Consider the following 224,442-nt stretch of genomic DNA (forward strand, 5'->3'; position numbering starts at 1 on the left):
GCAGAGGAGAAGTCCATGTCTGGCTTCAAAGCTTCATAGGACAGGCTGGCTCTCATTAGGGACTAGAGCAGCTGGTGACCTTAAGTCAAAGCCAGTGCTCACTGACCATTCTTAAGATCCCAGGGCCCGTCAGAATTATGCTGTACCTACTCTGCCTGTGTTCTGTAAATGGAACAACAAAGCCCATATGTGATGAGAAAGGTGCTTCATTGCTAAGGAATTTTATCCCAAAACTCTTAATCCCAGTCCAATCATGAGAAATACATCAAACAAACTCAAAACCGAGAGACATTCAACAGACTACCCAACCGAATACTTGTCAAAACTGTCAAGGTCATGAAAACAAGGAAAGTGTAAGAAACTATCATAGAGAAGAGAATGCAAAGGAGATATGATGACTAAATGCAGCATATACCTGGATCAGATCCTGGGACAAAAAGAGGACACAATGGAAAAACTGGTAAAATCCAAATAGAGTCTGGAGTTTAGTTAACAGTAACTACCTGGGCGGCGCCTGTGGATCAAGGAGTAGGGTGCCGGTCCCATATGCCAGAGGTGGCGGGTTCAAACCCAGCCACGGCCACCAAAAAAACAGTAACTACCGATGCTGGCTTCTCCCTCATGATAAATGTTCCATAGTAATGCAAGACATTAACAATGGGGCATCTGGGTAGGGGGCACATGGAAGCTCTTTGTACTATCACTGCCAGTTTTACGTAAATCTAAAATTAGTCCAAAATAAATCTTTACTGAAAAAGAAAAAAAAGACATAATAGATGGTTTCTCTTTTTTATTCCACTACACATAACTACTTTGTAGGTTCAGAGAATCAGAACACGTCTGTTGCAAAGATATGTGACCCAATCTCTTAAGGCAGGTCTCTGTTCCTAAATGTAGAGATGTAGTCTGGGTTTATGGTAGGAAGTGGGACATTCCTAAGCCATGGCAAGGAGGTGTGGGAATACTGACCTACACTGGACAAACAGGACCAGGACCACTGTCTGGAGTCACGTGCTATGGTCTGACATGGATGTCTCTAACATCATGTCACTTTCATTCATTTCTATTTCAAAGGTTTCTTCCAAGGAAGGCCTGGAATCTGGAGTTTTCCTTGAGGTTTCCAATGGTGTAAGCCCTGTTTCTTCTGCAGTCTGTTTTTCTACTTCAAATTCCCTGAAATCCCACGGAGGTGAAATAATGTTTTTTAGTGTCTTCATTGTATGCACATCAAAGTCATAACATTTTAATTTGTCTTTAATGTCTGCTCCTAAAAAGAAATACCATAATTAGAATAAAATAAGAAACTCCATTATTTATCTGCCATTTCCACCATTATGTAACACTGTCTATCACTTAAGTCAAACTGTACTTTTAAGAGCACAACTAAAAATCAGAAGGAAAACAATGTTCTAATCTTCTTCTTTTCCACCACTTTCAAAGGAGGTGCTGGAAGACTTTCAAAATCACGTGTAGTTGCAGCTCTGGGGCAGTTCCACAGGCACCCTGCTTCCTAAGCCCTCTTAGTTAACTAGTGAGGCCTGGGGGCAACATTTTCCTCAGCTGTTGCACACAAAAAGTGTCTGTGGTATGCCTGTCAGGAATAGCCACTAATCTTTATGCATAAAGAAACCACATATATTTTCTACAAATTAAAACCTTAAAAAAGCATAGCTGAACAGATCTGCACAGATATATTAGGTTCAATCATTTCCAACACAAGCAATATGACAATTTTACACAGGTCGAATTGATGGCTTTCAGGAATAGGTATTTTGGCAGATAATGACATACAAACATCCTAAAAATAAAAAATAAAGAATGATAATCTGGAAGTCTCTCTAAGACCATTACCTTTGTAAGTAGAGGGAAAATGTCTGTCTTGCTCACTACTGCACCTCCATCCCATATTTCGCTGTACATGCAACTTCTCCTTGAACAAGTGAAGGAACTAAGGCCCAGACTTGCCCTAAGTTATAGAGGTTGTTGAGGAGCAGAGCTGAGGGGTCAACCCAGGGTCTTCAGAGCACCAAGGCTGGAGATTTTTTTTTTGTTTTATTTTATCAATGGAGCCACAACAAAGCGTAACTGTACTTCCTCCATAATGTACTGCAAGGTGAGTTCCTACACACACATACACGTTTACCCACTGTAGGCAGAAAGAGTCACGCACAGCCCCTAACAACTGCCTTGTGCTCCTTCCTGGTCAACTTCCCAAGGCTGAAGTAATCACCACTCTGTCTCTTCTATCACTACCAATTAGTTTTGCTTATTACTCGTCTTCTACAAATGGAAGTAATCAGCACAAACTCTGTCAAAATCTGTGAAATTCAGCCATGTTGTTCTACAATTCAGCAGTGTTTTTCATCATGTAGTAGTCTATTGTACTGTATTAGGATACCACATTTTCATCGTGTAGTAGTCTACTGTATTGTATTAGGATATAATACACAATGTGAAAAATTGAAAACAATGCGAATACAAATAATTGTAATTCTTACCGATATAAGCTTCAGAATCACCAATGTACATTTCAATGCAATGACCAAGCATTGTAACAGAAAATGTATCATCTCGTCTAAGACCAAGGGCCTGCCAAGAAAAATTCAGCATGATTATCAAAAGAAAGTGTATTACCTTCTCTTTCAATTAAAAATATTCCTACATTGATTCACTTCAAAATATTCCAGGGTGCCCAGGGTCAGTGGGGATGCAGCTAAAGATGGGCCACAAGCTGGTAACTAAAGTTCAGCCATGGAGGTTCATCACACTCTTTTCTTATGCTTAAATTCTACCCCCCACAAAAGATTTAAAAACTGTATCTCACTCAGAGGTGAGCCTTCTATATTAATTAAATCACAGAAAAGATTACATAGTATAAATATGTAAATTACATAGTATCCATATGTACATATTTAAAAAACTAGAAAATCTGCCTAGTCCAAACATCTGACAAGCTCAGTGTTGTGGTTATCACAGTGACACCTTCAGGAATTCATCTAGTCTAAAAAATCTCTAATTAACCTTTGAAAATCAGCTATAAACCTATTATTCATGAATTTATCTTTGAAAGATACGTTTCCTCATATTTTATCTCCTCCAAAGACCCACACTTTCTCAAATGCAGGAACTGTTATTTCTTGCCACCACTATGTCTCAGCTACCACGTATGTGACTGAGATGTGCTGCCCATGCATGTGCAGACCCAGGGCCATGCAGGCAACAGACTAGACAACAAACCACATGAGGGTGAAGACACGTGAACTGTGCTGTCTGAAAACTTGCTGACACTTTAGCAGCCTAAGAGGGACTTGAGAGAGATTTTCAAAGCAGGTTTCTGGGACTTGGAGAAAGCATAGAGCCAAGAACTAGGTGTGTGCCCTGCACCAGATGCTTCATGGGAAAGGACGTTGACACACTATTTTATGATGTTTAATGGCTAAGTATCATAACCACTTCACTTATTAATTCACTAGAGTAATAAAGAAATCTGTCTACTTATGTTCCAGAGTACCTTCTCTAGCTACAAAAATAATTAAGTGACAGGAAAATATTAAAGTCTGTCAGCATTTTTTTTCTCTGCAGCCATCTTGCTTACTAATGGTGCCATAGGTTTGGTGACATATGATGTATGTATTAAGGAAAGATTCTCCCCTTTACTAAAGTGATCTCAAGTAATTAAGACTGGGAGCTGCTAAAGAGCTGTGAGCAGAACCTTCTGTGCCACCTTGACAGTGCCCAGACTGCCCACATGAGCCCACTGGGCACCTATAGGCCTCACTCTGACTCTGAAGAGATGATTCATATCTCTTTCTTTCTTTTTTTTTTTTTTTTTTTTTAGCCAGAGCCAGGTCTGAACCTACCACCTCTGGCATATGGGGCTGAGGCCCTACTCCTTTGAGCTACAGAAACCACCCTCATATCTGTTTCTAATCTGATGAACACCGTACAACATACACGTTTCTCTGCAAAGAAAATAAAACATGCTGCCTAAAGAATTTTAAAATAGTAAAGAAATAAACATTGCCTAGAAAAGCTATTTCCAAAAAGAAAAGTAAATCTTTATAGATTAAAAGTTAGGTACATAAAGGGCAAAATGTAAGGGTATGTGGCACATCTCCTAGGTGTGGGACACAACTACAACAGGGACTTTACCTAATAAATGGAAACATTGTAACCTAATCATTTGTACCCTCATATTAATCTAAAATAAATAAATAAATATTTTGTGTGTGTCCACACACACACAAAAAAAAACAATAATAAAGTTAGGTTCAAAACAAAGGACATACTGTGTGGAAATAGTCCACAGCATTTTCAAAGTTGCCCATCAGACTGTGGATATACCCTATGGCAGAGTAGGTGGATGCATTCTGAGGAATTAGCACCAATGCCTGGCGGTGGTAATCCAAGGCCTCAGCATACTTTCTGTGAGGGAAGGTAAGGAAGGTTTGGAGGAGAGGAAGAGAAGGAAGAAAAAGAAAACAATTACCAGGTATAGCAGGAGTACTAAATTCCTAAGTCCAAGATGAGTATTCATCAATGTAAGCACATAAGAAGCCCTTTCCTAAGTCAGAGTAAGTCTAGACCAGTAACCGTCCTCCACCCCCATGTCCATGCACCCTAACACCTCCTGAGAGTCCATCTTCCCAGCAAGCTCCCTCAGCGGCAGGGGCTCTCCTGTGTGGATACGCTGTGTTCCTTTGGATGTTTAGCGGGACACTACAACCACAACCTAATCCCCAACTCCTGGCCTGTGACAATACACCACCTTTTTATGAGATGGTAAACTTCTCATACCAGGAGTCATTAAAAGCAGCCAGTAGTTTGGCGTTAAGGTCCAAAAAAGTTACTTAGAAGTGTTCCCCAAAGTTCTCTGGAATACTTATCCTATAAAGTCTTTTGTTTATTTTTTTAAAAAAAGTTTGTATGTGCAAAGTTTGGGAAATGCTGCAGCTCCCAATGCATAGTAAAGACTCAAAGAAATCCTACAACAGAAAAACTTGTTAAATCTCAAGTAACTGAAAGTTTTTTATTTAACAAAGAACCCATTTTCAGCTATCATCTGTTTATCATACTACAAAACCTCTAGGAGAAAACAGGGATATGGTTTTAATTAGAGCCTACTGTCCCAATTCTTCCAAATTAATTCTGAACACTAAAAATTTTAATCTAAAAAAAGCTACTATAATTTTTCAGTGTGTTTTCTAAAATAAAATTATACCAACAGAAATAAATAACAGAAACAATTTTGATGCTTATTATATGTACAACCACGTAGAAAAAAAGGAGAATCTCTTGAAATGAAAACATAGCAAAGGCTAATTAAAATTAAGTAAATTTAGTCATGAAGTACATTTCTGAAATTCTTCTTCACTTACTTAAGTTTTCTGCAGACATGCCCCAAGTTGTTCAATAAAGGTTCCCATTTGTCAACTGTCACCTAAAACACAGCAACATCAAGGCCAGGAGTTACACAGATCACTGTTCAGCCTGACTTATTTATTTCCACCTCTGTGAAGGGGCTCTCTTCTGGTGTCCATAACAGATGGCAGGAGCACTGCTGGCTTACCTGCTCTCCTTTCCTACTACAGGAGCCTTCCTAAGGACTCCGCTGTAATTAACCAATGTCATCAAATAGGTCATCCACACTGAAGCAGTTCAAACCGTGTACCTACAGCTCAGAGCTTCTCTGCCACACTAGACTTTTATATCCATCTGTTTTGACTTAGAAATTTTGTTAAGTACTTTAACTTCAATGTGTCACACCCCAAACACATCTCTCTCTTGCCACACCAGCCTTCGGAGCGCCTTCCCAGTCAGCACACAACACTCCCTTGAACCTGACCCTTCCAAGAACCACCAGGCCTTGCTCCTCCATCTCTGGGCATGACGCCCACACACTTACTTTTCACCTCCCTTATCAGCAGTCTATGGGGCCCTATCGCATAGTCTGACCACGCTGTCCCTTTTGCCTTCTCACTTCAAGGTCCTTAGTGCCTGACATTTAACCTTCCTGTCTCACTTCCTGATGTGCTCTGTGAGCTCAAATTCCAAGCCACATTGAATCAGCTCCAACCTCTGCATATGCCATTCTGTACACCTAAAATGCCCTTCTCCTTCACTTCTGCTTGGCTAAGGTCTGATCACCTTCAGGACTGACGTGTATGATACTGAAACCAAAAGCCTTCCTGACTACCTTCGCGTCTGAGCACACTGCCTTTCTCCATGGGTACCTTTATTTCCTCAAGTGCACTGTATTTTCACTTCCAGTTTATTTATTTACCCTCTCTAATAGATCTGAGAGCAGGAAATAACAAACTAGTTCCCTGTTGCATCCCAACCTCTACCTCAGAGCCAAGGAAATAATCAACATTCATTAAACATATGTCAACCACACCAATGAACAGACCTGAGGCTCACTCCACCTCTGCTCAGAATGGCTCCAGGAGGTATGGTCCAAGTGAATGGAAAACAAGTCATCTAATGACTCTTAGGCATGCCCGCTGCAGATACTTTGACACTTTGCTGTAGTTTATAATTGAAGTCAAACAATACCTTCCCTCCTTCATATAACTTTTTATTGGGCATTTTGACACTTAGATGATATTATACTTTCATACTTAATTTAATCAGGACTCCAAAGTGCCTATGAATCATCGAGGAGTATAGTTGCAACCTTACATGTGGTTTAAGAAAATGCTTCTCAAACTTCTCTGTGCAAGAGAATCACCTGCTGATTAAGCTAAGACTGTAGATTTTTACTTAGTAGATCTGAGATTCTGCACTTCTATCAAGCTTCCAGTGATGTGAATGCTCTGGGTCTGTCTGAACAGCAAGGTACAGAACACTGAAACCAACAGGGCAGCAAGAAGCAGTCTGAAAGTAACAAAGCACTTGCACTCTCCAGAACCACCAGGAAGAACCACCACTCAGCTGAGGAGGAGCCTGCTTTATATACACACTTCAAAACAGACAGAAATACAGTGTTCATAAGCTCAGAAGACAATAAGAGATCAAAACAAACAAATGTGACTTTGGGGACCCACAGATAGCTAACTGTCGGGGAGGCTGGAGGAACTGTGTCTGAGGGAACAGGAAGGAGCCAGCAGCAACGAAAGGAGAGAGCTGAGGGCCAGCAGGTATGGAAAAAAGAGAATCAGGAGTTAGAACGGCAGTTGCCACAAGGCCCTTACCTACAGAAGTTCATGACACCTAAAAGTGTTATTTTTTTCTTTTTACTTTTCTTTTCTTTCTTTTTTTTTTTTTCAGATAGATTCTCACTCTGTTGCCCTACCTACCCAGTGAGCTTTGATAACATGCAGTGGTGTTATCAAAGCTCACTGGGCTCAAGTGATTCTCCTGCCTCAGTCTCCTGAATAGCTGGGACTACAGGCGACCACTACACCCAGCTAAAATTACAGGTGTGACCCGCCAGGCCTGGATGATTTTAACTATTTTTAAATAATACCAGCATACACATATCCTTGCTAGGTGGAAAGTTAACTCATAAGCACCAATTCATGAGTATGTTTTTTATCTTACAGAACCTAGTCAAACACCCCAAACACTGAGAGATCCAGACAACACGGTCCACACATGGTTAGGAGCAGCAACAAAAGGTCTGAGTCTGAAAGATGCCTGTCCCCATTCCTGCCCCTGCATAAATGGGATCTGCTACAGAGAGTCAAAGTTGAGGCTCTCTGAAGTTGAAAGAGTTATTAAGTCAGATACTATAGTGCCCACCAGTTAAGATCACCAGTTCAAATATATTATACAATAAACTCTGATTATTTCTACATTTCAAACCTAGAGCCCTCTTATGAAAACAGCCAACATCTGCCCTCTTATTTAGAAACAAACATTTTTTTTAACTGCCTGACAGTTCAAACATTAACAAACCATTTGTTATTGTAAATATTAGGTTATTATCTTCTAGGCAAGAGAGACTGTCTATATTATTTTCCTCACTCAACAGTAAACACTCAGGGGTGTGTACATGTGTATTTATAGATACTACATGGAATACCTCATTTCCAATTGCTTTAATCTTTTCCAAAGCATCAAGAAACCATTTTTCTGCTGTTTTCCATCTAAAATAGAGGAAAAAAAGGTTACAGATTATTCAAAATTAGCAAATATAAACATTTAAGAAAAATATGAATATCTCTTTCAACATTAAAATGAAATGACATCTCTTTCAGCATTAAAATGAAATGGAGATAATTATTAAAATTCAAAGTTAAATCGAATAAATAATTTTATGGCTTAACATCACATGAGTTCAAGATTTCAGCAGATGTGCATTATGCGCATTATTTATGTTCTATGAAGGACACTATGAAAGTTTCTTGATACACATAAATCAAGAAATGTAAAATCATTTCTTCTTCTTTTTTAAAGGCTAGTCAGGTGAAGCAGAAATCATTTTGATAACTGTATTTTTTCAAAATAATCGCCACAGCATTCTTCACACTTTTGTGTTCCCATAAACTACTTTTGAAAACATCCTCTCCCTTCATTTTCTTCAAATGCTACAAGCTCACTTTTATAGGCAAGAACAGCTTCTTTGGGGCTGGAGAAGCTTCTTCTGAGTACATAATTTTTTACTATAGAGAAGAGGAAATAATCACATGCAGCAAGGTCAGGACTACAGGGTAGATGAGTACTAAGTTTCACCTCTGTGAACTCTAGGAACTGAATAATGAAGTTGGCTGGGTGGGCAGATAGTCTATCTTGATGCAAAGTGGTCCCCACAGTCCTGTCCTTGGCCCCATTCTTGAAGCTTCCTGAAAACTTCTGGTGGGCACGCTACGTATGCCACTGAGCAACAACAGTCCTATGTTCCTCCAGAGGACCAGAGGTGATGTGACTGGGTATAGAGGGGAAAGCAGTACCATTTTCTGACACTTCAGAGCCATTTCATTTTTTTTTTTTTACAATGTCTCACTTTGCTGCCCTCAGTTGAGTCCCATGGTGTCACAGCTCTCAGCAACCTCAAAATTTTGGGCTTAAGTGATTCTCTTGCCTCAGCATCCCGAGCAGCTAGGACTACAGGCGCCTGCCACAACACCTGGCTACTTTTAGAGACAAGGTCTCGCTCTGGCACAAGCTGGTCTCAAAACTGTGAGCTCAGGCAATCTACCTGCCTTGGCCTCCCAGAGTGCTAGGATTACAGGCATGAGCCGCTGCACCTAGCCCCACTTCACTTTTGTTGGTGGATTTTCATCGGAAACAATCTTCAGTGTTGAGTACCACTTATTCTCTGATTCAAACTGGTAAACCCAGATTTTATCACCATAATGACATCAGAAATGAGTCTAGACTTGCATCCATTGAATCTGACCAGCACTTCTTTACACCGTTCATTCAACTCAGATGCGCTTTTGCTTATCTGTCAAAGTATGAGGCACCCATGCAGATGAAACTTTACTGGCTCAAAGATAATCATGGTAGGATTTTGACCCTGCTAGCAATCCAAACTGTAGTACTACTTCAATGCCCTTAAATGTCACTCGATTGTTTCTGCAAACCACGTTTCACACACACAGCAGTGATGTTTTCCTCATTCACTGCAATCGCCGGATGCCCACTCCTCTCCTTGTCTCTCAATGAAGTTCGGCCTCTTTTAAGTTTTTAAAACCACCAAAAAATTGCCTTGCAGAAAGGAATAAAGACTCCAGAAGCCCACTGCAAACACTCAAGGCTGTGAGACTCATTTAACCCACTTTTAAAATCACAGAAAACCATCACACAAAAGTGCTCTCCTCCCAGCTCCACAGCAGATGCCCACTGAGTGGACTGAGGAAGGATACAAATGAGCCTCTCACATTGGAATTTGTGTGAGTGAATCAGATAGGAGAATGCTGTTGACTGTCTTTCTTGGAAGTGAAATAACGCGCCACAAGACAGTATGTCTCAAAACTTTTGTAGTGACTTTTATATACAGTCACTATCAATACTGATTTTGTAAATACTGTACCATTGCTCCCAGGGGAAAAATAGGCCCCTGCAAACCTCTGCTCATATCATTTTCATCAACTGATCAGTGCATGACCTTGTTTCGTGTGTGTTTCTGTTCAGTGACACCTGAGTTGATGCATATTGTCCAATGTTGACTAATACTGAACTTGCCACAGCAGCATTATAACCCACAACCCACACCTGAGCCAACTTCTCTAACACACACATTTCCGCCATAAGGCACATCATAGCCTCCTGTGCTTGGGAACACTAAAGAACTCTTCAGTGCAGAGCTCAGAGATCACTGTGAACAGTGATCCAAGAAAAAGCACAAAATTATGAAAAATGTGGTAGCCATAAGGCACATCATAGCCTCCTGTGCTTGGGAACACTAAAGAACCCTTCAGTGTGGAGCTCAGAGATCACTGTGAACAGTGATCCAAGAAAAAGCACAAAATTATGAAAAATGTGATAGTAACCAGACTACAAAAAGATTCCTTGTTTACAGTATGAGCTGAAACAAAATACACAAAGAACTTTGTGTTACATGACTTCAGTCAGGCATGTGTGCACCACAAGGTCGAATTCCTCCTGCCCTGTATCTGCAAACAACCAGCACCTCAAGTCCTGATATGGGGAGAAGGTAATTCGCAAATACAGAATATGCAAATACTGATGACTGACTCTATTATATTATATTACTATATATTTTTTACAGCTTCAAATTGTTTTAAAAATACCTAGATAACCCATTTTGGAACACACATGTGCCACAAACACTGAAGTAGTTCTAGTTTACTATGTTAAAATTTATGTGTAATTGAATGCAAAGGATTATAGATGTTTTTCTTTTTGAGTATGACACCAAACCACTTACTCTACAGATAATCAAGACTACATTAAAGCTTCAGTGAACCAGGAAACTCAGACATTGGGTCATTCTAATTAGCTTAATTTTCTGATTTACTATTAACAAAAGAGAAAACACTTCATCTTAACAGCTATAGAAAATTTACCTCCAACCTGTGAGTCTAACTCCTAACCAACACAGAGAACTAAGGGCGCACAGGGCCTTCAGGCCATACTGCAGGATCTCAGGGGCTGAACTAGCCACCTGTCAAAAGACAACCACAACCTGGGTTTAGAATTTTTTTTTTTTTTTTTTTTGTTGCTGTTTTTGTCCAGGGCTGGGTTTGAACCTGCCACCTCCAGCATATGAGGCCCGTGCCCCACTCCTTTGAGCCACAGGTGCCGCCCTGGGTTTAGAATTTTTAAGGAAATCCAAGATAACAGTTTTTCTTTTCTTTTTTTAACCATCTCCTCCTAAAATAGTACATTTAAAAATAAAAATCCACTGAAGAGTCACTCTGAGCATTTAACTCTTTTCAGAAAGTAAAGGGAAGGACTTACGGCCTTTCAGTACTTACTCTCCATTCTGAAATGCAACCACTCCAACCTCGTGCATAACAAAAGGGTCTTCTGGTGCAATACTCAGAGCTTGGCTGAAGAATCTTTCAGCAAGTTTTGAGTTATTGGTCAAACCATATTCTAATCCGATATATAGCATAGGCAAATGACATCTAAAAATATTAGAAAATGTCATATATTTAATACCCAAAGCTTTGTAATTCAGCAGAAACTCATCTATCAACTTCATAACTTACCGGCAAAATAATTTAAAAGTAGCACAACATAGCATTTACTATTTTCCTAACTCTTAATTTACTAATATTTAATGAATACTTAATATACTTTTAGACTAATCAGCTGCCACTCTTAAAATCTTTAAGCAAGCTATTTATCTTTAATTTTCATTATTCCACAGTAAAACATAACCAAAGCCCTCTAAAACAGAACAGCGCCTGTTTTCCTCTATGATGAAATGTCAGGCCCCAGTCAAGCCTGACCTCCCCTTTTCCTATTTATTCAGCACCATTTACCCTTCAAAGCTGTGTCCACATCCCACTTCCCTTTATGAAGCTGCCTCTCACTTTTCCAACCCACATGGTTCTCCTTCCTGTTAATTCCCATTAAAATCCATTACTGCCATTCTGCACAGAAGGGATCCAAGCAACATTTCATGTATCAACTGTTCTCCACCCTGGGACAGTTCTAGGTACAGAGTCAGCACTAACTACTTTTTAATTAAATTCCCATCTATCTGTTCACACTAATGCACCACTAACTGCATTAAAGCAAATATAATAAGATGACCCCTTGAAGATGATCTAAGACATCGATAAGCAGTGATTGATTACTTGCTACATATATACCTTGGCTCTAGTCTAGAATCATGACTCAAATAAAGATTCTTTCAACATGGATTTTGGGAGGACAATTAAAAAAAAAAGATTCTATCATCTAAAAGTATTTGTCTGGAAGAAGTAATTTCAAGATGGCAAAGTGAGGAACTCCAAAATGTTATCTATTCATAGATGCAACAAGAACACTGGCAAAAATTGTCGAAACCAACTTTTTCAGAATTTGCAAGTTAGGAAAGGGCCACAACAATCTGAGGAATATATTTGAGAGCAGCAGCCACCTCTCAGCAATAACAGCACTCTGTGGTTCAGCAAGCCCACTCCCAGTGCACTCTCCCCAGCTCTGCACTAGCCTTGAAAACCTGCAGACTCAAAACCACCAGCAGGCCAGTCACTAGAGGAAGCACAGTGAATTTGGAGTTCTGCTTGGTTTGACCTTAGAGCTCACTCGAGGAGAAAAGCTCCATCCCAGTGTATTTGTAGAAAATAATCTGCAGCAATCTGCAAACACAATAATCTGTGTTTACCATCTGCAGCTACACCAGGTGGGGTAAACAAGAGGTTGGCCAAAACAGTAAAAGGAAATCTGGGCATAGAGGGCTTTGGAAGAGCCAACACATTCCTCCAGGGTGCCACACACTTGTGCACACAAACACACACACACTTGGACACACACATATGTATGCATGCACAGGGCTACATAAATGCACAGGGCAGACCTGAGACGGCCCTAACCTCTCATCCCCTACTAACCTGAGGCTCTGTGCAAGAAGGAATGAAGGCTAAAGCAGAGTCCTCAACTATCCTATTAGTGCTGAAGGCCACACAGGACTTACAGGTTTGAGAGACATCAAATCCACTATTTAACTGAGTAGAGGCTTCAGTGGCCTCACACAATACCTTCGGGATATAGACTACAGAATTACAGAAAGCAAATAAATAAACAGTGACAACAACAAACCCTGGGATAGGATGGGAAAACCTGGTTTCCAGCATTTCTCCAATGTAGTACTTTTTTTTTTTTTTTGAGACAGAGTCTCACTTTCTTGCATCAACCATGGCATCATAGCTCACAGCAACTTCAAACCCTTGGGCTCAAGCGATCCCCTTGCCTCAGCCTCCCAAATAGCTGGGACTACAGGCACCCACCACAATGCCCAGACACCTTTTAGAGACAGGATCTGACACTTGCTCAGGCTGGTCTTGAACTCATGAGCTCAAGCAATCCACCTGCCTCATCCTCCCAGAGTACTGGGATTACAGGCATGAGCCACCAAGCCCAGCCCTTTACTTTAAATGTCCATTTTCAACCAAAAACAGACATGCAAAGGAACAGGAAAAGTACAGCCCGTACACTAGAAATAAAGTAGTCAATAGAAACTACTCTGGAAAAAGCTCCAATGTGAGACAAGCAAAATGAATACCTTAAACAGGCTATTTTTAATGTTCAAAGAACTAAAAGAAAGTATGCCTACAAAAATAAAGTATGAGAATAATGTCTTACTACAGAATAACAATAAAGAGCATTTTTTAAAAAAATCAAATAGCAATTCTAGAGTTGAAAAGTATAATAAAAATAAAAAAGTCACTAGAAATGTTTAAGAACAGATTTGAAAAGGCAGACAAAAACGTAATTGAACTTGAAGGTCAACTGAGATTATCCCATTAGAGAAACAAAAAAGAAAAATGAATATAGCCACCATGGAGCATACCAATACATTCACAGTAAGAGTCCCAGAAGAAGAAGGAAGACAGGGACAGAAAGAATATTTGGAGAAATAACAGTCAAAAGCTTTCCAAAAATCCCAAAGCACTCCAAGCAGAACAAACCCAAGAAATCCGGACCCTGAAAAAGACAAAAAAAGAATCTCTAAAGCAGTTACAGAAAAGCAACTACTAACATCACAAGGGTTCTTCAATGAAATCAGCAACTAATTTCTCATTAAATACCAGAGGCCAGAAAGCAGTTGGATTACAAAGTACTGAAGGTCAGTCAACCCAGAAACCTTATCCAGCAAAAGTATCCTTTACGAATGAAGGTGAAATTAAGACATTACCGGGGAGAGGGGGACTGAGAAGGCTTACTGCAGACTCACCTTACAAAAAATACTAAAGGAAATTCTACAGGCTGAAACCATAGTATTCCAGAGAGTAATTCAAACCCACAAGAAAAAACAGAGTATTAGCAAAGACAATTATATGATTATAAAAGACAGTACAGGACACTCACTTGCAATTGTATTGTTGGGCCTATCACATACAGAAATGCAAGGTTTACCAATACACAATGGGTGAAAGCAAAGCTGCTCTAGAGTAAGAAATAACACCAAGCCAGGTGCAGTGGCAACTGTACTTTCAGCTACTTGGGGGCTGAGATAGGAGGATCACTTGAACCCAGGAATTAGAGGCTGCAGTGAGTCATGATTGTGCACCAGACTCCAGCCTGGGTGATAGAGCAGAAAAAGAAAAGAAAGAAAAAGAAAAAAAAGAAAAGAAAAGAAAGACACTAGGTATTAACTCAAACAAAAGAGATTACAGGACAAAAGAGAAAACTAAAAATGTAAATAAGGTTAATATAACAAATGATGTACATTCGTACCTGCTTACCTTTCTTCTCATAGCTTCTTTAAAAAACAAAATTACAGAAAGTAATAATGTAACAACGTATAATTAATTTCCAGTTTTTTGGGTTTTTTTTGAGACAAAGTCTCATTCTGTTGCCTGGGTAGAGTGTTATGGCGATATCATAGCAGCTTCAAACTCCTGGGCTCAAGTGATCCTTTGCCTCAGTTTCCTGAGTAGTTGGGATTACAGGCTCCTGTCATGACACCCAGCTAGTTTTTCTATATCTAGTAGAGACAAGGTCTCACTCTTGCTTAGGCTGGTTTCAAACTCCTGAGCTCAAGGGATAGATCTGCCCTGGCCTCCCAGATTGGTGGGATTATAGGCATGAGCCATCGCCCCCAGCCTAACAGAGTATAATTGAGAACATCTGTCATTAGCAGATGTGCCCAACAAGAAATATCAACGAGAGTCATTTGAGCTAAAATAAAAGGATACTAGACAGTAACTTGAATCCACATGAAGAAATAAGAGTCTGACAAAAGTAACTATATTGTATACGTAAAGTGGTATAAATTTATTTTTGCTTCTAACTGTTTTGTACTTGATTTAAAAGATAACTAAATAAAACAAAAATTATAATTTTGTGTTAATGGGCTTATAATATATAAGATGTACTTTGTATGACAATAATAGCAGAAGGAGGTACAAAGAAACAGTTCTACTGGAGTAAAGTTTTGGTATACTATTGATGTTAAATCGGTATTAATCCAAATTAGAATGTTTTAAGTTATTAAATATAATCCTCAAGATAACAAATAAGAAAACAACTCAAAATTATATAAGACAAAAATGGAATTAAAATGGGATACTATAAGATACCTATTCAACATAAAACAAGGCAGTAATGAGAAATGCCAGGAACAAAAAGACATACACAGAAAACCAAGAACAAATTGGCAGACATAAATCCTACCTTATCAGTAATTACATTAAACAAAAATGGAATAAACACTCCATTCAAAAGGCAGCAAGTTGTAGAAGAAATTAAAATGATCTAATTATATATGTTGTCTACAAGAAATATACTTTAGACTCCAAGATACTAACAAGTTAAAAATAATAGGATGAGGGCGGCGCCTGTGGCTCAGTCGGTAGGGCGCCGGCCCCATATACCGAGGGTGGCGGGTTCAAACCCAGCCCCGGCCAAACTGCAACCAAAAAAATAGCCGGACGTTGTGGCGGGCGCCTGTAGTCCCAGCTACTCGGGAGGCTGAGGCAAGAGAATCGCTTAAGCCCAGGAGTTGGAGGTTGCTGTGAGCTGTGTGAGGCCACGGCACTCTACCCATGGCCATAAAGTGAGACTCTGTCTCTACAAAAAAAAAAAAAAAAAGGATGAAAAAAGACGTACCATGCAACATAACAAAGGACAGCTTGTGTGACTATACTAACGTCAGACAGAGATTAAGACGCAAACTGCTACTAGACACAATGAAGGACATTTACAATCATAAATGCTCAATCCATCAAGAAAATGAAACAATTATAAACATATATGCATTTGACAATGGATACTCATAATACATGAATCAAAAACTGCCAGAGATGGGGAGGGAGACAGACAACTGAACAGTAAGAGTTGAACACACCAATACCGCACTTGGAATAATTGGTAAAATAACCAGCAAGAAGATCAACAGGGAAATAGAAGACTTCAATAACACTACAAAAATCAGACCTAACAGGCATCAATGGAACACTATGCCCAACAGAAGCAGAATTCTCAAGTACATTCAGAACAATGTCTATGATAGACCATATGTTCACTCATAAAACAAGCCTTAATAAATTTGAAAAGGCTGAAGTGCAAAGTATGTTCTCCAACAACAATGAAAATTAAGTCAGAAATCAATAAAAGAAGGAAATCTGAGAAATTCACAAATATGTGAAAATTAAGTATCAGCATACCCTTAAATGACTAAGGACTCATAAAATAAATCACAACAGAAACTTAAAAATATATATCCAATGTCAAACATTTATCCAAACATGGGCAGGTTAGAAGAATGCAAAGCTGTTCTGATAGTAAAGTTAAAACTGAGAGAAAAATAATACTTATCTTGATGTGAGAATTTAATGACATGAAGTTTGTTAGATTGAGAAATGCTAAAAATATTAATTGTATTATCAGTTTTTTCCTTCTTGTGAGACAAGGTCTCACTCCATCATGTACAGTGGTGTGATCACAGCTCACTACAATTTCCAGCTCCTAGGCTCAAGCAATCCTCCAGGCTCAGCCTCCTAAGCAGTGAGGGCTATAGAATACACCACCACCAACCCTGGCTAATTTTGTTTTTGTTTTTGAGACAAGAATCTCACTCTTATCACCCTGGGTAGAGTGCTATTGGGGCACAGCTCATTAGTTCACTGCAACCTCAAACTCCTGGGATCAAGTGATCCTCTCGCCTCAGCCTTGAGTAGCTGGGACTACAGGTGCCCACCACAACACTTGGCTAGTTGTAGAGATGGGGTCTCGCTCTTGCTTAGTCTGGTCTGGAACTCCTGAGCTCAGGCAATCAGCCTGTCTCAGTCTCAGGGAGTGCTGGGATTACAGGCACAAGGCACTGCACCTAGCCTTTGTTTTTCTTTTTAGAAACAGGGTCTATTGCTATGCTGCCCTGGCTAATATTGAACTATTGGGCTCAAGTAATCCTCCAGCTTCGGCCTCCCAAAGTGCTAAGATTATAAGTATGAGCCACTACATCTAGCCATTATCATTGATTTTGATTCCTACCTAGGAACTAATAACTATTCTGTTTGTGAGCACCCAGAATATCAAAAAAAATTTCCAGACTCTAGCATGTGCTTATAAGAAACAACTCATAGGAAGTTATTGAGATTTTTTTTTCTAAAAAATTATCAGAAAGATAGTAATGAGATTCAGAAAATCAGTGGAAAAGGTCCTGCACATCTCAGCGGAGAGAAGGAGACCTGGACTGAGTACAAGGCCCACTTAAAGAGGTTGATGACTGGCTGGACAACTCTAACTGGAGGTTACTTCTACTCATGGGTAGTGCCAGGGGCTGAATGTTTGCATCCTTCCCACAAATTCAAATTTTAAAGCCCTAACCCACTCTATGCCTGTATTTGGAGATTAGGGCCTGTGAGGAGATAATAAACGTCAAATGATCCTAAGAGTAAGACCCTAATGCAATAGTAAGGTGTCCTCAGAAGAAGAAGAAGAAACATCAGAGCTCACTCTCTGCCATACGAGGACACAGCAAGAAGTCAATATCCACAAGCCGGGAATAGAGCCCTCACCACAAACAGCATCAGCTAGCATCTCATCTTGACTTCCCAGCCTCCAGAATTATGAGAAAATAAATTTCTGTCCTTTAAGCCATCCAGTCTATGGTCTTCTGTTATGGCAGCCCTATTAACTAATGCAATTAAGGAGATACATCCTTCACAGTATTTGTATGGATGATTAGATCTAAGTCATACTTATCAAGTTACTATGAGTATAAAAAGCTAGAGTTGATAAATAATCTGGGTATAGAACCGAGTGACAAGAGGTGTTTGAATAGTTTGAAGAAGGAGATCAAATCTAACAAGATAAAATTCAATATAGTTAAATACAGCAGAACCTCTGCAAGTTGACCACTCCAGGGACTGTAACAATCTGGTCACCATACGGAGGTGGTCACCATAAGGAACTAGGCCAACTGTGCTGATATGTACATGTGGTGTATGTCCAGTCTGTGAAAATTAGGTCAATTTAAGAAGGTAGCCAGTGTAGGGAGGGCTCAGCTGTGAAGGATCTGCTGTACATGAGCCATGTCAAGCACTTTAAGTAAACAGATGCAGCTAACTTTGAGTGCTTCAATATGCAATGAGTAAGTTTTGTTGTTATTCCTATTTTTTAAGAGGTTAAAGAATTTGCCCAAGATCATGTAGCTCTGAGTGGAAGAGTCTGGAAGGGCGCCTAGGCAATGTGACTCCAGACCACCCCTCTGGACCTCTACACTCCCACCTCCTCTTCACACAGGTTGACAGAAGTAATGTAAACAAAAGAATTCTGCAAAGTCTAACCAAGGGTGAGACCAATAAGAGTCAGTAGGAATCAGAGCAATATTACTTCAATTACTATCAATATAGTTGATACTGATTGAAATCCAGCATATTGCAAATACAGTCCTGTACTACAACTAAGCCACATCAAATACCTTTTGGTAACAGATAAGATATAATACTTTTGCATTTGAGTATCTTCATTCTTGCATGAACACATGAAGAGCTTCTGTACTCATCTCTTCCCGTGGACCAATTTCCAAGTTTCTTCTTGCATTGGCTGAGACAAACTGCTAGGCAAACTCACTACACCAGCTTCTTTCCTCCTCCATTTTCATAGTTATTTTACAATTACAAGCTACTAGATAAGAAGTAAAATGCTTCTGTTCAGTTTAAAATCAAATAGCAATAACAGTAACAATAGAAATACCCTTTCATCAGCTGTGCTGCTGTGAAGTAGGCAGCCATGGCCTGGTCATGCTCACTCTCCACCGCAAATGAGTGCCCATAGGCTATCCAAGCAGGCCCATAGGTCTTCTCCAGCGCTGTAGCTTTGCTAAAATAAATAGTGCACTCAATTTATTCTTAAATTGTTAATTTTATATAAGCAGATGCCCTCTCAAAGACATTTTCATTTAATATATAAATGAGTCATCAACATAGTAAAGACTAATGTAATATTTATGTTAATTCACTTGAACTAAAACAATATTTAACAGTATAAGCAAAAGTTCATTAAGTTTTAGGAGAGAGGTCCACAGTTTTAGGTACTATAGCCAAACTCATCAGCACTCTGCATGAAACCCACAAACATTACTTCATCCAGGAGCTCATGGAGATAAAATGGTGGAGCAACAGCAACAAACATTAAGTGGGGATCTATTTTGTGCCCAGCACCACACTAGATGACTAAATGCATGCTCTCATCCTGTAACTTGCAAGATAAGTTAATTCATATTTTAAGGACAAGTATAGCAAGGCTTGTTAGTTTAAGTGATATCCTACAGATGGTGGTAGAAGATTCATCCGGTTTCACAGATTACGCTATAAATGAATTGTCTTCAGTGAACACAATGCAATAATCAATCCATAGCAAGGAATAAAGAGAACATGTCAGAAAACATGGAAAACTAAGGGTGATATCCTACTTCCTAGCATTTTATTTTTCTAACTTTTCTGTTCCCCAAATGGTCCCTGTTTTATGTAGAGTCCATTACTTAATCATACAGTGAAACGAAGCATTATACTTCAAAAGAACTTTTACAATACAAATCACCTTCCTACTGACAAGTTTTCCTAAAATGCTGAGCACACAACCCACCAGAGATCTATTTTCTTCCTAACACAAGGCACTTTCAGGTTATCTTATCAATTTCCCTAACAATCCTGAGATGTAAATATTATGCCAACCCCATTTTCTTTTTTCTTTTTTGAGACAGAATCCCTACTATGTCATCCTCGGTAGAGTGCTGTGATGTCACAGCTCACAGCAACCTCAAACTCTTAGGTTTAAACAATTCTCTTGCCTCAGCCTCCCAAGTAGCTGCGACTACAGGCACCCACCAAAATGCCTGGCTATTTTTTTGTTGTAGTTGTTTAGCAGGCCCGGGCCGGGTTCCAACCTGCCAGCCTTGGTGTATGTGGCTGGCGCCCTAACCACTGAACTACAGGAGCCAAGCCGCCATCCCCATCTTCAAAGAAGAAAGTGAGAGAAATTAATTTTCTTAAGGAATTTCAGTCATAGAATTTGCATTAGAATTCTAGTCTGACTCCAAAGTTTATGCTCTTTCTCTTAAAGATCACTTTCTATTTTGTTTGCATAGAGGGAATTACAACCATTATTACATTTAGAGTATTTAAGTAATTCTTCACATATTAGACATTTTGCAAGACTTGATTAACAGTGTTAATCATGCATGATTGGGATGTACAGCTAACCTTAAGCTAAAACCATGGCAAATCCATATGTGAGCTAACTCATCCTGCCAGGACTCTGGTTCACAGTCACAGTTAGGGACCCCAATCTCATGTAAAGTTTCACATAATTTTACAACTGTTAACAAAAGAAGTCCTAAAAGTAAAAGGTTAATAGTGTAAATTTAAAAAGGAGACTTTCAATAAAGGAGACTTTATTCTCTTTTGTTTCATTATGTATTCTCATTTATCAATAAAATGAAAAACATATAAGCTCCCTGAGGACAAGACCTAAACCACTAATTTCTTTTATCTCTCCTCACAACATAAAAGCAAGTACTAAGGCAATTGAGCTGAATCTGTTGAAGAAACATTTATTTTTTTCACACTGCCTCAAAGTACTAATTACTGTACAAAACAGGTTCACTGCAGAGGGAGAAAGGGAATAAATCCATACCTCAGGTATCTTCTGGCATGTTCATTTTTATGACCAACCATGAGATAATAACATCCCACCGCAAACCAAGACACCTAAAAAGTTCAAAATTTACCATTACCAAAGACTGCTTAACCTTAAATTGGATCTCCAACACATGAGGCCAGAAAGAGGAAAAACTAGACTTTCCTATACCACATATTCTAGTTCAAGTTAGAAATTTCTCTGCACAGTCTATCTACTGAGGTCCTTGATGAGAAGAGGACAGATAACAACACAGCTTTCCCAAGGCAGCTTGGACAGTGGACAAGGCTTCTAAGGATATCCCAGTCAAAAGACTGTTCCCAGCAGAGCTTCTCCTCCTGCTCGCCCCTGCCTCTTCCCTGCCTTCTCGCCCAGTGCTGACTTGGTTTAGCTGCTTCTCTGGCTTTGGTTTCACAGTGGGCGAGAGTGTAGATTCTTGTCTGAGATGTAGAGTGCTTTTTTCTTTAAAGACACAGGTCCTCATTCCATTTTCCATTCCTGCTTCTCCACTCTGATCCACGATAGTCTGGATTCAGAGCAAAGTTCAGGAATTGTCTTAAACGTGCAATGTGAGAAAGCTATCCAGCACTGCTTACGAAAAGGGAGGCATGTGACTGTCATGGCAGTATTTTATATTTCTGTATGCTAAGTGTTTTAAAATGTCTACAATCAAAAAAATAAAAGGTTTTTGTTTTAAGTTACAAAAACACCTTCATGGACTGAAAAAGTTAATGCTGCTTTCTTATTATATTAAGCACTAAGAGATTTTGCTCCAACACTTTAAACTATTATTTGCTTGAACTTAAAATACTAAGTATTTTCTCAAAGATCAGCTAAGAAAACAACACTGTAAAAAAAGAGAGAGATTTATATTACTTACAGGATTACTAGGATATAAATCCACCAGCTTGTGAGAAAGATAGAAAAGTTCTACATTAGGGAAAAAGAAAAAAATACAATTATTCATATGAAATGCAATTTAAGCTATGATCTGGTTACAACTCTTCACAATCACAAAAATTCTGTTCTCATAGCAATGACTACATACTTTTATTTTCTGCTAGATACAAAATCCATTTAGCTGATGAAGTACAGAAATTCCACTGAGCAGACAGACCCAGTGCCAAACCCAAAGTGGACACTGAGCACTTGCCAAGTGGTTAGAAAGGTGGGTGAAACATGCAGTGAACAAGGTAGGGATAGATGCCACCCAGCAAAGCCCTTCCAGTGAGACAGAGGTTACTGAAAAGCACCTCACCTACCTTAGAAACTGATGCCTCCTATGCCATGGGCCCATAAGGGACCATCTTTACCACCCAAAGCCAATTTGGCTGACCAAACTTTCAAGTTTATCAAATCTTGAAAAATGTGTACATTCTAGCATTTCTGGATGACAGCAGCTGTAGAGTCTATATTTCCAACAAGCATTCACGAGATCCTCAGACCTCACTGCTAGAAAGCAGGGATCTGGAATGGGAGTGTGGGGCTTTTTCCTCCTAATAGAGTTCACTGTTCAATCAACATTCACAAATCAGTAGCCTCTGTATACACCAATAATAGCCAAGCAGAGAAGCAAATCAAGGACACAATACCCTTCACAGTAGCTTCAAAGAAAATAAAGTATCTAGTAATATACCTAACAAAAGAGGTGAAGAATCTCTACAAAAAGAACTATGAAATCTTAAGAAAAGAAATAGCAGAAGATATCAACAAATGGAAGAATACACCATGCCCCTGCTTGGGAAGAATCAACATTGTTAAAATGTTTATATTACTGGGCGGCGCCTGTGGCCCAAAGGAGTAGGGTGCTGGCCCCATATGCCGGAGGTGGTGGGTTCAAACCCACCCCTGGCCAGAAACTGCAAAATAAATAAATAAATAAAATGTTTATATTACCCAAAGCAATCTACAGATTCAATGCAATCCCCATTAAATTATCAACAGCATACTTTGAAGAACTGGAAAAAATAGTTCTTCATTTCATATGGAACCAGAAAAACCGCATATAGTGAAGACTATTCTTAGTAATAAAAATAAAGCCAGAGGCGTCACTCTACCAGACTTCAGGTTACAGTACAAGTCCACAGTGATCAAAATAGCATGGTGTTGGCACAAAAATAGAGATAGACATATGGAACCGAATAGAAAACCAAGAGATGATACTAGTCTCTCATCGCCATATGATCTTCAATAAACCAAACAAAAGCATACACTGGGGAAAAGAATCCCTATTCAATAAATGGTGTTGGGAGAACTGGAGAACTGGCTAACCACATGTAAAAGACTGAAACTTGACCTGCACCTTTCACCACTTAAAAAAATTGATTCAAGATGGATAAAAGATTTAAATCTAAGGCAGGAAATGATATAAATCCTAGAAGAAAATGTGGGAAAAACTCTTTGATGATGTCAAACTGGGGAAAGATTTTGTGAAGAAGACTTCAATGGCAATCGCAACAACAATAAAAATAAACAAATGGGACTTTTGTTTAATTAAACTGAAAAGCTTCTGCACAGCTAAGGACACAACGATTAAAGCAAACAGATAATAAAGTCAGCACATTGTACCCCATAAATGCATTAATGTACACAGATATGATTAAATAAAAAAAAACAGCTACAATATAAAAAAGTAATAAAATAAAGCAAATAGATAACCTTCAGAATGGGAAAAGATATTTGCATGTTACTAATCTGCAAAGGGCTGATAACTAGAATCTATAGAGAACTCAAATTAATCAACAAAAAAGACCCCACAATCCCATCTATCACTGGGCAAGAGACATGAAGAGAACATTTTCCTGAGGAAGACAGATGAATGGCTAACAAACATATGAAAAAATGCTCATCGTCCCTAATCATCAGAGAAATGCAAATCAAAACCACCCTAAGATATCACCCAACCCCAGTAAGATGAGCCCACGTCACAAATTCCCAAAGTTGCAGCTGCTGGTGTAGACGTGGAGAGAAGAGAACACCTTTATACTGTTGGTGGGACTGCAAATTAATACAGCCTCTATGGAAAGAAGTATGGAGAATCCTCAAAGAACTCAAATCAGACCTCTCATTTGATCCTGCAATCCCGCTACTAGGCATCTACCCATAAGGAAAAAAATCACTTTATCATAAAGACATTTGTACTATAATGTTTGTTGTAGCTCAATTTATCATTGCCAAGATGTGGAAACAACCTAAATGCCCATCAACTCAGGAATGAATTAACAAGCTGCGGTGTATGTATACCATGGAATACTATTCAACCATATGAAAAGATGGAGACTTTATATCCTTCGTATTAACCTGGATGGAGATGAAACACATTCTTCTGGGTGGCGCCTGTGGTTCAATGAGTAGGGTGCCAGCTCCATATACCAAGGGTGGCAGGTTTGAACCCGGCCCCAGTCAAACTGCAACAAAAAAATAGCCAGGGGTGGTGCCTGTGGCTCAAAGGAGTAGGGCGCTGGCCCCATATACCGGAGGTGGCAGGTTCAAACCCAGCCCCGGCCAAAAATTGCAAAAAAAAAAAAAAAAAAAAAATAGCCAGGCGTTGTGGCGGGCGCCTATAGTCCCAGCTATTCAGGAGGCTGAGGCAAGAGAATCGCCTAAGCCCAAGAGCTGGAGGTTGCTGTGAGCTGTGATATCACAGCACTCTACTGAGAGCAAGAAAGTGAGACTCTATCTCTTAAAAAAAAACAATACATCCTTCTTGTAAAGTATCACAAGAATGGAAAAGCAAGTATCCAATGTACTCAATAGTAATATGAAGCCAGTAGACAAACTAATACCCACATATGAGAAAAACTCAGTTCAATTCAAGTTGGGAGGGAAGAAAGATGGGTGTGCTCCCACTTAATGGGCACAGTTTGGGGGTGTATGGCACACCTCCTGGGGTAGGACTCAACTATAACAGGGACTATACCTAACAAATCCAAACATTGTAACCTAATTCTTTATACTCTCAAATTAACCTGAAATTAAAAAATAAAAATAAAAATAAAAAAAACTTTAAGGACAAATACAGCCTAAACACAATCAAATGTTTCTGAAATGTTAAAATATGAAAACCACAAAAAAAAAAAAAAGAGCTAACAGCTCTTACCATATAAGTTTTCTTATGGAATTTACAAAAAAAAAAGACAAAAAAGGCAGAACTAAAACCACCAATTTATTTATTTATTTATTTTATTAAATCATAACTGTATACAATGATATGATTATGGGGCATCATACACTCACTTCATAAACCATTTGACACATTTTTATCACAGTGGTTAACATAGCCTTTCCGGCGTTATCTCAGTTACTGTGCCAAAACATTTACATTCTACATTTACCAAGTTTCGCAAATACCCCTTAAAACCACCAATTTAAAGCTAACATGCCTAAAAGCACGTAGCATATTTGAGAAAAGTGATAAGGAAATAAATTGTTCTGTTGGAAAACAGACCATTCGCCACTTAAACATTTCCTCCCCATTTTTACCTTTATTGTAGAACTCATTATATTGTCACCTGCAATCTCAACTAGCCAGGATTTATGAGACAAAACTTCAAGAGTCACAGAAATTTGTTTTATCTGAGAAATTATTTTAATTAAAACAAATTCTTACCATTTGCTTTATTCAGCTCCACAAGCGTCCCTATATGTACAGGTAAACAATTGGCGTGGAAAGGATCTTTCTCCATTACTCTGAAAAAGTTAAAGCAACATATTACCACCCCAGAAACAGTCCAGGCAGGCATTCAGCATCACCAGCTATGCTTACGCAGTCACTATCCCTCACCAGCTGTTTACACGGTCACTACAGCTTTACTATAAGACTATGGGCTCTAGTGCTTTTTCTCTTTCTTCACTCTATTCTCTTTGGGTTAATGAAGGCAACAATTAGGTTATAAATGAAAGGAAAAATTCTGCTTTATTGGTAAGGATAAAAATAAACATTGCTATATATATTTACTTTATATCAACAGAATTGTAATACATAAAATAGGTGATCCAATTGTTTAAAAGGATCAAAACAATATGAAACATTAAATAGATCATAAGTATTTGCCAATTAAAATTTTTGTGATTTCAAGGATTTTAGATAACTTAGAAGATCCACACAGAACAGTGGATATAATTTAGCTAAAGGACAAGTTAAAATTACGTACATTGGAAAACTGCTGTATGCAGGACATGGCTTAGCTAATAAGAGTGGCAGACTTAAGCACCTAGTACCTAGAGGACTGTATTAGATGCTACCCTGTTTCCCCGAAAATAAGACAAGTGTCTTATTTTAAGGTGTGCTCCCAAAGATGCGCTAGGTCTTATTTTCAGGGGACGTCTTATCTTTTCTGTAAGTAGGTCTTATTTTCGGAGGATGTCTTATTTTCGGGGAAACAGGGTAATAAAGAATGAATTTTATAAAACTATGTACCAAAATAGTATTTTCAAACTTGTACATTATCAAGACTGGGAAGAGGAACATGTATATCCCTCCCAAGTTAGTGTCATAAACCCACAAATATGCATGCACCTATGTCTGCAAATTGTCCTTTTAAGACAGGAGCACCCTGCTCACTGCTCTACAAATGGTAAAGGTAATTTATCTAGTTTGAGATTACTCAGAGAGCAAGTCCATGAATTACTTAGGTAAGATGGATATTCCTACACAAAAATGAAGGTATACTTACACAGAAGTAAGCTTGTAGCACATTTTAAAATCACAGTTATAATAATGTCTCTCAGCTAAAGACACTACCACATCCAGATTCTCTTGCAAGCCATCTACAGACTCAGGGATGACAGTTTCACTAGGTTTATTATACTGAAACACAGAGAAATTTAAACATAAACTCAATGAACAATAACAAGTCAAAAGGCAGACTCAATTTGTTTGACCCAAATAATTAAAAACATTTACACATGAACATACATGAGCCTATGAAAACTTTTTTAACTTCAGATTTTATCAGTACTCCTATCAGTAAGTTTAATTTTCTTCTCAATTTTAGTACAGAAGTCCATGGTAGGAATTATTTCCTAAAGTAGAAGCTCAGATAGCATAAGAAAACAAAATCTTCATTTTCGTGTAACACCAGTCCATTTATTTCATTATTCAATTTTGTGGTATAAGGAGTTCTTGGGAGAAAAATAACTATATTCTTGCAAATGTGCTAAATTTTTTTTTAAAATTTAATAAAAAATATACAAGCCAAATTTAAGGAAAGAAATAAAGATATTTACATAAAACAAATGCTAACTGTGTATTCTTACTTACCTTTTTTAATTTGTTCTCAAATAGGAAACGTAGCAATTCTTGTTCTTCAGTACAGAGCTTGCTAAGTGGTAATGATTCAAGAAGTTCTTTTTCTTAAAAATGGTTGGAAAACATAAATTAATGTCCTCATAAAATTTACAAGGGAAAAAAATCAGCAACTAAAAATATTCTCCTATACTTCTTGGTCTAAGTAAATCAAACTCAAAAGAGAAAATCACAAGATCATAACGTGCTACAGAAAACAGTCACAAGGCTAGGTGTGGTGGCTCACACCTGTAATCCTAGCACTCTGGCAGGCTGAGGCTGAGGTGGACTGTCTTGAGCTCACAGGTTCTAGCCTAGTCCAAGCCAGAGCAACACCTCATCTCTAAAAAACAGCTGGGCACTGTGGTGGGCACCTGTAGTCCCAGCTACTCGGAAGGCTGAGGTAAGAGAATCGCTTGAGCCCAAGAGTTTCAGATTGCTCTGAGCTATGATGCCACAGCACTCTACCAAGTACCAAGGGCAACAAAGTGAGACTCTGTCTCAAAAAAAAAAAAAAAAAAAAAACAGCCGTCACAGTGGCCTCCAATTTCAGAAGAGGAGAATTATCTCCACTAGGGCCAGGAGGCCTCCAGGTGGGTCCTATCCTCAGCCATTAGCCCCAGTGCTACTGAATTCTGCATGGGTCACTCTGCTTTGTGGAGTGTCCTATGTATGACAGAATGTTTAGCAGGATCTCTGACCTCTACCCACTAGACACCAACAACCATGTTCCAACCTATTTAGCTGCCTCCATGTTGTGACACCAAAAATGTCTCCAGACATTCCTAAATGTACCTCAGTGGCAAAACCATCATGGTTGAGAACCACTGTACTAGGCTAAAATATGTTTGAGGCCAAGCAAGGGCAATGGATCACACATGTAATCCTAGCACTCTGGCAGGCCAAGATAGGAGGACTGCTTGAGCCTAGGAGTTCAAGACCAGCCTGGGCAAAAGAGTGAGATTCTGTCTCTACCAAAAAAAAAATTTAGCTGGGTGTGTGTTAGGATGCTCTTGAGGATACTGCAGCAGGAAGATCACTTGAGCCCAGGGACCGAGTTTGCAGTGAGCTATGATGATGCCACTACACTCTAGCCCAGACAACAGAGTGAGATTCTGTCTCAGAAAAATAAACACGTTTGAATCCCATTAATTCAACCACCCTGTTTTCTGTTTCTCCTATTTACTCACCTCCCATCACCATGAATGCCAACACATTTGGACAGTGGTTCTCAGTGGTCCCTGTGCTATGTTAGGACCACCAAGGAGTTTTAAGTTGTCTGATGACAAGGCCCCACCTGGAAGGTTCTAAATGAATGGATTTAACACTGTTGTTTTTTGTTTTGGGGGGTTTTCTTTGCAACAAAGTCTCACTTCGATGCCCATGCTGGAGTGCAATGGTGTCATCATAGCTTACGGCTACCTCAAACTCCTGTACCCACATGATCCTCCTGCTTCAGCCTCCCAGTAGCTGGGACTACAGGTGTACCATCATACCTGGCTAACTTTTTCTCTTTTTTTTGTAGAGACAGGTCTTGCTCTTGCTCAGAGTGATCTTGAACTTCTGGTTTCAAGCATTCCTCCCACCTCAGTCTCTTGGAGCACTAGGATCACAGGCATGAGCCATGGCACCTGGCCCACACTGAAATATTTAAAGATCCTCAGGGATTTAAAGCATGGGCAGGTTCAGAGTCACTGAACTGGATATTCAAATTTTGGTTTATACACGGATACTACTTCAGTCACATCCCAAAAGGATGGCTGCATCATAGTCCAATTCCTAAAAGATTTAAATAGCAAAAGGCACCACACAACAATGCATTTTGCAATGTGCTTCATATCTAATTTTAGTATATGTGCTGCTGAAACGAGCACTGTGCTTCATATCTAAAAACATTAAGAGTCAGTAAACCTATTTAAACCTGTACATAGCTTGATTCTATAGATGTCAGAGAAAAAAAAAATCCAAATATTAATTTTGCTAAACATAAGAACATCTGAGTTTCCAAACCTTCTTGTGCTGTCAACATATGGTGTGAAGTTAAAAGATCGAATGCTTCAAAACAGTAGACATCGAGCTTCAAAGCTTCTTTGTAGCTGTAAGTGGCTAAGGTTCGGTTATCTAGTGCGTCATAGATTTTTCCCCGTAGAAGACAAATAGAACTCTTAATCTGTTGAAAAAATGATAAGTCATACACTAATACTTTTAAACTTAATTTTTGATCAAAAATCATGTATTATAATGCTAAGAAGTTTTTCTTACTTCTAATAGGATTTGGTTCATCCCAATGTCAAGACATAAATTAACAGAAATACTAAAGTATAGCAAAGCTTCTTCAGTTTATCTTCACTGGGCTCCAACACATCTTTATAACTAATGTACACAGACCGCTACTAGGGTCATCATTTGCTTTGTCCAAAATAGTACAATGATTTAGAGACAGCAAAAGTGTGTATAAAATCCAAATAGACAGTTTGATAGGTAGACTCCAATGAATGGGTCCTAGAGAGCATTTGGAAGGCTGTAGTACAGCACAGCAGTCACAGTGCTCAGCAGCATAGCCTGCTGAAGCCAGGCAGACCTGAACCCAAACTCCAGCTCTGCCACTTACTCGTAACCTTGGACAAGTGATAAAAACCTCTCCTGGCGTCAGTTTCCTTTCCTCATCATACTACTATCCCACTTAGAGAACTCTGTGAGGGTTAGAGATACCATCTCCATGGTGCTAGCACACGTTAAGGTGCACAACAGACATCTCAGTACTACCATTAACAAGAGCATGTGGAAAAATGACTCACATTCCAGACGCTGAACCTCAAGAAACACATAACTGAATGTAAAGAGAACCCAGGTTTGGCTCAGCGCCCGTAGCACAGTGGTTACAGTGCCAGTCACATACACACAAAAGCTGGTTCAAACCCAGCCCAGGCCAGCTAAAAAACAATGACAACTGCAACAAAAATAATAGCCAGGCGTTGTGACAGGCACCTATAGTCCCAGCTACTTGGGAGGCTAAGGCAAGAGAATCGCTAGAGCCCAAGAGTTTGAGGTTGCTGTGAGCTGTGACACCACAGCACTATACCCAGGGTGACAGCTTGAGACTCTGTCTCAAAAAAAAAAAAAAAAAGATAATCCAGATTTGAGCAGCCACAGTTATTAAGGAAATGAAAGAGATTCAGAAATCAAAGTTTAGGACACATTGAACGTTATGAGAGAATCATATACCTAGGCAGAATCCTTTATTTTTTTTTTTATCTTTACATATACATATGTTTATTAGGTTTCCACTTTTTGCTTTCACAAAATTTAACAACAATAACAATGTTTAAGATAAGGACTAGAAACAAAAGCCTCGTAACCAACAAACAAAGATAAATACATTCAGAAAAGAAATCAGACGACTGCTGCAACGAAGTATTAAGCAATAATAATAGTAATGCAAAGAAAGTAACATTCATATTGTCAAATAAGAGTATGTCTATTATAGAATGCTTTGACACTGAGGTTCAGTGTGGAGTCATCAATTAACTTATTATTTTTTTTCCAAAGTCTCAAAAAATAGACAACTAATATTTATAAATAAAAATAAAAGATAATTTCAAAAAACAGATCATGCCAAATCTTAGAGACAATAGAAAAAGAAAAAATACTTCAAAACCATTCTACTTAATCTGGATACACCTGCTATTAAAATTGGAAAAAATATATTATTATAAAGGGGAAATTACAAACATAATTCATGCATAAATGAGATGCAGTATCCTGTATCCTAAACAACATATTAACAAGTTGAAGTAAAAATTAATGTTTAAGTAATGTACTTTAGTCAAAATCGAATCCAATTTATGTGAGAATTAGTCACTATTTTCTTTTTTTCCTTTTCCTTACCCTCACCCCCTCCCTCCTTCTCTGTCTGCTCTCCCCTTCCGCCATGCCCCACCATGTCATTGTCATTAATTGTCCTCATATCAAAGTTGAATATATAGGATTCATACTTCTCCATTCCTGTGATGCTTCACTAAGGATAATGTGTTCCACCTCCATCCAGGTTAGTACAAATGCTGCAAAATCTTTTTTAATGGCTGAATAATATTCCATGGTATACAAATACCACAGCTTGCCAATCCATTCCTGGGCTGAAGGGTATTTAGGCTGTTTCCTCATTTTAGCGATTTAGGCTAAATTGGGCTGCAAAAAACAGCCTAGTACAAGTATCTTTATAATAAGTTTTTTTTTTCCTTCTGGATGCCCAGTAATGGGATTGCAGGATCAAATGGGAGGTCTATGTTGAGTTCTTTGAGGTTTTTCCATACGTCCTTCCAAAAAGGTTGTATTAGTTTGCAGTCCCACCAACAGTGTTAAAATGTTCTTTTCTCGCCAGCATCAGCAGTTTTGAGATTTTGTGATATATAGGCCATTCTCGCTGGGGTTAGATGGTTATCTCAGGGTGGTTTTAATTTGCATTTCTCTAATAATTAGGGATGATGAGCATTTTTTCATGTGTTTGCTAGTCATTTGTCTGTCTTCTTTAGAGAAGGTTCTGTTCATCTCTCTTCCCCATTGATGTATGGGATTGTTGGTTTTTTTCTTGTGGATTAATTGAAGTTCTGCATAGATCCTAGTTATTAAGTTTTTGTTTGATTCAAAATATGCAAATACTCTTTCCCATTGGGTAGGTTGTCTTATTTGCTTTGGTTGTTGTCTCCTTGGCTGTACAGAAGCTTTTCAATTTAATTAAATCCCATTTGTTTATTGTTGCTGTTGTTGCTATTGCCATGGCAATCTTCTTCATAAAGTCTTTCCCTAGGCCGAAATCTTCCAGTGTTTTTCCTATTCTTTCTTTGAGGATTTTTATTGTTTCATGCCTTAAATTTAAGTCCTTTATCCATCTTGAATTGATTTTTGTGAGTGCAGAAAAGTGCAGGTCCAGTTTCAGTCTTTTACATGTAGATATCCAATTCTCCCAGCACCATTTATTAATTAGGGAGTCTTTCCCCAGTGGATGTTCTTGTTAGGTTTATTGAAGATTAGGTGGCTATAAGTTGCTGGTTTCATTTCCTGGTTTTCTCTTCAATTCCAAATGTCTATGTCTCTATTTTTGTGCCAGTACCATGCTGTCTTGACCACTTTGGCCTTGTAGTACAGCATAAAATCTGGTATGGTGATACCCCCGGCTTTGTTTTTATCACTAAGAACTGCCTTAGCTATATGGGTTTTTTTCTGGTTCCATACAAAACACAGAATCATTTTTTCCAAGTCTTGAAAATAGGATGGCGGTATTTTAATAGGGATGGCGTTGAATCGGTAAATTGCTCTGGGAAGTATAGACATTTTAACAATGTTGATTCTTCTCAGTCATGAGCATGGTATGTTCTTCCATTTGTTGAAGTCCTCTGCTATTTCCTTTCTTAAGGTTTCATAATTTTCTTTATAGAGGTCCTTCACCTCTTTTGTTAGGTATATTCCTAAGTATGTCATTTTCTTTGGGGCTATGGTGAAGAGAGTTGTGTCTTTAACCTCTCATCTTGGCTGTTGTTGTTATATACAAAAGCAACTGACTTGTGGACATTGATTTTATATCCTGAAACATTACTGTATTTTTCGATGACTTCCAAGAGTCTTGAGCTTGAGTCTTTAGGGTTCTCTAAGTATAAGATCATATCATCAGCAAAGAGGGAGAGTTTGACCTCCTCTGCTCTGATTTGGATGCCCTTTATTTTCTTGTCTTGTCTAATTGTATTGGCTAGAACTTCCAGGACTATGTTGAATAGTAATGGTGACAGAGGACAACCTTGTCTGGTTCTAGTTCTAAGAGGAAAAGCTTTCAGTTTTACTCCATTCAGTAAAATATTAGCTGTGGGTTTGTCATAGATAGCTTCAATCAGTTTAAGAAATGTGCCACCTATGCCTATGCTCTGCAGTGTTCTAGTTAGAAAAGGATGCTGGATTTTATCAAATACTTTTTCTGCATATATTGAGAGGATCATATAGTCTTTGTTTTTGCTTCTGTTAATATGGTGGATAACGTTAATGGACTTGGATATATTAAACCAGGCTTGCATCCCTGGGATGAAACCTACTTCATCACGATGTTTGACTTTTTGATGATGAGCTGTAATCTATTGGCTAGGATTTCGTTGAAAATGTTTGTATCTATATTCATTAGTGAAGTTGGTCTGAAATTCTCCTTTTTAGTTGGGTCTTTTCCTGGTTTTGATATCAGGGTGATGTTTGCTTTATAGAAAGTGTTGGGGAAGATTCCTTCCTCCTCAATTTTTTGGAATAATTTCTGCAGTATAGGAATAAGCTCTTCTTTGAAGGTTTGATAGCATTCTGGTGTGAAGCCATCCAGACCAGGGCATTTTCTTGTTCGGAGATTTTTTTATTGTTTCTTTGATCACAGTGCTTGAAATTGATCTGTTCAGGAGATTTATTTCATCTGGGCTAAGTCTAGGGAAAGGGTGTGATTCCAAATATTGATCCTTTTCCTTCACATTGTCAAATTTCTGGGCATAAAGTTTCTGGTAGGACTCAGAGATAATCTCTTGTATCTCTGTGGCATCCGCTGTTATTTCCCCTTTATCATTTCTGATTGAGGTTACTAGAGATTTTACTTTTTTGTTTCTAGTTAGTCTGGCCAAAGGTTGATCTATTTTATTTACTTTTTCAAAAAACCAACTCCTTGTTGGGCGGTGCCTGTGGCTCAGTGAGTAGGGCGCCGGCCCCATATGCCGAGGGTGGTGGGTTCAAACCCAGCCCCGGCCAAACTGCAACAAAAAAATAGCTGGGCGTTGTGGCGGGCGCCTGTAGTCCCAGCTGCTCGGGAGGCTGAGGCAAGAGAATTGCGTAAGCCCAAGAGTTCGAGGTTGCTGTGAGCCGTGTGACGCCACGGCACTCTACCCGAGGGCGGTACAGTGAGACTCTGTCTCTACAAAAAAAAAAAAAAAAAACCCAACTCCTTGTTTCATTAATTTTCTGAATGATTCTTTTGTTTTCAATTTCATTAATCTCTGATTTAATTTTGGATATTTCTTTTCTTCTGCTGGGTTTACGCTTAGATTGTTCTTTTTCCAATTCCATCAGATGGCTTGTGAGTTGTTGATACACTCTCTTTCTGTTTTTCGAATGTAGGCTTCTAAAGCAATAAATTTTCCTCTCAGGACTGCTTTTACTGTATCCCATAGGTTTTGGGACTCCTTTATTTTAATTAATTTTTTTTTTTTTTTGAGACAGAGTCTCACTTTATCACCCTTGTTAGAGTGCTATGACATCACAGCTCACAGCAACCTCCAACTCCTGGGTTTAGGCGATTGATTCTCTTGCCTCAGCCTCCGCAGTAGCTGGGACTACAGGCGCCTGCCACAACGCCTGGCTATTTTTTTTGTTGCAGTTTGGCCGGGGTTGGTATATGGGGCCAGCGCCCTACTCACTGAGCCACAGGCGCCGCCTTTTTTTTTTTTTTTTTTTGTAGAGACAGAGTCTCACTTTATGGCCCTTGGTAGAGTGCCATGGCCTCACACAGCTCACAGCAACCTCCAACTCCTGGGCTTAGGCGATTCTCTTGCCTCAGCCTCCCAAGTAGCTGGGACTACAGGCGCCCGCCACAACGCCCGGCTATTTTTTGGTTGCAGTTTGGCCGGGGCCGGGTTTGAACCCGCCACTTTTTTTTTTTTTTTTTTGAGACAGTCTCACTTTGTCACCCTGGGTAGAGTGCTATGGCATCATAGCTCACAGTAACCTCAGACTCCTGGCTCAAGTGATTCTCTTGCTTCAGCCTCTCAAATAGCTGGGACTACAGATGCCCACCACATGCCTGGCTATTTTTAGAGACAGGGTCTCATTCTTGCTCAGGCTGGTCTCGAAATGCTGAGCTGAAGTAATCCACCCACCCCGGCCTTCCAGAGTGCTAGGATTGCAGGCGTGAACAACTTTGCCCAGCCTCTATGAGTTGTTTTTAAAAAAGAAAATTCATAAGATAAATAGTAATGCATAGGAAATAAATTGTGCATTTCTTAAGAAATAATAAGAGGTTCCAAAATAATAATGATAGTATCAAACACACTCATAAATGCATTTCTTAGCAGGAAAAATTAATGTGCTTTTTCATAAATTAATGAAGGGTCAAAGAGAAAAGGAAGAAAAAAAAAAAAAAAAAAAAACACCTGGAAAGCAAAATATTCCTAACTTTATAAGGCAGAAAAGTATAGCAACCCTCACAAATATGTTATAAAGAACTGGGAAAATGGGGGAATTGGTGGGTCAACTAAGGAGCAGAGGATTCTATCTGAGTAATAAATATGTTCTAAATTTGATCATAATGAAGTATGCATGGCCCTGTGAACATACTAAAAGCCATTGAACTACACATTTTATTTTATTTTATTTTATTTTATTTTATTGTTGGGGATTCATTGAGAGTACAATAAGCCAGTTTACACTGATTGCAATTGTTAGGTAAAGTCCCTCTTGCAATCATGTCTTGCCCCCATAAAGTGAACTACACATTTTAAATGGGTAAATGCATGGTATGTGAATCGCACCTCAATGAACTGTTTAAAAAATAATAATAATAATCTATATTAGTGATCTGACTATGGGTATCGTTTATTAAGTTATCACACAATTTCTGCCAGCAAGGAATTTACAATTTCACAGAGAGATGAAGTACACAAACTGAAATATACAAAATAATATAACAAACAACACTGTACAGTAAATTAGTAATACCAAACTATTCCCTGGAAAGAAAAAAACCATCAAAGCTAATCAAGAAGGATTCTTAGGTAAGTCCAAAACACTATTGAATTACAGAAAGAAAGGGAAAAGTTATTTTACTGGTAGGGTGCAGTTTAGGCATCAAATATGAGAAAGAAGATCTCAAGTCAACCTTCTTAAGATGCAGGCAGTAAGATGTAACTACAGCTTCCAATTAATGGTTCTGCAATATCTCAGAATCCTTTTAGTATGTGGTAGGCAAATTAAGGTTGGCAACATAATTGTTTTTGGGTTTTTTCCGAGATAACTCTGTCACCCAGGGTAGAGTGCCGTGGCATCATAGCTCACCACAACTTCAAACTCCTGGGCTTAAATGATTCTCTTGCCTCAGCCTCCCAAGTAGCTGGGACTACAGGCACCTGCCATTAACACAGGCGAGAAACATAATTGTTTTGTTTTTGTTTTGAAACATAATTGTTTTAATAAGGTAATACTCAAGTAAAAGAAGACTATTTTTGCCATGTAATGTAGGCAATTCTTACCGCTGTTATTGAAGCATGCTAACAGTACTACTTACTGAGGACTGTGACATTTCCCAGTCATTGGAGGGGTCTTTCAGGCCACTTTCATCCTTTAAGTATTTTTCAAATAATCTTTTGTTGATTGGTTCCTCCATATCAAGAATATCAAGGGCCTGCTGGTGTTCTTTTGCAGCATACTATGTAGAAAACAGAAATACCACTGATCACCCATGACTTCTAACACAAAATAAACATATATACTCTAGATCTTTAAAGGGTAATAAATATTATATCCGTTACTTAAATTTTAAAATGTCTAAGGTAAAATTTTCTTCATGCATTCCCACTTTTAGTAAATGAAGAATCAGTATTTTACAGCAAACAGTAATAAAGAAAAGACATTTCCTTACAAAACACTTTACCACCCTGCCATGCTCTATCACTGAAATCCTCACATATAGAAGAGGGATGCATAATCAAAGTTTGCATCATCACACTTTCACCAAATTAAGAATGAAACTGAGAATATACTTACATGGCATCTAGCTGCAAGGTAACGACAGGCTTCATACAACTAGGAAGGAAATTAATACACATTAAAAGTACTCAAAATGAAACTTATCTTCACTTCAAAAGAAAACTGCAATAGAGTTATTTTCATAATTTCTCTTTTTACTCCTGCAGTTAAAAAGAAAATACAGTCTTTTAACACATATCCATCATGAAGCTACTGTTTATGAGGGACCAACGATTCAAAACAAAATCCTCAGGAAGATGCCTGAGGATGCCTCAGGAGGTTATAGTAGGGTGGCATAAACACAGCACAACTCAGTGAACACTGTAAAGGAAGGGTGTGAAAAGTACCAGGTGAAGAAAGAAACATCTACAGGGGAGCAGGAGTACAGAAGGGGCATGGCACTGGGGTGGGTGCTGGGCAGCACTCCCAGCACTAAGCGTGAACAACTGCTGCGTGTTGAGGAACTCACCACTCAACATAACTGGAGCGTGTGCTTGGGTATTGATGGTGGTGGATTAAATGTACACTGGAGAGAAATCACAGAGGGCTGCGGGTACCTACTGATGCATCTGATTTTATCCTGCAGGTAATGGAAAACCACTGAATGACTTTGTGGGTGATATACTCAAATCTGTGTTTTAGGAAAAAAGCACCCCAGATGAACTGGACACAGGAAAGGTGGGAAGAGAAAAATTGTTACTGGAGAAAAGAGACAAGAAGAGAAGTGATAATAGAATAAATAAGAAATTAAAGTTCTAACACATATAAGTGGCAAGGAAAAGGAAAGGAATACCTATGATTTCAGAGCTATTCAGAAAACAGAATTTTCAGAACGTAATGACTAGATATGGGAATGGCAGAGGAAGGAAAAAACAAAGTGACTTGAGATTAGGCATAAGACGTTTTCCCTTCACATTCAGTAAGAAAAATTTAATCCTTTTAAAAAGTTTTGACATGAATAGCACACTTAAAATACTAATCCAATGACATCTTTTATAGCTTTGAGGAGCTTTGAAGCCCACACAATCACTCACTTTGTCCAGTTTCCGTGACCGCAGTGCATGAGCTGCTCTGTGGTACTGTGCTGTCAGGTAAAGACACTGAGCCAGCCAATAGACATCTTGGGGCTCCTCTGAGGGGAAATTACACAGATGGTCAGAGGTATACAGTGGAATAGAAAGATTTCTGATGATTAATCAGGAAAAAAATTAGCATTTGTCACTTACCATGAGACAGTGAAGCTACTTTATCTGCCCAAAATAGAGCACTCTGATACTGTTGCTACACCAAAAAAAAAAAAGGTGGTAAGTGCTGTTATTTCAATAGTTTTAAACAGACATCTAATATAACTAGAATGCTTGATAATAAATCAACATCTCGATATAATAAGTTTTTACATGTAGTAGGGAGTCTGTCAAATATCTATCTTATACCTCAGCTAGGGTAAATTTTAACTCAATGGTACAATAAAAACATTATTATAAGATCTTTGTATAGAGAGTTCATGAGGGTAGTTTTTTAAAAAAAAACTCATACACTGCAAAAATGTTATCAGCAAGTATCTAAAACAGTAGATAATTCAAATGATCATTTTGCAATATCTAGTCATTAGCACTTCTTGTGCTGATTTTTGACACTTTTTTTTTGAGACAGAGTTTTATGTCGCCCATTCTGCCCTCAGTAGAGTGCTACGGCATCACAGCTCACAGAAACCTCAAACTCTTGGGCTTAAGCGATTCTCTTGCATCAGCCTCCCAAGTAGCTGGGAACAACAACCAGATATTTTTCTGTTGCAGTTGCCACTGTTGTTTAGCTGGCTGGGGCCAGGTTCGAACCCACCAGTCTGGGTGTATGTGGCCAGCACCCTACCCACTGAGCTACTGCAACACTCGATATTTGACACTTTCAATGAACTGTTCATGAATCCCAAAGTATGACTTAGTATTGTATTCAAATACCTCATATAATACAGCTGTACTTTTAACATTATTCAAATTTAAAAATACATGCATAGATATTAACTAAATCTCACTGACCATGGGAAAAAACTCACCTCCTCTAGCCAATTCTAACAAAAATGAAGCAGTTGACAATGGAAAGCCACACACAAGTTTACCATGACTAGCTGTAGTGCCTGTTCCAGGTCTCGGTCTTTCTACTATCTTTGGTCAGTTCCCCTGAATGCTCCCAGGAACACTCCTGCCACTGCAGGAAGAATGCTTACAGGAAGTTTACAAATATGCTTGATATAAGTGCTTGGAGCATGGAACCAGGCCTGTCACATTCCTCATTTCATCAAAGTGCCAAAAAAAAAAAAAAACTGGGGCGGCGCCTGTGGCTCAGTTGGTAAGGCGCCGGCCCCATATACCGAGGGTAGCGAGTTCAAACCCGGCCCCGGCTGAACTGCAACCAAAAAATAGCGGGGCGTTGTAGCGGGCGCCTGTAGTCCCAGCTACTCGGGAGGCTGAGGTAAGAGAATCGCTTAAGCCCAGGAGTTGGAGGTTGCTGTGAGCTGTGTGACGCCACGGCACTCTACCGAGGGCCATAAAGTGAGACTCTGTCTCTACAAAAACAAAACAAAAAAAAAAAAACTGATCAGGAAACCTTTAATTCAACTGACTTATGGTAAACAAAAATACAGCGCTCCAACACGCGGCTAACATTTGGCCATATCATTTAGCAGCCAATTCTGAATTACTTTGAATTAAACATGGCTTTTCCCTCCCTTCTACCTTTCCTAATTACTGGAAGACCAAGTATTTTAATAAAAACTAAATGACATCACACATGAAACTGACACTGACTGTGGAAGTCACTGCTTTCATTAAACACTTGTTATTCACACAAAGGTAGTGCAGGGGATGCAGATGTAGTTAATAAGTTTTATTAAATACTGACTTGAGACCACTTTAAGTGATTTTGTTCACTTAAATTCCGTCTAATAAGAACTACAACTAGCCAAATTCTAAGGCCGCCCTTCAACTTTCCTTTGAAAATTTCCTTTAACTTCCACCCCTAGCACTGCTCACTAAGCACCTGCTGTGCCAGGCGCGAGGCTGCAGCCGAACCGCTTAGGCCCGTGGGCGCCGCATCCTGCGTCGCGGCCTCGTCCCCAGGCCGCACTGGATGGCTTAGCCAGGACCTCGCTTCAGGGCGAGGCGGAGACAGTGACCGCCCCAGACCAAGGCCCGTACAGATGCATCATCACCAAGACCGGATCGCAGCTGCCCGAGTCCGCACAAACGGCCTCTGGCTCCCAACCCCCGGCAGGCGCCGCCCACCTGGTCAAGGTACTGTCGCACTCGCTTCCGCAGCCGCTCCAGGTTCATGGCCACGAGGGCCGGACCGTGGCCGCCTTCGGCCTCCCGCCGCCGCTCTCGCCGCCCGCACCCGCTTCCCGCCGCCGCCCCGCGCCCGCGCTCGCGCTGCCCGGGCCCCTTGCTTTCTGCCCCGCAGCCCGCTCCCCGCCCGGACCCGCCCGGACACCCCAAGTCGCCCCAGCTCTTCCGTTTCAGACATGCCCCACCCCGGAAGCCGCTGGCAAACGCGTTCCCCCTGGCGCGGGAAACGGGCGCGGGGCCGCAGGTTCCCAACCGATCTCTTTGCAGGTGGGTTCTGGCTGCCTTAGGGAAAGAATTCAGTCTCTGCTGGAGGAAAACAGAGGAAGCGTGAGAACGTGCGAGTATGCTAATGAGGGACTCGGGCCGGGTCAAGAGTCTGAGGGATCGCACAGGGTGTGAACTTGTTGGTAGAGTGATGCAGGACTGGGGTGGGTGTGCTCTGTGACCCGTTCAGGCATCTTGGATAGCAGCGAACAAGAGGGGGCAATGTAAAACTTGACAAAATTGCTCCAAAAAGGCAGATCTCTGGGAGGCTCACGTCTCACTGTCCTTGAGAAAATATACAGTAGTCACTAGTTGATCAACTTTGGCTTCGCCACTGCAGGATGTTGACAAGGGAGAGTCAGAGGAGATGCTCAGGCCTCAGCAAAGAAGGAAACTCACTGGGGCCCAGCTGCAGAACCAGCCCTGCAGCCTGGGCAAGGTCTCCTCCGCCTGCAAGGCAGGGCCAACGGGGACAGCACTCTGCACTGGGCACCTTCCTGCGAGCTTTCTCCTGCTTCGCCTCCTCTTTCTCCCCCAACCCTCCTCCTTGTCCCCTTCTCTCCTCTTCCCCTCTCCCTCCTCCTCTCCCTTCGTCTCCACCTCCTCTTTCCTTCCCTCTTCCCCTCCCCACTCCTCTTCTCCTTTCTCCTCCTTCTCCTCCTCCCCCTTCCCCTTCTTCCTCCCCTTTCTTCCTCCTCTTCCTCTCCCTCCCCTCATGGGGAGATGCTGCTATGGCTCAGACACTCCACCTTAAGAAGGAGCTGCAAAGATGAGGTTTGCAAACCAAGGATACGGTCACTATTGAGAGATAATTTTTCTATCAAATTTCCACAGTAGAAGTAGATGTAATAAAGGCCTTTGCCCAGTTTGAGCTCAGATGACCCCAAGAGTGCAGCAGCTTCCTGGAAGCCAAGTGCTCCAGACTGACAAGGAGCCTTGGGCAGGCTCCTGCCCACCGACCTGGAAGCTAAGCAACGGCTCAAATGGCTCAAATCATTCTGCAAATCGCATCCCAACCTATCTGACTCTAAAATCTATCATTTTTAAACACCGCTGATGAAAAGGCCGCTAGAAAGGAGGATTGGGGCGAGATTGCTGCTTCCTGCCAGAGATCAGGAGCCTGGGGGCTTCAAAGGGACCTTCCAGCAGGGTCTGAGCATAATGGAGTGGAATTAGCTGCTGCTGCTCTTTCTTCTTTCTTTTTTTTTTTTCTTCCAGTTTGGGGGGAGGCAGGCTTTGTGGAATGAATGAGTGGAGGTGGCCAGTCTCTTCTTCACTTTTGGGGGGCATTAACTGTGGGTTAGATGCTTGTTGCTGTGGAACAGTGCATTAAACATGATTGTACCAGGAACTAATGGACAAAATGAACAGCTCTTTGGGACTCAGATAGGCCCTTAATTTCTCTAACCCAGACTCACTAGGTCCTTTTAATATCTTGGATTATGTCAGAATCTGAGTCAGTTGTAGTTTTACCATATTGAAAATTTTTAATCTGATTCGTTTAAATATTTGTTTAAATAACAATCAGAGTTTTTAAGGGAATTATGCAAATCCATCTAGGAATTATAAGCAAATTCACCAAAGCTGAAAATATAGTAGCAGAACAATAAGTATTAATAGCCAGAGGAAAAAAATCTAATGCAAAATCCTTTAACTCTCAACATTATTCTGCATAATTTGTTTTCAGTTATCAACCTTAGAAGCACAGAAAATAGTTTTGCTGAATCATCTGGTCAAGCACATTGTCTAAAGTTAACACACAGCATTAGACTCATGGGCACTGCACAAGGTGATAACTGCTAATCAAGGAAGAGGGTGGGGCCCAGTGGTCAGCTTTAGCATCCTCACTGTGCGAGGTGGGGGCTGTTTATGGCTCTGTTGATTTTCTTCATTGCCACTTCATCAAATGTTGGCTTCCCAATTTGTGTTCAGAAACTTCTCCCTTCCCCTCTTCACTTTCAGGGTCTAGGCTTCTCTATGTCCTTGCTAAATTTCAGTTTCAATTCCTGTTGGATTAAAAACACATTTGAAACAAACATTTTCCTTAGGCAAGAACAAAAATGTATTAATTTACTAGAAGGTATGGGAAATGGAGTATGTCAATTCATTGACTTTTTTTTTTTGAGACAGTGTCTTGCTCTATCCTGGGGCTGGAGTGCAGTGGTGTGATCACAGCCCACTGTGGCCTCAAACTCCTGTGTTCAAGCCATCCTCCCACATCAGCCTACCAAAGTTCTGGGATTACAGATGTCGGACCACCATTCCCAGGCTTGACCAGCAGTTCTTTATTCAAAGTTAAATATATACTTCTCTTTTAATAAAAGCTTCATCAAGATATAATTCTGTGCCATAAAATTCACCCCTTCAAAATGTGTATTTTAATGGGTTTTGGTATATTCAGAGTTGCAACTATCACCCCAAATTTAATTTTAGAACATTTTTATCATCACCAGCACACCACCCCCCCAAAAAAAACACATACTCCTAAGTTGACACTCTCCAGTTCCCTACTCCAGCCCCTGGCAACTACTAATCTACTTTCTGTCTCTATGCATTTGCTTGTTCTGGACATTTCATATAAAAGGACAATTTGTGTCCTTCTGTATCTGAATCTTTCACTAAGCATAATGTCTACTATTTATTGCAACATGCCATGTATCAGAACTTCATTTCATTTGATGGTGGAATAATACTGCCTTGTATGGATACACCACATTTTGTTTATGCTTTCATCAGTCCATGGGCATCTGGGTTATTTACACCTTAGGCTATTGTGACTCACACCACTGTGAACACAGAAGTTTAAGTTTTTCTATGGATGTGTATGTTCTCAGTTCTCTTGAGTACACACCTAGAAGTGGAATGGGTGGGTTGGACGGTTATTTTCTATTTAATTTTTTTGAGGAACCACCAAACTGTTTTCCAAAGTCCTCAGGAAATTTCACCCCAAAATATGATTTCTTGGTATAAAGAGTATTTTAAATTGAAGGCTCTTGGAGATCAACAGCTTTTGTATGGGGCTTTCCCTGTCTCTGCACAAAACCAGAGGACCCATCATAAAAAAACAATTGCCTTTCCTCTCCTTCCCTATTATCTCAATATATTGCAGGAAAGATCAAGAATGCAACCAGACCTGGCCCACATCATTTTAAATATAATATCTATCTCTCAGGTTCATTTAATTTGCAAAGAGAATCATTCACAAGTCAATCTATTTTCCCCACCCATGCGTCCTCCCTAGCAACCATGTATTGCCCCTAAACTGAATTATCCATATTCCTCATCTCTCCCTCCACCTAAAATAGCGGTTCTCAACCTGTAGGTCACGACCCCTTTGGGGGTCAAATGACCCTTTCACAGGGGTCTAAATACATCCTGTATATCAGATATTTACATTACGATTCATTACAGTAGCAAAATTACAGTTATGAAGTAGCAAAAAAAACAATTCTATGGTTGGGGGTCACCGCAACATGAGGAACTGTATTAAAGTTCCTGTATTAAAGTTCCTGTATTAAAGGGTTGCGGCATTAGGAAGGTTGAGAACCACTGACCTAAAAGGAGGGTATATAAGTTTCTGGACCCCAGTGGGATACTAGGTGGTCATTCTGTGATTCTCCCATATGCATAGTAAAGAAACCTCTTCCACTACTCAGGAGGCTGAGGCCAGAGAATCGCCTAAGCCCAAGAGCTGGAGGTTGCTGTGAGCTGTGACGCCATAGCACTCTACGGAGGGCAACAAAGTGAGACTCCGTCTCTAAAAAAGAAAGAAAGAAAGAAACCTCTTCCCCTTATTAATCTGCCTTCTTGTGAGTTGATCTTCCACTGAACCTTCCTGGGGAAGGGAAAGTTTCCCTTGCCTCTGCAGTGGCTATGCCATCTGCATTCCCACAGCAGGTGTGAAAGTTCTAATTTCTCCATGTCCCTCACCAAAGTTTGTCCATGGGTGGAAGTATAACATCCCAGAAGACTCGTGTGGGAACAGCCCGGGCCTCAGCCCCTTGCTGTTCAGCACCTCTGGTGGCAAGGCGGGTGGGAATGTTCTGTGAACAGATAGGAAACTGGTTTGGGAACATCTGGGTAGAAATCCACAGCTTAGTAGAGAACGATTGCAGCAGAGTTAGAAGGCAATTGAAAATTACCCTCGGGCGGCGCCTGTGGCTCAGTGAGTAGGGCCCCGGCCCCATGTGCTGAGGGTGGCGGGTTCAAACCCAGCCCCGGCCAAACTGCAACAAAAAAATAGCCGGGTGTTGTGGCGGGCACCTGTAGTCCCAGCTGCTTGGGAGGCTGAGGCAAGAGAATCGCATAAGCCCAAGAGTTAGAGGTTGCTGTGAGCCGTGTGACCTCATGGCACTCTACCCGAGGGCAGTACAGTGAGACTCTGTCTCTACCAAAAAAAAAAAAAAAGAAAATTATCCTCAAGCCTAGACAATCTATCCTGAAAGCTGTAAACATAAGGGTTCCTCTCTCATCCTCTAAGGCAACTCTGTTACCTATTTAGTTCCACCCTTGAAAATTGTTCTATGATTTGGTGCCTGATTGTCCTTCACCCTGATGACCTTTTTCATAATCAAAAGACCACCCACAAGATTGAGTCCTGAGACTATTAACTTTTTTTTTGTTGTTGAGACAGAGCCTCAAGCTGTCACCCTGGGTAGAGTGCTGTGGCGTCACAGCTCACAGCAACCTCCAACCCCTGAGCTCAAGCAAGTCTCCTGTCTCCACCTCCCAAGTAGCTGGGACTACAGGTGCCCGCCACAACGCCCGGCTATTTTTTTTTTTTTTGGTTGCAGCCATCATTGTTGTTTGGCGGGCCTGGGCGGGATTGAACCTGCCAGCTCAGGTGTATGTGGCTGGTGCCTTAGCCACTTGAGCCACAGGCGCCAAGCCAAGACTATTAACTCTTCACTTCATTCTGTACATATACACCATAAAATCCTAATAAAACCCTCTTGATATTTTGGTTCCTATCTGCCTCACTACAAGCTGATAACGGGTGTTTGTCTCTTCAGGCCTCAGCAGATTATTTCACTGATAATTATGTATGTGAATTTCTCACATTGTTTTCTCCGCTCTGGACCTCCGGAGGTGGGGAGGGAAAACCCCTGCTTAGAGAATTTTCAGTCTAATGTGGTGTGGCTCCATTCCATACCACAATAGTTGTCTTGTGACTTGTCTTGATCCTCAGTTTAGTGGGTGTGCAGTGGCATCTCAAGTGGACTTGATTTGCATTTACCTGGTAACCTTGGGCAACAATGTCACTCAACATAAAAAGAGTAGAACTGACAAGTCCACACAAAAATTAATGTATAAAGATGTTCATGTCAGCATCATTTATAATAGTGAAAATTCTGAATTAGTATACAGATCTAATAATATGGAAACTGATTAAGTAAATGATGGTGTTGTCATCTCATGGATCTGGGTGTGATGAACCCATTAAAATGATGTTAAAGACTCAGAGCTGGTAACTCAGTGGTTAGGGCACCAGCCACATACACCAGGGCTGGTGGGTTTGAACCCAGCCCAGACCTGCTAAACAACAATAACAACTACAACAAAAAATAGCCAGGTGTTGTGGCAGGCGCCTGTAGTCCCAGCTACTTGGGAGGCTGAGTCAAGAGAATCACTTAAGCCCAAGAGTTTGAGGTTGCTGTGAGCTGTGATGCTAAGGCACTCTACCAAGGTCAACATAGTGAGACTCAAAAAACCAAAAAATGATGTTAAAGATATTTTAATGAGGTATAAAATGTTTTAATGTCAGGTGAAAAGAGTCAGGATATAAGCTTATATATGAGGTACAATTTTAATTATACTTAATACATGGCTCACTATGAAAGTATTGAGACAGGCTGTATTAGATCTATTATTTACTTTCTAAGAAACAGTTGCCAGCATCCTTTCTGATTCACCCATGTAAGTTTTAACTTGCTTGGCTTATCAGTGTTGCTGGGGGGAGGGCTTCATTTGTTTCTTCTGTGCATATTTTATGTTTCTTAATTTTTGTGTATCTCAAAACTTTAATTATAACCCTGCCTAAATTACATCATATTTTCACCAGTGTTTAGCCATAGTCCAACATTTTCTTCCACCACAATTGGAGGCCACAAAAACAATAATCTATGAGTTTATTACCAATAGAAGCCTCAGATTTTATAGTTGTTACATATATTTTGAAATATCATTTATGCTTGTTACTTTTTTCTTTTAAGACAGTCTCACTCTGTCACCCTAGGTAGAGTGCTGTAGCATCATCATAGCTCACAGCATCCTCAATCTCTTGGGCTCAAATGATGCTCTTCCCTCAGCCTCTCTAGGAGTTGGGACTACAGGCATCCACCAGGATACCCACCTAGTTTGGGGGAGAAGGTTTTTTTTTGTTGTTGTTGTTGTTTGTTTGTGCAGTTTTTTGGCTGCGGCCGGGTTTGAACCTAGCACTTCTGGTATATGGGGCTGGCGCCCTACTCCTTTGAGCCACAGGTGCCGCCCACCTACCTAGTTTTTCTATTTTTAGTAGAGATGGGATCTTGCTATTGCTCAGGCTAGTCTTGAGCTCCTGAGCTCAAGCAATTCACCTCCCAGAGTGCTGGGATTATAGGTATGAGTCATGGCACCTGGCCTATGCTTATCACTTATTTGAATTATGGTAGCTATTGGACTTTCTTCAAGATGCTGTTATTTAATATGTTAATAAGCAGGCGTAATGGCTCACACCTATAATTCTAGCACTCTGGGAGGCCAAGGCCAGTGGATTGCTTGAGCTCAGGAGCTCAAGACTAGCCTGAGTAATAGCAAGACCCTGGTCTCTAAAAATAGGCGCCTGTAGTCCCACTTCGAGAGAGGCTGAGGCAGGAGAATCACTTTAACCAAAGAGTTTGAGGTTGCTGTGAGCTATGACACCAAAGCATTCCACTTGGGAGAAAGTGTCCAAAAAATAAAAATGAAAAATGAAATATGAAGAAGCTGATAAGGACAACAATGTTGTAATAACAGCTGTCTTTACTGGAGTTTGGAGTACTGTCTTAGCATTTTATGTGCATTAATTTATTCTTATGACACCCTTAAAGAAAGGCACAGGAGTTCTATTTTACAGATGAGGAAACCAATGTGCAAAGAAGTTAATAATTCGCCCAAGGGTACACAGCTGGGTGCCCAGGCCCAGATCAGGGAGAGACTGAATGGTGAGTCTGGGCCTCTGTCAGCTTTCACTAACACTGAAACCTCAGAGAGCCTCAAAGAGCTAAATTTTGATTATAGCTCTTCCTACTTTCTGGATTCAACTTCCCTTTAGTTTCTGGCCAACTTCCCTTCTTAGAGGGGAGTGTGGAATGTTTTTTTTTTTTTTGTAGAGACAGAGTCTCACTGTACCGCCCTCGGGTAGAGTGCTGTGGCGTCACACGGCTCACAGCAACCTCTAACTCTTGGGCTTACGCGATTCTCTTGCCTCAGCCTCCCGAGTAGCTGGGACTACAGGCGCCCGCCACAACGCCCGGCTATTTTTTGGTTGCAGTTTGGCCGGGGCTGGGCTTGAACCCGCCACCCTCGGCATATGGGGCCGGCGCCCTACTCACTGAGCCACAGGCGCCGCCCAAGTGTGGAATGTTTTTATTCCTGAGTTGTAGTGCTAAAATGTGATTAAAAGTGACTACATAGCTTCTCAAGGGAAAGAACGACAGTGGTGATAAAGTCTGTTTGGTATTTACAAACCCTGAGCAATGGCTGATCCATTTTCTTGCAGGGTACAGAGTTCTAAATTCAGGTGCCGAGGGTTATTACAGCCAGTGCTATCACCTGGTGTGAAATGGACTGTTCCCAGGGTCAGCCAGGCAACCTAAGTCTCCCCAGAGGAAGGCTGTGCTCAGTGAAAGGCTGCACCAGCCCTCCCGGCAGTAATCCGAGGACACTGCCACCATGCAGTGGGACACTCTGGGAGCTACACCAGGACCACATACTATTTTTCTGTTATCCCTGTTTGGGCAGGTTCCTTTAGTTCTCATTTTAAGGCCTATCCTTTTCAGAGGAGAACTCCTCCCTGATCCTACACATATGTGCCTTGGCTGAGCAGTTCCAACCACATGTGACACACCTACAGCTCACAAGACAGACCAGACTCTGACTACCCAAGCCCTTGCCATTTGCAGCAAGTTTGACGAATGAGCTGGGAGCCTCAGGAGTCTCCAGAAACAGTGAGATTTTTTTATAGGACTCGTATTTTTTTTTTTTTTGACCCATATTTTTTTTTAAACAGCTTCATTGAGATACAGTTCTCATGCTAGACAATTCTCTCATTGGAAGTGGACAGATGCGCATAGGTACCAGCATAGTCAATTTGAAAGCCCTGTACCCTTAGCTATGGACTTTCCAGCCCTCTGGCCCCCAGCCCTAAGCAGACACTGCTCTGCCTCCTGTCTCTACAGACCTCTCTATTCTGAGCATCTCGTGTACACAGAGTCATGTGCTGTGTGGTCTTTTGTGACTGCCGTCTCTCCCTTAGCATAATGCTTTCGGGGTTCATCCATGCTGTAGTCTGTGTTACTACCTCTTTTTAGTGACTGAATAATATTGCAGTGTATGCTTATACCTATTTTGCTAATCTATTCATCAATTGATGAGCATTTCATTTTTTCATTTGTTTTTGTAGCTCACTACAACCTCAAACTCAGGGGCTCAAGTAATCCTCCTGCCTCTCCTCCCAAGTAGCTGGGACTATAGGTGTGTGCCACAAGGCCTGGCTAATTTTTTTTACTTTTGTAGAGACAGGATCTTGCTATATTGCCCATGTTGCTATCAAACTCCTGTGCCTTTCCTGAGGGCACGCTTTTACTTATTTTGGGTCCTGTAGTTAACTATGTTTAATCTTTCGAGGAACTGCCAGATTGTTTCCCATAGTTGCAGTGTATTTCTTCACATCCTTGCCAACACCTATCATCTTTCTGCCCTCTAATCCCCACAGTCCAGTAGGCATGAGGGGCCATGGCAATGCAGTTTTTTTTTTTTTTTTTTTTTTTTTTCCTAGAGACAGAGTCTCACTTTATGGCCCTCGGTAGAGTGCCGTGGCCTCACACAGCTCACAGCAACTTCCAACTCCTGGGCTTAAGCGATTCTCTTGCCTCAGCCTCCCAAGTAGCTGGGACTACAGGCGCCCGCCACAACGCCTGGCTATTTTTTGGTTGCAGTTTGGCCGGAGCCGGGTTTGAACCCGCCACCCTCGGTATATGGGGCTGGCGCCTTACTGACTGAGCCACAGGCGCCGCCCGGCAATGCAGTTTTAATTTGCGTTTCCCTGATGCTCAATGATGTTGAGAGTCTTTCCATGTGCTTTTGTTCATTTGTATAACTTCCTTGAAGAAATGTCCATTTAGATCTTTTTCCCACCCTCTGAAAATATTTTCTCCCGTTCTGTGGGTTGTCTTTGAAGCACCAAAGTTCTTAATTTTTATTAAATCCAACTTATCTATTTTCTCTTTTATTGTTCATGTGTTGGGTGTCATTTCTAAGGATCCACTGCCTAATCTGACATCATGATGATTTACCCCATGTGCTCTGCTAAGAGTTTTATGGTTTTAGTTCTTACATGTAGGCCTTTGATCCATTTTGAGTTAATTCTTGCATATGGCAAAGGTAAGATTTGAACTTCATTCTTTTTGCATGTGGTATAGTGTTGTTCTAGCTCCACTTACTGGAAAGACCATTTTTTTCCAATCTGTGGCTTTGGCATCTTCATTCAAGGTAAGCTGATTATTGATTGATATGTGGGCTTATCTCTGAACTCCCGATTCTATTCCATTAATCTTGTGTCTATCTTTATGCTAGTGCAATACTATGCTGGTCACTATAGCTTTGTAGTAAGTTTGAAGTTGGGACACCTGAGTCTTTCTCCTTTCTTCCTATTTTCTCAAGATTGATTTGACTATTCTGTATCCCTTACAATTCTATGTGAATCTTAGAACCAGTTTATCAATTTCTACAATGTAGTTAGCTGGTATTCTGATAGAGATTGTATTAAATCTGTAGATTAGTTTGAGGAATATTTCCATTTTAACAATGTTGTCTTTTGAATCTATGAATATGGGATTTTTTAATTTAAATTATTTAGATCTTCAATTTTTTATAAAATAAGGTTTTATACTTTTCAGAGTGTACATTTTGCATTTTCTTTGTTAAATTTATTCCTAAGCACTTATTCTTCTCGATGCTTTGTGAATGGCATTATTTTCTTAGAATTGTTTTTTATGTGTTGGTTTTATCTTCTTCAATTTTACTGAACTTGTGGGTTAGTTCTATTCATTTTTAGTGAGTTCCTTGAGATTTTTCTATATTCAAGATCATATCATCCACGAAAATAGTTTTGCTTCTTTCTTCTCAATTTGGATTTTGTTTTTTTTTTTTTTTTTTTTGAGACAGTCTCACTCTGTCATCCCATCTAGAGTTCAGAGTGACCGCTTCAGAGCTCACTATTACCTCAAACTCCTGGGCCCAAGAGATCCTCCTGCCTTACCTCCCAAGTAGCTGGGACTATAGGTGTGTGCCACAAGGCCTGGCTATTTTTTTTTTTTCACTTTTGTAGAGACAAGATATTACTATATTGCCCAGGTTGCTATCAAACTCCTGTGCTCAAGCCATCTTCCTGCCTCGGCTTCCCAAAGTGTCTCATTTTCTTTTTATATGGATGCTTATTGCAACTATAAGCATAAAGGATAACACTTTCCCTATCCCTCTGAAGTTTCAATGAAAAATCTATTCACAAGAGCCAGATTAATTGGAGAAAATTCACACAAACTTATTTGACCATAATTTCACGTGATCATGGAGCCTTCAGAATGAAGAACCAACCCACCAAGGGGTAAGGGAGTTTATACACCATCCTGAGGGTACAGAGCAAAGGGGATCTCAGACCCTGGAACATAGGCTATGGGGGCAGGGGGCCAGAGGGTTCTGTTGAGGGGCAGTAAGTGGTCATGGGAGGAACTCAATGGTCCAGTGGGGCCTCAAGAGGACACCATGGTCTAAGGTGGTTGATTCTGCTTGGCCCACAGAATCAACAATGGCTGATGACAAAAGTTTGCCCAGGTTTGTGGACGGAATTTAGTCTCCCTTCCTGAAATATAGGTTTAGTTAATGAAACTGAAGGAACCAGAGGGGATAGTTTTCTTCTTTGGGAGGTCTGGACTTTGGGCAGATGTGGGAACTTCAGTGAATAGCTTCATCCTATGCTGTGGGAAAGACAGTTGTGCAGGAGGTCAGAGCAACCTCAAGCCTTTTTTTTTTTTCCAGTTTAGTACGTATAAAGCACTACATTTTGGGGTGTCAAATTCTGAGCCCCAACAGTCTTATTTGTGATAGACAAGAACTTGAAACCATCCAAATGCTCCTGGACAAGTGAACAGATATACAAGCCGGGACTGTGCTCACAGCACAAAGGCAGGGTCTGTGGACACACTCAGCAAATTGTACCAAGTGAAAGGAGAAGAAATGCAGACACTCAGTGGGTCTGTTTACGGTACACTCCAGAAAGTGCAAACTCATCCAAGGAACAAGAGTGGGTGTGGGGATGATGACAGGCACAAGGAGGCATGGGAGTGGGGAGTGTGTATTATCTCACTATGGTGATGGTTCCAGACGTACATCGTAGGACAAGCCCATCAGATTGTGCATTTTAGTACATTTTAAATATGTATTTACTGTATGCCAATCATATCTCAATAAAGACATAAAAATTAGCAGTGAAAGTCCAGTTGTTGGGCACAGAGCTTCTCTTATAGAGTTACCTTTGCTGTCGCCAGATATGGTCACACTCTCTGAGCCGACTGGGGCCTGGAAGCAGGGCCCTGGAAGCAGCTGTAATCTCCCCAGAAACAGACTGATGCCGTGGAGAGCTGCACGAGTCCAGCCCTGGAGCACACCTGTGCCCCACTGCTTTCCCGCTGCCACCTTGGCAGAGTTCTGTGCCCTGGTACACCTCACCTCCCAGCCTGTAAATGACAGTGGCCCTGCTATAGGAGCCACCCACAGACTCAGCATAGGGCATGGCACAGTCAGCACATAGCCATAGTAACTGCTATTCTCTGCCCCGTTTTTGCTATAAGTTGGGGAAACAGCCTAAAAGTTGCAAGTAAAACTTGGACTCATAAACCACTGGGAAAAAGGGCCTGTCTCTGACACCTGGCTCTCTCTCAACTCCAGCTCACAGACAGCAAATTCTGCTCAGCCTCTGTCCCGCCCCTCGAGCCTGTGCTTGGACCACTGCAGGGGGCCTGGTACCTCCTGCACGTGGAGTTGCCTCTGCTGCCAGGCTGTGCTCTGGTCCTCATGACAGAGGCCACCTTCTCCAAAAGCAGACAGTTGTCCCTCTCGATGGTGGAGAGCCGTTCCTGCTCCAGCTGTGGACGAGGAAGTGCTGAAGTAGCTCCAACTGGAACTGCGCAGATTTGGAGGGTCTCCCCCACCCCACACTGCCTGTGACTAGATGCCCTGTGAGCCTCAGGCTGCCTCCTCAAGCACCAGCAACATGCTGTGAGGCTTCAATAATGAAGCCTACCCAGTGACTGGGTAGACTGGAACACATGAGGACAAAGCAGCAAAACTGGCATGTGGCAGTGACATTGATGAGGAAATCATTTTACATTGTAAGACAGATAAGATCTTTTATACTGAATATTTCCCAGAGTAAAAGAATATGCCTCTTGTTTTGGTTTTTAAATTGATTGATTTCTTGATATGCTCAAGACTGGTTACTTAGCTTTGTCCAGCCCATTTACAATATCATTGCTTAGTAGGCACATAAAAAGCACAGGGCATTTTGTCTTGTGAGTATCACTATGAAATTCTCAGAGAACATACTATAATCATGAAATTCTCACTCTCTCCACAAGTTGTTAAAAAATAGTTCAGTTTATGGCTCAACACCTGTACTTCAGCAGCGAGGGCGCCAGCCACATACACCGGAGCTGGCAGGTTCAAATCCAGCCTGGGCCTGCCAAACAACAATGACAACTACAACCAAAAAATAGCCAGGCATTGTGGTGGGCACCTGAAGTCCCAGCTACTTGGGAGGCTGAGGCAAGAGAATCACTTCAGCCCAAGAATTTGAGGTTGCTGTAAGGTGTGATGCCACAGCACTCTACTGAGGGCGACATAGTAAAACTCTGTCTCAAAAAAAAAAAAAAAAAGTTCAATTTAAAGGAATGATGCTAATTAATTATTCCCCAGAGCTAGCTGTATAAGCTGTCACTGTGATTCCCTCTTACCTCCCACCCCCGCTCACATCTGAGACGTGATGGGCCGACATGAAGCCTAGAGAAAGATGTCTGTTACAGCTATCAGCCAGCTCCATGCAGGCAAGACAAGGTTAACTGCTTCCCTGGACTATACTTTATCTTATTGAAGGACTTGTTTATTTTGTACTGAACCTGCCTTTTCTATTTTCCTGGCTTTTTAAGCTGGCATTTCTAGTTAGCTATTAAACTAAGAGATAGAACTGAAAGTGTACCTTCAGCCTCTTGAGCTTCAGGTGGAGGTGGCTAAAAGTTGGTGGGGCACAGGTGTCCACAAACGGCTGGGCATTCTCTACCTGGAACAGAGCAGGAAGTGTGACCAAGCACAGCTTAACAAACAATTAAAGTAAGCTTACATTGTGCTGCTTTTGGGTTACTGGCACTTGGGACATTTATAAATTATTCATGGCATAAAAGTCTCCAAATCAGCCTGTGGCAGAAAGTTCTGAATGAGGCTTATGATTTGATTCAGAATCTGGGTATCCTCTGGAGAGAATCAGGCAATCCTCAGAAATGAGCCTCCATTATCCTTATAAAGTAGAGAATTAAATGGGTACAAGGTGAGAATTCATTAGGTGCTAACCCCCAGGTTATACTCTGTGACACCTCACTTGAACTTCTCAGCCCTCCAACAGTATTTTCAAGGATAATCCCTGCTGAGTTTTCTATTAGAAAATATACAAATAAGGGAAGAATTATATTTTTTAATGTAATAGATTAAACACATGAGGTTTATGTGTGTTACTGTTTGCCATAAAAAGAAATCCTCTCATCTTCTAGAAACTCACTTATGGATCAAGAAATACTGAAGGCTACAGCACTGGGAAGCCCCACCAGAAGAGGAATAAACCTAAAGCCCATTGAAAATGATGGTGGGGAATCAAACCCTCACACAGGTGTCTGTGGCAGAGAAATGGAGGCAGAGCACACACTTTTTCAGAGACTCCCCATCACTGTGTCTGAAAGAAAACAGGCAGGAGCAGGGAGTCCAGGGGTCCACAGGAGAGAGGGTAGGCTGGAGTCCAGCTGTCTGAGATGTATGTCTGTGGGGTGCAGCTAAAGGGGAGGGTGGTGACCCCAAGACAGAGTTAAGATGGAGATCAGGTTTGGGACATAGGCAGTGAATTGAGTTGAGCATGTTTAATATGAGATGCCTATGCAATTTCTAGAAGCAAATTTGTTCAGGCTCCAGACAAAGATCTATGATTCATTACTGTTATTAATAATATAACACTAGGCTGGTTATGGTGACTCGTGCCTGTGATCCCAGCACTCTGGGAGGTCGAGGCGGGAGGATCCCTTGAGCTCAGGAGTTTAAGACTAGCCTAAACAAGAAGGAGACCCCCATCTCTACTAAAATAGAAAAACTAGCTGAGCATTGTGGTGGGTGACTATAGTCCCACTTATTCGGGAGGCTGAGGCAGGAGAATCATTTGAGCCTAGGAGTTTCAAGTTGCTGTGAGCTATGATAACTCCACAGCACTCTGCCAGGAGCGACAGAGTCAGACTCTGTCTTAAAAAAAAAAGATGGTAACTGTTTGACTGTATCACAGTCAAACATATATATATCACAGTCAAACATATATATATGTGTGTGTGTGTGTGTGTATGTATCTGAGTACCCTCCCCTTTAGCTGCACCCCACAGACACACACACACATATACATATATTGTTTAGCTATGTATCTGTACCATCCAATGTGTCTTTTCAATGTATCATGTTTCCCTTGTTGCTTCTAGATCCTGAGTTATAGTTGATATAATTTTCCCTAATCTGAATTATAGTAGAATTTACCAGTGAATCCATCTGGGCATAGTGTTCTGTTTTGCAAGTTTTGGGGGTTTTTTGAGACAGAGTCTCACTTTGTCACTCTCTGTAGGGTGCTGTCCTGTCATGCTCACAGCAATATCAAACTTTTAGGCTTAAGCGATTCTCTTGCCTCAGCCTCCCAAGTAGCTGGGACTACAGGTGCCAGCCACAACACCCAGCTGTATTTTTAGAGATGAGGTCTTGCTCTGGCTCAGGCTGATCTCGAACTCCTGAGCTCAGGCAATCCACCTGCCTTGGCCTCCCACAATGCTAGAATTACAGGCGTGAGTCACCCTGCCCAGACTCAAGTTTTTTAATTATAGAATACTTTACCCATCTTTATGTTTACATCTCTAATCCATTTGAATTTCATCATGGTATTCAGTGTATGTGGTATAGACTAAATTGTGTACCCCCAAATTCATGTTGGAGTCCTAACCCCAAAGTATCCTAAGAATTATACATCATGAGCCAGATATGCAGGGCTGGCTCATCATTTGAAAATCAATTAATGTAATTCATCACATCATTGGGCTAAAAAAAGAAAATAACACGATCATATCAATAGATATAGAGAGAACATTTAACAAAATTTAACACCCATTCATGATAAAATCTCCCAGTAAACTTAAAGTAGAGGAAAGTAGAAGTGGAGAGAAACTCCCTGAACTTGACAAATATCCACAGGAAACAAACAGCTAACAGCAAGGATGCCCCTCTCACCACTCCTTCTAAGCATTGTACTGAAAGTTTTAGCTAATGCAAAAAGGCAAGAAAAGAATATGAAAGGTATACTGACTGGCCCTGACATCTGTTCCACCATGTGAGGACACAACATTTGTTTCTTTTGAACCTGTGACTATGTGAGGACATAGCCACGAGCCACGAACCAGGAGGCCCTCACCAGACACTGAATCTGCCAGCACACTGACCTTGGACTCTAGCCTCCAGAGCAGTGAGAAAGAAGTTTCTACTGTTTACAAGTCACCTGCCCCCTCCTTTGATATCTCGTCATGGCAGCAGAAATGAACTGAGACAAAGGTTTTATTGGCCCACCCTCCAATCAAAGATTCCTTCCTCGGTGGTGTCACAGGGCAGGATGAAGGAGGGTCAGGGAGCACCGATGAGGGGTGCAGGGACTTAGCCAGCAAGGCCAGGTGCAAGTTGGCCTGAGTGGGGGACTGACCAGTAGGCAGGGTCTGAGGTAGAAGGCCAGGCTGTATGAGGCCCTGGATTCTAGAAGTGGTTTTAGGGGGTTGTTCAGGGTTTGGGCCACGGTGTGCTCCCTTTTTTCTCCTCTTATTCCCTTGAAATCCCCTATAGTTCCAGAAATTCTCAGCCAAGTGATAAGAAACTCAGTTACTCAAAAAGCTGACATTGTCATTCTTAATAGGAGAGAATAAATTGCTTTTATCCAAGTTTTAATGCCAACTGAAGAAATTTGGAGTAGGGAGGGTCCTCCTCTTTGTCCTGAGTGAGTTCTACACTCTGGGGATAGAGAAGACTCTCTGGGGGTAGGTCAGGAGCTGAGATCTGAGAAGTGATGCTTAGCCCCAGGAGGCACAGTGGGGGTGGAGGGGAGCCTCGGGTGCAGGGGCCCCAAGGGGACATTGAGGCCAGGCACTATGCAACTTCCAGAGGAGAAGAAAGGCTTGACCTTAGGTTCACACTCCCTGGGTGACCCTTAAGGGCATGACTGGGCAGTGCCCCATTCCCAGAGTGAGAAATCCAAACTTCCCTGCCTTCCTACAAGAGTCTCACCCTGTCGCCCTGGCTGTAGTGCCCTGGCATGATCCTGGCTCACAGAAGCCTTGAACTCCTGAGCTCAAGTCATCTTCCGACCTCAGCCTTACAGAGTGCCAGGCCTACACCACTACATCTGGCCAAAACTTCCCTTTCTTAACAGTATTTTCAACCTTGGTTGAGATAGGCATGCCATAAACTGAATACTTTAATCAGATGGTTTCAATGAGGTGTAGGCATTTCAGAACTGCATAGTGCCATTCTCAAACACCATCATTATTTGCATCAAATAAAAGACATAATAACATATCTCCTAATGGGGGTAACAGATCTCCTTGTTCCCATGGGAGTATGTTGTTTTGATAGGGGAGAGGTATCTTGTATTAAGATGAGTCGTTTAGTCCAAATTAAGTACTTGATAAACATATACTATGATCAGATGTGGCATGACCTAAAATGTGGCACATACAAATCATAATCTATTTATTGGGGGCTTTATTACAACATATATGATGAACCTTGTTAGGAAAAATCCTACCAGCTATTCTATGTCTGAAAAGAAAATCACCTTTAAGTCTCTTGGAATGGCACCAACGTTACAGGCACTGCACCCTTGGCCAGCCCAGCCTGGCACATAGCGATGTCCCTACCTTGCTCCTGTGGTCCCAATAGGCTCTCTCCCTCTTGCACTGCAGGAACTTGCTGGCACAGGGGGAAGCCAGTTGGGGGGCCCCACGCATCTCCGCCACAAACTGCCTCCTTCTCCTTTCCAAGAGAGGAGCTAGCTGGGGCCTGGCAGCACAGAGGGCTGTGTTTGCCACCTGTGGTTGTCAGGGGGAGAGAAAGGCACCAGGAGACAGACCGTGGACACTTTCAAACAATAAACAAAGAATAACAAAGAAGGGACTCTTCTGCTCCAAGGGGTATTTTTTTCAAGACATCTTGAATAACTCAGTGTTGCCAATTTGGTGACCACTTCTCAGTTTCAGAGAAAGAAAATATTCAGAAAAAGGTCAAAGAATTTCACTTCTAACTACTATCTCTTTTCTCTTCTCTCCCTCTCTCCTTCTGTCCCTCCCTCCTTCCTTCCTTCTCTCCTTCCCTGCCTCTCTCCTTCTCTTCCTTCCCTCCTTCTCTCCCTCCCTCCTTCCTTCCTTCCTTCCCTCCCTCTTTATTTTCTTCCCTCCCCCTTTCCTCCCTCCTTCTTCCTTCCCTTCCCACTCTCATTCCTTCTCCCCTCTCTCCCAATCTCTCTTCCTAGCTCATCCTCAATTCCTGACTTTCTTTACGCCTTCCCTATCCCCTTTCTCTCCTATCTTTGAATAATTTCAACAACACCAAAATATTTTTATTTGCAGATTAGGTGGCAGAGGCTCACTAATTTTTTCCAATGGACCTGAGGAATAGTCATGGAAAGGTTAGGTCATCCTGAGCCATTTCTTGTCCATTGCTTTAATCTGGCTGCAATAGGTTTTCCTAAGACGAATGAGGTAAGAATTACTCTAGGATAGTCATCAAATCACTGTGCCCTAGTTGTGTTGTGCCCAGATCTCGAAATCCCGCACAAAGACCACTAAGGAGCCGAGTCTGATGCAAAAGCAAAAAAAAGCCATTTTATTGCAAGCTCAAGCTTGGGCCCCCGGGGTCTCCATTACAACAGATCAGAGCCAGGAGCCCCAAGCTCTGGAGCAGGGGGGTTTTATGGTGTCACGCAGCGGGTGGGCGTGCACAGCTTGAAACAAAGGGGGCACTTCTGGATTGGTTAGGTGGGGGGGGGGGTTCCTGATTGGTGGGCAGTTGTCTCATGATTCTGGGGAATTGCCTGGGCTTGCCTGAAAGGTGAAACTTACTGGTGGGGGGTGGGGGGAGTGAAACTTTTAAGTTGACGCTGGTCTGGTTCTTTCAGTTGAAGCCTTGCACATAGTTTTGGAGACAACATGACCAGGGGAATTGGTTGCCCTCATTTCAGAATGTTGGCCTTTGTGGCAGAGCAGCACCCACCCGACCTGCTGCAGTGCAGGCAGGAGGAGGCCCCCCCTCAGCAGTTGCATGTTAGTGGGTGCAGAGACTGGCAGTTTGAGGACTCACCAAACCTAAATTGAATCAGACTTGGAAATAAGCAGATGTGAATAAAATCAAAGTAGGCCTCCCTTTGTGCTGCCTGAGGCAGCTGAGGGATGTGTGCTCAGCTAATTTTGTCCAGGTTCAGGTAGCTATCTGAGTCCTCAGATCTTGGGGTACTCTTGGCTAAGGAATGACCAGGCATCCCAAAGTAAGGCAAGCATGAAACAAAGTTTATTGAGGAAGAGGAAAATAGGTTTATAGAGCAATATATATTTGCCATAGACAGTTGTCAAGACAAAAGGGTAAAGGCCTGGGTCATGGTGGGAGATCTGTTTTATATGCCTAGATTGAGGCCTTCTCATGGTTCAGAGGTCACCTTGAAACCAGAGTCTTACTGCACATGGGACCTCCCCTGAGCCTCTCCCAGAGCTTGTTGTGGAGTGTGGACCACAAGGTACATTTAATGTAATGTAATAGCAGGATAATTAGCCCTAGCAGGGACTCTATTGTCCCTGTTGCCAGGCCCTGAGCTAAAGTGTCTTCTGTGGACCTTTGCAGTTAGCTCTAAATTCTGATTGGTAGACAGGGGTGGGGGGGTCCCTTCTCCCCAGGTGTGAGCAATCACAGGATTAAGGTATATGTGTCTTCCTCCCATACCCCCCACCCCCGTCCTTCTTCCCTAGGACTGCGGATTTCTAGCTAACTACCTAGCTGTTCTAATGATCTTCAGAAGTTTGGCAGAAGATTTTGTAGGCTGGTAAGATTGTTGATGACCTGAAAATTGTAAAGTTGCCTGGGTTTTTGAAAGAAAATTTTTATTTTAATCCATAATTGTTCACAAGTATTAACCTTTAGAAAACTGTGCAAATGCAGTAGAATGTAGATGAAAGTATTACTACCTGAAACATTGCCAGTACCTTAAGCCACAATGCTTAATTAAGATTTCTTGGCCTATAAAATCTGTATATTATATTCCCACAAATTCTCTTAAAATAACTTATTTCCTTTACTCTGTTACTGTCATTGATCAAATCAGCCAGAATAAGCTGAGCACTCAGCAGCAGACGCTGGGGGCATAACAACCCTGACATCACCAGCTGTATTCCAAACTGCTCTCCAGGAAGATTCTGCTTGATCCTCATCATCATCTTCTTCTTCTTCTTTTTTTTTTTTTTCTGGAGACAAAGTCTCAATTTGTTGCTCTTGGTAGAGTACCGTGGTGTAATAGCTCACAGCAACCTCTAACTCTTGGGCTCAAGCGATTCTCTTGTAACAGCCTCCCAAGTAGCTGGAACTACAGGCTCCAGCCACAGTGCTCGGCTATTTTTAGAGACGAGGTCTTGCTCTGACTCAGGCTGGTCTCAAACCTGTGAGCTCAAGCAATCCACCCTCCTCGGCCTCCCAGAGTGCTGGGATTACAGGTGTGAGCCACCATGCCTGCCCCCTGACCGTTGTCTTCTTTCCCATGTTCACCATGCCCCAACAACCTGACAAGGGGGGCACTCACATGGATAAAGAGTGAACTGAGAACAAAGTGAACAAATGTGTGAAGTTTCTGTGTTTACAGTGAGGGTGTTCACAAAGGTTTGCATGCTCCTGGGAAACAAAGTGAGCTCAAGAAGGAGCCCTGACTGCCCACTCAGTCTCACCCACTGCTCCTGACTGGCTGAGTGCTCTGCGTATCCACTGTTTGCTTTGATTTGGGGCTGGAGCCAGAGGTGGATAGGCTGGGTGTTGCAGGAAGACAAGGCCTGATGGACAGAAAGAATACCTGAACACTGAGATTTGGAATAAGGGCTTTATTTCAGCCAGTGGAGCCACAGCAGACTACAGTCCAAAAATGGCCATGCTTCCCAACTGACTGTCTTTTTCCTTTTACCTCCAGTCAAGGGCTCTTTGTCCACAGGTACCCTTCTCATTGGTCAGTTTGAATTTAGTTGGAGAAGGTAGGCTCAGGCTTTTGCAGAAGCTGAAGCAGGTATTAGTTTCCAGGTCCCAGGAAGTTAAGTTTCTACAAATCGTAAGAGTTGAGTCACCACGGGGAGGACTTTGTAGGTGTGTTCTTAGGGCCTCTGGGAAAGGGCCTCTATTCTCTCAGACCTTACTTTTCCTGGGTATCATGTCTCCTGGGAAAATTGGACAAACTGCAAAAGAGCCAGAGAGCCCACCCTCAACTACTTGAGTGTATCCACCAGGCTCAAACTGAGCTTTGGTTCTTAAGAAAGGCTAGTTGACCAGCAGCTCTTGGGATATAATCTGAGGATATAATCTGAAACATAGACAAAGATTCATACACATCAAATAATTTGCATAAAAGTGGAAAACTGGGAATCTGGAGTTCAATAGTAGGTATCAATGCTGGTTTCCACTGACATCCTTCTGTTCCCAGATTCAGTCCATTTGGCACACTGTGCTTTTGTGAATTTTATATTAATTGGACTTTTTCTTAATATTGGGCTAGGTTTGAGTTTTGATATTATATAATTTCTACTTATACTCTGCAGAAAATAAATACAAAGCCTATTTTTTTGCTTTGATTATCCAGATAATACCTGTGTGATCACCTCCATCCTTAATTTTGGTCCAATATTATAGTCCAATATTAACTATAATATTACATTATAACTATAATATTATGTTCACTGGAAATGCCTTAAGATGTTACCAACTGATGTCCTGAATCACGAAGTTTTTTTTTGGCCGGAGCTGGGTTTGAACCCGCCGCCTCCGGCATATGGGACCGGCGCCCTACTCCTTGAGCCACAGGCGCCACCCCTGAATCATGAAGTTATTGCATATAATAGCTTAGTAAAATGTACTCAAGTTCTAACAATTAATGTCAGAAACTCATCCTAGAAAGAGTGCTGTATACCTCCATGCTGGTCACCAGATGGTCAAGGGGAGTACTTCAAAGATGACCAATATTGATTTTCAGAAAAAAAATAAACACATCTCTGGCAACTCTTGGTTGGTGTGAGACACCTGCCAAGATCCGTGGCCTGAGTCACTCAAGCCAGCTCTTCCACTGACGACAACAAAATCCTGGAAATTTCCTTAAATACATTGGAGAGCTGAATTAGTAGGGAGGAATTTCAAGGCTGTGGTCAAGAAATCTATCATGGCTGGGTGTGGTGGCTCATGCCAGTAGTCTCAGCACTCTAGGAGGCTAAGGCGGGAGGATCCCTGGAGCTCAAATGTTTGAGACCAGCCTGAGCAAAAGCAAGACTCTGTCTCTACTAAGAATAGAAAAATTAGCTGAACATGGTAGCGGGTGCCTGTAGTTCCAACTACTCGGGAGGCAGAGACAGAAGGATTGCTTGATCCCAGGAATTTTAAGTTACTGTGAACTATGACACCATAGCACTCCAGCGAGGGTGACAGGGTACCTGGGTGACTCTTTCTCAAAAAGAAAAAAAGGAAAAAAAATTCATCAGAGCCCAAATTCAGTCTGCTAACAGCCAGGAAAATCCTCCTGTAGCAGAATTACCTTAAAGAGGTCCTAGACCTAGACTGATAACACCTGCCATGCTGAGAAGTGACAGCTATCCCCCCTTCCCAAGGCCTCCAGCTCTTTTTGATGCTGGTGACCTGTGCCGGCTAGGAGAGCACAGCTCAGAGACACCAACTCTAGGATAGTTGTATGGACTGTGTCTTAAAGAACAAAAGACAATATTGGAAAAACCTTCAGGGCATAGGGAAGCATAAAAGTTTTCAATACAGAAGGGAAGTTTACAAAATTTGACCCTGTGGTGGGCTGTGGAAAGTCTTTGTACAATTTAAAGGCCTGAAATCACATATGTAAGGTTCACAGCAGAAGAGAGCTAGGAATGAATAACAAATGATAACTACCTCACATCTCATATGTTTGGCAACTAAGCAATGCAATACCAAGGTCAGGATGTCACTGTGACCTTTTGCTTTCAAGAGGTGCTTTAAGGGTTAATCAGGTATATTTACTGGGTATTTTGATCTGTCAACCTAAAAAGAAAGCTGAAGAGACAGGCTTTCCAGAAGAATTTGGAAACAACTGGGAATTGCATGTGTCAATGGAAAAGAAGTCATATTCTATAAACTAATTTAAAGAGGTTAATTCTCATCCAAATTTGAGGACCATGGCCCAGAGCCACACCCAAGAACAAGAGGACTCACTGTGCTGGGGGTCACAGTTTGGTTTTATACATTTTAGGAAGGCAGGAATTACAGTACAGGTGAGTTCATAAATGTAAGGTATACATTGGTTTGGCCCTAAAAGGTGGGACATCTCTAAGTTGGGCTTACAGGTTATAGGTGAGTTTACAAATTCTTTAGCTGACAATTGGCTGAAGAGTTAGGCTCTAAAAGACCAGGAGTCAGTGAAAAGGAATGCTGAGTTAAGATCAGGGTCTAGGCCTGGCACCTGTGGCTCAAGCGGCTAAGGCGCCAGCCACATACACCTGAGCTGGCGGGTTCGAATCCAGCCTGGGCCCACCAAACAACAATGAGGGCTGCAACCAAAAAATAGCCAGGCATTGTGGCGGGCGCCTGTATTCTCAGCTACTTGGGAGGCAGAGGCAAGAGAATCGCTTGAACCCAGGAGTTGGAGGTTGCTGTGAGCTGTGACGCCATGGCACTCTACCCAGGGTGACAGCTTGAGGCTCTGTCTCAAAAAAAAAAGATCAGGGTCTACTAATCAGAGACAAACCACAGGACATGTGCCCAGACCCAAGTGGTGTGTTCTATATGTTGGGGACTTGCAGGTGTGCCTTGTGTAGCCTTAGTCCTGTTAATGAGTCACAAAAGGCATCTCTAAGGAGGCAGAGGACATGATGAGGTCTGTTAGACCTCCTTTCTCATGGCCTACACCTCAGTTTTAGGGATTCTCCTTGGGCAAGAGGGGAGCCCCCCCCCCGTCAGTCAGCTGGTGGGAGTGGGAGAGGTCTTAAGATTTTATTTTAGTTCACACATTTAATGCTAGATCATAGGCATATTTGAAGGGATTGGGGGTAAAGGGGAGATTTTTAAAGACAAGAAGAAAAAGTTACTGTTTTATAACAAAAGTCACTGGTGAGAAGAGGTCAGTGTAGGAGCCAGCACATGGGGCAGGTATCCTTGGCCAACTGCCTACTTGGGATACAGCAGTCTTAAGGAATTTCCCTGCAACAAAGCCCTGTTGCAGGCAAACATGCAGTGTGTAGCAACGTCCCATGGTGAGGCCTGTCAAAGATGTTTGTGTGCAAGGTCCCCCACCCCATGAAGGTCTCTCTGAACCCCTAGATAGGGTTTGACAGTAAGTGAATCTATTTTGGTACCAGCACTTCGCAGAACAAAGGAATTCTATTTGCAAAGAAATTCTATTCTCCAGTAATTAGTAGTGTGGTGTTAATTGTAGCCTTAGTTCTGCAATCCCGGTTTAAGACTGATCCTGAAAAGATTCACTTAATTCTATCAATCCTACTCTTAGAATATTAAGAAATTAATCCGAGGGCGGCGCCTGTGGCTCAAGGAGTAGGGCGCCGGTCCCATATGCCGGAGGTGGTGGGTTCAAACCCAGCCCTGGCCAAAAAAAAAAATTAATCCGAAAGGAGTAGAAAAGCTATACCCACAAACATATGAATTTCAGTGTTCTTTACTGCTAGTATAGGAGCCTGGCCACACCATGTGTGTGATGTGGCAGGGCACAGCATAGCCATTACTATGACAATTGGAAAAATTACAAAATTATTCCTCTTGCAAGTAAGAATCAGAGCCCAGAAGACACCCTGGAAAAGTTAATTCGTTAATGGGTGGGAAAGAAGTGATTTTAAAAGTTTTAAACAAATTCTACCATTATTGTGTAGTTAATTTAAAAAAAGAATCTATCTAAGCTCAGCCAGGTCATACTGCCCACAGCTGCTTCTCCTCCCTGACCGTATCTCTTATCCTTGAGCTTGGAGAACCCAGTTAATACTGTGAAGTCTGCCCTTGCCTCATCCCAAGACAGATGCTCAAGAAGCCAGTCAGAGACCTCAGCCCTAGGGTGCACATAGCTTCTTCAGGGCTCTCACATTTTCTGATGGTTGGGCAGGTGTAACAAGCCCCACAAACAAATTTCAATGACTCTTATGTGTCATTTTAATAATCCTCTCCCTTAACTAACTCCTTGACTCTCTGAGTGTCCCCAGATTCTGCAGGCTCCTGAGCAGACCTCCTGGCACCCAGGCTCAACACCCAGACCTGCCCCATGGGTAGCTTCCACACACTCAGGCCCTCCCCTAAAAGCCCAGGATCAGGGAGAGTCGGATTTGAGGTTGTGTCTGTTTGTATTAAAATTCCTCTCTTCCTTGGCAGTCCTCACTGTCTCCAGTAACTGTATCTCGGCCAAAACCCTGTTGGTTTTAACAGCGCTTGAGGGCTCCATCTGCAGAGAGGAGAGTGCTGGGGATAGAGCTGGGCTATCTCTTCTTCGGCCTCCTTTCTTCTTCCATTCCAGGCTGAGCAGGGAGAGTCCATTTGAATTTTCAGTCTGCATTTGCTGAGAAACCTGAACCTGGGGCTGCTGTGCAGAGAGAAGGCCAGGGCTCCACATCTGCCTGACCAGAGCACTCTGTCCTGCCTGGGGTTTCCACCTCAATTTCTTTTTTGTCTGGCTAAAGAACAGGATAAGACTTTCAGAACTGCACAGTAATAACTTTCCTGCGGTTTCTTGTCCCCCATTATTGGCCCTCTTAGTCTGGCCTTAGGCAATGCTCCTGTCATCTGTCTGCAGGCCAGGGGCCCTCTGGGCAGGGTGCAGTCTTGGTGGGCTGTCTCAGCAGAGCAGTAAGTTCCCAGAGGAGAACCAGGGGACACTGCCAGGAAGGCAAAGGGTGGGACTCTGCCAGGGAGGCACGAGGCAGAGCCCTTTTTTTTTCTTTTGAGATAGAGTCTCACTATATCGCCCTTGGTAGAATGCTGTGGCGTCACAGCTCACAGCAACCTCAAACTCTTGGGCTTAAGCGATTCTCTTGCCTCAGCCTCCCAAGTAGCTGGGATTACAGGCTTCTGCCACAATGCCTGGCTATTTTTTTGTTGCAGTTGTTTAGCTGGGTTTGAATTGGGTTTGAACCCGCCACCCTCAATATATGTGGCTGGTGCTGTTTATAGAGATGGGATCTGGCTTTGCTCAGGCTGGTCTCGAACTCCAGGGCTCAAGCTATCTACCTGGCTCAGCCTCACAATGTGCTAGAATTATAGGTGTGAACCTCCATGCCCACCCACAAGAAAATTCTTTAAATTTTATTTTGTGCCTCAGCCTCCTTGTTTAGGTTGACATTTCTGCAGCACTCTGATATGAGGGTTCAGTGTGGCCCACCCCTGACCCTCCAATGTGGCAGATAGGCAGTTCTGAACCTCTTTATGTTCTTCTGATTCCAGGAGGAGCTGGTTGGGTGGGGAGTCTGCCGTCAGCAGAGCTAGGCCTTGCTAGTCTTTCAAACTCTCTTTCAAACATCTTTTCTAAAATAGTGGTTTTCTGTCTTTACCTTGCAGATGAGAGATTTGGGTTACAGGAAACAACTGTCTTTTCCACCTCTGCCTCAGGATCAGAGGTTTGGCTTGAGACCAGACAAAGTTCTGCACAGAACTTTTGCTTTTCCACCTGTCTCAGGGCAGTAAGGTCTGTTCAGGTGTTGGTAGTTTGGCACTGGTGGTCTCATTTTATACATCACGCTATAAAAATTGCAGCCACTATCCTATGTTTGAAATTCAGGCTTGATTTTCTTTTTTTTTTGTAGAGACAGAGTCTCACTTTATGGCCCTCAGTAGAGTGCCATGGCCTCACACAGCTCACAGCAACCTCCAACTCCTGGGCTTAGGTGATTCTCTTGCCTCAGCCTCCTGAGTAGCTGGGACTACAGGCGCCTGCCACAACGCCCGGCTATAGGCTTGATTTTTTATTAGTGACCAACTCCTTTAGTTAAACACCAACTGGTTTTATGCACAACACTAACCCCCCTTGTAGCTATCTGGAAAAGTAGGCCCTTAACCTGGGACGGCCATGTGCAACAGTAGCTAACATGGAGGAGGTCTCCTGAAATGCCAAAAATAACTTATTTGCACGCATAACTTGAAAACGCCGGTTTTAAAATCAGAAAAACTGAATAGGAGACATAAACTTCCAGGCACTTAAGAAGCTTCCAAAACAAATTCTGAGAAAATTGCGTGCAGGAGGTAAACAAAAAGACATGGGTCACCAATACCCGCTGGCAGTTGCTTTGAGCCATTTCTTGAATTGTTCTTTTGTCAATTAAACTCTGTTAAATTTAATTTGGCTAAAGTTTTTCTCTTAAAAGACATCATCAGAGTGGGACTCACAGCAGAGCTCCCCACACCCCCAGGAGCATGGAGTGACCAGCGAGACTTTACCGGCCGTGTGTCCACCGCTCTCCCATGTGACTGCTGCTCTCCCACTGCAGCTGGGTAAGGGACAAATTCTCTGTCAGCTCCTGACACTCTGAATCTGTGTTCCGAGCTCTCTTGAGTTTGTTTGAGCATAATTTTGATCTGAACTGAGGCCAGAAATTGGAATAGGTCCACAATTGGACTGGACCAAATAGAAATGTAATAAAGGAGAGCTCAGCAGAGAGAACAGACTCGGGCTTTCAGAAATTAGCAAGGTTTTTGTGTTTTATTCCTTTTGTAGCTTTTCCTTGCATGCTTTGGCAAAAGAAAAAAGGTTTACAAAACTGATAAAATTGATCCAGTTGTTCAAGGCACAGACAGCCCTGAGTTCCTGAAGGGCCAAGCACCCTGGCAGGCATCTGCACACATCAGCCAGGGCGCAGCAAACAAACACTGTGAGGTCTCACTGGGGATAATTTAGGATTGTGGGAAAATGTCTCAAATAGCATCACTTTAGGAAGTACATTTTTTTTTTTTTGAGACAGTCTTAAGCTATCGCCCTGGGTAGAGTGCCATGGCATCATAGCTCACAGCAACCTTTAAGTCTTGGGCTCAAGCGATCCTCTTGCCTCACTTTTTCTATTTGTAGTATATAGATGGGTTGTCTTGAACTCGTGAGGTCAAGGTATCCACCTGCCTTGGCCTCCCAGAGTGCAAGGATTACAGGCGTGAGCCACCACGCCTGGCCTAAGAAGTGCATTTAAAATGAGGGCTCCCAAATTAGTCTCATTGAAGGATGCCTATTGATGTGCTGCTTCTTCTAAAAAGGTTCAATATTTTGTTCCCTCTTTTAAGACTCTTTACAAAACGCAAATAAAAATCTTAAGTGATCCAGCGCCTGTAGTCCCAGCTACTCAGGAGGCTGAGGCAAGAGAATTGTCTAAGCCCAGGAATTGGAGGTTGCTATGAGCTGTGACGCCATGGCATTCTACTTACCAAGGGTGATAAAATGAGACTCTGTCTCTAAAAAAAAAAAATAAAAATCTTTTTTTCTCTTTTAACTTCTTAACTAAGTATTTTAATGAAGAAGGAAGTATCATCAATGAATTAACAAATATTTGGTCTTTGAAAAAAATCTTAAGTGATGAAGTGATAAAGAAAATTAAATCTGTTTGGCCCTCAGGAAGAGGGGTTCCCCACGAGTTCAATAGATTTAGCTGCGAAATAGAAGCTAAGTTAAAAAGACCACAGGGCTGAACAAGATGGGTCCCCAAATTCACCTTTCTGGCATATAGCTGGCTATTTTGAAACTCTAAAAATTATCTAAATAGGAAATCTCTGTTTGTAAAGGTGTCTGCCTGTGTGCACCTAGGAAAGAGGGAGACTGGACACTAAAATTTCTGCTGATTTCTGGGGTCTTGTTTGAGGTGAGCTTTTACACACATTCTTCTTGTTTTGGACCAGCAGTTCTCAGCCTGTGGGACTCGACCCTCAAGAACTGTATTAAAGGGTTGAGGCATTAGGAAGGTTGAGAACCACTGGTTTGGACAAATGATGGCACAATATTTAGGCCTGAAGTCTCAGCCCTGTGTTTTTGAGGTGTAAATTTTTCTACTTTATTTCACCTTTTGTGGTGTAAATTCAGGTGGCCTAGCTGACAATTGCTTGGAGGCAATGACACAGGTAATAGGAAGATTGATAGTGTGAACTAAAATAAAACCTTAAGCTCCCCCTTGCTCACTAATTGATGGGGTGCTCCCCTCTTGCCCAAGAAGATCCCTAAAACTGAGGTGCAGGCCAGGAGAAAGGAGGTCTGACAGACCTCATCATGTCCTCTGCTTCCTTAGAGATGCCCTTTGTGACTCATTAACAGGACTAAGGCTGCGCAAGGCACACCTCCAGGTCCCCAGTATACACAACACACCACCTGGGTCTGGGCACATGTCCTGTAGTTTGTCTCTGATTAGTAGACCCTGATCTTAACTCAGTATTCCTTTTCACTGACTCCTGGTCTTTTAGAGCCTAACTCTTCAGCCAATTGTCAGCTAAAGAATTTGTAAACTCACCTATAACCTGTAAGCCCAACTTAGAGATGTCCCACCTTTAGGGCCAAACCAATGTATACCTTGCATTTTTGACCTCACCTGCCTCTCTAAAATGTATGAAACCAAACTGTGACCCCACTACCACCACAGCAGTCCACTTGCCCAAGGCTTCTTGGGTGTGGCTCTGGGCCATGGTCCTCAAATTTGAATGAGAATAAACCTTTTAAAATTAGTTCACAGAGTAAGGCCTCTTTTTCATTAACCAGATTGGTGCCCAAGGAGTAGCCCAGACTTGGCACCACGTACTAGTAGGACCCCTTTTGGGTCCCCAACTCTGAGCTTCTACTCAGGTGGAATTGGTGAGTCCTGAGCTCTGGACCTCCTATTCTCGGTTAGCAGTCCTTGGTTTATTCTGAACTGGTTCTTTTTCTAAGAATTTGTTGTTTGGGATCCTACTCTTGACTTGGAGGTGAGTTCTTTTTATTTATTTATTTATTTATTTTTATTGTTAAATCATAGCTGTGTACATTAGTGCAATCAAGGGGTACAATGTGCGGGTTTCATATACAATCTGAAATATTCTCATCAAACTGTTCAACGTAGCCTTCGTGGCATTTTCTTAGTTACTGTATGTAGACATTTGTATTCTGCATTTAGTAAGTTTCGCCTGTACCCATTCTAAGATGCACCGTAGATGAGGCCCCACCCATTACCCTCTTGGAGGTGAGTTCTAAAGGGACTTCTCCATTGTCTTTTTTTCATCCCCAAATTAATCTCAACTGGCTTTTCTGTGCACTTGTGAAAGAAGAAACTGAACTGTCTTATTTGTAGGTAAATAAGAGACTGAGTTCCTCAGTCTCTCTATAGCTGAAAGGCACCCCTGGGTGACCAGGGGTCTGAGTGGGAGTTGCTTAGAGCAGTTCCACTAGGTGAGAGTGGCCCTACAGGGAACCCCCCACCCCCCCACAAAATTAATTAAAACCTGGTGCATCCTGTGGTCCCCAGCTGCTTGGGAGGCTGAGGCAGGAGAATCGCGTAAGCCCAAGAGTTAGAGATTGCTGTGAGCCATGTGATGCTACGGCACTCTACCCGAGGGCGGTACAGTGAGACTCTGTCTCTACAAAAAAAAGCCTGGTGCATCCCTGAAATGCATGTAGGAGCTGAGCCCTCAGTGTTCTGAGCCTCTCAGAGGCAATAGGCCCCCAAAGAGAGAAACTGAAGTGTGTAGAGGGTAGGGACAACCCAGGGTGACACGGGCAGAGCCCACTGGCAAACTGAGCAAGCACTCTGGTCCACTACCCGAACCTAGACTGCAGTTTGGTTGCTTCCTTTAAAAAGGAATGGGAAAAAAATTCTTTAAAAATGAGAAAAGACAAGAACAACTCCCTTCGAGCACCCTGTGTGGTTTGGGTGCCTCTACTTGCAAGTATTTGTGTAAACGGGAAAGTTTGAAGCCACACCCAGTTTCCTAGGACTCCAGCTAACTGTGGCCAACTCTTGTGCACTAGTTTTTACTGAAAGGAAAATTTCATCAAGGAAAATTCAGAGCTCAAATGGTCAACCTGCCACTATAAAGTTAAAATGTCTCTCAAGCTGTCTCTTAAATTTTCTGCATCCTCTACATGTTTATAAAATCTTAACTTACAATTAAATTGATTAGAATTAGATTGGATTTGTTTATAAAATTTTATTAAAATTTATCATTAATATTCTAATACAAAAGTAAAATTTGGTTTTTTCCTTTTGAACAAGATTTTCCCATAGTTAATAGAAATAGCAAAAGATTTGTTCACCTCTTGACTTATACAATGTTTTAGTTGTCTACGTTAGGTCTTATGATTGTTTCTTCTCTATCAAGGAGTAAGATTTTTCATTTTAAAAATCCTTTATCAGATTGGCTAAGTGAATGACTATAACTCACCAATTATAAATCAAAGACTTTTTAAACTCACCTACAACCTGTAAGCCCCCACCTTGAGACGTCCTGCCTTTTTGAGCCAACCTAACATATGCCTTCCACATGCTGCTTTAGGGTCTGGCTCAGGGCCTTGCATGTAATTCCTGTCCCTGTGAATGTAGAACCAAACTGTAACTAGCCACTGTGGGCACATTTTGTCAGGACCTCTTGAGGCCACGGGCTGCAAGCCAGCCACACACATTATTTTATAGAGTTTGGGCCTTTTTCTGTTAACCATCTTGGGGACACCCATTTGTTATTGATCTTTTTCCCTTCCACGGACAGCTTCTGATCTTTTCCCTCTATGTGGCATTCGGAATTAGGGCATCCACCTGCAGGCACTCAGCTGAGAAGATGAGATCCTGGAAAGCACAGCTGAATTGCACTCCATTTGCAAGCTAGGGAAACCACTGCAAGCTGTTAATAGCCTTGCAATGGTTCTAGATATTGTGAGGACTACCTTGCACATCTAATATCATTTGCACCTTCAGTTAGGATACAGCCTTAGGGTTACTGGTTTTGGTGAGTCACTTGGGAGAGTACGTTTGGTTAAAAAGTTCAAAATCCAGGAATATCAGCTATTTGACTCAGAGAGAATGTGACAATAAGAGATTTGAAAAGATTTCTTTTGAAAGATTTCTTTAGTCATAAGTCACCTTAATTAAAAGCTGATATTCCGGCAGTGCCTGTGGCTCAAGGAGTAGGGCCCCGGTCCCATATGCCAGAGGTGGTGGGTTCACACCCAGCCCCAGCCAAAAACCACACAAAAAAATAATAAAAAGCAATAAAAGCTGATATTCCAGCCCTGCCCTCCTTTTACTGATCTTTGGGGTCATTCAGAAGGGTGTAGAATCTTCTAATGACCAGACTCTTAGGGAGCACAAAGGAAGATACCACTCACTCTCTTTGGGGTCTTCTGAATCCCTTGCAGAATTTCAGGAGTCACAGACAGATCTTTCTCAGGTCTGAACTCTGCTATCTTGTGCCCTGTTCCCTGATCTCTTTGGCTTTGGGGTACCGGAGATTATTCTGCACCGTGACAGAGCACTTGACCTTTTGTGTGTGAGTGAGAGCTGCAGTTTTGGAGGGGCTGACAGCAGCTGTTTACAGTGAGTGGTTATTATTACGAGGTTATTATTAAAATGTGCAGATCAAACACTTACAGAAATGTCCTTACGGTGAGGCATTCTGCAGAAACACCCCCTGGCCTGGTCCTCTGATGTTTCCTGCCCTTTGGGGACCTGGGATTCCGTGTTAAGTAGGATTGTGATGCTCTGCCTGGCAGCTGTGCCTTCTTGTCATAGGACTGGTCATCTGGCCCTGCTGTTCACCACCCAGCTGGACACATAAGAGTTAAAAGCTATCTGTCTAGATCAGGCGTCCTCAAACTTTTTAAACAGGGGGCCAATTCACTGTCCCTCAGATCGTTGGAGGGCCAGGCTATAGTTTAAAAAAAAAAACTATGAACAAATTCCTATGCACACTGCACATATCTTATTTTGAAGTAAAAAACAAAACGGGAACAAATACAATTCACACCGCTTCATGTGGACCGCGAGCTGCAGTTTGAGGACCCCCGGTCTAGATGAAATCAGTCTCCTTACAAAATCCTATGGTAAATTTCTATAGTTTTGTGTTACCCAGGGATCTGTTTTGAATCTTGTAACACATCTAAATTCCATCTTAAAAGAGCTTAAATCCTCTATCTGTGCTTTAAGATCTAAGTTTGCCACCCTGTTGTCTCCAAAACTATATAATGCTAATAACTATGTATATCGATAATGGCTGATATACTTTAACCTTTCCTATTTATAAGACACAGTTCTTACTTTAAACTGAAGGAATAAAATGAACAATAGATAAAATAAAAAATATATTAACAAATTGGAAAAAGATTGTAAGAGGTTATAAAAGATTTACCAAAATCTTATGTGGTCAGAGCTGACTGAGACTAAATAGATTTGTTTATAAGGTTTAATTAAAATTAGCTTCAATGTGAATAATATATTTCTGCAAAGATAAACGATTGTCTCTTTTAAACAAGATTTTTTTTTTTTTTTGTAGAGACAGAGTCTCACTTTACGCCCTCAGTAGAGTGCCATGACGCCACACAGCTCACAGCAACCTCCAGCTCTTGGGCTTATGGGATTCTCCAGCCTCAGCCTCCCAAGTAGCTGGGACTACAGGCGCCCGCCACAGTGCCCAGCTATTTTTTTTTGTTGCAGTTTGGCTGGGGCTGGGTATGGTATATGGGGCCGGTGCCCTACTCACTGAGCCACAGGTGCCGCCTGATTTTTTTTTTTTTTTTTTTTGAGATAGGGTGTCACTTTGTCACCCTTGGTACAGTGCCATGGAGTCATAGCTCACAGCAATCTCAAACTCTTGGTCTCAAGCGATCCTCCTGGCCTCAGTTTCCCCAGTAGCTGAGACTACAGACACCTACCACAATGCCCAGCTATTTTTTAGAGATGGGGTCTTGCTCTTGCTCAGGCTGGTCTCAAACTCCTGAGCTCAAGCAGTCTACCTGTCTTGACCTCCCAGAGTGCTAGTGCTGGGATTACAGGCATGAGCCACAGTGCCTGGCCCTTCAAACAAAATTTTTGTAAAGTATTAATAAGAGAGAGTAAAAAAGTTTGTTCACCTTTTGAGTAAACTATAAAAAAGGAAAAGGAGGGAAAGAAGGAAGACAGACTCTGTTGGTCTCAGCTGGCTTTATTGGGTCTGTTGATTGGGAAACTGAGTCTGTGCTCTATCACAGAATTATATTTTTTGCTTTTTGAAATCTTTGAATTATCACTTAGGCTAAATGAATGACTATTATTCTATGATGATTATGGTCCTATTTTGGTCAAGTGTTTTAAACCTTTAATATTTGAGAAACTTCCTAAAATCAAATATCAAATTCTTTTTTTTTTTTTTTTTTTTTGTAGAGACAGAGTTTCACTTTATTGCCCTCGGTAGAGTGCCGTGGCCTCACACAGCTCACAGCAACCTCCAACTCCTGGGCTTAGGCAATTCTCCTGCCTCAGCCTCCCGAGTAGCTGGGACTACAGGCGCCTGCCACAATGCCCGGCTATTTTTTTGTTGCAATTTGGCCAGGGCTGGGTTTGAACCCGCCGCCCTCGGCATTTGGGGCCGGCGCCCTACTCACTGAGCCACAGGCGCCGCCCTAAAATATCAAATTCTTAAATTAAGTCTTTTTCAAAAGGAATTTCTGTAAGTCCAGCAGAGACATATATTAGGCTTATTTAGCACATTGATTATATGGGAACCATTGTCAAGCAGAAAATGATGTTTAACCTTGAGTTATATTTATATGGCTATGTTATTAATATGTGCTCCAAAATTGTTTACATTCCTAAAATTCTCATATGTCTCAATATATGTTGTCAAACAATTATGGCTATTATATGAAATAATTGTTTACCACAGAAATAACCAAATTTCCTTGTCAGTTGCATCTTTAAGATGACTACTCTAAATCTTTTGTCTTCTGTAAACAATTATTATTTTACTTTGATTCTTCTCAAAAAAATGGTTTATAATTAACTACATTCTAAAATTTGCTATTTCTTCAAAGCATTTAATGTAAAGACATGATAAGTACTTTTAAATTCGTAACTCTGATAACTTTAGAGATCAACCTGCTGGATGGGTCAAGACATTAGGACTCTGAGAGTATATGTGTTCATGGGGATTGCTAACCTATACCAAACAGTACAAAAATTAATTACATGGAACTTAGCCGAAACAAGACTAAAATGCTGCTGCAACTTTTTGTTTGAAACATTGCTGGTTCTTCTTATGTTGTCTTTTCCAGAATCAAGAACATTTTCTTCTTTTTGTGCTATTTGTAGGTTACAATAATTGGGTAAAGTGTACTTTAGTAAGCAAAATTGAAACATTTGCCTTTCTTTCTACCTGATTTCTCCAGAATTTGGAAGCTATTTATGAGTCTTTTTCATTTGTAGCAATATAGTTATTTTCATAAATTCAATATGAATCTGTTTTCTTTTGTAATAGGACACAATTAGCCACATTGGTTATTTTACTATGGCTTTGAAAGGAACAGCTTGTCTTCAGACAATCCCAGACTGCTCCATGGAGGTGAGGTCAACATTACAGAGCTGATAAAAAGCCTCTGGAAAAGACTGGTCTGGTGCCTTGTCAACATGGCTCCCCTACAAGGTTTCTGGCCTTGCACTAAGTAAAAAATGTCTCTTCCTGACAGACCCAGGAGTCTTAAGATATTTTGGAACCTTGAGAAGAGAAGAATCTGCCCAGTTTATGCAGGTGCTATGTTCTTGTCTCAGCTTCCCAACCTCAAGTCTTTCAAAAGTCAAATAGAATATTCCTTATAAAGCTCCAGCAAAGCAATTTAAAAGAACCCATGTGGCCATTCACTATTAGCCAAGACTAACACTTATTTTGCCAATAAATGGATCTTACTACAATTTCTCTTTGGTAGAATGGATCTTACTATAATTTCTCTTTTGGTAGAAAAGGGGAACATGAGAGAGAAAAATTGTGTTTCAGAAGAAAACTGTGGCGTACCTTTTATTAGATTTCATTCCTGGCCATTGTTTTGTAGTTTTATTACTTTCCTAGAATTTGGATTAAATTCTGAATTACTTCCTGGCTACAACAAGGTTTTTTTTTTTTGTTTTGTTTTGTTTTTTGTAGAGACAGAGTCTCACTGTACCGCCCTCGGGTAGAGTGCCGTGGCATCACACGGCTCACAGCAACCTCTTAACTCTTGGGCTTACGTGATTCTCTTGCCTCAGCCTCCCGAGCAGCTGGGACTACAGGCGCCCGCCACAACGCCTGGCTATTTTTTTGTTGCAGTTTGGCCGGGGCTGGGTTTGAACCCGCCACCCTCGGCATATGGGGCCTGCGCCCTACTCACTGAGCCACAGGCGCCACCCTACAACAAGGTTTTTAAGAAGGATGAGGTTTTTTTTTTTTCTTTGTTTGTTTGTTTTTTTTTTGTAGAGACAGAGTCTCACTTTATGGCCCTGGGTAGAGTGCCATGGCATCACACAGCTCACAGCAACCTCCAACTCCTGGGCTTAAGTGATTCTCTTGCCTCAGTCTCCCGAGTAGCTGGGACTACAGGCGCCCGCCACAACGCCCGTCTATTTTTTTTTTGGTTGCAATTCAGCCGGGGCCAGGTTTGAACCCGCCACCCTCTGTATATGGGGCCTGCGCCTTACTGAGTGAGCCACAGGCGCCGCCCTAAGAAGGATGAGGTTTTAAATTTTCATTATGATGTGTTTAATTGACTCCCCAGTGGAATAGTTCTGTTTTGTTTTTTTGGTCATAAATTTCTTTTTAGTTATAATCCTTATATGCATTATATTTCTACTCTGTGCCTTTCATTGTTTTGCTTCTTCTGAGAAAAGTAACTCTATGGTACTTGCAGAGCAGAGATGATTCGACAAGCAGGAGCAGCCATAGAGTACCAGTTTTGAGAGGGCCCCAGGAATGAGCCTTCCGGGGATGAGGGACGCCTTGGCACTCAGATTTTAATCATCAATGTTTTCCAGAAGAAAGACTTTTTTTTTTAGACAGAGCCTCAAGCTGTCACCGTGGCATCACAGCTCACAGCAACCTCCAACTCCTGGGCTCAAGTGATTCTCCTGCCTCCCCCTCCCAAGTAGCTGGGATTACAGGCGCCTGCCACAACACCTGGCTATTTTTTGCTTGCAGCCATCTTTGTTGTTTGGCAGGCCCAGACTGGATTTGAACCCGTCAGTTCAGGTGTATGTGGCTGGCGCCTTAGCCGCTTGAGCCACAGGCACTGAGCCCAGAAGAAAGACTTTTGATCAAAAGGGGGACACAAAAAAGGAAAAGAACATCTGAGGAAAGTGAGTCCTTTTAAAGCAGTGTGGTTCTCAACCTTCCTAATGCCACAGCCCTTTAATACAGTTCCTGTGGGTCATGATCCACAGGTTGAGAACTGCTGGTTTAAAGTATCAGGCCTGTAGAGGCATTCAAATAAGGCCCTAATTGCCCCCTGTTCCTGGCTGGTATAATTACTCCCCACATCCCATCAAATTCTCCATGTGGTTACTGACCTCTCAAAACCCAACTGCCAGTTGGTGTCCTTGTAGGATATTAGTGTGTACCAGCCATAAATCAAAAAATTAGGCAACCTTTATGGACACAGTAGTGGAGGTAAAGGGCTCAGGACATAGGAAGATTGGAAATTCTTAGGATCATGGAGAGGGTAGTAAGTGGCACAAACTGTGATTTTGGAACTATGGGCCAAGTTTACCAAAACTTGTAAGGATCCAAATAACAAATTATTTTCTGATTGGGACTCAGCGCTTTTATCAACAAGAACCTATGGAAGCATGCTCTGGAGTGGACCCGGGATTGACAGTGAGGAGCAGTGTGGCATGGCAGAGGCCTGGGTTGAGAGGCCTGAGACCAGTCAAATCTCATCTCTGCTATTCTGACTTGGTCCTGTCTCCTAGAGGAGAATGCATCTTACACTTGTTACCAGAGGTGAATAAGACTAAAGGTGGAAGCACTTTAAAACAAAAAACACTCCCCAAACTTCAGGATCAAACAATAGAAGAACTCAGTGCTATCTACTCTGATCTTCTTTGAATCAGATTTTTGATACTGTAAGTAGCCACACAGCTTCAGCTCAGCTTCTCAGAGTCCATCTTACAGGCTGCTTTTCTGGCTTCAAATTCATGTCTAATAACTCAGGGGAAAGATAAAATCGAATAAAGAAATGTATCAAAGACATAAAAGAAGAATATTTTTCAAAGCTCTAGGATGAAAATCTTCAGGCTGAACAAGGCCAGCACAGACGCACAAGTCTGGAAACATCATCATGGATCCAGAGGAGAGAAGCCCCAGGGCCTGTGAGCTCCTGGTGAGTGGTTGTAGTGGGGGAGGTGCCAACATTAAACAAATCAGGTGGCTGAGGCACTGGAGAATAACGGCACGAGGCCTGCGGTTCTTGGGGAAATCTGTTTTTTTTTCTTTAGAGACAGAGTCTCACTTTGTCACCCTTGGTAGAGTGCCATGGTGTCACAGCTCACAGCAACTTCTAACTCCTGGGCTTAGGGGATTCTCTTGCCTCAGCCTCCCAAGTAGCTGGGACTACAGGCGTCCGCCACAACACCTGGCTATTTTTTTGTTGCAGTTTGGCCGAGGTCGGGTTTGAACCCACCACCCTTGGTATATGGGGTCGGTGCCCTACCCACTGAGCCACAGATACAGCCCAGGAAATCTGTTTCTGACTAGTTGTGTGTGAGGGAAGAGTGAAGACAGTTCAGACCCACAAGGACTCAGAGGGTCGAGCCCTTGTGTGGCTTCTCCAGTGAGTGAGCTGAGTTGTGCCCATCTGGTCCTGGTGAGAAGGCTGCAGCAGGCTACATGTGAAAGTAACACATCAGAGCATGATGGCACTCCATCAACTCATGAATGGATTAATAAATTGTGGCATACGTATACCATGGAATACTATGCAGCCTAAAGAAAGATGGAGACTTTACCTTTTTTATGTTTACATGGATGGAGCTGGAACATATTCTTCTTAGAAAAGTAACTCAAGAATGGAAGAAAAAGTATCCAATATTCTCAGTACTTTTATGAAACCAATTTATATTTACTCACATTTTCTTCTGAAAGATAGATCACAACTATAGCCCAGGATGAAGGAGAGAAATGGAGGGGGAGGTGAAAGGGAGGTTTGATAGAGGGAGGGTAAACAGTGGAACCACACCTATGGAGCATATTGCAAGGGTACAAGTCAAATCTATCAAATGCAGAACATAAATGTCTTAACACAATAATCAAGTAAATGAGGCAAAAGCTATATTAATCAGTTTAATTTAAGCACTCCAAATTGTATTAAAAAAATCAACACATTGTACCCCACATATACATAAATGTATTCATGATCTATGTGTATATGACTTAATAAAAGGAACAAAAAAGAACATGGTGGCACAGAAGAGCAGGTGCAGAGTGGAAGAGTCACCTCGGGCTACGGGTGGGTGAGGTGGAACTCAGCTGCTGCTTTATTGTCAGCCTTTGACACAACTTGAGGTTTTTTAACCAAATGAGCGCATTTTCCTTTTGCTTTTTAAAGGAAAGTGTGGAGCAGGCTCCCCCAGCCCATTCTGAGCTGAGATGCTGGCAGGCTGGGTCCCCTGCACCCTCACCTGGCAGTTGTGTCTTCACCAAAAAAACAAACCAACAAAAAAAAAACACTGGTGGGAAATAATGAATGGCTAATGCCCACAAGCGTTGGAGAGGGAAAACTTGTTCCTCTGTCCTTTGGTTCAGTGACTGGAGCCCTGGAGCCAATTTAACACCCAAAGAAGAGCTTAATGCCTTTAAAAGGTTTATTCTGGGGCGGTGCCTGTGGCTCAGTTGGTAAGGCGCTGGCCCCATATACCGAGGGTGGCGGGTTCAAACCCGGCCCAGGCCAAACTGCAACCAAAAAATAGCCGGGCGTTGTGGTGGGCGCCTGTAGTCCCAGCTACTCTGGAGGCTAAGGCAAGAGAATCGCTTAAGCCCAGGAGCTGGAGGTTGCTGTGAGCTGTGTGAGGCCACGGCACTCTACCAAGGGCCAGAAAGTGAGACCCTGTCTCTACAAAAAAAAAAAAAAAAAAGGTTTATTCTGTGTGTGTAGGAGAGGCCTCCCCTCAAAGAGGGCTCAGGCCCTCAGGCTTAGATGCTCTTTAAACAAAAGATAATAGTTTATGGAGAAGTGACACCTTAAAGGAAAAGGGTTTTGAGCTTCTAGGGAGGTAAATTTATGGGGAATAATGGAAGCTAAGGAGTATTTTAGTGAGGTTTGTTATGTGGAGGAAGGGTCACTCAGCCCTTTCAGCAAGGAGATGGGGGGGACATCTCGTCCAAAGGAAACCTAGGTTCTGTCCTTAGGTGCATAGGCCAATCCTGATGATGACCCCCTTCACACCCAGAGGACTTACCCCCTCAAATGAGGGCGGTGCCCTGGCACACGGGGGCTGCTGGTTTCCCCATCCCAGGGCCTACAGCAAGGCTTTGCTTGGGAACTTGGTACAAATGTAAACTGTGGGGGTGGCACCCTATCTGTTGGGAGGTGATGATGTAGCTAGCTAAGGGTCAGACCAGGGGTCTTGGGGTTCAGCCCAGTCTTGGGAGAATCCGGGTCTCCCTGGTCGCAATAGCATCGCTGCATCGCTGCTGTTGGCCAACAGACCTGTGTCCTTCCCACCAGGCTCCAGCCCAGGGGAGAGTCCTGACTCTGGACCCTCCTCAGCCAGCCACACCTCAGCCTGGGAGCTTGCCTCTCACTCTGGGCTGACCTCCAGGCTTCTGGCTTACTCTGGATGTTGTCATTACTTCCAGCAGGTGGCACATGCTAATCGCGCCTGTTAGAACATCTGACTTAAGAAACACTAGGTGTGACATATTTGCATAGCACACGCCATCAAATTATGCCATCAGTAGGGCTGAAGGGGATGTGCAGTTGGCTTAAGTTTGTACCTAAGGTGGTGGTGTGTCATTAACTAAAGTATGCTGGTCAGCCCTGTAACAGATACTGAGATTGGTAAGCAGACATTTTTTTGAGGGAAAAAAATAAAGGATGGTATTCTGAAATTCAGAACCTGTTCAATCACATTTCAAAACTTATTGTTCTTTGTAGGTGATATGCTAATGTCCAGTCCTGATTTAAAACATTTATGAATACCTTCACCAGAATAGAGATGAAAATAAGATGATTTGGTGACATACATGTGTGAGTGACCAATGATGCAATCACTATTTTTTTTTTCTTTTTGAGACAGAGTCTTAAGCTGTCACCCTGGGTAGAGTGCTGTTGCATCATAGCTCACAGCAACCTTCAACTCTTGGGCTCAAGCAATCCTTTTGCCTCAGTTTTTCTATTTGTAGTAGAGACAGTGGTCTCACTTTTGCTTAGGCTGTTCTCAAACTCGTGAGCTCAAGCTATCCACCCGCCTCGGCCTCCCAGAGTGAGCTCAAGCTATCCACCCACCTCGGCCTCTCAGGATTATAGGCGTGAGCTACGGCACCGGCCACAATCACTGTTTTTATTAAGGAGAAAATTTGAGACAAATTAAAGGAAATGGTCCTCTAAATTGTCTTGTGACCCTATTATTTCACAGTTGCCTTAAATAAAGCCATGTTTTGTAGGTAATTTTCTGCTATCTGAGAGATTGTGCATGTGATGCTAGGTTAGATGAACTCCGAGGGCAGCTGCCTGTGATCCGTGGGCAGCAGCAGGGAATAAGTGCTTATGGGTCCGTGGGCACGGCCCTGAGTGATGCCACAGGGCATACCCAGGCCTGCCTTGCACTTCTGGGGTCACAGCAGCCTGTTTGTGCTGTAACAGACACCAAGCCAATCTCCACATTGCCACACTGAGAAAAGCAGTGTGAGATTCACTCCAGGCACTTGGTAGGCATCTGCATTTGCTTCCTGCCACACTTCTTCAGTGGGAGAAGTTAAAACGGGAATTGGCAGTAACTTGGGCCTCTTTGAGTTTAATAGATTGTATTGTAACTCATCTTGGTGACTTACCAAGATGAAGCATTTCGGAACAGGATTGGAAAGGTAAATGCAGTGGAAACCCTTGCCAGCCCTCTGCAGTGAACTGGCCTTGCCCATCAGCCCTGAGAGCCTCATAGAAATGTCAGGTTTTAAAAGTATTGTGAATGTGGAGGGAGCTTTGAAAAATTCTGTGAGTGCAAAGCCTTTAGATATCTGAACTATTTTAGAGAGCCCCAAGCTAATATTTGTATAATTATGCCTCTCAATACACAGCTTAAATGTCAGCATTTAGTTTAGAGAACAAAGAAAATATGAAATCAGAGGTGAAACAAAAGTGCAAGATCCTATCAAATAAGAAACAAATACTGTCCTCTTAAATAGGAATTTTAAAATAATATACAACCATTTTTTGAAAATTTCTGCTTATCACACAAGGAATTGGAGACATAGAGGATGTTAACATATGCTCAGTGGGAAGACATTGAGAAGAAATGTGGCTCCAGGTCCGTGGCTGGGCTGCAGCAACTGCCTCTTGTCTTCTCAACTGGCTTACACCAATTTAAGGTTATAGAAGGCCAGTTATAGAAGGGTTATAGAAGGCCAGGCTCACTCCTGTAATCCCAGCAATCTGGGAGGCCAAGGGGGTTAGATCACTTGAGCTCACCAGTTTGAAACCAGCCTGAGGAAGAGTTAGACCCTATCTCTGAAAAATAGCCAGGTGTTGTGGTGGGTGCCAGTAGTCCCAGCTACTTAGGAGGCTAAGGCAAGAGGATCGCTTGAGCCCAAGCGTTTGAGGTTGCTGTGATCTATGATGCATGACACTTTACCGGGGGCAAGAAAGTGAGACTGTCTCAAAAAAAAAAAGTTATAGAAAACGAATCTTCATGTGTTTCCAATGCTGGATCTTCTTGGTCATTTGTGGAATTCTGTAACATCCACAAGCAAGGTTGTCTCCAAAGTTCAGAGGCTTGGAAACAGTTTTTGAGACTTCCTGTTTCCTTATCATCTAAAACGCACCAAACTTTAACTTATGTGATTTTCTTTGATTCACTGTATAACATATGTCCTGAACATCAGGTTTAGAATAGCTTCTAAAGTAGAAAATGTCCTTCTCTAACAGAGCCATGACTATGATGTCACAGATATTAGTTCTCATTTTGATGCCTATTGATTTGTGGTTGAGGCTGATGACTTTTGGTTAGCTGCTCTTTAATGCAGTGCCTGTCAGCATGTGCACATGGCCTGTGCAGGGGTGAGTGTGTATGTGTGCATGCCTGTGTAGGGATGTGTGTCTGTACTCACACGTGTCTGTGTTCACGGGTGTGTGCACATGTGTTTGCGCACATGACTTGTGTAGGGGATGTGTGTAAGTGTGTGTGTGTGCACATTTGTGCGCATGTGTTTGAAAGAGACCGGACATGGGACAGCAGGCAGTACACACCAGTAGAGGGCCTGCCCATGAAATAGGGGGCTGAAGCAGAGCATCTCTTCTAGGGCTTTTCTCCAGGGAAGCTGCCCACCAGCAGCAGGAAGAAGGGGCTGGCTGGTTTGTCAGAGCATCAGGTCAACTACTCAGCCTGGGACTTCTTGCAAGGATGGAACGTCTCTGTTTGGACTCTGGTAGGCTCTGAGAGCCAGTCTCCCAGGAATCCCTGAATTTCAGGGCATTCCGTCTTCAGATCTGAATTCACCATAATTTAGTGACTATAGTGCACAAAACCACCAGCTTGATTTGTGATTCTCAGAGTGAAGGAAAAGGGTGCCCAGTGGAGGCTGGACTTTTTTCTTTCTTACAGTGAAGACAGTGCAGTAAAAGTTCACAGAACTAGCAGTGTGTGTTGTGGAGAACCTGAAAGACGTTGGCGATGCTCTCATACAGGTGGCACCAGTACAGGGTCACCAGTCAGCTCTCACCACCACTGGCACAATCCTTTTTTTTGAGACAGAGCCTCAAGCTGTCGCCTTGGGTAGAGTGCATGGCATCACAGCTCACAGCAACCTCAAACTCCTGGGCTCAAGTGATTCTCCTGCCTCCGCCTCCCAAGTAGCTGGGACTATAGGTGCCTGCCACAATGCCCGGATATTTATTTATTTATTTATTTGGTTGCAGCCATCATTGTTGTTTGGTGGGCCCAGGCTGGATTTGAACCCACCAGGTGTATGTGGCTGGCACCTTAGCAGCTTGAGTCACAGGCGCTGAGCCAGGCACAATCATTTTTGTTTCCAGTTGGATATGTTCATTTATCTGTGGAGCAGATTCTCAAGTATTTGAGAGAAAAAGAAACCTGTAAAAGCATCACTAGTCTGAACATAAATTAGTGTTCTGTTTATTATTGCAAAATGAGATAGAATTAGAAATTAGATATTTTTACCCTACTAAGTCTGGGGAACGCAGACAACGCAAAATCAAACAAATAGAATAGATCAAGTGTGATAAATGTCACCAAGAAAAATTGCAGGGTAAAGAGATAGAGAGTTTGGGGGTGTTATTTCAAATAAAGAAATGGGGAAATCTTTCTGACAGGCATTTTTTTGGGGGAAAGTCCTCATGAAGAAGGGAGAGGAACATTCAGATCTCTTCACACAGTAGAGAGCCCAGCCGTGCAAAGGCCCTGGGACAGGAGGGAGTCTGTCCTATTGAAGGAGCAGCAGGAGGCCAGTGGTCTGGTGCTCTGAGAGGTACAGCAGGGGGAAATGAGGGTGGAGGCAAAGCTCTCTGCACATGGGTTCTCCTGCAGAGCAGGATCCCTGCACGCAGGGTCTTACGTGAAGAGGGGGTTCAACAGAGGTCTGTGGGTTGTTATAAGATCAGGTCAACTTCACAGCAGTGCTGCTTCACCACAAGTTTAAATCATGAACCCTTACCATGTACCATAGTTTTGCTGGAACTATGGAGGATGACCTGGTAAGGGCTGCACCCCTTCAGCCAGCCCAGCTCCCAAATACAGCGATCTGACTCAGGAGTCCTCTGTAGCAGCTGCCTCCATCCAGGCCACTGGAAGCTCTTTCTCTTGCAGTGCTCTTTCTCCAAGAGGTGTGGAGGTCCCACTGATTGTATCTGCTCTTATTCAAACCTGAAATATGCAGGGTAAGAGAGAAATTGTGGCTGCACTTAACCTGCCTCTTCAACATGCAAAGGCAGCTGAGCAGGGCACTGGGATTGGGTCAAGCTCCTGTGTTCTCCCTCAAACACTCAGTTAAAATATGGAAAGAGGGCTCTGCTCTGGTAGTACGGTGGTTACGGCGCCAGCCACATGTACCGAGGCTGGCGGGTTCAAACCCAGCCTGGGCCAGCTAACCAACAATGAAAACTGCAACCAAAAAATAGCCAGGCATTGTGACAGGTGCCTGTAGTCCCAGCTAGTTGGAAGGCTGAGGCAAGAGAATCGCTTAAGACCAAGAGTTTGAGGTTGTTGTGAGCTGTGACGCCACAGCACTTCACTAAGGGCAACATAGTAAAACTCTGTCTCAGGCGGTGCCTGTGGCTCAGTGAGTAGGGCACCGGCCCCATATGCCGAGGGTGGCGGGTTCAAACCCAGCCCCGGCCAAACTGCAACAAAAAAATAGCCAGGCGTTGTGGCGGGCGCCTGTAGTCCCAGCTGCTCGGGAGGCTGAGGCAAGAGAATCGCGTAAGCCCAAGAGTTGGGGGTTGCTGTGAGCCGTGTGACGCCACGGCACCCTACCCGAGGGCAGTACAGTGAGACTCTGTCTCTACAAAAAGAAAAAAGACTCTGTCTCAAAAAAAAAAAAAAAATGTGGAAAGAGGTAAAAATCACTCCTGCTGGAGTGCTGTGGATGCAAGCTGTCTGGGGGGTGGGTACAACCACATGGAAACAGAAACGTACCTGGGCACTGCTGATGGCTTGCATTTGGGAGAGGTGGGTGATGAGTGAATTCTTTTAAATTCTCCTTAATGCTGCTCTTATAGGAACTGGAACTGGTGAAGGTGGAAACCACAGTGAAGCTCTGTCACTAAATGTTTTGTAAGAGCAGGAAGGACCCGCCCAGCCTAGCAGCTGCTCAGCTACCCAAACTCCCTGTCAGAGGCAACCTCAGGGGAGCCATGTGGAGCCATGTCCTCACTAGGTCCTTATTCTCAGTAATCCTTCCCACAAAGAAAGTTTTTTCAACACATTTGAAAAGGGCAAATAGGAAGTGCTCTAGGCCAAGGCCTTAACAGCAAGATGGTGAAGAAAACAAAGAGCTTATCGCTTCCCAGAGACCCCTGGGCTGGCCAGGGCACCTGCTGGGCACTAGTTCCCCTGCTCTCTGCATGCCTGGCCCAGGCCACCTGTCTCCCACCCTCCACATGCCAGTGCCTGGGGACAAATGGATGGGGGTGGGGTGGGGAGGGTCCGCTTCCAGCTCCAGAACCTTAAAGCCCAGACTGTGCCCAGATGGTCCTTGCCTCTGGACATAGAGTTGAGAGGCAGAAGTGGACCCAGAGTCAAAAGTGGTGTGCACCACTCTTGGCTTGAGCACAGTCTGCCCTGTGTCTTTGGAACTGCTCACTCTGCCGTCTTCACAGGAGAAGCAAGGGCAGGGCAGGGGATGGGAATTCACCGGACCATGCATTTCAAACTGTGGGTCCGACCACAGTGGGCCAGTAAGGGTTTATCAGCCAGCTCAGAAGATGGAGTGGAAGCAGCTAGTGTAAGCTCCCAGCTGGAAAGAGATGTGCAGTGGAATTCCACTTACCTGTAGGGTGGTAATATTGCTTACCAATGGCCGTCTTCTGAGAAACTGGTGGTGAGGTGGTTTCACCCTTATGTGCACATGGCAGGGGGTACTTACACCGGCTCCCACACACCCATGCAAGTGTAACTTGATGGTATTTGTCCACCTAAACATAACTGAGCCTGGAAAAGATTCAGTAAAAATATCATGTTATAGTCTCAGGACTGGTTATTGACCAAAACATTGTCATTATATGGTGTGTGACAGTTTTTCCATTGTATGACAGACATCAATAACCTCAAGAGCATGGGTTTGTATAATTTTATAAACTCTACAAGCTTATGTAATTTAAATTTTAATAATGGCTCTGTTTGACAGTTAGCTTGCAAAATGTTTGAAAATGTAATGACTGGGTCTCATGAGCCAGCATCTGCAGCCCACTGAGGCTGGAGGAGAGGAGGTCACTATCTAATTGAGGGCCTGAAGTTGATCTTTAAAGATTAAATAAAACAGACTAGTCTAAGTGAAGCAAGAATAGACTGTAAAATATCAGAATGCACATACCTTTCAAGATAAGTACTGCTTCATAAATGTTTATATGTGTATCGGGCCATAACATAAATGGCCTTTACTTTTGTGGGTCTTCTAGTAAGAAATCTGAGCACTCCTGGCATTGACACCCCCAGCTCCTTTTTTGCCCAGGGCTGGTTTGGAAAGCAGTGACCATGACAGTAGGGCCAAGACACTCACTGTCATAGCCCAAGGTCCCAGAGGGCAGAGAGGCAATGGTCTGCAGAAAGCCCACTTGCTTCCCCAGGGAAACACATGAATGAGGCTGAGGTAGAAAAGATTCTGGAAAAGGAGACCCTTAAAGGAAAGAGCGCATCGTCCACAGGGCTCCCTCCCAGCTGCAGATGGATCAAACCAAGGGCTGCAGAGCTGCCATCAAGCCTCGAGGGCAAACAGTGCTCACAGGACTTGAGGTTTCTTCTGACCTCAGCCTTTGCAGCAGGAAATCACCACGGGCTCTGCCCTGGGGCAGGGAGAGCAAACATGGGTCACGCCCTTCCTGTGGGGGGACATGCATTTCCCACAGCAGAGGGCTCAGGCTGTGTGGTGTGTTTGTCTCCACTGCCACACTGTACTTGAGGAGTAGCAGGGAGAGGTCCCTTGTATCCTTCACCCAGCTTCCTCCAATGGTAACAGCCTACAAAACCATAGCAGAAGTGGGAAATTGCCTTGATAGACTCCACTAACCCACTGAGACCGGTACCCACTGTGTGAGTGGAGTGTGAGTGTTTGGAAGTGTGAGCTCCGTGTTAGCATGTGTGTAGGCTCATGTCAAGGTACAGAATGGTGTGAAAATGGACTCACAGCATGTGACCTTGAAATTCCCTTTTCACTTAGTCTTGAGATCTGTTCTGGCTCTTGCTGAAGGGCTCCACAGCATGGGTCTCCCACAGTTGGACCACTTAGCTCTTAACAGTAGTTTCCAGTTTTTGGCTGCAGTGAGCACCTTCGGTTTTGAATGTGTCGCACCTGTTTCCTATAGGGAGAGAATAGATTGGTGTGAACATGTGGCATGAAGGGGGCGAGGATCTTTGGTGTCCTCAGAACCAACTCCATCCCAAATACAGAGCAACAGGGGAGAGGGAGCTGGACACTCAGTCTGAAGCCTGCATGGTGCATGGAAGGTGACCAGGGCTTGGTGCCCTGCCTAGCGTCTCCATGGCCCTGGCGCTGGCAATCTGTAAGAGTCACACCTGCAAATCAACCAGGTGCTCCGCATGGTGCCAAGGAGCAAGAGGGTGAGAGACAGGAAAAGTGTCTGTTGTCAGAGAAAACAATGGTGAGAGGAAAGTGACTGCTGACCCTCTTCTGTGTGCTGGACACTGGTTCCCACTGCAGGATTGCTGCCAACCCATTTTACAAAGAATTTGGAGGTAATCTGGTGTGTCCCAGATTGTCAATGGACAAGGAAATCAGGCTCTTGCTCACGTGCTGCAGACATGTAGGTTCAGGGTGTCCACAGCTGGTGAAGTGCCCCACCCTCATGCACTGGCCCTGCTCTCCCCAATCCCTCCTGCACAGCCCCAAAGGCCTGCTAAGCTGAGGACGAGGACGAGGATGGCTCCCTTGGCCTCCTAGAGCAGCACCTGGAGCCCTAAGGCCCAGGAAGTTCCTGGCCTCCATGAGCTGCCACCACTGTGTCTGCACCTGCTCCTGGAATGGGGATTGCCTCCTGGGGATGTGTCTCTTGCAAAGGGAAGCTGCCAGAGGGCTATCTACTGTCAAATGTCTCTGGAGTCCCTGGAAAGCCCAAGGTTTGTTAGATAAATGAACCACTAAACAGAACAAATGCTTCTTCGGACAAATCATGTAACCTGCATATAAAAAACTACGATAAAGCACGAAGGAGACGAAGAGAAATAAAAATATTTGGGTAGGGTGGTGCCTGCGGCTCAGTCGGTAGGGCCCTGGCCTCATATACCAAGGGTGGCGGGTTCAAACCGGCCCTGGCCAAACTGCAACCAAAAAATAGCCCAGCGTTGTGGCAGGTGCCTGTAGTCCCAGCTACTCGGGAGGCTGAGGCAAGAGAATCGCTTAAGCCCAGGAGTTGGAGGTTGCTGTGAGCTGTGTGAGGCCACGGCACTCTACCGAGGGCCATAAAGTGAAACTGTCTCTACAAAAAAAAAAATTTTTTTGGGGGGTAATAGGGGTGGACACACAACTGCATTTTTTTCCCTTGTGAATTTTATGACTATTCTGTTGGGTCCCTCAATCTATGTTTCACTAAAGGATCATCTTTTACTGGCCAACGATAAAATCTCTTTTGCCTGACTTCAACAATGCTTAACAATGGTTATGCTCTCTCTCTTTTTTTTTTTTTTTTGAGACAGAGCCTCAAGCTGTTGCCCTGGGTAGAGTGCCATGGCATCACAGTTCACAGTAACTGCCAACTCCTGGGCTCAAGTGTCTGTGGGGCACTGTTAGGCTCTACCACGATCCACTTGTACAGACTTTTCTCTCCCTCTACCCCCGCAGTTCTTGGGGTGTGGTAGGGATGACCCAAACTCCAACATGTGGGAGTGAATATGTGACCCCAGCCTGGACTAATAAGGTTCTGTGGATGGGTTCAGGAAGGGGCTGAGAAGCATGTTTTTCTGTGACTCAGGAGAGCAGCGCTCTGACCATGAGTATGAATCTTAGCTGCTGGCCAGAGTCCAGCCCTGCAGACAGAGCCTAGACCCCAGAAGTCATTTCCTTTCCAGATGGATGGCTGCCAGGTCTGTCTGATACTCTTGGTGGGCTCAAAGACCTAGCTCATAGTGGTCACCCACTGTGATTCACCAGGGAGTATTCTGAGTGAGGAGCATCTCTCTGCAGCAGGTGCATAGCCTTTTCAGAGCCTGGTGCTGCAGACTATACCATCCTCTAGCTCCACACCACATCCTTCCAACCTCCACTCATTCTAGCACCAGGGACCACCCCACTGGGCCTTTGGAGTCTTATCATTCAAGCAAGGTTCCTTGCACCATAGCCCAAATGCTCTGCAAAGTTTTTTTCTGCTTGGGACCCATCTCAAACTGTCAGTCTTCAGGGTCTAGGGAGATGGGCCAGGGAAGTAACTTCAAGTTAACTGCAAGAAAGTGCCACTTCTGGTGGCACCTGTGGCTCAAAGGCGTGGGGTCCTGTCCCCATATGCCAGAGGTGATGGGTTCAAACCCAGCCCCTGCCAGAAACTGAAAAAAAAAGAAAAGAAAAAAGAAAGTGCCATTTCTAGAACTCAAAGGCACCCACCAGAGTCCAGGCCTCCTTCTTTGTGGTGGGGAGTGTGAGATGAAATAACTTGTCCTTTACTTTGTAGGAAATGTCCTGACATGTCTCAAGTCATTGGAGCCCTGAAAACTTCACTGATGTGCATGGCCCTCAAATCTTTATAAGTTTTTTTCCTACCCTCTGAGCCTGTGTATCTTAGAGTGCACATCTTATTAAAGCCTCCAATGAATAGCTAACTTCTCACTCAGAAGTAATGGTGTGATTTAGACGATGTCATCAACATAGCAAGCCAAACCAACCTTCTGCACATTGTCCAGATGGTTCAGGTCTTTTTGGACTATGATAATGGAGGGCAGGATGCCTAGCCATGGGGCAAGACTGTGTTGTATGCTGGAGGCTGTGCATGGGCCATGCCTAAGAATGATGGCTGTGTTGCTCTGTCCTGGCCCACGGGTTCAACTAGGGCTTCCGCTTGGTTGAGTTTGTGGTCATACCATCATCCTCCAAAATCCATCCAGCTTATCAGAAGCTAGAGCAGTGAATTAAATAATCCCTTAGTCTTTCAGGATAGCACTGGTCTGTCTCCCCCAGGATGTGTTATTTTTTAATTTTAATTTTTTTTTTTTTGAGGCAGAGTCTCATTTTGTTGCCTGGGCTAGAGTGCAGCGGCATCATCACAGCTCACAGCAATTTCAAACTCCTGGGCTACATGTACATGCCACCATGCCCAGCTAATTTTTGTAATTTTTTAGAGATAGGGTCTTGCCATGTTGTCCAGTCTGGTCTTGAACTTCCTGGCTCAAGCAATCCTCCTGCCTTGGCCTCCCAAAGTGCTGGGACTATAGGTGTGAGCCACCACACTTTGTTTTGATTTTCGATCCTGGGACCTAACTTGGCCTTCCCCATTGGGATGTCTCTTAACCCACATGGCAATGAGCCAACAGGAGTATTCTGACAACTAGCATACACAGCATGTCTATGCAAATGTTACATGCCACATGAGGAGAAATGATTACTTGCTGGGTCCCTGGATCCAGTGGGCCTGCTGGCAGCCAGTCCTGGGCCAGTACTCCACTAAATGCCAGACTCACAAGTGTCTGCTCTTGTCCTTTCTAGTTCCTGGGCAGTAATGTGAGATCAGAGTCTGCACCCAACAGTCCTCAAAATACCCAACTGGTCCCTTTCCCTGGCCAGTAGTTACCCAAGTGAGTGGCCAAGGGCTCTCTGAAGAAGTCCTCAAGGCATCCTTCTGTACACATCCAACTGCAGCTTGGGTCCACATCTGGAAAATGGGCAAGGGATCATGACTTTTTTTTTTTTTTGGTTTTTGGCCGGGGCTAGGTTTGAACCTGCCACCTCCAGCATATGGGACCGGCACCCTACTCCTTGAGCCACAGGCACCGCCCTGATCATGACTTTTTTGGAACAATTTTCTTTTCTTTTCTTTTCTTTTTTTTATGCAAAAGGTCAGTTTATTTATTTATTTATTTTTTTTTAGAGACGGAGTCTTACTTTGTCATCCTCAGTAGACAGTGGCATCACAGCTCACAGCAACCTCCATCTCTTGAGCTTAGGTGATTCTCTTGCCTCAGCCTCCTGAGTAGCTGGGACTACAGGCACACACCACAACGTCCGGCTATGGAACAATTTTCATTGGCCTTCTGATATCCATCTTTGACTTCCTTTGATTTGATAAATTGAGCCAAAGCCAGTCTTTCTGGCCGACTCCCTATCTTCATTTGGTTGGATCTTGTTTTAGGACCATCTCAGCAGCTTTTTTCAGTTTGGGACCTCATGGACATTCAGGACAGCTATGGCACAAGCTTGCAATGCTGGTCATCACCTAGACTGTATCATTTCACTGTATGACAATCCTTATCCATAGCAGGCCATAGCAGCCCAGTCCCACAGGGGACAGCCACCACTGAAAGTCTCGCCAGCACATTCCAAGGCTTTCTCTGACAACTAGCCAGCCACTGGGCAGTCTTGTGGAGCCCACCTGCTTCTGTATGCCATCTTCTGCCTGGGACATAACTTGGCACAACTTGGTGCCATCTTTTGCCTGTTCACTTTACCTGTGTGGGGCTCAGCTCTTATGAGATTCAAAAGGCCATCCTGACAGCACAAGACACCTCCAGCTGCTAAGTCTTGTATCAGGGCTGAAGACTCCCATGTGAATAAACTCTCATGAGATCTCCATCTTCTCCCTGCTGCCGGAGCCTGGCCTTCCCTGGACCTGGCTATGCACCTGCTCCAGCTCCGCCTGTGCTTCTGGCCCTGAAGCTCCTTCTGCCAACTGTTCCTCCTGCTTCACACTCCAGCTCTGCCAGTGGAGGGCTTGAGCTGGAGGCAGGTCCTGCATGTCCTGGCTATCCACAGAAGTCTCTCTGTAGGGTGCCCCAGCACAGGGTACACACGACCTTTAAGAGGGAGGTGGTGCACCTCTCCAGGCCTGACAGATCTAGAGGAATCTAGATTCAGGGTTTTTGAGCACATTAATACAGATAAGCCCACCGCAGCCGCAAGGTCTTCCTCCTTCCTGATCTGGGTCCCAACTGAGGCATGGCAGCCTTCTCTGGAGCCTCCCGCATGGCTGAATCCTGGCTCTGAACTAGAGCTGTTTTGGTTCTCTGGTCACAGGTGATGTCTGGGTCACATTCTCCTTTCAGTTGGTGATCATTTCATTACCTTGCCCCCAGCGAGCTCCACCTCACTCCACAGTTTCTGTAACCACAACACCAGAAACGCTGCCTTTGCCCCTGCCCCTGTGTCCTTCCGTGGGGTCTGTTCCCCCTCCACAGCCACTTCCTTCATCGCCAGCGGGCCAGGGAGCAGCCCGGCTTTACAGGTGTCGCGGGCTGGGCTTCCCAGAACACTCCAGGCCTAGGTGTCGCGGGCTGGGCTCCCCTGGATGCAGACACTGAGGCAGGGATCCGTGTCTGGTAGTTTGGAAGAAGAAGCTCCCAGAAGGACGTGAGGAGGGAGGACTGGCGCAGAAGCCTCTTTGCAGCTGCTGTGAGTCAAGAGATCCCCTCCGACGGCGCTTCTCGGGGAAGCAAGCTTGGGAGCTGGGACTGCTGCTCAGAGCTGTCCCAAGTGGGCACAAGCCTTGGTCCTAGAGGCCCTGGATGGCACCGTGGCGTCCACTGCACCAACCGCCCAGGCCCAGAGCCAGACGCCGACGCCGGGTACCGAGGAGATGTTGCTTTCTTCACCCGAAACTCCCAGAAATTGCCACATGCAAAGGAGCCGATGACTGCGACCGCGGGAGGCCTGCGGGGCTCAGAGTATCCGGGTCAGGATGGTTATTAATTCTCTCAACACATACCCAGCCGTTTGTATTTTGAGGAAGCAGTGAAAAAAAAATAGGCCTCTATCTTCACAAGCTTGACTCTACTGTGTGCGGTGTGTGCGCGCTGTCCGTAGCTGCTAAGTTTTGTAAAGTAGAGGCGAGAAATGGAGTCCTCTGGGCGGCCAGACAAGATGCTAAGGAGGGGAAGACCCTGAGCGGAGCGCAGACCCGCAAAGCAGGTGCGGCGGGAACCTGCGTGTGTATCAGGGAGGCAGGGTCGGAGGGGGTGCAGAGCGGCCTGACCCCAGCCTCCCCCGTTCCTGCGCCCGACTGGGGTGCCTGCCCACCCCTCCTCCACAGTGCCCGGATCCCTGGTGCATCCAGTTCCGTGCCCGACCCCCCACCCCTGCCCGCAGGGGATGCCCTTCATTGCTCGACCCCCTGGTCCTCCTCGTTCACTGTCCGACCCCGCAGTTCACTCCCTTCAGTGCCCGACCCCCCGGTTCTCCTCCTTCAATGCCCGATACTCCCGTGCACCTCCTTCAGTGCCCCAGGCTCAAGCCCACCCGGGTCCGGTAGAGCAAAACCTCGCCGGACTGCCCCTCCAGTAAGTACAGCCCCTCCAGTAAGTACAGCCTCGGAGACTGAGCCCGCCCCTCCGAGTCTCGGCCAATGGGGAGCTGGGCCAGGCTGTGGGCGGAGCCCCCATATTCCGCCCCAGCGCTCGGCCAATGGGTGGGCGCGTGGCGATGCAGGCGGAGCCGCGGGGTGCGGACAACGGCGGCTCTCCCGGCTGCTGCCAGCTCGGCCCGCGCTGCCCGCTCGGCGCGCGCTTCGGGGCGAGGCTGGGCGGCTCCTGTGGACGCGCAGCATGGCGGTGGAGGAGGAGGGGTTGCGGGTGTTCCAGAGCGTGAAGATCAAGATCGGTGAGTGCCCGCCGGGCAGCTGACATGGGCGGGGGTCTTGCCGGCTGGGACCCCCCCCAGCCGCGCTCCCTAGCACCCCCCCTCCCTCTCGGCCCCCGCTGGGGGGAATGCGGCAGAGGCGCCCTGCGGGTGATGCGCGTTGACCAGACAGCGGGCTGGGCTGGCGGTGCGGTCCGCTCGCCACCTCTCCGCCTCCCGCCTCCCGCGGCGGCCGGCTGGGCGGAGCAGGACCAGGCGACTACCGCCGACCATGCTCCCTGGAGGCGCGCGGGGAGGTGGGATCCCCGGCACTGAGGAGGCGTCTGTGTGAGTGTGCGCCGCGCGCGCCGGTGTGTGCCCGTGGGTCCGTGCGCGTGAGTGTGCGTGCAGGAGTGTGTGCTCCCGCGTGTTGCGGGAGTGCGCGCGCGTCTTTCTGCTTGGGCGCTTGCACTTGAGGTGTCAGATCCACAGAATTGAGATCTCCGCACCTCTCCTCCGCCACGGCGCCCAGAAACTTCCTTTCTGGGAAGCGGGTCCACATCTATCCCCGACTAGCCACTGTCTGGTGCGTGTGCGCGCGCTTCTGTGTGGGTGGATGCGCGCACACGAGAGTCCGCGTGTGCGTGTGTGTGCGTGTGTCTGCGTGTGCGGGGATGGGCGCGCTGGATGAAGGCCCCTGCGGGGCGGGAGCCGCTGAGCTGTCCCCTCAACCCTCTTCCATTGAGAACTGACCTGCAGAGTCTAGTCCGGGCTGCCGGGCTGGGGAGGGAGAGGAAGTGCGGGCCCTGAAAGCGGCTGGGGGAGGCTCCCAGAAAGGGACGCTGGGTTTGGATGGACTTGGCGTTTTATCTGGAGGGTTATGCTTTTCCCTGGTGTTTTCATCCTGGGAGAGTGATGGGCGAGTCCTCCCTGCTCTCCTCCAAACAGGGTCTGTTGCTGGAGTGACTGTTAAAAGTTGGTGCACTAAATGTGCTGGGGGAGAGCAGGGTTGGTGCTGTCAGGCCTAGAGTGTCCCTATCCCTGGCCCTACTCCCTACTGCCCTGCTCCCCACATCCTGATGTGTTCCCATGTGCATAAGGCTTCCAGGAACAGAGCCAGGCTCCAGTCACTGAGGGAGAGTCAGTTGTTGATGATATTGGATGCTGTCTGAGGAATTCCAGAGACCCCAAATCTGCGCATTGTTTCCTGCTGGCTTTATTTTGGTTTACAGATCATAGCTGAGACACTGTTTTGATATTTGGCTCAGAGCACTGCAGATGGGATGTGGCAGCACTTCAGCTCTGAGTAGTTGGCAGGGGAGGCGCTTCTCTTGTTTATGTGGCTGAAATCTGATGTCACTTTTGTATCAGGAATGCCCCTGCATGCTCTACCTGACGTTTCTGGTGCACTGTCTCTCTGGGGTCATCTTGCTGCATTTACTTCAACTTCTCTTGGCTTAGTGAATGAGTCCAGTGAAGTGTGAGGAAACACAGGGGACTGTGGCTTGGGTGTTGCCATGGTGGCAGGTGGCAGTGGGTCTGAGGCTCTCTGCTTCTGGGGCACAGCCAGCCCTGAATTGAAGGGTCATTTCCTTCCCAGCAGCACCTGAAGTAGGATGGAGGTGAGGGGGGACCCTAAATGTCCAAGAGAGCAGGTGTCACTGGCCTTTCTGGGAACCCAGTCTGACACCTGGCGTCTGTGGGAGGGTCCAAATGCCCACACACCCTGCAGAGGCTGGCTGGCAGGGAGGAGGCTGAAGAAGCTGCTTGATCCCACGGTTTCTTCCCCTCCCTCTGTGTTCCACTTTAATCAGCGAGAAGGACCGGCTCAGAGAAGCTTAGACCTCTAATCTAGCATGGGGACTGGGTATTATCTGAGCCTTGACCTCTCTTCCCCTCATGCTGAGGAGCAGTAGCAGTGAGGACAGGTTAATAGCCCATGTACCAGCTGCACGACTCCTGGGGTGTGGCTCTGGCTCTGGAGGCCCCCGTTTCTGTCTCTCCTCCAAGGGTGTTCCATGCAGGATTTGCTGCAGGTGTGCCCCTCCCTGCTGTAGCTGGGTGTAGGGGAGCTTGGCTGGACACCTTCTCTCGTTTGAACAGAGAATGGTTTGAGCTGAAGATCCCAGAGGTGATCTGTGGGTGAACAGATTTGGGGCTTAGTCTCTCTTAACTGTTTTCCATGGTCCTTATACTTTGGGGCCCTGAGGGAAAGTCTGTCAGGAGAACCGGAAGTGGAGGATGGTCCAGGGCAAGGTGGTGGAGTGCTGAGTGCTGGGGGCTCATTTGGGCCCTGGAGGCACAGACAAGATCGTATAGCTATCATTGACCTGGGCAGATATGTGTTAATCAGACACTGCACACAGTGTGCTTTCCCGTTCCTTCACCTCAGGCTCTGATCTCTAGGCTCTGTGCTTCATGCCCTAGTCTGCTGGTGACTTGCTGGGTGACCCCAAGCTGGTGTCTCCCCTTCATAACCTCAATTTTCCCTTGGCAAAAGGCAGGCAATTATTGTCTGCTGTGTCCTGCAGGAGCTTATAAGACAGTACCAGACTTAAGTTAATGCCTACCCCCTCACTCCCAGGAAAAGAAAAATCGTCCCTAAAGTTATACCATAAGCAATATGCTACTGTTATTAAGAAAGAAAGGCCGAAGACTTTTGGGGGGGATGCGAGCTTTTTTTTTAAGATGTGAGGGGGGTGTTGGCCTTTTTTTTGAGACAGTCTCACTTTGTCACCCTTGATAGAGTGCTGTGGCGGCAGCTCACAGCAACCTCAAACTCCAAGTGATTCTCTTGCCTCAGCCTCCCAAGTAGCTGGGACTACAGGAGGCCATAACACCCAGCTATTTTTTAGAGATGAGATCTCTCTCTGCCTCAGGCTGATCTTGAACCTGTGAGCTCAGACAGTCCACTCACCGTGGCCTTCCAAATGTTGGGATTACAGGCAAGCCGCCTCGCGAGGCCAATGTTGGCCTTTTTAATTCTTAAATAGTTCTGGGACGTATAATGGTGCTTGGTCTTAATTCATTCAGAGGCTGAAGTTGGAATAAATGGGAAGAAGCTCTTCCTTTTACCCCTCCCTCTTTCTTTTTCCTTCTACCTTTGCAAATGAGATAATATAGAAGAGCCAAATAAAAGTAAGGTATTTTTATCATACCTATTTTGAGTCCTTGTCTTGAAGCATCTACTACTTTCTGCATTTAAATTTTGCGGGGTTATTTTAGATTTGTTCTTCCTTACACTTAAACAATTTCAACTTTGTGTATTTTTGGTAACAATATTATTTTTTACAGCTGTGTCTTAGTGCGCCAAGTGTGACTGAGCACAGGTTTCCTGTGAGATCCCCACTTTGAGGAAGTAGCTGTTCTGACTGCATGAGTCAGGCCAGGCAGGAGCCCTCCATCGCCAGCTTGAGGCCTTGTGGTGTGTCTGCAGTCTCTTCCTGCAATATTCACTACTTGTTTTCAAAGAGTGATCTTATCTTGATAAATGTGTTTCATACACAAAGATATTTCTCTTAATCTATTAAAAACTTCTAAAAAAATTTCAGCCTCGCGTTCTAGGTTGAGAAAAGTCCTCTGGAATGCTTGTACAAGACTGCTTGTTTTGCCATCCAGGTGGGGGCAATGGGCAGGCCTGCAGGGGTAGGGACAGGCTCTGCCTCCCCCTCCACTGCCCTTCCCACAGCTGCCTCCATTCTCGATCTCTGCCCTGGCCATTTCTTTTTTTTTTTGTAGTTTTTGGCCGGAGCTGGGTTTGAACCCACCACCTCCGGCATATGGGGCTGGCGCCTACTCCTCTGAGCCACAGGTGCCACCCTGCCCTGGCCATTTCAAGAGGCTTTCATGTTCCTTTGTTGTAAGGCCAGAACTTGTCCACAAGGAAGGACCTGTGGCAATCTGGGTCGAATGTGGTACCTCAGAGCTGACAGCCTTTGTAGAGCCCTGGGGGACTGCAGACCTGGGCAGGCTCCAGCCTTGAGCTCTCCAGGAGGAGATGGGAGGGTTGCAGAATGGGGTATGTGGAGGCATTTCTGGATTGCGCTCCTTGGCCATTCGGCCAGGTGGGATATGGCAGCAGCAAGAGTGTGCTATCTCGGGGTCTTCACAGTCAGATCAGGTGCTGGCCTTCAGTGTGCCTAGCACCTGGGTAACAAGTTGGAATATTTACTGTGGGAGGATCTTCACTGGACTAAGGCCGATCTGAAACAAGAGAAGCACTTTGTGGACATGAGGACATGAAGCCAGCAGCACTGTACATTTTCCTGCCTGTCTGGCATCATATGGCCCCAGATCCTCCTGGTTAAGAGAACTTGGATATTCTCTTAACTGAACTCAGCTAAGTGGCCTGTGCTATTTTTAACTTGTAAGGGTGAATGTGCATGGTTGCTTGCACTTGGGGATCAGCAGTGGGTTTGCTGGGTGTGTATGTGGGTGTTGATCTTATATAGGAAGTTTTCATGTATTGCCTTATTTTGCTTTATGTTTTCCCAACTCTGTGACATTCACGTTGAGTGATGTAGCCTGCCCAGAATGGCCCAGCCTGTGGGAGCCACACTGGGATCTGAGCCCACGTGTGAAGCTGTGTCCTGTTCTCCTCACCCCTTAATCCCACTAGTTTAAATGGCTCTTTCCTTTCTCTGTGATCTTGGACTTGACTGGGGAGGGTGGCAGATTGTGGAAAGTAGAAAAGAGAGAGACTTGTGACTTCAGGGACCAGAGACAATCAGTGTCCAGAGGGAAGGAAGGGACTGCCAGTGGTAGTGGACATCAGTCGGGGGATCCCAGACACGCAACACCGGCCTGGATGTGCTGAGATAGAATTCAGGGCAAGAGGACTAGGGGAGATGTGGTCTTGGGGTGCAGAGAGGACCCCTGTGAGCAGATGGGTGGCTGTGCAGCCCCTGGGCACATTAAGGCCTCAGGCCACATGTGGGCCTGAGGGCAGTACAGGGCCACCTGGGACAGCTACACTTGCGTGGAATCCAGCGTTGGTAGGAAACATTTTGATTTGCTCCTGTGGGGCTCATGAGGCACTTGAAGCTAATGAGAACATACATAAACACACTGAATTAACCACTTCTTCCTCAAGGAGTTGACCATGGTGCTTTAAACATGGACATGTATGAGTTTGGAAATGAGGTGAACCTGTGGCTGGGATTAGTCCACTGGGAGCAGCCCACCTGCAGCTACTACAGTTGCAGTTATGAAGCATGAGGAGTGAATTTCACAAGAGGCAACTGGATTTGAGGGTAGCTGGGCAGCCTTAGAGGGGGTGTAGGCCTGTCTGGAGGGGGTGTAGGCCTGAGCTCTGAGAGTGCGTGCTGGCTATGTTTCTTGGTGATTCTTGGTTTTAGATGAGCTCCTAACTCCCCTGGTGTCTCCATTGGTCCTAGTGGAAGTAAGAACCTCTTCTGCGGAGATGAACGAGATTACCAGTGAGCAGAAGAACTGTGGCTGCTCAGATCTCTAGATAGGAAGTGTCTTTTCTAGCGTAATCTTAAACTATCATTCTGTTTCTCATGTAACAAATTAGACTTTTACTTAAGCAGCTACATAAACAGAAAAGGATGTGTGCTTTCATAAGTGGCCGATGTTGAGGGTGGAAAGAGCCCACACAGGCTGTCTTGAAGGGGGGCTTTGAGCTGTCCCTGAAGTGAGGGTGGGGTTTCTAGCAGATAGGGGATCCCCTCAGAGGCTAGCGCAGATAATGTGGCCAGAGTGGGAGGTGTGTGGACGGCCTTTGGGCTCTAGGTGGGCAGGAGGGGGACTCTAGGGCCATGTGGGGACTTGAATGCCTGTCTGCAGGTGCTGGTGGCATCTAGAGGGTGCGAGGTGAGAGGTCAGGGGCAAAGGTGTGGCCTGGGGTGGACCTCACCGCTTCTGCAGCCACCTGTAAGGGTTGGGGTCTGTGCTGCAGAGAGGGAGGGGCGTTCAATGCAGCCAGGACCTTTCACTTTGACCAGTGGGCAAGGACAATGCTCAGGAACGCCTGCTGCAGTAGCACCTGTGGCCAGTGGTTGACCGAGCCCCAGTAAGGCAGTTACACATGCCCCCTGAGGCCACCAAGACAGGTGCCCTCTGGTTATGTTGCCCTCCGCCCCCCCAGGACCCCAATTTAATAGCCACCAAGACCTCCCTGGACTGCCCTGGTGCTGCTGGGATTCCCAGGAAAGGAGGATTCTTTGGGAAAGTTAACAAGGTTTAAGGTGCCATTATTGTTGTGTCTTTCTCTAAAATCTGGTTTGGACTTGGAGATACTGTACGCTGAAATGTGACTCTGACCCACGTGTGGTATCTGCATTGAGTGGGAACAGGCTTCTGGCTCTGTGTTGGGTTCCATGGTTGCTCTTTCTTCTGTGTTGTGAGGCTCACAGAGTAACCTCATACACAGGTGAGCCTCTCACTTAGGGGAAGGCAGTTACACATGCCCCCAAATCTTCTCTTTACCTTTTCTTTGTTTTGCTTTTTTCCTTCTCTTTTTGCTTCTAAACCCACTTCTGGAAGTTTGCTTTGTTTTATGTACATCCTCCACATTCTCCTTCCCCAAGAATCAATCACTGCTCAGGGAGCCTGTGAATGAGCCGAGTAAGGCAGCAGGTGGTTCTTTGGAGAGTGCAGTCCCATCAGCACTGGTCATGACTGTGCACAGCACAGGGCTGCGGCCACAGCTCACTGCAGCCTCCACTCCTGGGAGTGAGTGGGGCCTCTCATCTGTGTTAGCCAGGATTACTGGTGTGAGCCACCATGCCTGGCCAAATGTTTTCAACAGCCCCTCCTGTGGGGCTCCCAGGAGCAAAGTGACTTTTGCAATCACACCTATAGCAAGAGAGTCTTAGGGATGCTGGCATCGGAGCGTGGGGACCCTGGCTCCCTGTTGCTGTGAGCACTACAGTTGCACTGTAGTGAACTTGTCTTTAGTGAGGCTGGGGTGCTCTTGTGAGCGAGGAATGGCCTCTTTTGGGTGTGTTATCAAGCCATTTCCTCAAGCTGGCTCCCTCCAGAGGCCCTGTCCTTCTTCACTTTCCTTTAACGCAGCCTTTCGGTTTGTCCAGCAAGGCGACAGGAGTGTTGCATTAACCAGTGGTCCTTCTTCATGACAGCAGTGGAATGATGGCTCATGGTGTGCCCAGTGGGGTGGGCCAGGATTCGGCTCAGGCCACCTGCCAAAGAGCACCTGAGCAGCATCCAGATGGTTGTGGGCAGCCTGTGGGCCGGCAGCTCTGGATTCCCACTGGTGCCTCTGCTGAGGCCCTCTGGTTTCTGCACTTGAAGGTTTCCCCATTTAGTGCCAGTGGTAGTCCTGGCACTGCCTGAGGCAGGGCACCCCCTGGGTGGGGGCAGGCTGCTCAACTTGGGATTTGGGGAATTCAGCCATAAGCACCCCAGCCCCTGGGCACTTGCCTTATTTGGGCCTGACTAAGTTGGGGTTCATATGGCAGGGTCAAACTGGGTGCAGCCTTTTAGAGACCCAGAGAGGCAGCCAGTTCCAGGAAATCATCTGCTTGTAGCCTGGAGACCTGCCAGGCTGGGCTTTCATTCAGAAGTCTGGGCTGGGATGCTCTGCAGGGCTGGTTTTCCCAGGGCCTTTGGGATGAGGCTCTGCCGGGGAATTCCAGATCCTGTAGGGCGGTAGCTGGCTAGCTTGGCCTCTTCAGGCAGCCCTGCCAGCCTGGGTGCAGCTAAGCCCTGAGCTTGGGAAGGATGCTTGCCCCTCACCTCCAATTGGACCTCTAGGATAGTCCAGGATCTCTGTTGAGGTCATAGGGTTCATGGTGGGCCCAGGGGGGTGGGCTAGGATTTTCTAGGTTCAGGGGTAATTGCTGGGCCTCTGGGCCCCACCTGCCCCTTGGCCACTTACCTATAGGAAGGGTCCTTCCGGGAAGCCCAAAGAGCAGCTGGTCCTGGGTGTCTCTGGTCTCTGTGCATCCTAATTGCAATAATAACATTCACAGCTGTAAACAATTTGGGGTGTTGAATTTACTATAATGTCCACATGAAAACTCAGACTACAGGGGGCAGCCTGTCTGAGACTTACAGGGCAGGCTTCAGGTTGAGGGAGAATGTCTGTCACCTTCACTGTCCCACAGGTCTGCTCTCATGACACAGTGTGCACATAGATACACGTGCACATGCTCAGCCCTGGGGCCACTGGTGGGGCAGAGATGCGCGACTCAGCACATGCAGTATCACCTGGGATGGTGGTGTGAGGGAGACTCACTGCTGGCTCCCACTGACCTTCTCTTTATTCAGGGTTCATGGCAGCAGAGATGGGCCAGTCCAAGCTGAGTAAGAGGCATGGAGTTCAAAAATTGTTGTTTCTCAAGCAGTTCTAACTCCTGTTTTCTCTGCTGGACAGGCTAAGGCTGGACAGATGCAGGGCTGACAGGCTGACCTGGGGCTCTGTGCTGTGTCCAAGATCCCCTCAGCTCTAGGGATCCCCCTGACGTGGCCGCCCAGAGTGCTGGGGTTACAGGCTTGAGCCACTACGCTGACCTGGATTTGTTTTTTCTGACAGCTTCCCTCACATTTGCTTCCAACCTGCTCTCTCAGGTGTTGGGAGCCCCCATCTCTGACCCGCTGGGGAGCCCGAGACCAGCCCTGACTGTGCCACTTGGGAAAATATACTGGAATTCAGGCGAAAGGCATTACTCTAGGGACAAACTCAAATCCTCTCAGATCTATATGGAGAGAAAACTACGGGCAAACACTGTGACATATGAGAAAGCACCTCGGCCCTGTCTTGCAGGTGCTAGTGGTGGAGAGTCCCCACTGTCACCTTTGTGGCAGGCTTGGTTGGGGGGTTCCATGCAGGGCTCTGCAAACAATGACATGAATGCTCTGTTGCTGGGACTGGGACCTTCTTGTTGTCCTCTTATCACTGGCAGCTCTGCAGTGACTCCCTCAAGGCATCACGGGAGGTGACGTTGTAAAGACCTTGGTGTGTCTTCCTGCAATCCGCAGCTGGCCATGTGTTTGGCGGAGCATTCCTTTCTCTGTTCATCATTTCCTGCCCTGCTTGGCCCAGTGCTCACTGTTCAGAGAAAGAGCCCTCAGCACTGGGACCAAGAATTTGTTTGTGAGTGTCCTAAGTGGAAAAAAGGCCATGTGGAAAGAAAACCCACTTTTCACTATCTCAGCTAGATACCTTTATTTTAAAATGTATTTTGTTGTATTAAGTATGCTTCTGTGTTTTCTTTGGGAAGCCTTTTTGCCTTCCTTGTCCCCTTCTTGGGCCCCAGAAACCCTGGGAAGAGGGGACAAAGTGCCCTTGTCCCCAAACAAACATGCTTTGATGTCCTCTCTCAAATCATTCATTGTCATGGTGACAGCTCAGCATCCTACCCACCCAGCCGACTACCCTGTCCATGGCTGCACTGGAACCAGCCAGTCTTGTGGACAGTTGAACGCTGGTGTTTTAGAAGTGAGATCTCCTGGCTTGGCGCCTGTGGCTCAAGCGGCTAAGGCCCCAGCCACATACACCTGAGTTGGCATGTTCAAATCCAGCCCAGGCCCGCCAAACAACAGTGATGGCTGCAACCAAAAAATAGCCGGGCGTAGTGGCAGGCACCTGTAGTCCCAGCTACTTGGGAGGCAGAGGCAGGAGAATTGCTTGAGCCCAGGAGTTTGAGGTTTCTATGAGCTGTGATGCCATGGCACTCTATCCAGGGCTATAGCTTGAGGCTCTGTCTCAAAAACAGAAAAAAAAAAAAAAAAGAAGAAGTGCAATCTGCTGCCAGCCCACAGCAGGCAGGTGATGGGGTCTGGCTAATGGCTCTTCCAGGCTGGGCTGGTCTCCATGGCTGTTGTTGCTCTCTGAAGCTGGCCCAGATTTAGTGTCATCATGGCACAAAAGTGGGGGCAGCATGGGAAATTTTTGTGTATATCTAATCTGGGAAATACTGTGAAGCTTGTAAATATGTTGTCTGGGCATTCTTGACTGTGTCTGTTAGGGTTTGAGGGTAGCATTAGGATGGGATAAAACACGGAGGACAGGATGCCACAGATAACCTTCAAGGTCACACGCCAAAAAGGCAATGACAAGAACTTTCAGTTGTACTTGATGTTTTAATCACAAATACCCTGCATTAATTTATTCAAGTAAAGTTATTTTTCAAGCTTCCTCTCCTGAGTGCACTCAGCAAGTGGGTCTGATTCCCACTTGCCAGCAGCTGGGTTCTGAGTTTGCCCACCTGGCTTGTTCTGTGTCAGTGGGTGCCACCATCAGATGGATCCATGGGCCTTGGGAATCATGGACTGATTGTTGCAGGATATAAGAAAAACCTAGGCCTTGCCTTCCAAGATTCACTGACTAAAGAAAGGAAAGATAGGACACACTCATTACATGGTCACGTGTTTATGAGAATAAAAGGGGGGATTTTCAGGTCCTTTGGGAAGGTATGGGTGTGCAGGGCTAGGCCACTGCTGACCTTGAGGGTATTGGGAACTGGGAGGACACATGACTGGGTTACTGTGACCTCCAGGGTGTTGAGAGCTGGAGGGAACACAGGGCTGGGTCAGTGCTCCTGTGCTCCAATCTTTCCTCCTCTTGGTTCCTGTGTGGTCTCTAGGGTCTCCTTGTGTGGTAAGTGAGAAAGAAAGGAAAGCCAGGCCCCTGGCCATGTGCCAGTGAGAAGGGAAGATGGGCAGACAGGGCTGTGGAAGGCTTGCTCCTTCCCCAAAGGCCCCCTTTGAGTACCCACAGCCATTGGGTGGCTATCACCCCTAGCTCCTGGCTTTGCTCAGCAGTGCTCAGGAGGAGGGGGAGGGGCCCACACGGCTTCTTGGCTACTGGACACCTTGTCCCTTCTTTGGGAGTGGACAGCCTTGCAGAGGGTGTGGTTCTGTGGCTCATCACACCCTTTGGTCCCAGTAGGGAGCCTGTCTGGTAGCTTTGCCTCCCCAGGGGACATTGCTCCTGGTTTGGTAGGGGCAGGTGGTGTCTATATCCTGTAGTCACTGTCTGCCCCTTGTCCATGGTCCTGAGGTTGAGGTCCTTGTGTAAGGCCATTCCTGAAGGATGCATTTTGAGAAGAGAAGAGATTTGGGGACACTGAGGTCATATTTGACTACTGCCCCCTGTGCCTGTGTGATCTTGGAGGGTGTTAGCAAGAGTAGGAGGCAGTGGGCACTTGGAGCTCTGTGCACATTTGCCAGTGAGGGGCCTCCAGTAACAGAGACTGAGCAGGTGCTGCCCACTATCTGGGATGTGGGCAGGAATGTCCAGAGCCCAGGAACTGAGACAGGCATATGGGACCAGGCCATCTGGTGTGGATCCTGCCTCTGCAGCTTCACAGCTGTTGACCTATGGCAGGTTACTTCACCTCTCAGTTCTTTTTGTTGAGACCAGTTCTCCTTGTATTGCCCAGGCTGGATGGAGTGCAGCGGTGTTCACAGGTGTGATCGTAGCTCACTGTGGCCATGAACTCCTGGGCTCAAGCCAGCCCCCTGCTTTAACCTCCCAAGCGGCTGGGACCACAGGTGCCTCTATGCCTGGCTTGTGCCTTAGTCTTTTTTTTTTTTTTGAGACAGAGCCTCAAGCTGTAGCCCTGGGTAGAGTGCTGTGGCATCACAGCTCACAGTAACCTCCAGCTCCCGGGCTCAAGCGATTCTCCTGCCTCTGCCTCCCAAGTAGCTGGGACTACAGGTGCTCGCCACAACGCCCGGCTATTTTTTGGTTGCAGCCATCATTGTTGTTTGGCGGGCCCAGGCTGGATTTGAACCTGCCAGCTCAGGTGTATGTGGCTGACGCCCTAGCCGCTTGAGCCACAGGCGCTGAGCCGTGCCTTAGTTTTAATGTCATACAGTGAGGACAATTGTGAGAGCTCTTAGATAAGATGGGTAATGACTTGAATGACTCAGTGTTTGTGCAGTGGTCATCTGCTCACCTGAGTATCCTATATCTGAAATTCCTGGGACCTGAAGTGCTTCCAATTAAAGATTTTTTCAGAATTAGGGATAGTATATTTCATAGTTTAGCATTCCTAATCTGAAAGCCAAAAACCCTCTGGTGGGGCTTAGTGAGCACCTATACCTGCTCGAGGTCACAACTTTGTGGGAAAGCTCAGGGCTCTGACCAGCTGAGAAGATTCCCCAAGGGAAGGTACAAGTTCCTTGGACTTTATCTGCACAAGAAAGTGTGGGTTGGGGGGATGAGCTTGTCAGGACCCGAGCCCCAGCACCTTGGACCCAGGTTTCCATTTGATCATTAGGAGCACAGTAGCACAGGGACCCCAGAACATCACCAACCTCCAGGAGCACACATTCCAATCACAGGGAGGATTTGGGTTTCTTCTTCTAGCTAGTTGTGACTTTAAAGTAAAATATTAACCAAGGAGAATAATCTTACATTTCATTGTACTTTCACACTAACAGGTGCACCTGTGGCAACACAGTTACAGGAAACTGGAAAGGTGTCGGGGGCTGCTTCTCACTCGGGCTGGGAGGCAGCAGGAGATTGGAGATGCTTCTCACTGTGGTCCACCAGGCTGTGTGTTAGTTAGACAGTGTGGACTTTAGATGGCGATGGAATCATTCAGTGCCTTGTTCTGCACTGAGCCTTTTCTCCGGGGTGCTCCATGGTCTGTCTCTATGTCTCAAGTCTTTTATGACAAGAAGTGGGTTAGAACGAATCAAATGACTATTTTGTGAACTGCAGGAGGTGATGCTGTGACCAGCCCTTGGCCGCATCCTAGTCTAGGCAGAGGGTGTGGGTGGCTCTGACCTGCTGCCTTGGTGCTGGCTTTATCTCATTTGCTAACTTCCAAGACTGACCACAGGGAGACTGGGCTGTGTGCATTTTGAGGTTGAATGTAAATGAAAGCTGCAGCTGCCAGCAATTGAGTTTGAGCTCTGTGCCTTGGTCATGGCCTCCCCAAGGAAACCGCTTTCTCCCTTGAGACCCATGGCTGTCCAAAGGCCGGCTAGGCTTGGGGTCCCTTGCCAGGCCCCTCTTTCTCTTCTGGGTCCTTGTGCGTGGGATGGTCCGGCTGAAGATAGGCACCTGCGTATCTTTGAGGGAGGATATTCAGCCTACCTGCCTGTTTGCGATGAAGACTTGCCCACATTTTATTAAGGGGTAACAGCAAACAGAGACTGGGAAAGAATGAAGAAAAACACAATGCTTTTACAAGGAAATTAAATGCATTTTAACCTATACAGTTCAAAGGCCAGACAAGAAAAAGATATTATTTATTCAAAGGTAAAATGAGGGTCTGGGCCCACTTTGCACCATTTAGCATGAGAATGGCTCATTTTTATGTGCTGGAAGTCAGTTTGACTGTCAGAGCTAGGAACCATTAGGAACATCTTCTGGTACTTGGAGCTTCCCCTTCTCCTCACCCCCATGTGTGTGAGGCTGAGATATCCTAGTGTTTGTTCCAAGATAGTTTTGGGCTTAAGTCTAATAAAGGAAACCCCAGAAACCCAGAATAGAAAGTTAGCACGTGACAGGAGGAAATTCATTTTAAGATCCATGGATAAATTTGTGGTTGGCTTTCTAACATCACGTTTTGGTTTGCTGAGGACGAGGAATGCCTCACTCATTGGGGTCCCCAGCACCAAGCAGGGTGTCTGCCTGGGCCCTCATAAGTTCTAGATGATAGTTTGTGGAGCCAAAACATGACCAATCTCTGCCACCAGCCATTTCATAGTCTTGGAATCTAAGGAACACGCTTCCAACCTGGTTTTCTCATTAACATGCTTCTTGCTTATTTAGAAGTTTGTCAGAAGCAGGTGGTTATTCCAGATGATGTAGCAGTGGTCTGCATTTCATTTTAGATCTGTTTTTAGCCATCGTCAGATACTCTCCAGTCATGGGCAGCAGTAGTGCCAGGCTACTGGCTTAGGGCACATGCCTATGTGCTGGGCCTGTCCAGGAGGGACCTTGTGATGTCCCTTGAATCCCTGTGGAAGCAGATACCTATGCCTGAGAGCTGTCTTGGGAAGGAGGCCATTGTGCCCAAGTGAAGGCCAATGTTCAGAGACACTGTCCGAGAAACACATGATTGGGACAATCTGCAGTTTCTGGCCATGGTCTTTGGCTTATGGCTGAGTGGCCCTCATTACAGTCCTGCCCTGCCCTAGACCCTGCCCAGGTCAAGAAAGCATCCTGCCATGTCAGGCCTCCCTCTTGAACTCCTGGCCAGCTGCTGCTGCCCGAAGCCTCACTGACAATCTTCATTCCTCCTGCCCTCTGGCCCTCCCTGTCCTTTCCCTATGCACTCAGCCTTCTTCTGGCTCTGGATTTGCTCTCTGCCGGCAGAGTCCCTTTTCTGCTGTGGATTATTTCTGAGCCCACTGCTGTGCCGAGAGAGAGCCCTGGGTATATCAAGTGCACAGAAAGGACGATGTGCCCATCCCTAACCTCTGGCTCTCAGAGTGGGGCCCCCACCTATAGCATCTCCAATGCCCAGGAGCTTGGGAAGTGCAGATGTTAGAATCAGGATCTGGGCTGGGGCTGGTGGTCTGTTTGCAGCTGAAGGTCGAGAACCCTGGTCTTGAAGAGCCTGGCACTGTGACCAGCTGTACTGTCGGAGTCGCTGTCTGTGCAACTTGCTTGTCCTGCCTGCTGTGCTCTGCTCCCCTGGGGACCATCCTTTCCCTACCAGGTTCAGCTGCTCTGGGCCTCATGGCCAGACAGTGGTGTGGCTGGCCTGGCACCCCATACTGTGCTGCTGTCTTTGGGTGAGACCCCTAGGCAGTGGGCTGATGGGGAGCTTTGTCCTCCTGACCTTCATTTATTGTCACCCTATTGATCTGATATGCCCAGGCTCAGGGGCTGACTGGGGCATGTGGGCCCCCCAGGGGATCATGTCACATTCATGCTACTTAGAGGGTTACTCTGCTCCCCTCACATTCCCACTGCTGTCCTTTTCAGTCAAGGTGTGGGTGCATCTGGACCTCCCTAATAGCATAGATAGAAGATATTTTACATGAAACTCATGCCACTTGGAGTTGTAGCGATGCTATTACCCCAGTCAAGCCTGGGACTTGGCAATCCCAGAAGTATGGCATTTGCTCAGACTACAGTGGGGAACCCTAATCACTGACCACAGATAGGGCTTTATATACTCTGTTATTATGTTTGAGGTTTTTCAATAGCTTATGTAGTTAGAGGTGGTTTGGGGGGGAAAAATGGTCATAACCAGAGTTGAGTATTTGTGGCACTGAGAGGTTGAGGTTGGCTTCTTTGGGGTGGGGAAGTGATATTGCCTCCCTAAAGCCGTTGGCATGTCAGAATTTGGTCTCCGACTCATCAGTGGCACCATCTCTTTTGCGGTTTCAGTTTTTTACTTTGAGCAGCCCTGAACGACAACCGTGTCAGCTGACATCCTATGCACATTTGCAAGGCTGGAGCGTCAGGGTCAGAGTCAGAGTCTCACTCTGCTGTGCTTCCCAAGTGGAGTGATGCACATCTTTCAGGATGATTTTCCCTCCCCAAACAAGCTGGGTTCATGACATCAGCTTGTTAGTCTCCAGATGGGTGTGTTCCTTGACCAAGAGGCTCCTCCAGGTCCACCAGGAGGCGCATGGTCTCAGCCTCTTGAACTTCAAGTGGGACCCTGGGAGTCGCTGAGAGTGGGTGTCTGGCAGGCCCAAGAGGTCAGAGTAAGGAAGGCGGATGCAGAGAGGAGGCTGCTCCAAGCCTGACACGAAGCCTTGCTTTTGGACACTCAGGTTTAAATTTTACATAATCTTCACACACATTAAATATTATTCGTTCGGTAATTCTAAAATTATTTAAAGTTTGTCTGGGAGACATCACAATGCAGGGATTATTCAGCGCCTCGGTCTCCCTTCCTGGTCCACAGCTGTGTGGGCTGGCCTGGGGCCCCCTAGTGGGATTACAGATCCCAGGCCACCCTGCTGCCCGGACACTGCCCTCCCGACTTCCATGCCTTATGTTTTGCTCAGACCCTTTCTCATTGTGTTGGCTCTTTTTTCTGGTTATTTCCTTCTTCATCTTACCACTGCCTTGGCTGGGGGAGATTCTTGTGGCCTGTATCTGGGTCCTGCATGGCTCTGAGGGTGAGGGTGGGAGACAGAGCATGTTCCTCAGGAGGTGTCCACCCCAGAGAGCTTGGGCATTGTCCCCGGGGTTGGTGCTGTGAGACCACCCTCCTTGCCACGCGGCCCTGTGCCAGCCACAGTGGGAAGGAGGCTGCTCAGGCCTCCAGTGGTTTAGAGCCCAGCCCAGGCATTTTCTCCTCCATAGTTGCTGGCCCTGTGCTTTGACAGTGGCTCTGTCTGGAGGGAGTTTTAACAGGGACATCTGGAGGCCTCAGTGTGTGGTTGAGTTTAATTGCTTTATTCTTTTTGTTTGTTTATTTATTTGTTTTTTGAGACAGAGTCTCATTCTCTCACCCTGTGTAGAGTGCAGTGGAGTCATAGCTCACAACAACCTCTGACTCCTGGGCTCAAGTGATTCTCTTGTCTCAGCCTCCCGAGTAGCTGGGACTACAGGCACCCACCACCATACTCAGCTAAATTTTTTTTTTTAATTTAGTAGAGACAGACTCTTGCTTAGGCTGGTCTTGAACTCCTGAGTGCAAGTGATCCTTCCACCTTGGTCTCCCAGAGGGCTAAAATTACAGGTGTGAGGTTCTGCACCCAGCCTGATTGCTTTATTCTTGACAGGGCCTGGTTTGGATCATATTCTAGGTGACTGATGTTAGTTGGATTGAGCTTTGAAACTAGCACTTGAGATAAGAGCCAGCTGTGAGCAGGCCCCGGGAGGACAGAGTGAGCCACAGAAAGTCTTGGACCTCCCTGGGCTCTGCTGTTTATGTAGCACTTTCATCAGATCCTGTGAAAATGATAGGAGGGCTGAAGTGCTGAGGGTTTGCAGGGCCTGTTTGTCAAGCCAGCCCACTGCCTGACCTCTGACCCCAGCCCCACCACAGTCATGTGACCTGGCCCCCACCCAACATACAACCTGGGCCCACTGCCCGGGACCCAGGCCCCACAGTCTGTCCCCTGACCTAAGGACTCCACAGTGCAACTAACTCTGCCCTCCACAATCCTGGGATTCTGACCTGGCTGAAGGCTGAAGGCTCTCACCAGAGGGGGTAGCGAGAGGTCCTCTGTGACCCAGACCGGGCTCTGTCTCACATCCCAGGGCCTGGGGCCTACGCAGCCTGCAGCCTCCTTTACCTGTGGAGTTAGATGGCCACACTGCAGCCAGTTCTGTCCTTCTGGGATTCCTCTCCATGGTAAAGTGGGCGCTGGCTGTGATTTATTCAGTGGAACCAGACTTCTGTGGAAAGGTTAGGGTGGTCCTGGGCTGTCTGTGAGTTACTCAAAAGGGCTCCTTGTGGATGACAAGTTGAGGGGCTGTCTCTGTGTGGTGTCCCCAGCCCCTCAAGTAAGGCTGTACCCTGGCAGACTAACTTGGCAGGCACCATGAAAGCAATCCGGAGTGACAATAGTGTTGGGAGGATGGAGGGAGCAGGAGAGAGCAGGCCCAAGCCACTGACCGAGCGTCTTGGCCCCACCCCGGGGCTGGCCAGAGCTAAGCAGCTGCAGATGGACCAGGGTATCCCGTGAAGCCCCGGAAGTCAGGCAGGGCCATCCTTTCTTCACTGGTGTGGAAACTGAGGTGAGGAGACAGGCTCTTGGAGCTGTGCTATGTGAAGACTGGGGTTTTCTTTGCTTGCAGTTTATTTTAATTCTTGGAACACTGAGGCAATGGCTTGGGAGTGTCAGTGCCCAGGCCGGCTGGAGGTTGGGGCTGTAATTCTGCCTTGAAAAGACCCCTGCCCCTCCCCCCCCCAACCAACACACTCTGACATTTTCTGCTTCTTGCTGCAGGACACTTGTTTCTGCTTCCTCTGATCCTGGTGCTTTGAACTTCCCAGGACTTGGGCCTACGTTGGCTGGACTGTGGGGAGTGCCCTTTAGGTGGGGTGGGACAGTTGCTTCTACCCTGTTTCCCCGAAAACAAGACAGTGTCTTATTTTAAGGTGTGCTCCCAAAGATGCACTAGGTCTTATTTTCAGGGGACGTCTTATCTTTCCTATAAGTAGGTCTTATTTTCGGAGGATGTCTTATTTTCAGGGAAACAGGGTAGTAAAATCTTGTGGAGCCTCCCTGAGCCCAAGGATGCTCTGAGAAGGCTCAGCTGCCTGTCCAGGTTGTGTTGGACACGTCAGTCCCAGACTGGGCTGGGGAAAAGAGCCCAGGCCTCTTAACACAGGGATGGACCCCAGGTGCCTGTCAGCGAGAGGAGATGCAGCCGCTAAGAGGCAGGTGACTACGTGAGAAAGTTAGACCCAGGGATTATCTTCTGGATGGTGGGGCCCAGGATGTCACTCCCACTGCCATGACCAGCATGCAGGTGGTTCTGGAAAACACGTAGGGAACCAGGGGTGACATTAGGACCATAGGCTTACGTGTCATATTTTCTCCTTTTTCCTGTATTTTAGGTGTCCCGACTGGTGTTTGACTGTGTCCATACACATGTGGTTAGGCCTGGTGCTCACTTTGTGGACGGGGCCTGAGCCTCCTTCTCCACTTGCCCCGCCCCCCACCCTCTGCCCTCTGTCCCCTTGCCAACCTCGGCCATCAGTGGGTGGTTCTGAGCAGTGGGATGGGGGGGGGGTGTCGAGCACTGCCCCTCTGGGAGCTGTGCTTGTGTCAAGAGTGAATCCACTTATTTTAATTCTAAGAACACGGAGGACAGCTGAACAAGAGCCTCAGCTCAAATGTGATGTGGAAGGGGCTGCCCATAGGGAGTGGGCTTGGGGGGGCCCCCAGAGGTGCACTGGATACTGTGGATACTTAATTCTAAATTACAATAAAATAAAAAATAAATGTGAAACTTTAACTTTGGTTTATCAGTGGTGGCCAGTCTTTTTTTTTGAGGCAGAGCCTCAAGCTGTCGCCCCGTGTAGAGTGCTGTGGCATCACAGCTCACAGCAACCTTCAACTCCTGGGCTTAAACGATTCTCTTGCCTCAGCTTCCCAAGTAGCTGGGACGACAGGCACCTGCCACAATGCCCGGCTATTTTTTGGTTACAGCCGTCGTTGTTTGGCAGGCCTGGGCTGGATTCGAACCTGCCAGTCCCGGTATATGTGGCTGGTGCCTTAATTGATTGAGCCACAGGCACTGAGCCTGTGGTGGCCAGTCTTAACCATGGAGAAGAATTATCCTGAAGATGCAGGACTCAGGATCTGCTTTGTATATAAAGCAGCGTGTGGACATAGTACAACTTGCAAATTCTAAAAGTGATAAAATTGTTAATAAGTGTATCGCATCTTTTACTGTTTTAAAGTGTCAAGGAGAGCATTCTTAGGGTCCCCAATAGACAAAAAATATAGAGGATATAGAAGTAGATAAAAATATATTTGGGCAGGCTCTGGGGCCGAAGAGAAAAAGACTGCGAAGTGGCCATGACTGTGGCCAAAGAACAATAAAAATGAACCTGCATTGGAAGAGAAAATACTGCAAGCTTGCTGGCTGCTGATGAAGAAGATGCTTTATTTCTGTGCAGGTGTGTGTGATCTGTAATAGAAATGATGGCTGGCTGTGGTGAAATTGATCACTCAATAAACATGCTTCCTACGAACAGGAAACCAAACAAATCCTGTTCTAATGCCACACCTTCTCTAACCGTCCCTGAATGTGCCATTTGTCTGCAAACATGTGTCCACCCAGTCAGTCTGCCCTGTAAGCATGTTTTCTCTAGCTGTGTGTAAAAGGAGCTTCCTGGCTTGGAAAGCGGTGTGCCCTTTGTCGACAAGAAATTCCTGAGAATTTTCTTGACGAGCCAACCTTGCTGTCGCCAGAAGAACTCAAAGCAGCACGTAGAGGAAATGGTGAATATGCATGCTATTATGAAGGAAGAAATGAGTGGTGGCAGTGTGATGAACGCACTAGTAGAGAGCTGGAAGGTGCCTTTTCCAAAGGTAAAAAGAACACTGAAATGTTCATTGCTGGGTTTCTATATGTTGCTGATCTTGAAAATATGGTTCAGTATAGGAGAAGTGAACATGGATGTCGCAGGAAGATTAAGCGAGATATAATAGATATACCAAAGAAGGGAGTAGCTGGACTTAGGCTAGACTGTGATGCTAATGCTAAACCTATCGAGAGAGAGAGAGCTCTGCTGATGGAGTGGACAGTCTATTAGCACAGAGCAGAGCTTCTGTTTAGCCTCAAGTGTCCTCTGTAAGGCCTCTGACGTCAGTAGATGGGCAGTTAACAAGTCCTGCAACACCACCCCCTGATGCAAGCACTTCTCTGGAAGACTTTTGCTCATTTACAACTCAGCGGGGACAACATAGCTGAAAGGAGTCACAGAGGGGAAGGAGAAGAAGATCACGAATCACCATCTTCAGGAAGGGCACCAGCACCAGACACCTCCGTTGAAGAGACCGAGTCACATGCCAGCAGTGATGGTGAGGATGTAACTGCAGTAGTTGCACAGCACTCTGACACAGCAGAGACTTCTGATTCCCAATGCAAACCAGACAGTGCATGATGGATCAGATCGATCAGTAGCTGGGGGTGGAACGGTGAGCGTCGGTGTCAGATCTAGAAGGCCTGATGGACAGTGCACAGTAACTGAAGTTTAGTCTTCAGCTCCACTGCTGAAGGTTGAAAGGGTTATCTGTAAATTTCTGCCCACATAACATTATAGTCATCCTAGTAGTGCATTTTGGCAATTGGGATGGGAAGGGACATCGGAAGGATAGACCTGTAATTAAAATGTCTAACATGTCTCTGTTGAGAGTAATTTATTTAATGTAAGGAACCCGTGTGTTAATTGTTGAGAGCCAATAAGTAATAATCCAGTTTTCTTGAGGTCTGTTTACTTTATAGTTTTCTGTTAATTTCTTCACTTCTTTTGGCCAATGTGTGTGTATTATCTGTGCATTAATGGTCCTCATTTGACTCTTGAATTGTGTCTTATTTTTCTGCATGGACTGGTATAAAACCATTACTAAAATTTGGCACTTAGGAGATGTTTGTTATCATTATGAGCAGGAAGCTTAATGTGAGAATTTAAAATAGATGAATATTAACTATTTTATAGTAAAGTTATTGAAATGGGGGAAATGTAAAGAAAACAACTAATAAAATGATTCAGAATCTTTGTAACACACTTCATGGTGTTCTCATAGGCTTTGCTGTCTAGTTCTTATAGTTTGAGGTTTCTTTTTTTTTTTTTTTTGGAGAGACAGAGTCTCACTGTACCGCCCTTGGTAGAGTGCTGTGGCATCACACGGCTCACAGCAACCTCAAACTCTTGGGCTTAGGCGATTCTCTTGCCTCAGCCTCCTGAGCAGCTGGGACTACAGGCGCCCGCCACAACGCCCGGCTATTTTTTGGTTGCAGTTTGGCCGGGGCTGGGTTTGAACCCGCCACCCTTGGCATATGGGGCCGGCGCCCTACTCACTGAGCCACAGGCGCCGCCCTAGTTTGAGGTTTCTTTTGATCCACATTTTTCTTTTTGATTACAAAGTTTATAATTTAATAAATTCTAGAATTTAACAAAAAAATATGTTTGGGAGCGTAGTTTATGATAAACATGGCATTTTAGTTCATTAGGTAAAGCCTGGCATATTTAATACATGGAGTGGGCTTAATTACCTATCCATCTTGAAAAACTTAAATCCTAAATCACACCACATAAAATATAAATATCATATGGATTAGAGGTTACAATTTCAGAAAATAAGACCTGTCAGGAACATCTTGGAGAATATTGTACACTTCTGGGGACACTTCTTAAGGAAGACAGTGAGCTGAAAAGATGCAGAGGAAAAGACAACAGTTTTGACTCTGTGAGAATATAAATTTCTGTGTTGGCAGGAGCCAAATGCAAAGTGGAAGGACACCTCTGCGGGATGTACAGCTGTGTTAGCAGGAAGCCTGGAGGCTCACAGCCAAGAGACCACACCTTGGGGCACCTTGAGTGCGGGGGTGAGGAGGGTTGTGGGGGGCAGGGAGGGGATTGGCTTGCACAGGGGCATTGGCCAGTGTCCTGGCGCTTGGAGAGGCCCAAGGCAAGCCCTGGGCTTGTTGAACCTCGTCAGTGCCAGGTGACGAGGGCGCATGTGGAGCCACCTCCAGGAAACATGGCTGTCTACGACTTGAGGTGCATCTGCAGGCAGAGCTGGGGGTCAGAATGGCCAGATGCAGGAGGACCCTGTTGTGGTGAGAAAGCTCAGAGTTACCGTTCTGTACACAGGTTTGCTCCTAAACAGTGTGTGATTCCTAGAAAGACCTGGCAGCATCTGCACCCAGGGGCCTGCGCCGGAGTCACTCTCACTGGGGCCCCTGGTATGCCTAGCAGGAGGAGAAGTTGGTTGACTTTTCCTTCATATGCCTGCCAAAGGGTAGCGCTATAGTGACTATGTATCTCTTTGTATTTAAGAATGTTTAAAAAATGAGAAAAATAGGTTTTTAAAAATAAGACTTCTTAAGTTTTAAATACACTCAAGAGTCTCCTAAAAAGGATGAGGGTTATAATTCTCTTGCTAGGGATTACGTGCCTACTATATACCTGGAGGTGGGACCGATGATTTTGCAGCCTGTGGCATGTCTGGGCCCAGCTGGTTTGGGAGTTAAACAGCAGTTAATTAGTGAAATAACTATAGCAGTCAATTCAACAGATACATAGATATTGAGCACTTACTCTGGAGAGAGAAGCGTCCAATCTAAATGGAATTTGTGAGTTAATTTCTGAATTTAAACTAAATAAAACAGGCATTTATTCATGAAGTTCTAAATTACACTGTTTCATTTTCATTTTACATTTAAACTTAATTGGCAAAAAATGCCTTTGTTATATGCATAATGAGTTGCCTGTCAGTATTTAATAAAAAAAGGAAGGAATTGTTGGCAAAACAGAAATTAGATCTAACATTTTCATTTAAAATAAATTAAATGAACCTCAGATGCTATTACATTTGTAAGCATTACTGTTTAATTATAAACATAATGCATGTTTGTAGAAATTTTGGAAAAGCTAGTTATAAGTCTTCAAGAATGAGAAAAAAAGTTCCACCACCACACTACCCTACCCCTGCCACTGAAAGACTTACGTTGTCTGCACTAAGGGTATCTCTGCTGATCTGCCCCTCTCTGTTCTCACCTCTCCCAGTGGAGTCGAGTGGTCCCGGTGCACACTTACTCAGTGATGAATGCACATACAAACATACATGTACTGTCCTCAAAAGTGCATTCCATCCCTTTCTCATGTTGCTGAAAGTTTTTCATCAGGCCTGTTCCACCCTGCCGCACCTGCCTGTCGGGTGGCCCTGGTTTTCTTACCACCTGGCTCCCTGGCTCTTCCCTTTCCTCTGTTGCACTGTAGAGTCAGAGGATGGATCCTGGCTTTGAGGGGTCGGGCTGTCCTGTCCACGTCCCATGTCTGAGCCCAGCTTGGTGGGAGGCATTGGATGTGTTGGAATCTCTCATGTTTGTACATGCAATTGTTCCTTTCCCTCATATGTTACCTAAGTAAACCCTGATCTTTCATAAACTTAGTTTTACAGATTATTTTCTTAGGTCACTAGAATGTATTGATCTCCTTGTGTCCTCTTAAAAGTATCTTTAAGATATTGAGAAGGAATCTCAAATATGGTGTCATAGTCAGGCATGAGAAGGGGACAGAAACCTACCTGTCACCCTGCCTGCCATCAGTGCATTGTCCAGCTTTGGGTTGGGGGACATGGTAGGGGTAAGTTTCTGTGCCTCAGCCTTGGCCCCTGACGTGCCAGTGGCCTTCTCAGGGTGGGGGCAGGTGGGGACTTCCAGGCACTGCTCCCTTCTCCCAGTCCCTGGGCCACCTCTCAAAGCTCAGGTGAGTCAGGAGTAAAGGGCTTTGGTGCTTGCACTGGTGGAGCTGCCTCTGTCCCCCAGAGCTCAGCTGTGCAGAGTTGGCCTCTGCTTGGCTGGCTAGTGACTGAGCAGCTGAGTCCTGCCAAGTGCCAAGGTGTCTCAGATGGTAAGTGGCTGCTGGCAATGAGGCTGGATCCCATGGGAGGACAGGAGCTAGGCAGGCTTGCCCAGGTTGTCTTCCAGTCTATGACCTGCCCTTTGCATTGTTCTTGAGGTGGCACTAACGAGAGGAGGATTGTGCTAGGGACTGTCTGCCCCATGGGTCACAGGATGTGGTCTCCATCTCCACGGTTTCTAGGGCAGGTGGATTGAAGCATGTGCTCATGGCCCCATGTGGAGGCTGGATGACACTGGTGGCCAATTCCATTCTTACCAAGCTGTGGAATTACCGACACCTGTGACGTCAGGGTGGGCAGGTGGAGGTACATCCCCGGGACCAGAGGTCACCCAGCTGTCTCACTGAGCCTGAGGTCCCTCTCAGGCTGTCTGGTTCTAGGCCATCACCAAGGAAGCTTTATATGCTGTTTCCTCCTGTTCTGAAATTGCCAATGAGACATTGCATCTCAGGCCAGGGAAGGGTCTTGGTTGTGGTTCTCTGCAGGGGATAGTTGATTGCAGATTATGTTTGTGCTGGTCTGCCAGGTAGGGCCCAAGGCTGCCTGTGAATGTGCTGGCTGGGGGGTTTGCTGGAATGGACTGCAGGAGCATTGGCTGTGGTCTCTTGGCAGGGGGTGGGGGGTCTGTGCTGGTGGTATGAGAGAGTGTCCTGTAGAAGCAGACTGTGTGCTAGCCTGATGTCCCTGGGCACTGGGGCCCATTGGGAGGTTGGCTTTCATTGGAGAGTACTTGAGCTCTGGCTGTGGTTGCCTGTTGCCCCCACCAAGGTTCTGCCCAGGGCTCTGCACATCCTATGGAGCACCGTGTGATCTGCCATGGAATCTGCAATGAAGTCTGCGATGGAGGCTGTCTGGGGCCTTTGCTCTGTTGGTGCTTCAGCTCTCCAGACCCTTGTGCTCTGAAAGGACAAGAACTGCCCCCAAAGTGTTCCTCCAAGATACCCTAGATGGCTACAGCTGTTGTTCCCTGCACCAAAGCCACCATTATGGCCACCTCCTGGATGTCCTACTCCACAAGAAGTCAGGAAACAAGCACACATCCATGATGGCTTGTGAGACACTGCACTCCTGTTGCTGCACAGAGTGGCCTCAGTTGACCTCTTTATACCAAATGCACCAGGGATCACAACCACCTCAGAGACAGCACAGTGGCCAGTGTCTCCCATGGGTCCAGGCTGCTTCAGTGGGGCCACTGGCCATAGCATCACCAGCCTCACTCTTGCGGGGGTGAGTACCCAGTGCCTGGTCACTCTGGGCTTGTCTGAGCCTGTTCCTCAACTGGCCCAGCGGGTATAGCAGGAGGGGCTCAGACCAAGGCCCTGACTCTGAGAGACCCACCTCTCAGGGTTGGTCAGCCACCTCAAGTGCAGGGGTCAGGGTTAGGGTTATTGCCACCAACAACAAGCACTCTGCACCCATCCACATTTAAAGGTTTCTTTGGAGGAACCTTGAGGTTTAGATATCATTTTATGCACAAGTGTGAGGAACACTGGAGGAAATATAACCTCAGCAAATGGACAAAACAGGTATCACATGATGGAGATGTGTGATCTCTCAAAAAATTCAAATGGCTGCCTTAAGGAAACTCAACAAACTTGAATAAACACAGAGAATCAACTCAGAAATTTATCAGTGAAGTTTAATATACACATTGAAATGATAAGAAAAACAAACAGATCCTGGAGTTAAAAAATACGATGAAGAAAATGAAAAATGCAAGAAGAAGCATCCACAGTAGAATTGATCAAGCAGAAAAATCAGTGAGCTTAAAGATAAAAGTATTTTAAAATACATAGAGGAGAAAAAAACAATGAAAATAAATGAAGAAAGCTAACAAGATCCGTAGGACATCATTAAAAGAGTAAATATTCAGGTTATTAAAGAGAGAACTGGGAAAGACAAAAAGATAGAAAGCTTATTCAAGGCACTAATGACAGAAAACTTTCCAAGCCTGGAGAAAGATATAATTATCCAGGTGTAGCAATGTCAAAGGTCACCAATCAGATTCAACCCAAATAAGAATAATATGGGAGGTAGATAGGCTGATCTCTCAGTGGGGAGCCTCTCCTCAATCCAGGGGAAGGTGCCCAGACCCACCATCCCTGGGGACTCATCGAGACCACCAAAGATGGAAGGAGCAAAGAGGCCCCAGACAGGGGAGAGTCCTTAAGACCATCCCTGTGCATTGAGGGTCAGCAGGTGGGAATGGATAAGCCCTCTGGCTGGGCTAAATCCTTTGAGCTCTTGATGAGAAGTTAAGTTAGGGAATCTGGCTTGCTTGCCCTGTGGGAATGAAACTGGTTTTCCCTCCCCCCTTTCTCTCTTTCTTTCTTTTTTTCTTTTTTTTTTGGCTGGGGCTGGGTTCGAACCCGCCACCTGTGGCATATGGGGCTGGCGCCTTACTCTGTTGAGCCACAGGCACTGCCCTCCCCTCCCCCTTTCTAAATGCATTATGGGCTGGTCATTTTTCAGCAACCTCCTACCCTATAGTCCCTGTCTTCCCATTTCCCCTGCCTTTCCCTCTATCCAATCTTCCTGGGGACTTGGGATTCTTTTAACTCTGTCTTTTGGCAATTTTGCATTTTGCATATATGTTTTATGTTAGAGATCAATAAAAGATTCCTGAGAAGTCAGAAAGTCGCTACACTGATTCAGTCTGCCACGTGGTGTGCTAGTTAATGTATGCCTCTCCAGGCTCTCAGACTTTATATATTAAATTCATATAAGGTCTCATGATCCTTCCCCCAGCATCATCTCCCCTGTTGACATTCCAACTCAGGTCCGGGTCCACAGTGAACCCCAACACCCTAAGATGCATTAAAATCAAACTCTCAGAAATCAAAGACAGACGATCATGAGACCATATGCCCAGCAACAGAGGTACATCTCAGCGGGAGCCTCACAGGTAGGAGGGAGTGAGGTGCTATGTTCAGAGTGCTAAAAAAATACTGTACCCAGCAAAGCTATCTTTTAGAAATGGAGGTAAGATAAATACTTTCAAAAATACTAGTCAAACAAAAGCTGAGGGAATTAATCAGATTTGTCCTATAAGAAATGCAACAGGAGTTTGTTCTTCAAACCAAAAAAAAAAAAAGGGGTGGTGGTGGAGCTAGTGTGATTGTTATACCAATACCATAATCAGGATGTGTAAACCACTTATATCTTTAGTAAGAAGACTGAAAGATAAAAACTCTCAAAAATTGGGTATAGAAGAAACATTCCTCAAAATGATAAAGTTCATATATGACAGACCCACAGCTAATATCACATACTGAGTGGGGAAAAATTGAAAGCCTTTCCACTAAGATCTGGATCAAGACAAAGATGCCTCTTTAACCACTTTTATTCAACATGGTTTCGTGAGTTCTACTCAGAGCAATTAGGTGAGAGGAAAAAAGGGCAAGCAAATGGGAAAGAAAGAAGACAAATTATCGTTGTTTGCAAATAACATGATTTTATGTTTAGAAAAGCTTGAAGAGTTTTAGAACTGATAAGCAAATTCAGTAAAGTTGCAGGACACAAAGTCAACATACAAAAGTCGGTAGCGTTTCTTTATGCTAACAGCGATCGACCTGAACAAGAAATTAGAAAGCAATCTCATTTACAATAGTTACAAAAAGTACCTAGGAATAAATTTAACCAAAGAAACGAAAGATTGCTACAGGAAAACTATAAAACACTGATGAAAGAAATTGGAAAGGAAACAAAAAAAAAAGGGGAAAGCTATCTTTTTTTTTTTTGTAGAGACAGAGTTTCACTTTACTGCCCTCGGTAGAGTGCTGTGGCGTCACACGGCTCACAGCAACCTCCAGCTCTTGGGCTTATGTGATTCTCTTCCTCAGCCTCCTGAGCAGCTGGGACCACAGGTGCCCGCCACAATGCCCGGCTATTTTTTTGTTGTTGCAGTTTGGCTGGGGCTGGGTTTGAACTCACCACCCTCGGTATATGGGGCCGGCACCCTACTCACTGAGCCATAGGCGCTGCCCGGAAAGCTATCTTAAACTCATGGATTGGAAGGTTAACATTGTTGAAATGCCCAAAGCCATCTATGTTTAACCAAAGCCACCAGACTGTTTTCCACTGTGGCTGCACCATTTTACAATTCTGTCTGCAGTACTTGGGGGTTCCAATTTCTCCATACACTTGCCAGCGCTTGTTATTTTCCTTTTAAATTATAGCTATCCTTGTGGGTGTGAAGTAGTATCCCATTGTGGTTTTAATTTGCATTTTTCTAATGATTAGAAATGTTGTCAGTTTATATTCTTCTTCTTCGTCTTTTTTTTTTTTTTTTTGAGAAGAGTCCTACTTTATTGCCCTTGTTAGAGTGCTATGCCATCCTAGTAGCTCACAGCAACCTCCAACTCTTGGGCTCAAATGATCTTCTTGCCTCAGCCTCCCAAATAGCAGGGAGTATAGGCACCTGCCACAACGCCTGGCTACTTTTTAGAGATGAGGTCTTGCTCTGGTCTCAAACTCCTGAGCTCAGGCTTTCTACTCTTCTCTGCCACCCAGAGTGTTAGGATTACAGGGGTGAGTCACTGCACTTGGCCAGTTTATAGTCTTTGGAGAAATGTCTATTCAGGTCTTTTGGTCATTTTAAAATTGGATTATTTGTCTTTTTGTTGTTGAATTGTAAGAGCCTTGTATGTTTTCTGGATACTGGACTCTTATCAGATATGTAATTTGCAGATATTTTTCCCCCATCCTGTTGGTGATCTCTTTACTTAGTCTGGGTATCGCCAGAATTCTTTGTTAAGACCTCAGGAGTGTCAGTGTCTGTCAGGGGTGGAGGGACTGCCTTCCTGGCTGTTGTCCAGAGCAGAGAAGAGGAGTCAGCTGACTGTGCAGGTGGGGGCCACTCTGAATGAGGAAGGGTTGGAGCTGCTGTGCTCAGGGGCCACTTCTAGGCCAGAGCCCATCTGGGCTTGGCTGTGGTTGGGGTGACTGGACTCTTCTTTGCTCTCTCTGCCTGTTCCCACCCTTCTGACTGCTAAAAGTGAAGCAAATAAAAGGGATTTTGGTGGTTTGTAACAAGGGGGTGGCTTATCTGCTTCCTGTAAATGAGAGGGGGCTTCAAGGCCTTGGCCTTCTAACAGAGCTGCAATAATAGCATGGGTCTTGCATTCATGTTCACAGATGTCACGTGCGGCCTATGGAGGCTTCCCATCAAGCTGACCACACTACCACTTCTTTTGCTCTTGGGGAGACCCCCGGGGAAGTCTTAGACAACTCTGGCTGAAAATGTGACCTGCTTGAAAAACTGGGCCTATGGTATAATTAGCCAACTGCAAGATAATAAATTATATTATGAAAAGTTCAAACTTTGGTCAGAATGGAATATGAAATATGAAAAACATCTAAGTCCACATGAGAGCTTTACCCCAGTCATGGACCTGGGACATTTTGGGCATATCTAGAAGTATTTAGGCAACTTCCCCCCCTGAACGAGATGAAATCTTTCTAGAATTGATGTTTTGTAGTAGGCATATGAAGGTCAGTTTCTGAGACAAAACATGGTTTTTGTTAATATCCAAGAAATTTTCTTTCCCAAATTTAAGCCAGGCCTCTTGCAAAGAGTGCTGTGGGAAAAAGAGAAGCAAATATTAATAGTACTCAAATGCAGAGGGCAGAAAGGCACAGAGTGAAGAGTGCTGGTTCTTACAAACCCAGTTCCCGGAGGAGGAGGTTTCCTCTCTCCAGGTATTGGGAGCAGGAGTCCTCGGCCCAGTTAGTCCAGGCTGTGGACTGGCAGCAGGTGGGCCCAGAGTGACTTTTCACAGATTCTGTATTTTCCAGATTGCCTTTCTTTCTTGATTCCTAAGTAATATTACTGTAAATTCTGAACTCTGTGGGAACAACCAGGTCTTAAATTGGTCACAACTTCAGTCACTGCCTTCTTGCTGGGAGGGGCTCTCCTAGGGAGGCACCGGGGTCCCTGCTGAGGTAGGATGGGGCCCAACTATGGCTGGATATTTTAGGGCTAGTCAGAAATGGTGGCTTCAGACACTACTGGGAAGGTCAGAATTTTTTTTTTTTTTTTTTTTTTGTAGAGACAGAGTCTCACTTTATGGCCCTCGGTAGAGTGCCGTGGCCTCACGCAGCTCACAGCAACCTCCAACTCCTGGGCTTAAGCGATTCTCTTGCCTCAGCCTCCCGAGTAGCTGGGACTACAGGCGGCCGCCACAACGCCCAGCTATTTTTTGGTTGCAGTTTGGCCGGGGCCGGGTTTGAACCTGCCACCTTCGGTATATGGGGCCGGCGCCCCACCGACTGAGCCACAGGCGCTGCCCGGAAGGTCAGAATTTTGACAACAGAGATGATTTCTGCCCCCATAACTGTGTTTTTTTGGATTCCGTGGGAGCAGTGTGTTGAGCTCCTGGCAGGGCTGCTGGGACCTTCCCCCTGTCTGGGGGGTGGGTGGTGGCAGCATAAAATTAAATCGGGTTCCTTCAAGAAGAACTCTTGGTAAGAAATGGACTGTAAAAAATGCAAACATACCATTTTCCATCTATTAGATTGGCAAAGATCCACAATTTCAGTAGCCCAGGACAAGCAAGGGTGTGGGAAAACATTTCAAACGCTGTGGCCAGAATGTAACTTGCTACTCTGGGGAGCAGTTTGGCAATATGATAAACTTGTATGGAAATTACAAATTGCCCTTTGTGCCAGAAATTCTAATTCTAGGAATTCATTTTTGATCATACAGAAGCTGCACCTGTATGGTGCAGTGTTCTCAATGAGGGCAAAAGACAGAATCCTTCAGGGATGGATCTGCGGCAGCATCATACGCTCTCGATGCACTGATGATGTCAGCATGTATTCTGAAGTCACATCAATGTAAGAAGCAACAGTTGGACTAGTGTAGCTACCGTGTATGTGAAAAGGAAGACAGGAATATATTTGCCCAAACATCTCTAGGGAGGCACAGGTAGCTGTTTGCTGCCTGTGGAAGGGGAATTGCTGGGGGAGGGGGTGGCTTTTATCATACATGCTCAAGCTTTCTGAAACATGGACCACATACACGGGTTTAAAGAACTCTTACAAACAGAATGGTGCCATAGAAGGGAAGGTAGGAAGTCACCTTGAAACCTGAATTTATACTTTGTCAAACTCTCAAGTCAACCCCTGCCCTTGCCCTGGAGGGGCTCCTGCCAGAGAGACAAGCTGTGGCAGAACACGTGGGGGTGCAGGTGACTAGAGTGAGGCCCAGAACATGGAGCTATGAGGTGCCCGGGAACCTCCTTTGAGTCTCTGCTGCCTGGGCCCCTCAGGACACTGGGCTCTGCAGAGAGCACTTTCATAGTCATATTGTTACAAATAGCATTTTGTGAGGTTAAAGTATTTAGAATCATGTTAAAAAAAATAGGAAAGACGGCTCAGCGCCTGTGGCTCAAGCGGCTAAGGCGCCAGCCACATACACCTGAGCTGGCGGGTTCGAAAATAGCCCGGGCCGCCAAAACAACAATGACAGCTACAACCCCCACCCCCCCCAAAAAATTAGCCGGGCATTGTGGTGGGTGCCTATAGTCCCAGCTACTTGGCTTGGGAGGTGGAGGCAGGAGAATCGCTTGAGTCCAGGAGTTTGAGGTTGCTGTGAGCTATTATGCCACCGCACTCTACCCAGGGCGGCAGCTTGAGGCTCTGTCTCAAAAAAAAAAAAAGAAAGACAACTATAGAACAGAATGAAAACATTAAATCCCTGGCAGTGTCAATATACTGCAACAACAGAAACAGGGCAGGGGAGGTGAGAGACCTGTGTGGTCTCAAGCCCTTCATCTTTCATAGCAGATTTTAAGTCGATAAACCAAGAAATAGCAGTGAGGCTGTTATTTAAAGTTGCACTACTTACTTGACAAGCTAAGAAACAGAAATCAGTGGCTGTGGTTATCTCTAGAGAGCTGGGAATCTTGGACTACTATTGCTGGCACTGGCATAGCACCATGCATTTCTTATGCTAATGAACGGTAATACTAGCATAAAAACACATACATGTCTATATATAAAAAGCATTGTGTAGGGAAACCTACAAAAATAGGCTGTTCCCACCCTTCCCTGCCTACATGAGGGCCTGCTGCAGAACTGTGGGTCAGGGCCCCAGAACCTCTCCAATCTTCCCTAGTGCTTTCTCTCACCTGAGGGTTGGGCCAGCCCTGGTGAAATTGGAGGAAGCAGCAGAGATGTCTGGGCTGGGTTGCATCAGGTGCTTTCGTGTATGAGTGCAGACCCTGTGACAGGAGTGGGTGTGTTCCTTGCTCTGCAGGGAGTGGCCTGTTCTCTTCTGAGATGGTTTCTTTATCTGCCTGGTCTTTTGCCAAAAATATTAACTGTCTAAGCTTGTTGCCACAATGATTTCCCCCTTATTTTGTCATCATAAAAAAAAAAAGGCAGATAGTTCTCTGCTCACAGCAAAGGTACATACAGTCAACAAGGCAGGCAAAGTGTTGGCGGGACCAGCGCCACTGGTGGTGGCAGCTGCAGGTTCTGGAGGTTCCAATGCTTGTCAGTAAGCACTCATAGCAGCGCTGTTCTTAGTGACTGAAAGCTGGAAACAGCAGGTGCTGTGTGCTGACCAGGGATGCACCACCACGGGTACAGCATTCACACACGGCCAGCAGTCGCAGAGGAAGGAGAGCGCTGATTCAAGCTGCTACACAATGAACCTTGTAAACATCGTGCTTGGTGACAGAAGTCTCTCAAGGCCATGTGTCGTGACCAGGCGGGTCACAGAGACAAAAAGCAGATCAGTGGTTGCGGCTGGGGGATAGTGGCTGGTGGTGTGGTGGGGCCCTCTCAGAGACATGCTTTGACATCAGGGTGGTTGCCCAGCTCCAGAAGGTACTGAAAGCTGTGAGTTTGCACTTCAGATGGGAAGCTGTGTATTGAGCCTCTTGATGCAGATGCCCAAGCTAGGGTGTCCTGGAGGCTGTGATGCATCTAAAGGCTGTGCTGGGTTGCTGCCCACAGGGGCACTATGGACTCCTCATCTTTCTCTCTGTGTGCCCTGGTGTCTCGCATGGGGATCCATGAGGCCACCTCCCTGCCCTCAGGGAGAGCAGGTTTTACTTAAATTCGCCTCTTCTTTAGGCTTTCAGAGTCCTTAAATTCTAAGGGCTTCCACTATGTCCTTACTGTAGTTTTCTGCAGCTTCTTCTTCTTTACCTAAAATTGCAGAAGGCTTTGAGGGGCCCTGCTGGGAGGTGTGAAGAAGCAGAGTCCCTACCAGGAGGTGTCATGGGGTGGTGGGTGAGGGTGATGTTACGGCTACTTCACGTAGTAACATTGCAATCCCTGTTTATATCTTACACATCTTCTCTACTTTGTTTTTCAGAAAATTATTCATTAATCTTTAGTAGCCAGATAACATTTGTGTGTAGCACTAGTGAGAGCGTATCTATAACCTGAATCTTATTTGGAAATCTGTGAGCAGAAGGTAGACCCAGCATTTCCATGCTGAGTGGATGATGTGTGTTACCTTTACTTTTTAGGTGAAGCCAAAAACCTTCCCTCCTACCCGGGGCCAAACAAAATGAGAGATTGCTACTGCACAGTGAACCTGGACCAGGAAGAGGTTTTCAGGACCAAAATCGTGGAAAAGTCACTCTGGTAATGTCCTCCATCGCTTGTTTGATCTGTAACATTTTCTTCTTCTGTGTGGAGAATACCCAGAATACTTGGGTCATTGTGCCGTTTTTTCATGTTGCTTACTCTGAGCAAGGACTGAGAAATGCAAAGGCTCAGGCTTTTTAGGGCAGTTAACATTGAAGCTGTGTCCTCATTAATTGCTCCTGACACCCAGGACTAAGCAGGGGTGTCCTGCCACTGGCTTTCAAGATGCATGTGCCTCTCAGCTAGAGATGGCTGGGAACAAGAGTATACGTGAAGGAAAGCCTGTTTAGAAACCATCCTTCATACTTTCTGAAGAGGCATACATAGAAGTCCAGGGAACCAGGGGAAGAGACCTTACTGGTATACTTTAGGAGCCAGCCAAGAAAAATCAACATGTATAGGTCTTAAAATGGTCAACTTTACAGATGTCAGTGCTTCTCCCCTTTGGGTTGTGGCATGATGCTGAGCTCAGGATGTCTGGGATGGAACTGGCTTTTCTAGTAAGCGCTGGGAGATGCGGCTATGCTGGCCACGCTCTGAGTGGCACTGGCATTGCACACTGGATGGGGCGCAGGGCTCAGCCACACAGGGAGGGGAAGCGATAGCTCCCTGGAGGGATGGGAAGAGAGGAGCCAAAGAGAACTGTGAGGCATCTAGACGGAGACAGCGCCCTGGAGAGTGTGTCAGGAGGCGGGAGGGTGGGGTTAGTGGCTTGTCATCTGCAGGAGGCTGGCAGGGTGGGGCTGGCATCCTGCATGGTGTTTACAGTGTAGTGGCTTAGGGATCAAAGAAGACATCTCTGTGCAGCTGGTGACTCCACCTTCGGGTTTAGAATTATGGGCTGTGTGGTTTCATCAAAACAGCTATTTTGATTTTGAGAACATTTTTAGCAGATGAATTATATCCTTGCATATTGCCACTTCTAAGAGGCAACAAAAACACATTCTAGTGTTTTGTTTTGTTTTTTTCTTTTTTTTTAAGAGACAGGGGCTTGCTCTATCATCAGGCTGGACTGCAGTAGTGCAATCACAGCTCACTAGAACCTCCAACTCCTGGGCTCAAGCTGTCCTTCACCTCAGCCTCCCAAAGTGCTGGGATTACAGGCTTGAGCCACCACCTGGCCCAAACCACACATTCTGATGACTTAATGAATTAGAGTCTCTCCTGCCCCCAAGAGAGGTTGAGACTATACTCATTCTGCATGGTGGCTGACAATGGTCTCTTACTCATTTGGAAGCTTCTCCTAAGGCCTAACAAGCGAAGTTGTTTATGTTATTTTAATACACCCTACAGGTTCTTTGAAATAATTTGTCAATAAGAATTAAAGGCCGAGGAGTATTGCCATTGTCCAGCCTGGCTTTGCAGGAGTGTCTTGTGGGGTCGCCTATGAGAACAGCTGGGATGCAGATGGCTGGGAGGTGTCTTGAGCCTCAGGGCAACTTAAGCTTCATCTCAGTGCGGCCTCTTCTGTTTTGGGGTCTGCTGCTGGAGCATTCCTGACTGTCTCTGTGAGGCGGGGCCCCCAGACCTTTGGGGTGTACATGTGTATGGGGCACCTGTTCTGGGGGCTCCTTTCCAGATCCCCACAGTCATCTGGGCATTTCATATGTTCATAAGTGGAATTGGAGGTTCTGGGCCTCGAAGCACCAAGGCAGGAAGGGTGGCTGTTGTGCTGCAGGGCAACTGTCTGCACTGGAGGCCACTGGCTGAAACTCCCACAGACGGCTTAGTAAGCTTAGTTATTTCTGTTTATTGATTTATTCATGAGTTCCATGATTATTCAGTTTACTGAGTGCTTATCTGAGGGGCTGTCTACAGGAAGTTGAGTAAAGGAGACAAACTCATGCAAAATAGTCTCAAGAGTTTAAAGAATACAGGTGCATGTGTGCCCTAGTGTTGAGGCAAAGAGCCATATTCACACTGGTCCTTGCTTGGTATCTCTGCCCTGTAGGGTGAGGGCAGAAAGTAAGTAAACCCGTCCCATAGAAGAGGTCAGCAAAAAATTGCTATTTCCACTGGTGCTGAATACTTAAGACCAAGGCTGGCTCTCTCTTGAGTTTGCAGCCAAAATCCACACAACATCTGTGGTCCAGAAGCCTTGATGGCACACGTACACTGATGTGGTCAACATCTAGCCAGAGAGGCAGGTGTCAGGTGGGGCCATTCTCTACCACTCCCCAGAGTTTAGCTATTGCCACAAAGGAAGTGATTGCTGTACCCCGCTCTGGGGCATCACCCTGGAGTGGATTGTGTGTCTCATCTCCTGCCATGCTTCCTCCAGGGTCATCATCGCCTTTAAGATCTGCTCATTCATTTGGCAAAGACCCTGTAGAAAACAGCAAAGCCCACACCTGCATCTCTGAATCCAAAAGAGCCCACTGGGTGTTCTCTGGCGGTGGGATCTGCAGCCTGGCAGACGGCTGGCCCTCCTCCCGGACTCTCTGGCCGCTGGCTGGAGCCTCTGCCCCAACCCTTCTACCCTCCTCTGGCTGAGTCTGTTCCTATTGCTCAATGTTGTCTATGACTCAGCATGAAGCTGAGAGAGGAGATAGGGCAGGCCTCTTGCTTCCTGCTTCTCCTCAACCGAGGTCATCTCTGGGATCAGACCAGGCTCTGGCATGCTCTCCTCCCCTCTCCACTTTCTGTGTTTTGACATAGGGAGGTCCAGAGCAGCATCTGTCACAGGGTTAATTTTAAGAGTTCATTGGTACTCATGTTTGGGAGAACAGCCCTCACCTCGTCCCTTCTCTAAGAAAGTGATTTTGGCCTAAGTTTCCATTCTACTCGGGAAAATATTTTCCTGATGTTGAAAGTGAACTTTGTTCACACACCTAACTTTTTAGAGCAATAGTTTTCACTCATTTAAGTGGGAATCCATTATTTGTTTGCTTATTTATTTAAACTAAAAGGCTTCATGAAGTTACATTGGCAGGGCTGGGGACTCAGGAAGCAGCTTCCTGCCCTGTGTACAGAATCTGCTAGAAAGCACCCTGGGCCCTTCCTGGGAGGGGTGGTCCCAGCACCTCTGACCTAAGAGGAGCAGTTAGAAAGCAAGGGAAGGTCGTGCCAGAGGAGTTGCCACCTCACCAAAGGAGAGGAGTATATGGCTGCTATAAACTCCACACAGCTTCAGAGCTCTGGTCCGTCCAGTTAAGTCAGTATCTCCTCTCATGCAAAGGAGGAAGTGGGATGCCCTTCCCTCTACCGGGTGGTAAGGCCTAACTTTCCCTAAGATCCTGGGTCCGTGGGGAGCCAAGTCTTGACCACCTGGCTGCCTTGGCTGAGATCCCTTCCCACAGGGAGACGCTGCCCCCTCCCCCCTACACTGATGCCCCCACTGCCTCTCCTCTGTCTGCACCCTCATCTGGAGGGGAAGGGGCCTCCTGGCATGGCACAGGGGTGGCTGGTTTCTTTGCCTCTCTACCCACGTGCTGCTAACCTCCACAGCACCAGCTCTTAAGAGTTTGGTTATGTGTTAAGTTACAGAGCTGTTTGTAGGAAACTTCCTTTTGTTTAAAAAACTGTGATTGCTCCAAAAATGGTCTAGAATTTATAGAAAAATGTCACTGTGTGATTATTTCTGAGCAGTGGAATTATGAGAGGTTTTTTGTTCTTCTGTTTGCTATGTCTCTCTCTCTCTTTTTTTAAGAGACAGAGTCTCACTTTGTCACCCTTGGTATAGTGCCATGGCGTCACATCTCACAGCAACCTCCAGCTTTTGGGCTTAAGCGATTCTCTTGCTTTAGCCTCCTGAGTAGCTGGGACTACAGGCACCCACCACAACGCCCGACTATTTTTTGTTGCAGTTTGTCTGGGGCCGGCCCCTCAGTATATGGGGCCGGCGCCCTACTCACTGAGCCACAGGCGCCACCCTGTTATGTTTCTTATATGTTTCTTTTCTTATAAATGAAAAGCTAATAACTAAAGGAACAAAGACAAACTGAGTGAAGAACTTTGCATTTGGTGTGTGGAAGGAGTAGTTTGGTCAAAGACATGAAAGTTTCTTTCTGTTCTTACTGAAAGATGTAAATTGCTCAGAAAATAGTGCTTTTGTGTGGTAGAAATGACTAAACCAGGAAAGACCTCAACAGTTCCAAAGTTGTTCAGAAGGGGTTGGAAACAGAACGGGGCAGAAGGAAGTCCGTGGCTTGGAGACAGACCGTTCCTTCCCTCAGATGCGGTTAATAAAGTCCAGCTGCTGACTGAGGGAACAAGACTTGGAAATAAGGAGACTTACTGGGAGTAATATTTTCCCTCTGAACATTGACTTTTCTCTCTAATTTCTCAAGTCAAAGCTTAAAAAAAATCTGTTTGACACAAGTGGGGACCTCGGTATGAACCTGAACATTCCATACATATCCTCTCTGAGCCCTGGGGTGATCTGGATTGGGGGCTCCATCCTCCTTGAGTCCTGGGGTGCTCTGAGTGGAGAGACCATGTGGGTAGTCCATTGTAGGTGGTGGGGCTGAGCTGAGGGTACTGGGAGGGGCAGAGGAGCCAAACCCACTTCTCACTCCCCCATTCTACTGCTCTCCTCAGGAAGCCATGGGGAGGGAGCAGGAGACTCTTCCTGATGACCCTCTCTGTCAGGGCCTAGTGCAAAGTTTTGGAGTTCAAGACATCTCGACCACATCTGCCTCGTGTCCCCTCCTGCAGATGCTTGCTGCTTTAGGTTCTGTGGAGCCAGTGTGGCCAGTGTGATAGAGATTTCTTTGGGAATGTGGGTGTGGAGGGTGGAGAGGGCTCAAGCCCAGGCCTCCCTCTGGGTGGTGCCCTATGGATCTCTCTCACTACTGGTGCTATTGCCTAGAGGCCCTGAGTCTCCCACCCTTAGCCTGACTGTCTCACTGAGAGCTTTGAAGACCCACTCTTTGCCGTGTTTCCAAAAAACACCCGCCTTGCATGTGCACAGCTTCCTGTTGCCCTTACCTAAAGTGACAGCGTCCTGTGTGAGCTGGGCTCTGCCCTGCCCTTTCATGATGGAAGGGCCTTTCTCTTGGCACAGTGGCTTCTGTGGAGACTTGTGGGGGTTAGCGCTCAATGAAGGTGGCCGCTGGGATCAGGCACCCTCACAGGCAGATGTGCCTGGCTTGTCTGCCAAGCCTGGGAATTGCCTGGCAACTCCCCCTGGACTCTTCTGCTTTCTCACAGTCACGCGGTGTGGTTGCCGCAGATGCCGGAAGTGATTTCAGGAAGGAGAGGCCGTGCTGTCTGCTGGGGTCTGGAGGAGGAAGAGGAATTCAATTCAGACGGCTTCCCTTTGTTGCAGCTGCTATGTGAAGAACAGCTCGGTCTTCTACAGGAGGCTTTTTCTCTTTTCCCTTCTTTTGAGCTTCTTGCAGTAATTACTCAGACTTGAGAGGCAGATGCTGCCCATCCACTCCCTCGTGCCAACAGCAGTTTTAAGGCTAGCCAGCCCCTTTAGGCAGCGCTTTCCTTTTAGGTGGGAAGAGAGTCTGGACCCCTAAGGCTGCACATGGGGGCCTGGTGGGGCGTCTCGCATGCCTCTGGCCTGAGACAAGGCCAAAAACAGCCTGGGGTTAAGCTGCTGATGGGAGGGGCCCTCATCAGAAGGAGATGGTCTGCAGGGGCACAGGTGGAGGAGTGGGTGGAAGGACATCCTCTAGTTCACCGAGTTCTGCTTTTCTTTTGCAAATGTGCTTTCAGCTTTGCTGCTGGGAAACTCACCACAGACCCCCTGTGGATGGAAGGAGGGGCAGGTCTTCCTCAGAGAACACAGGCTTATCTCTGTGGCCTGGGGCTGCATCTAGTCATTCTGCCTCTGCCCTGGGGCTGACAGACAGTGAGACACCGCCCCCCCGCCCCCGCCCCCCAACACATCGCTGCTTCCTTAGACTCTTCAGGACCTCCAGGGCCTGTGCTGGTCCCCACATGAGATCCGTGGCCTCCACTCCTGCCACTCACGTCAGTACCTATGGTGGAGCTCACTGCAGCATTGGGATCATGCGTCCAGCTTAACTGCTGATAACAAAGCTCTTAACACATTTGTGGTGTTTTAGTTTTAAAAGATACACCTATGGGTTATCACCACATAAAAGATGCACCAATGTGAATTGATCATTTCTCTCTGAATTTGCAACACTAGTTCAAAAGTTCCCAGTGGTTAATATCCTGAGCAAGGAAAAAATGTGAAAAGATGTGTATTCTAATAGAAAATAGACCAAGATAATTTCAAGAGAAAATGAAATTTAAAACTGCTTATAAGAATATGATGTTCAACTTCACCAATGATTTGAACATTTCAAATGAAAGCAGATTTTTGGCCATCAGTTAGCTAAGTTTAAAAGCATTAATAAGACTCAGTGTGGTAGGGCATAATAAATTGGCCCAAACTTTCCAGAGGGCCGATGGCTTCACACCCCAAACCCTGAGCTCAGTGCATGTCTTTCCACCAGGCCATCCACTGGGATTGTTGGATGGCCATGTTGCTGACCGTGTAGTTGACCCTGTGTTCTGGCACTGGTGCAGCTCTGCTCTTGATCTGATGCTGCAAGGGACCCAGCTGCAGTCAGTGTCAGGCGCTGAAACAGCAGGTGTGGGCCGGCACATGAGTTACTGCAGGTGGTTGTTTGAAGAGTGGCCCACAGCAGGACCAAAGGATGAGTAATATAATGCCACTTTCATTTTAAATATGTGTATCTATATTTACTTAACATATTTTATAATATATTTAATATGTAAAATGTTAATGCAATTTATACTGCAAATATATTTATATTTTGTGTATCTTATATAAATAAAATTTGTGTACTTTAAATATATGCAGTATGCAGGTGCCAGGAGACAGACACAAATAAGATTTAAATATTGTACTCTGTATCTTTACGGGGAAAAAACCACTCAAGGAGAATGTATCCTAGAACACTAATTCTAGATTTCACTTTCTGACTTTTTTGTATATTTTTAAATTTTGGTTTTTTAAAAATAGATTTCTTGAAATATAATTCACATACCATACAGTCCACCCATTTAAAACATGCAATTTAGTGGCTTTTAGTACAGTCACAGAGTTTAACAGCCATCACCACAATCTTGAGCATTTTTATGTCCCCAGGAAGAAATCTATGCCCTTTGCCCATCACCATATCCTGCACGGGACCTGTCTAGCCCGGGCAGCTGTGCCTCTGCGAACTTGCCTGTCTTGGGCACATCATATAACCTCGTCATAGTACATGGCCCTGTGTCTGTCTCCTGGCATTTGCATACTGTATCCAGGGGCCTTCCGTGTCACAGTGGGAGTCAGAACCTCATTCTTTATTGAGGCTGAAACTGTTTTATTGCTGCATGGAGCACATTTTTTTTGCCTGTTTGTCAATTGGTGGTTATTTGGGTTGTTTCCACTTGTGGCTGTTGTGACCAGTGATAGAGTGAACACAAGCATTCGGTGCACTGTCTGCACCCCTTTTGAGCATGGGGTGGAATTGCTGGGTCACGTTTCAGCTGCCAGGCCTGACATTCTATGCAGCAGCCAGGATGCGTGCTATTATTGTTTAGGTACAGCCCCCCAAGTAAACCCCTCCTCAATGGATTTTTACTCTTACAAAACAATATCTTATTTTTAATTAACATGAAAGAAAGCATTTTTTCCTATGAATCCATCTTTGTTTTAAAGCAAACAAAATTCATATCATCAGGGAGTAAAACAAGGAAATTTTAAAAATTTTAAAAAATTGCACAGAAATGTAATTATGAATCAACTTACTGTGAAAAGTAATGTACTGAGATATATGTGCTAACTTTAGGGGGAAAGGTTAAGGGCAATTAATAGGGAGAATGCATAGAGCCCTCCAGGATGGTGTCTTGTCCCCATCCTGTCCTGTATGGTCCCTGCCTGGCCCCGGGAGCTGTCTGCTTCCCACCCCACCCCCCACCTCCCACCTCCCGCCTCCTGCCTCCCAGCTTCCACCTCCAGTCTCCCAGCAGCTCTGATGCAGAGGTATCTCCTATAGGGCAGAGAAGCCCCAGGCAGAGTGTGCCTTGTTCTGCTGGTGGGGACTGAAGCCATGGTGCTATTTACCAGAAATGCTCTAGGAGAGCCTGGCCATCTGTCATAATGGGGTGATTTAAGGAACGAGGCAGGTTTTACAGCCAGTGCAGACATCCAGGCTCTGGCCCAGCACCTCCAGGGCAGCTCTAATTTGCAGACCCACGGGAAGTACTGGAACAGCTAAAGCACTGCATGTGGGGACAGTGGCCCAAGGCCGAGGTGGGGCCCTGGCCAAGGGAGATTGTGGGGACTTGCTGTGACCTTCCATTTCTGTGGCATTTCCTAGAAATATTTGCCGTTGGGAAAATGAAAAAAATGCAAGTGTTTGCAAGTGAGTAGTTTCTCTGCAAGGTCTTGGGAAGCCTTCTGGGCTCCATGTGACAGTACTCAAGGGCACTGTCCCGCTGAGGCAGTGGACGTGGCCGAAGTGGTCTTGAGGGTGGCCCTGCTCTCCAAGTCCTGGACACTGTCTCAGCACCTCAGTAAAACGGCACCAGCCCCCACCCGTTGTTGCTGATCCAGCCCAGAAGGTGGGGACAGCCCTGCGCTGTGTGTGGCCTTGGTTGGCCTTGGTGTGAGAATTACGTCACACTCAAGCTGCCCTCTTGATTGCTGTCCTAGCTTGCTGTTGACAGAGACAGAGCTGGGTCAGGTCTGTCCTTCTAGATCAGGCTCCCCATGACCTGCTTAGCCCCTGGCCATCTCAGGGCTGCATCTCTACTTTGGGTTTAGGGAAAGTCTACACCATTTGTGGCTCAGGTGACCTGATGCTCCTCAATGGGCTTCCACTGCCCTGAACTCTGTTCTTGCTGTCTCCCTCCACCCAACCACTTGGCCTCCCCCTCCTGAGCCTTGCTATGCACAAGCCTGTGTTCCTAGGGCTCTTGCCCTTGCCATCCCCTGCCTGGACCTCCTTGCCCAGCTCTCTAGGAGGCCTGCACTCTCCCCTAGTGCTGTATCCTTTGTTTCATTTGCTGCTATACCCAGAGTCTGGCAGGGGCATGGGAAGCTTGAGTGTCTACTGAGGATAGAAGAAGCCTTTGATCTGGTTGCAGTTTCTGGGTCTAGTGTTCTCACCTTGCAGGAGCTGTGGAAGGTGTTGGGGGCAGGCAGGGTGTGCCCTGGTGGGTATCTCCTGCTTTGCTCGCAGCAGAGTAGAGGCAGTCCCTGACCCAGTCCTTGGTGGGTGGGCCTGTCCTGTGGGAAGCACCTGGCAGTCTGAGGCTTCAGCCTGCAGGCCAGCTGAGTATCTCTGCAACCCCAGGGCTGTGCCCTATGAGGGTGGTGTTTTCGTGAGGCTGAGAGAGGAGACTCATGCTTCACAAGGCCTCACTGAGACGCTGGCCTCTGCTCTGAAGCTTCCACCTTGGGTGTGGGGCCTTCCCCTGGGACAAGGGCTGTGTGGACATTTGTGCTCTCCTGGTTCAGGCTTCGGGGACTTTTGTCATTAATTTTTACTTTTCTGTGCTTCCAGAGCCTTTCCAGTGGGGGCCTGAAGTCCCGCTGGTCCATGTGGATTTTACTAGGGGCTCAGACTGGGGACAACCTACTGCACAATCTTCAGGGTTCCACTGTTAGGCCAGTGTGGTTAAGACTCGGTTTTAAGGGGCTTAGAGAGGCTGTTAACTCCCACTTCCTGCTCCATCTCAGCGAAGGATTTTATGTTCTTACTGGGGTGTTTCAGAGAACTTTTGGGCTCAGGAAAAATGGTCCAGTGCCTTGAGAGGACAGGACCCAGTTTCTACAGTTGCTGGTTTGCAACCCTGCCCACTGCACCGGCCTGGAACTGGAAACTGCAGGTCAGCGTCATCCAGTGCCCTTAGGCCAGTCCTCTGAGTGGGGCGGGAGGTGGGAAGGAGTGCTTGTTGGGCTGGTAAGGATGTCTGGGTGCTGGTCTGATGGTATCTAGACTTGGGTCCGGACTCTTGAATGGACATAATCCCCAGGCCCTGGAACCAGCAAAGCCCAACAGAGCTTTCTGCAGAACTGGAAATGGTCTCTATTCAGTGTTCTGTCCCGTGTGGTGTCCATAGGTCACAAACGGCTATTGAGCAACTAAGGAACTGGATTCTACACATAAATTAATTTTAATTACTTTAGACTCAAACAGCCACGTTGGCTAGTGGCCACTGTGGAGGGCACAGTGTAGGTGGGGCAGGAGGGAGCCAAGGAAAGCCATCCCAAGGTGAGGTGTGCACGGCACCAACAGTGAGCCTCACATCCTGGCGTGGCTGAAGTGTTGACATCATAACGGCAACAAGAATGATGTTCAGCTGAGGCTGCATGGTTCCTGTGATGCCCTGGAGGAGGCAGGGTGACCCAGCTGTGCACCTGCTGACATGCATTTCCTAAAAATTCTCAATGACTCAGGTTAAATAATGATTTTATTGGTTTAAATTCAAGTTTAACATTAAAATATAAAAAAACTATATGGAATAAGGAGAAAAAGCATTAATAAAACAGGTAAATGGATTTGTGTACTTCTACCTAATGGGCACGATATAGGGGTATGTGGCACACCTCCTGGGGGCAGGACACAATTGTAACAGGGAACTTACTTAACAAATGTAAACATTGTAACCTAATCATTTGTACCCTCATATTAATCTGAAAAAAAAAATTAACTTTCCCACTGATAAATGCACACACACAAACAAAAAACCCACCAGGAAATTGGAACCACTAGAAAAAAGGATGTCTAAGATGAGCAGCCAAACGCTCACCTACTGCCTGTGTTTGGGCCACAACTGTGGCTCCAAGATTCTCAGCTGTTAATGCAGAAAATGGAAATGTGATTAATTATGAAGTGTCCATTCAGAGGAGGAGAGGCATGCCTGGTGGTCCCAAGGACCCAACTCAAGTTGCCAACGAGTTCTGGACAGAATCCCACTGGGAGCCAGAGGTGGGGTGCTGGTCCCTCCCTCCAGTGCAGGGATAAGGTTTCTGAAGCTGTTTTTGAGGAATTCTATGGTGGAGGCTGGGAGGCAGCATCTTGTGTCTCACGGATGGGCTCGTGGACAGTCCTAGAGCACCTCAAGCCCCTGGGGCTGCATGGCCAGAGGGCTCCATGCTGGGCACTTCTCTCCAGGATGCTGCTCATTGCTGGGGCCAGGGAGGCTTCAGGTGGAGGCTGCTGGACTCATGGAAGATCCAGTGAGCTTTCAGGTGGTGCTCACACCCTTCTAGGGAAGCCAAGACATCTAAAATGCATAGTGAACTAGAAACCCATTCAACACAAAGAGATAAAAATAGCAGGAAGAGGACACTACGAGAAAACATGAGAACTCCATGAAACCCCCACAGAAGACTAGACTTAGTCCTTTCTCAATTTAAAGGTAATTTATGGCAATAGAGCATCCCTTAAACCAATGATCTGAGTCACAGTACTAATTTGGTTGACAGACGTTTGTGTTTTAGGGTGGCCTGCTTGTCCTGGCCCTGAGTAGGGCTGTGGGCACCTGCTGGTGAGCCCAGGCATGGTGAAGAGCTCGGCAGGAAGGACAGCATCTGACTATGGCTGGCCCCTCTCTGGCCCCAAGCAGTCCCTTGCTATCCAGACACTGTGCCAAGCTTTCCTAAGTCCCCATCAGGAAGCTTGGCAGGGACAGTGGGACTCTGATCCCAGGAATGTTTCCTGGTGGGGCAGGCTTGTATCCCCTGAAACACTCATCTGGAGAGACCGAAAGGGGCCAACTGGCCCAAAGGGACCCTGGTAGTTGAAGCAGGGTCACTGGGGCTGACCCCCTGAGAGCCAAGGGCAGTGCTGCCCAGTTAGCAGCTGCCTCTGTCCAGGAGGAGGCCTGAGGCAGAGCTGAGCAGACTCTTGCCACCTGTGTATGGCCTGGGCCACCACTTAGCCCTTTGGTGCCTCGGTGTCCATCCCTGTTCTTTGGGGGTGGTGGTGGTGACAATGTGTTGTAAGGACTGAGTGCCCTGTGTGCAGTGTGTGTGCTATCTATGCTTGCTGCTGTCACCCTACTGCAGCTCACGTGTTATACACACAATGCACACATCGCACATGTTGCACACATAGTGCACACATTGCACACGTTGCACATGTTATACATGCTGTACGCACATCACACATGTACACACACAAGTACATGCAGCACACATAGCTCACCTGCTGTACATGCAGAGCACACATTGCCCACACATTGTATACACAGTGCACAAACATGCAGTTGAACCTGCTCTTATTTCCCCCACTGACATCCTCTGGGTGAGGCTGGCATGGACTGTGGGGTCCTAAGCGTGTGTAGTGGGGACCCAAGGAGGGAGGCAGCATGATGCTGTCTCACTGGGCAGGTGACCAAGTGACACCTCCAGGCCTTGGGTAGCTCCAAAACCATTGCACCTTCATAGCAAATCTGCATCTGGAAGGGTACTGCACACCTGCTTGGACCACTCTGCTCGTGCATGTCTTGGGTCTCTGGTAACTGGTTCCAAAGTTTGTCCCCGTGAACATGTGGTTTCCCTTTCCCACAGCTGAACCTCCAAGTTGCGCAGTTATGGGCAGGTTCCTCAGATGTGGGAGTGTACCTCGGGAGGCCAGGCCTGTGGCAGGGGCTTTGGGCCCTTGCTTCTCTGAGCTCCCTCAGAAGCCAACGCAGAAAGACCAAGCTGTGGAGACCTGAGGCTGGTTTTGGACACATTCATGTGCCACAGCTGTGTCATCACTTCAGTACTAATACCCCTGAGAGTTGACGTGGCAGTAGAGGCCATTTCATGTTTTTTAATATAGCTCAAATGTCCTATGAATTATTATTAAGTATTAATGTGAGCCCCTCTTTAATTAATGTGTAGCAGCTTTTGGTGGTTCTTAGAGGTCAGTACCTCAGCACTGGGGTCTTATTGTGGGTGCTGATGCTTGCTCATGTTCCCTTTTTTGGGTTTGGGTTTAAAGGTTGGGGGTAGTTTTTCCTAGGCGCCAGGAATGAGGTCTTCCCCATCCAGACTGACGCTAGTGAGCTCTGCCTGGGACTGTACGTGAATCTGAACGTGGGAGTCCTATTCTGTGAGCCGTTCATCTCACAGCACCTGTGGTTTTATACGGGCAGGGTCCTGTGAGGGTGAGAGGCATGTGCACATTGGGCTTTGTCTTTGTATGTGTGTGGGCATGGGCACACACACAGGCTTTCCCACACACACGTACATACACATTTCCACTCTCTGAGTCTCTGAGAGACCAGGGCAGTTTCTCCTGGGAGGTCTGTTAACATCAGATGCTGGTGGTGTGCAGGGGGACATGCAGATGCAGGTGGGTCCAGGAAAGGCTCATCTGAGTAAAGAGAGAGTATGTGTAAGAGAAATGTGATTTTCTAATAAGTGTTTGTTTTTTTTCTAGAGACTGAGGTCTCACCAGGCTGGAGTGCAGTGGCTGACTATTTATAGGTGGGACAGCAGCTTTCTGCAGCCTCCAGCTCTTGAGTAGCTAGGACTGCAGGTACATGCCATTGTGCCTAGCTAAAGGTGTTAAACTAGGACACTTACTTGGAAGTCTGTAGATATTCTGCCTTCATTGAAAGATAAAATGGTGTTCCTTTTTGCATTTAAATGAAGACTTCTCAATATCCAAAGTGCTCAAAACTCTTTAAGCATTTTAGGTCTCCCTTTGAAGATTTTGTTGTCATTACAAAGAAATGGTTTTCTAAACTTTACCACCTATTTGAGCAAATTATAAAAATTATGAAACCAGTGAGATCCAAATGACAGTTGGCTACCATGGAGCTGGTCTGAGGAGGCATAGGTGAGTGTGGTGTGGGCTCCCTGCTCTGTCCCTTCCACAGCCCAAGTGGCAGCAGGGGTTGCCCCAGACTGAGGTCTTGTATCATCTGCATCTCCTGGTTTAATTTGCATTTCCCAGTGGCATTTTCCATATACTTGTTGGCCATTTGTCTTCTTGGTGATATATCTATTAAAATCTTTTGCCCATTTTAAAATTGAATTGTCATCTTATTATTGAGTTGCTAGAGTTCTTCCTACATATATTCTGGATACAAATCCTTTATCAAGATAACTGATTTTCAATTTTTTTCCGCAGTCTGTGTTTTCATTTTTTAATGATTCCTTTTAAAGCATAAAGGTTTTAAATGTTTTTAATTTTGATGGTCATTGCTTCTTGGCCTTTTGGCTAAGATCAAGTGTAGTATCTGTTCTTATCAGTTTACTTTTGATGGTCTGATTTACTAATTTTTTTCTTTTAGCAGTTGTGCTTTTGGTTGATTTGATTTCATGTATAAGAAATCTTTACCCAACTCCAGGTTACAGATTTGTTCCTATGTTTTCTTCTAGGGGGCTTATAGGTTCAGCCTTACATTTAGGTGTGTGCCCCATTCGAGTTAAGCCTTATATGTGGTTGAAGTCAGGGTTCACAGCCATCGCTTGGCTGGAGACACTTCTTGTCCCAGCTCCATTTACCTTCCTGTTGCCGTCTAACCAAATGTGATTGCTGCTTCAGTTTCCCCATGAATAAATTACTTGTTTCCTGTTTTGGACCTTAGCTATAAATGTGCATGAAAATAGAATTACACCAAATTTCACATTAGTTGTATGTGTGTATAAATTGTAGTCATCATTCAATTTCCTAAATAGCTAACCAAACCCGGTGTGGTGTCATTTTTGGCATGAACCAGCACTCCCTATCCCGGCCTGTGTTGCCAAGAACAATACTAAAGTTTGTTTGATGACAAAGCCCACGGTTATTTTGCCTCTTGATTAGGGTTTGCAGTTTTATTTTAAGTCTCTGTGTTGCTGTTGCTTTTGTGGGTGACTCACACATGGGTAGAATGAGCTGTGGGCTACACACACAGGGTAAGCCGTGGCGGGGTCCTCAATCTGTGGGAAGCAAGGATGGCAGCTCAGTGAGGATTTTGCACCAGATTTCTGGGGGAAAACAGCAATGTGTGAAACTGGAAAACCAAGATTTACTTACAGTGCACAAAGTAAGTCATTACCTACCCCAAACTAGTCACCTTCAAAACATTGTGATTGTCCTGGAGTGTTTGTGCTAAACTTGAACACATACTATACAATGGAAACTGTTTTGTTAATGGCCACATTGACGTTGAGGTCTCTGGTTTTCTTAAAGCTGCCAACCACATCAACTATAGAAACTCATTTGTTCACCCCAAGGCCTGTGAGTGGCATGTTTATGAAGGTGTTTCATGGTCTGCTTGCTGGAAAGTCCATTTTTACCCTAATTGAGGAGCTGCAATTTCATGTCTCACACATGAACCGTCATGCAGTGTTTTTATGGCGTGTGTAAAAACAAGATCACATGTGTACCAGTGGCCTGCACTCTAACATGCTTTTATCTGTTCAGCCCCTTCTATGGAGAAGACTTCTACTGTGAGATTCCTCGGAGCTTCCGTCACCTATCATTCTACATTTTCGATAGAGATGTCTTCCGGAGGGATTCCATCATAGGTAGGTACTTGAATGGGGATTTTCTTCCCTTTCTGCCACTTCTGCAGTATCTTATCCTGCCACAGGTGGAGTCTCCCCCCAACCTCCTGCCATGGGCTAGGTCAGAGGGAAATATTCGCATTTCAGTCTGAAGCCCCATGGAGGCATTGTGTAGATGCCACAGCCCTCAGGAGTTGGTTGTGCCTGCACCTGGCATGGCAGCCAGAATGGGCTTGGTCCGTGTCTCCTGCCCCAGTGGCCACCGAGTCCATCAGTGCTGATGAGCTTCACAGCAAATGCTCACATAAGCAGAACGTGCTTCCCAGGCTCACTAGGCCTGTCTCCTGGGGGGACCTTTGTGGTACATTCAGCCCCTCTCTCCTCGTGACCAAGCTGCTCTCCCTAGATTCCTGTCTCTAGGAATCATGATGTGGACAAGGGAAGGGCTAGGGGATTGGGGACCAGGCAGGCCTACACCAGAGTCCTGCTGAGCTGCTGCTGTCTGAGCCTTAGTTTTCCTCCTGTGTTAAGAGGGTGGAAATACCTCCCCTTTCTCAGAAAGATGATGTGTGAGGGGTAGAGGCAGGGGTCTTTGCGGGGCAGGTTCACTTGGCGCTCAGGTTGTGGCTGTGTCATCTAAGCCACCTGTGGTGCCATCTCGAGGAGCCGACTTCAGATGCCGCTGGGGGCTGCTGTTTTTAGACACAGCAGAGGACCCCACTTTGAGTGGATCTCATGGACCAGGCACGAGGCTGGCCTATTGGCCACATCCCTGCTGTGACTTGCTCAAGAACAAGGGGAGAGCAGGGCTGTGCAGGGCCAGAGTCCCCTGCCCAGGAGAATGATACAGACCCAGGGACCAGAGGAGTCACCTGGGGGATGGAGGCTTCTGCTACCTGGGCCATCATAGCTGTGCCAGACTCTGCAATAGCAGAAGCTCCTTAACCCCTGTGGCTGCTGGAATCCCCTCACGACGACGTTCTCTTGAGGATCAGGAAGAAGAGGAGGGACATTGTTCCCCATGAGAGGACACACCCATGGCTGGGCCAGAAGCAGCCAGATGCCTCAGCAAAGGTTTCCGGTGGGGTGCAGGAGGCTGACGAGAGAGAGGTGTTGGTTGCAGGAGCACCTGTCTCACATTCACCTCACATGCACCTCACACTCACTCCTGATGCCTGCCTCACATCTGGCTCACATGCACATCATGCTTAAACACATTGCTGATACCTGCTTTGCAATTGGCTCACACTCACTTCTCACACTTGCCTTACTTTTTATACCCACCTCACAGTGCTTACCTTGCTCTTCACACCTGCTCTTCATATCTGCCTCATACTTACTCCTCACACATGCCTAACAGTCACTTCATGCTCACTTTTCACCCTTGCCTAACTTTTCACTCTAACCTCACACTCGCCTCACACTTACTCCTCACAAGTCACACCTGAGCTCATTGTGCCTTGCTGCTCACCTGCCATGTTTCTGGCCATTCAGCTCTAGCCCTTCCACACAACACAGATGCACAGCCAGGAAGGGCCTGAGGGGCACGGGCAGTGACACTCTCTCTGAGTCCCTACTGGGCTGCTTGCCTTCCCTTTAATGCATGACTTTCAGTGTCAACCCTAACCTCTGTTGTTTACCTTTCTATTTGAAATGTGTCTCCATCAAAGGTGTGGTGAGACTTGACAGTAGTCTCCTCCTTAGTGGCCTAAGAGCCAGGGATATGGTCAGGGCCTGAGTCCAGTAGACAGTGGGTATGGATGGCATTGTCACACAGGGCCAGCACTTCCCTGCACTCAGTGGTGCAGGGCCATGAGCATCCATTGCTCAGAACCTCAGTCTCCACAGGTGGGAACCCTCTAGTGTGCAGTGCTCTCTGAGGTGTGTGGTGCTCTCTCTGAAGTGTACAGTGCTCTCTGAGGTGAGTGTGATGCTCTCTGAGGTGTGCGATGCTCTCTGAGGTAAGTGTGATGCTCCCTGAGGTATGTGGTGCTCTCTGAGGTGTGTGATGCTCTCTGAGGTGTGTGATACTCTCTGAGGTGTGTGGTACTCTCTCCGAGGTGAGTGGTGCTATCTCCGAAGTTTGTGGTGCTCTCTGAGGTATGTGATGGACTTTCTGAGATGTGTGTAGTGCTCTCTGACATGTGTGGGATGCTCTCTGAGATGTGTGGTGCTTGCTGAGGTGTGGGGTGGTCTGTCCGAGGTGTGTGTGGTGCTCTCTGAGGTGTGTGTGATGCTCTCTGAAGTGTGTGATGCTCCCTGAGGTTTTGAGGGCTGATTTCTGAGTTGTACATGTGCTCTTTGTGGTGTGACATGCTCCCTGAAGTTTTCAGGATTCTCTCTCAGAGTTGTTAGCATTTTATGGGGATTTCTGGGGAGAATGAAACACAACAGAGCTTATGGATCCCTGTCCCTGGAGACTTGAAGGGGGAGGACCTCAGCGAACCTTTCTCCTGCCGTCCCAGGTGGAAATTGTAGCTACTGTCAGCGTGGGTCAGGTGGCCACTATGTTGCCTGCTGTGCTTATGGACAGCCTCATGTGGCCCTTCTGAGTACCTCTGTGTGTAGATGAGCAGCTTGGTGGAGAAGCGACCCCACACACTAAGGTTTGCTGAATGTGTGATAGCAGTTCTAAAATAAAATTTAACAGAAACTTAAAAAAAAAAACTTACTTAAAAAAAAAAGTCTATTTAAGGAAGAGTAAAAGGCCAAAACTAAAGAAATGAGACCTCCCACTAACCTTGAGAAACACTCTATACACGACAGACATACCAAAGAATGTGAAATGTTTAAAAATAAAATCCTAGCATGTGTCTCTGCACTTATGAATTATGAGTTCATAATGCTTCATACTATGTGACACACAACAAAACTGTATTTTCCCTCAAAATAGTCTCCATTGGTGTATTTTGAACTCAATATGATTTGATAGAATTACTAAAAATGAAGACAGCTGAAATGTACTTTGAATCAGCTTATTCTAAAGGATAGCTGAAGTGTCTGAGCAGACCTTTGTTTGTGAAACTTGGGATTTAGGTTGTATTTTTAAACTTGAAGTTGTAATTTTAAGGAGGTTCCTTGTGCTCACATTTCAAGGCAGCCTATGGAGCCTGAGTCAGCCATGCTGGTTACCCATAGCATCCTGCTCATTGAGGGTGGGTCCTGGGATTTGTGAAAAGGACATAGCCCCTGATTTCAGAGCACTGCTTCAAAGTTTTAAGCTGTAAAATATGCTGAAAACATAGTTCTGAGAAGTGTTTTGCTCTCTTAGCTGAATTATTTGTTGGAAATCATTCAGGATAAGAAGGCTAATCTGTTTCCTAAAATATGATTTACTGGTATTAGGAACTCAGGACACCTTGCCCTGTCCATGGCCAATTCTAAATCAAGGACTTTTTTTTTTTTTTTTAATGTTTTCCACATTGAGAGCTTCTGGTGTTTCTTAACCAAATAAGTGTACAACTGGCCCAGGAAGACCCTATTCATGTTCACTGTGTTACTAAAAATAGAAATCAAAAAGCCAAAGGTGGAAACAATGGTAGTTATTCAAGCCTGAGGTTATAGTGTTGGTAGCATTACTCTTTCCTGGGGGGGCTGTATGCAAAGGCAATTTGGACATTTAGCCATTTGGGAAGTGCAACTATGTCTGGCTGACTGCATTTCAACCAATGTTCACCTCCCTGGCACCTGCTCCCTTGTGGGGCGTTTGACCCAGACTTCTCCAGAGCAGCCTCTGTGCAGCCCAGCTATTGTTACACGGCACATAAAACATGCAATAGTAATGGATGCTGCTCAACAAGACACCTCCATGTGTTGACAGGAACATAGGTGTAAGACGTTGATATACCAAAGTTATGAAACCTTACTGAGTTGTTTATACAGTGCTGCCAACATAAGTGCACAGTGGCAAGTTTGAGAACTTAATTGTCAAACCTCATAGGGAGGCAGCTCTGATGACCATTTCAGAAAAAGAGTTGTAAAATTGCTTTGAAGGGTGGACTAGGTGCTGGCATGGGTGCATAGCTTCCCAAGGGGAGTACTTGATATTCAGCAATGAGGTATGTAGAATTTTTTCTAGTCTGAGTTTGTGATCTTAATTTTCAGATCTCGTATATCTATTCCATTTTTAAAAGTTGAGCCATTTATAGATCATCTCCTATTTGAAGAAATCCTTTCACTGTAGAGTCTGATTTATACAAAAAAATGAAATTTCCAAGTTTGAGGCCCCACCACCTGATTTAAGAAGGAAATCTATACTCCCTGGGGTAGTGTTCAGGACCTTTGATAATCTCACTCATAGCCTTCTGGACTTGACCTCTCAACTTCCATGATGGCCTTTCTCTGTCTCATAAATATGCCAGCATGTACATTGACACACGTGCAGAGCCATTCACACATGTTTACTATGTGGGCACAGCCTCCACCTGACTGTCTGCCTGTGCATCCTCTTGTAACATGAGAAGCCTTTAAAATAAATTTAGCATCTCAGTTTTTGAAGTCTGACCAGACCTCCAGCAATGAGTTCAATGCAGTCATTCAATGCTCTGGGGAGTGTGTTAAAATGCAGGTACCCAGGACTTCATTCAAGCCTGTGGCCAGAGGCTCTCCAAGGGTTGAGACTAGAATCCTATAGTTTCATTAGGTTCCTCTGGTGATTCTTATAGTTAGAAGGAAAACAACATGTACCAAATGCTTACATAAGCTTCCAGGGTCCCACCCCAGGGATAGGGTCCATTAGGATTTATGGATCTGGTGGCAACCAACTCATGAAATATAAAATTAGAAACTACTAGAGAAAAGGAAACAAGACACAAAGAATAGAATTTTCAAAGGTGGGAGCACAGGGGACCACTGCCTGTTTGTGGGGTTCTGACAGTGGCTCCAAGTATCAGTTCCACTCAGCTTTTATTGAAGGCTCTTTGCTCATTAGCCCAGAGGGTAAGCTGAAGAAGGGAACAAAGATGCCAGCAGTTTCTCTGAGCAAGCATATCAGTGCCTATTGTTTCTATAATCATTAACTTTAAGGGTCTGAGCAGCCTTGAGAAATCCTGAACCTGAGCCTTGTGTGGAGGCAGCCTCCTGTCTGTAGTCACGCACACAGATTCCTATGAAGGTGTTAATCTCCATTAGTTCACTGCAGGGTAAAATGCCACTGGCATCAGTCCCCTCTGAAGAATTGGTGGAAAAGAACAATTTTCCTCTCATCACCACCACAGAGGATCTTCCTCTGTGATAAGGGAGATAAGCCCTCCTACCCATATTTCAGGGCTTGAGCTGTTCCCTTGATCTCTGTCCCAGCCAAATAAAAATATCCACAATGGGTATTTACTTTGACTGTTAAGTAGGCAACATGAGGCCTAGTTAATGTTTCTTGCTAGGCTTTGCACACAGCTTCCTCTGTGGCCATTATTCCTTCAGAGTACTTATAGACCCAGCAGAGGTGTTAATAAGCTGTATCCCCAATAGGCCAGGCACTAGGAAAAGCAGGAAATTTGCTCAGGTAAGAAATTTAGCAGCGGCTGGTTTAAAGGTAAACTAGCTAACTTTCCTTTGCCACCACTTTCCTCTGCTTCACTCAGCTTTTTTATTTTCCCCTTTTTCTGGGGGTGTTTTCTCTTGCTAAAAATGGCATCTTTGGTCACCATTCTGCCTGCATTAGCCAGGCTTCAGGCAGATGTTCATGGGCTAAAAGCATGTCATGTAGTCTTCCCATTAATCCTCAGAGAGTGGAAGACACTTGACTGAAGATGCATAGCTGCCAGGTGGTGAGCTGAGGAGACAAACATCTGGTGCATTAGGAGAGAAATGAGTATAGTATTAGAGCAGTGTGAAAAGAGAGGTGTGTCTAGAGCTGTGAGTGTGGGAATTCAGGTGCATGCACACATGTGAGAAGAGCACAGTGGGAAGTACTGTTTGTCTACAGGAGTGGGCACAGTGGTGTGAGAAAAAGGTATGTCTGTAGGTAAGAACAGCAGACTCCACCAGATGCAGTCACCATCCATCTTCACCAGCCACTGCTGAACATCCACCATCACCATTGACCATCCACCATCACCATCGCAATCATTCTCTGCCATTCACCATCACTGTCACCATTATTAGTCATCATCAAGTCATCATTCACCATTACTATCACCAACACCATCATCATCACCATCATCATCATCATCACCATCATCATCACCATCATCATCACCATCACTATCACCATCACCATCATAATCATCATTCACTATCATCATCACCACCTCCATCATCATCATCACCATCACTGTCATTATCACCATCACTGTCATTATTCATCATTACTGTCACCATCTCCTTCACTGTCAGCATCACCATCATCATTTACCATCACCATCATTATCCACTATTTGCCATCTACCTTCCCCAACACTGTCATCATTCACTGTCACCACCATCTTCCATCTACTATCCAATATCACCATTCTGGGGAATAGGAGCCAGACATCTTTGGGAACCATTGTTCAGTCTAGCCTAATGATCAGTCTTAGAAACTTCTGTGATTTAAATGGTAATAACCAGAGTATGTTCAGGAAATACACAGGCATGGAGCACATAGGGACTCACATTTGATAATTCACTTTAAATGGAATTATATTAGTAATTTCTGCAGCAAAATCCCTAGTACAGAAATAAAATTGCAGGGGAACATTTTGTGTTGTGTTGCTGTGTGGAGGTGGGTTAACTGGCCCACTTTCAGGGTCTCTCCAGAGCTGGACCTCTGCATCTCCATTGATAGGATGGCTTTGAATGCCAAATATGACCGTAGCCCCCACCTCAGAGCCTGCACAGGCTCCTCCCTGCCCTCATGATGACCCCCACATGCTTGCTTAGCTTTGGAGTTCTTTGTGACAGGCTCTGGGGAAGGGTGCCCACCTCCTCTCCTCTGCCCTGAGCATGAACTCCAGAGCTAATGGCTGCCAGTTCTCTCTCTCACCTTGGGGTCAGGCACCTCCTCCATTCTCTGTGGCTCTGCATCATCCTCCATGGCTCTGGTCTGCTGGAGGAGGCAGCCTCCAATCTCTGCTGGCCTGGATAGGCTATGTGTGCACATCCCCCGTGTGCTTCCCCTTTGGTAGTTTTTATTTTGCTTATTATTGTTGTGTCCATGGGATGGAGTGTCCCACAGTCTGAAGCTCCTTGGGGGCAGGGCCTGTGTCTATCTCACTCCTTGCTGTGTTCTCACCTCTTACCAGAGACATTCAGAGATTCATTCAAGGAAGAAAGAGAGGACGCCCTAGAAAGGAAGGAGTGGGGGTGCAGAATCTCAGCTGTGTGGCTTAGGTGTTAATATTTTACCTGCATTAGACATGCCAAATTTGACAGATGGGATAAGTATGAAGATACGATATCAAGTCTTAGTAGTTGGCTGGGATTATAAACTAGAATGAAGAGGCATTTGATTAATTCTTGGAGGCACAGGAGAATTTTTTGAGTGGTACCCCTGAGAAAAAAGAAATTAATAGAAAATTTTGTACATTTTAATCAGAGAAGTGAAATCAAATTGGTTCTGAGGTTATTTTCTCTCAGAATAATCAAAAGAGGTGCTTAATAGTCATTCTGTTTAAGGTATCTGCTATTTTTAAAGATAATCAGCAAAATCATGATTTAGCAATTCTTGGTACATTTATAATTATGGTGTTAGCGTACAATTGGACTTAAATGTTGTTACCATCAGTTTTAAAGCCATAAAAATAAGTGGCTGTCTGGATCTCCTATAGTAATTTGAAGTTATGACTAGTAATTATGTTGTTACCAGGAATGAAAAAACAAGTTCTAAAATATACATTTCTGTCATGGAAGCAAGTAGCGTTGCACGCTGGCTCTGGGCTGTATTCCTGTTGTTTCCTGGCTTCTAACCTAATGGCCTCCCATACTTGAGAACGCCCCACCTATCTGCAGGTATTTTGTGATACAGCTAGATGTGCCCTCGATGGTAGGCTCTGTCCAGGAGTGAGGGTTGTGCCAGCAGGTGCCAGCGGGAGATGCAGCAGTGACGGGCGGTGCTGGGTATTGGGGAACAGGTGCAGTCCCCAGTGCCAACAGCAGGAGGAGCTTTCAGCCTAGTCGGGGGTAGTTACCGAAACCTGGAAAAACAACCCACGCTGACACCAGAGGGGTGTCTCGAGTGCTGAGGGCAGGGGAGACCCTGACCTTCCGCCTAGTCTACCACCAATCTCTTCAGTGGCTGGATCCTGCCAACCCCGAGGGTCTAGAACCACAGGTCAACCTCCCAGGACAGAGCAGGTGGAGAAGGCAAGGGAAGTGTCCAGCACAGGAGGGGTGTGGCCGCACTTGGTTCTCTGGCCTGTCTGTAGTTGGTGTTTCGAGCAGAGCAGTGCATCTGGTAGGGGCTGGTAATGAAGTGAAGGCTCCTAATTGCATGGCCTTGACACGTGGGACACGTGGCAGTTCCTGTATTCTCAAGGCAGAGGCTGCTAGACGAGCTCATGTGGCTTCCTCCCTTTGGCTGGATTGGCCCCAGCTCAGAGTGGTCAGGAGCTCAGATGGGCTGTGTCTGTGATGACTAAACTGTTCAGATGCTTGGCAAGTCGAGGTGGATTCAGTGGTTCCCATGTTGAGTTTGCTCCGGTCAGGGATCCTATGCCCCCCACTCCAGTTAGTAGGTCTGGAGAGGGGCTTGAGTGGTCTTGTCACCTCACCTCAGCCCCACCTTCCTCCAGGGCCCTGTTTCCGATGACCCACGTCTTCCCTGCTTTGTTCCTCTAGCCAGGTACAGTGAGACCTTTACTCCTTAGGGTATAAGCCAGAATGGAAATACAATTTACACGTGGTAAAGTCCACTTGTTTTAGGAGCAGAGCTTGCCATGTACAGCCACAGACACAGCAGCATAGTAAAGACATGTCTTCAGCATCCCAGCCATTCTTTTGGGCCCCACTGGAAGGAATTTCCTACTCCGACCCCATCCCTGGGCAGACCCTGACCTGGCACCTGTTTCTACAGTTCTGCCTTTTCCAGAAGGTCGTGCAAGTCAAGTTGCACCGCAGGATCCTCCACATGCTGCGCCTGGCAGGCACTGCCCCTTGTTGTTGGCTGGTCTTCCAGTACACTGATGCCCCACTGTTTGTCTCTTGGTAGTTATTTGGATTGTTTCCAATTTTTAGCAGTAATAAGTAAACAGCTATAAACATTTGTATATAGATCTTTGTATTGAGGAACATTTTAATTTCTTACTCCTAGATAAACACCCAGGAGTGAGATTGCTGGGTCATACCACAGGTGTGTGCTTACTTTCGTTGGAAACTACAAACAGCATTACCAAGTAACTGCACCATTTTGGGTTCTTTCAAGAAATGTGTCCTCATCAGCACTTAACATCATCATTTTTTGTTTTTTCATTAAATCTTGCCATTCTAATAGGTGTGTATTATCTCATACGGTTTCTGTGCATGTTCATGGTAAAGAGTGATATTGGGCACCTTTTCATGTACTTGATCATCATTATGCCTTTTCTTTTTTTTTGTGATCATCATTATGCCTTTTCTTTGGTAAATTGTTCAAATCTTTTGCCCTTTATTTGGGTTTGTTTTCTTTTCATGGAGTTTTAGATACAAGCCTGTCAGAGGCATGATTTGCAAATATTCTCTTCAGTTTGTGGCTTTCCATTTTCTTCTTTCTTTTTAATTTTGATGAAAGCTAGTTCATTAATTTTTCAGTTTTTCTGATTTGTACTTTTGGTGTCATATCTAAGATATTTTTGCCTATCCCAAAGTTCCGACAGTTTCCTTCCAGAAAGCTTACTGCGTTAGTTCCGTATTAGGATCTGTGATCTGTTTCAAGTTCATTATTACTTCATAGCAAGTCTTAAGTGACTTAGTGTGAGATTGCCAAGTTTGTTCTTATTTAAACTTGTTTTGCTAGCCTAAATCCTTTGAAATGCTGTGTATTTTTTTTTTCTTTCTTTTTTCTTGAGACAGACTCTTGCTCTATTGCCCAGGCTGGAGTACAATGTCATCATCACAAGTCACAGCAACCTCAAACTCCTGGGCTCAAGCGATCCTCCTCCCTCAGACTCCCAAGTAGCTGGGACTACAGGTGACCACCACCACTCCCATTTAGTTTTTCTGTTTTTGGCAGAGATGGGGTCTCATTCTTACTCAGGGTGGTCTTGAACTCCTAAGCTCAAGTGATCCTCTCGCCTTGGCCTTCCAGAGTGCTGGGATTACATGACAGCCATTGTGCTGTGAATATTTTTGAATCAGCTTCTCAATTTCCAAAACATTCTCAGAGGAACTTTGATTGGGATTGCATTGATCTATAGGTAACTTGGGGGTGAGTGAACACCCTAATGAAATTGAGTCTTCTGACCTGTGTACAGCATGTCTTCCCATGTGCTTAGGCCTTTAATCTCTTTTATCAGTTTTGTGATGTGTTTTCAGCATATACATTGTGCACATTAAAAAAAAATTATTCCTTTATCTTTTGTGTTTTTAAAGGAGCACAAACTGTAAAAGTGGAATTTGTTGAATAGTACTTTCTTTAATTTTAGTTTCCATTGTCATTGCTTGTATGTGCAAATACAGTTGATTTTGATATATTGACTGTGTTTTGTGGTCTTGCTGAACACACCAATCAGTCTCTTAGCTTTTTTTTTTTATTAAATCATTTGTACATAGATCATAAATACGTTTATGCCATTATGGGATTCAATGTGTTGATTATTTGTACACATTGGAGTGCTTACATCCTACCAATCAACATAGCCTTCACCTCATTTACCCAATTACAGCATTAAGGCATTTGTGTTCTAAGTGCCCATTGACCCATGAATGGATTAACAAATTGTAGTATATGTATACCATGGAATACTATGCAGCATTAAAAAAAATGGAGACTTTACCTCTTTTATGTTTATATGGATGGAGCTGGAAAATATTCTTCTTAGTAAAGTATCTCAGGAATGGAAAAAAAATATCCAATGTACTCAGTACTACTGTGAAAACAATTTATAATCACTCACACTTGCATATGAAAAATGAAACACAACTATAGCCTAGGATGAAGGAGGGAAGGGGAGGGAGAGGGGAAGAGAGGGGGGAGGGTCGATAGAAGGAAGGTTAGTAGGGGGACCACAGTCTCTTAGCTTTTCTTACAGCTTTTTTTTTCTTTTGGCAGATTTTTTATGACTAAAGGCTTTTGTTTCATTCTTTCCACTGTATGTACTCTTTGTTTCTTTTTCTTGACCCATTGCTCTGGCCAGGACCCAGATCAGGTACCTTTGCTGCATAGTTGCGCCTGGGTGGTTACTCTGTTTCCCTTCTTCTCTTTTCTAAACGTGTCCTAACAGGGAGGAGGGAGGCAGGTTGGGCCTTTGTGGTGAGGATGCTGGAGGTGCGAGAAGGCCTGGCCTGGGTGTTTGCTGATATCACTCAAATAGGTTGAAACAGCTTTTTAGATTATGACACAGCAAAGAAATTTAGGGTTACAATGTGGGTTTTAGATCAGGTTTTCTCACAGAACAGCATTTAGAAACATCTTGAATGTGGTAACCTCTGGAAGGAAGGAGTGGCAGCTGATAACAGAGGTGACCCCACCCGAGGAATGAGGTGGCGAAAGAGAGAGAGACTCATTCTTGTCTGTATCTTATATGCTTGGATGTTTAGAATTTTATTCTGTTAGTGTATTACCTACGTGTATTTAAAAATTAATTGAGGTACTTCAAAAATAAAGACCAACAGTGATGTTTAAGTTACTGGATTCACATTAATGCTAGGTATGTGGCACTACCTGGCCCAATTTCAGCTCCTAAAATTGTGAAGAAACAGTAACATTGCAGTTACTTAAATTTCAGATTTCCAAAGCACCCGCCTGTCCTGCAGAGCCCTGTGAATAACCATGGTGTCCGAAGGTTTCTTTATCCCTTTGTACTAGAATATGTTGCCTCTCAATTTTAAGATTTTTGGTTTCATGAGACTTTATTCCTACAAGACTCAAAAATCACATTCTCATTGGTGGAAGGAGGTGGCTTTGTGAGGGCTGAGCAGCAAGAGGGCCCTTTCCTCACTCTCTAGTGGCTGGAGAATGTCCAGGGAATGAGACCTAACAGGGTGGAGATCACACAGATGCCTCGAGTCCATGTGTGGCTGTCACTGCCAGGCTGGACGAGGGAGCTCCCCCGTGGAATGCAGCTTCTCTCTGAGTTCCAGGGCACTCGTCCTGCCACCTGTGCCACACCTGCTGTCCCACCTCTGGGCTACACCATGCCTGCTGTCCCACCTCTGGGCTATACCACGCCTGCTGTCTCACCTCTGGGCTATACCATGCCTGCTGTCCCACTTCCAGGCTGGGTGCTCACAGTGTGGCATCCAATGTGGCAGCTGCGCAGCTCTGCCCTGGACAGTTGTGTGGCTGGCACCGGGCAGACGTTGCCGTAGTCATTCACACCAACCATGGTGTGTGTGAGCTGCACCCACCTCCAGGTGAAATCGCCTGGCCTTGGCCTGGTGAGCCAGGGTCACTGCACTGTTCCTTGCTAGGAAAGGGGGGTTTCCTGTAGTCTTTCCATGGCTGCTCTACAGCATGGGAGGTGCATGATGTAGCTCCTTCCGTGAGAGTGCAAGATGACATAAATGGGCCAAAAAGATGACTGGCAGAGCAGGGCTGGGACATGGTGTAGAGGTCAGTGGTGGTGGGCACATTGTCCCAGCTGCACACGCCCCTCTGTCATTCGGGAAGCTGTTTCCTGTGGGTTTTCACCTGCCACATGTCCCAGTTTCCCCATAGTGGTATGTGGTGTCTTCAGGACAGGCTTGCAGGAGCCTTTGGGAGCACAGTCTGGGCCCTGGAGGTCCAATGCAGCAGCTGGGGGATTGTACTGGGGACCCCAGCCTGAGAACCAGAGGAGGAGGAGGAAACTGAGAGGGCAGGAGGGAACTGGAGGCTGCAGAGCCTGCAAGCTAGGGCCACACCCCTGCCGGGCCATGTGAACGCCTCTGTCCATGCTTGGCCTTAGTTTTCTTGTCTGAGAATGTGAAATAGATCTGACAAGTTTGTGAACTCATCCTAGGAAAAGTGCTACAAATCTCATTACTGAATATCACTAGGGTCACCTTTGAGGTACTCCCTATGCACTAATGCCGGCACCTCATTGACTCGTCAAAGCAATTTTGGAACTCTTTTTCTGGAATGGCCATCAGAGCTGTCATCGTTTATACCGTGATGTCCTGAATATCATCAAAATGTCTTCCTTTTAATATTTCCTTAATCTTCAGGTAAAGGAAAAAGTCACTGGGGGCCAGATCAGGTGAGTAGGGAGGGTGTTCTAATACAGTTATTTGTTTACTGGCTAAGATCTCCCTCACAGACAGTGCTGTGTGAGCTGGTGCATTGTGATACAAGAGCCATGAGTTATTAGCCAAGAATTTCAGTTAAGATTATCCTGTTTCTCTATTGATGTTTTACTAGGTCTGCTATGCTTCTCACAGTCAGCCAATAATTTTGATGCAAAATTTGATGAATGTTTGCAATGTTTCATCGGTTCTTCTGGTTACTGGCCACCCTTGCCTCTTCATCTGTGATGCTTTCTTTCCCGTCAGAAAAAAATGTAATCCATTTGTACACTGCTGTTTTCTTTAAGGCATTATCTTCATTAACTTGAACTAATGTACTCCTGGTTTTACTTTCACTCTTGCTAATTTTAACAAGAAATCTAATGTTCATTCATTGCTCTACTCCCAGCTCCAACATTCTCATGACAGCACACAAAAACATGCAACAACAATAATGAACACCGCTTAGGAAGATACCGCCACACGTCAACATGAATACAGCCAAGGGAAACTGATATCCCAGGGTTATGAAACCTTATAGTGTTTATATAGTGCTGCCAATGTAAGTACACAGTAGCAAGCTTGTGAACTTAATTGTCAGACCTCACAGAACCTGCCCCCAGGACCACTGCAGTATGAATGAGGTGGAGTGTGTGAGGGCCTCGAAGGAGAATGTTCTGGAAACTGGATAGAAGGGTTGTCAGGCTGAGGCAAGAGGCTGCTGGGTGCCAGGCCAGGCCTTGGTCTGGAGCCCAGGGAGGAACCGGAAACAAAATGGTCTTCCTCTGAGGAGAGAACTGAAGGGTGCTTGTCCTTGACGTTCGTGTTGTCCTGTGTCATTTCTGTTTTACACTTGCCATGTAGCATGTGGACATGTGTGCCCATGTGCATGCCGTGGTTACGCAGCTCCTCCCTGATGGAAGGGATAGGTAGCACCGTCCTCAGTGCCTGGAGGCCACTAGGCAGGTGCAGGTGCAGGTGACCCAAGTGCCCTCCATCTGGGGTGGAGCAGGGGTCTCCAGGCAGCTCACTGATGGCACTTGGAAAGATTCCTGTTCCAAGGCTAGACCCACCTCTGGGCTCAGTCCAGCTGCATTGGCACCGTCCATCCTCCTGTGAATAACTGGAACGCTCATGTGAGCTGTATGACTGCTGCCCTTAGTGCACCTGTGTGTCCCACATGCATGTGTGTGCTACATGTAGGCATACACGTGTTCTAAGTGACAGTTTTAGGAACATGCATGTTTCCATTAAATCCTTATAAAAACTCTATAAAGTGGATTCTGCTCCTGTTTGTATTTTGGAACCAGGATGTTTTGGCACAGAAATGCAAATTCACAGAGCAGCTCCCATCCAGGCCCAAGCTATCCCTCACACAGGGAGGGTGCTGTGCAAACGTGCTCTGTGGACAGGGCATGATGCGTACCTTCCACGGGACACCTGACTAACTGTTTAAATCAGGCTGTTTGGAATAAGTTGCTGTGGTGTGAGCTTCCCCTCTGCACCTGTGTTGCAGGGAAGGTGGCCATTCGGAAGGATGACCTCCAGAAGTACCACAACAGGGACACCTGGTTCCCACTGCAGCATGTGGATGCTGACTCGGAAGTGCAGGTGAGAACATGGCAGGGCCCCAGGGAACGAGGGGTGGGGGTGGGGGAGACTTTGGGAAGAGGACAGACTCTGTTTATGGTCAAAACATAGGCCAAAAAAATATATATATATAGGCCAAGCATGGTGGCTCACTCCTGTAATCCCAATACTTTGGGAGGCTGAGGTGAGTGGATCACCTGAGCTCAGAATTCAAGACCAGCCTGAGCAAGAGCAAGACCCGGTCTCTACTGAAAATAGAAAAATTAGCTAGGTGTTGTGGCAGGCACCGGTAGTCCAAGTTACTTGGGAGGTTGAGTCAAAAGGATCCCTTGAGGTTACTGTAAGCAATGATGCCATGCATGGCACTCTACCCAGGGCGACATACTGAGACTCTTGTCTCACAAAAACAAAAAACAAAAAAACACAGATATGAGCTTTTGGGCAGGACAGAGAGCAATGACTTGCCAGTTGTGTGTTTGTGTAGCCTCGTTAATTTTGCTTGTCCCATTGGTTTTGACCCCTGGGTGGGAACAGGCCAACCTCTGGACCAGCACTGACCAGGGTTACTGGCATATGTTTCTGAGCTCTTGTCACTCAGGGCAGAGGGGGATTTGAGGAAATGCCCCAGCGGCTTACCCTGGCTTGCCTCAACAGTGCCTGGGCTCTGGGCGTTGGGCAACTCCCCAGTGTTGGTGGCTGCCTGGGACAGCCCCTACTGCTCTCTGTAGGAAGGGAACACGTGACCCTCTGTGGATCTGAGCCATGCTGCCCCTCTGAGACCTCCCCAAGACCTGGTTCAGGACAGGCACCAATCCTGGACGCCAGAGGGCAGCTGTGCACAGAGTGGTTTGAGTGCAGTGTTCTGGGGGGAGGCTTCTCATCCACCCATAAGCGTGCTGGCTGGTGTCCTTATCGTGAAATGGGTGCTGTGCCACTCTGAATGGCCCATGTGTTGCTACAGCACCCTGCTGACTGGGTGGTGACAGGGATTTCTGTTTTTTTCCATGGACAGAGTCCTGGAAATAGGAGCCATTTGAGGCTTTCTGCCTGAGACGTCAGTGGCTGCAGTTCTGTGTTCTACAGGGTAGGGGTGAGTTCATGTATGTCCAGGGTAGCTTTGGGCCAGGGGTCCAGACCCTCATCCTCTGTACTTTACCTAGCAAAGGGCAGGGTGTTGAGGCTTCTGCTGATGGAGGTCATGGGTCACAAACACCCCTGCTGCCAAATAAGGGCAGATTCACTGTGTGGGTGAATAGCCTGCCAGGCAGGAGTAGAGTGTCCTTGGTAAAAGAAAGGCAGCTGCACCCACATGGCCCTCAGGAACAGTCCTCTTTGTGCTTCGCAGTGCTAGCCGGGGCATGCACAGTGCTGTGAGCATTGGCAGATGCCATGTTGCTGACAGAGCCAATAGCTGAACTTGAGTGAGAGGGCAAAGTTCTCGCTGTCAGATGTTCATGAACACCAGGACCCTGGCGGCCACATGGCCACATCTCCTCCCCGGGACACTGTGATCTCCTGTTCAGAAAGACCAGGTCTCAGGGGTGATGTGCTATGAATTGGTGTTTTGTAGCAGGAGTCATTCCTGCCTGTCCTCCTGGCAGTTTCCCTGCCACTTTGATCCTGGAATAATGGGCTATGGTGTCACAGTCCCATCATTTCTGCAGGGGCCACAGTGTGGGGCCCTGCCAGTTCCTCTGTACAGTTTGTTTCCCCAGATTTGAGACGCATTTTATTAGGAGGTGTAGCTTTTCATTTGTTGCCCTTTTTTTTTTTTATTTTTACATGAATTATTTATTTATTGTTGGGGATTAATTGAGGGTACAAGAAACCAGGTTACATTGATTGCATTTGTTAGGTAAAGTGCCTCTTACAATTGTGTCTTGTCCCCAAAAGGTGTGGCACACACCAAGACCCCACCCTCCTCCCTCCTTCCCTCTCTCTGTTCTTCCTTTCACCCACCCCTCCGTCTTTCTTTCTCTCTCTGCTTTCCCGTTCCCTCACCCCCACTGTGTCAATTGTCGTTAATTGTCCTCATATCAAAATTGAGTACATAGGATTCATGCTTCTCTATTCTTGTGATGCTTTACTAAGAATAATGTGTTCCACTTCCATCCGGGTTAATACAAAGGCTATAAAGTCTTCATTTTTTTAATGGCTGAATAGTATTCCATGGTGTACATATACCACAACTTGTTAATCCATTCTTAGGTTGGTGGACATTTAGGCTGTTTCCACATTTTGGTGATTGTAAATTGAGCAGTAAACAGTCTAGTGCAAGTGTCCTTATGAAAAAAAGGTTTTTTTCCATTCTGGATAGATGCCCAGTAATGGGATCGCAGGATCAAATGGGAGATCTGTCTTGAGTTCCTTGAGGGTTCTCCATACTTCCTTCCAAAAAGATTGTATTAGTTTACAGTCTCACCAACAGTGTAAAAGTCTTCCCTTCTCTCCACATTCAGGCCGGCATCTGCAGTTTTGAGATTTTGTGATGTGGGCCATTCTCGCTGGGGTTAGATGGGATCTCAGAGTGGTTTTGATTTGCATTTCTCTAATAATTAGAGATGATGAGCATTTTTTCATATGTTTGTTAGCCATTCGTCTGTCTTCGTTAGAGAAGGTTCTATTCATGTCTCTTGGCCATTGATATATGGGATTGTTGGCTTTTTTAATGTGGATTAATTTGAGTTCTCTATAGATCCCAGTTATCAAGCTTTTGTCTGATTCAAAATATGCAGATATCCTTTCCCATTGTGTAGGTTGTCTATTTGCTTTGGTTGTTGTCTCCTTAGCTGTACAGAAACTTTTCAGTTTAATTAAGTCCCATTTGTTTATTTTTGTTGTTGTCTCAAATGCCACAGCAGTATTCTTTATGAAGTGTTTTCCCAGGCCAATATCTTCCAGTGTTTTTCCTATGCATTCTTTGAGGATTTTTATTATTTCATGCCTTAAATTTAAGTCCTTTATCCATCTTGAATCATTTTTTTTGTGAGTGGAGAAAGGTGTGGGTCCAGTTTCAGTCTTTTACATGTGGATATCCAGTTCTCTCAGCACCATTTATTGAACAGGGAATCTTTCGTCCAAGGTATATTCTTGTTTGGTTTATCGAAGATTAGTTGGTTATAAGATGTTAGTTTCATTTCTGGTTTTCTATTCAATTCCAAATCGAATCTATCATCTCTATTTTTGTGCCAGTACCATGCTGTCTTGACCACTATGGCTTTGTAGTACAGCCTAAAATCTGGTATGGTGATGCCCCCAGCTTTGTTTTTATTACTAAGAACTGCCTTAGCTATATGGAATTTTTTCTGGTTCCATACAAAACGCAGAATCATTTTTTCCACGTCTTGAAAATAGGATATTGGTATTTTAATAGGGATGGCATTGAATCGGTAGATTGCTTTGGGAAGTATAGACGTTTTAACAATGTTGATTCTTCCCAGCCATGAGCATGGTATGTTCTTCCATTTGTTAATATCCTCTGCTATTTTCTTTCTTAGGATTTCATAATTTTCTTTATAGGGGTCCTTCACCTCTTTCGTTAGATATATTCCTAGGTATTTCATTTTCTTTGAAGCTATGGTGAAGGGAGTTGGGTCCTTAATTAGCCTCTCATATTGACTATTATTGCCATATACAAAGGCTACTGACTTGTGGACATTGATTTTTATATCCTGAAACATTACTGTATTTTTTGATGACTTCCAGGAGTCTTGTGGTTGAGTCTTTGGGGTTCTCTAAGTATAAGATCATATCGTCAGCAAAGAGGGAGAGTTAGACCTCCTCTGCTTCCATTTGGATGCCCTTTATTCCCTTGTCTTGCCTAATTGTATTGGCTAGAACTTCCAGCACTACATTGAATAGTAATGGTGACAGAGGACAACCTTGTCTGGTTCCAGTTCCATTGGTCTGGTTCAGTTTTACTCCATTCAGTAAAATATTAGCTGTGGGCTTGATAGATAGCTTTGATCAGTTTAAGAAATGTGCCACCTATGCCTAAACTCTGCAGTGTTCTAGTTAGAAAAGGATGCTGGATTTTATCAAATACTTTTTCTGTATCTATTGAGAGGATCATATAGTCTTTGTTTTTGCTTCTGTTAATACAGTGGATAACGTTAATGGACTTGCATATATTAAACCGGGCTTGCATCCCTGGGATGAAACCTACTTCATCATGATGTATGACTTTTTTGATGATAGGCTGTAATCTATTGGCTAGGATTTTGTTGAAAATTTTCACATCTATATTCATTAGTGAAATTGGCCTGAAATTCTTCTCCTTAGTTTGGTCTTTTCCTGGTTTTGGTATCAGGGTGATGTTTGCTTTGTAGAACGTGTTAGGGAAGATTCCTTCCTCCTCAATTTTTTGGAATAATTTCTGCAGTATGGGAATAAGCTTTTCCTTGAAGGTTTGGTAGAATTCTGGTGTGGAGCCATCTGGAGCAGGACATTTTTTTGTTGGAAGCTTTTTTATTGTTTCTTTAATCTCAGCGCTTGAAATTGGTCTGTTCAGGAGCTCTGTTTCTTCCTGGGTAAGTCTAGGGAGAGGGGGTGATTCCAAATATTGATCCATTTCCTTTACATTATCAAATTTCTGGGCATAGAGTTTTTGGTAGTATTCAGAGATGATCTCTTGTATCTCTGTGGCATCAGTTGTTATTTCCCCTTTATCATTTCTGATTGAGGTTACTAGAGATTACTTTTCTATTTCTAGTTAGTCTGGCCAAAGGTTTATCTATTTTATTTATTTTTTTCAAAAAACCAATTCCTTGTTTCATTAATTTTCTGAATGATTCTTTTGTTTTCTATTTCATTGATCTCTGATTTAAGTTTGGATATTTCTTTTCTTCTGCTGAGTTTAGGCTTAGATTGTTCTCCTTTTTCTAATTCCATCAGATGGCTTGTTAGTTTGTTGATGGACTCTCTTTCTGTTTTTCGAATGTAGGCATCTAAAGCGATACATTTTCCTCTCAGATCTGCTTTTGCAGTATCCCACAGGTTTTGGTAGCTTGTGTCTTCATTGTTGTTATGCTCAAGGAAGTTTTTATTTCTTCCTGCACCCAACTGTCATTCAACAGAAGGTTGTTTGATTTCCATGCCTTTGTGTGGGGTTGAACATTTTTGTTGGCGTTGAGTCTACATTTAGTGCCTTGTGGTCTGAGATGATACAAGATAAAATTTTAATTCTGTTGAGGTTTGTTTTGTGTCCTAGGATATGATCAATTTGTGGAACTTGGGGTGATGAAAAGAATATATATTCTTTATCTTTGGGATGGAGTGTTCTATATGTGTCTATCAAGCACAGTTGCCTAGGGTCTCATTTAAGTCCCTTATATCTTTGTTCAATTTCTGTTTAGAGGATCTGTCCAGCTCTGTAAGAGGAGTGTTAAAGTCCCCTGTATTATGGTGTTATAGGATATCATATTGCTCAGACTGAGTAAGGTCTATTTCAAGAATCTGGGAGCATTTAAATTGGGTGCATAAATATTTAGAATTGAAAAATCTTCTTGTTGTATTTTTCCCTTGACCAATACAAAGTGACCATCTTTGTCTTTTTTGACTTCAGTTGCTTTAAATCCACATGTATCTGAAAATAAGATGGCAACTCCTCTTTTCTTCTGAATTCCATTTGCCTGAAAAATTGTCTTCTGACCCTTAACTCAGAGTTTTAATTTGTCTTTTGAAGCTAGGTGTGTTTCCTGCAGACAGCAAATGGATGTCTTTTGTGTGTGTGTATGTGTTCTTTAATTAATTAATTTATTTTTATTTTTTTATTTTTTTGTAGTTTTTGGCCAGGGCTGGGTTTGAACCCAAGACCTCCAGCATATGTGTCCGGCGCCCTACCCCTTTGAGCCACAGGTGCCGCCCATGGATGTCTTGTGTTTTTTTATCCAGTTAGCCAGTCTGTGCCTCTTCAGTGTGGAATTCAAGCCATTAACATTTATTGAGATAACTGATAAGTGTGGTAGTGTTCTATCCATCTTATTTTGGGAAAGTCCATTGCTTAGTTTTATTTTTTGCATCAGTGTGGAAGTTAGCTTCTGTTCTTTAATTTCTGAGTTCTTACTTTGCTGTTGATCCATTATGATGGTCAGTGTGTAGAACAGGTTGAAGTATTTCCTGTAGAGCTGGTCTTGTTGTGGTGAATTTCCTCAATGTTTGCATATCAGTAAATGATTTGATTTCTCTGTGTTTTTTAAAGTTTAGCTTAGCAGGATATAGAATTCTGGACTGGAAATTGTTCTATTTAAGTAGATTAAAGGTAGATGACCATTGTCTTCTTGCTTGAAAAGTTTCATTAGAGAAGTCTGCAGTCATCCTGATGGATTTGCCCCTGTAGGTCAACTGGCTCTTACTCCTGGCAGCTTGAAGAATCTTTTCTTTTGTCTTAACTTTGGACAGGTTCATCACAATGTGTCTTGGAGAAGCTCGGCTAGAGTTGAGGTGACCTGGGGTCCGATATCCTTCTAAAAGGAGTGTGTCAGAATCTTTGGTGATATTTGGGAAATTTTCATTTATAATACTCTCTAGTATGGCTTCCATTCCCCTGGGGCATTCTTCTTCCCCTTCTGGGATATCTATAACTTGTACCTATAACTTGAACACTTCATAAAGTCCCATAATTCTGTCAGTGAATGTTCTGCTTTCTCTCTCTTCTGTTTCCTCTCTCTTCTGCTTCTTTAACTATCTGAGTTATCTCAAGAGCTTTGTCCTCTATCTCTGAGATTGTTTCTTCTGCATGGTCTAATCTGTTGTTGATACTTTCTATTGCATCTTTAAGTTCCCTAATTGCTTCAGTTCCTTCAGCTCTGCTATATCCTTTCTATAGTCTTCATATTGTGCATCTCTTATTTGATTCTGTTTTTGGATTTTCTTTTGGTTATTTTCCACTTTATCAGTAGTTTCCTTCATTGTTTCCATCATTTCCTTCATTGTTTTCATCATGGGTATTCTAAATTCCCTTTCTGTCATTTATAACATTTCTTTGTAGGTGGAATCCTCTGTAGTAGCTACCTCACAGTCACTTGGGGGGTTGCTCTGGACTGGTTTTTCATGTTGTGAGGATTTTTCTTCAGATTCTTCCTCATGAGTGTTTTCTTTTGTCTGTTTCCTTGCCCTAATGTTCCTTTCACTTCACTTCCTCTTGCTCTTTAAGTTACCATGCCTCTGGACTAGGGTTTCGATGAGTCCTTTGGTACAGCACCAGAAGGATGAGAAGATTGAAGAGCAAGAAGGGAAAAAAGAAGAAAAGAAAAAAGAGAAAAGAGAGGGGGTGAGTAAAAGGGAATATTGACAAAAAGAAAAGAGTCACAGAAAGAGGGAGATAGGAACAATATAGGTAGATGTAGGGTACTTTGACCCAACCTTAAAAAACCCCAACCTCTAGGGGTGCTGAGTTGGGTGGTTCCCTTGAAGTCAGCAGCTCTTTGCTAGCCTGTTCAGACACAGTACCCCACCTCCACTAAGTAAAGAGGAAAGACAAAAATACTATAAATCAAACCAAAACAAGCAAACAGAAAACTTTACAGGATAAAATTGTGGGAAAAATCAAATAGGGGTAGAAACACTAGCAAAAATTAGGTTCTAATTTTTAAAGAAGAAAACAATGGAAAATAATATTTAAACTAGGAAAATGAAGAAAGAAAAGAAAGGGGAAAAATGAAAAATCTAGAAGGAAAATGTTGAAATTAAAAAAAAAGCAGTATATATATTGTGAATATTGTCAGGGCAACAGGTGATCTTCTGGGGTATGAGATATGAATCACAATGCTGATGTGACTATACGAGATGGAGACTTGGAGGCCTCTGCTGAGTCCTCAAACCCCGCAGGGTGGAGAGCCTAAATCTCTCCTTAGCCTGCTTAACAGGTACTTTAAACTGCTAACCTTGGCTAAGCAGGAAAGCACTTGTCACTGGGATCACTCCTGAAGTGGGTGTCCACTTATCCAGTGTGCCAAAACTGGTCTCACTCTATGCCCTTGAGGACCAAGACTGTAAAGCATCTCAGTCCCTGCCTTTAGGCTGCTTAATCACTAGATTACTCACCCAAGGTCTCCTGCCCAATCCTTGCTCTGCAACCCTGAGGGCAGAGCTTGCCGGGGCAGTTCTCCCACAATGGCTCCGCGCAGCCCATAGCCAAACACTGTTAGCTCTGGGTCTCAGTCTGGGGCCCTAGACAACACTTAATTAAAGTCCTCCCCATTCTCACTCAAGTTCTCCCAGGGTAGTTCAACTGAGTGCCAAGTTCCAAAAAAAAAACAAAACAGCTCACAGGTAAGGCCTTTCCAGTTTGCACTCTCACTACTGCTGTACCTACAGCTGCCGGTGGGATTACATGGAAGGAACACACACAACCACTTGCCAGTTCTCCACTGGTTTTGTCCTCCTCATGGGGTTCAGAAGTCTCTTGCTGACTCTGTATGGATGTTTCTGGGCAGATCCCACCAGCCAGAGATTTCTGGAGTCTTCTCTCCCCAGTCTCACCGTGCCCGGTTGCTCCTCCCGGCCGCCATCTTGCTCCTCCTCCCAACTCCCTTTGCCTTTTTTTTTTTTTAACTTATTTAATTTGATAATGGTTATAGAGTCATAGGATGTCACAAAAATGGTCCACAGAGAGTGATGACAAGCAGGTTGGTGAATGTCCCATCTGTGTATGAAGACCACACAGGTGACAGCAGGGACACTGGGCACCAGGCACATCCTACAGATTTTGTTCAGGTTTCACCAGTTTACCTCCAGGCACACATGTGTGTTCTACGAATGTGTTTTCCATTTTTTTATGGTGGCAAAACACCACATCATAAAATTTACCCTTTTAGTTGTTTTTAAGTGCCCAGTTCTGAGGCACAATATTAAATACGTTCATAATGTTGCACAGCCAGCACCACCATCTGTCCCCAGAACTCCTTTCTTCTTGCAAAACTAAAACTCTGTCCCCACTAAACACAGAGTCCTTGCTCCGGCAGCCAACGACCCACTCTCCATCTGTGGTTTTAGGGCTCAGACGCCTTCTGGAGTGAGAGTTGTCTTGGGCCGCACATTAAATTCAGGAACAATAAGAAAAGCTGATGAGCAAAAACCAAAAAAAAAGGTCCATGCAGGGCGGCACCTGTGGCTCAGTGAGTAGGGCGCCGGCCCCATATGCCGAGGGTGGCGGGTTCAAACCCAGCCCCAGCCAAACTGCAACAAAAAAATAGCCGGGTGTTGGGCGGCACCTGTGGCTCAGTGAGTAGGGCGCCGGCCCCATATACCGAGGGTGGCGGGTTCAAACCCAGCCCTGGCCAAACTGCAACAAAAAAAAAATAGCCGGGCGTTGTGGCGGGCGCCTGTAGTCCCAGCTGCTCGGGAGGCTGAGGCAAGAGAATCACGTAAGCCCAAGAGTTAGAGGTTGCTGTGAGCCGTGTGACGCCACGGCACTCTACCGAGGGCGGTACAGTGAGACTCTGTCTCTACAAAAAAAAAAAAAAAAAAAAAAAATAGCCGGGTGTTGTGACGGGCGCCTGTAGTCCCAGCTACTTGGGAGGCTGAGGCAAGAGAATCGTGTAAGCCGAGGAGAGGTTACTGTGAGCTGTGTGACACCACGGCACTCTACCCGAGGGCGGTACAGTGAGACTCTGTCTCTACAAAAAAAAAAAAAAAAAACAAGGTCCATGCATAATTTTCCTGATAGCCACTACCACAGGTAAGCAAACTTTCACATAATAACTCTAATTATGTAGTAGCCCGTTCAGAGAGTCTTTTTTAAAAATCATCAGGCAGGTCCCAAGTTTGTAATCACTAATATAGAAAATGTATCATCTTAGTAATAAAACATCTTTGCTTCTTCTATTTTGTATTTTATTATAAAAGTGAAAGAAAAGTGGGCAACATAAAACCAGTGGGATATTTGACATTGTTTTGGGGGGAACTAATGCATTAATGTTTGGTTCTATGAAAGTAGTTGCAATACTCAGTGGGTTCTCAAGGTGCTCATCCGATATTTTACTCCTAATATGCTTCATTCTAGAAAATAGTTGCTCACAAGTGTTGATGCTGCCATGAAGCAATGACATGAATAAGGCGTGATTGTGAAGGAGGGATATTTGCCTCTGGAAAGATAGAACCTATAAAAGTCCAGTAAAGAGATGTGATCAAATTTTTAAGTTGAATGTCAGACTGCAGCTCTGTGCATTCCATGTAAAAATTGGTAGGTAACATATTCAAGTCGACTGAAAATGGAGTGGCAAATGAACCAAAATATTGTTTATTTTCCCCAAAATCTTGAAATCTGTTTTCAAATTCTTGTATCAAATAGAAAAGCAAGTCTGCATGTTTCTCACTGTTCACAAGACTGTGTTTAGCCAATGTGTTGAAATGCATAAAATTGTTTGTCACATTCGTAGCAATCCTGGGCCGCAAGTGGCCTGCGGGCCATGGGTTGGACACCCCTGTTTTAGGATAGTCCGGAATTTCCTTCCTTTTAAAGGCTGATGAATATTCTAGTGTGTGTGTGTGTGCATGTGTATGGGCGTGTATGTGTGTGTGGGTGTGCATGTGTGTGGGCGTGTATGTAACACATTTTGTTCATCCATTTGCTGATGGAAGTCTGGGTGCTTCGACCTTTGGCTGTTGTGATAACCTGTGTAGAATTATCACACTTGTGGACTGTGTAACCGCCACCACCACAGAGTGGAAATATGGACAGCAAACGTTAGTCTCATGGCTGGCAGATGCTTTGTGATTGATGCTGTGAGGCAGCATGTGCCCACGGACACATCCTCCCTTCTCCAGGCCCTCTCCTGCTGACTTTGGCTGTGGCCTCTCCTGGGAATCTGTGAGCTATGAAAGGCCAAAGGGGCTGCATTTGAAGGGTAGGAGGGGGCTTGGTGCCTGCAGGTGCCTAACTGGCCGATTTAGCTCTGAACTTTGCCCACCATAAAGTAGTCAAGACAGGGAGTTTTGGCTCCGCCAGGCTCAAACTGACCTTTAAAATTTCAGCAACATGCTCTCCACTGCAGCCATCGTTTGTTCTGAAATGCCACATTGATGGTTTTCAGAAGGCAGAGTGTGGTGTGTGGGTCCCTGACTCCACCTGCTTTGTAATTGGAAGGAAAACTCGTGCATCAGGAAAGATAGTGTCACAGATCTGGGCCAGTGTGAGGGACCAGTGAGTCACAGATGTGAGGAAAAGAGTAATTTAAAAAAAGTCTTGCTTCCTCCTCGAATTGGTGTTTCTCAGAGATCTTTGGTAAATCACTTTATTGCACAGAGCTTGTCACAAGGGGCTGTGTCAGGATGAGGCAGCTGTGTGAGGGTGCAAGCAGGGTCTGGGCTGGCTGCAGGTTCTGCCTCGCCACATGAACCCCACCGCGTTCTGAGGGGACCAGGTGCTGCTCCTGGGATGCCTAGCATGGTGCTGAGCCCATCTGGGCAGGCTGGCATCAAAGTCTCCTACACACCCTGCTTCAGGAAGGCATTCAGCAGCACACAATCACAACAGAGCCCAGGTGCCCACATCACCTGAGAGATGCTGCATTTTTGCTTCGTGTCTGTGGGCCAAATTGTGAGAGCCAGCAGCTGGGGGTGAAGACCAGGCTTCTCAGAATTCTGTCTTTAGACAATCTATTTCTGTCAGACAGCCCTGCTGGAAAAACCCCAGCACCTGCAGTGGATGCACGTCCATATCAAGATCTGGATTTTAAATCTTCCTGAGTGTTAAAGAGAGGGGGGCAAGCTCGGGCTTCCCTCTCTCCCCATATTTCCACCTGTCTTTCTTCCCTTCAGCTGCCCTGAACTCTGGTCCCCTTGAGGGCCTTGTCTCCATATCGTGAAGCCTGTCAGCTGGTGCCTGGCACTAGCCCTGCTTGGATATCCCTCAACATCAGGGCAGGGAGGCCATGATAGGCCAGGGGCTTGGTCCCACTCTGCAGAGGGGACTCTGGTGCCCAGTCCTGCCCCCGCACATGGGAAGGCCTTTCTGAGGAAGGTGCACAGGGGCCTTTACTGCTTGTCTTTTTTAGTTAAGAAACATTAATTTTGGGAGCTACATGTTGGCAGAAGAATTGACTGTTGGGTACAAAGAATCTCCACACACCACTCCTCTGGCTCTAGTTCCATTAGCTACAGCTGTGGGCAGCACTGACCGGCATTACTGATTGGTTTCCATGGTCTGCACAGGGGGCTCCATGTGGCACATTTGCTGTGCTGGGCAGGGGCACAGGGCCATGCACGGAGGGTCCTGTTCTCCTATCCCTGAGGTCAGGAATTTGGACCTTTTCTCTTTTGTTCTTGGTTAGTCTGGCTGCAGGTTTATCAGTTTTATTGATATTTTCAGGGATTCTGCTTTCGTTTTTTTTTCTATTGATTTTCTGTTTTAATTTCATTGATTTTTGTTCTACATTTTATTCCTTTTCTTCTCTTACTTTGGATTTAGTTCATTCTTTTCTTTCTAGTTTCCTAATGTGGAAGTTTGGATCATTGATTTTGGATCTTTCTTCTTTTCTGATATATGCATTTAATGCTCTAAATGTCCCTCTAAGCACTGTGCTTGCTACATCTCACAGATTTTGATAAGTTATACTTTCATTTTTGTCAGTTTCAAAATATTTAAAAATTTCTCTTGAGACTTCTTTGACCTATGTGTTATTGGGAAACATGTTGTTTAATCTCTGAATATTTGGGGACTTTCCAGCTCCCTTTCTTTACTGGTTTCTATTTATTTCCATGTGGCCTGAGAGAAGTCATCTTGGGCCAGGACAGGGTGTCTCTGTGGTGCCTGCAGGATACATGTTCTGCTGCTGACTGTGATCAGTTTCCAGTTGTTTTTTGTAATTTCTTAGTGTCATTATTTACCTAATTACCAATGGAAAAAAATCAAGTCAGCATTTTTCTGCATTGTCCTCAATTTCTTTTTTCTCATAGATACAGGATACTTGTCCACAATGTGGTAGGTCTTACCCAGGCCATTGGATACCATGGGTGATTAAGCTGGGGCTGCTGGGGCTACGCCACACTTCCTGCCCACCCCAAACAAGGGCAAGGCTCATGGAGGGTGGCCAGGCACATGTGTTTCTGGTCTGGGATTTTAGTGCCCAGAGGCGTCACCTGCCCTGTGAGAAGCCCCCCAGCCGCCCCCACAGGCGGGAGAAAGGCCCTGTCCAGGGCACAGAGGCTTCTTCCTGCTAGTTTTACCTCTTACTGTCCCTCTCCCAAAGCACCAGGGCATGGAAACCCACAAATTGCCTGGTGTGTGCCATCCTGTTAGGGAGCATGTGGACTGGAGCATGACCCAGATCCGCCTGTCGGTCTCACCCTGATGCCTTCCGTGATTTTTAGAATGTACTGAAAATGTCTTGGAGCTGCGTCAGTCTGCACAGGGGCAGATCCTAATGGTTTGCCATTAGAGAGTTGGCGCCTGGGGCTGAGAACACAAGCAAGTTGGAGACTATCACCGTGGTGAATTCTCCATGATTCTTCTGTCCTGTACTTGGCATGAAAGGACCTTCCTCAGCCCAGGGGTAGCTGTGCCCACTTCTCTGGCTGATGAGAACTACTGGCAGTAATGTGCAGAGCTCAGACAGTGACCTCTGTTGGAGACTTTCTCTGCCTGCAGAGCTGCTGTGGCTCCTACCCACCTTCCCCCTGTCACTGGCTGCTGGTCCCTGAGGGTTTGCTCTGGGGCCGTGGCCTCAGCAGGAAGGCCAGGCCCCAGTGAGTGGGTCCCCACTTGCCCTGTATGGGCACAGACTAGGTTCTCACTCAAGACAGCAGTGGCTTGGATCACATGGTGCCATTGGTTCTGGTGTCCCTGTCAAGGTGCTGGGCATTCTGACTGTGGTGGGGAAAGCCCCAAAGGCAGATTCCTGGCTTGGCTGGACACGTAATGTGAGCTCAGGACCCTCTGGGTCCAGCACTCCCAGGCCTCTGTCCATGTCTGTGGCAGTCCTGGAGGTGCCAGCCCCTCTGGTTCTATTGTCAGGGGTCTGCCTGTCCACAGGCCCCTCACAGGTGCGGTGGGTAGGCTGGACGGCATCCATGGCTTATGAGGCCAGCAGGTCGCAGGGCCGAGCTTGGCGGTCCCTGGCACCTCTCTGGGTCCTGCCAACAGGGGGCAGGTGGGGTTTGCTCTGAGCAAGGAAGGCTTTTGTGCAGAAATTGGGGCCCAGGGTCACTTGCTGTCTCGGGAGTGACCCTGTCCTCTGAGACAAGGCTGCGTTTCAAGGGTTCAACCCAGGCTGAGGGTCTGGAATGCTTACTGAGATTATCTAGTTCAGTCTCCTTCTGTAATTAAAAAAAATTCTGATTTCAGCACCAGACAAATACACACACATGTGCAGTGCACACTGCGCTCACACCTCTCTGTCCCCCCAGGTTGTGTGTGTGCAGGCAGACATACACACAGGTGACACTCAGGCAGATGCACATATGGGTGACATTCAGGCAGACGCACACATGGGTGACATTCAGGCCGACACACACGGGTGACACTTAGGCAGCTGCATATGCTAGTGACACTCAGGCAGATGTACACACGAGTGCACACGTACACAGGCTGGTGGGCACACAGACGTACACACAGACAAGTGCACCAGCAAGCAGCCCTCTCTTAACGTTCTGGCACTGCCTTTGTACCAACTGGACTTGGAGACCCCTATCCTCCTTATTCATCTGAGGGGACCAGAGCCACAGGACTAGGCAGATCCATCCTGGGAAGAGCTCCATTCCTCCTGCTCTACCTTCCCCTCCCTCCCCGCCCACACACCTACCCTTGAGACTCAAGGGTGCCTGGCCACAGGGCCTGTGCTGTGTTGATGGACATGCAAGTGACTCACAGCTGCTTTCGTCCACCGACGTGGTCTTGCACATTTGGACCCCAAACTTCTGAAACAGAAACAGAGCCGAGAGCGCTTGTGGCCAAGCCACCAGCAACTTGTGAAAGTGGCCAAACTCCTCATCCCCTTTGCCCTCTCAGTGTCCCCACCCTATGCTCCTAGTGGTACATGGGGCACAGAACCTGTCCCCGAGTGATGCTCTGTCCTTGTGCCTTGCAGGGCAAGGTCCACCTGGAGCTGAGGCTGAGTGAGGTCATCACCGACTCGGGTGTCGTCTGCCACAAGCTGGCCGCACGGTAAGGCGGGGCTGCCCTAACGCACCTTGGAATCTCTAGATTCCATGACCCTTCAAGATGACATTGTTTTTAGAGGTTCTGAAACATTCTTTTTAATATCCTCAGTAAAGCAGAAACCCCACATATTTGGGCCTTTTGCAAACAGCCTCAGTTGTTCAGAGCCTTGCAGGGGCAGGGATGGTGATGCACCCCCAGAACCGAGTAGACAGGTTGATGGCCCGAACCCTGGCCTCCCACCAAGCCCAGACCTTTCTGGACAAGATACTTAGGGGCATGTGAGAGAGCTCAGGTGTGCACAGGGTGTGTGGGGCACAGGTGTGTGTGGTGTGTGGGTGTGTGCAGGGCACAGGTGTGTTTGGGTACAGGTGTGCAGGGCGTGAGGCATGTGGGCCACAGGTACACAGGGGTCAAGGGTGTGCCGGGATGCAGGTGTGGGGGGGGGGCGCAGGTATGTGTGGGCTGCAGGTGTGTGTGGGCACAGGTGTGTGCACCTTCTGGGGTTAGCTCAGCACTTCACAGCAGGGCTCCCGGCCCTCCATGGTGGCCGATCTGAGAGAATCCGCAGAAAGCTGGGGACCCCAGGAGACACAAAGATGTGCACACGTCATTTTGCACAGATGGCTACTTGCTTCCCAGCCACTCGCAGCCTCACAAAGGCTGGCATCATTCCTGCCCAGCTGGTCTTTGCAGAAATGTCAATCCCTCCTTCTCTGCCCAGTGAGGAGAGAGCAAAGCTCGGGGCGGCCGAGACTGGCCTGCTGGCCTGAGGAGACAATCAGGGATTCAGGGTGGCATGGCACTCACTCCCTCTCTGGTGATGAATACAGGTACCTTCTCTGTCCTGAGACTATCAAGCTGATGGCTGACAATAGCCTTCAGGCAGCTTAGTGTGAGCAAGTAGGGGACTCACTGCCCTTAGAGTTGGGCGCTGGCAGGACATGGCTGACCTGTGTGAGACTGATTCAGTGGGTGATCATTACCCGAGCTCTCAAAATGGGTGCCTGTGGGTCTAGCAAGACAGACTTTGTTCATTTTCATGTTTGCTCGTAGGTTTATACTTATTCAGAGGGACTTAAGGCTATTTAACAAAAAACAGGAGAGCTTGAGTTCCTGGTGGTGGCACCAGTGAGCCAGGACTGGGAGGAGCCAGGACTGGGATGCCTGCCACGGGTCTGGGCTCCACCAACAATGAGGCCCCTTTGTGGATGAGGTTGTGGCACTGGCTCTGGGATGTGGCTGCCCAGAGAACCCTAGGACACAGCTTTGTGTCCACCCAGCCCAGCAGTAGATTTAGGGGTCAGCAAGGATTATTGTCAGCACTTAAAGGACATCTCTGCAAGTAGTGCTTTCTGCCTGGGCATGAATAAAGATCTCTGCTGGGTGCTTAGGGTTGGGGCAGACACAAATGATCACCTGTGCCCTGCCCAGCAGTCGTACCTGCTCACTCTCCCTGCATGTTTCTGTTAAGCACTTACTATAATGTATTTGATTACAAAAACATACTGAGAGCCAACTGCACCAGCAAGGCCACAAAGTCCACAGTGGTGACTGCACTGGGGACACTTGCCCAGGCATGGTCAGGTCTCTCTATAGGGAGGATTTGGGGGCCACTTCACCCAGGAGGAAGGGAGGGCAGGGATGGCGAGGGAGATGGGGCATACACAGGCTCACCCACATGGGCGGTGCAGACAGGAGCCCCACCAGGACCATGTGCAGATGGGCAGCTCCCAGGTGGCCCCCAGGATGCTGATGCAGTCATAGGAGGGTGGCCGTCTGAGCCACACTGGACACAGCGTACAGCAATCAGAGAGCCCCCCACGAGGAGACATTCTCCAGGCCGAGGCCAGCATGGGTTGGGGCAGAGGGCTAGGGCAGTTGGGGACTGTGGCCCAGGTGGGGGACTCTGGGAAACTTTTTCAAACCCATGGACTCATCATCTTGGTGTAGTTTGTGACATGAGTAGCTCTTGTGCTCTGTTTTCTGTGAGGGACTCCTGAGACATCCTCAGGGGCCCTGGATGTCCGCTGCCCACTCTCTGTCAGCTTCATTCCCATGTCTGATCAGCACAGAGGAGAGAGGTGGAAAACACTGAGTGGAAAGCGAGAGTCAATTTCCACATCTCTCTTTCTCATCTTTAGAGTGAATGGAAACACCAGGATTTGGGGCATCCCCATAGCCACTCTCAGAGCGCTGTCCTCTCCCTGGGAAGCTCAGTGTCTGTGGATGGACCAGGGGAGGGGCTGGCCAAGAGTGAGGGCGGCGGGTACCTGCCAGGCTCTGGGGACCCACAGAGAAGGACTCCTGTCCTGCTAGGAAAGATGCAGGTTGCTGAGCAGCACCTGAGATGCCCCCATCGGACATCTGAGGACAGCTGACAGAGGACTAGCCTCCTTCATGTCCATCCATGCTGGCTGGACAACTGCCGGGTCCTGTGGTTTCTCCTGGTTTTCTCCAAGAGGCCCCTTGTGTCCTGCTCAGCCACAGTCCGGGAGCCTTCACGTTCGTCCTATGACTGTCCATGTGCCTGTGATTCCTGACATACCAGGACATGGCACTTTTGGCTCTTGGCCCCTGTGCCTCCCAGGAAGGTGTCAGCCTGAAGTTAGGGGGCCGGTGGGTGTGTGGCAGGTGCCTAGGGTCCCACAGGCCGACTGGTTCCTCAATACACTCTGTTCTGCAGTGAAACCAGGATGCGCTGCTCATGGCCTCATGCTGAGTCTTTCCTTTCCAAGGAGCTGTAGTTTGGAGAACGTGTAAGGGTATGGAATTGGGAAGGCCCGCGGGCCCCAGAGTGTCAGGGCGTCTTCCAGAGCTGCCCCCGTGCAGGGCACTAGCGCTGGGCCCCACCATCTCCACCTGCTACATGGTGTCATATTGTGCATTTCAGGGTTTTGTGCACTTGGGAGGGCAAGGGTCAGATTTGCTTTGTTCCAGCTGTATCCCCTATGTGCTGCCATGCCCCAGCTGGCTCTGCAGAGCCACAGGCCCAAGGCTGAGGGTGCCTCTGCCACAGGCCTCACACCCCACAGTGGATCTTTTCCCCCACTCTCCCTGTGTGGGGGGAGCCCGGGTTTGGGGCTCTGGATTCACACCCTGTGTCTGTCCTGAGGGGCTTCCAGCCGTCTGATCTGAGGGGCTTCCTCAGCCACTGGAAAGTGGACATAACTATAACCACCCCCTTGTTACTTTCTGCAATGGGAGGCAGTGGGCACATGGTGGGAGACCATGGGCACCTAGCTGTGGTTGGTGCCATGGCCATGGCTCTGGCCCAGAGAACCCAAGTGCACTGAGGTCCAAGTGCACTGGAGCTGCCTGCACACAGCTTGTCCGTGTCTATCTCAGGCAGTGGTGAGAAGCAGGAGTGGTGTCTGGAAAGAGGAGGCAGCATGGAGCTGGGAGAGCCAGAGGGGCAGGCACTGCCCAGACTTGGGAGCAGATACAGGGGCTCCAGGGACCCAGCTGGACATAGAACCAAGCAGCCTGCACTGCCACTGGACTTTGCAGCCAAGACTCAGGAGGGACCTGCAGTGGGCAACAGAGTCAAGGCTGCACAGGGCCCCAGGGCATTTGCCCTCAGGGTGAGATTGGAGAGGAATTGCTCACAAAGGTCCCTTTGGTCTCCAGTCTGAGCAGCCATAGGTGCAGAGACCTTGGCCTTACCCATGGCTCCTACCCTCACTTGCTCAGTTCCCATGGCCCTTATCTCTGTGTCTAAGGTGGGGCTTTCTCCAGGCCCCACACCTACCTGCCCACGTGCTTTCCTGCTATGAGTTCTGGCCTCAAAGGCTAGGCCACAGTCAAGGGCAGCTGGAGAGCCCCATGTGGCCACAGCAGTGGGCACCACGGGCCACACCACTGGAGAAGCAGCCTGGGAGGGCACCACCCCTGAGGTGACTTCTAGCCTGGTGAGGGTCTTGTTTTCCATCATTAGGAAATCATGGAAACAACAATAGCAAAGCCCAACAGAGTACTGACTTGCCGTCTTTCTCTCTGAGGTCAGGGAAACCCTCCAAAGCTAAGCCCTGCGGGCAGAGCTCACCAAGGGTCCAAGAAGGTGACCGTGGTGGCAGGGTCCTCCACAGCACCCACAGCAGTGCTGGCACAAGTCCTCAAGTCTGGTGTGGGAGGCCTCATGTTTGTTCCAGTTATATTACTCTAACTACGAGGCACAACCATTGTTAAAGGTTATGTTAAATATCAAACCTATAAATGTTAAATACAGCATTTGTGCTTCTTATACTTTGAAGTCCAGATTAGTTGGCTGCATCTGTCACTTGGAGTGTTTGTAAGTTTCCTTTATAGGTTATAAGAAGCCCCTTATGAGGACTGAGGAGGAGGTTCACTCCCTTCCTGATTCATCTGCCTCTGTTTGCAGTTTGCCCTTCGTGAAGCTGCTCCCAGGCAGATACCCCTGCAGGAGCTGACCTGTTCCCAGGTGCCACAGGGAACGACAAGTCTTCTCACCCAGCCTGAGCATTGTGTCCAGATGGTGGGAGAGTTGATTTCTCTTTTTGCTCTGAGATCTTTTTATGTAACTGTAGTCAGGAGCCAGGCTTTGTTCTGAATTAGAGAATAGAGCATTTCTGGAATTGGTCTTTAAAAGAGTGAGAGTGAAATGAGGCCTCGAGTGTTTCTCTATCAGGGGTCCTCAGACTTTTTAAACAGGGGGCCAGTTCACTGTCTCTCAGACCGTTGGAGGGCTGGACTATAGTTAAAAAAAAAAACAAAACAACTATGAACAAATTCTTATGCACACTGCACATATCTTATTTTGAAGTAAAAAAAAAAACATAACGGGAACAAATACAATCACACCGCCTCATGTGGCCTGCAGGCCGTCGTTTGAGGATCCTTGCTAGATGATTGTGCAGCGCTGCTGGATGTGAGTTGTTCCCTGTTAGTGCCCAGCAGTGCCCCTGAGCCCAGGACTATCGTCTCTGTCCAAGGTGCAGATGCACGCCCCCCCAACCAAGCTCATCCTACTACCTGATCAGCTGCCTCTCCTCAGGACACATTTCCATGAGACTTGGACCCTTGGACGGGGTGGGGTATACAGGCCCCTAGCCCCTGAGCAGCCCAGCCTGTCCAGAGCTACACTCTTCAGGCCAAGCTGCCCAGAGGCCCTGGCCACCACTTGTGATGATCTTGAGTCACTTGCCATCTGGATTAGGTCCATGTGGCTCTATAGGGCCACTCTGGACCTGCTTCTGCTCTGTCCTGCTCAGAATGGCACTGAGAATGAGATGTGGCCAGGGCAGTTCAGGCTGTGTCAGTGAAGAGAGGGTGGAGACCCAGAGGCTAAGGGAGCAGTCTGGTTGGAGAACAGAGAGTCACTGGGTGAGGCACAGAGATAATGGTACAGTCTGGGAGGCCCAGCCTCATCCAAGAGGACTTCTAGAAGAAATAGTGGCACAGAAATGGAGAGAGGAGGAAATACAAGGAAAACACCCTCAGTATAGGAGCGGCAAGGCTCCGTGAGCTGAGGGGATGAGGAGACAAGTCCCTCACACAAATATTCCAAGGAAATATTCAGAAAGGGGCAACAGCTCTGGACACACCTTCTAGGAGCCAGGGGGTCTGGGTGTCTCTCAGCAGCAGAGGAGAAATCAGGGACACAGTTCTGCATCCCTGCAGCCAGCCTATCTGGGAGGGGTGGCAGCAGCTGGAAGTCCTCATAGCTACAGACAGCTGAGAGCTGGCTCATGCATGTAGGGACTTCTCCCACACTGACTCCAGGGCTAGCCGTGCTCCTTCGAGTAAGGGATGCAAACATGCCAAACCTCCACCCACAGGGCTCCTGGAGGGCAGGTTCCCAACATAGTGGGATGGGGTCCATGTGGGCTTGGTGAGGGATCAGTTGGTACCGAGGGCAAGATCTGAGGGGTAGCCACCTTCCAGAGCACATATGGAAGGAGTCACTGTGGCTGGGAGTTTAAGAGTCACCAGGCTAGATGTCTGAGCCTCCTGGGGAGAGCCTGGCAACCTCTTGGGGCACTTGGGGCACAGGGTGCCTGGCCTTTGTGTCAGGGCCGGACTGCACCTTGAGCAGGTGCTCCTGTGTCTTCCTCAGCAAAGCTGAAAACATAGTTGAAGTGGCCAACCTGACCATAGGGCCTGGCACCTTCACAGTTTGACAATGAGATCTGATCACGTGACCTGAGACTTATGACGTCCAGCATGTGCCGAAAAGTGTGAAGTGTGGCTGATAGCCCCAGGGAAGGAAGGACACTGGGTAGAAGCAGGCCCACGACGGCAGGTGGAGATCACCAGGCAGGGATGTCAAGACAGCTGCGACTGGATCCAGAACATAAAGAGCACGATGGCCCAGCATAGCTGACCCTCACCTACAATGGGTGTCTGGCCTCTGGGGGACAGGTCACACACAGGCTCTGTTTCGCACCTGCAGAAGAGACTGAACGTTGTACCCACTTCAGAGGTGTTGGAGATGAGCCAGGCTGCAGAGTGCTGTGAGGCCTTGTGGAAGCCAGTGCCTAAGGCTCTGCCAGGAAAAGCCTGCAGTGGGGGTGGGGGTGGAGGGTCACATAATTGACTCTCCCCAACTGGCTGCTACCCTGGTGCCACTGCTCCAAGTCCGTCACCTCCACGTGGAACAGCAGCTTTCAGGAAACTCATCCTTCTCGCCTGAGCCAGAGAGAGGCTGGTTCAGACCAGCCTGTGGCTTGTGACCCTGACCTCTGTCCTCAGCCTATTGCCCACTCCCCCCACTTCCCTTGACTTCTTTCCCTTGTTTGCCTCCCAGCATCGTCGAGTGCCAAGGTCTCCCCATTGTGAACGGGCAGTGTGACCCTTATGCCATCGTGACATTGGCAGGACCATTCAGGCAAGTTACCTCTCCCGCCTTGGGTGCCCTGGTTCTGGGGTGGGGCTGGTGCCTTGGTCACGGGGGAGGATGTGCTTTGAGGTGGGAGGTATAACTGACGCCCTTTGTTTCCTTTATTGTTCTAAAGTTGTTCTGTACAAAGAAAGCCTTTGTGTTCCTCCCTTGGGTATTTTTGGATCAGTAAAGGTTCCTAATTTGCACAGGGTATAGAGCTGGAAGCAGACAAATATCTATATGCTAAATAAGGCAGTGAGCTATTCATGTACCTGAGGGCATAGTGCTCAGACCTAGATGTTGGAATCAGCATGTGTCTGACCCTAATTCTCCTCTCTTGACAGATCGGAAGCAAAGAAGACGAAAGTGAAGAAAAAGACCAACAACCCCCAGTTCGATGAAGTCTTCTACTTTGAGGTCAGTGCTTCGCTCTGGGCAGAAAATCTGGAGCTGGGTGATTGGGGCTGTCAGCAGCGGCGTTGGGGATCCAGTCCCCCCACAGTTCTCTAGGACTTTCTTCCTCTCTCTGGAAAAGTATGTTTGTTGCCTCTTGAACTGGCCCAAATTTGGTTGAAAACTAACAAATTAATGCTTTCCAAATCAGGACTCTTGGGTTTTTTTCATTGCCTTTTTCATGTTGGTTTTTTGGCTGTCTGCTCATGCCTCCCTGAGCACAGTGGCAGCTGGTTACCAGGGGTGAGGGTAGTAGCAGAGACCAGTCACCCTGACCGTGTCTCTGAACATGAAACACCAACACTAGGAGTCAGATGGCTCAAAAGCTGAGAGTTCTTAGAACAGAACAAGGCCAGCTTGAATGAGATGCTTTCTCCACAAAACCATAAAAGCTAGGTGTGCAGGCTCAGGCCTGTGATCCCCCCAACTCAGGAGCTGCAGTAGGAGGACCACTGGACCCGGAAGTTCCAGGCTTCAGTGAGCTGGGATGAGGCCCCTGCCCCCCAACCTGGGCCACAGAGCAAGACCTTGTCTCCAAAAAGCAAAAAAGCAAGAGAGCTGGCTTGCTTGTGAGAAGCAGTGTGACACGTGTGCATGGTGATCTTCCTGTCTGCAGAGTCCTCATAGGTAACATATATGAGGCCCAGGAGATGAGGATGAGGGCCCTTGTACCCATCTGCAGAGTGGCTACCTATGTGTACAAGGATGAAGACAGCCTGGGACAGGAGGCGCCAGCCACATGCAGGTGTTGAGACACTGTGGAGAGCTGGGTCGGGACAGGGCCTTCTGCGGAGCACTGCTTTTGTCATCTGAACCCGCCGGGTTCCCAGCTGTGAGGGTGGGGCCAGCCTTTCTGGACAGCTGTGAGGAGGGTTGGGTGGCTGAAGCCCATGACACAGGGGGGAGCCATCTAAGTCCCAGAAGAAAGTTACCTCTAGGCAAGAAGGTGTTGGTGCCAAAGCAGGTCAGCAGGAGCCCTGGGTGTCTGTGATACCAGAGTTTCGTCTTCAAGGGTTCTTGGTCTTGGTGATTTTGAAGAATGAATCCTTAGACCACAGATCAGTGGTAAGACAGGATTTATTTACAGAAAAGAAAATATAAAAACACCAAAGCTCCTGGCAGAGAGAACACAGATTGGGGAACAAGCTCTCTCTGGCTCTTTGCTCAGGGGTATATATAGTCACAAGGGGTTATTTAGCCAGAACTCCATTGATACATTCAATTGTTACATTTAGCCTGAGAGGGTCTTCTAAAGTTACATTCAACCAGAACTCAGTTGTTACATTTAACTGCATGGGGCCAAAACTTGGCTGTTAACATTTAGTGGCATGGGGCCAGAACTCAGTTAAGGAATGGATACAGTACTCTCTGCCAGGCACAGTGAATGAGTGCATTAATGAATGAATACAGTCCCTTCCCCTGGGGCAAGGTAAATGAATGTATTAATGAATGGGCAGGGTTCATTCATGGAATTGAGGCCTAGGAAACTTACATGAAATTGACCTAGGCATAGGAAATGGGGGTTCCTGTTCAGTCCTAAGTGCAGGAAGGAAACACCAAGGCACCCATGTCTCTCCAGCAGTTGTCTGGCCCCTCTGGCTTCTAGAGCCTCCAGTGGAGGGGGGGAGGTCCCCCCTTGCCTACCCTCCAGCCTGCTGGTTCCTCTGCCAGCTGCCACTGCACCAACACCACCAAGGTGGAGGTGGCTGGTCCTCCAGCTCATCTCGGCTGAGTTGGCTGGGGCACCACCTGTCCTGTATCCTCTGGGTGGTAGCAGCTCTTGGACAGAGACTTTAAGGTTTGTCCCATGAGTCCTGGGTCCAAGGCTGCATGGCCCCCAGGCTACTCCTGGCATAGCCCACAACGGGGAGGAAGCTCCACCTGGAGCCAGGTCTGTGGGCACAGGGTCCATACCTGCTGTTCTGGGGGGCCCCACTGTCTCTGTTGTGTGTTTCTGCTGCATCTTATCACCCCTGGGTTAATGTGATGACTCAGAGCAAGTTGGAGCCCCCATGGTCGGGTGCCCCCTGGCTGGTTCTGACTCAGTCCAGTAAAGTGTGGCCTGAGAGCCGACTATTAACTCCCTTCGGAACAAACAAGGGAAAAATATCTTCCATTTCCATGGAAGTAGCTTCCAGAACATTTTCTTCCAGGAAAAACAACTAGACTTATCAAAAGCCCTTTAAACATCTAAATGAAATTATTTTGAATTCCGTATGAGCTGCTTCATTCACTGCCTGGTCTGGAGACAACAGGTACACAGGTGGGAGACAGCAGACAACGCCACCATGGCCATCTTGCTGGGCAGTATGGGAGGCAGATGGTGACCGCACTGTGCTGGACAGAGAGCGGGGCCTTTCTGGAGAGGGTGGCCTTATAGGAACACCTGCAGGCCTGGTGGGTGAGGGGGTCACTCCGTAGCCTCAGGCAGTGCAGCGTGGTGCTGGTGGGTTCTGGGAGTGTCTGTGGGAAGAGAAACTTTAGCCAGAAACAGAAACAGGGCTGGTGGGGCTCAGGATATTGGAGTCAGGGTATTGGTGACTACGTGAAGGTCAGATGGCCCCTGCCGAGGCAGCTGCTATGAGATGGGATAGCGCTAGGGATGAGGTGTGGACGGTTCGCTGTGTCTTCCAAAGCAACTGTTGCTGGTGTTTGGTCAAAAAGTCACAGCTCAGAGGTTCTGTGATTTAAGCAGCAAGAGTAAGTGTCAGATTCTGGATTAGAAGTCCAGGCTGAAACTTTCCTTTCTTCTTTCTTTTTTTTATATAAGAGAATAAGAGACAGGTTCTTGCTTTATCATCCAGACTGGAGTACAGGGGCTTTATCACAGCAGCTCAAGCAATGCTGCTGCCTCAGCCTTCCCTAAATTAGCATCACCTCTGCTCCCCCGAGATGGGTGGGCAGGGGAGGCCAGGCAGGAGGGAGCCCTCCTCACCCACACACCGGGTGACCCGCACTGGTTGGTGGGGGTTAGGAGGCAATTAGAAGTAGGTGGGTTCATCTAGGCCTCTGCTGGTAGGTGCTGCAGCTTGGCCCCCGGTTGCCTATGCCCTATTGGCAGATGGGGTATCCTAGCTCCATTGGTTTTCTCACCCCTCCCCAGATGCCAGGGGACAGTCACGGCCACCTGACACTGGGTCTAGCCATGGGCGTTTCCCTGTAAGTGGGGGGCCGTTGAGGGCATTAGGAGCAAAGAGGGTGGGACCTGCTGGACAGTGAGACTTGTCCCAGGGCAGTTTCGAGTCAAGGGACAGCCCAGGTACCTGCTGACCGAGAACCAGACATAGCCTAGGCTGTGTGTCCTTGGGCAAGTTCCTGCCCGGCCTTCAGAGCCCTGGGGTCAGCCCCTCAGAGTGCTGTGAGCAGACAGTGGCAGCAACTCCCACACTCAGGCCTGACTCCCAGTCCCCCTTCCCCTTCCTGCCAGGTGAGTGGGGGAGCATGACCCCGTGCTCAACCCTCTGGAGGCTGGGGCTGAGCTCTGGCCGCTGCCCCTCTCTGGCGTGTGGTCTGACTGCTTCTCTCCTCTACTGTAGGTGACTAGACCCTGCAGCTACAGCAAAAAGTCGCACTTTGACTTTGAGGAGGAAGATGTGGACAAGCTGGAGATCAGGTGTGTGAGAGGCCTGGCGGGGCTCCTGCTGGGCAGTTCCGTCTGAGCCCCATCTGGTCTTCTGTTGTTTCTAAAAGATGGTCATGGGCAGAAGTAGATTTTTACTTTCTCAGTAATTCCAACACTAGGACAGTGGAGGTTGTGGTCAGAGTAAGAGCGTTTGTCGCAAACTTCCCAGATGTTTGGACATTGGGTTGAAAAGACACTTACTATACAGATGAGCAGGCCTGGGCTTGTGGTTTGCTCTGAGACACCTTCTAAGAGGTGAGGGGCAAAAGGCTGCTGTCACTCACCGCCTGGGAGGTGGAGCATCGGTGGCCAAAGTGGCCACACACTGGTCAGAGCTGCTGGTGGGATCTGGCTCTGGCATCTATGTGTACAGCCTGGTGGTCTGGTAGTGCCTCTGTGAGAGCTGTTCCCTCAGGAGATGCCTCCCATCTCCCGTAAACGCCTGCATCTGACCCTGCATTCACTGTCCTTGTCTGCCAAGGCTTGTCACAGAACCCAGGTCTTCCAGGGAGGACCATGGATGGAGACAGTCTTGGGGAAGGCAGCCCCAGGATGTCCCTTCCTAGACTCCGATGGGGCCCATCCTCATGAAAATAACATGGTTCCCATTTGCTTCTGACCAACTAACGCTTCCTGTCCGCTGTAGACTCTGGCTAGTCCTTCATGCACAGTGTGGGCACTGCCAAGCGGCTCTCTGCCCCCTGCCCTCCCCGTCTCTGCCAGGAGGCACCTGCTTTCTTTAGGTGGTTTTGTAGAAGGGCTCCCAGTCAAATGGCTGATCATTCCCTCAGGGGCAGCACTTCCGGGGCAGAGCTTGGGTCCCAGGGGGAGGAGTCGGCCAGCTGGGGAGGGTTCAGCTTCTGCTACAGCCATCTCAAGGCTGGCCTTCAGTGCAGAACCTGGGGGCTTCCTGATGCCTGCAGTGTAAACCCACTTCCTTTAGGGCCAGGTGTCCTGGAGAGGTGCAGCTGCTCTTGCAGGGATTTGCAGGGATTTGCAGGGATAGCGGACTGGCAGGCATCTGGATGGTGCTACCACTGCCAGGTGTGGTCAGATCTGCCTGCCGGGTCTTCAGCTCCGTGAGTGGCAGTTGGCGAGGCCTTAACTGTGGGATACCCACCCTGTAGGCTGGTTAACTCCTGTATCTGTCAGATCTGAGGGGACAGAGCAGCTGGAAGTTGCCAGGCTCCTCAGCACTGGGTGCTCTTTCAGGGAGCCAAACATCGTAAAGATGTTTTGAGACCCAGCCATGGCCCATGGGTATGCTGGTCCCAGACTAGTTCCTCTATGATTGGAGGAGGCATGTCTCTGTGTGATAGGAGCCAGTGTTCCTGGTCACTCAAGGGGCATTGTCTCTCCTGGGTGTTCTCAGCTGGGCCTGGTGCCTGCATCGTCCATGCAGGGTTCTGACTTGGCCAGTTGGCCTCCGAGGGGGACAGCAGCTGCCATTCCTGGGCGCCAAGGATAGCAAGGGAGCCTCAGCTGCGCCCCTGCTGGCCTTACAGCAGTGTCCAGTGGGTCTGTCCTGTCATTGAGCTGAGCCACATGCTTCTAGGTGGGTGCAGACTCTGCGTGTCCATCACACTGGAACCACGACCTGTTTGGCGTATTTTAGCTCGGCTGGGACCTCCAGGTAGCCACCCTGCCTAGGCCCCACCTACTGCTCTCCCTGATAAGAGCTGCCTGATGTCACTTTCAGAGTCGACCTCTGGAATGCCAGCAACTTGAAGTTTGGAGACGAGTTTCTGGGAGAGCTGAGGATCCCACTCCGAGTCCTGCGCCAGTCTAGCTGCTATAAGGCCTGGTAAGGGGTGGCATTGGCCAGAGGGATGCCCACCAGTGGGGCCACCTCCAGGCAGCAGAGCAAAGAGGCTTGAGGCCATCAGTCGCTCTTCCGGTGCCCACCTGCTGTCATCCCGCATTCTGCCTGGCTCTGGGGTGCTGATGAGCAGGTGGCCCATGGTCACTGAGTGCTGTGGGCCATGATGGTGAGAGCCCTGAAGCAAACAGCGGGAGATGGATGAAAGGGTTCCTCCGTCTGTGAGATAGCTCTGGGGCTACCTGCCAGGGGTGGCAGCTGGCAGGGCACAGTGGACAAAGTCCATGCCTTGTGGCAGGCTCTGCCCAGGGCTGCATTTATGCCTTCCTCTACATCCCCTGCCTGAGCGCAGTAAGCAGGACCATGTGATGGGGGGTTTCACTTCTTGCATCTAGATATGAGGGCATCTCTGCAGCTGCCCTCTGGTGTCCTGTTTTCTCCAAGGAGTCATGTTTTGGGTTCGGAGTGGCCTCTATTAGATTAGGCCATGGCTTCCCTGACAGACGCACAGCATATCCAACAGCTCCAGTGTCCCATGATCATGCTCACAGCACTTTCCTGTTGCCGGGAGGGTGTGGGGTATGTGGCAGCACGGGCCCCAATCACATGCAGTTCTCTGCTTGTGCTGAGCCCTTAGGTTGTGCAGCCCACAGAAAGCCCTGGAAGAACCCGGTGGCCAAGTGCCTCAGGCACAAGTGCTGACCATTTGAGGTCTCACACTGCCTGACCAGTACCATCAGAGCATTGTGGTTCCAGGGTGACTGTCCTGGGTAGATCAAAGATTGAAAAGTAGCCATCAGGGAACATGGCCCCAGGGACAGTGTGCCCAGGTGGGTAGCCTGGCCTATCAGCCCAAGGTCACCTTCCCCTCTGACATCAAAAGCCACCCCACTCCGAGTTCAGATAATTCGATTCTGTTCTGCTCTTTGCATCCTTCCTGACCCCTGTGTGCATCTTCCAGAAGACTCATTCCCTGCCCCTCCACCACCTCTGCTTCTCATCAGCCTGATAGTAAATTGCCATGGGGATATTCCAGGTGACCAGACCCTGTGACCCTGGCCACCTGCCTCAGACCCCGACACGTGACAGTCCCAACAGAGGCCACTGGGCTGTCCAGGGAGGTCAGCCCACTGAAGGGACACTGCCCCAGGCTGCCATCTCCCATGTCCTTCCCTCACAGGTACTTCCTCCAGCCCCGGAACAGCAGTAGTAAGAGCCCAAAGCCAGACGACCTGGGGTCCCTGAGACTGAATGTGGTATACACCGAAGACCACGTGTTTTCCTCCAACTATTATAGCCCTCTACGGGAGCTGCTGTTGAAGTCTGCAGATGTGGAGGTATTTGTCTGTACTGGATGGCCTGTGTTCAGCTGCAAAACCTCTGGGTGTGGGTGACCCTCCCTAGTCCATCTGCACAGCCAGCCCCCAGAAGGCTTGCCACCTCCTCTCAGACCCTACCCCCTAAGGCCCTGCCCCCTGTCTGGCCCTGCCCACCTGCCTGGCTCAGCACCCTTTGGCACCTCCCAGTGGGTGGTTTTCCCCTACACCAGGCCTGTCCCTTCACACCCAGGTAGCTTGGCTTCCTTTGCTGTGGAGTTAGCACACTGGGAACTTAGTGGTGCTGGGAACCTCCCACCTGCCTTGGATGTGGTCCTAGCCAGGGGTCCCTGGGCTCAGGGGCCTTGTGCTGCCTGGATTGGGGCTGGGGTAGGAGGCAGAGGTGTTTATATGGGTTTCTGTGATTTGTGTGTGTTTCTGTCTCCATGGCATGGGGTGGGGGGTCAAGGTCCCTGGGGATGACCTTACTGCCACCATGGTGACTGGCCTTGTTCCTGTCCCCAGCCTGTCTCGGCGTCAGCAGCCCACATCCTGGGTGAGGTGTGCAGGGAGAAGCAGGAGGCGGCGGTGCCACTGGTGCGGCTCCTCTTGCACGCGGGCAGGGTGGTGCCCTTCATCTGTGCCATTGCCAGTGCCGAGGTGCAGAGAACCCAGTGAGTGCCTGGCCGGGGCACGTGGGGGGCTCCCTGTGCATGTACTCAGTTTTCTTTCAGGCACATTTGGGGACTTTATCAAAAGCACCATTTCTCTTGGAAACCCCGAGTGAGCGGGGTGAGCAGGGACTCAGGGACAGTAACGTCCATGCTGAAGGCACCTCAGGTTCCCCTTTGAGAGACATGTAGAGTCCAGGGCCATAGAGGAGCCCTATTTCCTCATGGCCTAGAAGGCACAGGAGGTCCCATGTGCTGGCCACTCAGCCTCTGCTCCTCAGCACTTCAGAGGGGCAAGGTGATAGGATGGAATGGCCAATATGTGTCTGGAATCAGTTGGTCTCTTGGGTGCTGTTGCGTCTGCCCCTGTTGATCTGGGGCTCATGCTGTGGGCAGTACCTCGAATGCCTCCCTGGCCTGGGCTCCTGGTGAAGTTCCCAAAGCAGACTCATCCAAGCCCTTGTCTCCATGTCCCATAACGGGTGTTCAGGGTCAGGTTCTGCTTCCACAAATGCTTTGGGATCGCAGGGAGACAAATGCCCCCAAAACTTTTTCCCAGGGACCCCAACACCATTTTCCGTGGAAACTCACTAACGTCCAAGTGCATTGACGAAACGATGAAACTGGCGGGTATGCACTACCTACACGTCACCCTGAAGCCCGCCATCGAGGAGGTGGGTCACCAGCCAGCTGAGCTGCCTCTACGGGCGGGGTGCAGACTCTAGGAGGATGGGCCAGGGAGCAGATACCATTTTGTTAGCTTTTGTGGAGAGGACGTTCTGTGTATATTCCAGAATCTCCCTCGTTTTGTCAAATTTAAAAAATATATATTTAAGAAAAATCTATCATTTTGCTAAAGACAGAAGGACACCCCACAAAAGCCTGGCTCTTCCCAGGGACACCATATTTCTCCACATGCTCCCCTGAGCCTGGCAGCTGATGTCATCATGTCCACCACTGCAGGCCTGGGGCCTTGTCCCTGCCCAGGGCACTGGCTGCCAGCACACTCTGACCACACAATTCCCTTTCATGTGGCCCTGCACTCCTCACTAGACCCCTTGTCACGATGCTGTGTCAGGCATTATTCCCCAGAATAGTTTTGTAAAAACCACGCCCTTTACAAATGCTATATAAAATAGCATTCTGATTTATCTGTGGGCAAAATCATGGCAGCACTTTGAAGTGAAAATATTACCAAATCTTAGGAAGCCTGGTCCCTCGTGAACTAATGTGGGTCACTCTCTGAGAAGGTCCCGTGTGTCTGGTAGCAGCGAGGGCTGCGTGCCCTACCTGGTGTTTTTGCTGTTGACATCTCACTTGTCTGTCAGGCACTGTGGAGTGGGTACCAGGGTATCTCCCACACAGCTGGGTCATGGGCCAGTTGCCACCCCAACGTGGTATCTGCTCGGTGCTGGCAGGTGGGCGAAGGGAAGCTCCGCAGCAGTTTTCTGAACAGGGCTAGTGCTCCCCATCTGTGGGAGGCTTCAGACCACTGCCCCCCAACTCCTGCCTGGCCCTAGAGCTCTCCTCACAGAGCCTGTTCTAAATGCTGCCTCCAGATATGCCAGAGCCACAAGTCTTGTGAGATCGACCCCGTGAAGTTAAAAGACGGTGAAAACCTCGAAAACAACATGGTAAGAGAGGTTTTTACCGACAGCCCTTGTAGGGGCTTTTCAGCTTGTGACTGTGGGGACACTGTTCAGTCCTGGGTTGGTTGGGAGAGCGCTGGGCCAGATGTGGCCTGCATAGGCATTAGCCCGTCATCTTCTGCCTCCTTGGAGAGGTGAACATCTCAGGCTGCTCCTGGAACTGTGTCCTGTTTTCTATTTTTTCTTTTCTTTTTCTTTTTGAGACAGAGTCTCACTATGTCACCCTCGGTAGAGTACTGTGGTGTCACAGCTTACAGCAACCTCAAACTCTTGGGCTCAAGAGATTCTCTTGTCTCAGCCTCTTGAGTAGCTAAGACTACGGGTGCCCGCCACAACACCCGGCTATTTTTAGAGATAGGGTTTCGCTTTTGCTCAGGTTGGTGTCAAACCTGTGAGCTCAGGTGATCCACCTGCCTTGGCCTCTCAGAGTGCTGGGATTATAGGCTTGAGCCACCACATCCAACAAAATTCCCTGATGTTTAACTTCCTCCCAGCATGTTAGGGGTTTTTTTTGTTTGTTTGTTTTATGATTTCCTCATGCAGATCACATGGTGTTTGGTTCTACCTTTAAATAAAAGAACAATTTTTGCCCCTGTGGAAGGGCATCCTAGTGAATTTTGTTCTACACTTAGTTAATGGAGTCAAGGAGAGGGACCCTCTGTGGTTCTGCCGACACCACAGAGTAATATTTATGCCACGTGAATTATTATACCTCCTCAGTACTGTTTGAAAGGGAGGTTGGGTTTTTACAAACATCAGGCTCCCATGGCTTCCCTGAGTTGTCCCTGACCTCAGGAGACTCACTCCCTCCCTTGGACATGGCCCTGGCAGCCAGCACTGTGGCCTCAGGGAGAGCCTGGGTCCCAGGACCCTGGTGGGTCCTCCTGTGCCCGTTGCAGGAGAACCTAAGGCAGTACGTGGACCGCATCTTCCATGCCATCACCACATCTGGGGTCAGCTGCCCAACCATCATGTGTGACATCTTCTTTTCCCTCCGAGAGGCAGCTGCCAAGCGCTTCCAAGGTGAGTGTTCTGTGGAGCCGCTTGCACTGGTAAATAATTGCAGTTCCCTTTGTCACCCTGGGAACTCCTACCCTCTGCCCACCACCCAGCGGCTGTAGGACAGTGCAGCTCTGCTTGTCGGATCAGAGCTCAACACTGGGTTTTGTGGGGTCCATGCCCATGGCCGGTGCACCCAGTTCATGACTGCAGTTGGCCCCCAGCCCAGGCCCAGGGAGCCAGGCCTCTTGCAGCTGAGCACAGCAGGTATGGGCCATGTCTTAAACTCCACCCAGTGTGTTTTCATGGAGAAGCTGATGCCTGTGGGTACGACTTTCACTGTGTGACCTTCTGGAACCAGATGACTCCCGTGACTTGGAGCCCTGCTCCTAAGCCCTGCAATTTCTTGGGCAGGACAGGCCAGGGCATGTCGGACAGTGACTCTGAATTTTCTCTTCTCAGAGGCACAGACTTTCCCTAGCTCCTTCCTGCTCTTCCCTGCTCCTCCCTGTTTCTCCCTGCTCCTCTCTTCTTTGGGGAGCCTATAAATGGCCAAGGTGTGTCCTGCTGGCACTGCGACAGCTGCAGAAGCCTCCAGAGCAGCCCATGGTCTCAGTGCATCATAGCCAGGACATCCTGTCCTCAGAGGGTGCTGGCTCCCCCTGTGGCCAGGAGGGCAGTTCCCAGCACCTGCAGGTGCCAGGCCCACTCTGAAACGGGAGGGAAGGAGTCAGCTCTGTCCTCCCTCCCCAGAGGCGAGCAAACCCCCAGGAGGGAGTCCCCACCACAAGGGCCTGGCAAGTGAGGTCATGTCTGTGACAGTCCAGCTACCAAGGGTAGCCATGCAGTGTGGGCAGAGAAGAGACAGAGAGGTACAGATAGAGAGAAGGAGACAGAAAGAGAGAGAGAAACAGACATAGAGACAGAGAAAGAAACAGAAATAGAGACAGAGAGATACAGAGACAGAGATAGAGACAGACACAGTTAGAGACTAAGAAGAGACAGAAAGAAAGGCAGAGAGACAGAAACAGAGAGAGAATGGCACAGAGACGGAGACATAAAGAGAGGCAGACACTGGACTGTAGTCCATCCTTCATGGTGAGTGCCTTGGGTAGGCTAGGACATAGGTGACAAGGCCCACAGGACTGCCGTCCCTGCTGTGGAAACAGCCATTCTTTCCTTGGGTGCAGATGACGTGGATGTGAGGTTCACCGCTGTGAGTAGCTTCATCTTCCTGAGGTTCTTCGCTCCAGCCATTCTCTCTCCCAACCTCTTCCAGCTCACGCCTCACCACACGGTAAGACAGAGCCAGCACAGGGGACCAGCAAGTCCTGGTGACCACCTAGCCTTAGCCTTGCTGACTAACTAGCTCTGCTGACCAGCTAGACTTGGTGACCAGCTAGTCCTGGTGACCAGCAAGTCCTGATAACCATCTAGCTCTGGTGTCCATCTAACCCTGGTAACCAACTAGTCCTGGTGACTAGCTAGCCATCTAGCCTTGCTGACTAACTAGCCCTGCTGACCAGCTAGATCTGGTGACCAGCTAGTCCTGGTGACCAGCAAGTCCTGATAACCATCTAGCTCTGGTGTCCATCTAACCCTGGTAACCAACTAGTCCTGGTGACTAGCTAGCCCTAGTGTCCATCTAGCCCTGGTAACCAGCTAGTCCTGGTGACCAGGTAGCCCTGGTGACCATCTAGTCCTGCTGGCCAACGAGTCCTGGTGACCAGAGCCCTGGTGACCAACAGTCCTGGTGACCATCTAGCCCTGGTGACCAGCAGTCCTGGTGACCAGCTAGCCCTGGTAACCAGCTAGTCCTGGTGACCATCTAGCCCTGGTGATCAGCAAGTCCTGGTGACTATCTGACCCTGGTGACCATCTAGCCCTGGTGGCTAGCAAGTCCTGGTGATAAAAAGTCCTGGTGACCATCTAGCCCTGGTGACCAGCTAGGCCTGGTAACCAGCAGTCCTAGTGACCCCGGCCTCCTAGACTGTCTGGGTGCCTCCCAGTCTTAGTGCTGTGCAGCTGTGGGGTGCAGGGTCAGGGTGGATCTGTCTGGTCCCCTGCTCCACCACCTGCATCTACTCTCATCACTACATGTGGTGGGGGATCATTCCGTTAAGAGCAAAGTAGGATGATGTCTGCAGCATTTTAGCTGCGGGTCACTTTGTTTTCCCTCCTCATGGAAAGGGGAGTGTCTGTGGTGTCTGTGTCCTCATGCCAGTTAGTTAGCAGACATCCATCTGGCACCTGCTGTGTGCCTGCTGCCCTCTAGCTTCTGGGACAAAGCATTTGTGGAGTGGACATTCTGTGGGGGTAACATACAGTGACATGCTGGTGGCAGAGTTGGGAAGAAGAGCCCACTCTTCATTGATTTTCTGTTAAACATTCCAAACTGCATAAAGGCAGAGGTGTGGGGCTAATGCAGGAGCCTGGGTGGCGCAGGGCCCCCATGCAACATTTCTGACTTCAAAATGCTGCTCTGGCACGTTTGTTTCGGTGTTCCCGTGGTAGCTCCGGCCTGTCACAGGGACATGGCTCATGAGTCTGGAGGTAGCTCCTGGGGCTGCTGCTGGCAGACCCTCCCTGTCTTGAGCCATAGCACCTCTTAGGGGTAATGTTTATTTTGTCCCCTATGTGACTCTGGGATCAATTATGGCATTTCTACACAACTGGAACAAAGCTCACTTTTCTCTTTCCCTGCATCCAACAGGACCCACAGACATCCAGGACCCTGACCCTTATCTCAAAGACCATTCAGACTCTCGGCAGCTTATCCAAATCAAAATCGGTAAGTCTTTTATTTTCTTCATTTTTTCCTTTTAAGAACACGTGGATTTCTTTCTCTGTCGAGAAAATATAAATACATTACACATAGGAAAAAGTGTATGTGTAAATAGTTAGGATACAGAACAATAATAAAAACTGGACCCACATGCCCACCAACCAGCTTAAGAAACAGAATGTTCTGGCACCATCCAGGTGCCTCTTTGCCCTCCAGAACTGAAATTCTTTGCCTTTTTGAGAGCCTGCAGCACATTGCTCCCTATGGGGGAAACTACACTCTGACCTCTGACCACGACTGTGATGGTGGCTGAGCCTCAGTCAGTGTGCGTCATGAATGGGCCAGCTCCTGCATGTCCCCGCGGCAGTGAGCCACGCGGCCTCCCTACTTGGGCATCAAGGGCGTTTGTGCCAAACAAAGTAGCGGGTGGACTCGGGTGGCCAGCAGCCCTGGTTGCCTTTTTGGCAGCCATTGCAGTTGCCCTGGGTTGTTACCTTAGCCTGGACCAGGGTCCCCAAGGGTCTGCCCTAGGCTTCCTATTCCCCAGAGCACTCTCTGTGAGACTGTCTCATCAGCAGAGTCCCAGTGAGGTGTCTCCAGGCAGAGGAGGCTTACAGGTTGCTCCTTGAGGTTCTATCTGGAAAGGGCTAGAGGATGATGCGCACAGCCCCACCCCAGCCCTCCATTCTCAGAGCTTTGTGGGCCTCGGAGGGATTCAGGGTCCTACCCTGAGAAGTGTGTGGCTTCCTTGGGGAGCCTCAGTTTCCCCAAAGCAGTCCATGAAAGGCTCTCATGTGCACAGTCAGGCAAGGGGCTGATGGCCGCCCACAGCTGTCCCAGCTCATGGGCTGGACGCTGCATGAATAGAGCCACCGTGCCAGTCCAGGGCCTGCACCTAGCCCACTACGTTTTTACACCAGGAAATTGCCCCCATGGAAGCCACAGAAGTTGGAGCCATTCCCAGGCTAGAGGCTTTGCTCAGGGTGGCCCTTCACCTCCCAGGAGGCCCTAGTCCCTAGTATCTTGTGACAGCCCTACCGGGGGACATGGGGTCACTGCACCTCGGCTTATACCCAGAACCCAGGCTGCCTGTATGCTCCTAGCTACTCTGCCGGCAGTTTCTGGTCTCCAGCTGCTTAATTATCAGTCTGGGCTCCTCTAAGTTCCAGCCTCTGGCCTTTTTAGGGTCAGGCTACATGAGCCAAGGCTCTTCTAGGCCTTCATCATGTGAACCATTTCATTTTAGGCCAGTTTTAAGGAGTCGTACATGGCTACGTTCTATGACTTCTTCAATGAGCAAAAATATGCAGACGCCGTGAAAAACGTGAGTGGCTACGTCCATGAATATTAATTGTCACCCCCACTCGTGTCACACCTAGGTCCCAAGAAACAGCCTTGCTCCTTTTAAGTCAAAGTGAAATCCGTGTAACACAAAACTGGTCTATAGCAAGTCAAACATTTCAGTGCATTTGGTCTGTTTTCACAACCCCTTCCCAGTCCTGTCACCTTCTCCATGCCCTGAATTGCTTTGGCTCTTTTGAAGTGACTACCCCCTGTGAACCCATCACACTGTGTCTGGGCCCCTTCCTCCAAGCTGCCTGTGGGGCATCTGCATGTGTCATGGCCATGCCCACTCACTCCCAGACTCAGGGCCACAGCCATGGCAATGTGCTGGGTTCCAGTGCTCTGTTTCACTCTGCGGTTCGAGCAGCCCTGAGTGTTTCCATCAGAAATCACAGAAGCCACAGACTGAGGAGAGGAGGGCTTGGTGCCCAGAGCAGCTGTTAACAGAGGGCAGGAGTCTGAGCAAGTCAGTGAGGCCCCCTACCCACCCATACTGGGTGCCCCGTGGCCTTGTGAGGGCTGGGATGTGCCGGATCTCACTTCCTAGAGAGACCTGTGCAGCTCATCTGTGGGCTGTAGGTGGATTCCAGGCGTTACCTGAACTCTGGCCTCACACCTGGTGCCTTGCATCTGAGTCATGGCAGTGGCTGGCACAAGGAGGCCAGCCCCAGCCCACAGTCCTTGCAGAAGGACCCCTTCCCCGAGTTCTTCTCTGCATGTTGGTGTCCAAGGAGGGAGAACAGAGGCTGTCGTGTGTGAGGACATGGTACCTGGGATAGCTGTTGCTAATGGTTGGATTACTCTCCCACCTCAGTTCCTGGATCTGATTTCATCCTCGGGGAGAAGAGACCCTAAAAGCATAGAGCAGCCTATCCTGCTCAAAGAGGGGTAAGCCAGCAGCCATTGGGCCAGAGGGGACACATGGGAGGGGTGAACCAGCTCCCACTGGGCTGAGGGGACACGCAAAAGGAGTAAGCCAGTGCTCACAGGGCCAGAGGGGACACGCAGGAGGGCTTCTGCCCATTGAGGTACAGTGCCCGCAGCTCAGGGCAGCCCTGACCCATTCTGGCTGTCAGCCCAGGGCCAGGGGCTATGGCTGGAGCAGCGTGGCTCCCCATGTTTATTCCTCCCATGGGTGGGGCTTATAGAGTGGTGGGGTGTCTGGGGCTGCTACTGGGACACCCTGTGCTAAAGGCCCCCACGTGGCCTGGCCACACCTACATCTTAGCAGCTCCCTCCTCCCTGCACTCCTCACAGGTCTTCTTGCAGGAAGCCAGAGTAGCAGAGCAGCCTTGGGAACCTGGGCCCTGGGCCTTCAGCCCTGTTCCTCCCCAGCAGATGTGACCACCAGTGTCTCCTCCCCTGGCCTCCAGGGGGCCCCGAGTGTTGGAACACACCCTCTTCTTTACCCAGCTGTTGGGTCAGCCTGGTCCTCCCCACCTGTCCCGGGGCCCAGTTAGGGCTCTGCCCTGCCTGGCTCAGCTCATAACCCAGAATAACATAGTGCTCTCAGCTGCTTTCACCTCTTACGTTGAGAGGCTGCTTAGAGACAGTGTTAAAGACAGGTGACAAGTTCTAGGTGTGACCAGTAGTATAGGGCTTGGCATCCCTGGGCCCCCAGGACCCAGATGAAGCCTCACCCGTTCTTTTCAGCAGCTGCATCATGCTCAACTCATGCCAGAACTGTGGTCCACTAAGACCTTCAAATTTCCAGCCCCTGAATCAAGGCTCCTCTCACTGTACCTTGAGCCTGTAGTGTCCCCAAATGGAGTGTTTGCCTTGCAGTGTCATGTCCAGTACTTGGGTCTGTCGTTGCACCCTTGGTGACACTCTTATCTTGCAGTGTCTGTGCCTGAGCTGAGGAGGGTTGCCCTCAGCTCAGGTGCTCTGAGTGTTATCTGCCAGGACACAGAACTAGGGGACGGCTGCAGCTAGCAGATGTCTGCCGAGTTGAATAAACCACACTTTCGGGCACAGATATGCTTGGTTTTCAGGCTGAGGCTTTCTGCACTGCTTGGCAGTGTTTGGTCCTGGGGAAGCCAACCTGGTAAGTAAGGCTAGACTGATCTTGCAGTGACTGGGTCCTCGAGCTTCCTCCGGGAGGAACCACATCCCTGCTCAGGCCCTGTAGTAGAACGTGCCAACAGATCCTAGAAAGTACACAAAGCATCGTTCATTTAAACCCCTGAGAAAATTGCTTTTTTCTTAAAAGCCTGTAGCCAAAACTATTTATGATAAGATTTTCTACCCTTTAATTTGACTATTGCACAGTCCAGGATCTTTTGCAAAGCCTTATCTAAGCCTCATAGATGTTGGCACACTGTGGAGCTCCATACGCCCTCCTGGTCTGCTGCAGAACCTGTTCTGAGTGAACCCTCAGGAGCTCACAGCTGTCCACTGCCCTCCACCGACAGCTCCCATGTGTGTGGGTCTCTGGGAGCTTGTGGTGTCAAGGATCATCAGCATGCTGTCTGTGGCCATGCTCTTGGGCAACTTTGCTCCTTCCAACACAGTTCTCTGGCCCACATCTTTGTGTCATCATCATCATCAGAGGGCATCAGGCCCTCTGCTGCCTGGATGGGCGTCTGCTGCCTGGATGGGCGTCTGTTGCCCTGGATGGGCGTCTGGCTCACATTGGGCCAGATGGGTGTTTTCTAAAATGTCCCCACTTGCGGTTCCTTTATTCACTGTCCATGTTCATGAGCTCTAAAGCCAGGTGTGCGCCTTGTCTCTCTGGGTCGTCACCTTCCCCACCTGGCACCTCTGCATGGCCCGTCTGGCCTGGTTTCCTCCTCCTGCCATACACTCTGCCTACCTGTTTTCTCCTGCTCCTGCTCCTGCTCAGCTGCTGGTCCTGGCTAAGGATTCCACACTGATGATGATGACAGCTGAGTTTTCTAGTGCCCAGTGGGCTCTTCCCACACATGGGAGGGGCTTTCGAAAATCCCACTGGTCTCTGCTTCTCATGTCGTTGATGGACATGGCCTCATGGACCCTCTGTTCACACAGAAGGGCTGGCCTTAAGGGAGACAGGTTCTTTGGGGGCACTAGAGCATAACCCCACCACACCAGGTGTGGGTTCTGTTCCTGCCTCAGCCCTGTGCTGCTGTGGCACATCCTTTGCAGGCATCTTGGGTTCCTGCTGCTTGTCCTATGGAGGCAAGTCCCATGTGGGAAGTGGTAGGGTGGAGGTCTAATAAGCTCATTACCAACTCATGATTTGGAGTTAACACAGAAGAATGGCTGCACTTGTTAAAGGATAGGCATCTACCCTTTAGCATTTTAATCTGGTCACTTGGGAAGTAAAATGCTGGGATATAGAAATCCACTGACCATCTTAAGTGCGGAAGCAAGGATTTATGTTGGATTTGCCATGGGGGAGGGGCGGGGTGATATGCTGGAGCTGGAGGACAGTCGCTGACCCTGTGGTCTTTACAACAGGTTCATGATTAAGAGGGCACAAGGAAGAAAACGCTTTGGAATGAAGAATTTTAAAAAAAGATGGTTTCGCCTGACTAACCATGAGTTCACCTACCAGAAAAGCAAAGGTAACAAGAACAGTCTTTCTAGGTAAATTTCCACATGGCTTCACACAGTCTCATTCCTGCTTCTGTGGGGTGGACATCTGCTTTTCTGACATGGGAGGGTCCAGGAGGGAAGGAAGGTCCCCTCAGGCATCAAGTCCTCTGCTGCTTGGATGGGCATCTGCTGCCTAGATGGGTGGGAAACTGCCTGCAGGCCCAGGATTGCAGAGCGGACCAAGGCATGTGTCCTGCCCTTCTGGATCCTCTAGTCTCCTGGTCATGGCAGCGTCCTGGCCCATTGTTCTTAGCTGGACTGAGCCTCCACCCTGTCCTTCTCGCCCACCCTCTTCTCAGCTTCAGAGGCCAGCACTGTGACCCCAGTGTCTTGTGGGTAAACAGGGCTTTGGGGTATGAGGGCTGGGCTGACCTGGCGGGCACTGCTCAGTGAGAGGGTCCATCACCCATGCAAATGTGGCCTGTTCTCTGTCCACTGCTGCGCAGCATGTTCAAGGGGGCAGCCAGGGCAGCAGCTCCGACATAGGGACCGGACTCGCAGTAGCCTTTCAGCTTCTTGGCCATCTTGCCCCAGGACAGAGGAGCCAAGCCCTGCCTCTTGCCTAGAGCATGCCATTCTCATGGCTAGCAGGAGCAGAGGCTACACCTCACACCCTCTCTCCATGGCAGGAGACCAGCCCCTCTGCAGCATCCCCATCGAGAACATCCTGGCCGTGGAGAAGCTGGAGGAGCAGTCCTTCCGTATGAAAAATGTGAGTGGGCAGCCCGGCCCCCAGTCTGCTCTGGGTGGCCCTCACACTGCCATGCTTCTGGGGTCTGCATGTCACCTGGGTGATCACAGGCACTGCCTGGGGTCTCTGGGCTGGGCGAAACCTGCTGAAGCAGGGCCCAAGCTTCTCTTACTGCCTCCGTGGCCATTTGGTGAGGACAGGGGCCCTCTGGTCACAGAGCCCAGAGCAGGCTGGCACCGCTGGGCTTCTTCTCACAGCTGGTTTATTTTATTGTGATTTTCAACTTACAGAGAAGTGTTTTCTAAGACATTTGTGGACTCCTAGAGCCCCTGTGTGTTCAACAGACAGGAGCCACTTGCTGGCAGGGCTCCAGCTGGGTGTGGGTTGTCCAGATCTGGCCTGGGAATCGTACTCTGTGGTCCTCCTGGGGCCACAGAGAGGAGGATAGGCAGTGTCTGCCCCATGTCCAGCAGTGAGTTTCAAAGCCAGGCTCCAGGATGAGCCCCAGAAGGGAGGCCCAGCCAGTGGTTGGACACTAAAATTCACTTGGGGGCCCCACTTGCTTCAGACCACTGTGTGCCCACTGGGCTGTGGGCCTGTGATGTTCAGCATGAAATTCTACTGCCTGTTCTTACCACCCTGAGGGCTGTTGTAGTGTCCCCCAGGGCCTGATCCAGGAGGATTCTTAGGAGTCTCAGCTTTGCCCCTAGGAGACCCCCACAGCCCGGCACAGGCTTCAGGGGTGTGGGTGGCAGCTCATTGTGGCCCTGGTCTGGAGGCATCTGTCCCCTCCACCGCCATGGGGACATGCTAACTGACCACCGCAGCTGTCTGGGAAACTCTGGGCTCTTCTGGGCTGGCTGGCCCTGTCTGGACACTTGTGTTCGTGTCCTGTTTCTCCTATTTATGTTTCTCTGTTCTTGACTTTCCAAGTGTTTTCTGTATTTGCTGTTTCAATAGAGGATTTCGTATAAGTCACTGGAGGCTTTTTAGAGCAAAGTGGGTCTGTGAGTGATAACTGATGAGTGATAGTGAAAATGTGCAGTCCTCTGTCCTCAGCCTCAGAGCCGCTTCCTGGGGACAGGCACCCCAGCACATGCCCCTCCCCAGCACAGCATCAGAGGGCTGTTCATGGGGCTGGTGGAAGGGGGTGGGGGGTGTTGTCCAGGAGGACGAGTAACAGGCCCAGATGAAGTTTTGAAAAGGCCCCTGCTTGGGGTGGCATCTGGCTGGTGGGCCTCGTTCTTATCATCTGAGGAGGGTCACCGGCCAGGCCCCTTTGTGACAAGTTGCAGCCCTGAACAGGCCCCTGCAGGGTAGGCCACTGCCAGGAACAGCCAAGTCACTAAGCCTCCCCTGACACCCCTCTGTCAGAAAGCCCCTCGCTCCCCGCCCAGCCTCCCCCAGTGCTCCCAAATGCCTTTCCCAAGCCTGCTGGCACCCTGAGCGCTCTGCACCCTCAGATGTTCCAGGTGGTACAGCCGGAGCGCACCCTCTACATCCAGGCCAGCAACTGCGTGGAGGCCAAGGACTGGGTTGATGTCCTCAGCAAGGTCAGCCATTGCAACCGACAGCGGCTCACTGTCTACCACCCCTCCGCCTACCTGAACGGCCACTGGCTGTGTTGCAGGGCTGCCTCAGACACAGCCGTGGGCTGTTCACCCTGCACCAGGTAGGTGTGGCCCCTGTGTAGCCATGTGTAGCCATTAGACTTGTCCCTGTAGGAAGGTCCATCTGCAGGTTTGAGCAGTGTGGACCTGTCTGCCAGTGCACTCCAGCTGGGCTATTCTCTGTGCCTGAGTGTCCCCCACCCCTGGAATACCTGGGTTTGAGCCTGACGCTCCTCCTGAGCCCCTGTGGGGGCCAGAGCTATCCCGGGGGGCAGGGTGAGTAGATAGTTTGGTGCAGAGAAGGCCCAGGCATGGTGTCATCCTGCTTCCCTGAGAGGAGCCCAAAGGACCCGCTATGGAATGAGCCTTCTGCACAGACGCCCCACCTTGAGCCCTGTCTGCTGCCCTGCACACACTACCTATGGAACAGAGTCAGCAGTGCAGCTCCCTGTAGTTTGCTGGGATGTGCCTGTGAGACCTGTGCCCATGTGGATGACAGCCACCTGTCACTATGGTACAGTGATGCCATGGGTGGCCAATGCCCATCTCTCTCAGTCCCCTGAGCGCTGGTGGGCAGGACTGGAAACCCAGCCTCATAGACGTGGCCCTGAGTCAGCCAGAGTGGGACCCCACCGGCCTGCAGGGCAGGGCGCGTCCAGGAGGCTTTGCTCTTCCTTAGGGCAAACCAATCTGCTCTGTGCTACTCACGCAGACATGTGGGCCCTGAGAGGTATCTAGACACCCACAGCAGCCCAGGGCCTCTCTCAGCTCATTCAGGCCCCAGACACATTTTAGTGTGTCTCCATCTTCTCTCTTTAGTGATTTGAAAAGCTAGCATCATGATAGAAAGCATTATGTAAATGAGTTTTTACTTTTCCCTTTTCTCTGTGTCTGTTTAGGGACCTCCCAGCTGATATCCACCTGGACATTGATGGGGACCGGGAGATGGAGCGTGTGTACTCTCTCTTCCACTCCTACATGGGCAAGCTGGAGAAGATGCAAGGTGGGCCCACTGGCAGGTGGCACTGCAGGCCAGGGAGTACCGGGCACGGTCAGGGCATCGGGTGTTCTGCAGGGGCAGAGACCCTCCTCTGAGCCTCTGGAGCCCTGTGAGCTGCATGCAGTGTCCTTGTATGCTGGCAGATAGGGAAGCTTCCTGCAGGTTTGGGAACTATGTGGGAAAAGTTACTTTGATAACAGGTTCCATAGTTTTTAGATGGACTGTAATTTTGCAACCAAAGTCACACTGCCAAATTCTTTTGAAGACACTGATAGAACTTTTCCTGCTTTCAGACATACATGCCTGTGTGGGCATGCGTGTGTGCGCACAGATGCCTACTATTTGCAGTCTCATTGAGAGTTTCAATTATATGCACAGCTTCATCATCCTTGACATTTCATTGTTTCATGGAGTTTAACAAAAACAAACTAGGTAGGACAGATTACTTGACATGGGAATAGCGCGTGGAGGTCTGTAATTCAGGAGAGGCAGAGGCAGGAGAACCCAGTGGGAGGCGAATGGCTATGTATGTCTGTGCCAAGTCTAGGGGGTCTTGATTGCTTTGGAGATGCTCTGACAGGGCCCTGAGCCCCCTCAGAATGGGAACAGGGCAGAGGTGCTGGGCATGAGCCTGTGAGCTGGGTTGATCCTTTCCTACTCTAGCCCAGAAGTGTCAGGTATACTGAACATGAGGACACCACATGAGCCCTGCTTGGGTGTGCACAGGTGCCAGTGAACACATGCACAGCCACATACATGTGTGTGCACACAGCCAGCCATATATGTGCATAGTCCACAGACCCATGCCTGCACACATGCATGGACACGTGCATATGAACACAACACATGCTCATGTGCATGGTTGTGTACAGGTGTGCATACATAAATGGATGACCACATATGTACATACATGCATACATACATGGATGACCCATGTGTACATGCACACATATGCATGGGTGGCCTACGTGTACACATGTATGTGGGCATGGACAGCCCCCATGTACATGTGCACACATGCACAGATGCCTCACATGTATATGCACACACATGTATGGGTGGCCCACATGTACATGCACACATGTACACAGACAGCCTGCATGTATATGCACAAATGTGCACAGATGGCCTCCATGTACATGCATGTGCATGTGCATGCACATATGTGTGTGGTGGGCCTGCATGTGCATTCACACGTGTGCATGGGCCACCCCACACTTGCAGTATCTTCTCTCACAGAAAGCAAGCTGGGTCTCCAGCCTGGTCCGAGGCTCCAGGGTGCCACCCTGGCTGCAGACAGGGAGCTGGGTAGCCCAGTCTCTTCCCAGCCAACTGAGAGCAGCAACCAGATAGGAGGATGGAGTCGGGGGCTCGGAGAGGCTGAGGCTGCCATGTGAGAGCGAACCCGGCCCCTAGCTGCTCCTAACTCCTGTGGCTCCTAGGGCTTAGGGGTGCCCTGCACCCTACACTGTGGCTACTGCTCTACTCTCATCCTGGAATGCCCTCCTGCCCCAGCCGGGCTAATGCCTATTCATCCTGGAAGTCTCTTCCCCCTGGGAGCATTGACCTGCCCAGCTAGTGGTCTGGGCTTATTCCCCTCACTGTGTCTGTAATCTCCTCTCTGTCCACATGCTGTAGCCTCTGGAGAACAGAGGGCAGGTCTCATTTGTCCCTGTGCCTGGCACATAGCAGTTGCTCACAGCTGTTTGCTGGTCAGACGGATGGATGAATGTATGGGTGGACAGATGGGACAGTTGGCTAGATGGGTGGGAGGTTGGAGAGACAGACTGATGGATGGGGACTGCATGGGTAGATGGATAGTCAGAGGAAGGGAGTGGGTGAGGGCCAGATGGGTGACAGTAGACACGTGGAGATGCTCTCACATGCAGCCCCCTCCTGGTAAGGAGTCTTCTTGGAGACATGGGCTTGTGGATACTGGGTTGGCTGAACATCTTGGTGTAGCTCTCTCTGGCCTAAAGCCATCATTTACAGCTCCCAGGCCTCTGCCTGTGATCTGTGCTCTCCAAACAGGTAATTTGTCCTAATTGCTTTAGGATGTGGCACTTGCATTAGCCAAGCTCCATCTCCCCAGATGCTGGACCCTTAGGGTGTCCTCTACCCATGTCACTCCCTCTCCCCACAGGTGCTACCACAGGCACCATGCAAGGGCAATGGGCAGTCTCTGTCCCCTCTGCATGCTGTGTGGAGTGGCTGCTCCCCTGGCTGACTACCTTGGGCCTCCCTTTTAGGATGTTACCTGGAGTTTGGGGACAGACTTCAGCCCAGGGCTATGGGTGCAGTGCCCAGGATATGGTGGGACCTGTGCTGGGCACTGGCACTAGTCTGGCCACTTTCTGCAATTGTGCAGACAGGCTTTGCAAGCTGGCGGCAGGAGTGGGAAACACTGTGCTATGGGGGCAGCTGTTGCAGCTCATTGGGGTATGTCCTAGGATGATGTTTCTTTACCCAGCACATGGGATTAATAGCCCATTTAGGGCTTGGGAAGACCGAGTGGGCATCTTGTGCAGGGCGTTGGGCCTATGATGCAGCCTCCCCTGAGGTCCTGCTCTAGTCCATCAGGTGGCTGGCTTGGGGTCAAGCCATCCTGCTAGAGTGACCCTGTCTGGTTGTGGGCCTTGTTGACAGGACTGATTACATATCTCTGGTTCCACACACACACGAGTCTCCTCATCAGTAGCTGCTGAGCCACACCCTCAGCGCTGTCTCCCAAACAGTCTCGTTTTCCTAACTATGGATAGAGCTAGAATTTCCCAAATCTAGGTTCTTGTTCCCTTTTGCTTGACAATTCCACCTTCACAGCTTCTCTTTCTTTCCCCATATGACCATCAATAGGGAGGGCCCAGCAGCTCCACTAGCTCTACTGGCTCCCAGTACAGGAGGCCAGTCCTCACTAGTAGAGGGCAGTTCAGCTGCACTCGGTGCCTTGACTCAAAATTGCCTGTTCTCCTGGTCTGCCCAAACCCCCAGATGGCTTGTGTTAATCTAGGCTTGTGTTAATCTAGGCTTTTCCCAGCCCAAAGTGCAGACTTGCCAAGCTGCTTTTATGCATGTTTGCTGCAGCAGTGCCTCCTTCCTGGCACCCATCTCTGTCTCAGCGGGTTTGTACTATGAGAAGGGACCACAGATAGGGGTCTTTTCCCTCAGTTCCCATGCCTGGTCCTCTGCTGGGATGCCCTGTGATCTTTTTGTCTGGATCAGGCTGGGCCCTCAGGCTCCTCTTTAGGATGGCTGAGCCCTAGCACCACCGCCTAGGGGTAAGGATTTCAACCCCTGGACTGAGGGGGATGGAACAACCAGTCTGGGGCAGACTGTAGGACTGAGAGTGCCCCATGCAGTGGGTGGAGATGTGGGCCCAGCTGCCGACACTGCTTCTCTGCTGAAGCCCAGAGGCTACAGAATGGTCTTTACTGGGAGTGGTGCATCCAGCCAGGAAGTTCACCCTGTCAGGAAATGGGGTGAAGGGCAGAGTCCTCAGAAGTTGTGGCATAGTCTGTGTCCTGGCTGTGTCCTTGGACATGCCAAGCCCAAGGCCCCTGTGGGATGGCCTGTCTTGCTTACTTCCGTCTGGCTCTTTGGGTCTCCCACCACCCTTGAGCGAGCCTGGTCTGGCATCTGGGTATGGACATCCCTGGTTCTGGCTACAAGAACAAGTAGAGGGTGGGTGTCACCAGTGGGTCACCCATGATCAGGCTGGTTGGAGGCGGGCTAAGGCCTCTGCCAAGCGCCCTCTGAGGTCTTAGGGGCAGCAGACGCTTTAGAAGTACCAGCCAACTCCTCAGTCTCAACTCCCTGCAGCTTCCCCAGGGTCCCATCCTTTGGGCAGGACTCGCCCACAGTGGCAGAGGCGTCAGTTTCTGCCTAAGTGTGGGAGTGAGTGGTTGGCCCTCCCTGGGTGGTGGCTACTCTGGGAACACAGGCTGGAAGGGAGCTGTGCCAGCGTAGGGTAAGGGCTGGTGTGCTGGGCCTGGGCTCCCAGGGCACTGACCCCTCCACCTGGTCTGCAGAGGCCTGTGGGAGCAGATCTGTGTATGATGGCCCCGAGCAGGAGGAGTACTCCGCATTCCTCATTGATGACCCCCAGGAGACGTATAAGACGCTGAAGCAGCTCATTGCCATGGTCATGGCTCTGGAGCAGGAACACACCCAGTACAAGAGGGACAAGTTCCAGAAGACAAGATATGGAAGCCAGTGAGTTAGCCATGGGTCTACCCCAGCCAGGGGCTTGGAGCCTGGGAGGTCTCAGCAGGGTGTGGCTGTGGTGTTCCCCCTTTAGAGCAGGGGCCTGGCTTTCCACTCTAGGGCCCCTGCTGGAGTCCCAGCCCTCTTCCCACCCTCCTGCACCCCCATCCCCACCCTCCCAGGTGTGGCACCGAGTGCACTCTATGCAGCTGAACTGCTCTCTCCTAGTGAGGACTGGCCTCCTGCACCCTGTGCAGCTGAACTGCCCTCTCCTGTGAGAACTGGCCTCCTACACTGGGAGCCAGTAGAGCTAGTGGAGCTGCTGGGCCCTCCCTACCGATGGGCCCCCCACACACTGCTCCTGTGTCTCTTTTGCCTCTCAGGCCAGCCTCCTTCTGCACACCCCTCTCTCCTCCCCCTTCCTGCAGCTCCTTCCTCCCCCCACTCTTCCTTCTCTCCTCCCTTCTCCTCCCTCCAGGGCAGCTGCAGATCAGTTCTGGGGAGGGAAGTGTAACCCGGGGACAGCAGCAGGTCCTTAGGATTCTGACTTGACAGGCTGTTCTTGGTACCAAGCGCGAAGCACCTCCTAGGAGATGTGACCTCATCTGTGCCCTAGATGTGTTTGTGCCCAGTTCCTAGCCCTCCCCCACCGCCAAGTCAAAACCTTAGACACCCCTCTGGGCAGAGCACACATTTACCTTCTGAAACAGTGCTCCCCTGACACTGACTGAAGCCGGCAGGCTGGAAACAACACGTGCAGCACAGTCCTGCTTCCCGCAGCCAGCGTATGGGCCACGGTGGGCGGGTGCTGAGCACCTGCAATGTGCCAGATACTGCACACAGGCAGAGAGCTATGGGTCTGATCTCACACTACACACATGTGTGCATGCACTCTGCTGACATACTGCACTTGACACAGGGCACGGACAGCTGCATACGTTCCACACATGTGTGCAAATATGACTCCTCGCCTACACACATGACCTACATGCATGTACACAGCAGCTGGAGTTGCTAGGCATGCCCAGAGGGAGCTTTGTGCTTTGTTCTTCCTTTGGCTTCTCTTTATTTTTCATATTTACGGCAATAAACATGCACCACATTTAGGCATAGGAGAGAAGGCTGCCAAAACATCCTCCAGAGGACAGCGGACAGCCGGGCTGTGCTCACTCTCCCCCGCTTCCCTCTGCAGGGAACACCCCATTGGAGATAAGAGTTTCCAGAGCTGCATCAGGCAGTCATCCGAGACCTCTACACATTCCATCTGAAGCCTGGAGAGGACAAGAGAGTAGGGACAAGGGCAGAGCCACCAGCCAGGGTCCACATGCCTCTGTACCGCGAAGCCCATGCCGCGCCTATTCTGAGAGCCGCTGCCATCTGCTGTGGCAGGAACTAACTCGCTCACTGGGTGAGTTACTTTTCATTCTCCAGGTTTTGGGGATCCAGTGATCAGCCAGATCGTCAAGAAGTGTGGGCACCACACCACTGTGTCCCAGCCCAGCCTGGGAGCCCCTTGCCCAGCCCGGTGGCTACAGAACATGAATTCCCGCCTTGCCCTCACCGTGCCCCATCTCCTGTACATCTCTGCACCATGGGCCCTCAGCCCTGCCTGGACATCCTGCTTAACCACCAGCCGCAGATGGCCTCTCTCTTCAGCTGTTGATGAGGTTTTGTTCCTGGCCAAAGGGTCAGTTTGTGGCTAGGACATGCAGAGCTGCGCAGAAATCCCACCCAAGACTGCTCCTGGCACCTGGGAGGCCCCTCTGCAGAGGGGCTCCCATCCCCAGGTGTCTGCTGAGTCCCCAGCTCAAGCACACATCCTTTTGATGGGGGTTAGAGTTCCACCCCGGTAGAAATTTGGGAAAGATTTTAAAAATAGAAGTGTGCATTTTTCATGCCGTTTTTCTTAACATTTTAAAAGGACTGTTTTAAATTAGTTCTTTGTAACTTTGGATATTCCTATCCAACCTATACCTGGTAAACAGGAGGATGTCATAGGAGGGCAGCACAAAAAGGCGTCCTGTGTATTTCATGAAAGCTAGCAAAAGGTCCTCAAAAGAAAATCAAAGGGAAGAAACTATGAGTTTGAGGTGTGGAGCCTTCGGTGACACAGGTGCCACTGCCGGGACCCTGAGCACTGCGTCTCTGTGGGCCCAGTCCCCTCCTTGCCCTCCTGGAGCTTGCCGAGGAAGATCTCCACACAGCGTCCTCAACTGTTGTCGGCACTGCATGCCTGGTGCTCTCTGTTCTTGTTTGGAAACATTGTTGTTCAGGGTCAGTCTAGATAGCAGGTAGTAACGTTATTGTCACAAAAATAGTGGAGGAAAATATAAAAAATAAACTTTGGGACACAGCTATGATGCTGCACCAAGCTGCAATTTTTAACACGGATTTGTAACTTAATGTCTTTGTTTACAAAATACTAATGATTTGCAATGTATTTTACTGTCCAATTAAAACAGATACTTTATTCTTTCTGAGGACTGGCTTGCTTTCCATGGGTGCTCATGGATAGTCATACAAGTGGGGGTGCCAGGCACAGGGAGCTGGATGACATTGCTCTGATGACAGGTGACATTATTCTAGTAATAGGTGATGTCCCTCTGAAGACAGGATGTTTTAGTGACAGGTGAAATTCCTCTGGTGACAGGTTGTCTCACTGGTGGCAGGTGACATCTGCCTTTGGGGCTTTGGGTGGGAGCCTGCCCCACGATGCCCTCAGGACAAATGCAGGACCTGGCATGGCTGAGGGCCATGAGCACATTGGAAAGACAGACCCCACCTGTGCTCTGTCTTCTAGGTCACAGGGGGCATGGTGTCTCCAGGCACTTGCCTGAGCAGAGATGGGTGGCCCTCAGGGACACGGAGAGCTGTTTCACTCTTGGGGACAGGAGAGGGTTAAGAGTGGGGCTCTGGGTAGAGATTCCACGGTGGGGGCAAGGGCTGTTTAATTCGTTCCCCTTTCTTTTTTTCCATTTGGTTTTCAGTCTTTTTTTTTTTTTTTTTTTTTTTTTTAGTCCCATCTTGTTGACTCTTTTTTTGAGAGAAACCAGGGGTTTTGCTTAGAGGTATCAAGTCAGATGTTTCTTGGGCCATATGCACGTCTGGTGAGCAATGCTTATGCGTGAGGGCCTCCCTGGGGTGGCCAAGGCTGGATGGGACTGGTTGGCCTCCCCTGTGCCCAGACAGGCAGGTCAGGGGCTCTCCTCTCTGTCTCAGGCCACTGTGGGTGGTGGATGAACTCTGGGCGAGGCACTGAGACCAGAATGGGATACAAGGGCTCCTGCTGTCCTCGTCTCCAGGGCCCTACCAGTTATTGGCGAGAGGACAGTGTCTATGCACTGGCTCCTGCCTTCAATCTTGGCTCCAAACATAGCTTGGCACAGGCACCTCTGAGCCACAGTCTCCCCGGGCTGAAAGTTGGTGGGTACTGGGGGAAGTGGCCACTTCCTACCTTGGCCCTTGGCTGGGTGACCTCAGGCCTCCTGAGCACAAGGATGCCATGGGCTTGTTCGAGGAAATAATCAGAAAGAAAAGGGCTGAGGATGCGGTGTGGGGACTCCCTTCTGTCTCCTCCCCATGCTCCCCAAGCTAGGAATATGGACAGGCTAAGGGGGCAGAGCAGGCCGGCAACATGGACAGGCTGAGGGGGGCAGAGCAGGCCAAGAAGGTGGACAAGCCGAGGGGGCAGATAAGGCTGGCAACGTGGACAGGCTGAGGAGGCAGAACAGGCCACCTAAAAGGCCTTGCCAGAGTGAGAACCTCATGTGCTTTGCTCCTGTTGGTCAGTCTCACAGTGGTTTCATTCCTAGGCCCTACTGGGATGAGGCTTTAAGATGAGCATTTCTGCTGCGTTTCATCCCCAAGACCTCTGGGTGGGACTGTGTGTGGAGCTGGGGCCTGTCAGGGGTGATTAAGATGAAGTGAGGTCACTGAAGCACCCTGACCCAGCAGAGCTGTCATCCTATGCACAGATGAGGACATAGCACACAGCGGGGTGACCACGTAGGAACACAGGAGGAGATGGTGTTCCTGGTCCCAGCCCCATCGGCCCCACCTCTGATGGAGGCCTCCAGAACAGGACAGCAAAGTACTGTGGTTTGGCCCCAGCCACAGGTAGCAGTGCCCTCAGACCCAAGAGGAGGTGTTACGGTCTGTCTGCGCCATCAGACCCACCTTCCCAGAGATTTCTGCAAAGCCCCATCTGTGGAGAGCTTTGTCCTACATCCAGTGGACTGAGGCGGGGACACTGGCCACCAGGTACTGCCTTCCTGGCCCTACCTTCGCACCTTAGTTTGTCCCTGAAAGAAGAGTCTGGGACACAGAAGACAGTCCAGAGGCTGGAAGCAGAGAACAAATGTGCGGCCCTGCCTTCACACTCGAAGGACCCTGGACTGGGTGACCTTTGACTTCTGACCTTTCAGTGACATCATAGCAGCCCCATGGCGACAGGGACTCTCCCCCAGGCACAATCTTGGGCCACTTTCCTATAGCGGAGATCGTGTGAGGGGCAGCCATGTGCCCGCGCTGAGGCTGTACTGGAAGCTTCGGGATGGAAAAGGATGCAGCTGCCACACACAGAAGGCACCGGCCTGGACCTGGGGCCCTGCCTGTGGGAGCCCCCGGGCACCTCAAGACAGCCAGCGAGGGGGCCGAGCTGCAGAGAAGTAGAAGTGTGGGTGGCCTGCACCAGAGGGGGGACCCCCTGAGCCGCATCCGGAGGCTGCGCAGGGAGCCAGGTAGGTCCTGCCTCAGGCTGGTGCTGCCAGATGTTCCAACCTGCACTGGTCATACCCAGGGCCCACTGGGAGTTCTCCTGCCAGCAACGGGGCCCCAGCTGGGCAGCCTGAGTGCGGGGGCCAGTGTAAGGGAGCAGAGGCAGGGCGGGGGATGCTCTGTGGCAGCCCAAGCCTTGCAAGAGCAGCAGCTACCTATGTGGCCAGGAGACACGGAGAGCAGTACAGACTCATCCTGCACTCATCCCCAGGATTGGCATCAGACATGGGGGTGTGGTTTGCTCACTCAAGCCCTCGGGACAACATGAAAGTCTAGAGATGTGCTATCCCGGGGACATGAGCAGCTGTAGGGCCTGCACCACCCCTGTCCCATGGCCTCTCCTGAGACATGCAAAGTTCTTGAAAGAAGTGACCAGATGACAGGTCTGAGAGCCTGCCTCAGGCTGCCTGGAATGTGGCCCCATTGCAGGATGTGGGGGCTCAGTTCCCAGTGTTTGGACCTTCCTCAAACAACGTGAAAGGAGAAGATAATGTGAAAGGAAGCCTGTCCGGCTGGCAGACCCATCACCCTGCACGGGCCTCCCTCACAGCCCGGGACTCAGCCTGGGACCCAGACCATGTTTGAGGACCACCCCCTACTCCAGCGTGTGGTGGTCCAGTTGGCCAAGCTGATGCAGGAAGAAGAGTGGGCGGCCCCAGTTGTGTGTCCTGGGATGTAGCTGCTTGCCAGGGACCCAACTGTGTGGACTGGACTGCTCACTCCCACACCCAGTGAGCTCAGCAATGTGGCAGGTGCTGGCTACTGACAGGGAGTCTCCACATCTGCGTCACAGTTGGGAGGCTGGGCATAGGGCAGCAGAGCCAAGAGCCCCAGGGGCTCCAGAACTTACTGTGGCCATGCCTGGGAGCCCACTCAGCCCTCATACCAGCTCTCCGTGGTCAGCCCATGGTAAGCCCCATGGTCAGCTGCTGGTCTTACTGCCCAGAACTCCCCACCCTGGCCTGGAGCTGAGCTGAATGGGAGGCCAGGACAGATCAGATTCTGCCACATCCTGTGAGGAAATCCTTTGGGGGCAGCTCCAAGTCTCTAGTTGGGGCTCGACGCAGCTCTGGAGCCCCCTGAGGCATTAGAGTCCTGGGGAGGTCCTCCCGGGCATCTGCATGGGCTAAGCCCCACTCACACCCAGTGCCTAGTGGGGAAGTCACCCACACGTGACTCCTTAGAAGGTTGTGCCCAGAAGCAGAGAAGTTGGTGCTTCCTTGAAGCAGAGCGGCTGGGAGCTGAGCAAGGTGCAGACCACAGCTGTCCTCCCACCAGACCCTGGACACAGCCCTGTGCCTGTCAGTACTTAGAAGAACCACTTCATGCTCTGCCTGCCCCTCACCCAGAATAAAGAGCAATACTAGCTCTTTTTGGAAAACAGACCACTGCAAACATGCCAGCAGTGCCTCTCAGAGGGACCAGGCAATTAGTGACCACAGGGTTTTCCTGGACAAGCTCAGTATGGTTTCACATTCCTCCTGTGGCTTCTCCTAGAGAGGACAGGGCCTCACCCACCCTCCTGCTCTGTGGCTTCCAGGGGGAGCTGCACCATACCTCACCCTGAGTCCCCCAGGAAGAACGTGGGCCCTAGGGCTCAGGTATCATGGGTCTAAGCTGTGGAATGTGCTGGAGCCCAGCTGTGGGGGAGGGGCGTCACAGGGCACAGTGGGGCAAGGGGCTCGCTTCAGCATCCCAGCCTGGTGCACATAGCCAGTGTGCAGATGGGTGGTGCTGATTACTCTGTCTCCCTTTTCAGAGTCGGAGGACCTGGGGAAAGACCTGAGGGGTGATGTGAATGATGCCAGCTGGTAAGCAGCCTGGAGGGGCCCTGTGGTCCTACGAAAGCCCCGTTTGAGGGTGTAGAAGGGGGGTTGTAAATTCTACTATACCTGGAGGTGGGACCACCCCAGGGGTCCTCATATGGCAGACACCCTCCCCTGCCCCACCAGCCTCCCGCAGCCCCTCTGTAGGCCTCCTGTGCCCTCCTGGGACTAGGTGCTGTCTTGTCATGTGGCCACCTCTGCCCCAGGAGGACGGCTCCAGTGGCTGAGTGAGGATGAGGCCCAGGCATAGGACCTCCTCTGCATCCTATTCCTGCCAGGTCACGCCTTCCCACCCCACCTCTGGCTTGTTTGCCCCAGCCCCCCTCCCACCATCACAAAGGATGTGAAAGTTATTGAATTACCTAAGAATTTTTCTCAGACACCAAGACTTGCCAGCACCAGGCACCAATAGGGGCCAGTCATCTTTGTACAAATGGCTTCCCTTGAGTTGGCCAAGGAGAGAACTGGCCCCAGAAGGCACCATAGGTGCAGCTGGTTGATAAGGGTCAGGAGCCCATGTGTTGAAAGAGGATGCTGAAGGTAGCCTGGAGCAGGGCACAGCAGGGAGGGCAGTTGTGGTGGCGTGGCTGAGTGTGTGCCCACATTAGCAAGGCTGGGAGCCAGCAGGACCCCAGGGCCAGCGGCTGCTGGTGGTGAGGAGACTGGGAGAATGCCTGTGGCCCTGGGCTCATCCAGCCAGGCTGGTGTGAACAGTGGCAGGCCCAGACAGAGCCCAGCCCACCCGTGGCTCTGCACAGCCTGCCTGGCACCACATGGAGCCAGCAGAGTACCTGCTGCAAAGGTGCCCACATCTTCACACCAGGGCGAGCTCAGCCCTTGCTTCTGAAATGAGCCCAATCCGGTTGTGTACCAAAGACATCCAGGGGCCACGCCTATTTCCTCCAGCTAGACCCATGACATGCCGACCTTTCTGCCTGGTGAGACCCTCCCAGGCCACCCAGCACCCAGCATGGTGACAGCAGGAGAGGAGATGGGTGTCACTGATTCCAGACCACCTTTTGTATGACTCCTGTAGGCAGGGGAACCCTGAGGAAGACAAGGAGGGGAAGGACAAGGCTGCTCCTGGGAAGGTGGACCCTGAGGATGGGAACATGAGACCAGAGGCTGAGAAGAGTGACTCTGAGGCCAGCAATGCAGGGGCACAGGAAGGCGAGTGCGCGGACAGTCACCACCAGGAGGCCAAGGTCTGGCACAGCCCAACTACCACACATTTTTGTCCCCTGCCTCAGAGTCCTAACTTTACTTACCCGTTTGGTATCTTTGGGCTTTCAGGAGCAGGAGCCAGAGTTCGTAAAGCTAAATGGCCTTCTGGAAGAGGAGGCAAGAGCTCTTCACTTTAGTAACCAAAGTAAGATGGGGAGGCCTGTCCAGGCATGAGTCCCACTGGGCCACAAGCTTGCTATGGACTTTGGCTGGGGTCATCTCAGCAGCCGCCATGCTGTAGAGTAGGACTGAGATCCCTGTCCCCAGAGAAGTCAGAATCCAAGCTCTGTGCCTCTTTGCTTGACCCCGGGTATACTACCCCTCCCAACCCCCCCACTGCGTGACTTGAGACAGGAACCCTCAGTAGGACTAGGGCCCAGAAGAACTCGACCCCACACCCTAGTGTTGGCCAGAGATGTGTTAGTGCTGTGCAGTGTTCTCATAGGCACTTTGTGAAGGAAGGTGGCTTTTATTCCCCTCCTGAACCTTGTGTGGGGAATGGATATGGAGCTGGGCACATTGGCCAGGGCTGTGCAGCTCATGATCCTGGGTTTGACTCCAGGGCTTTAGGAAGCTCCTCACCCCAAATATTTCTTTGGAGTTGACTAAAGTGCTACCATTGGAGACACACTCCAGGTAGCCAAGGTGCCTTCCTCCCTTGCTCACCCAAGCCTGCCACCCACACCTCTTTGGTTTCCATTCACAGAAACCATCTGTGTTTGTGGAGATTGATCTGCGAGACCATGCTGAGGAGGTAAAGACAAAACCCCTCAAACATGCAAAGCCACAGCACTCACTGGGAAAGAACCTGCGCTTTTCAGGCTAGGCCCAAGAGGCCTATCCAGGAACTTGTACCATGACCAGCATGTGCTAGAGCAGGGGGCAGGGCCGGTGGCTCTGGAGGGATCCATGATGTTGGGGATAGGCCTTGGGAGGGGCACACCCTCACCTCTTCCTCTCCCTCCCTAATGCCAACCTGCATACTTTCTGGCAGTATCAGAGACTCTAGGGCCTGCATCAACCCTCAGGGCATCCAAAGGCCCCCAGAACATCTTGTGGGTCATGTCGGGGTGGGGAAAATGCCACAGACCTGGGAATTAGGAGGCCTGGTCTTGGTTGATAAATGGCTCTGCGGGCAAATGCTAAATAACTCACACCTCACTGTGCCTTGGTTAGCTGCTTTGTAAAATGGATCATAGTAGTACCTACACTCCAGGGTTGTTTTATAAAGTTCTCAACAGTTCCTCATAATCAGACAATCTCAGTATTGTCATCATCATCACCACCATCATCACTATCATCACCACAATCATCACTACTATTATCATTACACCACCACCATCACCTTCGCATCATCACTGTCACCATCATCATCATCACCATAATCACCATCATCATCATTACCACCACCATCACCATCATCATCACCACTATCATTACCACCACCATCACCACTATCATCAACATCACTATCATCACCACCATCATCACCACTATCATCACCATCATCACCACCATCACAATCATCATCACCACCATCACCATAACCATTATCACCATCACCATGATTATCACCATCACTATCATCACCACAATCATCACTACAATTATCATCACACCACTGCCACCATCATCATCACCACCATCACCACCATCATCATCACCACCATCATCACCATCACCACCATCAGCATCATCATCACCATCATCACCATCACCATCATTATTACCACCACCACCATCACCACTATCATCACCATCACCACCATCATAACCATTATCACCATCACCATGATTATCACCATCACTATCATCACCACAATCATCACTACCATTATCATCACACCCCTGCCACCATCATCATCACCATCGCCATCACCACCATCATCACCATCACCCTCATAACCATTATCACCATCATCACCATCATCACTATTATCTATAAAAAGTGGTGGTTGACTGAGTGGCCTGTCTGGGCCCTTTCAACAAAAGTATCAGATTTCTTCTTCCATTTTTCAGCTGTAATAATTTTCTTCCATTTTTCAGCTGTAATAATCAGTCATCTTTTTGGAAATTTCTTAAAGTTCTTTTTCAGCAAGTTTAGACTTCTGCCTTGGGGGGTCAGTTATTTTCCAGATATCCTTTCTGTCTTCAGAGCATACCATAAGGTAAAGAGAACTGGTTATTAATCCCCACAAAGCTACTCATGGAGTACAGAGTTCCAAGGACTCTAGTTGAGCCAGCAAGTATCAGTTGGAATTAATAGGGCACATCTCCTAATCTATGATCCAGGGGCCATGGTGCAGTACCTTAGTCAGTGTCGCCTAATTGGGAATTTCCACTCAATAAAACCCTGTCCAGTGGGACGTAATGCAGGGCCAAGGTAGTGTCTCTGCCCTGCCTCCATGCCCCTCCCTGTGCCCCTCTCCATGTCCCCTCTCCATGCCCTGTCTCCATCTTTTTGTCCCATCCCCATCTCTGGGCCCCATCTGCATGCCCCATCTCTGTGCCTTGCCTGCTCTTCTGGCAGTTCCAGCAGGTCAGGCCTTAATGCCTGTGGTTGACAACTTCTTCTGCTGTTCTCTGCAGGTGGCCACGTGTACCAGGAAGGAAGAAAAGCAGTCCCCGATGGACATAGGAGATTTGTCAGAAGATGAGTGAGTGATGTTTGTTGGTTCATACCGGGGTGGGGTAAGAGGGACATTCCCTCCACCACTTATGGTGGGCCCACCATGCTTATGTGCTTCATGTGTCTTTCCGCTTCTTCCTGGGTGGTGCAGAGACAACATTTACAGGGTTGGAGGGGCTTAGGGTTGAGCAACAGGTACCAGACCTGCTAAGGGCTCAGGGCACCTTCACAAAGAACCCTCTGCCCCCATAACAGGGCATGTTCTCCCACACATCAGCCAGCAAAGGACCTGATCGGGGAAGAGAGGTGGCAGCCACAGACTTGGGCTGTGGGGCAGTGGAGGGCCCTGTACATATATGGCTGGTGTCGTGGCCCAGCAGCCCCTCTTATAGCAGGGCTCAAGCCCGCAGTGGGGCCTTCCAGGTGGGAGGATACATTTGTTCTGACAGCTCTCTCCTTACTGGACAGATGTTGTGCAGTATATAGCCATGAGTGGACAAGACGCTCACTTCGGGCCCACTGAAGGGTCCTATTGATCCATTTTGTTTTATTTTAAACAAATAATACAGGGAAATACAAGGAAGAAAATTGAAAGAACCCAAATTCCCACCACTCAGAATTAATAGCTATGTTAATACTTTGGCTTATTACAGATTTTTACATTTTATTTTCTATTTATTTTTAATTTTAGTGACAGGATCTTTCTTTATCATTCAGGCTAGAGTGTAGTGGTGTCATCACAGCTCACTGTAGTCTTGAACTCCTGGGCTCAAGGATCCTCCCACCTCAGCAGGGACTATAGGCATGCACCACCATGTCTGGCTAATTTTTAAGTTTTTTGTAGAGATAGGGTCTTGATATGTTTTGCTGGTGCAAAACTCCTGGGCTCAAGTTATCCTCCCACCCGGGCCCTGCAAAGTTCTGGTGTTACAGGTATGAGCCACCACATCTGGCCTACTTATTACAGGTTTTTTAAAAGCAAAATTGGCTGTACTGAATTTGTAAAACTGATACACAGACATTTTAAATAACAAACAATGTAGAAACAGAAAGAAAAGTTTTAAAATCATCCCAAATCCCACCTCTTAAAAGTAGGACTGTTCTAGGTAAGGGCGGGATGTGCCAGGGTGTCCTCGTGAGAATGGGCCCCTGTGGGCAGGTGGTTCTGGGTGTTCACAGCTCTGAGCTGCATTTGTTATGTGGCAGCTACTGTTTAATTACTGTTACTATTGTCATGGTATTACCTTTTATTCAGATTTTAATGTCTTGGGGAGTAGAAATTCTGTGAGGCCATTTTATTCTATCCTACTTCAGAAATTCCCTCATCCCTCTGATGTCCACTTACATCACTAAGTCATATTAGCTTTTATTAGGATGGTAGATTGTTTTGTCACACTCCAAACTGGGCATAGAATTAGGTGGATCTTTTCCAAGCAGAGTTTTATTTTTCTCCTTGTTTCTTGCTGATGGATTTGCCACACGACTCACAGCTCGGTGGCTTTGTGCTCTGCCATGAGCCTGGACAGTCCTGTCTCCTGATCTCAGCCCCATCCCCAACACTCTGCTGCCCTAGAGAACCCACCAGGTGGGCTGAGTCCTGGGCTGTGTGGTGCGTGGTGGGGACTGGGGGCCTCTGCACAGGCCTGGACCACCTCGCTCCCCTGGACCCAGAGCCTTGGGTTCCATCTGATCCGATGAGGCTTCCCTCTCTGACATCAATAGGCACCCCCCCTTATTGTTAGGCAAACCTGGTCACTGAGCCCCCCAGACCCCCCAGGAAAGAGGTGGGAACTGCGGCCCATCCTAGGGCTGCCTTGCTATGTGGGGGACTCGAGAGGCTGCGTTGCAGGGGAATGCACGTAGACCCCTTGTGTTGTTTTGCCCACTTTCCTATGCCCCTGACAGCCCAGCCTGGGCACAACTAAGGGCTGTGGCATGTTAGTCCCTCCTGGCTCAGGGCTTCTAAGACAGCAATGAGCCCAGCTCAATGCCTGGCTGTGTATGGGGCTCTGACTCTGTACCACCCCAGAGCTGTCACAAGACCTGGGCACCTGCAGACTTGAGAAAGTGGGCACAGCAGAGGTTGAAGGGAACCCAGGGGCCATGTGCTGGGGCTCCTTTCATCCCCTCACCTCCTTGGCTGCAGGACACGGACCAGCTGGGTGTGCTGCATTCCATACACGACCAAAAGGAAAGCGAAGGAGAGCACATAGCCATCTGGAGCAGGTATCGTTGCTCTGAGAAGCAGGAGCAGTGGCGACAGTGGGTGTGGTGGGGATAGGAGCCATGTGCCCCAGAGCCTCTTCCTGGACAGGCGCTGAGGACTCCATTTCTTTCTCTGGGATGGCCAGGCCTGGGCAGAGCGAGGTGCAGAACATGCCTTCCTTCCCGCCAAAGACCCTCCATCTGCCCTGAGACAGCCTAGGTGCCACGACTATCTCCTGTGAGCCCCAATTGAAGCCTCTGCCCACTGGGGCATGAAGACATCTCTTTGGAAGACAAAATAAATGCATTAGGGAAAGTGTTCCCCGGCCAGCTCAGGGGCTCCAGCCTCCCTCCCTCTGGCTCCATGGCATATGAAGTGGGCACAGAGTCGCCTTAGCCACTGTGGTGGCTCAGCCTTCATCAGGCACAATGGTGGTAACAGTGCAGCCCCCAGCACACCCAGGGACACCAGAGATGGTTGGCAGGCACATGCAGGGGGACGAGAGTATCTGTGGGTCACCGAGGCTCCTCTGGGAACCAGGAGCACAGTGAGCATGGTAGCAGGATAAGGCACAGGTAGGGGCTGTGGCAAGGGCAGAAATTGTAGCACTGGTGTCTCAGTCTGCCCTTGGGGGAACCACGTGCCCCACTCCAAAGGAGGACATGCCTTCAGGGGCCCAAATCACCATGTACCAGTTTTGGTCTTCTGGTTACAACCAGAGGCAGGACCGTGAGGGGCCACCCCCAGCATAGGGCAGTCAGCTGGACCCAGACAGCGGTGGCTCTGGCTGGGCCTGGGTAGGCTGCCCATCCCCTAGGCTGGCTTTGGGTGATTCAAGGCGACAACCACAGGAGTGGCCCTATTATAGCCAGGAGACTCCACCTGAGAGAAATGCCAAGGCGTGCTGAAGCCCAGGCAGTGGCACATTGCTACCTAAGGATCCGGAGCATCATCAAGTGTCACTAGAGCTGGGTGCACAGGGACCCCAAGTGCGAGCCAGGATGGCCACTTGGAGGAAGAGGAGGTCCGGGAGCAGGGCGAAGGCACAGGAAGAGGGTGTGGACGTGGCTCTGCAGCTCCTGGACCACCCACCACAGGCCAAAGGGCTGAAGATTGGCAGAGTGTGCCCAGAACCCACCCAGAGCTCTATCATGTGCACACGCAAGCACACTCATGGGTACTTAGGCACCCATGGGCAGGGAACCCACGGCATCTGTGGTGAAGGTGTAGTTGAGGTCCCCAGGGGTCAAACATGGATGTCATGTCCATCACTTCAGCTATTTCTTCAGGGACATAGAGGTCTGTCTTTGTAGTGCCAACGAGAGCACAAATGCTTAGCCCTTCTGTCACCCAGCCAGAGAGGGTGAGCTCTTTGCAGGGGGCTGCACCCCACAGAGGTTGACCCCCAGGGCAGGGAGATGCCATCTGGGGAGACAGAGAACATTGGGGGGGGGAGTCCTTACTTCCCAGTCAATTGCAAATGACCCCAGGAACTGCTCTCCTGAGCATGCGAGGGGGCATTGAGGGCCACACTATAAAGTGCAGCCTTGAATGCAGCAGCACCCCAGGGCTCAAAGATGTGTCCAACTGCATGGACCAGACTGCGACCAAAGATCTTCCACAGTCATTGGCCACTAGGCAAGTTAGTTTGAGCTTCGTCACTGCCCTCTAGCTGTGTCTCCAACTAGAAAGAGATACCCTGAGAAGCTTCCAGGAAAACAGCTGGTGTGTGTGTCCTCCTGGCTAGGTGGGAGGAGGTGGCTCCCACACTTGTAGCGCTGGGAGTGCCAATGTTTGTTCACCCACCTGGCCAGGCCTCTAGGACACAGAGGCCCTGCCCCTTTGTCCACATGGGTAGCTTGGTGAACTGTAGCAGGTGTAGAATGTGAACCTCCCAAAATCAATACACATTTGACTTTTAGTTGGGCTCTGGACCAGTTTCCTCAAAGATCAGTATAATTGCGTCCCTTCTGTCTACCGAGGGGCAAGTCATAGTGTCCAAGGGAGGAGCCCTCAATGGTGATCCTCCCTGCTGCTCCCACCCCTGAGCTCCTGGGCCTGGGTCCTGCTGTCATGGCCTACAGGCTGCAGGGGTGACCAGAGGTACACAGATGACCCAGGGTCCTGTAGACAAAGTTCCACATGCCATTGGTCCAAGCCTCAGTTCTGGGCACCCCAATGGCTGAGTCCAGCTCAGTGGAGGTTCCCACAGAGCAGGGGCCATTTGTAGGATGTGACCTGTGGCCGTCCTGGCTTCCTCTTCCCATGGGAGGACAGGTTTGTCCCAGATGCTGCTGAGGGCACATGATAGTTGCTGGGCAGGGGCCTGGGGGGCTGGGAGCTGTGCTAGGGGCTGGGGGGCAGGCAGGGGACCTGAAGGTCTGGGGACTGGCTTGGGGGTCTGGGGCTGGAGCTCAGGGCCATGGGCAGTGGCTATCAGCGGCCAGAATGGATAGGTGGTAGTTCCTGGCAGGGATAAGTGGGGGCTCAGGAACTGTGGGGAGGAGGAGGCCCCCAAGGATGGCAAGACAGTGGTGCCCTCAGCAGCATCAGAAGTTACCTCTGCAGGAGGGCCGGCTGCTGTTGGGGTAGGGGTGCTTAGGGGCGCCACGGGGGCCAGATTCAGCTAAATGGACCACACAGGCATCCCATACATGTGCCTAGTGTGGCATCAGGTGACACGGGAGCTCAGGGAGGGGAAGCCACATGACCTGCACTGGGGTGTCCCACAGCCTCCCCTAGCCCAGTGGTACCAGGAACCCTAGTGGCCCTAACACTGAGGACCCCTGTCCTCGGGGCCTGCCAGTCCTGCAGTGCACTGACATCCCCAGGGCTTTATGAGAGGGGCTGTGGCCCAGACTGAAGTGGTCTCCTTGGCTCTGCTACACAGACACCAGGAGGGGAGAGAGGCTGACAGGCGCACCCATCCTGGAGAAGACACCTGGCCCTGAGGCCCCCAGGCTGGGCAGGCACAGCCATCCCGTCCATGGCCCCAAACACCCTGGAGATGCTGCCTCCCCACCAAGTTTTATGTAGCATTTAAGCTGCCTCATTTCCTGGAGTGCTCAGAGGCAGAGTTGGCACCTGCTCCACGGAATCTTCGCAGACAGGGCTGTATGTGGAGTTCTGTAGAGATAGGTGACTTTTACAAGATCAGGGTCACATCATCACAATTTCTTTTACAAGGCTCATCTGTTACAAGGGTTTCCAGTGTGCCCCATGAGCGGTGGCTTGGTGGCGCTAGACCCTATTCTTCCTGTGCTCATGTGGCCACACGGAGTTTCTTAGAAGTAAACCATGTTGAAAACTGACCTTAAAGGAAAGCAATACCCACTGTGCGGGCCCACGTGGGAGGTGGCCCCTGGGGCTGGCTGAGCCCCTTCCAGCTGGTGCCCCCAGCCCCTCCTGGCCAGATTTCCTTGGTTCCAGCCACTGGTTCTCCCAGCAGCCCTTGGAGGTCAGTGCTGTGGAGATGCACGGTGTAGCATGGAGGCCACGCCAGTGGTGAGCTGGATGGGGGGGTCAGGGCAGCATGAAGAGGTGCTGGGCACCAGCCCTTCAGGGTCGTGGCTGCTTTCCTTGTGCGGGGCGGTTATGGACAGAGAGTTCCTCTGCCGCAGGCACTGCCCCAGGCCAGTGCCACTTGATGGTGGGCCACAGCCAGCATCCCAGAGCCTGGTCTCTGGGAAAGGCCGAGTCCCAACACTCTGTCACTAAAGGACAGGCTGGAGAGCAGATGTCTGGCTGGGCTGCCACTAGGAGGATGAATGTGTATGTATGGCTTGCTTGCTTGGAGACCCTATGGGTACAGCCCCTGGGGCCCTGTGGGAAGACCCTCCCCAGCACATGGAGGCCCAGGGCTGGCAGCTATGTGGAAACCACCCCATCGTCCTTCCCATGTGACCACAGAAATACAAAGCAAGGACGAAACTTGTTCAGCCATGGACATCCCCAGCTGCTGATTGCCTGCCTCCCCGGGCTTCTGGCCCCAGGGACACTGGGAGTGTACAGGGATGGGAGGACAGTGTGGGTGTCCAGGCCTTTGCTGTGGCTGCTGAGGGCCTCAGGGTGCCGGAATTTATGAGCAGAGAGGGCTGGTGCCAGCTGTGCCCTCCAGGTCAGGGACCCTCTTGCCGCTTCCCCAGAGCTCTGGCCTCGGCTGGTCCCTAAACCCACTGGTGGCATGTGGGGCCCATAGGGCACAGACACTCTGAGTGGGATGCCAAGATAACTGGAAGGGTGACCAAGGATGACCAAAAAGAACCTCTAAGTGGGAACTAGGTAAGAATTGCTGGGCCACCCTCTGTGGCACTAGGGTGAACAGGAGGACAGCTGAGGAAGAACACCTTCCTGGTGATTGCCTGCTGGGCCCTGGGCTGGCTATGGAGTGCAGAGATCCTCCCTCTCTGCCCTCTACCCTCAAGCTCACTAATTGTGCCTTGGGGCACAGAACCCAGGACACAAGGTGTTGGGGGCTCCTGGGGAACACAGATACCAACAGCACCCTGGGGTAGGGAGGGAGGACCCACTGCACAGAGGGGACACTCATGGGACCTGGGGAGGGAGAGAGGGAGGACCCACTGCACAGAAGGAACACTCAGGGGTTATGAGCAGGCAGGCCAGTCACTGTACCCCTCAGTGATCTGGTGGCTTCCAGCTGGGACTCCCCCCAACCAGTCTGAATGGGCAGAGGGCTGCTCACAGCCCTCTCCCTGGAACTCCTGCCTGGCCAGTCCTGGGACACAATCTCTGCTTAGTGCACACTTCTGCCTTAGGGGGGCCCCTACCCAATAGAGGGAGACCCTTGCCCCACTCAAGGAGACCCCACCCTACTCAAGGGGACCCCCTTCCTACTCAAGGGGAACACTTGTCAGAGCCACCCATAAGTATCAACATTTTTGATGCCAAGAACATAGAACAGACAGTTCCTCTGCCCTGCCCCAGCTGCTGT

General features: G+C 47.4%; 4 protein-coding genes and 2 pseudogenes across 7 annotated transcripts; 4 read left to right on the forward strand and 2 right to left on the reverse strand.

Annotated features, from left to right (window-relative positions):
• Positions 1-775: 775 nt before the first annotated feature.
• Positions 776-40,783, reverse strand: CDC16 (cell division cycle 16). 2 transcript variants are annotated; one of them, XM_053563286.1, is made up of 18 exons: positions 40,549-40,768; positions 38,494-38,548; positions 38,302-38,399; positions 37,286-37,324; positions 36,807-36,947; positions 29,525-29,684; positions 27,491-27,582; positions 26,904-27,037; positions 25,838-25,917; positions 22,109-22,158; positions 21,226-21,299; positions 19,285-19,410; positions 11,388-11,540; positions 8,027-8,090; positions 5,379-5,440; positions 4,290-4,425; positions 2,499-2,589; positions 776-1,267 (listed from the first exon to the last, which is right to left on the reverse strand). In XM_053563286.1, the coding sequence occupies exons 1-18, from the start codon at positions 40,594-40,596 to the stop codon at positions 1,008-1,010; spliced, it is 1,863 nt and encodes a 620-aa protein (XP_053419261.1). In that variant the 5' UTR covers positions 40,597-40,768; the 3' UTR covers positions 776-1,007. The 2 variants fall into 2 exon arrangements, with proteins under 2 accessions (XP_053419261.1, XP_053419262.1); XM_053563287.1 differs by lacking the exon at positions 4,290-4,425 and having other exon boundaries at positions 40,549-40,783.
• A 12,262-nt stretch (positions 40,784-53,045) lies between these two features.
• Positions 53,046-58,439, reverse strand: CFAP97D2 (CFAP97 domain containing 2). The gene is made up of 3 exons (XM_053564112.1): positions 58,350-58,439; positions 54,362-54,442; positions 53,046-53,252 (listed from the first exon to the last, which is right to left on the reverse strand). Exons 1-3 carry the CDS (start codon positions 58,437-58,439, stop codon positions 53,046-53,048), a joined length of 378 nt encoding a protein of 125 aa, XP_053420087.1.
• A 36,704-nt stretch (positions 58,440-95,143) lies between these two features.
• Positions 95,144-209,305, forward strand: RASA3 (RAS p21 protein activator 3). 3 transcript variants are annotated; one of them, XM_053564133.1, is made up of 26 exons: positions 95,145-95,304; positions 128,715-128,832; positions 144,168-144,271; positions 159,081-159,175; positions 165,554-165,595; positions 166,308-166,424; positions 174,181-174,257; positions 181,018-181,098; positions 181,437-181,509; positions 185,082-185,158; positions 186,867-186,971; positions 188,167-188,323; positions 188,828-188,976; positions 189,533-189,647; positions 190,533-190,607; positions 191,522-191,645; positions 192,812-192,918; positions 194,335-194,412; positions 195,653-195,730; positions 196,565-196,638; positions 199,192-199,298; positions 199,959-200,041; positions 201,484-201,692; positions 202,530-202,633; positions 206,656-206,839; positions 208,023-208,232. In XM_053564133.1, exons 1-26 carry the CDS (start codon positions 95,250-95,252, stop codon positions 208,096-208,098), a joined length of 2,664 nt encoding a protein of 887 aa, XP_053420108.1. In that variant the 5' UTR covers positions 95,145-95,249; the 3' UTR covers positions 208,099-208,232. The 3 variants fall into 3 exon arrangements, with proteins under 3 accessions (XP_053420110.1, XP_053420108.1, XP_053420111.1); XM_053564135.1 differs by lacking the exon at positions 206,656-206,839 and having other exon boundaries at positions 95,144-95,304; positions 208,023-209,305; XM_053564136.1 differs by lacking the exons at positions 165,554-165,595; positions 166,308-166,424 and having other exon boundaries at positions 95,146-95,304.
• Positions 114,335-115,839, forward strand: LOC128566995 (E3 ubiquitin-protein ligase RNF146-like; annotated as a pseudogene).
• LOC128567152 (uncharacterized) lies at positions 142,957-143,054 on the forward strand (annotated as a pseudogene).
• Positions 209,306-211,382: 2,077 nt separating the features above from the next.
• Positions 211,383-221,691, forward strand: C15H13orf46 (chromosome 15 C13orf46 homolog). The gene is made up of 7 exons (XM_053564143.1): positions 211,383-211,569; positions 213,366-213,417; positions 214,469-214,637; positions 214,726-214,773; positions 215,363-215,410; positions 217,246-217,313; positions 219,432-221,691. The coding sequence occupies exons 1-7, from the start codon at positions 211,383-211,385 to the stop codon at positions 219,496-219,498; spliced, it is 639 nt and encodes a 212-aa protein (XP_053420118.1). The 3' UTR covers positions 219,499-221,691.
• The last annotated feature ends 2,751 nt before the right edge of the window (positions 221,692-224,442 follow it).

The sequence above is a fragment of the Nycticebus coucang genome, chromosome 15 (genome assembly GCF_027406575.1).
Source record: "Nycticebus coucang isolate mNycCou1 chromosome 15, mNycCou1.pri, whole genome shotgun sequence".
In the NCBI taxonomy this organism is placed as follows: Eukaryota; Metazoa; Chordata; class Mammalia; order Primates; family Lorisidae; genus Nycticebus; species Nycticebus coucang.

Bases quoted from the DNA above. Each gene is read 5' to 3' on its own strand.
- CDC16 (XM_053563286.1), bottom strand. From the start codon at position 40,596: ATGAACCTGGAGCGGCTGCGGAAGCGAGTGCGACAGTACCTTGACCAG. The intron at 29,685-36,806 runs GTAAGTAGTACT...TTTTTTCAACAG, and splicing joins GGGAAATGTCACAGTCCTCA to ATTAAGAGTTCTATTTGTCT. The intron at 22,159-25,837 runs GTAAGAATTTGT...TCCCTAATGTAG, and splicing joins GGAGCTGAATAAAGCAAATG to AACTTTTCTATCTTTCTCAC.
- CFAP97D2 (XM_053564112.1), bottom strand. From the start codon at position 58,439: ATGCGTGGGGCCCCCCAACTGGCTTCCCCCTGTGCCAGCAAGTTCCTG. The intron at 54,443-58,349 runs GTAGGGACATCG...GCTCTGTTCCAG, and splicing joins ATTGGGACCACAGGAGCAAG to GTAGAGAATGCCCAGCCGTT. The intron at 53,253-54,361 runs GTACACTTTCAG...CCTCGTCCACAG, and splicing joins TGAAGCTCAAGAGGCTGAAG to CTGGAGCAGGAACGGCTCTC.
- RASA3 (XM_053564133.1), top strand. From the start codon at position 95,250: ATGGCGGTGGAGGAGGAGGGGTTGCGGGTGTTCCAGAGCGTGAAGATC. The intron at 181,510-185,081 runs GTCAGTGCTTCG...CCTCTACTGTAG, and splicing joins ATGAAGTCTTCTACTTTGAG to GTGACTAGACCCTGCAGCTA. The intron at 192,919-194,334 runs GTAAGACAGAGC...TGCATCCAACAG, and splicing joins AGCTCACGCCTCACCACACG to GACCCACAGACATCCAGGAC.
- C15H13orf46 (XM_053564143.1), top strand. From the start codon at position 211,383: ATGGAAAAGGATGCAGCTGCCACACACAGAAGGCACCGGCCTGGACCT. The intron at 214,638-214,725 runs GTCTGGCACAGC...TTGGGCTTTCAG, and splicing joins GTCACCACCAGGAGGCCAAG to GAGCAGGAGCCAGAGTTCGT. The intron at 214,774-215,362 runs GCAAGAGCTCTT...TTCCATTCACAG, and splicing joins ATGGCCTTCTGGAAGAGGAG to AAACCATCTGTGTTTGTGGA.